At 39.4% G+C, this 254,242-nt stretch overlaps 9 protein-coding genes and 1 long non-coding RNA gene across 13 annotated transcripts; 6 read left to right on the forward strand and 4 right to left on the reverse strand.

The window, feature by feature from the left end:
* Positions 1–6,267: 6,267 nt before the first annotated feature.
* Positions 6,268–24,764, reverse strand: LOC108425994. The gene is made up of 2 exons (XR_001857741.2): positions 24,592–24,764; positions 6,268–6,766 (listed from the first exon to the last, which is right to left on the reverse strand). It is a non-coding gene; the product is annotated as an uncharacterized LOC108425994 (long non-coding RNA).
* Positions 21,078–26,978, forward strand: dlx6a (distal-less homeobox 6a). The gene is made up of 3 exons (XM_017695125.2): positions 21,078–21,908; positions 22,770–22,963; positions 23,620–26,978. The coding sequence occupies exons 1-3, from the start codon at positions 21,599–21,601 to the stop codon at positions 23,857–23,859; spliced, it is 744 nt and encodes a 247-aa protein (XP_017550614.1). The 5' UTR covers positions 21,078–21,598; the 3' UTR covers positions 23,860–26,978.
* A 645-nt stretch (positions 26,979–27,623) lies between these two features.
* dlx5a (distal-less homeobox 5a) lies at positions 27,624–30,023 on the reverse strand. Its single transcript, XM_017692883.2, has 3 exons — positions 29,420–30,023; positions 28,754–28,938; positions 27,624–28,210 (listed from the first exon to the last, which is right to left on the reverse strand). Exons 1-3 carry the CDS (start codon positions 29,769–29,771, stop codon positions 27,917–27,919), a joined length of 831 nt encoding a protein of 276 aa, XP_017548372.1. The 5' UTR covers positions 29,772–30,023; the 3' UTR covers positions 27,624–27,916.
* Positions 30,024–30,936: 913 nt separating this feature from the next.
* On the forward strand, positions 30,937–51,291 carry ago2 (argonaute RISC catalytic component 2). The gene is made up of 20 exons (XM_017695145.2): positions 30,937–31,154; positions 33,104–33,151; positions 35,558–35,738; positions 35,827–35,947; positions 36,245–36,426; positions 36,760–36,896; positions 36,988–37,122; positions 37,221–37,308; positions 37,670–37,817; positions 37,927–38,046; positions 38,163–38,285; positions 39,082–39,215; positions 39,408–39,592; positions 40,296–40,455; positions 40,587–40,677; positions 40,941–41,135; positions 41,246–41,380; positions 41,473–41,574; positions 41,787–41,986; positions 42,809–51,291. The coding sequence occupies exons 1-20, from the start codon at positions 31,130–31,132 to the stop codon at positions 42,915–42,917; spliced, it is 2,619 nt and encodes an 872-aa protein (XP_017550634.1). The 5' UTR covers positions 30,937–31,129; the 3' UTR covers positions 42,918–51,291.
* Positions 51,292–52,745: 1,454 nt separating this feature from the next.
* si:ch211-57n23.1 lies at positions 52,746–57,334 on the forward strand. The gene is made up of 3 exons (XM_017695156.2): positions 52,746–52,898; positions 54,564–55,052; positions 56,866–57,334. Exons 2-3 carry the CDS (start codon positions 54,565–54,567, stop codon positions 57,005–57,007), a joined length of 630 nt encoding a protein of 209 aa, XP_017550645.2. The 5' UTR covers positions 52,746–52,898; position 54,564; the 3' UTR covers positions 57,008–57,334.
* A 117-nt stretch (positions 57,335–57,451) lies between these two features.
* chrac1 (chromatin accessibility complex subunit 1) lies at positions 57,452–59,502 on the reverse strand. Its single transcript, XM_017695169.2, has 3 exons — positions 59,317–59,502; positions 58,799–58,925; positions 57,452–58,676 (listed from the first exon to the last, which is right to left on the reverse strand). Exons 1-3 carry the CDS (start codon positions 59,467–59,469, stop codon positions 58,600–58,602), a joined length of 357 nt encoding a protein of 118 aa, XP_017550658.1. The 5' UTR covers positions 59,470–59,502; the 3' UTR covers positions 57,452–58,599.
* Positions 59,503–59,822: 320 nt separating this feature from the next.
* crtc2 (CREB regulated transcription coactivator 2) lies at positions 59,823–69,692 on the forward strand. Of its 3 annotated transcripts, none has more exons than XM_017695176.2 (14): positions 59,823–60,172; positions 61,362–61,463; positions 62,105–62,179; positions 62,390–62,451; positions 62,603–62,671; positions 62,813–62,910; positions 63,534–63,613; positions 64,728–64,768; positions 64,906–65,138; positions 65,438–65,880; positions 66,690–67,538; positions 67,680–67,736; positions 67,850–68,015; positions 68,316–69,692. In XM_017695176.2, exons 1-14 carry the CDS (start codon positions 59,993–59,995, stop codon positions 68,405–68,407), a joined length of 2,547 nt encoding a protein of 848 aa, XP_017550665.1. In that variant the 5' UTR covers positions 59,823–59,992; the 3' UTR covers positions 68,408–69,692. The 3 variants fall into 3 exon arrangements, with proteins under 3 accessions (XP_017550665.1, XP_017550670.1, XP_037391079.1); XM_017695181.2 differs by having other exon boundaries at positions 62,108–62,179; XM_037535182.1 differs by lacking the exon at positions 59,823–60,172 and having other exon boundaries at positions 61,410–61,463; positions 62,055–62,179.
* A 6,487-nt stretch (positions 69,693–76,179) lies between these two features.
* si:ch211-57n23.4 (immunoglobulin superfamily DCC subclass member 3) lies at positions 76,180–103,575 on the forward strand. The gene is made up of 14 exons (XM_017692894.2): positions 76,180–76,290; positions 87,029–87,340; positions 88,610–88,754; positions 88,872–89,002; positions 89,616–89,753; positions 89,845–90,003; positions 96,763–96,928; positions 97,342–97,592; positions 98,280–98,444; positions 99,356–99,544; positions 101,234–101,355; positions 101,490–101,611; positions 102,075–102,210; positions 103,475–103,575. Exons 1-14 carry the CDS (start codon positions 76,242–76,244, stop codon positions 103,562–103,564), a joined length of 2,175 nt encoding a protein of 724 aa, XP_017548383.1. The 5' UTR covers positions 76,180–76,241; the 3' UTR covers positions 103,565–103,575.
* A 53,462-nt stretch (positions 103,576–157,037) lies between these two features.
* On the reverse strand, positions 157,038–172,918 carry LOC108424714 (gonadotropin-releasing hormone II receptor). Of its 2 annotated transcripts, XM_037535547.1 has the most exons (5): positions 172,723–172,753; positions 170,948–171,012; positions 165,657–166,185; positions 157,646–157,853; positions 157,038–157,564 (listed from the first exon to the last, which is right to left on the reverse strand). In XM_037535547.1, exons 3-5 carry the CDS (start codon positions 166,176–166,178, stop codon positions 157,158–157,160), a joined length of 1,137 nt encoding a protein of 378 aa, XP_037391444.1. In that variant the 5' UTR covers positions 166,179–166,185; positions 170,948–171,012; positions 172,723–172,753; the 3' UTR covers positions 157,038–157,157. The 2 variants fall into 2 exon arrangements, with proteins under 2 accessions (XP_037391444.1, XP_017548393.1); XM_017692904.2 differs by lacking the exon at positions 170,948–171,012 and having other exon boundaries at positions 172,723–172,918.
* A 15,798-nt stretch (positions 172,919–188,716) lies between these two features.
* gatad2b (GATA zinc finger domain containing 2B) lies at positions 188,717–230,377 on the forward strand. The gene is made up of 11 exons (XM_017692915.2): positions 188,717–189,043; positions 218,259–218,618; positions 219,874–220,003; positions 221,979–222,110; positions 223,844–223,972; positions 224,384–224,554; positions 225,983–226,370; positions 226,933–227,135; positions 227,253–227,363; positions 227,633–227,828; positions 229,896–230,377. Exons 2-11 carry the CDS (start codon positions 218,260–218,262, stop codon positions 230,030–230,032), a joined length of 1,956 nt encoding a protein of 651 aa, XP_017548404.1. The 5' UTR covers positions 188,717–189,043; position 218,259; the 3' UTR covers positions 230,033–230,377.
* Positions 230,378–254,242: the final 23,865 nt, after the last annotated feature.

Consider the following 254,242-nt stretch of genomic DNA (forward strand, 5'->3'; position numbering starts at 1 on the left):
GAGCATCAAATGACCATTTAGGCCTGTCCCTATTGGTGCTCCTTAGGGCAAGAGACCTAGAGGACATCTGGGGGGGACAGAGCCATACTTAAAAAAAGACTTGTGCATTGTACAGGCTAACATGCTTATCTACAATATTTACATATATATATATATATATATATATATATATATGTATATATGTATGTATGTGTGTGTGTGTGTGTGTGTGTGTGTGTGTGTGTGTGTGTGTGTGTGTGTGTGTGTGTATACATATAACGGAATTGTAAATAAACCCATTTACTCTGATCAGTCCTAGTCTGTATATAAGGGAATTTTGGGTAAAAGGCTGCTGCTGAGGACACAGTGATGTGGTTCTCAACAAAGGCTGCTCTAAAGGTACAAAGGCACTCACCGGCACTGCTTTGATGACTGATGAGAAAAAAGGGACAGCACTAACATTAGCTGTTCACTGAAGGTTTCCTCCAAAATCACATAACATCAGGCCCTCCCTTAGTCTCCTGGTTTTTGGACCACCCCACTTTATTGTGAGAAATGTGCTATAACTACTCATGTTGGTCATAAGATGCTTTGTGTTAGACGCTATATGTTACATTGATCCAGATGCTGTTGAGGTAATGCTGTATTGCATCCTATCAGCCAGTCCAAGTTCAAAGGAAACAATCAACGACTAGCAATCAGAACTGGTGGGGAGGAAAGGGAAGGGAGGTGGCAAGTGTTGAGCCGTTGTTACAGGTGTGTATGTGTGTGTGAGGGGGTGAAAGATGTGGGGAGAGTGGGGGGCTTGGGGGGACAGGGGCTTGATTACGTTCCCCAGCAAAGGCCACCTCCAGAAACAGATCTCGCATGCTAACTTATTGCCTGTTTCCTCAGCGCACGGCACAGCCTGGTTGTTAGTGCTAATGGATCGGCTCAGCACTGCTCTGGCCCTGCTGACAGATGCCCTGTCAGGCCTCCACATGTGAGAGCAGTCTCCAGCCACAGGTGGCTCTGTCTAGTGTCCTCCACCATACTGCAGCTTTGCAGGCTCTTTCTCTCATGCCTGAGGCCAGGGGCCTCCAAAGCACTCCTATGGGAGAAGCAACACAGCTTTTAATGCAGAGGCAGTGGGCTTAAATATGCTCTGAACCTGCTTTCTGCTAACACGTAATCCCCTTCCGCACATACACACACACCCCTCCACCCGCAGCGCTGTTATTTTTGGCTCTCTTTGGGACATATGTCATTGGAGAGAGTGTGCAGCACATGGTTAATTAAGCTACCTCAAAGTAGGCACAGGGAGAGAGATATTTATTAGTACTGCTCTGTACCAGCTTGTCACAAATGGGTGTCCAGCCACTACAACAGAGTGTCGGCAGGCAAGTGAGCAGTAGAACCAATGTCAACGGCTTGATTCACAACTGCGAACATTCATGCAAAAGGTTTTTCCTCCTCCGTCTTGTGTTTGAAATATATATTTGACATTATCACATCAAGGGTAGTTTTTGTCACTTAACACTTACTGTCCACCATTATAGTTTAAGTTTGTGTTACTGTTAATGTGTGATAATTTACTAGGCCTATTTTAGATGGATATGCTAGTGGCACTTTTTTTGATTTTAGGCCGAAAGCCAAGTAATCCTAATTTCAGAGCGGTCTCTCGTTTGAGAGCCATTCATTTGAATGATACCCCTACAGGGGTATACATATTTATACATACATATTTTCCCATATATATATATATAATATTCCCATACAAAACTGCTGTACTTGAGAACATTTATGGCATCTTGCAGATTTGATTTGATTTGCAGATAGATTTTATGTTGTTTGTTTTGTTTTGATGAACAGCATCTATTAGAGGTACTTGTGTGGGTTTGGACATGAAAAACAGGGTTAATAGTGATTGTACTTATGTACATTAAGTAGGGCTGATAAATGTGTTCCTAGCTAGGGTTCTCCTTATAGGTTTGATTATTTGGGAATGTTGCTTCTTAACAGTACTGTAAACAGAGCAAATGTCACTTTAGTATAAGACCCCTTATGTCAGTACAATGTCATTTAGTCAATAAAACATCTCATGTCATCTTGTGATTAGTTTCATTAGCTGTTTCTGGATATGTAAGTACTGGTTTACAAATGTTCAGTGCTTCTGCATGTGCTATGAAGTCCTTTTATAGGCCTTTTAATGAATATTTTCACTGCACTCTTAGAAAATAAAGGTGCCAAAAAAGAGTTGTTTGCAGGCCAGGGAGCCAAAAGTGATTCTTCTGTGGCATCACTCCAAAGAACTTTTTTTTGGCACATTTATTTTTATATAAGTCTCACCTTGCTCCATGGCAAAACCCATAATTATCACACATCAATTTTTCACCTTCTATGGTATCTAAACTTCATGCTGACTTCAACTCCAAATTACTGCTGTTGCACTTTTGCCAATCAACCCCCCATCCTTTCCTTACGCCTCTATCCAACAGGTCATCCTCCTCTTCCTGGGTGTGTGAGCAGTGGGCAGGCTGGATGGAGGCATGTGATAGGCATTAGCCCAGGGAGAGAAGTCCAGATCATTATGTTTAAGGGCTTTGCAATGCTCATTAACAGCTTTCCACCATACAGTCCTGGCAGGGGCTCCTGGCTCCTACAGCCTCTGGCCCAGCTCACTTCCAGCCTCCTCACTCGCCCCTCTGCAGTCACTCTCTCACCCTGACAGCTCCACAGCCCCCATGGAACCAAACAGGCACAGGCTCCTCTCTAGTGATCATTCTCTTATGTTTTGACCATGAGCTTTTGTAACTGGGGTCACAGTCAGATCGAAACTAAAGTACTCTCAACATACAGTGTGCAGTATATACCTTTTTTAAAAAGCTTCATTGTTTTTTTATGTGAATATTTTACCAGACCTCTGCTACATGAGCAGAGTGCATGTGAAATTGGCAGCATGTTAGAGCTCTTGATCAAGTGCCACAGTGCCACGATATTAAGCAGATGCATTCAGGCAGCCTTTACTTTTATAATGCAGTCCAGGCAGCCCACTACTGTTATTTTCATTAGAACGTTTAAACCTCCTAAGATAAACATGTTATGTCTTACTTAGCATAATTTGTCGCTGAACAATTTCAAGCTAACATTTGGACTTCATACATCAGTCTGCACTGCAATCCATCACAGTGTTCACTGGTGTAGTAGTGAATGTGTTGTTTAAATATTTAAAGACTGTTAAAAGTTTGAAAAATTATGAGCAAATAGATTTTTTTCCTGCCTTATCATGTACCTTCTAAGTAGTAAAGGTTTTTTACAGTACTGTACAAAAGTCAGAGACAACCCTTCATTTTTAATTATTAGTCAAAGCTACAAGTCATGTAGTCACAGTCATACAAATGATATTTTACATATTTTACATATTGTGTGTGTTTGTGTGTGTGTGTATGTATATATATATATATATATATATATATATATATATATATACATACATAAAGAGTGTCTAGCACTAGTGTCAAGCGCTAGTCTTTTAAAGAAATTTGCAGTGATATTTTTCTACACTTCCAAAATTCTGTCTTAGAAGTTGTATTTTCTGCTTCTCACGATCCAAGTAATCCCAAACACATCCAGTGGTTTTGAGGTCTGGACTCCTGCGTGGGCCGAACATTGTCGCTGATAGTGACAGTTTTGGTGGTATTCAAGGTCTTGCAAGGTTGTTAGGAGTCACATGTTCTTTATATCAATTATACATTTTTTGAACTCCAGTTTTGGAAACTCCTGTTTTTTTCACTTATTTTCTTTTGACTCTGTCCTTTCTTATGCAAGTGGGTTGTTTTATATCTAATCTCCTCAGAAATACCTCATACACTTTCAGAAAAAACAGCATGAAACTGGTACTAGGGCAATACCCTTCTTGTCACTGGGGTGGTACCCTCAAGGGTACATCTCAGTACCTTTACTCACAGAACATAATTGTATCATAATCCATTGAAATCATATTTTGTAAAATTCATTGATTCCACACACCCGTCTCGTCTCCAGACTTTTTTATTGTTCTGTTTTAGAACATTAGGTTATGAAAAGGTACAAATACATGCTTTTCACGTGGAAAAACTTATGGTAACCGTTAAAGGTACACAATTTGACCTTAAACCCACTGTTGTGCATTTGAGGGAACATTTACATTGTTTGTATCTGGATAAATGAAAAATGTGCCTTCACAGTACCTTTATTTCTAACAGTGTAAAATTACTTAATGACATTTGTGGCTAGAAATTAAATCACTGAAGGATGCTCTCTCCTTTCGCACAGCACTATATGATATCATTTTTAAAGACGGAGAATCAGGTTTCATCATCCTTCAGCAATTTGAATCGTTTTGTTTGCCAGTGTAGGGCTTTCTGGACTGCTGTGCAGTGTATCAGATGCAATCAGTATTTGGGTTGCTGTGTGCTACTGCTTTCCAGTTCCCATAGAGACATCATCATGGTACAAACTGCATGTTCTCTTATAGTAAGCTGGAGGTTTGCGTGTTGTGCAATAAAACGTATGGCTTTTCTCAGCTTTATGAGCTGCTGTATAATGTCCCACTGCTCTTTTTGGTCCTTTTTTTTACCCTTGTCTCCTTAAAGCCATGTTAATTCAGTCTAAAGACTTTGGTGATGGCTGCATTCCTGAGTGGAGACATGTGAGTGGTGGAAAAATGAATTCTTCTTAAAGGCTTTGCTGTTTTGGTCAATAACCTTAAGAGAGATCCATAAAACCCAATTCCCCACAGGGTGTAAAATATGATTTATGAAAGCTTATGGTCTTATTAGAAGGCTTCACTTCAGGTTGAATTAGCACAAGCAGCACTTTGAAAGCAGTGCTTAGCTCTTAGCAGTGGCAGCCCACTGCTCCATATATTGGTTTTGAGGGACAAAAAGGAGCTTGTGGATACTGCCAGTGCATGTGACATGGAAACTCAGGGTTTGACCAAACTGTAATGGTGACCTTCCCACTAATCACTGACTGCAAACCAGCTCTTGATAGCTGGTTTGTTTATGTATACAGGAAATCAGTGTTGAACTTTTCTCCTTGTTTTTGTTGATTAAAGCTTGACTAGCTCCTTTAATGGTAGCCTGTAGCCTGTAGTAGTGAAATATTTACCTCACACAGTCCCTGAACTTATGATTTTCTATAACTGGCATGACACATGTTGTAAATGGAAGTAGAAACGTGCTCTCTGTTTCTCTGTGTGACTGTAAACTACTGCAGCAATATGTCTTTTATGTTATAACCTGGAGGAAAATTGTGCAATAATTTTGCAGATGAGGGAAATAAAGTCTTTGTGTCTTTTTTTGTTGATTAATATCAAGAGTGAAACATGACATGCTTACAGAACATTTATTCTGCACGGAAGCCCAGTAAATGTATTATTGAAATGGCCAAGTTGAAAAATTGCAATGGAACAGGGGTTTGTTTTGGCGTGTGCGGCTTGTTCCTTTCTCCTGCGGCTGTAGACTACCGGGCTACAGGCAGCCATTTATTGACTGAGTCTCTTACTGTGAGAAAGGAAAAAATGGGCTTTGCGTTATAACCGTATGATGGAAAAAAAAAAAAACGTTGGCAGTAGTTTTTGTACAGCATGATTTTTTTAAGAAAAAAAAAAGAGATGGTCCTGACCACAACTCATAAACCACACTTTATTTAGACTGGCTTGCACCCATTATTTGTTCTTAGGGCTTTCTGTCTCACAGAAATATGTTCCAGCATTTGCAGTGGGGGGAAGGGAGGTGTACCCGAGGCTGGATGAACTGTTGCCAGGTGTTGTTGCCATGGCATTCCATTAGGTGATTCCACATTGCACTCATCAGTAGCCATATGGCAGGGTGCAATGTGGAGGGGGATTGGCGGTGCCTTAGCAGAAATATTTGGAGATATTTAATCTCTCAGGGGTATAATCATCAGCTCATTATTAAACGAAAACTGTTGCGGTATCAAAGACAAATTGAATGTCTGTTCTGTGCTGTAAATAATCATTTTCATTATAATTTCTTTTGTTCAAGGTTCTACATCGTATCAAAAAAGGTTCTTTAACTTATAACAGTAACAAAACTCTTTGATGCTACATAGAACTTTGAAGGAAGGTTATCCATCATGGAGAAGAACCATTTAACCGAAGAACAATCTGAGCATTGAAGTGGTTCTTTGAGTTGTCAGGGTTCTATATATATCCACAGTCCTTACTGAACAACCCTTGAAGGGTGTAATTTCACGATCCTCCCATAACATGATTGCAATAGAGAGAATGACACATACAGTATATGAATAGGCCGGTTTGAAACATTTATTCAGATCATCTGAATAATTGCATTTTACATTGTACATGAAAGTACATACACATTACATAAATGCAAGAGGGCTTAATTGTAAATAGGCCTGGCTAATGCAATGCGCACAGTTTTGATTTACAAATAACCACATCAACAAGAAGCCAGGCTTAGCAACTGTTGCCATGAGTAACGTTGTTGAACTCCACCCCTTCTGGCTCCTCGACAGAGATGACAAGACCATCACGCTGAAAGCTCTCTCCAACACCACGATGCCAAGCAGTGCCCCTGCATGACCCTCTTCTGACTGATCTCTCATTACCTTTTAATGTATTCCTGCTTGTTCCTCCGCAGTGGTGGGGCTTTCTTGCGATGAGAGGACCCAGTGAGCAGCTCCATGCGTTGGAGCATACAATCTGCACTTCATTTTTGTGAACAACAGCTTCTGATGGGCGTAGTTGGCGGCCTCTCCGGGGCAGACGCTGCTGAATTTCCTACAATGTGAAAGAGAGAGAGAGACAGAGAGAGAGAGAGGGAAAGAGAAAGAAAGCCGGCACATCAGTGGGACACCTCTGCGACTCTGGGAGACGCTATCATTATGTGTGTTGGCAATCATGAGAGCTGAATTTGGTGTCTGGGAATGAGGGAGCCAGTGTCAGCTCCAGCTCGTGTTGGGAGCACTCTGAAATGCATTCACTGTCATACACGCGTTCTGTTTACCGCAGTGGGAGGCAAACATGAGCACGGGGGCATCGCAGGCAAAATGCACAACACAGTAAAATGAGCAAAATACATACATTAAGACTCTTTTTTGTGTTCCGCCAGTGGAAAAAAGGGAAAGAAACTGATTTCAATATAAATGGAACTGGGGAGCATGTCTTTAGATCCACTTTTTGATTGTCACTTTTCAAGCCATAAAAATACTCAGAAGCCTAGTTTTGTGGCCTTGCTCAGAAGTCAATGCTAATTTCCCCCGTTGCTAAGGCGACACATTGGGGAGCCTTGATTTCCGTCCTCTGGTCATCGTGCTTTCCTCTTTTAAAAGACTTCTTCTCACACTGCTCTCTCAGTCCTTGAAATATCTCTCAATGTTGAGCAATCAACAATAGAAGAACATCTCAAATCAGGCTCCCTACAGGCAAAGAAACAACAATGATGTACAGTATTCATTTTCAACTGATTCAAAAAACATCTCTGAGTGGTAATTTCACTGAGTACTCATATTGTGAGTGTCAGCCCATTGTGACTGTGTCAGGGATACTTACTTAGATGAATTTGCGCTACAAGCAAATCAGCGTTGTCACATTGCTAGGCGTGATATCTTTCCTGAACCCAACATAAAACTCAAAAAGGCATCATTGAAAAGGCCAAAGCCAATACAGTTTGCCACACTGTCGAACTGTCAGACATCTAGCCGAAATCACAGATGCATACAGTCTGTAAATGACCCCTCTCAGTCTCTACACAGGCCTGTCTGACAGACACATCATGCCAGTTAACTGGCAGTACTGAATCACAGGGGGTCCCACCAACATATGGTTACCTCCACAGCCCAGTACACTCACCCACTCTAATATCAGCCAGGTTACTGTGGGCCAGGAGAGTAAGTGCCAGATATCATTGATAGATATCCCTGCCAGGGCAGCCAGACACTGGCGGCTACACCTTCAGCGTACAAAGCTCATGGTCATAATTTGCATATGAATAGAATAGCACCTTTACAATTCTACAGCAACACAGTCTTATGCAAATACAGTTATAGCACTGGCAAAGATTCATAGAGCAATGCTAAATTGCTAAGCCGTATCAGGATTTATAAAATGCCAATCCATTCATCTGGCTTGTGAGAAAACAGTCAGCTCACTCAATTCGCATATTCATTGTTTAAAAACGCATGCAAGAAAGTTTTCATCTGCTAATTTGCAATTAACCTCTTTGTGAGAGTAAAACCTTTGGAGGCATCAGTCATCTTTTTGTTCAGATGCAAGGAGGTAAATAAGATGAAGGTGTGCCGAGGGGGAAGTGAGTGAGGAAAAGACTAAAATGACAGGGAGTTTAGCGCTGAATCCTTTTTGCAGACCGCTGACACATGAATGAGGGGAGAGAGCTGGAGAGCAGGAAAAAAGTAGACAACCAATTTAGGAGTAATGCAACTAAAAACAGACAAGTGTAATTTCATCCATCTGGACAGATGTGTAAAAGTGCTCCTCAGAACATTCCCTATGATTCCCCCTGATTGATCTTCCCCCGGACTGAAACACCTATTATTAGCCACGAGCCTAATAGCACCAGGATGGCTTGCTGCTCTCCCAGAGGCCAATTCTCCGGTCATTTCTCACTCACTGCAGCTGTAGAAACCAACCAGCAATGGGGGATGGGATTGGGGTGGAGGGGGACATGGATGGACGTCACTGTCGGCGAGATGGGTGAGTGGGTGTGGGTGATGAAGCCATCATATTCGATCTCTGGCAGACGTGATGGCATTGTTTTATCTTGGCTTCTTGGTTTCTTTAGTTCTTAGCTCTGAGGTGTAAATACTTTGTTATTAAAAGTCATAGGCCAATGCTTTCGTTTGCTAATGGAGAGAAAAGGCATTCTGTCTTGGATAAAACATGGGCAGACACCTGCGGCAGAGTAGAATAAAAAAATACATGAGCACCTACAGCAACTTTTCAAATTGCCAACTGTTTTTCAAAAGCTGTATCATCTCATCCTTGAAATACTGCAAACTTAGTAGCTAAAGGACACGAAAAACAAGCTGTGCTGTATCAACACATGAGTTGTTCTTCTTTAAATTATGGTCCAGACTAAGTCACATGAGCTACACTCTTAAAAATTAAGAATTTTTAATAAGTTAAAGATTTTTTGAAACTTTATTTGTTAAAAGTACTTACATATTTCATTAACAGTAGTGTCATTTAAAGGGTAATTCACTACTTATTTTAAGTTTCTGCATAATTAAATGATTGCAATATAAATAAAGCCATTCAGAGTGGTTTGATGAGAAAGGCACATTGTAGAGAGATGTACACAGTCATAATTGTTCACAGAGTTGGTGATAAGAACCAGGTGACTGAACGTTGTAGTATGTCACAGAAAGTTATTACATTGAAATGGTTAATAATACACTGCCTGATGTCTAAGACATTGTTTTACTTTTATAGCTTTCAGATAAGTGTTGGGCCTAAGTCATGTTTTTTTTAATTTGTGGAATTCCCCTCTAAAGAACAATCAATTGAAAGGTCATTTTAGGGACCCAAAATTGTCCTTCTCTTTAGTCATCATCCACCTATAAGAGCAGGTGAGAAAACCATCCATATGACTGTGGACCAACACATATTTGACTAAAGACCAAGCCACTTGAAATAAAGCACTGCAAACTAAAGAGCTGTCTTTTTGTCTTTTTATGTTGAGGTCTTGAAAAAATAGGCAACGAGTGAAGGAATGCATGTGGTCTGTTGACTGACAGTTCCCCACCCACTTCATGCCACTGTAGCCATATGTCTGCAGTGTGCTGTGATCAAATCAAATCTATTTTGATCCAGAATAAGATCTGTACCATTCTTCTTCTGGTCTCCATCACAGCTTCTCCATCCAGCAGAGACTGCAGCACTATACCTTCATACCCCCTCCCAACACACACACACATATACAGAAAATTTGAACATAAATCCAGAAACACAAGCAGGAAATGTGCTTTTGTCATCACACTGGTGCAGATAGACCCTGCTGACTTACATTGTGGGCAATGCAGGTTGTTGTTTTCTGGCTGCTGCAAGATGCATGTTGGAAAATCACTTTACCTTTTTTTCATTATTTACACAAACTGCCTCTCCTTATATTGATTGAATAAGCTCTTTGGTGGATGCATTTCCAAGGGCAGCTATCAGTGTGATTGCCTGCTTGCATTTTGGTAAAATGGACATAGTCTAAAACCCTTGAACTGAAATGGTCTTTAAGGCTAATGAAAATAAAAGCTTTGGGACTTTTAGCCTGAAAAGCACTAATAAATGTGAGATTATATGGCTTATTATTGTTATCTCCTCAAATGACCACCTAATTTGTATGATCTTTGATTATTTATTCGTTTTGGCATTTAAACCGTGGGACATTATCTAATGTTTTGACACCTCCCCAGTTCTTCTCATGCTTTTAGGCCTTTTTATGTGTATGACATTTTCTGTAATGACATTGCTCAATATTATAAGGCACAGCAATAAAGGTAAAAATATACATGTCTATAACAAAATAACTAAACTAAAAAATCAATTCATGATAAATAACCATGACAAAATGACAAATATTATAATATTAAACTACTTGCATTTCCTGGATATCCTGTTTTTGTCTTTGTTATATCTTCCACATATAGTATATTTTATTAAGGTTGTGTTATAAACTAAACAAAACCTCTAAACTGCATTTTAAATGCCAAGAAAACAGACTGATGTGTGTGTGTTTTTTACTACAGCTCATTGTTATTATTCTCAATGTAACCAGAACGAATCGCAGTCTCCCAGTTTCTTTGTTAAAACTGAACACACTGCAAAAACTATTCACAGACAGTTTAAAGCAGGTCTAGTTTTATAATAGTTTATGGACACAGGTTTATTAAACCACGGTCAGTCCAGCGCAGCACCGGTATCACTGTAAGCTTCCTCTTCCTTTCTGTTTATAATATTCATGAGTTTTTGTGTTTTTCTCTTTGTCTCTATCTGTAGTGCTGAGGTAGTGGGAAGTGTGGTAGCGTGCTGGTGTGGAGTGAATGCAGTGGGCACGAGGAGCTCCAGCAGGTGTGACTTGTTTTCTGCGCATTTTTCCGCCTCATCTAACTCACCGTTCTTGAGTTTCAGGCTCTTCATTGTTCTGGCCTCTTCTTTGTTTCTGCTTTTTTCTCTCCACTACCTGCGGATGAGGGCAACGTCTTGTTCAGTCACACGCGAGCTCAGCCCAGCGCATACCTTCAGCTCCACGAATAAAGCGCTGCATTAGAGGGGCGACGCGCCTGCGACAAATCTGAAATAAACCTGAAGGACGCCCACCCTCCAACGCCCCTGCTAATGTCAGCGAGACTGCACCCTTTAGTGTTTACGGCCTCGAAATAGTCATGAAAACCAAACAGTCTGTCAACCCAGTTTTGGGTTTAAATTGTACGTTTAAATTGCGTCCGTTGCGCGCTAAGGATGATTAAGACTATCAGACAGTGTTGCCATGGGGACTGTGGGCACCTCATTAGTGTTTTGGGCCTGTATTTGGTGTCCAAACTAAACATTTAACAAACAGCAATTTTTTTTTATTTTGCCTCATATTAAAACCCCAAACTCGTCTGTTGGTGTGAGTGCTGGAGGCTGGGTGGATGGTACAGCAGGGAGGGTGGCTTTAGACGGAGTTGGATATGGAGAAGATGAAACGCACGGATTGGTAATAAGGGCATTTGCCTGGGCCAGGCATGATGTGGGGGGCTTGTGCTCCGTCCAGAGAGCGAGCCACCTGCCTAGACAAACTCTCATATGCAAAACGATTTCCTCTCTAAACCATGGCATCTCCGCTGAATATGAATCCAGCCACGCGCTGCGCCCGTTCCTCAAAGATCAAAGACAAATGAGCGCGAGTCCATTAACACGGAGTCACGTGATCACATGGACAATTAACAGAGAAAACCAGTATCTTCCTTTCCAATGCTTCTTCAACAGCGTAGTACTGCTACTATACTGCTAACAACAACAACAAGAACACAACAACGCTACTACTAATAACACTACTACTAATACTGCTACTAATAATAGTAACAACTATTATTATGATTATTAGTATAATAGCACTACTAATAATGATTATTATTATAATTGTTATTGTAATAATATCAACAATAATAACAACAAAACACTAATAAAAATGGTACTGATAATAATAATAAACGTGTTTTTATTATTATTATAACACCATTGATCATAAATAATTATTTGAATTTGCAAACTTGCATCATTATTACAATTGTTACTATTATTGCTTTTGTTATTAGCATTATGATTATTATTACTATTGTAATTAACTTTAGAAATAATATGATTATTTGATAAAATACTAGTACTACTACTAATAATATTATAACAACAACGGCAGCAATAATAATAATAATAATAATAATAATAATCTCAAACGATCTTTGTAATATTTTCCAGTTCGTTGTTATTAAAAATATATATTTCGTTGTTCATTTTAAAAATACCCAACAATAATATAATGAAAATAATAAATAATAATATAGTAATTTATATCGCATTATCAACCCCCCCCCCAAATATCGTTGTTGTCTGTGATGCCCGCGTGTTTATCGGAGCCGCTTCTGCTCGGCCAGCGCGCGGCAAAAAACAATAAAGCGAGTGCGTGTGCTGACATGCAAACCCGCTATTCACACGAGCGCCTTTCAATCTGTCAAAACACACTGCAGCCTGACTAACTCCTCTAAGGGCCATTACACCGGCCCCGCGTTTATTACCCACCCTCCACACACACACACACACACACACACACACACTGATCAGATATTACACATCCGTGCACTGTCTGTGGACAGTTTGTTTTGTTTCGACTTGCGCAGTTACACTGTGTTTTATATATCAGTGGACGCTGATAAGCCTCTTCATATTCACACACATCAGAGCAGCGCTGACTGTGAGGTCTGAAACAGGCGCCTAATTAGGTTAGAACAGCGGAGTGATAAGGCAGTGATAGCGCTGCCCGCTCTGAGCGCAGCGCAGTGAAACACCCCTCCGATGCGCATCAGGAGTTTATTCCATTTGCAACCCAGTGTTGGATTCAAAGCCTCGGAGCGGAAGGCAAACGAAAAATTACAAAATGAAAGGGGGCTTCGGTGCTAGAAAAAAAGGCTATCTTTGTTTGCACCCCCCCCCCTTTGTTTACCGCGGGATTTTTTTCATTTTACTAATTCATTTCAATGGCTTTCAAACTGGAAAATGGAAATGTTGCTCTTGCCCTCTATTTGAGCAGCCGCGTCCTGGCAACAGAGCAATTTTCTATCATCACGGATAAACGGCATCGAGCAGTACAGTGGGCTAAAAAAGCCTATGATTGCTAGCCTTCCTGTCTGTCATCTCTCCACCAAATCCTGAGCTGCCTGCTCTCACAGCTAATAATGTCTTCTATTAAGTCCAAAAAGAAGCCCGAAAAAAAAATCTCACTGTCCTCATTTGTTCAACACTCTCCAAAAGATAAAAGATATTTCAGCGGGCTCGCCTCAGTATAGATGAAGCCCAAATGAACAGGGAGGTGCGCAATTTCACTCGGAACATAATTAACCCAATGCTTTCCCCCCCTTTTTACATCTAAGATCATGTAGCTGAGGGGGAAACATGTTTATTCGGAAAGAGGAGTGAACCAAGGCTTGCATACCACTGAAATCTCAAAAAACAACACAAATGTATACCAAAATATATCTGATAATAATTAATCATTCTGATTAGTTGATGCATGAACCTGTCTTTTTAAATGCACTTTATAAGGAGGATCAAAGCGCCTAAGTCTACATCTCACACTAATCCTAAGTGGTTAGAAAGGATTGAAAAGAATAATAAAAAATTCCATGCTCATTAATAGTAATGACCTGTGTGGATCTGACCCACAGCATGTCTGTCTATAACATGGAAAGCAATGGTTGACCAGAAACACTTGTGTCCTGAGCCAGAGGACCTCTGTGTGAGTGCAATAATTCTGATTTTTAGCATTTTCTTTATATATTGCACCACACACACATGAATTGAATGCATGCATATTTTTGTAAGTTATTTTTGGTGGTCATGATTATGGTGACTCTAATCTTGGTCTTTAGGTCCACTATAGATTGTATAGGGCTTAATAATCAAGCTGTATTTATCAGCAATAGTAAGCTTTGTGCCAGTGTTTAACTGTTTGGAGTAAAATTCATTCAAGCATTTCCCTCCAGTTGCCAGCACTACAATTACCCGGCCTGGATTTCTGCTACAGTGATGGGAGATGCACCGCAGAGATTACACTCTTTTCAGGTGAGATCAAACTCCAAATATTACATGTTTCATGTGCACAAAACAAAACAACATAAAGTATTTAAAGCTTCACAAACTAAATATGGATGTTCCCCTATGTTTTTATTACAGCCCCTGTTTTAACCTAGAACAAATAAAGTTAGAAGCATGTGGGCTGCAGCAGAGAGGGGGTGGTGACTGGAAGAGTGCACGGTTACTCTCCTTCTGATGAGTATAGTGGGTTTGGTGGTTATAGTGTGTATGGTGGGTTTGGTGGTTATAATGAATATGGTGGGTTTGGTGGTTATGATGGATATGATAGGTTAGAAGGATATGGTGGGTTTATTGGTTATGATTATATATTACATCAACACAATTTGAATCAAGCAAAATTCAAAGCAACCCTTTTTCAGTGTATGGTGGATATGGTGGGCTTGATGGGTATTGTCGGTGAGGTAGATGGTGGCTATGATAGCTATGGGTATGATGCCCACTGCAAAAGAACAAATTCAGACTGCCTGCGTGTGAAGACACTTCTTTGACTCTATCTTAATCATTGTGTCCACATTCTTTATCCATTGATACGGAACAGCTCTTTCTCTTTATCTATCTATATAGATCAGCTTTGTGTCACTTTATCTATGTATACTGATGAGCTCTATAGCTCTTTACCCATCCATACTGATCAACTGTTCAGGTGTATAGCGTTCTCCATCCATACTGACCAACACTATAACTCTTTGGCAACCATACTGACCAGCTCTATAGTTCTTTACCCATCCATACTGACCAGCTCTATAGCTCTTTACCCATCCATACTGACCAGCTCTATAGCTCTTTACCCATCCATACTGATCAGCTCTATAGCTCTTTATCCATCCATACTGTTCAGTTCTATAGCTCTTTCTCCATCCATACTGACCAGTTCTACAGCTCTTTACCCATCCATACTGATCAGTTCTATGGCTCTTTCTCCATCCATACTGAATAGATCTATAGCTCTTTACCCATCCATACTGACCAGCTCTATAACGCTTTATCCATCCATACTGACCAGCTCTATAGCTCTTTATCCACCCATACTGATCAGCTCTATAGCTCTTTACCCATCCATACTGACCAGCTCTACACATTTTCATCCATCGGTACTGACCAGCTCTATACTACTTTATCCACCCATGCTGACCAGCTCTACAGCTCTTTACCCATTCATACTGATCAGTTCTATAGCTCTTTCTCCATCCATACTGACCAGATCTATAGCTCTTTACCCATCCATACTGACCAGCTCTATAACTCTTTATCCATCCATACTGACCAGCTCTATAGCTCTTTATCCACCCATACTGATCAGCTCTGTAGCTCTTTACCCATCCATACTGACCAGCTCTACACATTTTCATCCATCGGTACTGACCAGCACTATAGCTCTTTATCCACCCATGCTGACCAGCTCTACAGCTCTTTCCCCATCCTGATCAGCTCTATAGCTCTTTCTCCATCCATGCTGATCAGCTCTATAGCTCTTTCTCCGTCCATGCTGATCAGCTCTATAGCTCTTTCTCCACCCATACTGACCAGCTCTATAGTTCTTTACCCATCCATACTGACCAGCTCTATAGCTCTTTACCCATCCATACTAACCACCTCTATAGCTCTTTATTTATCAATACTGATCACCTCTGTAGCTCTTTCTCCATCCATACTGATCAAATCTATAGCTCTTTTTCCATCCATACTGACCAGCTCTATAGCTCTTTACCCATCCATACTGATCAGCTCTATAGCTCTTTACCCATCCATACTGATCAGATCTATAGCTCTTTACCCATCCATACTGATAAGCTCTATAGCTTTTTACCCATCCATGCTGACCAGCTCTATAGCTCTTTACCCATCCATACTGACCAGCTCTATAGCTCTTTACCCATCCATACTGATCAGCTCTATAGCTCTTTACCCATCCATACTGATCAGATCTATATCTCTTTACCCATCCATACTGACCAGCTCTATAGCTCTTTACAGCTCTTTGCCAATCCGTACTGACCAGCTCTATAGCTGTTTACCCATCCATACTGATCAGCTCTATAGCTCTTTACCCATCCATACTGACCAGCTCTATAGCTCTTTACCCATCCATACTGATCAGCTCTATAGCTCTTTACCCATCCATACTGACCAGCTCTATAGCTCTTTACCCATCCATACTGATCAGCTCTATAGCTCTTTACCCATCCATACTGACCAGCTCTATAGCTCTTTACCCATCCATGCTGATCAGCTCTATAGCTCTTTACCAATCCATACTGACCACCTCTATAGCTCTTTATTCATCAATACTGATCAACTCTGTAGCTCTTTCTCCATCCATACTGATCAGATCTATACCTCTTTTTCCATCCATACTGACCAGCTCTATAACTCTTTACCCATTCATATTGATCAGCTCTATAGCTCTTTACCCATCCATACTGACCAGCTCTATAGGTCTTTACCCATCCATACTGATCAGCTCTATAGCTCTTTATCCATCCATACTGATCAGCTCTATAGTTCTTTACCCATCCATACTGACCAGCCCTACAGCTCTTTACCCATCCATACGGATCAGCTCTATAGCTCTTTACCCATCCATACTGATCAGCTCTACAGCTCTTTACCCATCCATACTGATCAGCTCTATAGCTCTTTACCCATCCATACTGACCAGCTCTATAGCTCTTTACCCATCCATACTGATCAGCTCTACAGCTCTTTACCCATCCATACTGATCAGCTCTATAGCTCTTTACCCATCCATACTAACCACCTCTATAGCTTATTATTCATCAATACTGATCAACTCTGTAGCTCTTTTTCCATCTATACTGACCAGCTCTATAGTACTTTCTCCATCCATACTGATCAGCTCTATAGCTCTTTACCCATCCATACTGACCAGCTCTATAGCTCTTTACCCATCCATGCTGACCAGCTCTATAGCTCTTTCCTTATCCATACTGATCAGGTCTATAGCTCTTTACCCATCCATACTAACCACCTCTATAGCTTATTATTCATCAATACTGATCAACTCTATAGCTCTTTACCCATCCATACTGACCAGCTCTATAGGTCTTTACCCATCCATGCCGATCAGCTCTATAGCTCTTTATCCATCCATACTGATCAGCTCTATAGCTCTTTACCCATCCATACTGACCAGCTCTACAGCTCTTTACCCATCCATACTGATCAGCTCTATAGCTCTTTACCCATGCATACTGACCATCTCTATAGCTCTTTACCCATCCATGCTGACCAGCTCTATAGCTCTTTACTTATCCATACTGATCAGGTCTATAGCTCTTTACCCATCCATACTAACCACCTCTATAGCTTATTATTCATCAATACTGATCAACTCTGTAGCTCTTTTTCCATCCATACTGACCAGCTCTATAGTACTTTCTTCATCCATACTGACAGCTCTATAGCTCTTTACCCATCAATACTGATCAGCTCTATAGCTCTTTATCCATCCATACCGATCAGCTCTATAGCTCTTTACCCATCCATACTGACCAGCTCTATAGCTCTTTACCCATCCATACTGATCAGCGCTATAGCTCTTTATCCATCCATACCGATCAGCTCTATAGCTCTTTACCCATCCATACTGACCATCTCTATAGCTCTTTACCCATCCATACTGACCAGCTCTACAGTTCTTTACCCATCCGTACTGACCAGCTCTATAGCTCTTTACCCATCCATACTGATCAGCGCTATAGCTCTTTATCCATCCATACTGACCAGCTCTACAGCTCTTTACCCATTCATAGTAACCACCTCTATAGCTTTTTATCCATCCATACTGACCAGCTCTATAGCTTTTTATCCATCCATACTGACCAGCTCTATAGCTTTTTATCCATCCATACTGACCAGCTCTATAGCTCTTTATCCATCCATACTGACCAGCTCTATAGCTTTTTATCCATCCATACTGACCAGCTCTATAGCTCTTTACCCATCCATACTGACCAGCTCTATAGCTCTTTACCCATCCAAACCGATCAGCTCTATAGCTCTTTACCCATCCATACTGACCAGCTCTATAGCTTTTTATCCATCCATACTCATCAGCTCTATAGCTCTTTACCCATCCATACTAACCAGCTCTATAGCTTTTTATCCATCCATACTGACCAGCTCTATAGGTCTTTCTCCATCCATACCGACCAGCTCTATAGCTCTTTATCCGTCAATACTTATCAGCTCTATAGCTCATCACGCATCCATACTGATCACCTCTATAGCTCTTTATCCATCCATACTAACCAGCTCTATAGCTCTTTACCCACCCAAACTGACCAGCTCTATAGCTCTTTCTCCATTCATACTGACCAGATGTACAGTACTTTATCCATCAGCCTGCTGTGTTGGGTTTCAGGCCCAGTGTGAAATGAGAAATGAGAATATTTCCCTCCAGATCTGTGTTAACACTCACATATAATTAACGTAGACACACACACATATACATACACACACACACATAAGAGAGATAGAGAAAGTTCCCGATATCATGTTCTTATATTGAACATTATTATTTTTATTATTGTTCTTATAATAATAATAATAATTATTATTATTATTATTGTTGTTGTTGTTGTATTAATGCTTAATAATTGACACTATAAACCAATCATAATAATAATAGTCATAATAATAATAATAATAATAACGACAACAACAACAACAATAATAAATAATAATAATAATTAATAATAATGTTTTTGCTGTTGTTTGCTACTGTAAAACATTACTTTGACCCGAAATTATAATATTAATCCAGCGCTCAGTTCTTTCTGGAATCTTTGTGGGAAGTTCATTTGTTTTCATTTTTAACGTTACAAATTGTGATTTATACTTTTGGTCACGAGGCACATAAAGCGATTAGAATTATGACCTAAACGAACAGGAAACTAATAAGAGCCTAAAACCAAATCCACAGTGATGTGACACATCAGCGGGATTTTACAGAGCCGTTTGATAGAGACTTTGTGCAGCTGCAGTTCCGCACAGCCTCTGCACATTTAACAGCACAGTGAAGGTTAAACACCTGTGAAATGTTCTACACTAGAAACTTCTATTTTACTATTCTATAAAAAAGAAAGAATTGAAACGATCACGAAACGCAGATTCGTTTAATTCAGTGCTACTAACCCCTCAGAGAGTTTGTTATTTTCATTCAAATTAATGTTTTAAATCTTCTGTAACAAATTAGTCGCAAACCGCTGTGCGTTTCTGCGAGTTCCTACAGAACAGATCTCATAGCTGTTGACTGTTTACAAACCATTTCTGTAACGTGTCTGACTGTGTTCAACACGTCTGACACAAGCTGCCACGTTATTCTCATCAACCTTTTTACAGGATCTCTTTCTCTGATCGCGCAGGTAGTATCAAAACCGACCCGTCTCCACCAATTAACCCTTTAAAGCAAGAGAACTGAAAGCTGAGTTTGTGCCACTCGGGCGATTAGAGTCCTGTATAGATCTGGCTTCTCTCTGTTGAGCTGGAGAGAATCAGTCCACTGCTCCAGTCAGCAGCACCACAAAGCAAGCAGATACCTGATCAGCTCCACAAACACACACACACACACACATACACACACACACACACACACACATACACACACAGCAAACCTTTCAGCACACATTTCACCAAACCTAACCTGCAAAATTCACCAAAGGCCACATTTTATAGACGACACAGCTCACACACTTTTGTCCCTTACCTGTCCGGGATGGAGACAGACAGATCCCAGCTGTGATTTCGCGCGAGCAGTTTTCAGTGAGAAAAGCCGGGGCGCGAGCAGCTGGCCGTGTTCGTGGAGAATGGCGATCCAGGCCGCTCGTGCACTTTTTAAATCCCACAAAGTAAATAACAACCCTGGCAATAATAGCAAGGTACCCAGCTCTGCTTACAGAAAAGGGAGAAAATTGAAACTAAACGCTGCATTTAGGCCCCCATTTTTGATAAGAGGATAATTGAGGCGACACTGGCGTATAATTAGCGGATAATTTATGCTATATCCACTTTTATTCCACCTCCGAAAATAAACTTGGTCCATAATCATTACAGGCGAATTGTTCTTAATTTTATTGAGGTAATTTGAATACAGTGGAGCGGGCAATCAAACGGGATTGAGATAGAACTGATTGCGACTATAATTACTTTTTCATCACCATTTAAAGCAAATGAACGCCATATTACGAAAGTAAACGTGTTCGCCATAAAAAATAAAAGGATGTGAAATGGGAATGGAGAGAGAGTTGTGGTGTATATTTACGGCGTGCTTTCTAATGGGGATCGAGATTGGCCAAACCACTAAACTGAAGGTGTAATTTACATATATTTTCGACTGTAACGAGCTCCTGATTGCGGTGGGGGGAAACGCTGTCAGTTAGCCGGGACATCCAATGACACATGCTTGGACTGTAACTTAATTCATTACGCACTGTAGTCCAGCAGGCCTGGAGCAATTAAGCAGCTAATAGGCCGCTTGGTTCTGAAGCTGGTCAGGTTACTGTCATGATCATTGATCTCGCGCTATATAAAAAAAAAAAAAAAAAACAATTACAGCGCGACTCCTGTCGCCCAGTCAGCACCTCTATGGCTCATTAGCCCAAGCTGATCAAGTCAGTGTGACTTGTCGTTCAGAATACGGCACCGAGCTCGCGCGCGTGTGTAAAAAGGCGCGTTTGGTGGTGATTGTGTGGTGAGTGTGTGAGGGATATCCCACCCATAGCCCCGGCTGCGGTGGCAGCTGTTAAGGTAGGTTAACTCGCTCTAAAGTCTCAGCTAAGCCCGGAGCTGATGACGTTGGGTTGAATGGCCAATCGGAAGGCGCTGCCCTTTGGAGACAAAACCATTTTACTTGTAGTGTCTGCATCAAGTCTGCAAGCAGGGACTCAAATTTAACAGAATCCACGTTAAAATCTCTGCCTTTACTCAAGCCCACCTTCCGCCATAGCTCGCGAGGAAACACTGGAGGAGCAAAAAAACCCAAAATAAAACAACAGCGCCAACGAACGAGCGAAGATTTTTGGAGTAATCAGCGGAGAAATTGCGTAAACAAGGAGCGCGAAAAGGGGGATCGCTACAAAAACAAGGACTTCGTTTGGACTTGAGAGAGAGTGAAGGTGTGTGTGTGTGCGCGCGTGTGTACGATTGTGTGTTTGTGTGTGTGTGTGTGTGCGTGTGTGTGAATGTGGGGTGGGGGTGGGGGGGTAAAGTGCTCTCGAGGCAGCAAATTTGATGATGACCATGAGTACGATGGCTGACGGTCTGGAGGCTCAGGACTCGTCCAAATCGGCGTTCATGGAGTTTGGTCAGCAGCAGGCGCCCTCGCAGCAGAGCTCGCCGTCGGTGGGCGCCGGCCACTACCCGCTGCACTGCCTGCACTCCGGCGCGCACCAGCAGCAGCACGACGGCTCGCCTTACTCGGGCTCCGGCTCGTACAACCGCTCGCTCGCCTACTCGTACATGAGCCACCCGCACCACAGCCCCTACTTGCCCTCCTACCACAGTAACGCGGCCGCGGCGCACACCAGGTTAGACGGCACAGGTAAGAGAGCCTTTCCAGTCCCTACACCTCCTCCAGCCGGAGCACTTTCGCTTTCTTTCGCGGTTTGTTTTCTTTCGTTAGACACCAGAAACAAGTACTAGTGCAGTGGCGTTTGTACGCAGTTGTTGCTCGTGTGCACGAGAGACGTGAATGAGAGGATGAAGCGCGGGTGAGGAGCTGTGAAGGTGCCTTACCGCTGTTATTCCTTTGTGTAGTCGTGCAGGTCAGGTGGCTTTAGCGCTGCTGTCCGCGCATCCATGTCTGCTCTAATGACAGTGATGGAGTTACACGCGGGCCATTCTCCCCATCACTGCAAATTATAATTAGCATCTGATTTACTGGCTCTCGTCGAGTCCTTACATGCAGTTTGTTACGTGGAAAAGCGGATGGAAATTTAATCTTCCCTGATAAATCGATTTGTTTCCTTTTGCCATTTTTCTTCTGATATTGTGTATCAGAATTTGGTAAAACATGCAGCTGCTGTCCATTTTATGTTTGCTAAGTCTCAAGGTCCACCAAGTGTATTTCCTTCCCAAATCCAAATTTAGTGTAAGTCTAGGCTTGAAAGGTTTTCCCACCATTGATATTACAATTTACTCCAAGACAGGCTTTATTTACTGTCTAGGAAACTGTACTATTAAAATGATGTTCCCTGTGCAGATGCCGTAGTAGAATCCTCCACTGTTTTGTAAATGTGAGAGTGAAGAACCTTTTTAAAGTGTAAACAACCCCCACACAATGTGAGGGTTTCTTAACAATTAAGCGAAGAACCACTTGGGAGCATTTATGTGTGTTTTAGAGATTATTTAAAACAAAAAATCCTATGAGATTCTCCCACCAACATGCCGTTACCTCTTCCAGAGCAGCAGAAAACAACAGTGATTGAAAACGGAGAAATACGGTTCAACGGGAAAGGCAAGAAGATCCGCAAACCGCGGACCATCTATTCCAGTTTGCAGCTACAGGCTCTGAACCACCGCTTCCAGCAGACCCAGTATCTCGCCCTGCCAGAGCGCGCGGAGCTCGCCGCCTCCCTCGGCCTCACGCAGACACAGGTACCATCTGACAAACGCGATGGTGGGCTGCAAATGTACATCCATGCAGAATAACACAGTATTTAGATGCCATTCCACCTCAGATGTAGGCTGTAATTTGGTTTGATATTTTCTAAAGTGATGTGTTAAATAACAACACACCTACTTGTGTTGCCTGTTTTAGGACTTTTTTGTCGTATTGTCTTCTGATTTAATACGTTGTGTTGGAAGCAGCACAAATCATGCTGTCCGTAACTGAGCACAGAACTATTTTAATATTTCAGTATTATAATGTTTTATTTTTGACACAAAATGTCCAACTGAGCACACCGCGGCGTCTGGTTAGAGACAGTGTGTGGTTTTAACGCCTCTGCTTACAGCCTTACAGGATTATTATATTGGATACTGAAAAAATACCTGCTTTGGATTTAAACGAATCAAATTCGTCAAGTGTTACGTGCGTCACAGTTCCTGCCAAAAAGAAGTAAACTAAAGATTTGTGCAGCTGTATTGGTGCAGCGCGGTGTGTTAATCTGCGACCTACTGACACGCTGGATTGTGTCAAATTATAATTAATGTGTGTGAATTTAAATCGTGTTTTTATTCTTATATCCCAGGCTGCTCTGCACTGCTCATAGGCCCTGGTTCTGTAATAAACTCGTTTCTATTTTTTCCAGGTAAAGATCTGGTTCCAGAACAAGAGGTCGAAGTTCAAGAAGCTGCTGAAGCAAGGCAGCAACCCCCACGAGAGCGAGCCTCTGCCGGGCTCCCTCGCGCTGTCCCCGCGCTCGCCGGCCATCCCGCCCATATGGGACGTGTCCGCGTCTTCCAAAGGTGCGAGCATGTCCGCCAACAGCTACATGCCCGCCTACTCCCACTGGTACTCTTCTCCTCACCAGGACTCCATGCAGAGATAGGCTGCGCGCGCCCGGCCAGGCCGCAGGCCCACCTGCGCCCCCTCCTTCAGTGCTACCTGAGCGGGTACAGCCGCTGCCGCCGGAGGACGGTTCGTTTCTGGAGAGCGCTCCTTCCGCTGGAGGATAAGCGGACACGGCGGGACCGAACTGGATTTTTTTTTTTTTTGCTTAAAAGAAACATCCGCTGTTGTATCTGTTGACTCTTGAACCAAAGGCGTCCATCACCAGCATGGGGCAGGAGCGGGGACGCCTTTCGCAAAGCCCCATGGGTCATGACTGAAAACGACGAACTCTGATTTAAGAAAAAAAAAAAAACGAACAAAAACAAAAAATTGCGCTCTTTTCGTTATGACTACATGTTTGTCGTCATGCGAAAGAAAGCAATTTGTCTGTAAATATCTTGTCCAATTTTAGTTGTAAAATACTTTTTATGTTTTTGTCATAAATGGAGTAAACCATGGCTTCAAAACAGTGCGTGCTTGAATTTTTTATAAGAAATTTGGGGAAATATTCTAAATCAGCGACTCATTGGCGGGCTGTTACACATTTCAGGTCCGTTGTTAAAATAATCTTTAAACTCTACATTGTCAGTCGCGTTGCTTAAAACCTTAAAGTCATGATATTGTTAAAAAACACTTTTAATTCGGTTAAATATTTGGAAACGACCGTTTGAATTTCACGCGCTATACGTGCGGTACGAAGTTAATCCAAAGAAATAACAAAATATCTTACCCTGTTGGTAAGTTGGTCGTCTCTCGACGGATTTTTCCTATAAAATAAACCTGCATCTCGTCCATCTTGCCATTCTCTGCCTCAATCATTAGAGTATTGACAAAATGTTTTTCTCCTCTCTCTCCCTGTCTTGGATGTGCGAAGTGCTGAATGCCATTCGCCACAGGATCGATGGTGAACAAAGCCTCCAGCTGCACTCTCCTTCAATATGAAGGAGATATTTGGGACAATTTATGGGTTTTATCCGAGTGAAGGCTTTTTTTTCTATTCTCATAAATGCTGACATAATTAGGGTAATTTTTGATGTAGCCCGCTGATTACAGCGTTTTTACCGTCAAAGATAATTACCTGTAATTTTCTACCACTTTTAATAGTGAAAGGCATCTTTATTTGGATTTGAGGTAGCAAAGACGAAACAAAAGACGAAATTATTCGGTTATTCATGTACAAATTGCCGCGAAGAGGGAACGCTCGGGATATTATGTGAATGACAATGTTGAATAGGGAGAGGAGAAGCCCCTGCAGCTGCCCCAGCCTGCCAGCATTAAATGGAGCTTGATTCGTTCAAACCGAGAATTGGGGATGGATCGTCTGCGTGTTTTCTAGGCATATAGAATCAGCTTTGGAAATGCTGCTGTAGGAGAGGCCCTGTTGGACCAGCCATGGTTTACGCCAGTTTACCCAAGCTGGCATAAAACCTAGAAGTGCTGAGGTTTAGATGGATTTAAAAAAAAAAAAAAACACGAGGTGGAAAATGTACAATTTGAATGTTTTGATGATGCAACTGAGAAAGCTGAAGCCAGAGAAAGATACCTAGACAGACAGATAAAGAAACAGACAGACAGACAGATGGACGGACGTAGTATTGAAAGATATATCGAGGACAAAGAGATAAGGAAGGAGAGATAGGATGTGAGGGGGAGGGAGGAGAGAGAGATAGAGTGAGAGAGAGAGATCCCAATGAATGCATCAACAATATTACCAAACATTATTTCAAGAATACGTCACTGATCCCAGCACTCATGCCTGTCTCTCAGCCTGGCTGACTGCTTTACTGGCCTATTGCTTCATGTCATAAACTTTACTGTCTGTTGCATTTTCCCAGCTTTGCTGCCCACTAAGCCGCTGACCACATCGGTGTCCGTCTGCTCAAAGCCGTCCAACCCAGTGCTTACCTTTCCTTTCCTTCCCATTCCTTTCTTTTCCTTTTCCCTTCCAGGGGCTCTGTTTTCGGCGTCTACCCCGCGCAGCCCGGCCTGTGTACCGCTGCTGCTTCAGCATAAGCAAATCCAGGTGTGAAAGTGTTCGCACACCCCGACGCCTCTTATATATCGCCTGCAAAAATTAACCGTTATTACTGTCACTGTTTAGTGCTGGTGAGCTGAAAAAAAGGCTTCTGCAATCAAGAACCAAGCGCATCTTTGCAAATGATAGATAATTGTAAATGTCCAGATTATGATAATGGAAGCCTAATCCTGGTGGAAGTGTAATTATTGTGGAGTGTTACAGTTGAAGCTGTCCAGTAAAGCTAACTGTCATTATTCATACGCCATTTGCAGAGGGAGTCGGGGAGTGCAAAATGTTCAGTCGGAATTTAACAAGGCCCTCGATATAATGGCACAGGGAAGTGTGTGCGCGCGCCTGAGTGCGAGCGTGCGTGCGTGCGCGAGGGGCTTTGAAGGATAAACAGAGATAAACAAAACCGAACTAATGCTACTTTATAGCTTCTGGAAACGTCACATATCAGGCGATTTGTATTTATTCATTTCCGTACAAAACCAATCGGTGGTCAGTGATAACGCCGTTGTTTGTTTACTTATTTATTGCTCTGTGTGTGTGTATGTGTGTGTGCGTGTGTGTGTGTGTGTGTGTGTGTGTGTGTGTGTGTGTGAGTGTGTGGATCTAATTCGTGATCAGAGCATCGCTTCAACCTGCTGGGAGAAACGAAGTGTCACCTCCAGCTAAAAGACAGTCGTGTACATGCGGCCTACGAGTGATTGACGCGTGTCTGCGGCCTTTTGTGGTCAGAACAACGTGCCCTGCAGTCCAGCACTCAAAGAACTGTCAGGATGATAGTGTGAGGAGCTCAAAGCAGGCTCAGGACTAAGCCCCGGACTTGAGCTGGTTTATTAGTGAGCTGCGCTTTGTGCCAGTGAAGAGCTGAAAGGCTGCTGCTTTAAGCGGATCCGCGCTCGTTTGTCTCCATACAAGAACAAGAATATCAGGGTTTCTCCTCATTATTGCCATTCAGGAGAGCTAAAAGGTACAAAACAGCTATTTTACTGTCTGCCAGGCCTCTTAGTGATGTTCTCAATCCAGATAAAACGCCAAGGATTTTGATATGTTTATATGAAAGCACTGTACAAATAAAATTGAATGGAAGTGAACTGAATATGCTGATCGTCCAAAATTTGTTTATAGTTAACATATAAATATAATAATAATAATAATTATTATTATTATTATCATTATTATTATTATTATTAATAATAATAATAATAAAACATAGTTTAATATTCCTATATTATATTAGAAATACTACCACTACTACAAACCACCACCACCACCAACAACAACAACAACAACAACAACAACAACAACAACAACAACAACAACAATAATAATAATAATAATAATAATAATAACCACGCTGGAAGTAAAATGTTATGCAGCCCTGTAACTGTAGTGTATTAATATAAGACCCTGGCTCAGCTCGAGGCAATGTCAGGAAAAAACACACCCCTCCATAAAGACTTATTTTAATGAGGCATTTACACAGCAGTCTCTCTAAGCCTGGACTAAACCTGGCACCAGACACCAAAATATCATCAGTTCAGCAGCATAGTTTCGTCGCGCGCCTCCGCTCTCGGCTCCGGTCAGTCCGGAGCTCGCGTGTCCGTCACTAAATAATGCAGCGGACGCAGAAAACCGAAAACGTGTCCACAACACGATGCTCTCTCTGCTCCTGCACAGGAGCGAACAACTACCTGTGGACTGGTGTAAAATGTAGACATAGACTCAAACAGTACATGTAAAGAAAAACACACAATGCCTATATTTATTTGACGTTGCTCATAATGATGGCACATCCGGGGATGCACAAGCGTTGAGGTTTAAATTCAAGGCACCAGTGAGAGTGTTTTGGGGTCCATCGTCCATGTAAAACATTTAATAAGTCTTCCAAATGCAATAAATTACATGCACACATTTACACATTATACACGGCCTTTGTTTCTATGACTGTCAAATCAAATACATTGCATATTCTTCAGAAAAAAGGAATGTAACATCAGTCCGATACAACAAAGTAGATGTTAGAGAAGTTTCAGTACAACGTTCCTGATCCGAGAGCCAGTGAATGCTGTAACGAGTTGGGAGGCTGCAGGTGAGAATTCACTGTGGCAGAGGGGGGATACCAGGACGGGGGGGTTTCCAGAAACGTGGAGTTTTGGGGCTGGTGGGGGGGTCTGGGGGGGGCCTGCGAGTCCCACACTGCTGGAGACTGGGGGGAGTTACACGCCATGGGGTCGCTGGAGCTGGGGCTGTGCTCCGGGGGCAGCTCTCCCGTCTTCATGATCTTCTTCAGCTTCGACCTTCTGTTCTGGAACCATATTTTCACCTGCGGAGGAACGAGACGCGTGAGAAACGGAAAGACTATAAAAAGCAGAAACAATAAAACAATAAATCTAAATAATCCGTAAAATAATAAGAATAAAAATAATAATAAAAAAGAGAAGCACTACAAATGTGTTACAAATCATTTGTAACGAACATTAGCAGTAAAATATAATATATGACTAATAGCAGTAAATCATTGTGTGTGTATGTATGTATATATATATATATATATATATATATATATATATATATAGTAAATATAGTATATATAGTATATATAGTAAAACTGCTACTACTCACGTATTATATACATATACAACTACTGTTATTCCTAAGATTATTTAGTTATTTAGTTTAGTTACACGCACAGTTTTCCCCTACAATTACTAAATAATAATAATAATAATAATAATAATAATAATAATAATACACACTGCTATGATGATGAATAATGAGCGCTACTTTTAAAGCAGGCTGTTGCCTGACTATTATTTTATGTGTCCGAGTGTTTGTGAGGTGCAGTAAGAGAGCAGAGTGTCCGTGCCTGGGTCTGGGTGAGGCCCAGGGAGGCGGCCAGCTCGGCTCTCTCGGGCAGCGCTAGATACTGCGTGTTCTGGAAGCGCCTCTGCAGCGCGGCGAGCTGAAAGCTGGAGTAAATGGTGCGGGGCTTCCGCACTTTCTTGGGTTTGCCGTTCACCATCCTCACCTCCGGCTCCACCGGCTCTTTCTCTACCGAAAACAAGAGAAAAGGGAAGAGAGAAGTGAGTAGGCGTAGTGGAAAAATCCTAACTCCGCTCAGAACGTGCTGGATGACCGTTCAGATTCAACTGGACAAAATGACCGGAGGTGTTTGGCTCGATGAACGAGCTCCGTCTTCTGTTTCATATCCCCGCACAGTTTTTCCAGAAAGCCCTTTTTATTTGTGTTATCTGTAAGATTAGCAGAGCATGCTGTCTGCACATGAGCGACTGAGACATTTTTAGAGACTTTTCATATCTGAGGATGAAGTCTGAGAAAAGACTTTTCTCTTAAAATGATAAACCCAAATAGTCAGTGACGACAACAACAACCGCTATTATAATAACTTAATCACAGAAATAGAGAATGATGCGTTAATGTTATAATAATGATGCAAATTATAAAAGTAAACCAATAATAATAATAATAATAATAATGATAATAATAATAATAATAATAGTGAAGCGGTTACCTTGCGGACTCGGCTGTGACTGCACTCTGCTGTATGTCCCATACTGGTGGTAGGCTGAGGTGCTGTAAGAGCCGTAGTCAGTGTAAGATTTGGCCGAGTAATTTCCAGCAGAACCGTTGACTCCGTGGTACTGGTACGGGTAGGTGTTTAGAGGTTTCCCATATGAGCCGGAGTTGGGGGAGCAGTAGCCGTGGTGTGCTCCGGCGGGGCTGTAGTAGCCCGTGTCTGTGGCCGTGGACTCGGGCAGGGTGGGAGACTCCTGAGGCGGGTGGTGCATGGCGGAGAGCTGAAACGCGTTCTGAAAATCTGCAGCTTTCGTACCGGGAATCCTCCTGTCGAATACTCCAGTCATGGTGCGCGCGCGTGTGTGCGCCTGTCTGCCTGTCTGTCTGTGTGTCTGTCCGTGTGTGAGTATGTGTGTGTGCAGTAGGCGGTTGTAGCTCTGTGCAGGGCTCTGAAGTTCACACTCGCATGGTGTGTGCTCGCTCTGCTCCTGAAGACTGCTGGAAGCCCTGCAGCAAACACTTGGTTAAATCGTGAAGGGCGCCGTTACGCACTGCAGGGAGGATCCAGCTCCATTGGCCATGTCGCACACTACAGCTACTCCCAAACGCACTGAGCAACACACTGCGCGGCCTGACGCGAGCAGCTTTACACACAATCACTGAGGTGGACAAGTTGGCAGTTTTTAACTTTGAAGTAAACAGAGTAAAACTGCAGTGTTAGCGAGGCCAATACGCCCAATAATGACTTCTAAACAAAGACACACGTGTCGGAGCGTCCTTTCTCTTTAAATCACTCCCACACTGCAAAACACATTTAACAAGCAAGGACAGTGTTGTTTAGATACTTACATCTTATTTTCCCTTTTTATCTTATTTGCCTATGTGTGGTACCTGTGTGCCGATGTTACGGCCTTTCCCTGATCATAGTCAATATACGCACATAACAGTAAAGCCCACTTTACTGCAGTCTGACTACATTTAGTTTTCTTTTTTAACTGAGATCGATGTTGTTGTAGTGCTACATCAGACGCTTAAGACTCCATTGGAAGCAGCAGATGTGAAACACCCATTTACTGGCGGTAAAATGGTGCCACCGTGTGGCGGAGAAATGTAACACAACCTGGAATAGTTTAGTTATAATAAATGAAAAGAACATTTGTGAAAATAACTCCCCGGCCTCGACAGAGAGAAAGGTGTAGCAGTGCTTCGCAATCGCTCTTATAGAGTGGTGAAAAGCTACTTTTATAAAAGTCCGAAAACTTCTGCTCGCAAGGGCCCCAAAGCCCGGAAATGACGCAGGGTTACGCTCCAAGGTTTACTTATGTTTAATTTATTTTTTTTGGTTGTGCTACATAAACAGCAACCAAACTCATACGAAAACTCCTCGACCTCTGTTTTTCTGGCCTCTGTTTTTGCCCCCGAGCGGCGTGCTGTGCTGGCGGACGGGCGGTTGGCGCTGTTGTGGTGGTGACGAGGGGGGGAGGAGGAGAAGGAGGAGGAGGGACGGAGGAGGCAGCAGGACCCGCCGGAGCTGCTTTAGTCCACCACTCGCGTAAAACCCTATTTCCCCTGAAAACAAAGAAAAACAGTGATTCTGTTATTGGTTGATTAACTTTCGGGTTCGCGCATGCGTCTCAGCACGCCCGTAGAGCAAAAGTAATCACGCTGCGAGTGGTGAGTTGTGCTCAAAAACACAGCAACTAAAATGTATCCGAGTGGAGCAGCTGGCGGTGAGTATCGCAAGCTAAGCTACTCAATAACTGCTAAGCTTGCTAACTTAGGGGGTCATATTCGCTGTCAGTAATTCTCAGTTATCAGTGGTAGTGTCTTAGGAAGATAACATTTGGTCGATGTGTCATTTAAATCGCTTTAATAATTGAATTGCTTAATGCGTTTCTTTATTTGTTTATGTCTGTTAAATCCGCATGCTCAGTGGGCCTTGCTATGTTATTGTTAGCCTTCCAGCTAGCTCGCTGCCTAAGCTGCTTTAGAAGACGCTATCCGACAGCAACTGGCTATATGAGGCTTGCAAGGGCTGTTGCTAAGCTAGCTAAGTTGCATAGCAAATCTAGGTTACATTAATTACATTAAAGTCACACGAATATTGTTTGATGGACAGTTAACTTACCATGCTAACTAGCTAGCTAAGTTGTGTGCTGCTAAGTTACCATTAATTGCCTAGCTAGGTTAGGTTATCTTCTTTTGAATAGGACAACACTTAGTTAGCTTGCTATGTGCTCGCCACACCAAACTGTTTCACAGCCCGAAAGCTAGCAGGGTAAATAACTGAGTAACAGTTATTTAACTCTAGGTCAAATTAGTTCCGCTGGCTATTGAGCCAGAGGTGTTCTGTCAGGATTATTAGCATCGGTCGGGCACTTTTAGCCGTCTTAGTGGAGTCAGTGAACCGTGTTAGCTGCTCACCCTGTGATGAAGTTGTTTACAATTAACCAAGTTGTTAATGCTAGAAGAACAGAAGGTTAACGTTAACGGAATAAGAACAACGTTTGTCTCCCCAGGGAGCGATGTGGCATAGTTCTCGTTTAGTAAGGTTGACCTAAGCCTGGCAGGTGTTGACTTAGCTATGCTAGCTAGATACTTCAAGTTAGAGTGAACCCAAGTTAGACTGAACCGCAAGTAATGTGCGTTAATCTTAGGCGCAGTGATCATATGGAGTTTATCTGTCTAAGAGGCGATTGCTCGATCCTTGAATTTGCTCAATTTGTAATCTCGGAGAATAGCAGGTTCTGTTGAGTGAGGCGAAGGACATGATTCGTGTGCATGGGATTAAGAATACAACCTTTGAAAGGTGTTTCGAAGCGTTCTTTACTAAAGGCACTGAATATTTTTATAGAACCGTGAATACTCAAATAAGAATGCATAGATGGTTCTTTGCATGGTCACATGGCTCATTTCTATCATGGGGAAAAAAAACTGTTATATCTTGTTTTTGTATATCATTGTATATGGCTCCGTTTGAAAATGGTAGCACCAAAAACGTCTCCTGTCGTTGCATGTTAAAGAACGTTTTTAATGCTGTACAGAATCCCTTTTGTTAAGGTTGTAGTCTTGCATTTGCAGTGGTGTTACACTATTAAAAATCTCCTTGTGTTTGATAAGATGGCCCAAACTGTCTACAAAATTACACTTTGCCATTGCATGTTAGGAACAGGGGGCAGTGCTGTTCTATAGGTGGGGTGGGCTGCCAGGCTGATGAGTTGCTGGTGTGGTCTTGCTGATAAAGGGTTGGAGAAAGCCTGCAGGGCAGATCGAGATGGGTCCTGGCCTGTCTTATCTTGCAAACATGACACATTTTTGGTTTTGATAAGCTGAGTTGAGACCTTTTTTTGGGAATCCAGCAGCAAACGCACGTCAAAACCTTTGGGCTTTCCTTGTAACTACGGAAAGTCATTGAGCATCTTGTGCAAATAGGCTTACACCTGTTACACAGATTATTAAAGCTAATCCAAGCTCATTTGTAGGTTGCTAGTAGAGCTAAAATCTTTTGATGCTTTGAAAGTGATGTCATGCCATTGTCACATAAAACCATTTTGTAGTATGTGCTGCATATAAGCCACTGGCCTCAAGCCTATTTAGCTTCTTATGTATGTGTTTGTACAGCATCATCATGTTGGCTGGAGGTCTGTTTGACATAATGCAATTTTGTTTTTTTTGTTAGTTGCTGAGATGTGTGAGGGCCTTCCCTCTTCGGGGTCAGTAGGTTCTGGTAAGAAACTGAGACTTAAAACTGACTTGTCAGTAAGCTGGTAGGGTCTTGATCCATTGTTACTATACAAAAAATATTATTACTACTAATAATAATAGATCTTTGTTTATATGGTACTTTTTAGTCACTGTATTTAAAAGTGATATGCTAAAGATAAGTAAAAGTAAGATTAAATATAGGTCTAAAAACTTTTTAAAAATCTGTAGGTGTTGGCTCTCATTTCTTTTGCATATTGTAGCTTTCACTTGTTCAGGCTCACTTCTGTAGTTTCAGTCAGTAACACCAAACTTTCTGTCTCCTTTCCGGTGCGTTAATGCGTAAGGCATAAACCTGTGATGTTATGGTGCTGAAGGGGACAGTTATCTAATTTAGTTACATTTGCTTTCTTCACTGAAGTGCTTAAGCACTGCTCTTCTGTTTAATGTCTCAATTAGGGATGTCTCCATCCAGTTTAATAGAGTCACACAATTTAGGTAAGATGAGCTAGTTTGCCAATTAATGTTAGATCACTATTTTTGACTAAAGGTGGCTTGTTCAAACACAGTGGAAACATTTGTTGTACAGATATTTTTTTCATTTTTCTCTTTGAAATAGGTAATCACTGTAGACATGTAAAGCATCTCTGAAAGCCCTGCCTCACTGCCACAAGTTTGCATCTCCACGTCAGTGATGTACATATAGCGCAAAGCAGAGACAAGGATTGTGATTTGATCGGGTGTAATAAAGCCAGATCCATTCATTTATGCCTGCATCAACTCCAATCCTGATTCCCCAGAGCAGATCAGGACAATCCCGGACTCTCAGTGTATATGCTTTATGGTGTCAACATGTTGTTAGAAACATGTAAAATTAACGCTGCCTTCAAGTCGTGTCAGAAGTATTGTGCTTATGAGATGGATGCACATGAAGGGCACCACAAAGTCGTATTTACTAGTGGGAAACTCAGATTTTTCAGTGAGCCCTGAGTTGGGGGCATGTCAGCAAAAAAAAAACAATGATAGCTGCTGATAAACTGGCCATATTTTAGTTATTAATCTGCCACAACATTAACACTGCAGACTGAAACAATCCACACGTGGAAATACAGGTATAATGAATATACAGACTCTTTTTAATAATAGAAAAATAAAAGTAAACCAAAAACATTATTTCCACTTATTTCCAGCCAGAACCACTTGAACACAAATCAAGTCGTGCTTTACTTACGACCTCCGAAGTCGTAAGTATTAACTTGACCTGAAGGCAGCATAAGTACTGGCTCTTGAGTTCAACAGTAGTAGCGGTAGCAACAGGTAAAACTTATTTAGGTGAGGTAGTTTTTAGAGATGCATATGCTTTTAGCTGTGCTTGTGACTTAAAATATAAAGTTAGTTTCAACGCCTTGCTACACATGAGTGTCTGTTAGGCATTTTTCTTTACTTATTTGCTGTGTTTACTTCTGTTGCACTCTCAGTTTTCACTGGATGTTGGGAGAATTAACTCATTGAGTTCTTGACAAATACTGTTAGATTACATTCAGAGTTGGGTTAAAAAAATCAAACACCGAAATAGTCTGATTGATCTGAAACTTGATGGGAAGGCACACCTCACACACTACTTGATTTTCTCTCCCAACTGTCAACTCATGCTGCCACAAAATCTACATAATAGGGCCAGCCAGATTTATGTGAATGTGATTTTACATATCTATTAATATGCAAGTTTTTCCCCCTTAACTAGATAGATTTTTTTGATGATTTAATCTGTAACTTTTTGGGTTATTCATTTGTAACTACTGTGTATTATGTAGTAAGTATTATGAAAGTGAAATGAAAGTTATACAAAGGAAGAGAAATCTGGAGCCATGCACAGTTTTTTTTGGCCTTTTTCAGTTTCTTTAAGCTTCTTAAAGATGTCTGCTTATTTAAAAGTTTAACATATAAATATCAAACTGCATTTAAGGCAGCAGCTTTAAAATTGTTTTGGTAAACATTCTGTGTAGAATGTTGCAGAGCATTTGCTTGCTGACAGTTTTTGTCAGGGGTGTTGTGCACTTATCTACAATATTTACTAATATTACCTGTATTTCTGGTGTCATTACCAGGTTTTGGTAATTTCTTGGAGTATTAACTACTCTTGCTATTACAGTCTCACTCTTTGCCAGGCTTTTGAAATTCATTTCAAATGACTAAGACAGTATATAATCAGTGTTTAACTGTAGTCCATGGAATATAGTTGCTGTATTTTTTTTTCACTTTTCCTGACATCCAAATCTCAAACTTGATTTTAGTCCTAAACAGTGACAATTATAAATTGTATTTGTCAGAATTATCAGACGCTAGAATAAACCTTAGTCTAGAAAATAAACATATAATTTAGAGACAGCACAGTTTGTTCATTTTTGTGGCCTTGTGTTTGTTCCTGCAGCTCCTCCATCTCCTCCATCACAGGAGTATGTGTTCAAACCACCCCAGCGGCCAGACTTTGGCACCATGGGCAGGACAATCAAATTGCAGGCCAACTTCTTTGAGATGGACATCCCCAAATTGGAGATGTACCATTATGACATTGACATCAAACCTGAGAAGTGCCCCCGGAGGGTCAACCGGTAACTCACACATTTTAAAACAGTGATTCAGAATTGCACATTAGCAATGGCAAAGGAATTTGCACTTAAACACAATGTTGTTTTGCAGTGAAATTGTTGAGCACATGGTCCAGCACTTTAAAACGCAGATCTTTGGTGATCGAAAGCCTGTCTATGATGGGAGGAAAAATTTGTACACGGCAATGCCTTTACCCATAGGGAGAGACAAGGTGAGTGATGTTTCTTGTAAAAGTGGCTCACTGAAAGCTGATAGATCAGTAGACTCTTCAGAGCTTTACATGAACATGTATACTCCACTGGTGTACATCAGTATATGGTTATCATTGAAATGAAAGTGCAAATGCTTCATTTGAAAAACATAGTGGTGGTGTACAGGGGCAAAATTCTTCTAAATTCTAAAATTGCGTCACTGTCCATATACTTATGGACCTGACTGTAAGCACTGGGTTAGATAAGATGACAAATTAAGTTTTGGTGAAGGTTTTTGATGAGTAATGCTGTTTTAGGTGGAGCTGGAAGTGACTATACCTGGAGAAGGGAAGGACAGAAGCTTTAAAGTGGCCATAAAGTGGGTTTCCTGTGTCAGCCTGCAAGCTCTTCATGAAGCATTGTCTGGACGGCTGCCAAGCATCCCTTTTGAGACCATTCAGGCTCTAGATGTTGTCATGAGACATTTGCCCTCAATGAGGTCAGTTGGCTGTTTATTATTATTTTTTTTATCTTTAGGGATAGAATCTCTTGTTTTCATCCAGGGATCATATCTTAAAGCTTGTGTTTTGGGTTGACTGAATTCAGCCATTCACAACTCGGTCTTAAATCAGTTTTGAATCAGAAATTATTAAAATATGTTTTACCTCCAGTAGCTGTCGGATATTTCTTATGTTTATTTGCTGAAGTTATTGCAAGACAAGTAGAGGAGTATTTGTAAAAATGATTTTTCACCACAAGAGGGCACTGTCATCCACAAATATGCCTCCTGCCCTAGTAAATCACTTATGACCTATGTTTGCCTTTTCCCCAGGTACACGCCTGTTGGCCGCTCATTTTTCACACCTTCGGAGGGCTGCTCCAACCCCCTTGGTGGTGGGAGGGAAGTCTGGTTTGGCTTCCATCAGTCTGTTCGACCTTCCCTTTGGAAAATGATGCTCAACATTGATGGTGGGCATCAGTCTTCGTTATGGATTATTTATGTTTTGGGGTTATTGAATATGTATGTCTAATTTTGTTCCAATTTTTTTGTTGCTATTAGTGTCGGCCACTGCATTCTACAAAGCCCAACCAGTGATTGAGTTTATGTGTGAGGTTTTGGATTTTAAAAGCATCGAAGAACAACAGAAACCTCTAACAGATTCCCAGAGAGTGAAGTTTACCAAGGAGATAAAGGGTGATTACAGCTTCTCTTGATATTTTCTACATGTAATACTAATTTTGTTAACTTTTGCATGTTCACTTTATGATCTCCTGATTTATATTGCTCCACAGGTTTGAAAGTGGAGATCACACACTGTGGGCAGATGAAGAGAAAGTACAGAGTTTGTAATGTCACCAGGAGACCAGCGAGTCACCAGACGTAATATCTCTTTTCATTAAACCTCTTAAATTTTTAATTGATGTTAATATAGAGTTTCATATTTGCCCGGGAAGGGCTTGATAATTAGCTAATTATATTATGCAGGTGCTGTAAAATCATGAAACTGTGTAGGTGTATCTGCACCTGGGTTTTGTAGTCTGCAGCGTACTAAACCTGGCTATACCAGTATTGTAGTCTTTATCTCACACTAAAATGAACATATCTGTTGTGCTTCCTGAAATTAGGGTCCTCAGTTCATCAACAGACTTTGTTATAAGAAAGATTTTTTTAATGGAAATGTTTTGATCTTTTCTGGTTCTTCGAAAAAAATTTTTAATTTTAAGTCTTTGCTGCCTCATAGGTTCCCCCTACAGCAGGAGAATGGACAGACCATTGAATGCACTGTGGCACAGTACTTCAAAGACAAATACAAACTGGTACTTCGGTACCCTCATCTCCCATGTTTACAGGTTGGCCAAGAGCAGAAACACACCTACCTTCCTCTTGAGGTTAGTGAAAGGCAATTATCATCTTGAAAAATATATTCAGTATACAATTGAGCATGATTAATTTTTGTGATTTGTTCTTTTTGTGTAATATTGTCTTGGTTTATCCTAGGTTTGTAACATAGTGGCTGGACAGCGATGCATCAAAAAACTGACAGACAATCAGACCTCCACTATGATTCGTGCCACAGCACGGTCAGCCCCTGACCGACAGGATGAAATCAGCAAACTGGTCAGTGCAGCTTTCTGCTCTGTTGTTTTTAGGCGAATGAGCAGCTGTGTTACTTAGCATTTCAAGGACTGCATGTATCAGTTTTTATATACAAAATACATTCTTCTCTGTTACAGATGAGAAGTGCCAACTTTAATACTGATCCTTATGTGCGTGAGTTTGGGGTTATGGTGAGAGACGAGATGACTGAAGTGAATGGCCGGGTCCTCCAAGCACCTTCAATTCTCTATGGAGGAAGGGTATGGAGTTTTAAATTCCTTGTAAAATTACAAATTCTTTAAATGTACCATCAGGGCCCCAACATGCCAAATCAACTATTCCTAGCGACAAAATTCTTAATACTGTTATAAAGTAACAGATAACCGTAAAACTCTAAAAATGTTCTGCTAATGCACAAAAAAAGAACAAGGCATACAATTATTCAGATTAATGGAGAATGTGATATATATGGTTCTTTATAGAACTATTTTGAAAATGGTTGCATATAGCATCAAAAACAAGTCTTGTATTGTTATGATGTCAAGAAGATATATGAAACCATTTTCAGAAAGGTTCTATATAGAACCGTATACAACACATTCTTTAGCAGTCTGAAGAACCATTTCTCTATGAAAAGAACTATTTAAGCATGAAGTGATTCTATGTAAATCTCATTGTTTTGAACATAACCATTCTCTTTCCTAAAGATCCCTTGAATAAACATTTTTTTTAGGTTTAACTTTAACAGAGACAGTGTGTTACACTTTTAAAGACTTCTGCAGCTCCTGCTATAGAGAGTTTTCTTTCACACAGACACATTAAGCTTGTGTGCGTGTTGGCCGTCCATTGTAGTTTGTGTGTTTTGTGTGCAAATTTTCACAGCAGACTAGGTGGTGAGCTGATGAAAGGCACTTTATCAGTCGTTCTAAGCTGGCACTAGTTTTTTTTTTTTTTTTTGCTGGGCTGGTTGTCTGGGCCTCAAGAATATATTAAATACTCATTACTGGTGTGTGCACGTGTATCCTTAGTTTGACAAATGTTTAAATCTTTTATCAGAACAAGGCAATAGCTACCCCAATCCAAGGCGTGTGGGACATGAGAAACAAACAGTTCCATACTGGCATAGAAATCAAAGTGTGGGCCATTGCCTGCTTTGCTCCACAGAGGCAATGCACAGAACTCCTGCTGAAGTAAGTCCATCTGCTTGTATGACATGGTCTCTGTTGTGGTGGTGATGTTAGTGGTGCTTTTCTAACAAATGTATTGCTGTTCAAATAATGAGACCCTTTTCATGTAGAATCTGAAGCTTGTGGTGATTACTGTATGTTTTTGTCTTAGCCATTGTCACTGATCCCTGGCTCTGGCTCTTTGTCTATCCATAGAGCCTTCACAGACCAGCTGCGTAAGATCTCACGTGACGCAGGCATGCCCATACAAGGCCAGCCTTGCTTCTGTAAGTATGCCCAGGGAGCTGATAGTGTGGAGCCCATGTTCAAGCATCTGAAGTACACCTACCAAGGTCTGCAGCTGGTCGTGGTGATTCTGCCAGGGAAGACTCCTGTCTATGGTAGGTCAGGCTGTACTCTATCTGTTAACACACAGGTTTCTTTGTAGAGTTGGACTGTACAGTGTCATGTGAGGCTGATTTTGACTGCAGTTGTTCTTTACCATGATTTACCATTGCTATGGTGGGGCGAGGACAAGTTGCCACTATGCTCAAGTACCCAGAGAAAAACAGCAAACACGACTAAATTGGTTTAGAAACCAAAACACGTGAAATAGTCTTACAGCTTTATGGACACATGCTTGTGTGCATTGAATTATTTTAATGTATTTTCAGATAATCGATGTTGTGTTATCTGTTTTCACTAGTTCTGCTAGCTTCTGATATTCATCTTAAGTGGTTTGCTGATGTGTTCATGTCAGCGTTTCACATCTGTATCATAATCATGTGTTTACTTTGCTTTTATCCCATTCATTTTTCAGACTTTGTAAATAATATTGACTGATATTGCCACACTGATGAAATGTTAAATGAAATTTGGCTCACATGTTATTGATTGGCTCTTGCTATTGGACAAATTAAAGAAATATCAGCCTATCACTGATCATTTAGGCTGTACATCACGTGATTCCTATATAGCGGATTGATATGTTTAACCCATGTATCTTCTTTGGTTTTCTTAGATTATGATGGATGATGTTGCCTCCTGTCATTGTTTTTGGTCAAATTTTGATCACCTTATTTTTTTATCTCTTTTTCCTCATAGCGGAGGTGAAGCGTGTTGGGGACACAGTTTTGGGAATGGCCACGCAGTGTGTCCAGGTGAAGAATGTTCAGAAAACCACACCTCAGACCCTCTCCAACCTTTGCCTGAAGATTAATGTTAAGCTGGGTGGAGTCAACAACATTCTGCTTCCACAGGGAAGGTAAGAGTAGTTTTTAGATCATAATGAAGCAGAAATTTTAAATACAATCAATACAGTGCAGAATTTTAGTGTGCTGAAGGGGTAAATTCAGACTACCTGTTTTTGTGATCAAACTGATGTCTGCTTTATAGGCCTTTGGTGTTTCAGCAGCCGGTCATTTTTCTGGGTGCAGATGTGACTCATCCCCCAGCAGGAGATGGAAAGAAGCCCTCCATTGCTGCAGTAAGTTTCACTAATAGCATTGTAGTAATATGGGCTTTTGAGTAAATTGATGACAGTATGTTAATTTGCATAACAAATATGCTTTATTGGAATGAAAAACATACCTCAATACTTTTGTTCTGTAACTGTTGTAGGATAATAATAAGCCAGTGGATATACATTTTTAAGTGATATACTTGCTTTTCTAGCCAAATACATCTAGCCAACGGCAACATTTGTCTGTCTGTTTTAACTGATGTTAAATAATTTCCCATCTGGTTTAGGTGGTTGGCAGCATGGATGCCCATCCCAGCCGATACTGTGCTACAGTGCGGGTCCAGCAGCATCGACAGGATATCATTCAGGACTTGGCTGCTATGGTCAGAGAGCTCTTGATCCAGTTTTACAAGTCCACCCGCTTCAAACCCACACGTATCATCTACTACAGAGATGGAATTTCAGAAGGTCAATTTCACCAGGTAAACCGTTGTCATGTATTTGTTTATATGGTGGGGATTTCTTTTGAAGCAAACACATTTCCATTTTGGTTGTATTTGTTTGCAATGTGTTCTTCTTTGGTATTCCCTAGGTTCTACAACATGAGTTACTGGCAATTCGTGAGGCCTGCATCAAGCTGGAGAAGGACTATCAGCCTGGCATCACTTTTGTGGTGGTCCAGAAGAGACATCATACTAGGCTTTTCTGCATGGACAGGAATGAGAGGGTGGGTTATTTAAAATTTTACTGGCTTGATTATTTAAAGATTTTGCCATACTTGTTATATTTTCTAGAGATGTTTGAATATCTTTGTTCTAGGTTGGAAAGAGTGGGAATATTCCTGCTGGCACCACAGTTGACACAAAAATCACTCATCCATCAGAATTTGACTTTTACCTTTGCAGCCATGCTGGGATTCAGGTACCAGGTTTTTTTAATGTTACAAATATACACTATGGAACATTTGTTTTAATTATCTTCTGATTTCATATGAAGTATAAATATTGAAATTTAATTGATTTGCTGCAGATTGGTGAACCACAGTCTTTTGCTGAAGATAAAGTTTAAGAAAAAGAAAATACCTCACACATGTAGCTAATTATTCATGCTCTCTTGACTGCTGTTCTCCATAGGGTACAAGCAGACCATCTCACTACCATGTGTTGTGGGACGACAACCATTTCACCTCGGATGAGCTGCAGGTGCTCACCTACCAGCTCTGCCACACCTATGTGCGCTGCACTCGCTCTGTATCCATCCCTGCACCAGCCTACTATGCCCACCTTGTGGCTTTCCGTGCTCGCTACCACTTAGTAGACAAAGAACATGATAGGTATGCATGCCAGAAGTCTTATTACCTGATAAAGAGTGATTGAAATGGGGAATGAACTGTATTATCTACAGTGTCAGAATTTTTACTTTTCTACATTTGCATCTTAAGGCCTCTTCAAGCTGGATTAGTTTTACTTTGGGAAGTGCTGTAATTCCATGATTCCCAATGAAGCTAAGGAGTAATGTTGGTGCAAATTATCTTCTATAATTTGCTGAACTTGCTTCTACATTAATAGATCTTTTTGAGTCAACTTCACGGTAATATAATAGCAAAACCTGTCTTTTTTCCGTGACCAGAAGACAACTGCTAAAATTGAGCTTTACTAGGCACTGTTCCTTTATCCTCAAGTTCAAAACAGGGCTACTTTAATCTACAACATTTTAGTGTGGGCCTAATTAGAAGGAAAAAGAAATCTCTGCCTCTCAAGGCAATGTGATTTCTGTCTTGTTGAATCAAACTCTACTAGCCTTATGATATTTTGTTGGGCATTAAGTGTTTTTGTTGTCTCTTACACTGTCTTAAACGCCCAGCTGTAACGTTTCAGTTTGGGCTATTTGGAGTTATTAAATTACACAGATACTTTATCCCTTATGAAAAGACTAGCCATATCCCTTACAAATTGCATTAGTAGACCTCTGCTAAAACTAATCCAGCTTGAAAAGGGCTTTACATTAGTGATCCGTCGAGTACGTTGTTGGGAGATGAGTTTTTAATCAAATGTGGCTATAATGTAACAGTAGTGAATGCAGCAGACCTTAGGACCTGATATTTTCAGAAGCTTGATTACCAGCTTTGTATGCTTGTTTTGTCATGTCTCAACAGTGCTGAAGGCAGCCATACGTCAGGACAGAGTAACGGCCGAGACCAGCAGGCCCTGGCCAAAGCTGTGCAGGTCCATCAGGACACGCTGCGCACCATGTACTTTGCCTGAGCCCAGCCGGAATTCAGTCCCAAAACACCTCGTATGTGTATGTTCAGAGTGCAACTTTTATCTTATGGGTTTCCTCAGAAGGAGAAGAAATTCCCCAATGATTTGGAGTCCAAATCTCCACGTAGGTAATTCCAAATATTTTAAACATTCAAATATTTTCTCCATGTATTTATTACAGAGAAGATTTTTTTTTTTTATTTTCCCATTTTGTTTTAAGAAGGAGCTAAGTGCAGGTGAATCTTTGTTATATACGTTTATGTTGTACGCTAGGGGTTGACCTGTTTACATAGAAAATCAACTCAGTTTCAAAATATGTTTTACACTGACACTTCTGATTTTGGATTGGAAAGGTTGTTTTATTATTATTATTATTATTATTATTATTATTATGCCATGTCAGATTGTAGAAATTTTAAAATAGTACTTTTGAACAAATTATTACACCATTTGAGGTTGCAAGAACGCATCGCACAGGTCATGTTCCGGGGTTGTTGAGTTGCAGTCTCCTTGGCTGTATTCTCAGCAAAGTGTACTGACTAAACGAGCACAACTTCAGGACACAAGTACTTATTGTGTTTTTATGTTTCATTTCTGTGTACTAACACAAATCTCAATGTTGTCTTTTTTTGTTACTCCTGAATTTGTTCAGTCTAACGTAACACCTTGCATAACAACTGACTGACTGGGGGGTGTTGATAAAGATTGTGTATTTATCGGAAACAAACTCTTTAGAATGTGTGCTAAAAATTGGAACTGTTTTAGTGGAACAATAGAATTCGTATCAGCTTAAAATTTTGCCATTCTCTCACCATGAGAGAGTGTTTTGACAATCAGCTGTCTGGGCCTAAACAGGCTATGATAGCTCATGCAGGACAGGCTCCTGTCAGTGACACCCTCCCTATTTTTGAGCCAAGATTGTCAGTAAGGAATCTGTTCTGATCAGTTCAGTATCCTTCTTTGATACAATAGTATCCTGTGTGTGTGTTTTTTCCCTAACATTTTCATTTTAAGGGTGAGCATTTAGGCTGTAGAGTATTACTAATGTTTTTATACTCTTATCATTTAGATGAGAAGTTATTCTCTATTTACTGCTGAATTGATATATTGGTTGCTGTGAGAAGCATAGCTTCGGATTATGGGTGTATTCATCTTTAGTCAGTCCAGTGTTTGGATGTAAAGGAAGGATTTTACGACCCCCTTAAAGTACAAATCTGTGATTCCTTCAGCTCTGTGGGATTGGTTGTGCCAGAGATATCTCACTTTGCCGTGTAGATAATTCAGGATCATAGCTGATGCTCCTGAAAGCCTTGTATGTACTGTGGTTCAGTGAAGGGCCAAGGTTGGAGAAAATCTCTTTATGATAGACACTGGGCTGCATACTGCCATTCTTCAGCACACCACATCCATATATGCTGATGGCTCATGCAACCATGGCCTTAACTGTAGGGGGAGGTCTTGTGAGTTAAGGGAAAATATTTTTAAAAATTTTTATATGTCTAACTAGCCACATTATTCACATTATGAGTCACAGTGGAGGTGAAAATTCTTGTCTGAATGTGTTATGCACCTTAATTTTTTGCCCAAATGTTAATAACGAAGCAAGAGCCTTTACCTTTTTTTTTTTTTTTTTTTTTTTTTTTTTTTTTTGGTGCGATTTTCTTTACCTCCTTTAATTTTGGAGGTCTTTTCAGGAGCTTTTATAGTGCCACAGGGTTTGGCTAGTAGGCAAGTGTTTTTTAGTTTTTGTTGCATGGCTTTATGGGATATAGGGTATATTGACGACTGATCATCCACTCGTAATTAAAACCGAACCGCAATATATTGTATGCATCTCTGTATACTGTTATAATGCAACATTTGAATGCCTTCTAAAGCTACCCATAAGGTGTAATAGTCTGTGCTGGTTAATTAGCTGTACTGATTACTTCCCCATATAATGTTTCAGTTTTAAACTTCAATAGCTTAGAGTTGGGACATTTTTAACGTCTTTCCTAACTATGCATTTATAACCAAGAGATTTTAGTGATGTTTGTGTATATGAAATATGAATTTAGAACATATGTATTGTAGTAATTTTAAGCTGGGTGCTTTTAATAGTGTGCATAGTGCGAAACCCTGTATCCGTTGTAGCAGTATTAGCCTACAGAATACTATATTTTTATTATATCAGACAATTGGATATACTTTGTAAGACTTTCAGTTACTCCTGTTAGCCAAGAAAGATTACAAATATTAAGTATACTGTTGTCCTACAGTGATTGAAGCACAAAAAGATGTAATTGTAGGTGCTAGACTTTTCCTGACACATTTTTTATCACAATATTGTTTTCTTTACCATGAAATCACCGTAAAAGCCTCAACCATATGGTTGAGTTGTTTCTTCACTTTTTATCCTTGAACGTTATTCATTACTGTCATTTTCCGACTTAACTGTGTTTGCAGGGGCATTTTAGTTCTCAGTCTCAAATACTTGAGTTGTTTTTACTAAGTGGCGCTGGTCCCAAAACTTGTGAAAGTAGATGCACTTTGAAGGGCGAAGGACATATACCTTTAGTTCCATAAGATTCAAAGCATGAAGTTATTCTCTGGCTGTAATTGTGTGGAAATGGCTAGATGTCCTACCTCTTGTTGCCTGTTTCTAATTTTATGGTAACATCCTTGCATTAGTCATTTCTTCATAATTACACAGGTGTTGTTCAAACACAGTTTCTTTCTCTTAAAGTTTCTGGACATGATGATAGGAGTCACCTAGGTGTCAAATGTCTTGGACATTTGAAGTTACTGAAATACGTATCTCTTCAGAGGCCAAGTTTGGTGCCATTTGAATCCATTTAAATTGACTGCCATACTTTTTTTTTCTTTACCAGTAATAAAGTGTTGAAGCCTCAAAGAAAGATCGCTGTATGTTTAACTGCAAATCACAGAATGGATTACGAAGAACGTTATCTGCTCTCAGTTTTTACTGAAAGTGTACAGTGTGAATACTGTCGTGTTCTGCCAAGCAACTTTTGATTGCAACACATTCAAGTTTTATTTGTTTGCCCCACCTCTGTGGCTGCTCATTTGCATATCGTGTAGTTTTCCATTCAGAATTTATCTTTAGAGCTGGAACATTCATATTTATCATTTAGTTAGGAAATCAAATTAATTCAACAATAACATTTTAACTACTTCTTAGGCCTGTTTGAGAAACAGCTTGACCTTAAGTTTTTATTGATACCATTAACTTTGTTCCATAAATGGGACACAAGTGATCACAGCTTTCAGTTGTTACCGAGTCTTTAGTGTTTTACATTTTTAAGCCAGCACCTTAGATTGTCAGAACTCTTCAGCATATGCAATTCCTCAAAATATAGAAAAAAAAAATCATATGATTGACATGTTTTTGCACTATATCGAGAGGTGACTAGGCTAGTGTTGTAAATGATTGTAATGTTAGCAAAGTTCTGGTTGTCCTCCTTTGTCGCCATAAACGCTAAAGGATACTGCAGTTGTTTTTGAGCGAAGCTTGTATTATATTTTGATACACACATGCATGCACATAAAATGCAGATTAGTGCAAGAGGCAAATCTGAAGTCCTGATGACTATGCAAACACGGATTTTTATTCTGTCAGAGCCATTGATCTTACATTAGGCATTGTGTTGGTATCCATTCGATTAGCTTTAAGCTGATCACCTTTTAAATGCATATCTGTATACACTGTATACAGTATGTACTGTATATTCTACCCAAGGCCCTAATTGAGAAACAAAATCTCTGCTTTTTCAGGTCTATTCAGTCAATCCAGTCAAAGGATGTAAGGACAATTTTATGACTCTTTTCTTACTGCTCATTTATAAATGTAGTGGAGAAAATTTTTAAATACAGTTCATATGAAAAATTTTCCAAAGTGTAAAAATTTGAATTTATGCTTAAGGAAAAAAGATCCAACAGCAGACAGTACTCAACATGATGAGCTGGTGTATTATTGGTATTACTTTCATCTATGCAGAGTAAAAACATGTAAGAATCTGCTTATGAGAATGAATATGGTGCTGCAGTGATTTGTCGGGTTGTGGATGCAGGATAATGCCTAATCAGTTTGTCATTCTTCATTTATCCTACTAAACATAATTGCGAGCGAAACAGCTCATCTGTTCTCACTGGATTCAGATATTTTGCCAAGACCATAATTTTTAAACTGATTTAATCTATGATGCCATATAGTCCAAACACTTTTTGGAGAAAAGGTCAAATTCAGCCAATAAAATTGAGACAGTCTAGAGGCATTACACAAGTATCACTGTTGCCATGTGATATCGGTGTGGGCTTGTCATTTCCTGTATGCTCTACAGCAGACGTACTGTCCTCACATTTTAATTTCAAATTTTGGACAGCTGCCTCATTTCTGGTAGGTGCAGCAAATTCAGACTCTTTTTTTTTTTTTTTTTTTTTTAGATTGATAGTGTGTTAGTCATTTAATATAAACCAGTAGATAAAATATGCAGCTGAGAATTTAAAACTATTATTTGGATTAATAAAAAATGGTGATTATTGGTATTGACTGCCTCTTTTTTGGCAACAGTCAGATTAAATGCAATAAGAGGAATTGGGCTTTCCTAAATTAAGATGTTGGCTGAGACATGCATTGATGTTCTCCGGTGAGTCAACATTTGTTTCATTTTGCACTGTAATCTAGTTTAACAGTTGTAAGCTGAATTGCAAGCCATTGTCTGCTACTCTGCTGTACTCTGACACCCTTCTCTATAGTGCATCTTATGATCTAAAGTTTCAAAATGTGGCCTACTTACACCCCTGATCAAAACCATAATGCATATGAATGTAATTTTAACGACTAAAGTTTGAAATAGTGGCTAAAATAGCCACAGGATTCTGTGCACTCAGCAATGTCTGATGAATATACAGAAACTGCAGTTCAGCCTTGGTAATGGCACAAAGGACTAAAGAATTGTGAGGTGTGCTCATACATTCAAGCATTTGGGCAATTATTAAGGACACACACTGGCACATCATTCTGTTACTTGTGTTTGAGGTGCTGCACTGTAAGAATTGTATATAATTTAGGGCAACGTTGTAGTGTTTTGTTTTTCTTTTTAGTATGTCTATCATTTATGAACATTTTCATTCGAAGAGCATCTAGTTCCATCCAGCCACTATTTTGAGCTATAGCGTAATGCCCATGTTCTCCTTTCAACCTAAGAACCTTGGTTCTCGTCACTGTTTGTCAGCGCTTTTGAAAATGTATTAATAGCCTGCTTTGTGGTAAACTTGATAGCCATTAAAGTGGTACTTGACAAGCTCCAGTTCACTGTGTGCATAAAGTAAAGGCTTTGATTAGCAAATTCTCACTTGAGAGATTTCTCCACAGGTTAGTTGCCATCCAGACAAAGCTTGTTCTTTTAGTTTCGTTATCCCTTTAAACATGGAGTTCCAAGAGCACATACTGAAACATTAGGCCATTTTTTTTTATCACAAATACTACATGAAGCATTTTTTATTGAAAAACTCTTTGTTGAAAATGGACATATCATTGGGCACCAATAATACACACAATACTGAAATGTGAGAGTTATTGTGTGTAAGACTGAAAAAAAAAATGACTGGCTTAGTGACCTGGCTTTTTTATACCAACTTTGAAAACTACCTCAGAATGGTGTTGGGTGCTAGCGTTATATCCCTAATTTATATGATCATTACAAAGAATAATAATAGTGACCAAACAATAAAAGCCAATACTGTGTGTTAGAGGTATTTAGTTTTATTTTACATTTTTTAAACCTAAAATTTGTATTATGGACTAAAACGAGGGATGTTTTGATGTGTACAAAATTTTGAGGACCAAATTGTGAGCAGAAATGAAGCTTCCCTTTTTAAAATGTAGTAAATGACAAATTTTTCAGTGGACTGTAAACTGACATTTGGCGAACACTGTAGTCCTAAGTAATTGATGATTTATTTGTATATTGAAACATACTTATCAGTGGGCATTACTGCTTTCTGTAATAGTTTTAGAAACAGCAAGGCTAGAGTGCAGATTCCCTGCTTGGGTGAATGCAGAGCAATAAATGTGGTAGTTGGTCTTTATTACAGGGTGCATGTTGTTAGGCTTTCTTTAGGTGATTCTTATTTGGGGTTACTTGTGAAGTCCCATCTGAAGGGAGCTCGTAGAGTGAGATGGTGTTCTTGGTTTTGTCTGGTTTCTGAGCGTTTTGTACGGCGACAGCATCATCTTCATCACCCTCTGTAGCAATGTGTCATATTTCAGATGGAAATGTTGGGCAGGAATGACCCAATGACCACTGCTGTGTTTTTGTAATACTAGGAGAAAGCAAATTTGGTGCATCCAGAAGTTCAAGCATGTTTACCTTTTTGTAGGTAAACCTGTTTGGCAGCACAGTTTGAATATAATGAAGCAACTTGGCAGCATGTATCAAGTGGAAGTCTCGATGTCAGTCGGTTTTCATATCTGTAAAAATGCTTGCATTACACTTAATTTCTCCTTGTTTCCAGAATTGCAATAAACAAATTAGAGGGCATCGCCCTCATTACAACAGTCTGCTAAATGAAAACTCCACAGTAAGGGTAAGCAGGTCAAGAATAAGCTAGTTGGTTTTAATGTAATCTGATGTATTTTAAACGAGCTACATTTTAGAAAGGGAATTTGTTTTTAATTTAAATTCTCAAAGTCTAACTGAATGTGTTGCAACACATACTGATACACTGGCATATTTCAGTTGTTTCAAGAGAATTTAATCCATGTAAAAGGTACAAAAGGTTGTATGGAAATTAAATCAATGTTCTTGTTTTGTTGTTGAGCTAAAGACATCCAGTTTGTGTTCTGTTTTTTGTCTGTATGTGTGCCTTTTTCAGATCTGTCTCACCCCCTGTATTTATAATGGGTGATAATTTTTAATTTGATACTCATTGCCACATCAAATAATTTATACATGAATTATCATGCAACCTTGAGTGAATGCTGCATAGAACGATCAGTATTTGTATTTTGCACTTTCTAAGCAGTTTAAAAAAAAAAAACAAAAAACAAAAAAAAAACGCCCTGTTTAAAATCGGGTGGACAGACTAAAAGAAATTTAAGACGAGGTATAATCTACTATAATAGGAATCCTAAAGAACCATTTGACGTGGAGGTCTTTGCTAAAAAGTGTAGAAACATGAAGTACCTCATAAGCCTGATATATGCTGCATTGACATTTATTTTTCTTTTGTGAACCTTTTTTTTCCCTCAAATATGGCAAAACAGTTTTCCCCAGGGGGAGGTTTGATATGCATGCAAGGCAGTGCATATGCGCTTCAAAATTATTTTTTAGGTTTAACTGCAGCCTTGTTTGGAACAGCGTTCTGTACATTTGGCTGTTTATTGGAGTGATGAAGGCACATGCTGTACAGTGCACAGGAACTCCAGCATTGTATTCTGAGAAAAGATCTTGAGTTTGGCCATCCTTACTGATGTTTTCTGTAGTGATATGGTCTCTAGTTTCAGTGAGGGTCATTAATGTCCCCTGATAATTATTTGGTGACTTGATATGGTCATGAATGACTGTTGACTCAGGTATTGCCGTTTAAGGGCTGTATCTGCTACTGCTTCTCCTCCCTGCACTCCCTCACCTGTGTCTTAAGGTAGCCTTGGAACTGCATTTATGGATAAAACATCACATAGTCTATCTGGCCTTAAAATATGCACTACTCAACAGAGCATGCAAGTTATACTTTGCTATACGTCACTGCCAATCATGCCATATGTTTTGTTATAAATCTACCTCCTATGAATGTAGGAGTGTCCTGGAACTACAAAGGGATTTCCCTTTTCAGTATAGTCTGAGAAGACAACTCTCAGTTGCCCTAGGCATGTAACCAACACCACAAACTCCAGGACACTCCAGCTGAGGCTGCATGGTTAGGTTTTTTTTTTCTTCCCCATGTTAATGTAAGCCATGGAAAAGCAAAGTGACCAAAGTTTTTACTGAAGCATTCCTGCACTGCCTGGCTGGCTCAAACCTCCCCCTCACTTCAGCCATTGTACTTTGTTTCCTCCTTAACCACATGCCAAATTGAATTTGCTGTCATTCCTGTTGTGATGAGGTATTTTATTCTCATTCTTGTGTTCGGGCTCACTGCTAAGCTCTGTGTCATCATTATTTCTTGTTAATGTAAGTGTGAGCTTTGAGAGTTGTTTTTGTTTTGTTTTTTTTTCCATTTCTGCTTTTCTTTCTTTTTTTTGTTAATTATGATTGCAAACTCAAGATATGCTGTAAACCCTGCTAGGACATAATGTGAATACGTATCATTTAATATAGTTGACTCTTTGGCTTGACTGTATATTGCATTGATTAATAAACTTAAGTTCCTCTCACTTGTGTTTTGTCCTTTAGTCATTTCGCACAATTGAAGAACAGCTTTTTTATATACCGTCTTCCTCTGCAGTCACAAACGTTACTGTTTTTGCTAAGTTCTGTTGTCATTCCTGTGTATTGACATCATTGTGCTGGACTTTCAGATTACCCTTTGCTTTCTCTTAACCACTAAGCAACACTAAACACAAAATAAACACAGATGTTGTGGGACCTCTTGAGACCCAAAGAATTGCAGTCTGGTCTGAAGCCAAAGTTTATGGTCTTAACTTAATGAAGTTTGCCTGATCACAGCTGTGTGACTGACTGGCTTTAACTGGCCATCGTACTGCTGTAGATTAGTTAAGAACCTTGAGTCATGTGAATATTGATATTGATTCACACTGGAATTGGCAGATACCTTTATAAAAATGTATTGCTATTGATGTTTAGATTTAACCAATATTGACACATTTCAATCTGACATTTTAATGTATTTATTGAACTTGAGCAGAATGTTTTGTCAATTGTGCTAAAATATCAGTATTTTATTCATTTGTAACCTTGTAAAAATTTGTCATTTTCTGTTATGCTGATCCAGCTGGATGTAGGGCTTTGGCAAATATTTACAGGAAAAGTGCATATCTGGCATGAGCATCAGCTAAATCCTCCTCTCTGTTATTTGTGTTTTTTTTGTTCAGGTTTAATGTAAAACATTTCTTTCCAAGGTCATGTACAGGTGTCCCTCCAAAATGCCTTCACATTCCTGCACAAATGGGTCTGACCTATGGGTTGCTTCACCTAAACTTGCCTCAACAAAGAAAGTGTGTTTCTGTAATGGAAGCCCGAGACTGAAGATCTTGTAAAACCATCAAGTCACCCAGTGAAGAGGCTTTGCTTTTTCCACTCTGCTTCCTTGCCACTTGGACAGCTCAACTTAAATAGGATGTCCAGGCTCCACAGTAAATATAAAAAGATAGCCGTCATGCACCGGTTTCACTAAGTTCTACAGAAGCAGCAGCTTAAAGCTCATTCTGGGTTAGCACAGCTGTCAGTGGGTGGCCTGTATGAAACATCAGCATAAAGTTCCCGTGTGACATTATGTGCCCTTAGATTTTTTTTTTTTTAATTGGTCAATATAAATCAAATTGAGACTTTTTTTTGTTTTCAGATCAGCTATAGAAGACTTTGGTACCATACAGTTTCATAAAGTCACAGCTTGTTTTATACTTGACATAAACTTACACAGTTGTATTTCACACAGATTTTTGCTCTCTGCTTTACATGAATGTCACTTAAGTCAGTGTCACTTGCTGACAGCTAACAGCTGCATGTGAAGATTTGCCTTTGTTTCGTTTAGTTTTTTTGTACATTAGGATGCTGCGGAATGCACTAATGTGGGATTTTCCGGAGTGTACTTTAGTTTTAGAAGTCCAGACGAAACTTATTAGACATTTCAAACGCGTACCACAAAAAAAAAACCTTGCAAAGCGCCGGCAAGTAAATGGTGCAGTGTTTGTTGCTCAGCTGAAAACAGCAGCAGGGAAAACGAGTCAGATTTTCCAGCAGCTCAGTTACGAGCCACACGGCTCCATTCGAGCAGACAGCGCCGAGTACGACACCCGCTAAGGTAGGACAACACTGCTGTTTACTTTTCCAGACAACCACCACTTTAAAAGACATTCAGTCATTTAGTCGAGTCGAGAGCTGTTGGTCAGGGAAACGTGAACGATGCTGTTCGGACTGTTTAAGCTTGAGGGGTTTTTCCAGAGAAAACTGATTGGGAAGCCGCTCGAGCCGTAGGCTGGACTTCCCGCAGCACAAAACACGGCGTTCACGTTTTAAACGCTTCAGCCTGTTGGAGTGGCCGAGTGTCGGTTGTGGATGGCGTGTTTTGGCGTTAGGATGTAGCTGAATGTCCCATTACGTTTAAACGTCTGATACTAGCACAGAATATATCATATGCGTATGTAAACACATCAAGGAAGAGCTCTGGTGTTTCTGATGTGTGGACCTTTCCTCTAGACTAAGCTCTGATGGAGAGGTAAGAGTGAGTTTGATGCAGTGCGTTAGCACTGTTAAGGTTTCAAAACGTACCATTCAGTCCTCAGGCCGTTTTGTGACGTCATTAATACCAACGTGTCTATATTTCCACCTATTCGGCCTACAACGGTTTAGCTCCGCCCCCTCACTCTAAAACTATAAGGAGTGTTTCAGGCCAGACTGTTTTTTTAATACAGGGCAGCCAATCAGAACAGAGGTACGTATATCAGTCTAAAATAGTAATAATCTATTTGGTTTCTCTTAAAGGGGAATTCCACTGAAATTTCAAAAAGTCATTCAGAGTGGTTTGATGTGAAATGGTTCACTGTAGGGAAACTCACCAACTCAGATTTCTTTACAGTGGTGGTGATAGGAACCAGGAGCCGTGGTGGCTACAAGGCACATGTAGCCATTACATATGTAATGTGGATAGCAGTGAAATAGTGGTACATAGTGGTTTGGGAGGGGGCTTCTTTGGGGACTATTCTGCCTTACAACGCCCTGTATCTAACCCTCTGCCATGTTTTTTAAAATATGCTTTAGATCCAACCTAGTCAAACTCATTAAAAGCAATGTATGAGTCAGAGAATTCATAACCATTCTGTGTAATGACTTTCTGTGAAGGAGCTTTTAGAGGCATTTAGCTCCTCAGACGTCTGGTTCCTTTCACCACCTCTGTGAATAATTCTGAGTCAGTAAGGTTCTCTAGAACAGAGCACCACACCACTCTGAAAGACTTTATTTACATTGTAACCATTTAATTATGACAAGTATGAAAAAATCTGTGAAATTGCCCTTTAAGAGATAACAAGAGGTTAAAATGGTAATGTTAGAAAAAGATTATGGCTGTTTTTAGTACATAAACAAATGTCATAGGTAGAGCTCAGGGGAAAAAGAACAAATACAAATTAAATAAAATACAAAAAAATGTAGGGTATGGATCTGAACCTCAATCCAAATTCTAATCCTAACACTAACTCTATGTAGTCCCTCCTGAGAATCAGTTGAGTATCACCAGATATTTTGCTAATAAGCATTTAGTCAAAATGTAGATCTAAGGATCCCAATCTAGTCTAGACTATTATATCTGAGCCAAAACTAGTTTTAAACAACAGAAAATATAGTTTAATTAGTTGTAGTAGAACAAAACCTACACTGCTGTGACCTTTACTGAGATTTTCTGTGGTACATGTTTTTTTTCCATTGTTTTATTTTATCTTTTCTTTTATTTTATGTTGCTACACTGTGACAGGATGGCATGGGTTTGGTTGTCCAGCTGGCTGCTCTTCCTGACAGTTTGCTGTCCTGGGGGCAGTGTGGAGGTGGCATATGACATGAAGGACAGAGACGGGGAGTGGGGCTCTGGTCTGCAGGAGCTTCTGCATAGCTTCCCTGCTGACAGCCCCTTTGTAACAGAGACACCTGGACAACCAGCCAACTGCACACAGCGGTTTTGGCTGCCTCCATCCTCCCCCGTGTGCTGGGATGACATCGCAGGGCCAGAGCAGTTTGAGCAGACCCGTCTACTGGTGCTGCAGAACCGTGCAGCGCTGCAGGCTGTGTCCCATGCCAGTGGTCTGGAGGAAGGGGGAGCCTCTTATGACCAGCAGGCCAGGGAGGATGTTCAGGGAGTCCGGGCAGACCACTTTAACATTGAACAGACAGTGGACTCTATGCAGAAAGTCTTCCTCAACCTGGAGGAGAGAAGGAAGGAGGGTGGGGAACACTACACTTTCTCCAGGTAAATCAAATGTCTATCACATTCAAAAAGTAAAGCGTGGGCAATATGGCAAAAAATATGCAGTTCAGTGCAGACCACCATTTCATTAATTCCGTTTTATGTCAAAAAATGAACATGAAGTACAAGTTTATTTTTCAGTATTGAAAGTAGAAAACAAGTGAGTATAAAATCACACCTATCTGTATTTAATTTGTCCACTCTTTACTTTGTTCTGTCTGCTGCCACTTTAACTCTTTAACACTTTAACTCTCCCATTTTTCCAATCTCAAACCAGCGATTTACAGCTGTGTCCTCCAAACAAACGCTGTTCCCCTTGAAAGAGACATTAACATTTGCACAAGCAGCTACGTAAACTCACCTCAGCTGCCTTACAGATTTCTTCCTTATGTGCATCTAAAATGGCTAAAGGAGATATTTCTGAGAAGATTGGGTATAACATAATCCACTTAAGGATTTAATGAACTAGAACATCAAAAGACAAAGCAGGAATTTCCAAAATTGGAGCTCTAAAAATATTTACAGATGTAGAGAAAATAGGACTTCTAACCACCATGGAAGACCTTGCAGACCCCCAAACTGTCATCAGTAGATCCACAGTACTTAAAACTTTCATCTTCAGACCTGAGAAAATCCTCAGGTGTCACTGTCCATCCTTCCACTGTGAGAAGACAGCTCAACACTAAAAGGGTGTGTAGCTGTCAAGAAACCGTTGCTGAAAAGAAAATAGACAAATTTTAACTAGAAACTGGATATCTGAGATGTTCTTTATGGACTGATGAGTCTAAATATGTATTTGGGATCACTTGCATGAAGCATAAAATGCAAATAACATCAAAGGCTGAAATTTGGACATACAGAACAATATCCCAGCAGAAACTGAAAGTAAGTCCTCTCAAATGAATGGCACACTTCTACACATTTCAATGCACCGTTTATTTGTTGATTTTATTATAATGGGGGAAAAAAAATAAAACAGGGTGTAAAATTTACAGGACATTTTATATTTTATTATTATTGTTTGTACAATATATTAAACCCAGCAAATAAACAGTGTGCATTAGAATTTAGAGAAACATGTCATGTTTAAGTTGCTTGTGTTGTTTTCAGCTAGAAGACCAAGAGAACGTGTCATTTGACCAGGGGTGTTAAAACTTTTGCATATGACTGTTTTTAGTTATTGAGGCTTTTGTGTAATTTTTACATACATATGTTTTCTATTTGTTCTTCCTCTCACTGAAAAATGAAGAACTTGTACTTTGGGGTCACTTTTAACAAACCAAAAGGGTGGTCTTTCACAGTACGCTGATATCACGATACGTGACACTTTCATGTTTTCATAAAACATGATCATTTGGAAAATACATAATGCACAAGTAATGCCAAATTTAAACAAATGCTGCCCAAAACTATAATTTATTTCATTTGTCAATTTCACTAAACTTCATCTGAACAAACCATTTTGGAGCCCACCAGCACTGCTGAATTCCTTGACAATGATGTAAGAGGTGGAAAAGACACGTCAGCGCCTGTCCCTCTGTATGATTTAGAGTGCTCTGTCTGGCTTTAAAAACAGGGTTAGTTTATTATACACAGATCTTACTGTTTAAAAAGGATTGACAATGTCTCTCTGTTAAGTATAACAATGCATGTCTCGTCTCCTACTTTAGAGTCTTTAGAATTGCATTTAACTGCAAAAAGCACATTAAAGTTAGCTTCGTAATTAAAAACCAAGATATTTTCTTTTTAAATGTTAAAGATTGGATTGTGAATATGCTTCAATGAAAATGACTGAACAAATTTTCCTCTTTTTTAGTTTAAAGGAGCAGATTGCAACCACCATGGACTCCATAACTGGCAAGGATCATAGGGCTGCACTGCTGGAACAGCATTTGTCTAATCTAGAGCGGAGCATAGACATCATGCAGAATCGACTAGCCAGACTACTGGCGCAGTGAACGCTGTTAAAATTCACTTGTTACACCTGAATGCAGTGCATGTCTGAGGAAACAGGATTCAACACAAAGCATGCTTATTGTATCTCTATTGTATATTGTATTTCTAACTGTTTGAGTCATAACGATATCGATGCTAAACTGTTCATGTCCAAATAGTTAATGTTGTCTGTGAAAGAAAAATGTCATAGCACCTTTTGTTTAGGAAGATGTCTTTACATGTAATTACATGTCATTTTTATACATTTGTTCAGTCAGATATGGATTTTCCATTGTTTTGTAAAAGAAAAAACCTAGACATTGTAATGAATTAAATGATTTAAAAAACTATTTGAGCTTTTTGACATAGGAACCAAAATCAGTGTAACATTTCAGATACAGACTTGGTGTTAAGGATTCTAGAAGTGACAATATAATCCATTTTAATACAGCCTTTAGTCCAGTCTATTAAGGTTCAACACTTTGTGTTGATGCTTTGTTTATTTAAACAGTAACATGTTAACAAAAGATGGAGTTTCACTACATGAGTAGTCAGTCAATCAACCATCTTGATTGACAGGAGTGTTATACAACTGGGGAAAGAAACTCAACAACTAAGAAACCAAAAGTATATTGTAGGTAAATGCATACCAACGTCACACAGTACACCATTCAAAATATCAGATGCAGTAAAAATTTCAAGTAAAAGTCACAATTTTGAAATCCAGTGTATGTCCTCACCTCAAATTAGAATATTAATATCATTAATAATAATACTAATTAATAACGAAGCTATCCTATCAAAGCAGTTTAAATTTTCCACAGTAAAGAGCAGAAGCCAATGCACATGTGTTTATTGGGAATTAATTCTAATCCATAATGAAACTGTTAGGCAATTAGATCCATAGTATATCAGTGTGTCATTTTAAATCAACAGATAGTTGAAAAAAAAAAAACATATGAAAAGGAAATTACAAGCAAATCTTACAAAATATCAATTTATTTCACTTGCACAATGCACACATTGACATCAACACACGTTTCTTCCATAGCAGTGACCACAAAAAAAAGTCACTTGGAAAAGTGCCAGTGTAATGCCCATTCAAACACACACAGATTGTTTATGCCCTGAGCAGCACTACTTCCAAAGCAGCTGTGACTCAGGAACTTGAGCCAGCTTTGACTAGACATGCATAAAGTAATGGACTATATCAGTGAATGTGCAGTTTCTCAAAGAACCTTGTTAAGACTTACAACAGAAACAATTCCAACACTTTCTCTCAGTATTTGCATCTTGCACAACGCATACCTGAAACTGGGTACTCCTCTTCAGCATTTAGGCAACCGGTAGCTTGGTGGTGATGAAACTACTATTGTGCATAGTGCCTCTAGATGTGTCTGTGATTAGGCCAGTAAGAAAATGAAAGCTTCAGCGGATGAGTAGAGTGAAACAAATGGAACCACTCAAAACACTAAATCAGAGTCCTGAATTTCATCCACCATTCTTGGTTGTGTGGAATGAGCTGTTTTTGTACCTGTTCAGGTCATGCTATGCACTAAGAACAATGCAGAAGTAACAGATCCTTTTAATGCCTGTTTATGTGTTGCCTGGAATGTCAGTTGTCATCATCTTCCTCCAGTTCCTGCAGGGACTTAAGGTAATCCCTAGCCAAGATTTTCTTTGGAAGAATATCTATAGAAGGAAAAAGAGAATGGGTGTAAAATACAGGTTTTACAAGACAGCATTAGTGTCCATCACCCCAAAACGTCTCCTAAACTTGTTTAACTTTATCTAGCTAAGCAAAAAGCTCTCACCTGTAAGAAACTGGAAGGTCTCTGTGTCTTCTGCAGTATCTGCCAGATCACTGTATGACAGTGTGTTAGTGTCTTTGCCAGATCCATTATTGTAAGAAGACATAGCCAAATGTTGAACAAAAAGCTCCTAGTGATTAATACAGAACAGACCATTAATGAAAAAGCATTTGCATTTACATCTAATATGAAGCGATTTACGCTCTACGTAATTACCTTTGGGTGAAACTAAACAGCAGCTAACACTGTCAACAAAACGCATCGTGCTAACAGGACGATGCAATAGTAGGTAAAGTATTAATTACCACGTTTTTAAAGTTTTAATTAATGGTAATACACTGTGAACATTCAACTATAATTTCACGATTAAGCTTTAAAGTTTAGGCTTAAATACAATATAAAATAAAGCGCCTTCATGACGGCTGTTCTTTAACGTTAGCACCGCCGCCAGACTGCGGTCAACGTTAACCCGTCCGGCTAAGCGGCTAGTCACCCTGAACAGAAACAAAGTCGCAAACTACCGTCGCCTTCGTCGTCAAGAAAATGGCCTCTTGGTTGATACAGGACACGTCCGGAGAGCTCTTCATGATCAGTCTTACGCGTGACATGGGGAGGGAGACGCTTTTGTTGTGAGCTGCCCGCTCAACTTTATTCTCCACGTTTGTTTCAGACATCTTTTCAAAAACTATTTGCAGTTGTGCGCAGCGGAAGTACATGTACAGGTTTTGAGACGATAGAACAGTGATTACATGGGAATTGTAGTTTCTTAGTCGTTTGTCCGCCCTAGTCGTTTTTCCTAAGTGCGATTTTGTGTTTATAAATACACACACGAAAGTCAGTACATTCGCCGTAATGCAGATTATTAGATTATTATGGTGGCTGCACGTGATTGTATATCAAGAGAAAACATGAATATCCGCAGCCTAGCGTAGCTAATCGGATGCAAAGCGCGTTGTCTGAAACTACATTTCCCACAATTCCCGTGGTTGTTTTTTCCAATTCACCTGCAAGAAAACAGTGCGGACTTGTAGTTTTAGCAGAACGCTTGCGCAGCCGGTAACAGATGCTCATTTGTCGTTCAGAACTACATTGCCCGGAATGTATTTCCCTTGAATCTGGAGACTGTTTCTCTCTCGGGTTACTCTCGGCGTTTTGTGCGCAGAAGGCAACTTTTTCTCTGGCTTATGGACTGTGATAATGAACATGGCAGGAACGAGCGCCGGGGCTGCCGGACATGGGCAGTGGGCTGGAGCAGGGTCCGCATCTTTAACCTGCAATCCTCGCAAATTTAGCGAGAAAATCGCCCTACATACTCAGCGGCAAGCTGAAGACGACGCCGCTTTTGAGGAGGTTATGATGGACATCACTTCCACTAGGGTGAGTCAGTCAGCGCGAGTAAGGAGAGGCCGTAACTGTAGCGAATGTACTTCTGCTGACTTAACGGACTGAAGCGACACACGTTACTTTTCGCCAACACTTTCCTGTAACCATCTCGGATCTAGACACGCAGCGTATTGTTAAAAAGAGTTTTGCAATACATACCACGTTACTTACCCTGACCCGCTCATAGGGCGTCACATCTCAGCGGTCGAAGAACTTGACGAATCTGTCAGAAGCCGACTTGTCTATCAGACGTGTCTATCAGACCTGTCTATCAGCAGGCGAACCTGGGATTGTTAGTAGAGCTGGGCGATATGACAGCAGATTAATACTTAAGGTATTTTTCACGATAGGCGATATTTTGTATTGTGCATAATGTGACATAATTTATTACAGTAACTATATTATCATATTGACCTATTTGTTAGGCATAGCTCTCTTTTTGGGATAATTTTGGTATGAAATGAAATGCTAACGTTGGAAATAGAGAGAGAAAGCAGGCAGCGCTGACGCCCACAGGACAGAATTAAGTTAATACAGTTAAGTGTGATGGATTAAAATGTAATTGAAAAAAATCCCTTCCTCCCAAATACATTCTAGTAATAGTAAAATAATATAATATACTAACTTAAACTCATGTCACTGAATAAACTGAACTAAGTGGTTTATCTGCCCTTACATATAATACAGAATTGAGAAAGATTTATTCAGAGGTGGGCAGTGAGCCCCATTAAATGGCTGTGAAGGTACTGCTTAATAAAGTTATAATAAGCCTAATTTTAATTCGAGTGCTGTTCTCTGTCTTACACAGCTAGGGTTTATAATGTTTACAGAAATAGCTTACCTGATGGCCTCAGGTAAGTCTAGATATGAAATCGCATAGCCATGATGTAGTCTCTATTCAAAACAAAAGCTACTCATGCTGCTACTGTGAAAATATTGTTTGTGCAAATTGTATAATAAGTTCCTTTGAGCAAAGTGGCAACATACTAGACATTTTTTTTCACAGTATGTATTGATTCTAATGATATGTGGCTATGTATACTGTGCCATTGCTTACTGTTATATGTCACAGATTTACACAGATCCAATAGGAAACATGTGTTTCTTGTAAAAATGTGTTTTCATAACTGAGATTCAGATTCAGGTGCTCCGGATGACACTTTTTCCATCATTGATGCTTCAGATTCAGGCTCAGAGACTTCAACAAACCCAAAATCTGGCTTCCTACTATGGGGGATCCCTGCCAAATGTCAATCAGATAACAAAATGTTCTGCAGAGACTCAGGTGAGAGCCTCCAAATAGCTGTTCTATTGTTTTCCTCTTCCTTGAGGAAACGACACCTTCTTGTTCTCCTCGCTAACAAAGCCCATGTCATGTGGATCCTGAATCCATTAAAAAGAATCCTTATTCTATATTCCAGCAACAGATGAGATGATTGTATGTTATTTTAAATGTTTTGCTTGCCTGTCAAGCAAAACTAAACATGTTTGGCTTGGTGGTACATTGCAACGTGAAAATATGTACAAAATATCAAGGGGAAGGTCCAGTTCATCCTGTAAATATTTGCTTAGTGACACAGTGCAGATTTGTTATTTTGTCATGGTCATTGGTTCATTTCAAATGAAGTTGGTCATTGGTTCATTTCAAATGAAGTGTGCTGGAGTGCAGAGCCAAAGCAACAGAAATCTTTATATTGTTCAAATATTTCCTGACTGCACAGTGTATACATCAAATGTGGAGCCTGGAAAATATTTTGAATACATGTTCACTGGTAGGTCATCAGGTTGCTGTCCTTATTGTTGTTAATGTTAATTTAGCATCTGTTTTTGTTCCTATCTACCCTCCATCACCTTGCCTTTTTTTTCTTATTCTTAGGCCTCTAGGGCCAGTTCCTCTATAACCCAGACTGCCATTCTCTCACCCAGCAGGAGTATCTGAGAGCAGAGCATGGACCGAGAGATCACAGACCCATCCCCCCTGGAAGGCCAAGCAGGAGACATGTATCCTTCATAGTAAACTCAGCTAATAATCTGCTTCCACTGTGTTTATTTACGAAAGTCTAGCACTAATCTCAGTCTAGCACTAATCTCAGTCACTGGTCTACTTCACTGTAAGCTAATGTGTTTTCTCACAAATAATTACTAGACACAATCACACATATAATTATAGTCACAACTCAGAGATATTATAACCTTAACTGCACTTCTTAGGCTGACAGCGCTCCCTATCTGTCCCTCCACTTGTCTCCTCCATCAGGCCCCAGCTGGAGGAGGTAACATCGTGAACCACATGTTCACCATCTTGCCTTGGCTTTTCCATACTTATTAATTTGATACTGAAAATGATGTTGCTTTCTCTGTTATGTGTGGTTGCATTTGAATGATTGTTTCTTTTTGCTTCCTCTCACTCTGACCATGCCAAAGACATTGGTCCAATAGATCTGTTCATGGAAAAAGTCAGGTAGACCAGCTACCAATGACAACCCTGAGTAGGTGAGTAGAAATCTGTGAGATGCCAAGCATAGGTCTTAGATCACCATGCAAATCGTAGTGTAAACCCACTATAAATGCAATATATCTCTGTCTAGGTGATAGAACTTCTATTTTATTCCATGCTTTCATCCACTGTTGCAGGACTAATTCCGACTCAGCTCTCCACACCAGTGTGAGGGTTACCTACTTCAGAGACTCAAATCCTGCTCAGGTCCAGACAGCTTGTTCCAGACAAAGTGGTGAGTTTGTCTCCTGTGACTCAGTTGTATTTTATCTTAATGTTGGAGTGGAATTACAGTGGTGTTGAATTCTATGTTGTTTTGTAGCTTCACAGTTATCATTATACATAAAGAGAATGTTACGTTCAGCTGAAACCAGTGACATCTTTTTTTTGCCATTCTTGAATTTTTAAAACTTTCACTTTTAGCTTGCTAACTTTAATCTAGGGGTGGGCAAATAAGTATCAGTATTTATTACAAAGTGAACATAATTAGGCCTGTTGAATTGCATTTAGTGCAGTGCAGTTTATAAAACATTGCATACAAATAATTGTTATTGTGGATGTATTATCATTTTAGAATGTATATTTGTGGCACTATAATAATTCTAAGTTTGTCTGTTCTGACTTATTAAATCTTTGAAAAACTGAATATCGTGGTACATGTTGTGTATCGTGAAAATGTCTTGAAGTATCGTGGTTTAATATTTTTGCCAAATCACCCACTCCCACTTCAATCCAGTGGTTTATCACTTTGCAGTTTCTGAGATAATTAGTAGACTAATTCTTTTCTTAGACTATTAGAGTAACAGATGTATAAGCTGATTTACTAATTACCTTAGTTAATAAATTTTTCCCTCCAAGGGACCCCACTGTTTCGCCATCCAGTGCCTCTGATTGAAGAAACTGTTCAAGAGGAGGGGAAGCCTCCTAAATCACAGAAGGTAGTGGTTGTCTCATAGATAACTGCCCAAATCAAAAATTGTCAGATATGTTTCTGCCCTTTTGTTTATTTAATTTCCAGTCAAAATAGCCATTAAACCTGTAGTATGTAAGATTGTTTTCATTAAAAGTGAAAGTTGTTGTATTATTGAGTCAGCATTATACTGATGAAGATATGATGACATTAGCAGATAATTCACTTACATTGGGAGACACCAGGTTTGGACTAAATTCTCTTTGAACATACATGCCAGATTCACCTGCTCGGGGATGTGTAAAAATGTAAAATGTTCCTCATGTTGTGAAAATTGCACATTTTCAACAGAGGAGTCTCCAGTTTCCCCAAACGTACTTAGCATAGTTTAAAATACAAATAATTTTCAGTGTCAGTAAAAAGCAGACATATATATATATATATATATATATATATATATATATATACATACATAAAGACATATATTTGTCAGAAAAAGAACACTTACTATAGAAAAAAAAATTCTCTCAATATTTATTTTGTCTGCTCTTTTTATTTTGTGCACTCTACTGCCAATTTAAACCAGGCTTCCAATCTTAAAACCAGACTTACAGTTGTGTCATCTCAACAAAAGCTGTTCCCAAATCTTTCACTGACATTATGTGCATTAGAAAATGCTTAAAGATGTAGAGAAAATGGGACTCTTAACCACCTTCTAAAACTTGGTAGACCACCAAAACTGCAACCATCAAATAAATGGTACTTGAAGCCTTTTAATGTTTAAGACAAAGTAGAAAATCAATCTTCACTCATGCTTTAGATCTAAAAAATCCAAAGATGCTTCTGTCTGTCCTTCCACTGTGAGGAGTCAGTTAAGCACTATAAGTCTGAAAGGATTTGTAGCTGCTAAGAGCCATTACTGTGAAAAGGAAGAAAATTTGCATTAGAACACCAAACAATGAGCATCTGAGGAGTGCAGTAACATTTTATGGACTGATGAGACTAAATATGTGTTACATTTAGTTGGTGTGTGTACTTTTCATGATGCTGGAAAAAAACTTGTATTTAATGGCTTTTTTAACTTTGACTCTCTTTGCATATCACATAGAAAATTAAAAAGCTTAATATGTGACTTTTCTCAGGAAACTTCCGTGTTATCTGGATGTGGCACTATTGTAAGTTGGTAAGTTCCTTTTTAGGTTTATCAGGTCAAAAACTAAACAAAATGTAATTTGCAGAAACATGTCTTTTCTCTAAATGCATTGACAACATGTTGTATTTCATTTTAATATTTAATATTTCATTTTCCTGTTCACCCAGTGTTTTCCCTTCTCCGGACCTAAGCTGCTCTCTTCCCAATGTGCCTTCTCTCAGCACCAGTGGGTCTCTTCCAGACCTCTCCAGCCTGCATCTGCCATCTACAGTAACTGAGGTCATTGACCCAGAGCCTCAGAGCCACACCTCTTTACTCAGCAGTCCTACAAGCATGCACCACTTGCCTAGTACTGCTGCACATTCTGCCATCATGACTGACCATGAATTTCCCCTGCCAAGTAAGAAAACTGAAGGAGATTTTGTCTTAAATTGTAGTTTTAATTAGCATAAAGAAGAATAATAAAATAGGAGGCATTTCTGTGGTCCATGTTTGTTATGACTTTGTGTTTAACAGTTATTTGACTAAACATCTATTAAATTCACCTTAATATTCACAGCCCTAAACAGTCACTCAAATCCTAATGCTTATGTTTAGCTGATTTTCAGCAGATAGGTTCTTAACGATTTTCAGATTTGTTACAGATATAGATAACCTAAGGGAACATCAAAATAAAGTGTGACCTTTTTATTTTCTCAGGTTTATCATCATCTCCCCAGGCATCCACTAGTAATTCCTCGCGTCCATCTTCACTAAGCAACCCCAACCTCCAAGCAACTCTCAGCAGTCACTCTCTGGTTGACTCTTTTAGCTCCACCTCCCTGTCGCTCAGCAACTCTTCCCTGCACTCATCCGTCAGCAGCCAGTCCCTTCGGTCCTCTCTGAGTAGCTCCTCTCTGAGTAACCAGTCTGCACAGTCTGCAGACAGCCATTGCAGCTACAGCAGTGGGATTGGTGGCTCTTTCTCTTCTCTGTCTTGCTCACCACATGCTTCTGGGCAGGGTGTGGTGCCACGTAACACTTCATCATGGAAGAGAACCCAACTGAACCCACTTATAGTTCCCAGTGGGGGAGAATCACTTTGGCAACAACCAAAGCAGCTCTCGCCCAACGTGTCCTCAACATTCTCCTCTATAGCCCAGGTAATATGTGGTAATATGGAGTTCAATACCTGAGAAAATTAATGGCTAGTATGTAAAAATATTTACAGTTATTAATCACTGCAGTGTTAAACATACGATTCGACAGTATATGGGAGTGACACAGCCTAACCTGGGGTAAAATGTGACATGGATATTTTGTGTAGTTAAGCTGCACTATGTATGGTTTTTGGTTAAAACTGCCAAAAGTTACATTAGGAAAAGTAACTTTTAAGTTAAAAAATGCAAAAATATAGTGTTTGTGTTCAGCAGCGTATCTCTTTGTACAGCTCGAAGTAGTAATTTAAAAGTCAGAGGTGTTGGGTTGGAGTTTTTCTGACCTCGTCATACATGCTTGCTTATTAAAGTCATGTGCACAGACCCAAAAAGAAGGTTTGGTTCAATGTTTAGGTCTTCGGTGCAAAATCAACATTACACTGATGCGTAGAAATCACAGAATTCACATCTATATTATTATAATCACTCTCTTGGTAGCTATAAAATAGCACTATTTTGAATCATGTAAACAACTCAAAACAAGACCAAGCTATGCTAAAGTACAGTCTCCAAATGGCGGGGTTACACAATATTACAACTAAGCACCCCCAAATAAACAATGAGAGAATTACAAATCCCCATATAAATAAAAAAATATATATATATTTCCTCAAAACCCACAGTGTTAGGTTGTGCCCTGCTTCCCCCATTAGAATATGAAAGGAAATACATATTATCAATATTTTCCAAAATACAAGTTCAGTGTACTGTAATGCATTTTCAATATATCCATTGTGGTTGCTGTATTTTTATAGGGGGTACCCCTTGATACCACCAAAGTGCAACGAGAAGCCAAGCCATCCATCTATCACTATAGTCATCTTCCATCAACAGGCCATCCAATGGCTTATCAATCTTTGCAGCACCATCAGCCAGAAGGATGGGATCAGTCCAGACAAGATACAAGAAAACAGTGCCAACAGCAAGTCTTACAGCCATCAAGCTCTCAACTTAAATCACAGCCACAATATTCTCAGCACTCAGCACATGGTAAAGCACATTTGAATCCACATCCTTGCATATCCCAACAACAGTTCACTGAACAAATACAAGACTTACATCATCAATACCAGCAGGTTCAACAACAGTCACTGCACCAACAATATCAACCATCACAGCAATACTTACAGCAACAGCCACAGCATTGTCAATCGCAGCACAACACACAGCCACTGCAACATCAACAACAATACCAGGACCGTAACCAAGGTTGGAATCCGCAACTGCAGCTCTCACACCATAACCAATATCAGCAGCAGTGTCAATACCAAAGCCAGCCTGAAGGTCCACCAGGAACCTTCCAGAAACAGCAGCCATGTCCCCCACCCACTGTGATGGCTTCTCGGGATGAAGATGCAGGATGCTGGCAGAAACGTGTAAACCAGCATAACCAGCACATACCAAACATAGGAATACAAGGACCTCTTAGTGCTTGCATGCATATAAAAGAACTGCCAAAAGTACAGTCCAAGATGCCCGTCCATGACCTGCGAAGAGAGAGAACAACACAGTACCCTAAAGGGATCCATTCTCACAGAGACCACCTTCAGCTCAGTGAAACAGCTTCAGCACCGTCTCTAAATAAGGAATTTGGGCTTCACAATGTGAGTGCTGTTCTTTCTTGTAAGCCTGTAGTAGCGGTTTCTGTTTATTTGTTACGTATTGGAAGCTAAATTAATCAGGCACAGTGTTTGTTTTCAGCTTATCCAGTATGTGCTCAAATTTAAGATGTATACGTTTTACAGAAATCCTATGTTGGCCTTCACCTGACACCCAGCCAAACAGAGGCTTTGTCACAGAAGGTAGGTTTGAGCTGTTGATGAATCTTCCCTATATTTAGTGTTTGTCCAACCTTTGCCCAGTCTGTGTGCATTTTACAGCTTAATATGAACCCCTACCTTCTTGTCTATTTCAGCTTGGGCATCTCCACAAAGAGCCTGCAGAAGCTCCTAGAATTTCTGACTCCAAGTGCCAGGATGTTGAGGATAAGGATGTGCCTGCTGTCGAGAATCTCTGGCACCCAGAAACCCAAAGTCAAAACAAGGAAGGGCTGCATAATTTTTCCAGCACCAGCACTGAAGGTGAGGCACACTTTTCTAGCATCAGCAGTATGTCAGACTCCAGTCCTGGCAGGCAGCAGCTCTGCAGAGTTCAGTATTCTACCATTATTCTACTCATCAGCTAAGCATTAAGGCCCTTTATGAGGAAATCTGCATTTTAGAACCAGGAGAAACATCCAGAGCCTGAAATTCTCGCCCCTGAGTCTCAAGACTGATGGAATGTCTTTCTCTCTGTCCTGTTGGAGCCTCATACATCCTGTTAGACCTCCCTGTACCCTTGTTAACTCCCAAGCCTTAATTAATATCTCTTCTTTTTTACAGTGCCATCTTCCTGGCTGGATGATGATGAACTACCTGACCTGCCAGACTCAATCCCAGAGTTTGACCTGGAGCACTTTGCCCTGGAAGACTGATTGTCCTAAAGGCAAAACCTGCAGTGGAGGATTTAAGCTGTGTGCAGAAATAACAGGGTTAAGATGCACATTTATGGTCAGACAGTAGAGAAAAAAAGAGGACAGTAAAATGGAGAAGACCAAAAATTGATGCTGATCTTTTTTTATCAGTGGAAATGAAACTTGGTCCCCAATGTAAAGTTATTAAAGAATATGTATGTATAGATATAGTATGAAGCAGGCCCAGGTGGTCTTTTCAAATGGCTTTGGTTGTGAAGAAAGCAATATGTATAACATAAAGGAACCTTTAGTGATGTCTGTATTTTTACATGTAACTTATTTTTTTATTGGAACAAATTTCAAAGTTAGATATACACATATGCTTAAAATTTTACTTGAAATTCCAAAATGAAAACCAGATATTCAAACCAGCACTCAAATCTTCCCAATCAAGTGAACATTCAGGGTCATTTTGATGCCAGTGTAGTGCCGTTCAGTTTTAGTAGCAGCTGATAGGAACTGTATAAAGGGGAGTCATAAGCAAGTAGAGCCGTGGAGCAAAGTGTGAACTAGATTGAAAGATAAACATAAACCTGCAACGAAGTAATAGCTATGTTGAAGTGTGGAGAAAGAAGATAATTTCAACCAATCATCTTTCTGATCTGATGTGCAAATAATGATGGTATCTACAGAATGACTTCAGAGACATGCATGAACATCTCGCTTGCTTTGTGCAGTGTTCCTCCAAGCACACTGTCTGCGAGAGTTCATCAGAGAGTTCATTAGGCTGGAAAAAGGGATGTCTTGCACAGATTAAATCAGTCTGTGGGTTTGAAACGAAATGGCTGCTGCAAATGCCTAACACCTTAAAGGGAGTACACTGTGCTGTTATAAAACAATAACTAAAAAATGTCTTTTATTGTCTGGTGTCATTACCATAAAATCATCAAAATAAGTGTAGCAAATGTGAAAATATCTTTTTTTTTTTTTTAGCAAAGTATGGCAGTCCACTATTATCAAATGTAGTTACTTATAAATGCTGTTGTGTAAATAATACATTTAAAGCATGTGCTTTTGTGAGGCTTAGAACCTGTATGTGAACTGTGAGGAGTTGCTGTGTATGAACACAGTTGTGTGATGAAACTTGGATTGTATGTGCAACAAAAGTTTAAATGATCTTTACTACAAACAGAGGCCTTTAAATAGATTGTAGTCGTGTAGTTACTGAGTAAACGTTCTTTACATATAACTTACTTGTGTGGATCATTTAATGTCATATTAAATTCACTTTCTTTCTCATCTTTAACATTGTCATTCTTCCTTTACATGAAATTAAAATGATACTAATTAGTCAAGAATGCAATTTCAGTGTCTATAATAACTGCTGTCCAGTTTACTGCACTGATGTTTGATGCCTAAGAGGTGTAGATATTTGAGAAAATGAAGATTGATCTATAGGATTGATGTTTCCTCCTGCAGTCCAGCCCTCAGTTTCTCAACTGCTTACATCCTGCCCCCAATGCGGCATATAGCCTTAGTCTTTTCTCCTTTACCCCACACGCACAGTGATTAAATGACGTACAGGCTTAATCAAATCAAATCAAATTTATTTGTAGCGCTTTTTACAACAGATGATGTCACAAAGCAGCTTCACAGAATTCCAGAAAAGAAAAAGTTTTAACAAGAATGTAAAAACACCCCGGTGGGCAAGCCAGGGGTGACAGTGGCAAGGAAAACTCCCTTAGAACTGAGGAAGAAACCTTGGGAGGAACCAGGCTCACCAGGGGGGACCCATCCTCCTCTGGTCAGACTACCTACAAGTGATTATACTACTAATATTAATAGCAGTAGTATTAGTAGTAGTGATAGCTAGGAGTCTATGAGAACATCAGTGTAGGGTGGGCAGCTAGTCCAAGGTAGGTGGTGGTAGCTGGGGCGTGGGCAGCTGGTCTGAAGTGGGTAGCAGGAGGGCTTGACAGTCAGTCGTCCTTCAGTGTCCGGCCGGACATGTGGGCGGTCGTATACTCTGAAAAAAGGCAGGGAGAGGGAATTAGTTTTATTCTGTATGTTTGTACGTAAAACGGGGAATGTGAACATTTCCAGAGAGTGGCTAACGACTCTGGCAGATCTGACTATGACAGCTTAACTTAAAGGAGTGAACCAGAAGGACACACAGACACGGCAGCACTCAGAAACAGTTTGGCATCGCTCCGCTCCACCGTCCACAAACCTGAGTGACCGCGTGCGAGCAGCGGGATGACAGCACCAGCGTCTCAGTTTACTATAATTCCCTGTGTCCATGGACCCCTGGATCTGCTGCCTTTATCTAAGGGGGAACATTAGCTACCAAAAGCTAAACTGAACAAGTGAGTTTTCAGCCTAGTTTTAAAGAAGTCCCGAACAGTTTCTGGAAGATCATTCCAGAGTTTGGGGGCTTTATAAGAAAAAGCTCTTCCCCCAGATGCAGCCTTATGAATTCTAGGAACTATTAATAAGCCAGCACTCTGGGATCTGAGTAGTCATGATGGCTCGTAATAGGAAATAAGGTCTTGCAGGTACTTTATGACGAATTATCTCATTTTGACGTCAGCTGTAGTGGAAAACTGCTTGGGGTGACGTGAGCACTGACAGCTGAGTGACGTGCAACAAGCTTTAGCGCAGGCAGGCAGGCCAGGGGAGGAGTCTGTAAAAGCGTGGTTCCTTATTTGGTTTTGGCAAACGGCGCAAACTCACTGAGCGTAAGATTTAATGTGTAATGGAAATGAGACAACAGGAGGCGAAACTAACCAGGGAAACAAACCAGCTTTTCTCTTACGTCTATTCGGCATTTGCTGAAGTGTTTCCATGAACACTTAGTCACTCGCCACTGAACGCATCGGAAACACTATCTCAGCTCGGCGATGTCTCCCACGCGGCGAGCTGCCTTCACCCGCGTCACTGCATGAGCAGAGCTCGCCATCCGGGCGCGGACGTGGGCGAGTCTCTCCTAAAACTAGCCTATAGGGTGGCTGCAGGCACGCCTACTGCTCTCCTATTGGCCGCGCCGAGACATCAGCAAAGCGCGTCACGCAAAAATTGAAAACATTTGAACCTTGTGTGGCTCCGAGCGACTCGATTTTCCGCTGTACTTGCGAAAGTGTGCGCCGAATGCTCCTCGTTCCACTTGAAAGCAGCTTCAGGAAACTAACTGCGGTGGTTAAAGCGAGCAGTTGCATGCATAGAGAGAATCATTGAAAAAGAGGGCCACTTTGAATGAAGCAGTTTGTGTGGTCTGCTGGTTTGTTGTGTAGGCTGCGTCCAGGGTAATGCCGTTTAATGTGAAGTTTCAGTCCATGCTGTATGTGATGTTTTAATTCAAGCTTAGTGGTTTAGCTGGTCTACCAGCGTGACCAGCTTGACCAGTTGACCAGTTCATGGTATATTTTCTCCTAGTCCAGGTGGATGGCCAACTGATGAATCACTTTGTCCTTCTTAGGTCAGTAAGAACCAAGCTAATCAAAGACCAGCTTAGACCAGCTGAAACCACCAACAAAAGCTGGGGCCGTGTTTATCCTCCTCTTATATCAGGAATGTGGATCTAGGGTCTGTTCCTGTTAGTAAGGTCATAGTAAATAAGAGATGGATCTGATCGTGTAGCACTTCTTTGAGAAGCTTTGAGGCTATAGACCCAATTTTGAGCTGTTTTCTCAGCAGGGTTAGAGCTACCCAATATATGTTTTCTAGGAAAACAGTGTAGAATTTCATGGCAAAAAAACGATCACAGTGATACTGATATGACTGGGTACTGTAGAAGACTGTGTCCTGTCACTGGGCCATCAGCAGGCCACTGTAAACGCAGATGAGAACTGTTACTGTATTACACATTGAGAGAATGCATTTAAGGCGCCACCCAGTGGCCGCAGGTGAAAAGCTTTTCCTGCAGAAAGAGAAAATGATCCGCTGACTGTCAGAGACATGAGGGTGTTATTGAGTTTGATCAGACTGTTCATATAGGCTACACCTGTGAATCTAGAACTGTTCTCATTCTGTTTCAACAGCCTGTAAAGACGTCTGATGAAACAAACCAAAGCACGTTTAAAACGAAAGGACGCATAAGCTTCATGTTGTAGTGGATTCTTGTTCTCTTTTATTTGATGAAATTGTCTATTTATTAAATTATATATTGAAAACAATCTAGTACCTTTCATAATAGTTGTCTGTGGAGGTTTTCTGATTTAATGACCACCACAATTACATCTGGTGAAGACTCTCATTATCGGATAACAGTTTTAAAGGATTTTAAATGAGATGGCACGATTTCAGTCTTTATACTGCTGCAGTGTGGAGTTTCTACCTTTATAGGTAACAGCATTTATTGTAGGTTGTTTAGGGTGGTTTTCTGATCAAGACTGTAGGGATGTTTTAAACAGCATCCTGTCTTTGGCTTCACTCTGCTTTATAATCTGTTTTATATGGGCTTTGTGCCTCGCAGGCCTTACGTCCAGTTTAGCTGTAGATGATTTCTAGATCATTTGTGTGTTTCTCCAAGTTGAAGAACACTGACCAACTGCATGTTTCATTTTAAGCAGAGCAAAAGTAGTCCAGTTTAATGGATTTAGGGCCACACAGTATACCAAATACTTAATAAAAATAATTGTACTCACAGTTTTTGATGGTAGATATTTTTTAATTTAGCAAAGTTGATTCTCATTTCTCTGTTCCAACTAATCAGATGTCTGAACAAATAAATATCCTGACATATCACGTATAATGAACATTTCTTTAAGTATCCCAATAAAAAGATTTTTGCCATATCGACCACCTCTAATTTCTCAACTCCATCTGCTGTGTTGATGGTGTTTAAAAGATTATTTCTTAAAGGAAATCTTTTTAGAGGAGTATTTCACTGAAACTCTAATCCACAATTTGTAAGTTTTCCTCTTACCTCATACAAAGTCGAGTTGTCAATAGGAGTCTTCTTCTTTAGTTTTGCACTGGAACAATGAGACAAATATAATACAGATGTCTATGTCTGTGTTAAAGGTGATGGAAATCTGCTTTGTCTTCCATTACTAGTTAGCTACATTAGCCCCATAGCTCACCCAAAACTAAAGAAGCAAACTTCAGACAGAAAACATGTCTTCCCCAGTTGATTTTGACTTGGCTGATTTGATTTTTCAGTAAAATATTTCTTTAATCCTCTCTGCTTCTGTCATTTTCTTACTTTCTTCTTATTCTAAGGTCCTGCTCCTGTTTGTCTAGTTCAGTTACAGTTATGTGGTGTTCTTTATCCACTTCTTGTGGCCTGTAAACAGTATATGCGGTGTAACTAGTGCTTTTGTGTAACTAGTAACTTGTTTTATGTAGTCCTTGTACTCTGCTACAGTTTGGCTGACTTTCTGCTTTCTCTCAGTTTCCCACAACTTCAGTGTATAGTATCTGCCAAGAATAGTATTTCCAAGAACACTCATTGATGCATTATGTATTATATAGTATAGCATTACTAACTTCATATATCATCACTATCAAAAAAAGAAAAGAAAAGAAAAAGAGTTTTTTCCCATTTGAACACAGCAGCTGCCATTTACATTGGGTCAATATTTCATGATGACTGGACCAATACAAATGCTCCAGAATTGGAATAAAATCTCTACATTAACTTGCAAAGAAAGAAGTCAAGGATGGAGCATGAGACGAGTTCAGCAACATTTTCAACACTAGTCCTTGGTGCAAGATTTGTTTCAATTACACACAGATGAGTAATATTTTAAGCTTGAATTCAGTATTTCAGCACATTTAAACAACCTTATTTGATTTTTGTAACTGGACAGACTGAAGAAAAATCTTTTGTATTTTTGTGTTTTGTACCTCTGCACTGAAACAGATCAGGGCTGTTTATGCATGAACAGAGAGGTTTTTACCCCAAAGAGTTTTCATCCAAGTTGAATTTTTCATTTCAATTGCTGATTTGTAAAAAAACATACATACATTTTAGTAACATAATAGCATTTTAGCTGATGGGCTTGCCACTTATTTATTTATTTATTTACTTATTTATGTATGTATGTTCTGCCTTTTGCACAATGACTGTGGGGATGGACTCCAGCAGCCCCTTTGCGACCTAGAAGGATAAGCAGTTTAGAAAATGTGTGTGTGTGAGTGTGTGTGTGTGTGTGTGTGTGTGTGTGTATTCATTTATGCATGTGGTATGGAAATCCTATTTTTATATGAAAGGAGACAGTTTAATTTAATAGTTAATTTTCTAGCTCACAAAGGACTGAAATTTCATAGCAAACCAGTTTTTGATCTTGTTGTTTCTGTAATGTCATGAAAATCAGCTAATTCATATCTACCTATCCATCCATCCATCCATCCCTCCATCCATCCATCCATCCATCCATCCATCCATCCATCTTCATATATATTCAGCCTATAGCAGTTAAAATTTCAGCCCTGACTTTCTTTTGAATGAGGTGCAGTGCAAGGCAGCCAATCAGAAAAAAGTTCATTTACATATATCAGTCTGAAAAGCCCAGCAACATAAGCCTGTTTAATTCTAAGGGGTAAAGAGAGGTTGGAAGACCATCGTGTAAAAGTGAAGTATGACTGTTTCAGGTACACAAAGCCACATAAACAGCCTAAGTGTAGAAATGTAGGACATGGTGTCCACGGTGACATTCTAAAAGGATGCTCTCTTCTTTACTAGAGTCATCATAGGTGCTGTATTATTATGTTATTTGTGTCTTTTTAGCATTACAGACAGTGATAACATCAATAAGGTTGTTATGTGTTTGTTCATAATTCTTTGTGTGACCGAGATAGGTTGAGATAGGTTGCTTTGAGAAATAATGGGTGAAAATGTCCAAACTAATCTTTTTTCTGGCTGGTCTGTTGGGCCCCCCTGCTTTTGTTCTATGCTGGGCAAATTTGAACAACTGTTTAAATACATCCTTTCTGTAAGTTAAAAACGCTTCTAACCCCGAGCAGTAAATAAATTTAGCATGCAGATCTATTCATATTTGAACATGTTTGCTGATGACAGCTGATTGAGTTTGTGGAAGTGGAAGTTGTTCTGGTTGTAAAGGCTGCCCATTCAGATTTCTATTAGCAGATCTGCTCCATGAAATATTACTCTAGCATGGAACTCAGAGCATCACCCATAAGGAGGAGCTGCGCTCTCTGATTGGCTGAAAGGAGACTAACCTGTCAACATTGGAGAGTGTTATTTCAATTCGCACCCGTTTTCCGACAAGTCAAGTCTCCTGGCCAGGATTGGCTGGTAGCAGGTGGATATGATTGTGTCTTATTCAGCGCGATTTTGGTTGATTTTCAGATTATTTTAAAAATGTTTTACTCCAACACAAATATATTCGTGAAATCACTCTCTAACGCGACTACTTTCCATTTTGTTTTATGAGGCGCACTCTCAAAAAAGATGGTTCTTCAGTAAAATGTTTTCATTTAGATTGATGATTTATATATATATACAAAGAGAGAGAGAGAAAGAGAGAGCGCAATGTAAGAACCATCCCCATTCCCTTTGCTAAAGAACCATCTTTTGGACGGTGGGAGGAGGCGGGGCTTGCCGGAAAACTGGTGGGAAAAGCTGTGGTTTCAGTGTCCAGTCACTGACCGCGAGTGATAACGCCCAATAATTAATGACCGCTGCTCCTTTAGTGGACAGTGAACGGCTCAATGACTATTTTAACGGTGACTCAGGACGAGATCAGCAGCCTCCGCTGCGTTAAAGCAGAAATGTCTCTAAAAGTTTAAAAACGGCGTAATACCATAATTCAGTAAAGCGAGCGTTTATAACAGGCTAATTACCTTTTTACTCAACAACCAAAGAAGAAGAGCTTTACACAGAAACTGGAATATGAAGCCGCGGATTCTGCTGACCTGCTTAGCGACGCTCGTCTGTTCATGTAAGTGTCAACAATATCAACACTACCATTCATTTAGTGGAATTATGGCTGTGTGTATATATTTAAATGGTGTTTTGACACTGACCGTGACGTGTGTATTGTTTTCTTTGTATAAACTACTTTATTTGTTTGTATAAATGTTGCAAGTGAAGTCATTGAAATTTCCAACTACAATCAACTTATATACTCAGAAAAAATAAAGTGCTGGATTTGCTCAAAATTGTAATGGTAAGTGGTTCCACACAACTAGCTGCATTATTGCAAGTTAGCACGCAGCCTCTGAGTGTAAACCGACTGCAGATCAGTAGCTCAGTAACAATTTAAAGGTATGCTGTAGATCTAAATTAAAACTTTGTGTTCTTTTTCTGTTGTGACTTACCTGAATTCCTACATTCCTATCAAGTATTTATTACTCAGCTGAGCATTGTAAAAGACTCTTGTCTTTTTGTGTGGAACCACTTGACACAACATTTTTAAGTAAATGCAACATTTCATTGTTTTTAAGTACAAATGTTGACTGCACTTGAAAAATGATTTACTATGTACAAAACATTAAGGTGTTTACACAATGACTAGTCTTATTTAATGTGCACAAAAATCTGATGCAAAAAGTTGCCTATTTATTTAAGTAAATGAGGCGTTATCTTTTTACCCTCAGTAGTCTCCAGAAAGTCATTAACAGTTTACGTGACATGCTTTTCACTGATTGTTCACAACAGGACTGTCCATCAGTCATTACAGCAAAGAACTGGGAAAAAAATTATGTTTTAGTTTTTAGTGTAAAAATTTAATCTGGCCACCTTACATATGTGATTTTATTGAACTTCACAGCGTGTCTCTCAGATTCAGTGAAGTTCAAATAGCTGAATCTAACAAACAGATCATCGTTCTTTTAACTTATTATTAGGTGTTTAATGATATTTTTAATAAGTTTTACAGTAGCCAGTTTACTAAAGCAACAAAGAAGCTGAACAAGCTAAAACAACACATATATGTACAGTATATGTACTGGTTTGCTAGACTTATATAGAAATTATTCACAATCCCTTAAGTGAAGAGTCCAACCTGAAGCTCTCCTTAAAGCTGTGTGATGCACTTGCTTTGCTCAAGTGTAACATTCATATTCTCTTTAATAGTCTATTATTAGCAAGTAGATTATGTAGCAGTTTCTGAATTATATTACATTTAGTGTTCTATTTAATGTTGCATTTATTCAGCTATGTGTTATTACGACAATCCTTTTTCAGTGCTTCAGTTGCTGTTTTAATTCTGTGTACTTCTCTATGAAACAAGACCCTGAATATCTGCAGAATTTAACTTTTGCAGAATTTTTTCATTCAGTTTGTGTCCATCTGGACTTTAATGAGCACTGTATGTGCTTGTTGAACCCTGGGCCATTTGCTTTGTGGTGGTCCGAGGTTAATACGGTTGCTTGATCCTCTGATAACCATCTGATCCTGGGTTGTTGATTTCATATCCATGTAAGTTAAACATGGGATGTGAATTTACAGCACTGACATGAGTGATGAACTGATATGGACAGAAAAAATGGACAGGCAGGGTGAAATATGATGGACAGGCAGGGTGAAATATGCTTTCATAGTGGGTTAGGTTACAAAAGTAGAGAAGCATGTGGTTGAGTTGGAGGTTTCAGCAGATGGGGATATGGATAAGAATCAGTAGGCCAGGATATCAAAGTTTTGTCCAAAATATCATCTTATTCAAGTTAATTAGAAGTTCCAACTGTCTTTGATGAGAAGAATTCATGAGATGAGGAAATTGCATGGGACAGATGTAAAGTTTAACTCTGTCTGAAGGTCTAGCATCACAAATGAATCTCATAAGCAAAGCATGTGCTTAAAATAATAAATAGTACTTTGGCAATGAAAGTATGGACTCCATCATAGCATTAGACCTCTCTCATGAACCAAGAACATCTGTTTATATTTGAGAATATCTCTTCCCAAATGCAGATAATACTGATAACGTTAAACATGCAGAATGATTTTATGACAGTCACCTCATTCATTTAAAGAGGGATGTGAAATTTATATTAGGCTAGACATGGTGTTAAAAAAGTTTATTTTCAAATGTATGTTTATTTCTGTGAATCTGGGTGGTGCATATTCTCCTCCCTGAACCATAAATAAACAGAGCGCTGAGCTAGTTGAACAGAAGGAGGTGGAGAGTCCCAGGGAGGAGGAGGGAGACCCATGATCTTATGGAGAAGGGGCTGTGATGACCTTGGGCAGCATTAACCTTTGGGGTCCCCCCGCCTGGTCAGCGCAGCAGACCAAGGAAAGGGTACAGAAAGAAAAAAAAAGGCCATAGAGACAATGGTGGCCAGTTCTCCCCACCCCCTTTGACCTGACCCTCACACCCTCATCTCCATAACACTGGCCGGGCCTTCTGGGGAGACGGGCTGGGGCCGAAACCTTATTAAAGCACATGCGTGTGTGTGTGTTAGGGTAACCCCCCGCAGCTGCCAGTGACTGTGTCCACACTCCCCCCACTCCTGCTGGCTCTTCCAGCAGGCCTAGTGGATCCTTCTAAATAAGACAAGACACCCCTCCAGCTAATCCACATGGCCACAATAGGAGTGAATCAGGCCATTGCCTCTGCAGCAGAGCTGGGCGGGCGATGTCTCTATCTCTGCTCTGGCTTAAGGCAATCCTCCAGGGCTCTCCCCTGCTGAAGGTACAATTATGAGCCTGAGGTGTTGAGCATATCACAGCATGGATCTGTGCAGCTAATCCCTTCACAAAGCCTTTTCCTGTAGGGAGACATGTGGGAAGTATAACCCACAGGCCTACTGCTAGAACTTTTTTATAGCACTGTATTTTTTTCTTGTAGTTTGAAGCAATTGACACTAATTGAGGTCACTTCACAGTCCTAAGTGTGACTGTGCATTGAGATGAACTTGGACTTGGAGCATGGAGGACTTTAACCTCCAAAATCCACAACAGTTTACTATTCACTCCACAGTGCTAATAGTTATTCAATGACGATTCACAGCATTCACTGTAAGTGAAAGGGGCTATATTTCTTTATTTAAGGCATCACTGTGTATTTAGGAAATCTCAAACCTTCAGTTTCTCATTTAAGTCTTTTGTGTTAAGACTGGATGGATGCATTAAGAAGTTACTTTTGCATTAGCATTCTCCTTGAGAGAACCATGACCTAGTATACAAGTAGAGAAATAGTGTAAAGAAAGGAGTTTTCCTGACATTCTTATATAAATAAATACATTCTTAAAATCACTGACTGTAACTGGTAGAGCTTGGCCTTGAATGTTAAAACTCAGAAAAAAATGAGAAAAACATCACCTCTGGTGTCTTCTAGAGCCCCTGTAGGATTCTACTACTATGCTAGCACTAAGCTAACAGCAGTTTGCTTGAGCATTTTTAGCCCTTCTTGTTTAACCATTTGAAACGTATGTAAGACATTTTATTTGATGCTTGTACCGGACATTATAACATATATTTTACCCTATGGCAGTTTTTCAGTAACTCTTTCAGTAAAGAAAATTGTCATAGAGCTGCAGCTGCTGTGTTCCACTTCTAACAGCTGACTGCAAAGCATTAATCAGCTTACCATTCCTATTTGTAGTCAGTGAAGTATCTAGCAATTCCAGAAGGCCTAGAGTTATGCTTTTTTTAATTCACAAAACTGGTCCCACTTATTGCTGGTCAAAACGTATTTGGTTCATTTAAATCTCACTAATTATGTTAGTTGTTAATCTAAAATATTAAAAATAAACAATAGGAGAGCTAGCTTCTTTATTCTTTATTATAAGTTTTACCAAAACTTAACAATGAAATCGAAGTAATAACACAGTTCTGGCAGAATGTAAATATAAAAGCAGATGATTATCCTAAATAAAATTAACTAAGAAGTAAAACCATGTATTTTTTTATTTCACAAAAATCATTAAACATTCTCTGAAGGCCTAGATAGTCCTGAGATTTCCCCTCTGTCAAAAATGGAAACATTACCTGAACTCATAGAGTAGGATTTTTCTCCCAACTGTACTATGTAGATGTATTTTAGTTGCATCTTAAAGACCTCACAGTGGTGGACCCTAGTAATGATCTGCAGCTTGCACTGGCCAAGTCCCTGTTCATGAACCCATTTCTAATGGGTGTTTATCGGTAGACCACTGCAGAAGTTGTGAGTGATCAGGTTTACTTAGTGCTGTCTCATTAGTCCGTTCTCTGTGTCCTTACTTGACATTTGTCTATTTGTTGTTGTCATTAAACAACACAATTTCTTCCTACTGATGAAGACACTTAACTGTTTGATTTGGTAATAAAGACTTCTTGATGTTCTTATAGTGCAGTTAGGACTCCCTTGGCAACGTATGATCATTTTGACTCTATCTATACAGTGGTCAGTCACAAAAATACGCTGTTCCAGAAGTGCAGACTCCGGAATGACACACTATTCCATAGATATCTAGATGTTACATACAGAGATCTACCAAAAGGTGAAGGTAGCTAAGTCTTACTCAAATGAAGTAATTCCTTTCTTTAGCTAATCAGAAGTGGAATTGAGGTTTGAAGCTAAAACATAGTTTATTGTTTTGAAGGAACACTGCTCTCAATTTAATGGGGCTGAGGCTTAATGGAAATCCAGGTCTCCTTTGTTGGCCCCCACCTTAGTAATTAAAAACTAGAGGCCAAAGCCATGCAGTGTCCTTCCATTCCAATTGGAGAATATTGCTTATTGATCCTAGCTAAAGGCTCATGGTTTGACAAGCCTTTGACAAAGAGTGTGTTGGCCACCTAATACAATCCAATCAACAAATGCATTTTACCATTACACCGCTGGGCACTAATTAGTTGCCATTGCCTGTATAAAAAATGAGAGAAAAAAATATATTTTCTGATTAGTATGTTTGTTTTTGGCACTAATTCAAATAACTACATATTATAATTAGGTAGGCACACTTATATTGTTCTGAAACAATAGTCATCAACAATTGGGCCCCATCAGGAAGGAGGGGCGAACAAGATGCACATTTGTTTCCTAGTTCAACTGGAAATGGTGGGGTGTTTGTATGACTTTGAACTTGGCATATGCCAGCTAATGACAATCAGTTTTTAAACAAAAGATGTGTGGCCTCCCTAATAGCAACACAAAGGAGAGCTTGTGCAGCATGCTGATAAAGAGCTTGGGGTGGTCGTAGCCAAGGATAGTTTAACTCCCATTATAGAGACAAAAGAAGGAGTCTCAGGCCACTCTGTTTCATGGAGCCCTGCTAGCCCCCTTTTCCTCCCAGCTCCTTTACAATTCCTCCCCCGAGTTTCTTATTCAGCCATTGTTTGCATTGCAGCTCCTGCCGCAGTTGTCAACATAATGGACGAAAAGGGGAGGGAAAGGAATTTGTGAATGTGCATATGCATTTGGAATTCTGTTCAAAGGCTCGTAACACATTTTGTAAGCAGGGGCCAAGTTTGAATAACTCTCAAGTCTTTTCTTATTTTGTGGGATAGGGGAGGCCCATGAAGAAATTATAATGAGCTTAAAATCAGAATATATGCTTTACATATCTTAGCACTGAAGTCACAACACAAAAGTTTTCAATGTTCCATGATTAGCCCATAATCTTGTGTTACTTAGAGTTGTGTAACGTTTGAGATTTTAAAATGGAGACATACAATCGTATGCCAATTTAAATTACACACTACATGTTTTGTTAATTTTGATGACTGAAGTAAGGATTACATACAGCAAGGGTGTCAGACTCCACCACTAAAGGAACCATATTGAAAAACCTTGACAAATCCATGGGCCAGAGAAAAAAATGTTTTTATTTCATTTTAAGTAACTGCAATTGGCCATTGTTTATTCAAAATATGCAAAAACATCAGCAGTAAGATATAGGCACATATAGCAGACCTTGAAATATTACATGAATACTTGAAATATTCCAAATTTAAATGTCCATAGTCACTAGATCTTTTAAACCTACCTATTTGCTTAAACTAGACAACTGACATCCTTGCTGCAAGTTCATTAATGTTGGAGCTCAGTTTCTGAGCTGCTGAGCTGCTGTTAGGTGTTAATATTGGTGGAACTCTTGTTGAAATGCAGCAAGTGCGTGTGGTGATATGACTGTTGTGGACCTGTTAGATTGTTGTTGGGGTTAGACAGTCAGAGCACACATTACTTTACAGTGCATGTTGGGTACTGTAGTGCAGCCCTTTGTGAAACGGACTAAAATTAAAAGAAAATTAAAATACTTCTACAGGCCGGAAAGGATTGTGTCCCCTGCAGGTCTTGTGTTTGAGACATGGGCTCTACAGGAAACAAACTTAAATGTTGCATTTTCTGCATATTTTTGTCCACTGTTTCTATTTACTTGCTATGTTTAAAAAAAATAAAGCAGAAATATAAAATGTGTGCAGAAGTGTGTTCTCTGTAGATGATGTATATTTTCACTTAGAAAATCTTCAAAATGTAATTTAAACAGGGGTGCTCATATTTTTGCATATGCCTGTATTCTAGTTCCCACCTCCTCTGATCTATAATGTGGATTTGTGAAACAGCATGTGGCTTGATTTGATTTGATTTAATGCACGTGAACTCAGGCATAGAGACCACTTCACCCTGTTAAGAGATAACTTAATTAAAAAGTGATACTATTGCTGTTACAAACTTGTACCAAGCTCAGTATTTTTAGAAACTAATGAGAGTAGACCCTTCGATAACTCTGGGAAGACCTCTGCCATTCCTTTAGCATTCTTAGTTCTCATGAGCTTGTTTTTACTTGAGCGCCTCTGAAAAACACAGACAGAGAAGAAGAGGTTTGCAATCATTGAGGGGATTTGCTTATGTTTGCCTTATCGTGGGTGTCCAGACCCTTTCAAAGTCTTTGCTTGAGGGCTGGGGAAGCTTAGTGCAAGGTCTGGCCACCACAATAGCTGTGAAGTTCAGGGCCAACTCGAACTGGAGACAATAGAGTGAGGGGGATGGAGATGGCTGTGGTGACTGGACACAGGCTGCCCATCACAAATCTGCATCCTACTGATCCAGCCATCACCAACTCTCTCATGACCCTTTAGGGGCTGAGGTCAGAACCAAAGGGGCAGGGATAGATGGAGCACTCCTTCTGCTCTGGAGACTCCAACATTAACAATCACAATGCAATTGAACTAATACTCAGAAACATAAGCTATTAGCATAGACTAATAAAAGGCTCTGTCTGTGAAGGATAGGGAAGGGGAACTTTAATCCAAAATGAAGACAATCTTTGAGGATAACATTGCAAAAACTCAAGAAAGATTCTGGAAATGGACACTGGACACATAGGCCAGACACCAAAATATATCAAGGTGAAAACTAGATGGGTAGCAAACCTATGTACAGAATCTACAACATCTTCAAAGGCCTTATAATATAAAAACTCCTTTGCATTATCACCTTCACGAATGGCCAAATGATTCCATCTGTCTTTGAGGTGTGATGCAATAATATCCCCTTTTCCTTGAAATTATTACAATGTTATTAATTAAAATGAGTGAAAAAGGTGTATGAAACATGTGACCTCTTTCAAACCTTAATTCTAAGGTCCTTAGAGTTAGCATCATAGTTCTTACAGTATAATGTGGTATGTTTATGAGGACAAATGTATTCCTGACATAACCTCCCTTCCCCTCCATGGTCTCCTAAATTATATGATGAGCACTACGGGGCTAGACAGGGCTGAGTAAGGGTCAGGAAACAGCAAACCCTCGTAACACTGCACAGCTGAGCCGGCTTTCCCCCTTCTACATCTGCTGAGTGAGACACCTCATCACAATAGGAGTGAAGAGACAATTCCCTGATGTCACCTCAGAGCTGATGTTTAGACAGAAACTGTTTTCTGGCTAAGTGCTGCCCAAACTGTCCATAAAAAGAGTTAAATCTAGATTCTGCACTCTTAATAGTAAAAGTGCCGAAAAGGGAGCATTGACAGAAGAACCACTTCTTTGAAGAACCTATTTTTGCACACGGTGAACTTCCATATAGTGTAAAGTTTCTATACTTATTATCCTATTAAGCAGCCCAATTTCCATTCCTCACTCCTATAACTTAAGAATAACCCAGTTTGTTTTTCATTACCAAATAATAAGCCTCAGAATGTAATAAGTAATAAGGTTAAAGACTGTGCTTCCAAGCCAAAAGCAATTTAGTAACCTTTATTTTTAATAGTATGCAAGGTGTTATCATCCTGTAAATCTGGCTACATGTTGGTGAAGTGGAGTATAACGCATGGTATGCTAGAGCAGCTCATTGTGCTCAGTGAGTAGATCACTTTCAGAGAAATGGAATACTTAAAATGTGTTTAAAGAGACTAAAGTGCTGCTGACAAATACTGTGTGCTTGACTCGGCATCCAAATATAGACTTGTGGTTAAGAGCAAGAATTACAGCAGGTGCAAGCTTAAGGATCTGAGTCATTAGAGCCATGATGTGAGTGAAGTGCATATTGGTTTGGGGGTTACTTGTGTCCACATAACAGATGCGTCAGATTGCTAATTCATCTAGTGCAAGTTCAAGCGCAGACTTATTCTTGAACATTGTCCCCCAACAACAGCTGGGAAGGAGGCAGTGGCTATCTCCCAGGGTCATTTTAGGGCATTAGGGTGGACTTGAGTCCGGGGACATTCCTCTGAAAAGGAAAAAGAATAGGGGAAACAGCCGTGGTGTAAGAGTTGACACTGAGAGAGGTCCAGGGTGAGCCAGTGGCATGGGAAAGTCACCTCCGAGTCAGAGTGAATAGAAAGTGGGGTCTGGGTGGGGGGTGTGGAAGGGTGGGGGTTTGCATAAGTAGGGGGCAGATGGCCCAATCTAAGAGAGGAGCTGATGGTTCCTAGTGGTTGATTGCATTTTTTTCAGAGAGTTGGGAAAGGGAGTCGTCACAGTGCTTTTGTCATCAGGGTGGGCTTACTCAAAAGTGGTTCTCCTGACTTGACCTCATAACCTCATAACCTTCACTCGTCTTTGGGCTCACATCTGCCTTTGTGACAGACCTTTTTGGCTCAGTGGCTACAAAGCATTTGGCCTTATTGTTATAGCTTGGTTTGGTTTAGTGAAACAAAGTTGAAGGGGATACTGAGTCCAGTTTGGAATCTGAAAGGTCTACTCGTAAGGCCTTAGGGCTCTTATACACATTCCTCTCTTTGTAACAGGAAAAAAGAAGCTAATTGCATAAAACTTTGCAATGATCCATTTTATGCATTTTACTAAAGTTGTTCCACAGTAATACAGCAATACCTTAAAATGAACAAGGATGAAAAAGAAAATTAAAATCTAGTCTCATGTTGTGATTGTTGCTAGTTTATGTGTATCTAATGAGAGTAGAACCTCAGATAACATTAACAAGACCTCACCCATTCTATCAATGAGGGTAGAACCTCAGATAACATTAGCAAACCTCACCCATTCTACCAATGAGGGTAGAACCTCAAATAACATTAGCAAGACCTCACCCATTATACCAGTGACAGTAGGACCTCAGATAACATTAGCTAGACCTCACCCATTATACCAATAACTGTAGAACCTGAGATAACATTAGCAAGACCTCACCCATTTTACCAATGAGGGTAGGACCTCAGATAACATTAGCTAGACCTCACCCATTATACCAATAACTGTAGAACCTGAGATAACATTAGCAAGACCTCACCCATTCTATCAATGAGGGTAGAACCTCAGATAACATTAGCAAACCTCACCCATTCTACCAATGAGGGTAGAACCTCAGATAACATTAGCAAACCTCACCCATTTTACCAATGAGGGTAGAACCTCAGATAACATTAGCAAGACCCCACTCATTCTACCAGTGAGACCCCAGATAACCTTATAATTACATTAGTTTTGTCACAACCAATTGGGTGCTCTAATAAAGGTTTACGTACATTTTCATCACTGCTACACATGTTGTGGGTGTAAAATTGTAAATTGTAAAATTGTAAAAATTTAAGTGGTAATATTAAGGGTCCGATAAAGACATTAGTGTGGCACAGATAGTTGTACTGCTTGTAGTTACCCCACTGCTGACAATCACTCTTTTTACTGTATACAGTGCTTAGCAAAAGACTTAGGCACCTAAGCACATTTTAAACCAACTTGAACCATTTATCTTGGCAAAATGTGTGGCTTTACTTGTAAAAATTCTATATATTGTTAGAATACATGTTAATAAACCTTATAAAGCAAAACAGTAACAAAAAGTAACACAAATTTTCTATTTTAAAAAAGTATGATATCTTCTGAGTTTTTTCAGATTTTTCCTCAGTGCCCACAGGCACAGCATGGATTTGCTAAATTCACCAGGACACGTGATTTAACGTAATGATGTATTGATTAGCTAAACCAAGTTCTGGATGGCAACTACTCAAGAGGAGATATGGAAATGGTTAAATGAACACATTGACATATGTTAAATTACAATTTGTCTTTTAATGTTATTTGTATTTATTCTAATATTAGTGTTTTTTTTCTGAGTCAATAAACACCTGCTGCCCATATTAAAACCTTTTTGAATGTAATTTTCCAGGTGCCAAAAACTTTCACACATTATTGTATCATTATTACTGTGTTGTATCATCATCTCTTTGCAGTCTATAGCATATAGCATATTACTGTATTTTCTTTGTAGGTCTAAGCTAACATTAGAAATAGAAATCCATTCTTCACACAGTCTGTCTCAGCTCTCACCAGTGCTCCCACTCTCTCATGTTCAGGTGTAAGTAATGGTTCAGAGCTGGCCTTTCTGCTGGAGCCCAATGATGTTATTGCAGTGCGGGAGAGACCTCTCATGTTGGACTGCAAAGTGGAGGGAGAGGGTCCCATCACTGTGTCGTGGCTTAAGAATGGGGAGCCAGTACCCACAGGAGCTGGTACACGGGCCAAAATTCTGTCCAACGGCACCCTGTTGATCCGCAGCTTCCAGAAAAGACGAGATGGAGATGCCACTGATGCTGGAGAATACCACTGTGCTGCCCAGAATCGCTATGGCATGCTGGTCAGCCGCAAGGCCCGCGTCCAGCTCGCATGTAAGTGCAGTGGAACAGGATATCTTTTATAAGCTGAATTATTTATTTGAGGGCAGATAGGGCACAACACATTAAAACATTTTTAATGCAAGTTAATGGAAAGACATTTTATTTCAAGCAATTTTGTAACACTTGTCCACTTGTCATGAAATTTTCATAAAAGCAATGGAGGTACGCTATATTTATTTATTTATTTAGAACAGTGACAATATGCTTAAACACAAGTAAGAGTATTTATATCATTCTTGCAAAAATAAAGGTATCTCCATTTTTTCCCATTTAGTTTCTACATAAATTAAACATGGCAGCTTCCCTTTTCATTGTGTGAACTTTTTATGATGCACAGACCAGCACAAATGCTCCAAAATGACTTGTAATTAAATCTATTTATCTAAATTAAAGTTTTTGTCTTCTGCTGTAAAGTTGCCACTTTGGAGATGTTTGTTTTGTTCAGCAACAACATTTACTGTAAGCATCTTTATATGGTCTTATATATAAAGGATTAAATAAAATTAATAGATTATAGTAACTTAATAGTAATCGATGTAAACGGCCAACTTACTTTACACATATGGGTCATATCCTGTTGTTGCTCATTTACTTCTGACTCTCCCTTTGGCCCAATAAACAAGTCATCCTATATCAAATTGACCCTGTCCTGAAGTTTCCATTGCAATGCTCTCCCATTTGGAGGCGCTCCTGACACCCCTTTATTGATTATGCAAATGAGCTAATTATTTGGACTGCCCTCTGTACTCTGAGCACCACTTCCTGTTCCTAGATGATTTACATTCAAACAGCCAGAGCTATACAGTGTTTGTAAAGAATGATCAAGCATGAAGCAACAAAGAACATCAAAGTTTTTAGACATAAGAACTTTTACAAGTTTGATGTAACATAATGCAGGGATGTGTTACTGTATGTAAAATGTTAGTCCACTCCAGGTTGCATCTTGTTGGCAGAAAAATCACTATTACAGAGCATCTGACAACAGAAGCAGCATTATGGTTTATTTAAACTGTGATAGAAAACACAATAGTGCATACAAACTTCCAATTCCACATGGTAATGCATTTTACTAGGGCAAACATGGACATGTACATGACCCAACTACTCTGGAGGCACATTTTATTAAGTTGTCAGTGAATGACACATTAAATGATACAGCAGTAATTAATCTGCATTTCTAGTAAAAGTATAAAATATCACAGTATTACTCTTGTCATCCCTTCCACTGGCATTCACCTACTGTCTGTCTGTCCCACACAGCCCTTCCTAAGTTTCATACTCACCCAGAGTCTATGACAGTGGAGGAAGGAGGAGTGGCGCGTTTCCAGTGCCAGGTGAATGGCATTCCAGAGGCTAATATCACCTGGGAGAAAGACCGCTTGGCCATCAGCACATCAGATAACAGGTAATATGGAGACTCGTATCAGTTATTTTTCTTTGTATATTCTCACCATCAATCGCCTATTGCACCATTTCTTAACTCCACTCTTATTACTTATTTAACCCCTCCTTCCCCTATCAGGTTCACTCTTCTTCCCATGGGCATCCTGCAGATCACAGGAACAAAGCGGTTAGATGCTGGAGTTTACCGCTGTGTAGCCACCAACATCGCTAACACTCGCTACAGCCATGAAGCCCAGCTCAACGTCACTGGTCAGTGACAACTACTTTAAGAGACATCATATTTAGGATAAAACAAGTAGCTTCTATGTTCTTGTTGTTTTTGCTATACAGAAATAAAGGCATGAAACTGTCACTCGAGGGTACATCTCAGTACCTTTAGTCAGGGAACATAATTGTACCATCATCCATTGAAATTATAATTAAGTTATATTGACTTCACACTCCCTGAGTTGTCTCCAGGCTTTTTATTTAATTGTTCTGTTTAAAAGATTAGGTTCAGAAAAGGTACAAATATGCACTTTTCTACCAGGAGAAATCTATTTAAGGTTCACAATTAAACCTTAAAACCACTGTTGTACCCTTGAGGGAACAATTGAATTTTTTGTACCTTAATAGATGAAAAATATACCTGCACAGTATCTTTATTTCTAACAGTGTCTGTGTGGTTGGCTGCATGTACACTTCGTAAAAGAGTTATCATACAACCCTGTTCTGAAGTGCAGACAGATTTATACGACATTATATTGATGTTTGTTCTTTTATGAAGGCTGCTTACTGTTTGAAATGTCATGATGTCAAACGTCATGCAGGTTTCAGTTTCAGCAGATTGCTGGACTCATCATCTTTCTCTTTTTTCTCTCAGGAGGAGCTTCGCGCATTTACAAGGAACCAGTCATCCTATCTGGCCCTCAGAACCTCACCATCACTGTCCATCAGACAGCCATTTTGGAGTGCATTGCCACTGGAAATCCAAGGCCCATTGTGTCTTGGAGCAGACTGGGTTAGTATCCGCATCAGGTTGGTTTGTTCATGCATCCTGTGATTCATAACACCTCAAAATCTGACTGTGTTTTTGTGTATGTTTTTTTCAGATGGGAGATCCATAGGTGTAGAAGGTATTCAGGTTCTGGGCACAGGGAACCTGATGATCTCCGATGTGTCTCTGCAGCACTCAGGAGTTTATGTTTGTGCTGCCAATCGACCCGGAACCAGGATGAGGCGTACAGCTCTGGGTAGACTGGTAGTCCAAGGTAAGCCCCCTCAAACAGAGTGGTCTGATGTGAAATGGTTCATCAAAGCGATACCAACTCTACAGTGCAAATAAAGCCATTTTATTTATAATCCAAAACCAACAGCGGACCTGAATGTGCATCCTCTGAATGTTGTAGGTAAATGTTGATAACAGTAAGATCAATCAGAAAACTTTTTTACATTATTATTTCTAACATCTCCTATGCTGAATTACTTTGTTTACATCTTAACCATATAATTACACAGAATTTTTTAAATAAAAGGGGGATTCCCCTTTAACTAACATTCTACATACAGTATCTCTCCAGTTCAACTTGAACTGAAGTTGAATGTAATCGATTCTATAGTGTCTAACCCTGAACTTAAACCTAACACCAACCTTAACTTTAATCCTAAACCTAACCCTAACCTGAACACTTGAGTTTCACAAGATAGTTTGTTATTAATTTTAGCATCTCTTGATAATTTGTGGCGAACTATCAAAATCAATTATCCTTACCATTTGAAAATGATACCTGCCCTTTACACTGTGTGAATATTTCAGTGGAATGACTAATGGAATAATACAAATGATCCAAAATGATTAGAATGAAATCTAGTTACATTAATTGTACTACATTTAAGAACCTTTTTGACTATAAATTCACCATCTGAAATATGAGGTTTAGCTGTGAATTGTGACAATATACTCTTTCATTTAAAGTATTGTGACAATACAATCATTCATTTAAAGTATTAATTTGGGTTGAATAAAACTAGTTAATTTACTTGTTACCACATTAAGTAAATTCTGCCGAGTACATCTGATGAGTCACTTTTTACAGTGTAATTTCAAGCTCACCACTAGAAAAGGTGAGAAAATGCAAGTGTTGTAATGATCACTATTCACTAACATTTAGTGAAAGTTAATGTAACAAGATTCTAGTCCAACAAATTTTTTTCACTCATTGTTATTAGTCTATTCATCATTAAATGTAGTGTAAAGGGTGGCTTTCACGCTAAAATGATGTAAAATGGTTTTGATATGACAGCAATGTTACAATGTTAAAACCATATAATCATACATCCAAACCAAAAAAATCATCAGGAACATTTATTTTACATATGGAGAAGCTGAGTAATGAAATGTGTTTGTACATTACTGTTTGTATATATATCAACTCTCCATCCTGACCTCTGATAGCTGAAGCCACTCTGAATCTCCTACACAGCCTGAGTGCTGTTTCCTGAGAACTTACTGACAGTGCAGTGAAGCGTGACACAGACAGATGCACATGGCAATGAGAAGTGTGTGTTTGTGTGTGTAAGGCTAATGAGGGTAGGACCACTTTGGGTGCAGTGATGGCCGGAATTGGATTTGGACGTGACTGCTGGAAGCTGATTGGTCAGGAGCATGTGAGAAGTCAATATTCAGGCTCTCTCTCTCTCACCTTTGCCCCTGGCCACAAGGGGAGGGGGTCTTCCTCCCTCTTCCTTTACACCAATGGTGTGAGACCCTTGACTAGAATTTTTGGTAATTAATCGCTGATGGTACTGTCCAGCTGGACTTGAGGGTGGAGGGGTGCAGCATGGGCCATTAGGTGCCTCCCCCATCCTTGCCTCTTGGTGACATAGCTCATCCATCACCTTGCTCCTGTCTATATGCTTAGCCTGCTCGTATTTCTCTATGGCATTACCTCCTCTAATTGGATATCTTCAGGGCAGCCTGACAATGTGTCAGTAAGCACCACAACATGGCCGTTAATGGTCATAGAACACAGACTGTTATGTGTAATTTTGTTAGTGAGAAGTAGTTATAAACTACAATATGTCCTATCTGAAAAGAAGACACATATTGTTTCAAATTAAGGTACAGTTATATAATCTGTTATGCAATAATGTCAGATTCAGAGCCAATACTCTGTGACATTAAAACATCTAATTTCATGCTCACTACTTGTAAACAGTGACAAAAACTCAAGCACTGCAATAGAATCCATGCTTTCAACAAGAGACAGAGCCGTATTTAACTCTAATTGTCTGGTGGGGTCTCACAACACTTAATGCAGGACGTGATCCTGATCCTCATGCCTCTTTCTCTCCTTTAAAACCTTTACCCAGCTGTATTCTCTTCCATCTATATCCCAAGCATCCACTGTTGACCTGATCAATCAATACTTTCTCCTATCAGTCTTTTCCAAGAGCTTTGGCAATGCAGTCATTGGGGAGTACTCTTTAATATATTCATTAATTTATTGATTCACTTCTGGGGTAACAAAAGAACAAAGAGCTTATGAGTTTCCACCAAAATTGGAAATATCCCATCCTAAGCAATTCCTAAAGCACCAGATACTGTGTTAAATCCAGCCATCTGGAAGAAAACAGGAAGTCCAGTGCAGCGCAGGAGTACTGAATATTCACAAGATTCAGCATCCAAAGATATTGCAGTTCAATATGTCTATGAAGACCTGAACTTGCTTTTGCACAGGGCATATTTAGGAGTAATTCTGTTATTATTACTTCCTCAGTAACTTCTAAACACATTTTTAAGCCCACTTTTTGGAGACATTTCAAATTGGTCTTTAAAAAAACAAGCCCCTGGAGGCTGTGTGTTTCAGTAGATTTGAGCTTTTATTAAAAAGCAACAAAATGCAGTGTTTAAAATACAATATTTTATAAATAATTAAATATTGCATGTTTTTAAAATAGAAATGCATTTTATTATTGATAATAAAAGTTGAAACTGACTTTAATTTCCTTAGCTTTCTTAGCTAGTTTTTGACTATAAAAAACATGATATTGATCTTTACTTTAAAATATATTATGCAAATTGAGTTATTGAAAACATGTTTAGGGCTTTTTAGGTTCTACTCAGTGTTGACTAACACTCTACATTAGATTATGAAACACATCTTGAAATATTAAAGACTTATTGAACTCATATTAGCTCTAATGTAACAAACTCTAGAGGCAACATTACTTTAAACCTATGGAAATAAAATATTCTGAAATATACACAGAAATATGTGAATTTAGATGATTAGTTCATGCTCAGTGTTTATATTGCATTATTACAACTAATAATGTAGTTATTTGGGCTTTTCAATGAAAAAGACCTCAATTAATCCTCAATATGTGTTCCTTAAAGTAGTGTTACTGATATCTCACATTGTAATATGCCCAGTCAAGTTTACACCTCATGCCGTGGTTAATGTGTAGCGTGATTCTTAGTACGTGCGTGTGTTTGTGTGTGTGTGTGTGTGTGTGAGAGAGAGAGAGAGAGAGAGAGAGAGAGAGGGTTAGAGAAAGCTGCTCTTTCGCACAGACTTCTCTCTTAACACTCCTGTCTGTACTTGACCCAGTCAGGTGTTTTGATCCCAACAGAAGCAGAAGGAAGGGATGAGACGGTCAGAACAGAAACGTGTGTTTTTAGTGCAATGAACAACTACTTCTGACCTCTGACCTGTCATTTCTCACCTTTGACATTGACCCAGCGGCTGCTGAGGAGAGCAGTCGAAGCGAGGCAGGGGAGGGGAGTCTGACCTGACAGACAGCAGATGAAGGGCGGAGTCAGGCAGTATTTATGACTCCCAAATGAGAAAGGGTGACGGTCCAGTCCATACACCCCGAACCCTTCACACCCCTGCCCCCACACTTTACACCACAGCGGAGGGGTCAGTTGTTCTCGTCACAGCTGGTGGTCAGGCATAGGGAGACGAAGTTCAAGGCGGGGAGCATGTGGCTTTGTTTTCATTCACTCCTTTATCTCTGCTTATTTGGGGTGAAAATGCTCATATGAAAAATGATAGAAGAATCATTGAAGGGTTTTAAAATGCAGATCCAACAGCTGCCACATCACCAGTGGGGTTTTCTCGTAGTCAGTGGGAAAATTTCTCTGACCAATATTACCATTTATAGCATTATGTCTTGAGTGTCAGTGCCTGACACAAAAAAGTTAAATGTGACATATAACAAGTATCCAGTGCAATAGAGACACCAAGTGTTCTCCAGCCATTACTTTATATATTTACTTCAGTCTCGTGCAGTTCAGTTTTTTAAGCATTATTTGCTCAGTGTGAAGCAGTTACACAGTTGTTGCTGTAAAAAAACATTCCATTTTATTATTTAAAAATATATTTAATTATTATTTATTATTAATTTATTTTTTGTAGTTTTTCTTAATTGTAAAAATACCAACAACTCTTTACATTTTATGAACGTTCATAAACTTCGAACATTCGAACTTTTGAAAAGCATTTTCTTCAAAACATACAGTCACTTCCTTACAGTGAACCTATATAAACTTTGTTGGTATAAAACAAGCATTTAAAATGTTATTTGACATGTTTTGTAATAATCTGTAGCATGGTATTGCATCACTTTTTGAGTTTTTCTTCACTAGCATTCTCTCACTACAATACCCAGCATGCATTATGCCAATCCATCATTTAACCATATTGCTAGCATAGCCACTGATATAGAGGCTAATACATACAGACATGATGTTGAGCTTGCAAGCAGTAACCTTAGCTAGCTGGCTTTCCTCTGAATTAGCATGTTAACAGGAAAAAAATTCAAACAAGCCCTTCTAGTTTTCCAAAATTTACTCCCTCCTTCAAGATGCATCATCACAAATGTTTTCCAAGTCTTTAAACTGGACAATTTCACTACAGACAGCACTGCAACACCTTTATAGAATGACTGTAAGCATATTCTTATCAGATGTAGTGAAAGTTCAATTTTTCATGTTGGCCAGAGTGCTTTTTAATATATGTAAACTTATTATTGCAGAGATTTTTTTCTTATGACAAGAAGTCTTATGTTTAGACAGCCTTTAGAGAAGATAATGCTCATTAATGCCATAAGACTAAAAAACAAAATATAGAAATGCATGAAGAATGACCTCCTGCTCATGCTCAAGGTCAGCTCTATGACTGTGCTCACAGGTTAACTGATCAATACGGTGCTATGGATTGGTTGATGTGAGTGTTTACTGGAGCTGTCAGTTAGGGCTCAGCTGTAAAGAGACAGCTGATCAGCCATAAAAGCACACAACAATCCCCCAAAGAGCCTCTAACAGCTTCTCTTCATTTTACACTTTTACACTGATGCCCTGATTTTACACTAAAACAGTTTTTTTCTTAATGACAGGAAGGAAACAGTAATGAACAAATGAACATTGCATTTAGTAAACGTCAAGGTTCTGTTGTATTGGGTTCAGTACTTCTGTTTAGAAACAGTAAAATAGTGCCCAAAATTAATGTGAAACTAAAAAAAGCTATGGATTCCCTCTTAGAGACCAGCATCAATTCACACCCTCTCAGAGAGCTTTCTGTGTTTCTAATTTTCACTGACGAAAGAGTGTGAAGCATTCTTCAAGGATATGGAGGAAAGTGTGATTTGGTGGATTAACAGCACCCTCTTCTAACTCACAGGTTTTTGTCTGGAGTAACCCATTCTATTCTGACCCACAATAGTCTCATCATGCATACCCCACTGCCCACCCCTCACAATATCACTCAAAGCCTCTACTCCAACTTGCTTAAAATATGGTTGGTTGGCTATCTATCTATCTATCTATCTATCTATCTATCTATCTATCTATCTATCTATCTATCTATCTATCTATCTATCTATCTATCTATCTATCTATCTATCTATCTATCTATCTATCTTTGATCAAGTCTTCCTAGACTGTGTGGGCAAATCAAATACTAAGAAATTCTGAAATGTTTTTTTGCATATAATATAATTTACTAAGACAAATTTTGCATTAAATTACAAAAGAATACAACATAGAAGTATTTTCACTATTGGTCTCAGATTTTGTACCCCACTGTCTGATGAATGAGTTTCTGTTTATTAGATCTGGCAGCCCACCCATACAGACCCATTTCTTATTAAAATCTTCATTTTTAGATGAGTGTGTACATTTTAGCTAAAGAAATAGCTTTTTACCATTTCAAATGTTCTAAAATCCTTTTTCTTCAGAGTATTTGCAAGATAGTATATTTAGGGTCCAGCTGATCTATATAATTTAGCATAAACTTGGGTCCCATTGGTGAAGAAATCTATGCTGACCTAAAGATCTGTGCCCATGATGATGAATGATTCTCTATTGAAATAGGCTTCCCTTTGACCCCTGACCTTTCACACCTCCATGGATCCCCTCCAGACCCTCTTTTCAGGCATGTAGAGGTTCTTCTCTGGGGTGTTTGGGGTTTGGGGGGGGTTAGTTATAGCTAGTGTCAATAGATCAATGAGATGCATGGTGCAGGGGTTTGGAGAGCTCTACATATATGCGTGGCCATTGTGAGGCAGTTGAAGAGGTGTCATGTGGACCGACAAACCCGCATCTGTCCAACTGTGCAGTGGGAGGGGTCCGTAGGGGTCATTCAGCGAGAGAGATCAAGTTTAGATGATAAGAGTTTAGGTTCAAGATCAAGATAGAGTAGCTCAGGATAAAATGCTCTGAGCCTCTCTGGCTGTGCTGACACAGACATGTTTTTTGGCTTTGAAGTCTGTTGAAATTTTAAGTATAACACCATTGTTGTCTGTGCTTTCAGTGTTGAATCCTCTCTCAAAGTTGGTGTACATAAGCAGATAAGGGAGATTTACATCTATCATCTCTTGAAATCTCCCTCTTCAGTCTAATGAATTTATGTTTAAATCATTGCTCTTCTTCTTTTTATGTTTCTCCTTAATGTTTCCTTACATTTAACTCTACATCTTATTGTTCCACCTCATTCACTCTTCCTGCCATTTGTTTCTCTGCACAGCTCCTCCAGAGTTCCTCCAGTGGCCGCAGTCTGTGTCTAAACCAGCAGGGGGCAGTGCTGTGTTTACATGTGTAGCTCAAGGAGTTCCTGAGCCTCACCTCATCTGGCTGAAGAATGGCAAGGTCCTCACGCCTGGAGATAATGTCAAACTCACCAACAACAACAGGTGCACACAGGCTCATTCTTAGTGTCCAACAACATGCAAATAGAAATGGTTTTAAGGTTAGACATCTGTTTTATCAGGGAATAAATTACATAAAGTTTAGAATGATGTAAGAAATATATGGTGGTTGGTTGTCTATTTAATTGCATAACAGCCAATAGTAGTATTTTTCCCCATGACCACAAGATGGCACTTTCAACTTGCTTAATGTATTTGACCCTAAAGTGTGAGCTACCAGTAACTAAAAAAATATGTCTTGTTGAAATTTTCATTAAAGCACTAATGTCCAGACCATTATCCATATGATATGTTGGTCAGTGATATTATAATAATTCATTTTCAAGCTTACAACATTTTTAGCAATTATCCTTTTTTGTGCTATCTATGCTATAATTATTTTTCATTCTCATTTTCAGTACCCTGGCAGTTACTCGTATCACGCCTGAAGATGAGGCCATCTACCAGTGCATAGCTGAGAACAGTGCAGGAACCAACCAGGCAAGTGCTCGTCTGGCTGTGTCTTTGGCCAAAGAGCTGCCCGACTCTCCTCAGGGCCTGAAGGCCACAGCTCTGTCTAAAACTACCCTGCAGCTCTCCTGGGTCCAGCCTCCGACAGAGGTCACTGACAGCATCATTGGATATGTGCTGCATATTCGCAAAATTGGGGGTGAGTAACTTTATTTCTGTTTACTGACCAATTTCTAGTGTTTAAAGTATCGTACAATATCTTACACATCACCAGCTCTTATTTGATACCACTACTTCCATCCAAAGTTCATGCTGTTCTAAGCTGGTCTATGCTGGTTTATGCTGGTCTGGTTCTATTTTAGCTGGTCACCCCAGCATGGTCATGCTGGTTGACCAGCATACCAGCATCAAAACAGCATATGCTGGTTTATGTAGTGATCAGCTTCTCAACTTCCATTTCTGCTGACCAGCATACATGTGTCCAAAACACAACATATGCCTTTTTTTGGTGGTGATGAGTCATGCTGGTCTATGCTGGGTTTTTAGGAGGGATCCAAAAAAAAGTCTTTGGAGACTATTCTGCTTTACCACAACCTGCATGTACTTCTGCACCATAAATGCATTTAAAAATATAATTTAGCCAAAAGTCACATTTCTAAACTAGTGGTACACCAGTGGTATAATGACTTGAGCTAGCTTTTAGTGTAATTCATTACTTTTGAGATCTGGTTCTTATCACCACCACTGTGAACAATTCTGACTCTGGAAGTTTGGAGCATTTCACATCAAACCACTCTGTGTGGTTTACATTTTACATTTTTATGAAACGTAAAAGTAAGTATTGGAACTCCCCTTTAACATGTATTTGACTGAACATTGATTACAGAGCCAGACAGCAAAGAGCTACAAGAAGCTGTGAGCAAGACCACCTATCAGCATGACCTCACCAACCTTGAGCCTGCCACCACCTACTCCATCTACCTGAAGGCCTACTCACCACTGGGGGCTAGTCAGGAGTCCAGCACTGTCATTGCTACAACACAAGGGGGCGGTATGTATCTGTGCAGTGGCTGAATGAATCTACTGCTTTTGCTGAGATTGTTTATTGCTTGTTATTAGGCCACTGTCTTGCCCCAGTTATTCTCTCAGCCCATATGTTTGCATACACTACCATTCAAAGGCATGTAATTGCTTGTTATAGTAACAAGAAATGTATACCATGTATATTTAATGATTATAAACTATACAGCAAAACAGATTTTTACACATTTAATTTGATATTAAATAAAAAGTAATTAAATGACAAATTAGATACCATAATTACCTAGCAACAGTACATTTTCTATCTCCCTCCTTCATTCACCACTTGAAATATAAATATGTTATAAACATAATCTTTATATTAATTTTATTTATTTATTTAATTCTTGAGGCTATACAATTCTCTTAATCACCTCAGAATCTTTCTTTCTTGCTCGCTTTGTGTCTAAGTACACTATATGGCCAGAAGTATGTGGACTCCTATATGTCGCACCTATATGAGCTTTTTGGACATCCCATTCCAAAATCATGGGAATTAATATGGAGTCTGGCCTTCATTAAGGGCGTGGGTGTTGCTGAAATGCCTGAACTCAATAATTAGGAGGGGTGTCCACATACTTTTTGTTATATAGTGTATTTTCACTTTATGGTCACCTATCCAAAGGTCCAGATGTGATGGACAGTATAATTTCCTCTCTCCTCTTTCTGTCCTTCATGCTAAGTTCTGTTCCTGACTCTAATATGATCCTCTGCCCTTCCAGATGTTTAAACATCTGTCTCATGCTAGCCTCTGCACTGTCCACCCACCTTTATGCTCCTCTCAGCCAGCATGACCTTGGGCAAAGCCCTGTATCTCTGCTGTATAATAATAATAATGGTAATATTAATAATTACATTAATCTCTCGGTTTGCCCACCCTAGTTCCCACACCACCTGCGTTTTTCACTAAAGTGGTGAATGTTACATCAGTACAAGTCCTGTGGGAGCTGCCCAACAAGCCGGGCAAAGTCGAGGGCTTCAGGCTGTCATACCGCAGGGTCCCCCATGGAGAGTTCCAGGGTCCAATTCAGATGTCCTGCCACACTAATGCCCATACCATTACACATCTTGGTAAGCATGTGTGTGTGTGTGTGTGTGTGTGTGTGTGCATTCACCTTAGTGCTTAGTGGAGTGAGTGCATATGTATATGTACTTTTCTCTTTAACAGTTTTGGAAATATGTGCAGTATATGAATTATTTCGAACTCAGAGCCAGCACAGCAATAGCAATATGATTGACCTGTTCTTCCACCCTTGAGTTGTATTACTATAATCAGTTGATTATGGGGCTCGTCATTTCAGCACGACACACTCTTTAATTTGAAATGAGTGATGTGTTCTGTCATTGCTCTTGAGAAGCAAAAATGAATGTGTTAACAGTAAATGCATACGATGACACACCATTTTTTTAAAAACTGGAAAATGTTTGATCGTATTGATTTTATTATATAGCTGATTTCCACATACACATTGTTAACTGCTAATCTGGTGAAACTGATTAGCAATAGCATTAGGGTTTGGTCTGAAATTATATTTAGGTTTAGGTACTGGAGTGAGGTTAAGATTAGAGTTAAAGTGTTATGGTTGGGATTAACTAGTTGAATGTAAGTTAAAGACAAAGTGAGCATCTATAAATCATTTCATCTAAATACATTTATATATAAAGCAGTGGGCCAACAAAATAAAGTATTAGCCAAATCAGTTCATTCTTTAAAAGTAATGAGACACTAACACATATTGTGTTATATTTTGCCATTGTACTCAGGCAAAGTGGATATGATTGCAACATGACTATGACATGGTGGCTCACACAAACCAATGGACAATACAATGAAAACGGATTGCAAAGTCATAAACACGATGCAAATTCAGAAAACACTTTCATCACAATGGCTATACCTGAGCTAAATTTCACCAACACACTGCAAAATGTATGCAATCCCAGAAACTCTGCAAATCCAGTCGCAACACAACAGAAGTGAGCCACAAGACAATGGGAATCTGGAAGACTTTTAAAGACTCTCATAGCTGTATTACAGTAGTTACCAGTCAACTAGAGCATCAATTGCTTAGTTGCTTCATAGCTGGAAGAACACAGAAGACCACCATGACAAAAGAATGGTTTGAATACTAAAGAACAACTGTTGAACTCACTGTCCAGAAGCATCAGAACCTTCAGTGTAGTGAAGAGCACATCAGCATGTCCTCACAGGGTTTAGCACAAGGTACAAATTACTGGTAAACCTTAAGAATAAAAAGGCCAAAATTCAGTCTGCTATAAAGTGCATTAAAACTCTAGATAGTTCAGGGAAGTCCTATAGACAGAAAACATGAAGCTTAACCTGTAACAGATGTGTGGAGAAGGACTGAAAGAAAAAAGTCACCAAAATAAGCAGGAGATGAAAATGCCTATATTACATGTCTGCAAGAGCATCACCAGGGAAGCTGCTTACTCAGGCACTGCACTATGTTCCTGTGAGCTACAGTAATATGCATAGAATGCATTGAAGCAGTTAAAGCAGTTAAAGAAAGAAAGAGCATTAAATCTTGGACAAAAAAGTAAGTACAGATGTAAAAGCAGGTCTATGATATTAAATTAATAGAGGGCTAAGCAGACAGACAGCCAAGAGACATTAATCCTTGAGCCAGCTCAAGATCTGATCAATAGTTTTCCTGTTAAATAAACAGATAGATCTGGCATGTCTGAGTTGAATGAATGATCATAGTTCTTTTGATGAATGTGCTTGTAATGCCATCTTAGATCCTGGTGCTGTGTATGAAGTCAAACTTGTGGCCTACAATGGAAATGGAGAGAGTGACTGCTCCAAGAGACTGGTGTCACTGGCAGAGGATGGAACTACTGCTAAAACCAGAGCAGGTGCAGTAACTATAGATCTGGAGGGAATTCAGATGTTTGCTTTTGCTTAAAAATCATAAATATGATATTAGATTTTTGTGTATCTTGGAAATTGCAGACTGTCACTGTTGACCCTATGTTGTTCTTTGTCTCTGCAGAGGAGAGCCAGTGTAACTGCAGGGACAGTGAGGGTTCATTGGGGGGTATAGTGGTCGGGGTTCACATCGGCCTGGCCTGCATCATCTTCTGTGTGCTATTCCTCATGTTTGGATACCGCCGCAGGTGAGCTGATTGCTGAAAAACATAATGCATGATTTTTGAATACGGGAAATTTGAAGCTTATTCATGCTGTTTGAAATGAATTAAATCTTTGAAGTTAAGAGTTATTATTTTTGTTTTGCAGTATGATGCAAATTTAATTCAGTAATTACATAAATAATTACATAGTGAGTTAATAATCTCTGATTTACATTCTGTTTACATACAACATTTCATCAAATTGAAATCATAATAAAATATCTCCTCTTTTACTTACAAGCACAAATAGAATCCACACTTTCAACAGAATTTCTCAGTGATGTAAGAAATAATTCATATTGAATTACACAATGCTTTTATCACCAGCCTCATCACCTGACGACCATTAAAAATGACTTGTAAGGGTAACAAATGTGTTTCTGTACTGGATTTTATTTTTATTTTTACTGGATAATTTTTAATCTGATTATTGGAATGCTGTCTTTAGTTTCCTCTGCAGGAAGGGCACTCAGGACAGCTGGTCTGTACCTAGAGGAGAGGATGGTGGACACCATGCTCAGAACAATGGCATTCCCAAACATGGAGTGGCACTCCCAGCCCAAGCCATCGAACTAGTGTCTCAGGTAGGCCTCAGATACAAAGATCAACCCCTGGGTGATATTGTGTTAGAGGTAAAAAAATGATTTATTTACATTCTTTTACATTATAAGAATAAAATAATTTGATGTGGTATATTAACACTGTTTCAAAATGTACTGTTCAGTCTCCAGTCCATACAGCTCATACATGGAAAAAAGCAGCTCGTTTTTAGTTTATTGTTTAAGGCTTTACTCATTTTAGAATGAGGCACAGTATACAGCAGCCATTCAGACAATCTGTAATTTACATATATCAGTCATAATAAACAGAGTTTGGAAAATGGCCATGATAAAATTCTTTGCAATGTTTTTGCTACATAAAACCACACAAATGTAAACTAAAACAGCACCCTTTGAAGTGCTGTATTTTTGAAAAGTGGACTAATAGAAGCGGTAAATACAGCTTGTAATCAGTAACTACTTGTATAAAAAGTATGTGAAATTTACATAAACACTTTTTTCCTTCTCCTGTAAACTGACCATTGAAGAGATACGAGATTTGTTAGAACAGCAATATATCTTATTACCTTTTGAAAAGGCTCACATCCAACTTTCTATATGTTTTGTTTTTTTCCTCTCTTTTCCTGTTAGAATTAAACATGCTGTTTTGTTACTGCACCTTTAAGATTGATCTATGTAAATGAATTCTGCTCTGATTGGCTGAACTGTAATTTGCTTCATCCAAAAAGCAGTCCAGGCTGAAACACTCCTTATAACTCCAGCTTGAAGCTGAAGTGGTATCGGCTAAATTGGCAGATATGCGTAAATGGTTTGGTTTTTGTGACATCACAAAAACAATGTATTCTGAACAGGCATTTATTTGCAGCTTAGTATACATACATAGACTCTGTGGACTAGGAAGTACATTTTGAACATGTGCACACTCCACGGGACACTTTTAGTTTAGAAATGTGAGGAAAATTTATTTTTCCATAATATAGACCCTTTAAAGCACTTTTTGTATCTATTTCTAGAGCAGACAGTATGTGGAGGGTTAGCACAATAAATGTTCTTAATCTTAAGATTCAGGCCAGTCATCCTTGCTTGATTCTTTTTCAGAAGGCTCCTGTCTACCAGTAATGAGATTTGCACAGGGTTTAGTAAAGTGCGTGCCATGGTGATGAATCATAGCCTGTGAGAATTACACTGAAACAAGGTCACAGGCTGTGAGGGTAACGGATTACTGATCAGACAAGTGATTGATTGCTCCAACTGACTCCCACTGATTTTCACTTCTCTCTTTCTACAGGGACAAAACCAGACAAACCCAGCGCAGTGCCAGGTCCTCATAGAGCAGCACCCAGCCAGCCTGCCTGGCACAGGTGCGGGCACTGGCTAGCACTGGCTCAAAGCTCATCACACCAACACTCCACCTCCTTGTGGTTTCTCTACTTGGCCTGCCCACCAAAGCCCCCTTCAAACCCTTCCCTTTGCTGTCTAGTTTATCTAAAACTTCAACAAATATCTGCTGCTATTGATGAGTAAGGGCTTATCTGGCCATTCCATGGGCCTCAAAGCATTCACTAACAGTAGTGGTAGATGATTATTCTGCACTTATATAAATTCTAACTTATAGGAAAACACGATCTTTCTTCTATTCCTTCCTTTTGGACCAAAGCTTAATGCCTTTATGATCGGTGTGCTAAGGTTTTTCACACAGGAACACCAAATAATAGTTCTTGAAAGTAGTGCACACCACATTAGATTGTCAGAGAGTCCGTTTCTGAGAGTTTTACTTCACTTCTGTGTGTCAGAGGAAGTATGGCACCAAAGCAAAACAGATTCTAATGATGTTTTAATATCAGGGGACTTTCTGCTTATACCAAAAGTTTCTTCTAGCAATGGTGTCCTCTGGTAATAAGACATTCTAGCCTTGCACTACACAAACAAAGCCCTAAATAACGCCAAATATATGTGATTTGGCTAAATGGATCCTCCAAACTTAGGTCCAGACAGATATGTTAGAATTAGTGAACCACAAATAGTGCCAAACAGGCTGGCCACACTGTGACTAGCTATATTTTTTTTTAGTTTGAATGGTTAAGGAGCAGAGCTTTGTTCCTGTCTTTAGCCTTAATTTGGTTATTCCAAGAAATATGTGTTGCCTTGTGGTTGTGTGAGTCTGAATGAATTGTTACACTCTCCACCTTATTAGCCTCGAGGCAGGCCAACTTGAAGGAACCATAAAGGCGATCGAGCTCCACCCCTTCCTTTAACCCTTTCCTGTCTCCAATAGTAACCCACCAAAAGCTGTGTACCTCCAAAGATAGCTACCTCAGAATGTTTGAGCCATTGTTGCTAACATTAGCCTGCTGCTATTTTAGCAAGTCTACCTCAGCCAAAAAAGATTCTGGGGTGTATTTTCAGACATCTCAGGGTAAGAGTGCTGACCCAGGATCAGTTCTTTATGATTGCGTGAACTGAGATTATATCCATTCAGCACTCTCACTCTGAGAAGTCTGATTTATGGGCCCCATCTGTTGAGCTCCATGTTGCTCCTCCAGAGCCAATGCTAATGCCAGTGCCTGTGCCAAGCCATATGCAGAACCTGCACTTGGAGAGCCCACCGAGTTACCTCCATGAAGAGTTTGATCCTGGTTCGACACATCAGCACCACTGCCTTCAACCCAAATTTAGCCTCAGCAGACCAAAGCTGTGGTTAAACCAACACAAGAAACAAACTTGGTTTAGGCTGATTTAACTGGCTGATTCACTGATTCATCATCCTATGAAGAAGCATCGTCTGAGCACAGATGAACTTATTAATAGTGGAACAGTACCTCAAATGCTTTGATATGTTTTTTTGAATTACATCACATTAACAACAACCTGGATCCTACCAAATTACGATTCCTGAAGGACTTCTGTCTGGTTTTATGTACCTCCAAAGAAAAAGACAAGAGATAAACACAGACAGGAATTTCAAAGAGCTTCATTCCAATAGAAGAAGCTGAATGCTTCATAGAAAGTATAGACCTTAAAGAATGTCTAGTTCCCCCTGGACCTTTGTTGGGAATGAGATGTTCTGGCCATTCTGTGGAGTGTCACCTCCAAAAACCATGACCTCAGAAGACCTCACATGTCTTCTGGAGCATGCTGCTTCAAGACTGGAGGATGCTCGCTGACTCAAAGCCTAACAAGTCATGCCAGTAGGTTGACTCTTCAGATGCCAGATTGACTGCCGGTGGAACTTGCAGGTGCTGTGAGGTAAAGGTTGAGTTTAAAATGCACCACAGGATTCTCTCTGGGCATGGCACCACATTACAAGCGTACCGAAAAATAGCTTTTGACATAAAGACCCAAAGATGTAAAAATGAAAATGGTTTTTGTTCTTTTTCTCATCCAAAACCTTCTTTGAAGAGATAAACCTACGCCATTGTGTTCAAGTTTTTCTAGTTCCTGTGACTGAGGAAGTCGTGATGAAAGTGCTCTAATTGAAGTAAACCAAAAGCTTCATACCCATTTGCTGCCTTTATATGAGGGTGCCTGAAAAAGCCTTGATTGACGTTATGTCAATTGCCTATTGATATCCTCATTCTGACTTCCTTCTGTTGATGTGGAGCTGTCACATTTTGTTTGAAGATACTGTTTAACTTTTAAAGAATAACCAAAATGAAAATGGGATATATTTTCACTGAGATTTTCTATGTTGATGCCAGAGAGGTGCCTGTTGTGTCCTCTTATTGTCATAGAGTTGAAATTGCCAAATACGTAGACTAATAATAATGTAACCAAATACCTTGTAACTATTTTAACATTCATAGTCTTTATCTTTTGTAACACTCCCTTAACCAAAGCACAGAAACATACATGTATGTACATCATACATGTATGGTGGTGTGTTATATGTATGTATGTATAAGTGTGTGCTCTGTGATTGGATAACAGTTGGTTAAACCCTGGGCTAGTAGTGGTCATATTTCCTAACATTATCTTTCAAAACAGATTCAAGGGAAATACCTTTTTTACAGTAACTCACAAATGGAACCAAAGAACTTGACTGTTTTATGTTATCAGGAAAGCGACTTGATATCTTTTTTAAAGCCTTACAAGTTAGTAAAATCTGTAAGGTCAGCCCAGATTTTATTCCTGGAATATCTGACTAACACCTGCTGTCTTTAGCACTGGTTGAAGGAAATAGACCTGCTTTTCTAAAGATGCCCTGCTGTGCTCCAGGGTTGCCTGTACACCCCCAATGAATGTTAAACGTTTAACCAAGATGTCTGCAGCTTTAACAGTCTTCCACAGACTTTATTCCCACCCTTGTTTCCTTTGCTGAATGAAAGACGTGAAACAGATGTGATACCAAAAGAAAAAAAAACATTTTGTAGGGAGATTTTTATCTGTATAGAAGGAATTGTCCAGTGTTAGACCGTAGATTTGAAATGCAAACAGTGTTTGTCGGTTCTTTTTGTAGAACTTTATTTTCTACTCTTTTTCCACAGTTCTGCTGTATTTTCTGCAGATTGAAGAAAAATGTCAGAAACCATTTTTATTTTCATTTTCTAAAAATGATTTTACTGTTAATATTATAATTATTGTTATTATTATTGTTTTTATTTCTGTTTTTTTTTCTATTTCTATAATTTTTGTTTATATTTTATTTCTCTCTGTTTATATGTTTTCTAAGAAGTGGAAAGAGCATGTGGAAATGTTAGGAACCTGAAAAAAACAGTGGGTCAAAGGCATTTTGAGGGATAAAACAGGAACAGGAACAGTTCAGCGTATTTGAGAATATTCTCATCTTTTGTTCCTTGAGCCAAAATGAAGAAACAATAGAAGAAGTAGTACCTTTCACAACATTGTTCCATCCTATTTTGGTTTTTTGACCCACTGGTTAGAAAAATTAGAAAAAAAAAGTAGAGAACTAGAATTTAAGGGCTAAAATGAATTAAGGATAAACCATTGCTTTAACATTTGCTTTCTTTTGCTCTGTGTCATTTAAAACTGAACCCAAAAAGCTTTAAACATGTTGAGACTGAGGTGTCTCAAACCAAAAAGAAAAACAGAAAGAGAGACTGGTGTAAGGAACCACAGTAAGGAACCAAGTGGATTTGTTTTTTTATATTTCTGTGACCTGGTGTAGATTGACATGAAAGAGAAAAGAAGCTGCCCTGCCTAGTTTGACCATGCTCTGTTTACAAATCCATTCTTTCTCATTCAAATCTCATTCAAATCTAATAGAAGATATAGTGGCGCATCACTCAGTTTAAAATTCAACAGAATGTCTTAGCTAAAAAAGATAATGTGAACAGCTAGGAGTAAAGTTTTTGCCACCATAACATAATATAGTAAACAAATCATACTAAATCAGATACTGCTTTAAAATGATTCAAATTCAGTTTTAAGGGAGTGTTGTACAAGTGTACAAAACGAAAGGGGAAAACACAGTCTAGTGATAGCTCCTGGGTAACTGTAAGCTAGCTCTAGCTCTCTCTAGCTCTGCTACAACAACACACAGCCTCAGCAGTTCCTCTGCCCGGCCTTCAGAATCAGAGTCCTCAGCAGAATAAACCTTGTGAATAAATGCAGCAGAGTTAAATAAGCGAAAATAAGCAAGTACAAATATTTGAAAATAACAGCCTCCCATATTATTTTTAAATGAAACATAGCACAGGTGTACTCTGACTACATATTATGTGAGGAATTGACATAATGTTAATGACCTGTGAGGAGTTATATATATACATCAATATATATTCAGCGTTGGTAGTGTCAGTATTACTGGTAGTCTAACAATGATCAAACACAATTTTGCCACTGAAGTTTCAACTTTGATTCTGATGGAAAATCTGTAATGAATCAATGTCATCCTACTACATGAAATTTGAGAAAGTTATTTATTTAATTTGTATGCATGTAAAAGGTTACACTGTTAGGCTAGATGTTTTTTTTTTGTTGTTATATTTGTTTTTGGTTGTGTAGTCAAGAGAATTCTAGCATGGTGGCAATTTTTTGTTTCCAATTGGTCTAGATTTGACTAACATAGCATTAATGTAGCATAGCATTTAAAACTGACAACTTCTCATTAAGTACTAAAACAAATTCATGACAGGGTTCTTTCAAACTCGTCCAACCTTGCAGCAGTTGCTAAGAAAGGACGCATTTATGGGTGGAGAATGAATAGGTCAATTATTCCCTAACTGGACTCTCACCCACTCATTACTGTTGCACACAGTGACTTAAATACCCACGAAAGTACAACCCTCTTAGCCAGTGGCACTTGATAACACAGATCATATCATGTCATATCAACTAATTTCCCTTGAGATGTGAAAAGATAGCATAAAAAACAAATTTGCTAGAGCGCTCTAATTGGCATTAGAGATGTATCGATCATGCCAACAAACAGATCCATAAAGAAACACATCAACTGCCCATCCCTCTACTTCATTCTGTCATCTGGTTCTCTACTCATAAGCTGAGAAAGAAGATGGTGTATAGCCACAATTACTGGTCCTGTTAGATTCTTCAGGAGATATCAAAACCACTCATTGCTCAAATCCTCTAAGATCTAACATGAATTTCAGAAATGTGTTTCCAGATCTCCATTGTTTGGCTGCTTGGTCTCCTTGATTGTGACTACTTGTATGGTGGCACTGTCTCTACTTTCTGGTTTTCCTTATGTGTTCTAATTTCACGGCGCAAAATACCAAATAAAAAACAAAGAACAAGAATATTTTTGCATGAATGGTGATTTTTCTTCTATAGTAAAATATTTCAATTGTAGATTTGCAAAAAGATGTTTGACTACAAGTGCACCTGAAATAACCTCACTTTCATACAATGCCAGTAAAGAACACTATATTTCTCTCCCTTTTTGATGTCACTGTAGAATAGGCTCGGTGTCAAATAACAGCAGCTGTATGGTACCGGGCTCATCAAGGTTTGATAATGGCTTGATAATGATAATACTTATAATGGCATGTTGGACAGATGTTCATTACAGTTTTTTTATTAAGGAAAGAGGTGTGATTTAACAGTAAGGCTGTGCCTCTAGCAAGATTTCAAAAGGATTTTTTACAACAACTGAAGAACAACATTCAGAATCTGGGGAGGATTATAACACTTTGTTGTAAAACAGACTGCACAACAGCAGCTTTGTGTTCAAGAGACACAGTAGATTCATTTAAATGCAATGTAATTACTTTTATAAATACTGACTTGCTTGCTCACTTACAAACATCACCTACACCTGCAAAATCAATTCTGGTTTTGTATAACATACACATTTTCATTGAATTATATTCCATTCATGGTACTAAAGAAAACATACATAGCTCAAAACCAGAGGGACCTTCATGACAGGCAAAAATGGCATCTCATGGATAATATAAAAAGGGTTGAGAGAGAAAGAAGTTGGAGATGATGTCAGATTTTCATTGACAGTGAAAGTTAACCTCCATATGTGTCAGCCAACTGTTCTTTGGTGCATGTCCCAACATTATACTGGCTGCGTCCAAAGCTGCATACTGCCATTCTAAACAGCATGTCAAAATGGTACACCACTTTTTAGCAGTGAGCTGATTAATGTACTATGTGGCTTTAGATGCAGCCAGTAATACAACCATGTGTAAGTCTAGTATACATTTCACACATCAAATTAAATCAGAGAAACTGGGGTGGATGTGCACAGTAGTCAGGCTTGGGATGTAACAGAATGCAAATTTAAGGAATACATATTCAGACCACAAAAATGATTGTATCTGTATTCAGTCCAAATATGAACTTTAAATAATTTGACTTGTAAAATATAAACATTACTTCTAATTCATTCTAAACAAATGAATTATGTTGATTACTGTTGTTACACATGAACTCAAATACTGCTTGTCAATAGCCAAATATCTATGTTTTGTCAACAAGCTGAATTTAGGCTATTTCACATGCTATTAGGGTCCAGAGTCATGTTTCATTTCTGTTACCTTTGACCACTTAGTTCTTAAAGTCATTAGTCTCTCATGTACACTGAGCCTCTGAAGGTGGGAGACATGAGTAGTTAGCAGGTAGAGTAGATAGCGCTGCGCTACAGCAGGGTTGATTGCCCAAAGGCTCATTAGAATCTCATTGGAACTCACCAATAATGGATGCCTGCCAGTGTGTTTAGCATAATAAACAATTTCAGGTGTTCCGTATTGGTGAGAGTTGGTTGCAATTCATCTTGAAGTTGTAGCTGATAAATGCCTCAAATAACTTCTGAGCAGGGGGCTGGTAATGAAACTGCACATAACTGCTTTAGTGTCCTCAGTCACATGGTGTGAGGATATTTAGGGGTGTCAAACCTACCTCTAGTTCATTCCTCATGTCTTTCTAAAATTGTACATAATTATGTAGATAAGGTATAAACAAGGTCACTCAGGCCCTTCTAAAGATGTTCACTGTATGGTTTATAGTGGTGGTGATAGGAACCAAATGTCTGAAGAGTTTAATGGCATTTCAAAGCTACCTCATGGAAAGGTACTACATAAAATGACCATGTTTCCTTTTACGATAGTTTTGAAATGAGATTTTGGCCTAGAATGTCATTTTTAAATCCACTAATATGTGGATAAATACTTGTGTTTCTAAGGCAAAATAGTCCCCAAAGATTTTTTTTGCAATTACATTTACCTCTATTCTATCAACATTACATATAAAAGCCTCATAGACATGTGTAGACTCACTGGGTGTTGGTTAAATTAAAAAAAGGGCATTTGTGTTGTAGACATCACTCTTTAATGCACCATTTCACATTAAATCACCAGTGTTTACATTTCACAGTTTGAATTATACATACATTTTGGAAAATCAGTGAAATTCCCCTTTAACACACAACAACCATATACGCATATCCACTTGCACATTCTCTCTCTTTTGCTGACAACAATGTGGATGGCGTTAGTGCTGATTTCTGTATCATCTAACAGCAAACACACACACACACACACACATACCCTCGACCCTTACACTGTTGCCATGGAAACTTTGCCCTCTGAGCTCTTTCTGTCCCCACCCAGGAGACGTCATACTGCGTGCCTTAACTACGCCAAGATATTAAAAGCTACAATCAGTGAGGTTTAAAGTTAAACTAAATCCATGGATAAGAAGGCACATAAAAAAACAAAACAAAACAAAAAAACATAACTATGAGCCCAAAACAGAGATTTGTATACAAATTTACAGACAAGGTACTTCAAGCTGAAAATCTGGATTTCAGCTGGAATCTGGATCAGCTGCACATGAGCCTAGCTCAATTATGCTGTTGTGGCTGGGGCAGTCAAATCCTCACTGTGGTCTAGTGTAGCCTTCTCAGAAGAGTCAAGGCTGTTACTGCAGCAAAGAGGACCAAACTCTCCATTAATACCTCTAATTTGGAAGCAATGATCTATGAGCAGTTGTCTACTAACCTTTGGACATTTAATGAACTACAGTCATAAAATAAATATAAATATGATGTTGCAATCATTTTCAAATAGTTATAAACCACCTGTTTCCAAAAAATTGGTGCACTTTCCAAAATGGAAATAAAAACATAAGGCAGCTATGCACTAATCATTAAAACCTTATCTTTAATTGAACATTGTACAAAGACAAAATGTCAAATGCTGAAACTGAGAAATGTTATAGTTTTCTGTAAAATATACATACATTTTCAATTTGATGCTGAAGAACATTTTAAAAGGTTTTATCTCCTCTTCTTTTAACAGCACTCTGTTAAGCATTCAGGAACTGAATAGACCTGCTGTAGTTCTGATAGTGAAATATTTTCCCATCCTTGCTTGATATAGGATTTCAGCTGCTAAACAGTTTGGGGTCTCCTTTGTCATATTTATGGTTTCATAATGTGGCATAAGGTTCCAATGGGTGACAGGTCTGAACAGCAGGCAGTTTAGCACCTGGACTCTTTTACTATGGAGCCACATTGCAGAATAGATCTAAATGGATCAGACACAGCAGTGCTGCTGGAGTTTTTAAAGACCTCAGTGTCACTGCTGGACTGAGAATATTCCACCAACCAAAAGTATCCAGCTAACAGCGTCCTGTTGGCAGCGTCCTGTGACCACCAATGAAGGATTAGAGGATGATTAGCTCATACTGTACAGCAAGAGATGAGCTATTGTACATCTACAGTGTGTACCAACAACGTCAGTGCGTTTAATAGAGTGGACAGTGAGTGGACACAAACACACAAAACAGTGTTTAAAAACTCAAGCTGCACTACTGTGTCTGATCTACTCAGACCAGTACAACACACACTAAGACATGAGCACCATGTCAGTGTTACTGCAGTGCTGAGAATGATCCACTACCCAAATAGTACCTGCTCTGTGAGGGTCCATGGGGTTCCTGAGCACTGCTTAACAGGGTAAAAGTGGGGGCTAACAAAGTATGCAGAGAAACAGATGGACTATAGTCTGTAATTGTAGAGCTACAAAGTACATCTATGTAGTATGTGGAGCTGATAAAATGGACAGTGAGTGAAGAAACAAGGAGGCTGTGAGTGTCTTACAGCATTAATGTTGTCTTCACAGATGTGCAAATCACCCATGACATGTACGCTAATGCACCCCCATGCCATCATGGATACTGGCTAAACTGTGTGCAGATAACTCGCCAGATGGTCTCTCCCCTCTTAAGCCCAGAGGACGCAACATCCACAATTACAAAATCATTCCATGATTTCAAATTTGGATTTGTCAGAACACAGGACACTTTTCCACTTCCCCTCAGTCCATCTTAAATGAGCTCAGGCTCAGAGAAGCGGCAACACTTCTAAATCCTGTTTATATATGATTTCTTCTTTGCGTGGTAGAATTTTAACTTTCATTTTTTAGATGTAGTGATGAAGTGTGTTCACAGACAATGATTTCTGGAAGTGTTCAAGAGCTCTTACTGTGATTTCCACTACAGAATCATACCTGTTTTTAATGCAGTGTTGCCTAAGGGCCCAAAGATCATGGCCAGCCAATACAGAGATTTTTCTAGATGCTCTGAATCTTTTGATGATATTGTGTACTTTAGATGATAGAATTACTTTGAGAAATGTTATTTACTTGTGCAGTGTTTCACAGAATGGTGGCATCAAATTAAAAATAGGCATATATTAAAAAAAACTAACATTTCTCATTGGATATATAGCCTTTGTACAATTTTCAATTAAATATAGGCTTTAAATGATTTGCACATCATTGTATTCTGTTTTTATTTGCATATTGCAGAGCATCCCAGTTATTTTGGAAACAGGGTTGCATTAAAGTGAGAACGGCTGCCCTGTTTTGTTTTTTTTTTTATTTATGAGTCAGATACTCATAAGGCAGCTGTGACTGTAGTTCCTGTTTTATTGCTTTGAAACACACCTGATTATGGATTCATGAGTGTTTTCTTTTCTCCTGTACTCGAGTTGTCCTCTCTCTCTCACTCTCTCTCTTAAGGCTTAGCAATTTCTGTGTTTTAATCTCTTGCCACGTAGATTCACATGTGGATTTTTATCAAACTGCGCACAATCAGAGAGTGTTAAAGGAGAGAGAGGTGCTTGTTGCCACAGTACTACAGTCTTGAGTAAACACAGCAATGCAGCCTGAGTTTTGATCAGAGATGATTTACAGTTTTTCTCAGCTGCTTGAACATTGTTGTCCATTAAGAAGCTATAGTCTCAAGTTATCACAAAATACTAAACAGAGGCTCATGAGCCAAAATAATACAGTTCCTTTGCAAAATAGACTGAACCTCACAAACAACTGAACACACATTAAACTTTTCCATGAAACACAACTTACAAGTTCCTTCAATCACTGACTAAACAACAACCAAATATACACAAAAACAGGCTTTAATTTTAACCTATTCAGCCTCTTAGTGCTGTATGGCTTGAGCTGCAATAGAAGCTCTGGAGGAACGGCCATGTGGAAGGTCGTGTGAGGAAGCATGGCGCCAAGCTCCCCCCATCCAAGAAAGAATGGCCCAAAAAGAAAGCCTTGGCATGCATGCCAAATTATCATTTCCAGTAAAATTCAGACAAAACAATAATAGACCATGACATCAACAAGGCATGTCCAGTACAGAAGGTAGATGATTGATTAAACCCAAATTGAGTTAAGTCTACGATATAGCATCCACTCCACAATAGGTAAGCCTAAGGTTTTCAGCCTACGGTTTTACACTGTTTGGGTCGATGCTGCTTTCTACTGTTCTCACCTTTTTTTCAACAGGCATGGCAAAAAGCAAAAAGAAATGTTTTGGAATATCTCAGTAAAGGAGGAAGTGCAGTAAGCAGGTTGCACTGTTAGAAATAAAGCAGGTACATGATTCTTTCATCAAGGTACAAACTGTGTAAACGTTCCCTCAAAGGTACAACAGTGGTTTTAAAGTCTGACTGTGTACCTAAAATAAGTTTTTCCTAGTGGAAAAGTAGACATTTGTATCTTTTTATAAACTAATATTTTAAAACAGAACCATTTAATAAAAAGCCTGAAGATGATTCGGATGTATGGAGTCAGTACAATTTAGAAAATATAATTTCAGGGGATTATGGTACAGTTATGTTCCCTGACTAAAGGTACAGAGATGTACCCCTGAGGGTACCACCCCAGTCACAAGAAGGGCACTGCCCCAGTGACAGTGTTGTACCTTTTTTTCTGAGAATGTATAGTGCTTCTGGTAGAATCCATTATCTGAATGTTTTATAGTTTCACTAAGTGAGTCTGTCATTGTATAAATCAGTTAGACAATCTCACCTGTTACCTACTCCACATCAGATAAACATTGTCTACAGTCTCCTTCATCCATGTTTACAAATAGAAACTTATGACAACTGAGTTACCAGTTATGCACGCAGATGCTTAACGTAGATATAGCTATGAGAATATTTTATAATATATTTATATTATATTTTAATATATTATAATATTTTAATATCAGTTGTCATTACATGTTGTAACTGCTGAGGAAACATTGTATTGACTTTTAAAAGTATTTCTTGTAATGTGGCACTTCTGCTGAGAAAGCACCTTTGTCTTTTGCCATTGTTGTGTTGTATATGTATTGTAACTCATTCAGCATGAGTCTCCTGAGCAACTAACAGTCTGTTTAGAAACAGGGATTGTGCTTGCTGTACAAAAGTCAATAGTGAAAGTCTAACACTAAACCCCTCATCATGCAAGATAAAGTTATAAATGGCTTTACTCACTTGAGACTCTAGCTCAAAAACTTCATCCTCCCTCCTTTTTCCCCTCTCATGTATTAAGCAGAAACAGCAGTGACCCATCAACCCTCTCATTGATACAGGAGGGGTAGTGATTTAATAGCATCACCTGTGTAATTATTTCTAGTCACACTGGCTGAACAGAGGGAGGGGCGGTTTGGAGCTCACAGCTCTAGAGGCTTCTCGTTCATTCAGCTCAGTAAACTTCAGAGGAAGATTTTCACAAATTCAGCTCCACAACAAGACTCCATTATGCTGTTTATCAGCCTGGAAAAAAGCAAAGGAACATTTTATTGTTTGTGACTTTATAGATGGATTGAGCTGACTTCATTAATTGGCAGAGCAGAACAGAATGGCAGTCCTTTCAGTGCACAGAGAACACATTCAAGAAAACACTTTTCATAAAGCCTGCAAATCACTTTCAGGTGAATGTGGCTGTGGACAGCATCTGAATGGCACCTGTTTTCACTCCAAGTTACATATTGCAGTCCAGCCCATCCCAAACTCTAACTTTATTTGTCCTGACACACACACACACACACACACACCCACACACACACACACACACACACTGAATTGCATTCATGCAAAAAATAACTTTTTGTAAAAGCTGCACATTTTCATCTTGTTCATTTCTCCCTCTTACACTGAAATAACCAAAGTGGTTAATGAAAAAAAATGAAAACGGGTGAAAACTTCTATCTTTGTGTAACGTGCCAGAGGAGTCAGACGCTCGCGGTTAAAAGGGTCAGTTGAGGTTTTACTGATGAAGACAATGTCCAAATATGTATTCACAAAACAAGCATGGGTCAGATCCAGGAAGTACAACCAATACACAATGAAAAACATAACACTAGGCAATCAATCCAAAAAGGGGCAGGCAAAGGCAGAGCAGACAAAACAGGCATAGAGGTCAAAACAGTGGTCAAATGATAAGGGCAAACAATCCAAGGGATAAAGCAAAAAGCTGTGTCAAAAAACAGGAAACAATGGTCCTAAACAGGAATCTCACAGACAGTGTAATGCTCAGTAGATCAGTGATGATTCAATACCCCGCAACTAGCTTATGTTAAAGCCTGGGATTATAAACCTAACTAATAAGGTCATATGACATATCATAGAGGTGCATAGAATCAGTACTCTGGTGAGCGAGACCTCTGATAGGAGCATGAAGGGAGATCAGGAGACATGTGATCTCCCAGAGGATTCTGGAAGATGGAGTCCATATGTGGTTCATAGCCCGATGGATGCATGACATTATATGACATAATAATGACGACTAATGTACTACAATCTAATGCTACATAAATAAGTAAAGGTCCTGTCAACATTTCTCACTGCCCACCTGCTCAGATATGTCCTCATCCTCTTGAGGTAGCTAAATTCTTGTCTCCTTAGTGCCACCTTGTTTTGTTTTTTTGTTTTTTTTTCATATGGTTCAGGAATAAAAACTGAGGAATAATGTAGAGTTGTGTCAGATTCACACTATCACTTTGAATTTAATATGCTAATCTACTGAGACTGATGTTAGCTTCATGTTACATTTTTAAAATTGATTTTATTATTCTTGTTTCTTTTTTTTATTGATTTTCTTATTTTATAATTACTGCAAATGTGCACTTGGATGTAACATTTATATTTATCTGAGTGTTCTTTTGCTTAGATGCAAATTTAAATGTTAGCTCACAATTACCAACCCAAAACGATACCAGCCCTCTGAAAATTCTCCTAACTCTCTCAATTACCCACTCTGGCACTGGCTTAGTTAGTTACTCAATAAGTTACTCAGTCAGTCAGTTACTTGGTAGGAGACAGTGACTATGTACATTATGATACAGTCAATATTTAGCAGACTTTCTATGGATGATGAACTATGCAACAACTCAGTTTGGATTCATATTAATATTCAGTAAGCCTCCCAGACTGACACATTTCGTTAATAAAATAAAAAAAAAGTGTGAATAAAATATTTACCCAATTGTTAAATTTTCATGTGAATGTTACTTGTGCAAACCTACTGTTGGACCTAGGTCTTGCATGACATAGACAGATTATCTCTAGGGGTCTTCTCAAGGATTATACTAAGCATCAGTGGAGTGGATCTACATTAGAAGCAGCTCTCCTGAAGAACATGTTGTTTGCTCAGGGCATTAAACCCTATGCTTCTCATACTGCACTGGTCTGGGGCATCGCTAAGCCAGTTTTAGCCCCTAAATATTGCAACCCCAAAAAAGTTGGGACGCTGTGTAAAATGTAAAAAAATGTCAATAAAAACTAAATGCAATGATTTGCAAATCTCATAGACCCATATTTTATTTACAACAGAACATAGAACACATCAGATTTTGAAAGTGAGACATTTTACTATTTCAAGAAAAATATTACTATTTAGAACTTGATGGCAGCAACACATCAAAAAAAGTTGGGACAGGGCCCTGTCTAGCATTGCGTAGCATCCCCTCTTCTTTTAAAAACAGTCTGTAAACATCTGGGAAATGAGGAGAGTAAATTTTGGGAGATTTTGGGAGAGAAATGTTGCCTCATTCTTGTCTCATGTAGGATTCTAGCTGCTCATCAGTCCTGGGTCTTCTTTGCCAGATTTTTGTTTCATGATGCACCAAATTATTTCTATTGGTGAAAGATTTGGACTACAGGCAGGTCAGTTCAGCACCCAGACTCTTCTTCTGTGAAGCCATGCTGTTGTGATGGATGCAGTATGTGGTTTAGAATTGTCTTGCTGAAATATGCAAGACCTTCCCTGAAAGAGGCACGCTGTCTGGATTGGAGCATGTTGCGCAAACCTGTATATTCATTCAGCATTAATGGTGCCTTCACAGATGTGCAAGACACCCATGCCGTGTGCACCAATGCTCCTCCATACCATCAAGAAAGCTGGCTTTTGAACTGTAATTGTAACTGCTAATAACAAGCTGGGAGGCCTTTTGTCCATTATTTCCAAGAAGAATTTCAAATTGAATGGACCATAGGACACTTTTTTACTTTGCCTCAGTCCATTTTACCTGAGCTTGGGCCATTATTCACAATGTACTGTGATAGCAGGATGCTGCTGCTCCAATCCACCTCTGCCTCAGTGGTGCTACCAGAGATTTTCTAACATAACAACAGAATCCAGGTGGTGATCCAGTTCTCTGCTGTTTGCCAGGGGGAAAAGTGTAACACTGGCTCAGTCAAACATATCAGACTTCAGAAATTGTAAGTCAATTATATCAGATAAAATTATATGGGGAAGGGTCTGAGGTGCTGCTAACTCTGGGAAGTCAGCAATATTAGCTAAAAGCTTACTACAATATAAAAATGTAAGCCTTGTTCAGATTATTTAATGTATAGTCTGAAACAGTAGCTACAGAGTGAAGATTCGCTTACAGTATGGATTTGTGCAAATTCCGGTCAATATATCTGACTGTCGAGTTTTTAGCTGGTTACTCATTAGCCACCTAACTTTGCTGTGAGGTAAAGAAAAGGAGACTAGCTATAAAGCACTAATGTTAGCAAACTGAAGACCCAATCAAATCCAATTAAAGCATTTACCTGCGCTTCAGTAATCAGATAATGTGAAAACTCGAGGTGTACACAAGCCAGACAATAATAAGATTTCTGCTTTGCAACCAGTCAATAAACTTGAAGAAGACGTGACATAAACATAATGTAAAACTCAAATTTTGGCTTTTTTATATGAAACTTACCTAAAGATGTAAGAACAGACAAAATAACACATTTAGGACCTGCAGTTTATCTAAGAGAGATTAGACAACATATCTTGACTTGATCTGTGTAAGTGGACAGATAGCGTTTAAGTATCTGCTATGCACTATGAAGAAACAGCTCTTCTGTGTACCAATTTGACCAAATAGTCATTTTTTGATACATTTATGCCTATTGATACTCTTCATTCACAATGTACAAACACTTTGACACTATTAAGAAATATCCTCCTGGGGGAGCATGCCCCAGACCCTTTGCTCCGCAGCTATAAATCTCCTGTGATGCCCCTGACACTGGCTCAGACATTGTGCGGTCTGAACTGAAATTTTCATCTAAAAGCAGTAATTACAAAGACTGCAAACGTGCCTGTAGTAGAGGAGCAGACATCTTGCTTACAAATGTGATATTTCTTGTCTTTGAACATTTGAACTCGAGACAGCCTTGTTTTTGTTTTTAGGTGTTTTCTTACAATTTGTCGTGATGCTCATAGATCATTTGAACTCAATCAATGAGGGGTCCTTTACCCTCTGGTTATGATCCATTGCATGCCATGCTGCAGCAGTGCACTCATCAATACAGTAATTTTCTCATTCGCTGTTTACTCTTGTTGATTATTCATGTTTTATGCGCTTTTTTAATGGGCTAAAGGGAAGGACACTACTTGTGAATCAGAATCAATTTAAGGGCTTTGGGGCTGATAGAGACAGATGGGACTGTGACGTTATTTGTTGGACAGTTTCTAAAATCAAATCAAATCAAATTTATTTGTATAGCGCTTTTTACAATGGATGTTGTCACAAAGCAGCTTTACAGAATTTCAGAAAAGACAAAGTTTTAACAGGAGTGTAAAAACGTGCAAAAACCAAGCCAAGGGGCAACAGTGGCAAGGAAGCAGGCCAGGGGCAACAGTGGCAAGGAAACAATGTATTCTAGACAATGTATCATTTATATCATGTGTTACATTTGTTAAATTTGGCAACTTGTCACAGACTTCAGATCAGGGCTGGGTTTCCCGAAAGTGGAACTTGGCCAATTTCAATAGGTTCAACATGCTATTATGGATCTATGTAAGGGATGTGACCATGTGCTGCCATTGTAAAAAGATTACTGTGACACAATGTCTTGTCATCATGTTATGAACATGGTTTGTTTTTATTAAAAAATATTTAATTATTTCTCAACTCAGCTTATAATCTAAGATGTTGTGCCATAGAGAGAAAGTCTGAGGAAACTGCAGTTCAATGAGTTTGTTGTGCCAGAACTTGTTATCATAATCTGTTACTGCGTTCTTGTCATACAATCACAATCTGTGAACATTTGATTATTCATTCATTTATATGTATAATGCAAAGTGCTGGAAGAACTGTTGAATACAGATGTGAATATTTGAAATTGTCTGCTTTCAAAAACTTTCTTGCATTTATTTTATTTTCCTGAAGTCCACTTAGAATTAAACAAACTGTTTCTGACAGGCTGCCCTGCATCATGCCTCATTCATTAACTCCACTACAGACTGTAAGCACTAACACTATTTAATAAAAGTACAAATTGAAACAAAAAAACATTCCTCCAAAAGCATGGTGCAACACAGGAACACAAGTGCAAAACAATAACACGGTGCAGAGAGTACAGTGCAATAATTACAGAGGACTAAATAATAAATACAAAACAGAACACAGACAGTACACAGTAGAGAACACATAAAGTTGTGCAAGGCAGGATAATACAACCAGAAAAACAGCATCAGAGTACTCTATTTTGTTTATACACTATTTTAGCAGTCGATCTCATTGAGAAATGAAATATGCAAAAAAAGGTATTTTAGTAGAAAATACAATAATTCTATTTAAATACTGTGTCCCAGACATAATGTGGAACTACAAGAAGTGGGGAGTGAGTTAGTCTTATATTGTTACATTATATATGTGTGGGTGTCCATCAATTCAGTCTGTGGGAGTTAAGGAATCTGACGGCTTGTGGAAAGAAACTGTCGCACAGTCTGGCTGTGAGGGCTTGAATGCTGCAGTACCTTCTTCCAGAAGCCAGAAGAGAGAACAGCTCATGTGAGTGGTGTGTGGGGTCATCTACAATGCTGGTGGCTTCTCGGATGCAGCATGTGGTGTAAATGTCTTTGATAGAGGGATGGTGGGCGGGAGTTGAGCTTTCCTTAACTTCCACAGAAAATAGAGATTCTACTGAGTTTTCTTGGTTATGAAGCTGGTGTCCAAGGTATAGGTGAGGTTCTCTGCTAGGTGAACATCAAGGAACTTGGTACTTGCAACAGTCTCCACAGGAGAGTTGTTGATGGATGAGCGGAGAGTGGTTGCTCTTGTCAACAACCAACTACTTTGTCTTGTCCACATTCAAATATAGGTTGTTGACCTCGCACCAGTCTGCCAGTCACGGCATCCCTCTCTGTATGCTGATTCACCATTCTTGCTGATGAGACCAACCACAGTAGTGGCATCAGCAAGCTTTATAATGTGGTTAGAACTAGAGTGGCTGCACAGTCGTGAATCAGCAGAATCAAGTGGACAGCAGTGGACTGATCACACTGCCCTGGGGGGGCTCCACTCCTCAGTGTGATGGTGTTAAACATGCTGCTCCTGATACGGACTGACTGTCCTGAGGTCTGTCAGTGAGAAAGTCTAGGATTCAATTGCAGAGGGAGGTGTTCAGGTCCAGCAGGCTCAGCTTTCCAATCAGATACTGAGGAATGACAGTATTGACTGCTGAACTGAAATCTATGAACAGCATTCTGACATAAGTGCCCTTATCTTAAGATGAGTTAGGGCCAGACAAAGAGTAGTGGCTATGGCATCATCTGTAGAACGGTTGGAGTGATAGGCAAATTGCATAGAGTCCAGCGAAGGAGGCAGCTACTCAACATGAATACACTAAGCTAGATTGCTGTGGATTTAATGTACAAAAACTATTTTACCTGTAAAATGTAATAAAAACAAGAATCTGTAATTTGTTAATTCTCTTGAACCTTAATTTAACTGACAGAAGTACAAAAGAGATTTCCAGTGTTTTCACTGGCCAACTTATTTTTGTTTTATAAACATAAACAAATTTATAATTTTATGCTTGCAGCACACTCAAAAAACATTGGAACAATCACATGTTCACAACTGTGTTGCATCACTGAGATGCTTAATAATCTGTGGTCGTCATTGATTCTACTCTTGATGATGATACACTATCAATAGGAGTTGGATCTGGACTGTAAGCAGGCCAGTCAAGCACACTCACTACGTTTTTATGAAGCCATGGTGTTGTAGCACATGTAGAATGAGACCCGGCATTGTCTTGCTGAAACAAGCAGGGATATCCCAGAAAAAGACATTGTCTTGATGGCAGAATATGTCTCTTTAAAATAAGATCTACTCATGTAATTAGCTTTACATTGCATTTCTTAATGCAGCAGAAGATTTAAGTTAACTATTTTTCCAAAGTACATGTGAGCCCATGTGGCTATATTTAATATAGTAGCTTGATAATTTCCCACGCAACGCCTGAGGACTCGAAGGGTTTCCAGACTTTCTTCCAGAATTTATTTGGATAATATGTAGTTGGCAGGCGATGGTTAAAGACCTGTATTCTTTGCAATCTAAGTGTTCTTCCTCCTTGCATCATTCTGCTGATTTTCACAGTCATTTAGGTACACATTGAATCCTTCCTGCTGCTTCATGTTGCTCAACTTGGTAAATTAATTTGTTCATTATGCTTGAACCATTATTTGGTTTAGGCCATTATTTATCTGTTATTCACCTTATTTATTCCAAAGTAATTGCAAATCATTTTTTCATATAGGTGGTCCAGTTTGCACAGCCAGATATAGTTGTCAGTGCGGTCGTTAAATAAAACATTTTTCAGACAGTAGGTTTGTTAGCATAATTGATTTTGTACTAAATTTGCAGGCCTTATATAACTTTGATGTTTAACCTATTGTTTTTCCAACTGACTGTTGTCAAATGTGCTAAAAGGCACACAGTTGCATGTAGCCAGCTAACTAATGGTGTATGTAGATTAATACTGCTAACGAGCTTTATCAATTAAGCAGAGTTAAACCATCTTTGTGACAAAAAAATCAGGAGATTTTGGGATTACATTGATTACTACTGAAAATTCTGTAAATTAAGAGGCTTAAATAAACCATTAAGACATATACATATTAGTAAATACTACATATTTGTTTCAGTTACAACATCACTGCTGAGAAGTCCATATATTACCACATACATTCAACAATATTGTTCCTACATTGTTGATAGCCAAAGACAAAGTAAAGCACCCTACCTCCAAAATCCCAAATGAACCTCTTTCACCATTAAGGTTGGTTAAAGAATGTTTTGTAAATGAAACTGAGTGTAAGAACCTCCACATCAGGGATCACCATTCTTATCCACAAAGTGGATGCAGATTTTCATTCCAGTCAAGCAGCTCACCTAATTCCACTTGTTTAATCAGTTGCTGTTAGAGCACATTTAGGTTTTATATTTATTTTTTCCAATACATTACATTCAGAATGCCATTAAAATCAAAATGCCATATTCACATTTGTTCCCTGTAGAGCAGGGGTGTCAAACTCAACCATTAAAAGGGCTATATTAAAAAACCTCAGGAAATTTGAGGCCAGTGCTGTTTTTATTTCGTATTTACTTTTTGCCATGACTCGAATGGGCCACTGTTTATTCAAAACATTCCAAAAACTGCAACAGCAAAATAGGTATTAAATACATAAATAATATTTATATTAAGTACTATAATAATATATAATATTACATGAATACATACTATATTATTATATATTTTATAAATACACTATATTGCCAAAAGTATTCACTCAACCATCAAAATAATTGAATTCAGGTGTTTCAATCACTTTCATGGCCACAGGTGTATAAATCCAAACACCTAGCCATGCAGACTGCTTCTACAAACATTTGTGAAAGAATGGGTCGCTCTCAGGAGCTCAGTAAATTCCAGCATGGCACCGTGATAGGATGCCACCTGTGCAACAAATCCCTTTGTAAAATTTCCTTACTACTAAATATTCCAAAGACAACTATCAGTGGTGTTATAACAAAGTGGAAGCGATTGGGAACGACAGCAACTCAGCCATGAAGCACAGAGCAGGGTCAGTGGATGCTGAGGGGCATAGTGCGCAGAGGTCTCCAACTTTCTGTAGAGTCAATTGCTACAGACCTGCAGAAGTGATAGAAGCCCACAGAACTTCATGTAGCTCAAGAACAGTGCATAGAGAGCTTTATGGAATGGGTTTCCATGGCCAAGCAACTGCATCCAAGCCTTACATCACCAAGCGCAATGCAAAGTGGTGAATGCAGTGGTGTAGAGAGCCACCACTGGACTCTAGAGCAGTGGAAATGTGTACTCTGGAGTGAAGTATCTTGCTCTCTGGGAAGCCGATGGACGAGTCTGGGTTTGGTGGTTGTCAGGAGAACGTTACTTGTCTGACTGCATTGTGCCAAGTGTAAAGTTTGGTGGAGGGGGGGATTATGGTGTGGGATTGTTTTTTTAGGAGTTGGGCTTGGCCCCTTAGTTCCAGTGACATTAACCCTTAATGTTTCAGTAGATCAAGAGATTTTGGACAATTTCATGCTCCCAACTTTGTGGGAACAGTTTGGGAATGTCCCCTACCAGTTCCAACATGACTGCACACCAGTGCACAAAGCAAGGTCCATAAAGACATGAATGAGTGAGTTTGGTGTGGAAGAACTTGCCTGCACAAAGTCCTGCCCTCAACCCGATAGAACACCTTTGGGATGAATTAGAGTGGAGACCGTGGGCCAGGCCTTCTTGTCCAACATCACTGTCTGACCTCACATATGTGTTTCTGGAAGAATGGTCAGAAATTCCCATAAACGCACTCCTAAACCTTGTGGAAAGCCTTTCCAGAAGTATTGAAGCTGTTATAGCTGTAAAGGGTGGGCTGACATCATATTAAATCCTATGGATTAATAATAGGATGTACATCAAGCAAAAACTTCTGGAAATGCAATGTATATAATAAGTACTTAATTATTTAAAAATAATTCTAAATAAAAATAAATAGATTTAGGTAATTTTTTTTAAATCTGCCTATTTCATTGAACCAGATACCGGCATCTTTTCTCTTTGTGTAACCGCTGACCCATAGACCACTCATTGGGGGTCAGAATGCACACTATCTTGGAGTCCATTCTGGGGAATCTAGTACCATCTCAGGTTGAAGCAAGCAAATATTAATAGAAAATTAGAATAATTTTGTGGGCTGAATAGGACTGTGTCATGGGCCTCACTTGGCTGGCGGGCCTTGTGTTTGACACATGGGCTGTGGGGGATGGGATGGGATGATACTCATTTTTACTTACAAAATTCAATGAGGTGTACCTTTGTAAGCGACTGTGTGATCTATGATATGGACCCTTTAATTGTTTAGTAAACTTGCATTGGTGAATCCTTTGGTCACTCCTCTTTTCTGGATATTGAGTGCAGAAGGAGCATTTTTGTCTTTGATCGTGATCCTTCATGTCTCCCTCACCCTTCTGTGTGCGTTGTCTTTCAGAGAATATGTTATGTTCAGTGACGGAGGATGGAGGACAGCGACAATGAAACACTAGAGGTCCAGAGCCTATGAGCTCTCTCTGGAGGATGATGGCTCTGCATGCAAATAACAAACTGCTGAGTGTCCCTTCAATTTTTCATCAGTTATCCCTTCATCAACCTATCACTGTTCCCTCGTAGTCCTGTCACCCTCTGTTGATCCCGCTTTCATTTTCATGTCTTCCTTATTCTGTGGATCGGTCCCCAAATAGCTTTCATCTCACTCTTCCATTCCACTACTGCTAGACATTTGTAACATGCCTGTGTGGGATCTTTCCTGTTCTCTGCTCAGGTGTCAGATCCTGCTCACCCCCTCTGTGTGTTATCCCTCCGTTCCTTATTGTCACGTTCCATCTCATCCATCAGAACACAAAGGAACACATACAAAGCAAGGGTCTAATACAAAGAGATCACAATCCAATTATCGCTATGTTTATAGAAAAACTGAGCATGTTAGGTAAACTGTTAAATCAGTATCAGCTGCTTTGAAGAGCTGAACATGTTCCTTAATCCATATTTTACATGCTTCTTTTACATATAGTTGTTATTGCATCTCATGCAGTCTGTTGCCATGCTCTCCATGACCTCTCTCTGCTTTTATTTTTGTTGTGTTTGATCTTGCCTTGTTCTGTTTTGCCATCTTTACTTGTGCCATAGCATCCCATAATGTGATATGTGTGGTAGGAAAAAACAGGGCCATATCATACATTTTTCTATATTTGTCACTGAGGTTTTCTTGTGAAATCTATGAGGGTTTAATGTACAAACTGTACAAAATGTAAATAAAATTAGAATGCAAGGATATGGAAATCATGTATGTATTATTATGTATGCATTGTTAAGTATTTTACTGTGCTAGCAGATTATTATAACATATTTTTACTGCATACATTTAAGGTTTTCACTGGCCAAATTGTATTTTTTTCAGTGGTCTTTATGCCCGCACATCCTCACATCCCTAGAGCTAATCCACAACACTGTATTTTCAGTTCAACTTCAATTTGCAAGCCTTGACCCTAAAAGTTTAAAGCACATCCTATTATTTTTCATCCCCCTACATGTAAGTAAACATCAGCTTTCATTCTAAAGTTGTATGTGTCCCTCGGTCCTCTTCATGTTCCTCTGATGTCTGGGTGTAATTTTCAAGGATTTACATTTGATACAAATTGAGCACTTCAAAGGCTGCTGACTGCAAGGCTGAAGCTTTACTATTCAAAGACTGGAGTGATGACATTTGGCTTTGTAGTTGGTATTCAGCAGTTTTTCTTGATGTTCTAATGTATGACATACATTCAAATTAAGGTCGATCACTTCTAGTGTAAGATCAAAGTTGCTTCTAATATGCATGAGACACTGTAAGGTACAGTCCTGAAATGATCCTCAATATGTACTGTGCAAAAGTCAGAGACCACAGCTACCACTCAAAACAGCCATACTATAAAAAGTGTCTCAGATAAGTCTACTTACAAAATTATTTCATGTGGTAACAAGTAAATGAACTAATTTTATCCAACCCAAATAAATACTTAGAATGAATGATTCTTTCAATCCATGCAGTTTTTTTAAAGTTAAATAAAACTAGTTAATTTACTTGTTACCACATAATATATTTTTTCTTTTGGTAGATCTGCTGAGACACTTTTTTTGCATCAAGTACAAGCTATTCATTTTTCAGCATAGGAAAAAAGCAGAAAACATATCTTTAATGGAAGATTACAACGTCGACTAAATCTGATTTTGTTTTTCAGTATTAAGTATTTCCACATTTTACCTTCATAACAGCTTTCATGCTTTTCAGGCAACTTATTCATAGCGATATTCATACCTCCAAAGTTTAATCTTAGACTTTGGTTGCATTTTCTGCTTCTCACAATCCAAAAAGTAATGTCAAATGCTTTCAGTTATGTTGAGGTCTTGACTCCGGGACAGTCAGTCCATTGTTCTGAGAACATCAGCAGCTTGTTTGTATATATATATATATATATATATATATATATATATATATATATATATATATATATAATATTATAATCTATTCAGAAAATATCTTATGCAAAGAGAGAATTTGCACGTAATGGTCATTTAAACAGCAAATTAAATAAATAAAGGGTGGTCTGTATACTTTTACACAGCACTGTATTTAGAAATCAGTAAACAAGCTCCTTCACTGGAGTCCTCTGAAGAGCCCAGCAGCCCTCGTCCTATCTGTCTGATTGCACACCTGCCTCCATCTGACTCCGTTATAGATGTGTTCAGGGTGTATCATCCCAGCGGAGATGTGCGCAACTCTAATTATTTATCTCAAGACAACACATGTATCCTCATTAACATCCTCTGCTAACAGGAATTAAAATACAAGATGTGACCCCTGCATGAGATCCTATTGCCGTCAGCAAGACACAGCCTCTTATTAGAACAGAGACTTATTAGACTAAACTAATGAAAGACACAGGATTGCATATTCCAGAGCCCTTAGGGAAGCTATATACCCTTTAAGTACTACAAAGCTACTGTGCCTTTACATACAAACTTTCAAAAGCCCCATAGATTAAGGCTCATAGCCCTAATCAGGTTTATCAGGATTCCAATGAATGTAACCTAATTAAAGAGAGAAAAATATGCTCCCTGACAGACATACTCCCAGCACAATGGGCACCAGCAATAACAAATGGTATGTTATTCATTTAAATTGCTTGTAAATAATGTTACTGGTTAAAATGCATGTACATAACATCCATCCATCCATCCATCCATCCATCCATCATCTTCCGCTTCTCCGGGGTTCGGGTCGCGGGGGCAGCATCCTGAGCAATGAAGCCCAGACCTCCCTTTCCCCAGCCACTTCCACTAGCTCCCTGGGAGGGATTCCGAGGCGCTCCCAGGCCAGCTGGGCGATATAGTCACGCCAGCGTGTCCTGGGTCTTCCCCGGGGTCTCCTCCCCGGTGGACTTGCCTGTGACACCTCCCAAGGGAGGCGTCCAGGAGGCATCCTAACAAGATGCCCGAACCACCTCAACTGGCTCCTCTCGACGTGAAGAAGCAGCGGCTCTACTCCGAGTCCCTCCCGGATGACCGAACTTCTCACCCTATCTCTAAGGGAGAGTCCAGCCACCCTGCGGAGGAAACTCATTTCAGCCGCTTGTATTCGCGATCTCGTTCTTTCGGTCATTACCCAAAGCTCATGACCATAGGTGAGGGTGGGAACATAGATCGACCAGTAAATCGAGAGCCTTGCCTTATGGCTCAGCTCTTTCTTTACCACAACAGACCGGTAAAGAGCCCGCATCACTGCTGACCCAGCACCAATCCGCCTGTCAATCTCCCGCTCCCTTGTACCATCACTCGTGAACAAGACCCCAAGATACTTAAACTCCTCCACTTGAGGCAAGAGCTCATCCCCGACCCAGAGAGGGCTCTCCACCCTTTCCCGCCTGAGAACCATGGCCTCGGATTTGGAGGTACTGATCCTCATCCCGGCCGCTTCACACTCGGCTGCAAACCGATCCAGTGAAAGCTGAAGTTCACGGCCTGATGTCCCCAATAGGACCACATCATCTGCAAACAGCAGCGATGTGACCCTGAGGTCACCAAACCGGACACCCTCCATCCCCTGACTGCGCCTAGAAATTCTATCCATAAAAATTATGAATAGAATCGGTGACAAAGGGCAGCCCTGATGGAGTCCAACTCTCACTATGAAAAAGTATGACTTACTGCCGGCCATGCGAACCAAGCTCCTGCTTTGTTTGTACAGGGCCTGAATGGCTCGTAGCAAAGAGCCATGTACCCCGTACTCCCGAAGCACCTCCCAGAGAATACCCCGGGGAACACAGTCGAATGCCTTCTCCAAATCCACAAAGCACATGTGGACTGGTTGGGCAAACTCCCATGAACCCTCGAGAATCCTGGAGAGGGTAATGAGTTGGTCCAGTGTTCCACGACCAGGGCGGAACCCGCACTGCTCCTCCTGAATCCGAGGTTCGACTATAAGCTGGACTCTCTTCTCCAGTACCCTTGCATAGACCTTACCAGGGAGGCTGAGGAGTGTGATTCCCCTGTAGTTGGAACACACCCTCCGGTCCCCCTTTTTAAAAAGAGGCACCACCACCCCAGTCTGCCAATCAAGTGGCACCACCCCCGATGTCCATGCAATGTTGAAAAGGCGTGTCAGCCAAGACAGCCCCACAACATCCAGAGCCTTGAGGAACTCGGGACGGATCTCATCCACCCCTGCAGCCCTGCCGCCAAGGAGCTTTTTAACTACCTTAGCGACTTCGGCCTCAGTAATGGACAAGCCTATTCCCGTGTCCCCAGACTCTGCCTCCTCACTGGAGAACATGTTGGTGGGATTGAGAAGGTCCTCAAAGTATTCCTTCCACCGCCCAATGACGTCTTCAGTCGAAGTCAGCAGCACACCATCTCCACTATATACAGTGCTAGTGGCACACTGCTTTCCCCTTCTGAGTCGCCTGACGGTTTGCCAGAATCTTTTCGGAGCCGACTTAAAGTCACTTTCCAAGGCCTCACCGAACTCTTCCCACACCCGGGTTTTTGCCTTGGCAACGACTGAAGCCGCAGATCGCTTGGCCTGTCGATACCTGCCAGCTGCCTCTGGTGTCCTACAGGCCAACCATGTCCGGTAGGACTCCTTCTTCAGCTTGACGGCATCTCTCACCTGGGGTGTCCACCACCGGGTTCGAGGATTACCGCCCCGACAGGCACCAACTACCTTGCGACCACAGCTACAGTCAGCCGCTTCAACAATGGAGGAGCGGAACATGGCCCATTCTGAGTCAATGTCCCCCACCTCCCCCGATATCTGGTCAAAGTTCTGACGGAGGTGTGAGTTGAAGATCAATCTGACAGGTTCTTATGCCAGACGTTCCCAGCAAACCCTCACTATACGTTTGGGTTTGCCTGGTCTGACTGGCATCTTCCCCCACCACCTGATCCAACTCACCACCAGGTGGTGATCAGTTGACAGCTCAGCTCCTCTCTTTACCCGAGTGTCCAGTACACATGGCCGCAAGTCCGCTGACACGACTACAAAGTCAATCATTGAACTGCGGGCCTAGGGTGTCCTGGTGCCATGTGCACTTATGGACATCCTTGTGTTCAAACATGGTGTTCGTTATGGACAAACTGTGGTTTGCACAGAAGTCCAAAAACTGAACACCACTCGGGTTCAGATCAGAGAGGCCATTCCTCCCAATCACACCCCTCCAGGTCTTACTGTCGTTGCCCACGTGAGCGTTGAAGTCCCCCAGTAGGACAATCGAGTCTCCAGGAGGAGCACTTTCAAGCACCCCTTCCAAGGACTCTATGAAGGCTGGGTATTCTGAACTGCTGTTCGGTGCATAAGCACAGACAACAGTCAGGACCCGTTCCCCAACCCGAAGGCGTAGGGAAGCTACCCTCTCGTCCACCGGGGAAAACCCCAACATACAGGCGCCGAGTCGAGGGGCTATGAGAAAGCCCACACATGCCCGCCGCCTCTCACCATGGGCAACTCCAGAAAAGAAAAAAGTCCAGCCCCTCTCAAGGAGATTGGACCCAGAGCCCAAGCTGTGTGTTGAGGTGAGCCCGACTATATCTAGCCGGTATCTCTCGACCTCGCGCACCAACTCAGGCTCCTTCCCCGCCAGTGAGGTAACGTTCCAAGTTCCAAAAGCCAGTTTCAGCAACCGAGGATCAGAACGCCAAGGCCCACGCCTTCGGACACTGCCCGATCCACAATGCACCGCACCCCTACTACTGCCCCTCCCATCGGTGGTGGGTCGATGGGAGGGGGGACTCATGTAGCTCCTTCGGGCTGGGCCCGGCCGGGCACCATGAGTGAATGCCCGGCCACCAGACGCTCGCTGGCGAGCCCCTCCCCCAGGCCTGGCTCCAGGGTGGGGCCCCGGTAACCCTGATCCGGGCAGGGTACACGAGTCCTGCTTTGTTGTCCTCATAGGGGTGGTTATGGATCACACTTTGTCTGGCCTGTCACCTAGGACCAGTTTGCCATGGGAGACCCTACCAGGAGCTTTTGCTCCAGACAACATAGCTCCTAGGGTCCTTCAAGCACACAAACCTCTCCACCACGATAAGGTGGTGATCCATGGAGAGGATGTACATAACATATGTTATGCATTTATGTAAATATCTGCATATCATGATGACAACAACTATATCCCATATAATGATGATATATTGATAATTGCTCTTTCTTCTCTGCAGAAGACTGTAATTGCGCGTATGAAACCCTTTAGCAGTTAATGTGAACTGTCACCCATGCTGTATTAGGTGCTATTTGCCGGTCCAATTACTTGTAGGTGATTTCAGTGGCCTTTTAGTTGGGTGACAGGTAGAAAACATTAATATATCTCGTGACAGCTCAGGCCAGCCATTAATTTGAGTCATCTGGCATTTGACAGATTCTAATCCCTTACAAAGCAAAAGAGACACATATATACAACATGAAATTTGGCAATAATTGGAGCTAAATGTATTACTTATTTTTGGAGAAGGACTACCATAATTACAGTAAAAATAGCCTCTTAAATCTTAAACTGTATTTTTAAGGCCTTTATTGAAAACTATACCATCTAGATGGCAGCACATGTTACCAAAACCTGTCTATATCGTGCAGCGTTAATGGTGCCTTCACAGATGTACAAGTCAGCCCCATGCAATGCACCTAGATACCATCACAGATGGTGACTTTTGAACTGTGTGCTGATAAGAAGCTTGGTGGTCTTTAGCCCGGTGGATGTAGTGTCCATGATGTCCAAAAAAATTCATTTTGATTCACCAGACCTTACCAGGCCCAGTGACGGTGGCAGTGTTTCTGGATCCCACCTGAAGGCCTGAACATCACGGCTAGCCAGTACTGGTTTTTGGTCTTGTCCCTGGACTCTCTGAATCTTTTAATTATATTATGTACAGTAGATGATAAAATTCCTAAGTTCTTTGCTATTCTACACTGAGAAAAATGTTATTCTTAAATTGTTGTACAATTTTCCCACACTGTTTTTCAGAGTGGTGAACTCCTTCCCATCTTTACTTCTCAAATACCTCTCTGGGATGTTCTTTTTATGCACAGTCATGTTGCTGACCTGTTGCCAATTAACCACTAGGTGTTTCTTCTTTAACATTACCCAACTTTACCAGCCTTTTGTTGCTCTGTAACAGCATTTTTGGAAATGTGTTATTGGTGTCGAATTCAAAATGGCCTTATATTTTTCAAGAAAAGATAAAATTTCTCAATTTCAACATTTGACATGTTGTCTTTGTACTATTTTCAATAGAATATAGGGTGTATAGGAATGGAAGTATATTCTCTGGAGTGATGAATCATGTTTCACTCTCTAGCAATTTGAAAAACGAATCTGGGTTTCAAGGGGTGCCAGGAGAATGTCACCTGCCTAAACCAATACTCCCTGTCCATCTGGTGAAGGGCCTGGCGATGTTTTTTATGGTTTGAGCTGGGCCCTTTAGTTCTAGTGAAGTGAAATCTTGATGCTTTAGCGCTGACTGCAAGCCACATAAGTGCCAGTCCACACTAACATTGTTGTGGCTGAATGAAAATCCCTGCTGCTATGTTTGTAATATAAGTGGAAGGCCTTCCCGAAAGGCTGCAGGCATCTAAAGGGACAAATTCCATTTTAATACCCATGGGTTTTGAATGAGATGTTCAACAAGCACATATGGATGTCATGTTTGCATATTCTTCAGGCCAGGTATAATGCTAAATATAATGCACAGACTCCAATAGGCTGAAATTATTGCAACAGTTGAATTAAGTGATTTGTGTACATAAATGGAACATTACCTTTTCTGAAACAAATCAAAATTATTGTTGATATTTGTTGCTAAAGAAGTATGTCTTAATTGTTCTGATGGGATATGTGTCTCGAGACTTTCTGTAATGAATAGAAAGAGCTAATGCACATTTACAATCTACAACAGCATTAAAACTTATTCCACACTTTTTCAGACTTTACATCATGTTTAAATCACATTTAGCCTTTTTGAAAGTTTTTTATTTGAAAGAGTGTAATATATGTGTTTGCAAAGGCAGTGCCTTTCTGATATAATGGTATGACTGATAGAAGTAGTCTATGATGCATGAACCTTGAGCAAAAACCTTTAGGACATCTATTGATCTTATTTATGGAGGCCCAGCTAACTTTAACTGTTCTTACTGTCATTGTGCTGAATCCCTCTTTTCTTAAAAATCCCTGAGGAAAGCATCATCAACTCCTATCTTGGAAAAATGCCATCTATTCTCTCTGGGTGTTCTGTATGCTACGTTCTGTGGCACTGATGGCTTAATCAAATTGATTATTAGACTTGCGTGGTTGGTAAAGCGTGAATAAGTACCTGAAAATGAACATTGTTGCGAAGTGCACAATTAATGAAAGTCATGAACCCTCTCCAGAGCCACTGCCATTCCACTCAAATGTCACAGCTCAATATCTGGTGTTGGGAGGGTAAAGATGTGTGAAGAAATAGTACAGGCTGCAGTATCTATGGAGCAAAATAGACCCAACCTCGGAAAAGAAGAACACTTTATATTGTTATCTTTGTCAATGAAGATAAAATGGGATGATACACATTCTACTGTGGGACAAAAGGCCAAAAACCAAAGAAAAGTGTCTTCTGATATGATAAGACAAGTATTGTAGTTCTAGATGTCCATAGTAAAGAAATTTGTATCTTACATAATTTTGATTTCACATTTTCCTTTCTTATTGGTATTAAAGGAATGACTTGGTGAAAAATCAAATGTACACATTTTTCCACTTACCTTAGGTGTAGCTGATTAGCCAAGACATATTTGCTGTCTAAATTTTACTTCTTTACTTTTGATCTGATCCTACAAGGCTAACATTGCTAACAAACATTAAAGGTCAATAGTCACCCAAATCTTTTCTGAAAATACATCCCTAAAACTTTCAACTCAAACCGCATCCAGGTCACATAGACTTGTCAATATGGATTAGGACATTGTATAATTTACTGTGAATTACATTACACATACTTAGTATGAACAAAACTTCACTGTGTAGCTGAATATTTCAGGCAACTGGTGCTGTGCTGGCATATGGATGTGACAGATTACGTTTCTATTCATAAACTTGAATGGATTGAATGTGCTGAGAAATTTATGTATTTACAGAAAAAATTTGAGTGTCTATTGACTTTTGGTTGCTCGTAGCTCCAGCACTAAAATAAAGACATAAAATGTATACAATGAACATGTCATAGCTGATTAACTACAACTAGGGTAAACAGTAAACTGTGTAAATTTGATTTCTTTCTTAACTATTCATTTAAGGTGTTTACTGTTCTTAATTAATTAACTTTGAATGTACATCCCCTCATCCTATATTCCACTCCCAGATAGATGCAGGAACAAGGAGCTGATATGAGTACAGTGACAGTTAACGATACCAATCTGAAATAACAGTTCACCAGGGAAAATTACCACCAGAGTGGTATATATCGCCATGATCATCACACATCCAGGGTGTATCCTGCCTTGCGTTCAATGACTGCTGAGATAGACTCCAGCTCTCCCCACAACCCAGAAGGATGAGCGGCTTGGAAGATGTGTGCGTGTGTTTGTGTGTGTAAGTATGTCTATGGTTGCAGTCTGTACAGATTACTTTTTAGGTTAGTAAGTCTGAAAAAAAAAGAAAATAAAAAACATATGAGAACATCAGAATTATTTGGACAGAGTTTGTAGGGAACTTGCATTAGACTATATTTTCCATGTCATTGCATTATGCAGCCATATGCCTACAAAACTGTGACAAACTCATATTTTATAGGGGTTAACTCTATGGTAGATATATTATACCCTCTTCTCCTGCAAGGCTGTTTGCATCTAAAAAAAAATCCATGTACACTTTCAAACCCTCCAGTTCCCCTCTGCACCTCTGCACATTATTGATTTTCATCTCTTCACTTACAGTGAGATGTCATTCTGTATCTACAGAAAGTATGGAGACCAGTGACTTTAAATGTGACTTTGTAATTATTCTGCTGGCTCCACTCACTTGAAACACAGCAGACTGAATACATGCTGGACCAAAATGTCGAAACAGAGAAAATGACCATCTTGAGACACTTTGGAACAATAACACAGAGCTATAACACCAATGACTCTTTGACACAACTAACACAGAACATTTTGTTTAGCTACTTTTTGCTCATTACAACAAATGGAGCAATATTGCCTAAAGTGCAATACAATGATAAAGCATTTGTGTTTGTAGGCGAAAGAGGAAATATTTTATTCAAATTTGAATTTGAGAAAAAAGTTATTTGGTGAGAAGAAAAAGATTTTTTGCAACATTTTTGCAATTTCGTGATATTTCCTGAAATAGAAGTGAAGTTCTAACTCCAAACTATCTATACAAAATGTAAATCAGATGTAATTATGTCATTAGATTTAAGCTATATGGCAAAATGACAGGAAATCCATGCAATATATTTATGAGGTGGAACGTAACCCACCATTCAGCACAATCCAAGAGCCCTAAATATATCACATGAAGCAGTGCTGTGGATAGGCTTTCCATGAGAACAAAACAGACTATACTGGGCAATGAAAAGCACTTACTGTAGGCCTCTAAAGATGCCCAATTGCTGCTAGCTTAGCTGAAATGACAAGGCTGCATGTTAGTAGGATGTTCCTTGGGCTGCCAAATGTCTAAATGTCATCTTATCTCTGAGGTTTTGTTTAAGTTCTATTATCTAATTGTAATTTGTATGAAACATCTTTCTCATGAATACATTTCAAATTTGTTTGAAATGTTTTAAATCTCAGTACTTGTATTAGCCCAGATAATCACTTTGCTTGTTAATAGACACATCAGATCTGTACAAACAGCCATTAATAGGTTAGATGTTTCCATGTGGTAGTTCAGGAGTACATAATGAATCCTGTATTTATAATGCAAGATAAATGCATTAGTAAGGGATTTTATGGAAAACATCTTCTTCTTCTTCTTCTTCTTTCGGCTGCTCCCTTTAGGGGTCACCACAGCGGATCATCTGCCTCCATCTTGCCCTATCCACTGCCTCCTCTACTTTTACACCAACCATCTCCATGTCCACCTTCACTACATCCATAAACCTTCTCTGAGGTCTACCTCTTCTCCTTCTACCCGGCAGCTCCATCTCCAACATTCTTTGCCCAATATATCCACTATTCCTCCTTAACACATGTCCAAACCATCTCAACCTGGCCTCTCTGGCTTTATCTCCAAACTGCTCCACCTTCACTGTCCCTCTGATCTGCTCATTTCCTGCTATCCTTCTGTCACACATCAGCCCTGACACCCGTCTCTACCCACTCCATCATGCCTGCACCCTCTTCTTCACCTCTTTTCTACACTGTCCATTGCTCTGGATGGTTGACCCAAGATATTTGAAGTCATCCACCTTTACGACCTCTACTCCTTGCATCTTCACCTTTCCACCCGCCTCCCTCTCATTCACACACATGTATTCCGTCTCGACTGACCTTCATTCCTCTCCTCTCCAGTGCAAACCTCCACCTCTCCAGATTCTCTTCCACCTGCTCTCTACTCTCACAACAGATTACAATGTCATCTGCAAACATCATGGTCCATGGAGCCTCCTGCCTGACCTCATCTGTCAACCTTTCCATCACCATTGCAAACAAGAAGGGGCTCAAAGCTGATCCCTGATGTAACCCTACCTTCACCTTGAAACCATTTGTCACTCCAACTGCACACATCACCACTGTCTCACTATCTATTGCAAACTCACTATTCTATGGCAAACATAATGCCTTATAATACAGAGTGGAAGTTTTTGGAAATTATCTTAAGTAGTTATAATTACTTGCATAACACAAGAGAGCAAGAGCTTATGCCTTCATAAAGTCAGATTTCATAATGTATTATAAAATCTGCTCAGAAGAACATTGTAGACACTAATAAATGTAACTGTATAACTCCACAAAAAGTTAAAACACTTTGTAGTGCTTTACAAGGGACTTTAAGTAAAATGAAGTTTAAAAATCTCTTTTAAATTTTGAGGAAATTTCATTTCTGTTGGTAATACCTCATAGAGCATTATAAATGCTCTTTACAGGATTAATGTAAATGTGATGTGGGACAGTCACTCCACAGCTATCATTTACCTTCAGTATCCACTGGCTAACATAAAGCAGTTCTCTGTGCTGCTAACAACTTACATTCTTAAAAGAGATGGTTCTTCAAGGTGTTCTTGAATAAATCAGTCCTACAAGTACCATGAACACTCAAGGAACATTTGCATGATTCAGATTGATGGAGAATGCGCTGTAGATGGTTATACATATATGAACCTCATTGAAAAGGTTCTATATAGCACTGAAAGGGTTCTTCTGTTTTTACAGTGTCAAGTTGTAACAATAGATTAACCCTTTTTGGTGTTTTATACAACCATTTTTGAGCATCTAAAGAGTTTCTTGAGTGTTCATGGTTCATGCTTCTGTTGGGACGCTGTAAAGAATGTAAATAAAAAATTAATGCAATAATCTCCAAATCATGTAAACCATATTTGAAAGGAAAATACTACAAAGACAACATATCAAATGTTGAAACTGAGAACATGTATTGTTTTTTGAAAAATATGTGCCCATTTTGAATTTGGTACCAACAACACATTTCAAAAAAGTTGGGATGGGGACATGGTTACCACTGTGTTTCATCGTGTCTTCTTTTAACAACACTCTTTTAGTGTTTAGGAACTGAGGAAACCAACTGCATTAGTTTTGACGTGAATGTCTTTCCATTTTTGTTTGATATAAGATTTCAGTTGCTCAACAGTTCGGGGTATGCTTTGTTGTATTTTTCATTTCACAATACACCAAATGTTTTCAGTGGTGACAGGTCTGGACTGCAGGCAGACCAGTTTAGCAGCTGGACTCTTTTAATACAGAGCAATGTTTGTTAACATGCAGAATGTAGTATGGCATTGTCTTGCTGAAATAAGCAAGTCCTTCCCTGAAGAAGACGTCATCTGGATGGCAGCATATGTTGGTAAAATATGTATATATCATTCAGCATTAATGGTGCCTTCACAGATGTGCATGCCATGTGTATTAATGCTCCCCTATACCATCATGAATACTGGCTATTGAACTGTACACTAAAAACAAGCTGAGTGGTCTTTAGCCCGGAGGACACAGTGTCCATGATTTCCAAAAAGAATTTCAAATTTTGATTTGTTGGATCACAGGACACTTTTCCACTTCACCTCAGTCCATTTTAAATAAGCTCGCGCCCAGAGAAGGTGGCAGGACTTCTGGATCTTGTTTCCGTATAACTTCTTCTTTGTGTTTTAGAGTTTTAACTTGTACTTGTTTATGCAGCAACAAACTGTGCTCATAGACTCATAGGTTTTTAGAAGTGTTCTTGAGCCCATGTAGTGATTTCCACAACAGAGTCATGTCTGTTTTTAATGCAGTACCATCTGAGGGCCCAAAGATCATTGTCAGCAAATATTGTTTTTGGCCTTGTCCCTTGCATACAGAGATTTCTCCAGATTCTCTGAATCTTTTAGTGTTATTATGTATAATGTATTGTTGCACTATTTGAACGTGCAGTCTTTCACAGAGTGGTGAACCCCTCCTAATCTTTACTTCTGAAAGACTCAGCCTCTCTGGGATGCTCTTTTATACCCAATCATGTTACTGACCTGTTGCCAAATAACCACCAGGTATTTTTTAAGCATTACACAACTTTACCAGCCTTTTGTTGCCCCATCCCAACTTTTTTGGCATCAAACTCAAAATGGGCAAATATTTTAATTTTAAAGACAATACAATTTCAGTTTCAACATTTGGTATGTTGTCTTTGTACTTTAAACCCTGTATTTCATTTTCAATGAAATACAGGATTTAAATGATTTGCACATCATTGCATTTTGTTTTTATTGACATTTTGCACAGCGTCCCAACTTTTTTGGAAACGGGGTGTAAAAGAACCACCTTTTTAAAGTAGTGTTGTAGTGTTGTAGTGTTGGATACTAACTACTAACAGTCTAGCATCTGTAGCCAGCTAGCTTAGAATCACAGTTTCCACTGTGATGAAGAACACAGGTACATAAAATGGATTTGATTGTGTTTTTGTCAGATCGCTGCAGCTGACTGTGCTATTTACTGCTAAGCCTTGAGAATCACTAACTTTCTCATCTCTCAGGAGAAATAAGAATTAATAGTTCTAGAAATCCAGGGTCACACTCCATACTCTTGGCAAGCCAGAGCGACACTAAAGAAGACAAACGAGGACAGAAAGGTGGCATTCATCAGTATAGCCTTCACTTACTGTAACACAATATTTTTTTAGAATGTGTTCTAACACAGATCAAGACTGATGATCTGCAGCCAAGATTTTACAGTTAATGCTGGTAACCTTATTACATCCTCAAGTTAGTAGTGAGCAGTATGGGTAAAAATGTATATCATGGTACAATTAAAATTTCTGACTATAGATTAACAGCGTCTTATTATTCTGGGATGTCCCCTCACATTTGAATAGGGACCATTTTTGACATCCAAAGTAAACCTAAAGTATTTTGCAAAACTGAATGATATATAGATAAACCTATATCAGTATTGCTTTCAGGCAAAAGCTGTGCTAAATCTTGGGTCCTGTTTGACTCTACAAAGCTGAAGTTGGCTTTTTATGTAGTACCTTTTTGTTAGAATTTCTCACTCCACCTTAAATGGAGTAACTGTTAAATTTTGGCACATGTTCAGGTGCTTGAAGGTGATCAAGAGACAGCTGCTTTTTCATTCAAATATGACTGAAACAGCTCTGGCTTAGCCATTCAGCTAAAAGGGAATAACATTAGCATGGTTTGCACTGTTTGTTTATTGTGTTAGCTTTGACCAGTATACTAGTTCAGCCCAATTACTCAGGCTAAAAGACCCAAGCTCCTCAGAGTTTGATATATACTTCTCCAGAACGTTTATATTTCCCAAGAGCCTATATTTACTTGCACTATAAAATTCAGAGAAGCAGACCATCACTTCTCAGAATGGTCCCTTTCAAAACAGCACAGAGTCCTTGTGCAAAGTATTGCCTACTCAGCTTATCTGCTCAATAAACAAAAAATGTCAAGCCAGGAGAGAAAGAAGTCTAGCCCAAAAGAGGCCCATCCAGGCAAATTCACTTTGTTTTAAGGACTGACAACCAAATATTACCTGCTTTGCAGACTCCAGTATACAGAAACTATACAGATGAATAGACAATAGACAGAAACATAATTAATCTAGCAAAACAGCTTTAAGCTTCTTTCCAAAATGTTGGATATTTGAGGCTGAGACTGAGACACACTGCAGTTTTTTTTCTACACTTCCCCTTGGATTCACCTTGCATTTCTACAAAACCCATTTACACCATCCATATCTGCATAATTACCCTCTTGTCTAATTTATTTGAGTAGGATAAGACACCGTCTGTGCAGAATCGATGCACAGTCTATCTGTTCTCAGTACTGTTTTCTGTGTGCACGGATCTCATGAACAGTTGGGTTACCCCTAGAGAGAAGGTGAAGAAGGAGGCAAGAGCAAACAATGAAAAATGGCTGGCAAGATTAATCAGGATTGGAACCCAGAGTGCTCTCCATGACATCTCAACATCTATTACACGTGCTCACACATAGCACTCTCTCATTCAACACTCTTTCAGACCCCTCCAGTGTGCCCTAGTGGAAGGCTTATGTTTAGAGATGCTGGTGCTTTTGATTTAGTTTGTTTACACAGGGTTACTCCCTGCTCTCACATGCTGCTCTCAGCATTTCAAATAAATTGTACAATTAGCAAGCTAGCATGAACAGTGCGTTTATGGTTAGAGCAGCAGTCATCAATATCACTCCTGGGACTCCACTACACATCTTTTGGTTGCTGTGCTGACACACCTAATTCAGTGAATCAGATAATTATCAAGCCACTTATGAGCCATGTATATATATATATATATGTATATATATATATACACATACATGTATACCTATATGTATATGTACTATATATATAAAAATGTGTATAACTACATATACACTTTCCTATATATACATATATATATAAGATAAGATAAGATAAGATAAGATAAGATAATCCTTTATTAGTCCCACAGCGGAATGTAAGTGTATATTGTATTGTATGTGTATATATATAGTCAAAGTATATACGTAGTCATTAGTACAATGTAGTCTGCCAGCAAAGACATCAAGCACAAGCATGATTCCACAGCACTGGAAACAACAAATGTTGTCAAAAAAGCAGCTTTACAGAACAATCAAGAAAGAAAGAAATCCGGGTTCAAGCCCCCATGCAAGTGGCGACAGTGGGAAGGAAAAACTCCCAAGACCCAGAAGAGGAATGCATCTTTCTCTGGTTGACACCGGATAGCAAACATTGTTAGTATAAACTATTATAGCACAAAGAACAAACAGGTGGCACAGTGGTTAATTTGATTCGTTTATGTTTATGCAGCGGCAGCAGGACCATCTGAGGCTAAGGATTGCACAGCATTGCACAGCAAGAAGCTCAATGTTGGTCAAGCCAGTCCAGAAGGCTGATGAGCAGTGGGCACCTGATCAAGGCAGAAGAGGCAACACCATCAGACGAACAGGATGGGCAGCTGTTCAACTCGGCAAAGAAAGGAAAAAAAAAGCACACAGAATTAGTTCTGCAATGAGTGACTGATCACAGATTACAGTATTAACAGAGCAGCAGAGACTCCGGCAGGTCTAGATCTGACAGGGAAGACTAATTACCAAACGCTTGACTACACAAGTAAGTTTTTAGCCTAGAATTAAAGACTGAGGCCGTGTCTGAGTCCCGGACATTAACAGGAAGATTATTCCAAAGCTGGGGGGCTTTGTATGAGAAGGCTCTCTCTGGCTGCAGCAATCTGGACTAGCTGAAGCTTGTTGAGGCTTTTGCTGGGACATCCAGACAGCAGGGCATTACAGTAATAAAGCCTTGAAGTAATAAATGCATGAACTAACTTCTGCATCCTGTCGAGATAATGCATTTCTTAATTTAGCAGTATTGCAGAGATGCAGGAAGGCTGTTCTAGTATTATTATTTATAATAATAAGGCAAAGGAAGGCAAAGGACAGATCAGGGTCTGTCATGAGACCAAGATTTTTTTACAAATGAGCTTGATGCCACTGAGAAATTGTTAAGTTTAAGTGTTAAGTTAGACAGGTTGTTTCTAGCTGCTTTTGGACTAAGAAACATGACCTCTGTTTTACCCGAGTTAAGTAGGAGAAAGTTACTCGACATCCAGTCTTTTATGTCTTGTATACAGTCCTCAATCTTGCTAAGTTTTAATTATAATAATAATAATAATACATTTTATTTCATGGCGCCTTTCAAAAACCCAAGGTCACCTTACAAAACAGGAAAAAGCAACAATAAAAATACATGTGAGTCAACAATCATTTGAATACGTCAAAATAAAACAACACTAAAAGAGTCACGGTAAAACAACAAACCAGTTTAAAGAGAATATGCTTGCTTAAACAGGTATGTTTTCAATAGAGATTTAAAAGAGAGAAGAGATTCTGCATTCCTAATAACTGGGGGGAGGGAATTCCAAAGCTGAAGGGCACAGCGACTAAAGGCTCTGTTGCCCATAGTAACAAGACGGGCAGAAGGAACAAAAAGATGGGTGGAGGATGAGGATCTGAGGGAACGGGACGGAGTAGAGATGTGTAACAGTTCAGACAGGTAAGGAGGAGCAAGGTTATGAATGGATTTGAATGTGAGAGTTAAAATTTTAAAATTAATTCTAGCTTCAATGGGTAACCAGTGGAGCTGTTGCAGAACCGGGGTGATGTGTTTTCTGGGTGGAGTACGAGTAATGACCCGGGCAGCAGAGTTCTGGAGAAGTTTCAGTTTGTGGAGAGTCTTATTCGGGAGACCAAACAGAAGAGAGTTGCAGTAATCTAACTTGGATGTGATAAGGCTATGGACAAGGACAGCAGCAGCATGAGAAGTAAGAAAGGGACGAAGTCGGTTAATGTTACGCAAGTGAAAGTAGGCAGAACGGGTGATAGAATTAATATGAGATGAAAAAGAAAGCGTACTATCAAGTATGACACCCAGACTCTTTACCTGAGGGTAAGGATATACATGAGAATTATCAATAATAATGGGAAAATTCGGAGATTTGGTTAAAGTGGAAGGAGTGCCAACAAGTCAAACTTCTGTTTTCTTACTATTGAGTTTAAGAAAATTAAAGGAAAACCATGACTGAATTTCCATCAGACAGTGCGAAATGGAGGAAGGTGGTAGAGATGAAGTAGGTTTAGAGGAAATGTAGAGCTGGGTGTCATCAGCATAACAATGAAAATTGATATTATATTTGCGAAATATGTAGCCAAGGGGGAGCAAATAAATAATAAATAAAAGGGGCCCTAGTACGGAACCCTGGGGCACACCAGCAGCAACAGGAAACAAACTAGAGGAATGAGATTTAAACTGAAGAAACTGAGTGCGGCCAGAAAGATATGAACTAAACCATGCAAGCGGAGTTTGACTAATACCGATGGATGCTAATCTGTTCAGAAGGATATCATGAGAAATAGTATCAAATGCTGCGCTGAGATCCAGCAGGATGAGAATAGTGAGAAAACCAGAATCAGCTGCCATCAAAAGGTCATTGGTGATCCTTAACAAAGCTGTTTCAGTACTGTGGTGGGGGCGGAAACCAGATTGGAATTGTTCATAGAGATTATGTGTACTGAGGTATGAATGGAGCTGAGAAGCAACGACTTTCTCCAGAATTTTTGCAAGAAAAGGAAGATTAGAAATTGGGCGAAGATTATCAAAGTTGTTAGGATCTAATCCAGGCTTTTTTAGAATTGGAGTGACGGAAGCTGTTTTCAAAGATAACGGAACAGTTCCATTATTAAGGGAAGAGCAAATGATAGTGGTAATGAGAGGAGCCAAGGTAGGTAGACAAGCTTTAACCAACTTTGTGGGAAGAGGGTCAAGCTGGCAGGTGGATGAGTTCGATTTATGAATAATATTTATTACATCAGATAAAGACGGAAGAGTGAAAGTTGAAAAGGAATGACAGACGGACAACGAGGAGAACAGAGAATCAGCTTCAGTATAGAGAGCTCTTACAGAGCTAAGTTGTTGGTGGATATTAGAGATTTTATCAGAAAAGAAAGACAGGAGAGAATTGCAAAAATCAGGAGAGTGCATGTGAGAGGGAAATGGGTCAGGAGGCTTAGTTAGACTGGCAAACAGAGAAAACAGAGACTTGGAGGAACCTTCATTAGAGCTAACTAAACCAGAATAATATGCAGATTTTGCTGAGACAATACAGTCCTTATAATATAAAATATGGTTGTCATACATTTCTCTATGTATTGTAAGTCCAGTTTTTCTAAACAGACGTTCCAGTTGGCGTCCTTTGGCTTTGAGAAGCCGCAGGTTAGAAGTAAACCATGGAGCTGAGCGAGCAAATGAAACAGATCTGTGTTTGAGTGGAGCAAATGCATTTAGAAGGTTTTGAAGATTGACATTATAGTGGGAAATGAGTTCATCAAGAGTTGACAGACTGTGAACAAACGGAAGGTCAGATATAGCAGAAGAGAAAATGACAGGATCAATATCATTAATTTTCCTAAATGTAATGACACGAGGTACACAGATCTTCGAGGCTATTATATTAACATTAAAAGAAATGAGCTTATGATCAGAAAGGGAAAACAGATCAGCTTTACAGTGAGTAGGGGTGACACCAGAACAACAAACCAAATCCAGAATATGACCTTTAGAATGTGTCGGAAAATTGATGTATTGTTGCAAACCAAAACTATCCAAACAGGAGGTGAAGTCTCTGGAGAGAAGGTTATTGCCATTGTCCATGTGGATATTAAAATCACCAACAATAATCATATTGGGAGAGAGAACAGAGAGATGCGTGAGAAGAGCAGCAAAGTCATATAAGAAATCCTTGTTAGGTTTAGGTGGTCGATAAACAGTACATAAAATAGTAGGAGCAGATCCAGGGAGATGTACTGCAGTGTATTCAAATGAGTGGAAGAGTGGAGCAGAGACAGGGAGGACTTTCCAGTGCTTTCGGTGAATTATCGCGAGACCGCCGCCCCAACCCGAATTGCGGGGCTGATAAATGTAAACAAACTCGGATGGAGTTGACTCGTTAAGAGAAACAAAGTCGTTGGGATGTTGCCAAGTTTCAGTCAAACAAAGAAAGTCCAACTTACAGTCGCGAAGGACATCCTGGATGAGATGACCCTTACCAGTAAGAGAGCGGACGTTTAGAAGACCGAAGTTCACGTTGGAACTGCGATGCTTGATGGAAGAGTTAGCCGACCTTGCCAGGTGGGCTAATACATCGCGGTTGACACCCCGGTCAGTATTGCGGGGAGGACGACGAGTTCTAGACCAGAAGGATTGTATAGAGTCACTGTCACTGGTAGTGAAGTTTAGCCGTGACCCACGGTGAATGTATTTGCGACGGGGATTGAAAGCGATGTCCGGATGGATATGAAGCGCCACAGGTGGAGGGCCAGCCGGGTGGAAGCGGAGTCGAAGAAGCTCTGCAGCAGTGTACTGAAGGAGGGCCATCACCGGGTGATAAACAACGGATAAAACAGCCCAGGTGAGCACCGACCAGACACACACTCTGTGGATCCACATCGTAATCCCGCCATCGTCAACAGTACAAAAACTCTACACAAACTTAGAAAGTCACAGCAAATAGGAACCGGTGAGCAGCGGCAGCCAGACACGCCAGCGTTCACTCAACCGGCCTGAGACCAATGTGACTTTTTTTTTTTTTTTTTTTTTTTTTATTCTCTCTTTTAGTTCTCTTGATATATATATATATGAAACTGAGTGTCATTGGCATAGCAGTGGAAATTTATGCCATGTTTACTGATAGTGGTGCCCAGTGGTACCATATATATTGTGAATAATATAGGTCCTAAAACAGAGCCTTATGGAACACCATACTTTACTTTTTGTAACAGATGATTCACTGTTTACATTAACAAACTGATAACCAGTGAGGTAGGACCTGAACCAGGAAAGAGCTGTTCCTGTTATCCCTACAAGGTTTTCTAGTCTATCTAGTAAGATAGCGTGGTCTATTGTGTTAAATGCCACACTAAGATTGAGGAGGACTAGCAAAGACACATTTCCTTTGTCAGAGAATAATAAAAGATCATTTACAATTTTTACTAGTGCTGTCTCTATATTATGATGTGGCCTAAAACCAGACTGAAATTTGTATATGATTCTTATACAAATAGGAAATTAATTGTTTTGCTATTACTTTTTCCAAGATCTTATATATAAAAGGGAGATTTGAGATAGGTCTGTAATTTAATAGTTTGCATGGATCAAGGTTAGCTTTCTTAATCAGCGGTCTAATTACTGCTAGTTTAAGAGTTTTTGGGATGTATCCAAGGCTAAGAGAGGAGTTTATTATTAGTATTATTAATAGGCTTGGTTATTTCTGGCAAAATTTCCTTGAGTAAACCTGTAGGAATCGGATCTAACATACAAGTAGAAGATGTTGTAGAAGAAACAATTTTAACTAGTTCATTTTCTTGTAGTAAGGTCATTGATTCCAGCCTCTCTGCAGTGATTATAATATTCTCAAGTTTAGACTGGCATTATAAGGCAGCAGAGTGTAATTGTGTGTTCTGAATTTTCTGCCAATTTTTTTTCAATTTTATCACTAAGGAAATTAATAAAATCATTGCAACTGGGGTTAGGTAACTGTTTTGTTCTCTGTTATTTTAGAAATAGTAATCCTAAACCTAAATAGTAATCTAGGATTATTCTTATTGTTTTCTATGAGAGAGGAGAGAGAGGAGAGAGAGGCTGAGTGTGCTGTAGCAAGAGCTCTTCTATAGTCTATAAGGCTCTCCTTCCAGGCAGACTGGAACACTTCTAGTTTAGTCAGGCACCATTTTCACTCTAGTTGTCTGGCAGTCTGTTTTAAAGCTCGACTGTGATCATTATACCAAGGGGTGAGTTTTTTTCTGCCTTACTATTTTACTTTTTGCCCCGTGTCCTGTGTCTGCGTGGGTTTCCTCCGGGTTCTCCGGTTTCCTCTCACAGTCCAAAGACATGCAGTCAGGCCGATTGGACATGCTAAATTGCCCCTAGGTGTGAGTGTGTGAGTGAATGAGTGACTGTGTCTGTCTGACTGGCGACCTGTCCATGGTGTATCCTGCCTTCCGCCCAAAGACTGCTGGGATAGGCTCCAGCACCCCCCCGTGACCCTGACAGAGAAGCGGCTTAGAAAATGGATGGATTTTACTTTTTGATAGAGCCACACTATCTAGAGCAGATCGAAAGGTATTCTCTAAGATCTTGGTCATAATGTCTAACTCGGTAGGATTAGATGGACAGCTGACAGAAGCTGATAAATGAGGAAGGTTTCTAATAAAGCTGCCAGCTGTGGAGGAAGTTATAGTCCACTTAACATGATAACATGGTGATGAATGCACATTACCACTAAAGTGAATTTCATATGAGATTAAGTAATGGTCTGAGACTGCTGTGCTCTGGAGGAGAATGGCTAAGATACCTACGTCTACACCAAAGGTCAGAATTAAGTCTAAAGTGTGGTTGTGGTAGTGTGTGGGCCCCTTTATAATTTGGGTGAAACCTACAGAGTCTATAATAGATATAAATCCATTACTTACATCTTGAGGTTTGTCAAAGTAGATATATCTCTGACAGTTATTATTTTACTTGAAAATGTTATTAAACTTGATTGAAACTTGATAGAATTTCTGTAAGAACTGAGAATATGGCCTGTAAATTGTAATTAGTGAAAAGGATTTTTTTTTGTTTGTTGATCAAGTATATTAAATAAAAGAAGTTCAAAAGAAGAGAATAGCCTACTTTCTGGCTCATGCCTAAAGCTTTTAAGAAGAGACACATAACAGTCACTTCAATCAACAATAGAATAAAATAACTTGCTCAAGCAAATTTTTGTTACAAAATGTTTGTTCCAAAAAAATTCTCAGGTATATGTACCAGGCTCTGTGAAGAATTTAGGGCTGATAGCTTTCAGACAGCACAGTGCTGTGTTTCCCAAACCTGGTCTCAGAGGCACACTGCCCTGCACATTTAATGCTTTACCTACTTTAACACACCCACTTAGTAATACAGTAGGTTGTTAATGAGCTGATGGATCAGGAATGTGGGGAGCAAAGAAAACACTAAAAAGTGCAGGACCAGGGTTAGGAAACACTGGCACAGTAAGTAACTTTTAAATCTTGAACGCTGGAAAAAAAAGCTTAGTGTTGTAAACTCTCTCTTGGTCTGTTGAGCCCATGTCTCACAATGTCTGTGTGCATGGGCTTTCAGGACGTGTTTGCTGTCTGAAGTGCGCCTCTTCTGCTTTACATTAGAATTACAAGGCTAATCCAGCTGACTTGAAATTGAATACCATTGTATAAACTGCATGTTCATCACACACTTGCTTTTTTGCCGTTTCTCTGTTTAACATTATATCACATACTCATGTGTAAAAACGGACCAAAGCAGACCTACATCAGATAGCTAAAAACAACAGTAGCAGCCTGAATTCTGTCAGCACTTTTGTCCACTTTTTATCATACAGCTTCAGAAACCACATAGGAAAGTCTGTTTAATATAATTAGCTGCAGTTTGAAGCAAGTGTGTGATGATTAAGGCATGTAGATTGAGCAATGCTGACTAGTGGACTAAGCTTTCTTACATTAGCCTTGCAGATTAAGTGCAAAAGCAAAGAAGCATTTGGATAATCATCCATTGAGGCAGCGGACATAAAGGAATTGGAGTAAAAGGGAAACTGTTCACATTTAATTTTTCACAAAATATGCTTTAGAGGAGTATTAAGTCTGATGGCATTATGCTTTGCAGACTGTTGATGCACAGTGCTAATACGTCAGAGTCTTCTCAGTGATGATTCATCTCTCTTAGCCCTGGTGAGATGGGAAACAGCTTTTGTTAAGGAACTCCATTTTTGGACCTAGCTTTTTATATTTTTCTCACCTTGTCACAGAAGTTGACATAGACATCATTATCAGGTACAGAACCAAGCAGATGTGTGAAAATAGATGGTGTTGAAGTTATGTTGTAGCTCACGTTGAGCCTCTGCTTCAATGTGCAGGCCTATTTTGAGATGGAGGATTTTTTTTGAAAGTTTTACTGAAGTTCATGGCTTTGTCTTGTCACTCTGATCTCTCTCTTCTGTCTCTGGGATAAGGTAAATCATTTTGAAATCAAAGCAGCTCCACTGTAAAACACATTTTAGCACTACTAGTAAATTATAATCCCTCAGTACCTTATCACAATGAAGCATATTAGTTTTAGGGTATATGTTCGTTCATTTTGCTGTGGACTTCTTGTAGAAACCGAGGCTAGGAACTATCCTGGGTTGAGTTGAGCTGCGTCAGAGACTGAGCTGTTTGAGTAAAATTTTGCTTATATATGTCATGCCTGTGGCTGACAACAGCTGGAAAATAAAGCACTACAGCTAAAGCAAAAGCTATATCTCTTTTAACAGCAGTGAATGCCATAATGCTCTAGACAATGTCAATTTTAGAGCAGTATATTTCCTTTCAAAGATGCAGGATGTGCACTGTCACAATTTTAATTTATTCCCAATTCTTCCACTCATCATATCAATATAAATGCATCACAAAATATTGATAAAGATATGGATTTTCAGAGGGTTAAATGAATTATTAATAGCTACAGCTGCCACCTGGCAACAGTATTATCAAGACTGAGGTCAATTTCAACGAGCTTCTGTACAGTTAAATGTACAGAGTTAAGTCAAGCCTTTGTTCAAAGGTAAAGAGTCAAAGTCATGGTCAGAGCTGGCCAAAGTTTTAAAAAGCGAAGCTCTAACACAGAAAGCACAAATCTTATCCAGAAATCACCTTTGTGGCTGCTGATCTTTATTCAAAATCAAGCAGGAGCACATCTGATTTGGCTTGTATATTCAGCCAATCTAAATTTTCAAATAATTGATTCATTATATGAGCTGTACTCCTGCTTGTTTGAACTGAAACTGAAAACCTATAGCCACACTGACACATTGAGGATAAGATTGGTTACCCCTCATTTAAGATGCCATTGCTACCTTTAGCTTTACAATAGTGAAGAACTTTCATATCTGAAGAAGGTTAAAGGTTTCTATTTTATATTTATGAATTTTGTTAAGTATTTCAGGAACTGAATCTCATCAGTTCTTGCCAGTATACTAGACACATTTTGTCACCTGCAGAATTAAATAAATGACACTGCCATAAAAAAGGAAATGATGTAGGTCCTTCTAATGTAATGGATTTGCACTGAATTGATGACACTCATGTCCACTTCAGCGGAAGGGAAGAAAAACTACAGAGAAAACTGGGGGCTGGAAAGATTTAATGTGACAAGAGAGAAACATTAACCATGTTTTGGCATATTAATAACAAGCAGGAAAAAATGCAGCTGAAATCAATTTAATTAACATGGTTAGAAACAAAGCATTTCACAAAAATAATTGTGAACCATGTATGAAGAGGTCTAGTTTAATGAAGGGTTTACCACTTGTAAAATGTTTCATTGGAGTCAAAAGTCATTAATGGTCTCAAACATTTCTTATTATCCTGTTTTTTCTACTGAATTTTAAAACTTTACATACACTCAAATTTAAGACATTTGAGAAATTTGTATCTGGTCTTTGCATGATCTCGACTTTGATTCCAGACAGCACAAGTTTCTGAGGAAGTGCATGTGTGAGGTACTCATTTGAGATGAAAGGTATAGTTTTAGGTCAGGGTTGCCAAACCCTGCTCCACCTCCTCAATCACCCTGGAGAGTCTACACTCAAAAAAATGGCACTGTTGTTTGTTTTAATCAGTCTCTCTACTCTAATCTCTCTACTTGATGTCACTTAGAAAATGCATGTAACTGAGTGAAACAGAGTTTCAATAAAAGGAATCAATAAAAGATTGACAATAAAAGACAATGACTTGCCATCTTTAATTAATAAGCATTTGTTGAGTCACTGCAACCTGCTGAGTAAAAATCAGCTTCCCTAGTCAGCTTTCTTGTCCTTTCCCCTTGTGAACGAATAATCTCCCCTATTCTTTGGTTAAAGGCCTAACCTGTTTGGTAAGAGCAATTTACTATGTTCCCTGCTGCTAAGTTTCTTAATGGGTAGTACACTAGTAAGTTAACCAAATAACATGAATGTTGCTTAAAGCTACACTATGTGTGTTTTGGGGATTTGGTGATTTGGTGGAAACGTGTAATTGCACACAATGTGTGCACACAATGTCTGAAGAACATTTTGTAACTTCAGTTGTGCTTCGTACCCCGACCCCAGGCAGATGATTGCGAGTGTCCAAATAGAATGATTTTCTCTTTAAGTGTTCGACCACTGTCCTCATATCTTCATTAGTATAATGTTAATTTTGCATTTGAGACCTAAACATTGAGCTGAACCTTCTTTTTAACTCCATACACGCAATATTAAAATGTAAAGACATTTTATGTGTGTCCAAAAAACTCCCATGGAACCTGATCCAACACTTTTAAATGACTATTTCAGGCTTTATAGGGTGGCATGCAGCAGGACATGCACACCATATATATGTTTTTTTCTCCTGACTTAGTGATTCTACTTGTTTCAACTAAAAAAAAAACTAACATAGTGCAGCTTTAATTAGATTAATTAGATTTAGCCACCAATATAGACTTTCTGGGACAATATCTGGTATTTTTCATGTAGAAATTGGGAATAGCATTACAAAACAATAAGGCATTTATTTGTGTAGGGTTACAACCACAGTAAAATGGATAAAATGCAGACACAGCAGCCCCATGTATTCTTTCAGAATACAATAAACGCTTTATCACATATCCGTTTAAAATACCAGTCAATTCTGAACATCTGTGCGATGCTAATCATTTTTAAAGCAATTATATTCCATTACAGATGTGGTTTTGATACTATGGTGAATCTCTAATTAACTTGTGTTGCTTTTTTGTTTTTAGACTTCAGACATTAGACTCAAATAGGCATATTAAGTTGTGTGAGTGTATGAATGTCAATATAAAAATGATTACAATTAATTAGCATTTACTTACGTCACTTTTGTGTGATTTATTTGAATCAGTTGAGCACCTGTTACTCAATCATGTATCTAAGGAGATACTTAACACAATTGCACTGAATAATTTATCATTTTAATAGAAATTTGTTTCTTGATGCAGTTAATTAAGTATGTACTGAAGATCTACAGGGTGGTAAATGACCAGGACCAGGTTTGGTCCCTCCTACATGCCATTTAGCTTACATTGTACTGGTTCGCCTTTCAAGAGCTGTTGTTTTCTATTGGTTTTTCATTTGGGTGTTCCAAATGTCTTTCATTTGCATTTTGTTTTCATTAACACAAGATTAGATCTGGTTAAGAGAGTGCCAATGTGGTCATGCTAGAGAGTAGGTGCTGCCCGTGGAAGGAGCCTAATTTCATTTCATTCTACTTTAGCATAATTACCATATAATCACTTATAGGAAGGAATTAGCCACCTGTGCTATTCGACATTAGGGAAGACAACAGAAGTACTGATGTGTATTATCATCACATTAGGCTCCGGATGTGTGTATGTGTGCTTGTGTGTAGGGGGTGGTAAGTGTTCCTGTGTTGCTCAGTAATGGTGAATGGTGAGTTTGAGAGCACTCAGAGATAAGGCTGGCCCTGCTGCTGTCCTCATGCGATTAGGTTGTGATTGCTGTCAGCTTTGTCAGCACAGAACATACACTGCAGGTGCAAAGGGTTGCCACAGAGATTTACTGTATATGTGCTGAGATTCACACATAAACAGTTCTACATGTCACATGCATTGACACAGCAGTGCTGTTTCATTGTTGGAGACAACTCTTCTCTAAAGACCCCCTTGTTTCTTCTTGCTACACCACTTTTATCAACGGCACTGGACCTCATTCACTAACCGTTCTTAAGGAGAAATGCCCTCGTAAAGCCCACTTACACGGTTTTCATGAAGATTCTGACTAATTCACCCGTGTTTTCTTATTTGGGATTTGTTCTTAGGTAAGAACAGAATCTACACACACTCAAGAGTACAAAGGTTCAAACAGTTCTGCGGTTTAAGAACATGTTTTGAATCTGATGTAGGCTTTTCTTAAGAATTTTCTCAAGAACAAATTTAAGAAAACAACGCTTAAATTTCTTAAATTATGTTTCCACACATAAACCTCTAGGGCTTCCTAGGGAAACTAGGGCTTCCAGTGAAATCAAAAACCGAAGGTGTGTCTATACAACTGTCGGTGGTTCTGTAAACTTCTACATACAATGCAATAGCAGTAACATTAATTAGGGCCCTGAGGGTCTTATGGTCAACCATATCAATGTTAAATCACAAATTAACATCACAAGGTCACTTTACTGCGAAGGCCATGCATACCATTACCACACTTCATACAAAATGAGTGGAAAGACAGTTCTACATACAACACATAAACCAAAGGATCAACACTATGAGAAGCGCCATTCCAATATAGGCATATAAATGCTATATTACCTAAAGATGATACCAAAGCCACTAGCTTATCTGGGCATAGATTTATTATCTGCTTTAGTCCAAGTGAGGCAGATTGTTTTGCAAGAGTGCAATGAGGCACTACAGATAATATTACTAATTTTCTCTTTTGAAAAATTGGATGAGGAAATTAGTTGGCATTTGATCCTGTTGAAAGTTATATGACTAAATAAGAGCTTGCTTTCATCAGACATCTGAGGATCGTTCCACTCATCATTGTTGTGGCATGATAGAGATACATGACACTGCAGTTCATAAATAATTGGATAGTGATGCAATCTATTGTTTTGGCTCTGTACTCCAGTATCCTGGATTTGAGATCTACTAGACAAACCACACAACAATACAATATTTCAATGTCCCCAGAATTTAGGGGACTATTTCTGTCCACAGGTCAGACAAGTATCGTCTCATCTATCTTCTTTGGACACCCACTAGCATTGTTATAAGACCAGGCATTCTACAAAAACAGTCCTTCCAGCAGCCACTGAAGGTCTGAAGAGCCTGAACCTCTCCAAACAACCCAAGAGAATTCCTCAGTCCTCATTTTTCTTGGTATGTCTGCCACCTTTGATACTATGAATCAATCATTGTCTGCTTATTTCCACACATTTTCTAGCTTGGGCATCAGGAACTGTACCTTGGCATGATTGTCAGCATATCTTCAGCATATCCATCCAGTGGTCAGTTTTTGCTTCATTGTTGTTCCCTATGCATTCATATTCATCATTTCTTATACTGGCTTATGTGAAATTTAATCTTGACAAAATGAAACTCATGTACTCACATATAAAATATTCTTCAATTCTTCAATATTTAAATCACATTTGAGGAGCATTCTTGATAACCAGCTAGCATCCTCACGATACATTACATCCACTATCTGATCCTGCATCTTCTTCCTGCATCAGATTAGAACAGTATGACCCATCCAATCATCTGATCATTCGTTTCCTTCCTTAAAATAGAGGCTTCCCAGCTTCTCATTCAGGCCTTGGTCAACTCTAGACTGGAGTGCTGCAACTACTTACTGGCTGCAAGAATGTTGCCGATCACCTGCTCTATAACCTCCCAATGTTCTGTCCTATGATGTCCATACTGAGATTCCTGTTGGAGCAAAGATCAAATTCAAGAAAGCCTCACACAGTTCAGAATTACACCCCAGTGAGGCAACTCATGTTTGTACAGTGTTTGTGCAGTTCAGGGGTCAACCCAATGAGGCAAGGTTCTGTCCTTACTGAGATTCCTGTGAGGACCTGTGAGGCAACATCTCACTGCCCTAGTATTCTTGTCCTTCATGACTTGCACTTATGCACTGTTTGGTTTAAGGTTTTGTGCAGGTACATTGTTCATTCATCAAGATTTTTACATTTTCCCCCTTAAAGGTTTTAATATCCAACTGTGCACCTCAAATTAGATTTTCCCAGGTGAAATTTATGTATTTGTTCTTTTCATAACCTAATGGTTTAAAACAGAACAATAAAATAAAAAGCCTGGAGACGAGATGGGGTGTGCAGAGTCAATACAGCTTAGAAAATATAATTTCAATGGATTATGGTCCAATTATGTTCCCTGACTAAAGGTACTGAGGGTGACATGAAGGGTACTGCCCAAGTTCTGAGAGTATATATTTTCAAGCTTTAGTCACTGGATATCAAATTATCCTTTTCTGACCAAAGGTTGTTGCTCCTAATTTATTATAGGTTGCTGCTCTTATTGTATTATTGCACTTTTTGTTTCTTTCCCCATAGTTGCATTTGCACCCAACAAAGTAGGCCTGTTATATTTAAAGGGTATTCTCATGATGGCTTGTTTTGCTGGTGGTGGTCCTCATGTTGACTCCAAATGCAAATGCCAAAAGTGTAAATTCATGTTGCAGTGACAATGGCTGACCAGAAAACAACAGTGCAAATTGTCCTAGAATGTTTTGCTCTAAAAGCTCTGAGGACTTTTGTTTTCTAAGGACTGTAATGGCTACAGATTCTGCACTTTAACTCCAGAGTCATTCTTACATTTCAAATCCATTGTGCTGGAGTTCAGAGAGAAATAGTGAACCTGTCCATTTGCTTACAGACAGCAAAATATACTAAAGCCTAATTCACACTGAACAGTTGTAGAGCCAAGTAAGGCCAGAGCAAGAGTGAATGAAAAACACCAATAAATTGAAGTGTGGGATCAAAATGCCACAGCTAATCACCACCTTTCACTCAATTCTTCATTTGTAACTCAAGAGTTCTTAAAATAATTTTTTCATGTTGTCTGCTGAGTTGGTCATCACTGTCCAGGAAGGGTTCTGCTTCCCCACTCCTCTCCTGTGACCAAGGAACTTTTCCATATATTTCCAGATATGTCAGTGCCACAGTTAATCACCACTTTTGCCTCAACTGTTTCTGTGTAACACAAGACTCTGTTAGGGCGGCACGGTGGCGTGGTGGGTAGCGCTGTCGCCTCACAGCAAGGAGGGCCTGGGTTCGATTCCCCGACCGGGTGACCGGGGTCCTCTCTGTGTGGAGTTTGCATGTTCTCCCCGTGTCTGCGTGGGTTTCCTCCGGGTTCTCCGGTTTCCTCCCACAGTCCTAAGACATGCAGTCAGGTCGATTGGACATGCTAAATTGCCCGTGTGTGAATGTCTGTCTGTCTGTCTGTCTGTCTGCCCTGCGATGGACTGGCGACCTGTCCGCCCAAAGACTGCTGGGATAGGCTCCAGCACCCCCCCGCGACCCTGACGGAGAAGCGGATTAGAAAATGGATGGATGGATGGACAAGACTCTGTTGAGTTCTTCAAATCACCTATGCTTGTTGTCCGCTGGGTTGGTCACCACTCCCCAGATCTGATTCTGCTTCCCCACTGGCTCCTCTCCTATGACCAGAGAACTGATCCAGAGATTTGGGTGAAGCATTTTGGCTCCTCAAACATAAGCAACTGGCCAAGTCTGCACGGAACGATGGCGTGAAGAGACCATAGATGACTGGATCACAGCACGTATTGAGGTTTCCGAAAACAAAGAAGACATGGTGGACATATTCAGGGATCACCTGCAGCATCTGAGGCTGGAACCAGTACCAGATTCCAAGCAGGTAATATGGTGTCCAGCAAATCACAAAGGAGGCGACAATGATGATGGTCATTTTCAGGGTCTTCATACGAGCTTTTGGGATCATATCTCTTCCACTGCGTCTCAAACAAGGCTCTCCTGCTGAGGAGGCATATAATACAGTAATTATACCTTAGAACAGGTCAATGACATGATCATATCATGAGAAAGAGTGTCACTTACCCTTGTCCTTGCTTCTGTTCATCTGGCGGTTGATCTCAACCAGGATATGTGAGTAGCAGAAGCTCATGACGAGCAGAGGGAACACATACAGGGTGATAAATTGGAACATGTTGTAGGCAGTCTCCTGCCAGTGCTGCTGGAAGCTTCCATGTGTGGCACACTGGATGAAGTCCACTCCCTCTGCCTTGATTGCCCGGAAAATGAATAACTGTCACACAGAGAGAAAAATGAGAACAAAGGGTGATCAAAGGTGAAAGAGAAGGAAGAACATTATGTGCGATGCCATGTTAGCTATTTCATTTTCTTGTCAGCACCACTTACAGTCATGTAGTTGAAGCTCCACAAATTAGTTGAAGCTGGTGTCTGAGATATTTTGAAGGTCCAGCAGTGATGGCAGTTTGATTGAGCTTATGTATCAGGCTGAAGTTTTTCATTAATTCAACAATATGTACAGTGAGCATAAAACGTAGTTCTAGTTAATGTTTCTATAGGTGACATGCTGGAATGTTTCACTTGTTTATGATTTGTCTCCATGAATTAGTAACCTGGAAAAGAATTTTTCACAAAAAGATATTCATGCAAAATTTCTAGGGGATCCTTGGTCACTTTATGCATAGGTTAACTGAAAGGACAATAACTGAATCTTCGATGGTCGTCTTATTATTTTGTTTAAATTTGAGATAACATGTTCTGTTTAACAAAGGCTACCAATTAATACTGAAGGAGAACTACTTTTGTATTCAGTCTGTAAGTCAGCTAAGTGAGGTTTTGATGATCAGGTTTTGATAATCTACTGGCCAACCCCACTCTCATGTGCTTGATCCACTTACTAAAGGCCATTAGGGGCATTTGAACATTAGTGTCAATGTAACAGTGGTAGTAGCAGTATAGTAATAGTAGCTGGTGTAGCATAGAAGTTAACATAACTCACCTTCATGTGGCAAACTGAGGTTTGATTCTCGGACTGGGCAACCACAAGATATTGTACGAAGAGTCTTTGGGCAAAACTCCTAACATTATGCTTGGCTACCTCTGGAACCCTAATTAAATTGTAAAGCACTTTGGATAAGAGCTCCTACCAAATGCTGTAGATGTGCTGGAACTCTCTATAGTCATAGACAGGGTTGGGAATGTAATGGGAGTATTAAGAATACCTATTTAGAATATAGAAATTAACTATTTGAATTCAGCTCAAGTTACATTTTGTAAAGGCAGTATTCAGAATACAGTTTCTTATATTTTCACCTTTTAGCCATTAAATGTTAAAAATATATGCCATCCATAAAGAAACTGCACTAATGCTTGTTTAAAATGAACTATTTTAAAAGAGATATAAGTATAGCAAACACACTGAATAAACAACTTCTGAACAATCACCAAAGCTCCAGCTAAAGCTAAAGTAGACTGATAAATCAGTGTGATGAGGCAATTATTAAACTCAGCGTTACTAAACTTTTGAGGGATGATTGTACTGAACGCTCTCCTCAGTAGTGGACATGCTCATGAATGATAAGCTTAGCATTGGCATCCTACTGGACTTCTGCTATGTGTTTTTTTGTTTTATGTTACACACTGAACTTAACTGGAAATCACATAGCTACTAAGTTTTAAGTCAAATTTGCAAGATTTTGTTATTGAGACATTGTTTTTTTAAATGAGACAAGAGGAGGTCTTGCTAGGGGAATTGTGAGGAGTAGACAAGTGAGGAGAGCACAAAAAAATAGCTGAGAAATCTGGAGCTTTATTCAGAGGATGAAACATTAATTGAAGATTTACATGAAGTAATCTGCCGAACATTAATTAACTTTTGAACAACGTGAATGTATTAAAAATGATAACATTTTCAATATGCTTTATGAGCTTTTATTCAAAATGTATTCTGAATATGTTACTTTTTAATCTATTGTATATTGAACATATGACTGAATATGTTTAGCACAGTGTATTCAGCTTTCAGCCAACACTACTTTTTCAAAATATTTTGCCCAGATCTAGGGGTAGATTTAGCAGACAGACAACACCCATAGGCTTCAGATGCAAATGTGACATTTAGAATCAACTCTAGACCATTTCTTACTTGTGAATGAATTAATGCTGCAAAAATAAACAAGTGGCGAAGAACCAGCTACACAGCCAGAAAAAACATCCAGTTTCATTTGGTGCTGTAAAATGAGAGAACTATGTTTAAAAATGACTCTAAAACTGCGATTTAACATAATAATAACATAATAAATAGACCTGCATGCATCTGAATTAAGCTATTGGTTTGCACTTTTTCTTTATATCCATTGCTTTAATTCAGATCCAATGTGTTCATTACTATAAAGGTATGGTCATGACTGTATATGTGGCATTTGTATCTGAAGTCTGTTGCTGTTGTGTGTTAACATTAGCACCAAAACAATTTCAATACAGGTAATGCAGCCCATGTGGGAAAAAACAGAATAAATTAGTCACAATGTGACATAACTGGCTGGTGCATCATTAAGAACACGAAAGTGCTGTTGAGCTTTAAATAATAAATATATTAAAATACAGTGGGTTGCAAAAGTATTCATACCCCTTGAACTTTTCCATATTTTGTCACATTACAACCACAAACATAAATATATTTCACTGGAATTTAATGTGAAAGACCAACACAAAGTGGTATACAATTGTGAAGTGGAAAGAAAATTATACATGAATCAAAACATTTTTTACAAATAAAAAACTAATAAGTGCGACGTGCAAAAGTATTCAGCCCCCTTTTCCCTGAGTGCAACCAATTGCATTCAGAAGTTGCCTGATGACTGCTAATGACTCAAAAGGGTCCACCTGTGTGTAATCTAATCTCAGTACAAATATAGCTGCTCCGTGACGGCCTCAGATGTTGGTTAAGAGAATATTGGGGAGCAAACAGCATCATGAAGTCCAAAGAACACACCAGACAGGTTAGGAATATGGTTTTGGAGAAGTTTAAAGCAGGCTTAGGTTATAAAAAGATTTCCCAAGCTTTGAACATCTCACGGAGCACTGTTCAATCCATCATCCGGAAATGGAAAGAGTATGGCACCACAGTAAACCTGCCAAGACAAGGCCGTCCACCTAAACTTACAGGCCGAACAAGGAGATCACTGATCAGAGAGGCAGCCAAGAGGCCCATGGTGACTCTGGATGAAATGCAGAGAGCCACAGCTCAGGTGGGGGAAACTGTCCACAGGACAACAATTAGTCGTGCACTACACAAATGTGGTCTTTATGGAAGAGTGGCAAGGAGAAAGCCATTGTTAAAAGAAAACCATAAGAAGTCCCGTTTGCAGTTTGCCAGAAGCCATGTTGAGGACACAGCAAACATGTGGAAGAAGGTGCTTTGGTCAGACGAGACCAAAATAGAACTTTTTGGCCACAATGCAAAACGCTATGCGTGGCGGAGAAATAACACTGCACATCACTCTGAAAACACCATCCCCACTGTCAAATATGGTGGTGGCAGCATCATGCTCTGGGGGTGCTTCTCTTCAGCAGGGACCGGGAAGTTGGTCAAAGTTGATGGGAAGATGGATGGAGCCAAATACAGGGCAATCTTGGAAGAAAACCTGTTGGAGTCAGCAAAAGATTTGAGACTGGGCGGAGGTTCACCTTCCAGCAGGACAACGACCCTAAACATAAAGCCAGAGCTACAATGGAGTGGTTTAAAAAAAAGAATATTCATGTGTTAGAATGGCCCAGTCAGAGTCCAGACCTAAACCCAATTGAGAATTTGTGGCAAGATCTCAAAACTGCTGTTCACAAACGCTCTCCATCCAATCTGACTGAGCTTGAGCTGTTTTGCAAGGAGGAATGGGCAAGAATTTCAGTCACTAGATGTGCAAAGCTGGTGGAGACATACCCTAAAAGACTTGCAGCTGTAATTGCAGCAAAAGGTGGCTCCACAAAGTATTGACTCAGGGGGGCTGAATACTTTTGCACGTCGCACTTATTAGTTTTTTATTTGTAAAAAATGTTTTGATTCATGTATAATTTTCTTTCCACTTCACAATTGTATACCACTTTGTGTTGGTCTTTCACATTAAATTCCAGTGAAATATATTTATGTTTGTGGTTGTAATGTGACAAAATATGGAAAAGTTCAAGGGGTATGAATACTTTTGCAACCCACTGTATTTAACAGATAAAATTCTGTCAAAATAGTACATTTTCCTTAAAGGTAACAGACAATTCCATCACATAAATGTCTGTTAAAGTACAATGTGCATTCTGTTCCTTTACTTCATATATGCACTATTCTGTAATTTTACAGTTTTATCTGTAAAAAAAACACAAAAAAGGAAAAATTTCTTCATACTCCAACAGAACCCAACCAATACACTGACTGATAAAATCAGATATTATTGATGACATGCAGACTTGGCAATATTAACAAAAATATCATTGATGTGCCAGTAGTTAGGGATCTTTTGGGCAGTGGCTTCACCAGGATTCCCAGGAACTCCATCGCGGTGAACAAAACAAAAATTCATGGTAAATGTATCCAAACTTACGTTCTAGCATGGGGATAATATACTGTAACACAAAAAGCATTATCAAAAAAAAAGCGATGAAAAATAAGAAATAAGAAGTAACAAAAAGAAACTGAAACCTCACTGTCACGATTGGCCCCTCCCAGTCCTGTCCATGTGCGTTTTTGTTTTGGTTTTGTAACTCCACCCCTGATTGTTTTCACCTGTCCCTCGTTTTCTCTGTGTACTTAAGCCCTGTGTTTGCCCCTTGTGTTTGCCAGTCTTTGTTTTTTGTATTGGTTTGGCTGGACGCTGTTTGGACTGTCTTTGTGGTTTGGTTTAGTTGTCTCCTGTGTCTGTCCACCCAACTGTCTTGACAATGACCCTGGATTTGCCCCTTATAAATCTAAGCGTATGCGTCTCACCTTCAGTGGTATAATACAGTAGATGATAATATGTACAAAATTTATATTCATTACAAATGAAAGATAAATGATTCTTCATAATTAACTGTATTTCTTTTTATTATTTCAGCATTTACTCCTTTATATCTGCCATGTTTTATAAAGCATTGTACTTCTTTAACAGGAAATATTCAAAATGAACCTTACCTAACTTAGCTAGTTGGCGTTCAACTTTTTTCATGTCTAGTTTATGGGCAAAACATTGACATGCTGCACATGCTGACATAGATTAAAGTAAACGTTACTGTGAAATGTCACAGGAAAATAATCTAAAAAAAAAAATATTAAAAATATTGCTAACATTATGCCAACTTGTTTGCTAATGTAAAAGCTATTTTAATTATTCTAATTTCAGTTCATGTTCAATACTGTAGTCACACATTTTTACTATTATACCTAACCCTGTCATATAGTTAACAATTTTATTAACAGCACATTTGAACTTGTCACCATGGTGAAAAAATAGCCAGGTGCTTTGTTTCATGATTAAAGTGCAGTTTTCTCTTTTAATCTCATTTGACTACCCAGCATGTAATGAGTGCTCAGAAAAATGGAAAAGTTACAAATGTAGAAATGAAACTACAGTTTAAATTTCATGGTTGAATAACAAGTTAAATGTAAAAAATTGTTACAATATGGCACCACAGAAGACCACAGTGGTGAACGATTGATCTACAGTATCAATAGTGACGTTTTTAACACTTCTTTGTCTATGATGTATTTATAGACATGTCTAATACTACCATGAAGAGAAGAAAACACTAGCGTGGCCTAGAGTATAACACAATATGTAAACCACTGTTAAGCCTCAAGAACAAAAAGGTTATAATTCAGTTTTATGATTTCTGGTCCAGAGACTTTGGAGACAGGTGACCTAAAGATGAACATGTACTATAGTGAAAAAGAAGATAAAAGTGGGGGGAAAAAATCATTTAAAGCTGCCCCTGATGGTTATGTATCACTGCCAGGGGATCTAACTTTGACGTGTACAGAAGCATTTTCGCAGCTGCCAACCACATACCTCCAGTTGCAATTCTAAGTAGATAAGCCAAGCCAACTTCAGAGGCTGGATTGAATCCCTAACATGTTAAATTAACCAATAACATAGTTAGGAAGTGACAGTATAATTGATCAATTTCCATTGCGTGGCTCCAGTTTAGTGAGAAAAAATGTCACTGTAGGCCTGAAGTTCTAGATATGTCACTGACTGTAAACACAAGCAAAAGTCTAAGCAGGTTATAGCTGTTAGAAATGGAAAGCAGTGGTGGCAGCTGTATGCTGGAATTCTTAAGTAGAGTAGATCATCGTAGAGGTGTTTTTGATCAAATATTTACATTTATGGTCCAAGATGTAGGCTTACCTCTAGCAGCCAAAGATAGGAATAGCAATTCCTGGATGCAGGTTACGATTCAGCAGTACTCTCTGTGCGGATACACACACAAACACACACCTTCTACGTTCCCCCAACTGTGTCAAATGATTGTTCGAGAGAAATGCATTTTCTCTTGATGGACATCATTTCCCCATGTGATATATCATATCTCATATCTTAATATCTGCGGATATTTTCCTGTATGCTCATAAATCAGCAGCACAGTGTGACAGAGGAACGCTCAGCAATCTGTTCAGCTGCTTGAAAGAGTCAATTGTAGTGAGCCCGTAGTCAATGGTGTGTGTGCAATGATGTGTGCGCACACACATGTGTAAGAGAGAGAGAAATTGAGTGGGGTGGAAGGTGTATCGATCGTACAGCTCACCACCCACCCTCCACCCCTGAACAGAGCTTAATCTCTCTTTCTTTTCCTCTGTGACTGACTGACTCACCCTGTCATTTCCAAGCCTTCACTTTCCATAGCAACTTATTCTTCTCTCTGAATTTCAAGGTCTGGGTCACGTTCTTAGGTTGCTTCAAATGACCTCACCTGCATTAAGGAAATAAATGTGCACAGAGCCACTTCTTTATCAGCAGAGATGACTGTAGGACCAAAGAGACAAAGCCAAGTGAATAGCTATAATTCTATAGCTATAAAGAATAAGCTGCTGGTCACTGTAGCCTAGACAGGTCCTGAAATCAGCGGTGCATTCAAGGAGCACTGATGTGGAACATGTCTACTCTTTTCAAAGCTACAGCTAATTAGGTGACAGAATCCTGCTGTGTAATGCCTTTTAAATGCCCTTTCCCTATGCTCCTCTTCATAGGAAAGAAAGAGGAAAGTAGAAAAGCAGAAATGTCATCTTTATTTATTTCTATAGTAAAAAAACACACTGTTTTTTTTCCAGACATTTGAGTCTTTCAATATTCTGTGATTTTGGAAATAATATGAATGGCATGTCTCTGTACACTACAAAAGCAACACATTTAATTTACTCCCATAAGGCATATCAGCTTCCTCTGAGCACACAAACACACATACACACATGTTCTTGCCAGGGGCAAAGCTGTGGGGTGGCCTGGGGGCCTAGACCTCTGCACTTAAAAGTCAGACTGCTCCAGATTTTTGACTGCTCAAGAAAGTCTCCTGATGCCAATGAAATTAATATAAAATGAAATTAATCTTGCACGTTCATAATACCAAACGAACCAAAAAGTGCTGACTTCTTGCATACTCAAACTCAAAACTCTCAAAAAATAAAGTGGAGTTTATTTAGGATGTGCAGGCTTTACCAAGCATGGCTGCTTACTAATGAGTCTTACTTTGTTATTTAGATATTGATGATAAACGATAAAAATACTTGATGATAAAAACACTTGATATAGCTTATACATCTCAGAATATAATGATGTGTTGTCCTTTTTTTATAGCTAAAACAACAATTTCCCAAGATGTTAATCTATTACCTAATTTGTCTAAGGGTAGATGCATTTGCTTTTGGGTACCTAGCTAAAAGATACAAGGGCTACAATACTGCTGTAATAAGAAAATATTTATTCTGCTTGATAAGTTATGATAAACCATTTACATGTCAATAATTCACGGATACTTTTTGACTTTTTGTTAAACACCTTATTATCATTTTTTCTTCCATTTTTTATCAAATTCTATGAAGACAGAGTGTTATTCTGACCTGTGGGGAGGCAAGGACCAGGCTGAGCGTCCATGCAGTCAGTAGCATCCTCCTGTTCCTGCGGCCTGCATCTAGTGCATCCAGCGGGTGCAGGATGGCATGGTGCCGGTCCAGACTGACCACCACCAGGATGAATGCAGCTGAGTGCATGGCAAAGAGCTTCAGGAAGCACAGCAGCTTGCACATGACATTCCCTGCGTACCACTGCACCGTCACGTTCCACACAGCATCCAGCGGCATCACCACAAAGGTCATGACCAGGTCAGCGGAAGCAAGGCTGCCGATTAGGGGACGCAGGTGGGAAGCCAAGCGTCGACCACGCCCCCTCGTTACACTGAGCAACACTGACAGGTTACTGACTGCTGCAAACACAAACAGCACCAGGGTAGCCACCACACGGAATCGAGCAGCAGTGGTGAAGGTCGGGGTCTCCCAGTACGAGGGCAGGGAGGCATTCAGCAGAGAAGAGTTGTCCAAGAGGCTTGTGGGGCTGGCCAGCAGGAGGGTCACATTTCCTGACATCCTGGACCTAAAGAATATGTATTGTTGCTGTCAGATGTTTTACTTTTGTACACTACTTAAAATGTCTATTTACAATATATAAATATTTCAGGACACAATGAATCAGAATTAGAATAGAATTAGTCAAAAATTAGGAGTAATAAGATCTCATAACATAAATGCACATTAAAGCTTAAGACTTAAAAGCTTAAAGCTTAAAACTTCATTTATTTAATTTGTAGTCAAAATGGGCAGTTATTTGTTCCTTAATGTCCTTTCAGTTTTTCAAAGAAATCTTCAGGGATGTTCAGCCTTAGAAGTTGGCTGTATTTTCTGATTCTCATGATGCAAGTAATCTCAAACTTTTAATGATGTTGAGGTCTGGACTCTGGGGTGGTCAGTCCATTGTTCTGAGACCACCCACAGCTTCTTTGTTTGATTTGCAGATGTTCTTTTTGTCTATTTCTTTTTTCTCAGTAAGGGCTTCTTGACAGCTGCATATCCTTTCAGACTCATAGTGTTGAGTTATCTTCTCACAGTGGAAGGATGGACAGAAATAACTTTGGATTTTTTTTCAGGTCTGAAGCAAGAGTGGAACTTGATTTTCTCCTCTCTCTCTCTCATAGATGGAATTTTAAGGTCAGCTTTGGTAGTCTACCAGGTCTTGTACAGTTGTTTGTACAAGACCCAATTTTCTCTAAATCTTTAATGTTGAAAACACATGGATTATTTCATATCAAATCTCCTCAGAAATATCTCCTGAAAAATGAACAATTAATTTTCCCTGGAAGTGAAATAAATAGAAGTGGTCAGTTTCTGACCACAGAGTTGATTATTTTAGACCTGTCTCAACCTTGCAGTCACAATGACTTGTGTAAAATCCCAAGCAACACTGCCTGATACAATCAAACCAGTGCAACACTACCTACTGAGACAGTGTCAGTGCTATAGTTCACCACCTGAACAAAATCTGGTTAATAATAATTCAATGGTCAGAAACTACTCATGTTCTCTGGGCCAGAGCAGTAAAGGACAAACCAGACTGTTATTAGCATAACAGCAAGTGCCAAAGCCACAGCCTGTCATGTTAGGTTTGTGTATTAGTGCCAATAGCATGGCATCTGTGAAAGCACCATTAACACTGAAACATATATACACATTTTGGAACAATAAATGCTGCCTTCTAGATAACATCTTCTTCAGGAAAGTCCATGTTTATTTCATGCTTAAGCCACATTCTGCATGTGTTACAACATTAATGTGTGGAGTGCAGGTGCTAGTCTGGCCTTTCTGTACTTCAGACTTGTCTTCCATTTAATAAATGGCACATTATGAAGCACAGAATAAGACAGTGAAGGACAAGTGTGGTCCTGCACCTGGAGACTTGCACAACAGCAAAAAATCCAGCTTTCAAATCTGGACAATTGGTGTATTTGGTCTTCAAACAACATAAAATCTTGTGCTGTTTTTAATAAAGATCAAAAAGATGTGTGTTTTGTTTTATTACCATTTTACGTACTGCCCACTTTTTCTGGAACTGAGGTTTGCATTAATGTATCAGTACAAATCAGTGACATTCAGTGAAGTAAAAAATCACACAATTCTATTCATAGATTCATAGCTCCAGTGCAAAACATCAGACACTAAATATGTCATGGGGATAAGGGGAATTTGTGTATATTTTACTTTCCCTGAACATTTCCTTTGTGACAAATATCCTTTATATGTCTGAGAAATGAAAGACATGATGAAATGAAGCTGTGAAAAGCAGGGAACTAGACATTAGCACAGTCATCTTGAAATCCTGGCTCATCTTTTGAAGAACTACTTCAGTTTCACAATATTCCCTCTGTCTTATTTTATAATATTCCCTTTCCCTGCTCTATGCACCGCAATACTCTATAGATTTATGGTGTCTGTTCACAGTCTCATTTTCTGCAGCTCCCTTGCCAGGGGCATGTTCACTCTGTACCTCCTCAGCAGAAGATGAAGACCTTGGCTAAAATGGCAGTGAAAGCCACAGCAGAACAGTATGTCTGTGAAATTTCAGGATTCTAAATATAAACCTGCAATGACATCAGCTGTGAACTGCAGGAACTGTGCCTGTGATTATTCTTTGATTTAGAAGGCTAAAAAAAAACAGTGATGAGATTATTTGTCACCTTCACTATGGCGCTCAGGATTTATGCATGTGGATCTCTCTCTTTTTTCTCTCATGTTATATATATTGATGACAAATTAACTGCACAGGGGTCCCATTGCTGAACTGTAGGAAAACATGACTCAGATTCTTTCAATTAGTGTTTGATTGGTGGGTTTACAACAGGCATAACTAGCAGTGCAGATTCCATAAGACATGTAAGTGCAATTCGCATCATATGGCATATGAATATATGAGCTGTTGGCATTGTCAGGGGTAGGAGACCAATATATCACCTTGAGGTAAATGGTCTCAGCTGTGGAGGAAAAGTTTACTGTCATCACCTGTTACACAGTATTGCAAACAAGTCAGAGACCACCGCATTTATTTAATATCCTGTCAAAACAGCTGAGCGCAAGTTCTTCATTTTTCAAGAGATATTTTTGAAGAGATCATATAATAATAAAATCTACTTGCATAAAGGAGAAAGTCAAAGGAAAAGAAGTTAAAAACAGGAGCTTCAAAAACTGTAGTTACAACAAAACAAATATGAAAAAATACATACACTTTAACATGGGACTCTAAACAACTGTACAAGACCTCGTAGATCACCTAAACTGTTGTTGTTAGATAAACAGTATGTAAAACTTAAATTCATCACTGAAGGTCAGCATTTACATGACCCGGATTTTATTCTAACTGGCTATTATGACTTCTCTGGTCAGCTCAAACCAGCAGCAGAGGATTTTTACTTTCTGGACCTGAATTACCTAGCTCTATGAGCACTGCCCTTTAGCAAAGTGTTAACAAAAAATCCAGAAGTGTTACTGTCAGTCCTTCCGCTGTGAGAAGACAACTTAGTGCTGTGGGTTTGAAAAAATGTGTAGCTGTCAAGAAGCTGTAGTAAGTATTGGGACACACCTCTTAATCACTGAATTCCGGTGTTTTATTCAGTCTCTTTACCACAGATGTATAAAATCAAGCCACCTAGCCATGCAGTCTGCCTGTACAAACATTTGTGAAAGAATGGGTTGTTCTAAAAAGCTCAGTGAATTCAAGCATGGTACTGTAATAGGATGCCACTGTTGCAACATGTCATTTCACAAAATGTCTTCCTTCCTAGATATTCCACAATCAACTGTGAGTGATATTATTGAAAAGTGGAAGGGTTTAGGAAACACAGCAACTCAGCCATGAAGTGGCAGACTGCGGGGTCACTGAGTGCTGAGGTGCGTAATGCATAAAAGTCACCAATGCTCTGCTTCATGGCATGCCTCACATCACCAAGCACAACACTAAGCTTCAGATGGAATGGTGGAAAACACCCCTTCACTTGGTTCTGGAGCAGTGGAAACATATTCTGTGGAGTGACAAATCATACTTCTGTATCTGGCAGTCTGGTGGATGAGTCTGGGTTTGGCAAAAGCCAGGAGGATGTTACTTGCTTGACTGCATTGTGCCTATTGAAAAGTTTGGTGGAGGAGGGATAATACTATGGGGCAGATTTTTAAGGGGTTGAGCTAGATTCCTTAGCTTCAATGAAGGGACATCTTAATTCTTCAGCATTTCAAGACATTTTGGGCAATTCTATGCTTCCAAATTTGTGGTAACAGTTTGGGGAAGACCCTTTTCTGTTCCAGCATGACTGTGTCCCAGTGCACAAAGCAAGGTCCATAGATGCATGGCTGGGTGAGTTCGGTGTGGAAGAACTTGACTGGCCCACACAGAGCCCTGACCTCAACCCCAGTGAACACTTTTGAGATTGTGAGCCCTCTCATCTGACATCAGTGTCTGACCTTACAAATGCCGTTTTGGATAAATGGGCAAAAACATTCCCACAGACACACTCCAAAGTCATGTAGAAAGCTTCCCAGAAGAGTGGAAGCTGTAATAGCTGGAAAGGGGGGGACCACATTAATGCCTACAGATTTAGAATGGGATGACACAAAAGCTCCTGTAGGTGTAATGTGTAGGAGTCCCTGTAACATCAGCTAACCTCTGTCCACATAATTTTGTGTTTCACAGCCTACAACTCTTTGTCATCTGAGATGCAGCTGTGAAGCAGTCTGAACAAATTATTCCATCTGAACACACCCTGACAATTTCCCTGATCAAACAGCGTCTCTAAACTTTACTTCTGGATTTTTTTTTGTTTGTTTTGTGGTTTCAGCTTGCTGAGCTCAACACATCCACAGAGGTTGCTTTCTTTATCATGTTTCTATGAGACTGATAAAGTCTGTATGAGAATACAGGACCAGACATTAACCTTATAGTGTTCCAACACTCACTATAATGTATTAGTTAGCAAATTTCTTTGGCTTGTTTAGACTGTGTTTATCAGTGTCTTGGATGATTCATTTTGTCTATCAATGTGTTCTTGGAAACAGAATCATCCCATTTAAAATTAGCAGCCTAATAGATGCGTTTCATTTCTCTGCTTCTGCAGATGCAGGACTATGCTGGTGGATTTGACTGACTGCATGGCAGAAGCAGAATATATCAGTACATGCTTTCAGAGAAGGCTGTGTCAGGGTAAGTTTTGAGCAGTGACAGTTCCAGCAGTCATTTACAGCTGCTGTCATCTCATGGCTCTGCTACATTATCTCTATCACCATCAGACTTTTCCATGTGCACTGAAAAAGGCACTCACAGTATACTGTGCACAGACACTGTACAGCAGCTGCTGCTGTTCCTGCTGCTACTGATGTGCGTCAGCTGAAAAAGTAATAAGATTAGAGGTTAGAGTAAAAGCATTAGTGGACACCTCTCTGTTTTATGGTTGTAATATTTTGAGTATGCCAGGTGTGAAATATGCACACCTCATTTGTCTGGCAGCATAGAAGAAAAGGATGACTTTCTTTCCTTCTGTAATACATTTTTTCCATCTTGTCAAAACTTTGAAATAGACACCAACTGCCTTTTGCATTGTCTAGACAAATGAATGAACAGACATGGTCCAAGATGATTTGTTACATCAATTTACATTAATGTTAAAAACCTTTAATAGATAGATAGATAGATAGATAGATAGATAGATAGATAGATAGATAGATAGATAGATAGATAGATTGCAGTAACAGCCTTTACACTGTTGCAACATTGCTGTGAGGATTTGCTTGCACTCAGCCATTACTGAGATTAGGTATGGACATGATATATGGCTGATATCTGGCTGATATATGGCTTCCAATACCGCATTATCACTGCACCCACTCTTTCTCTCCCCTGTCTTTTTTTCTCTTTCTTTCCTCCTCCTTTGTCTTTTTTTCACCCTATTATGTTCAGTCGTACATCTCTCTTTGCTCCTGGTGACTCATTCCCATCATGAAGCTCATCTTGGAAACGTTGCATACCACCTCTGACTCCTCACTCTCCAGTTATCTCATTAAGGTTTCATACGGTAAATTAAAAGGTTAACACTGGGAAATCTGGAAATGTGTATTAAAACTGTTTTAGTAGTTTGTCTTTTGTCAGATGGTCCTGAAAATAAAAAGTGAAGAGTGAAGAACAAGAATGAGAAAGCAGAACATTTTTAATGGAGCCAAGCATTCAATAGAGATCCAAAATATACTAAAGTAGATGATTTAAGGTTCTGGCACTATAATGAAAATACTTTCTATGCCCTGTGGTTTTGGACTAATTTATAAATTGAGCCATAAGCCATCAAGACTGAAAATCGGTGGACCACCACCACAAGAAATCTTGCATATCAACACATCTGCTGCGAGATCATTTTTAGGTCTTTATGAAGCCCAAAGAGAACGTGTCTATAATGTTATGTTAGGGCATTTGACACTTCTTTTAAAAAAAAAACACAACGTAGTTCATGTAGAGGTCCTCATGATTTCATCACTTCTGTTCCTGACCTATTGATCACTGCTGCTCATGAGAAATCATTTGAGAGGTTATGATCAGCAAGCAGAAAATGTGTTAGAGGTTGTGAGAATTACTGTTATATCCGTTACAACTGTGTCCAAAAACTGTAAAAGTCATGACAAAAATATACATCTCTTTAGCCCACAGGTTTCCTACGTGCTAAATGTCCTTTGGGATCAATAAAGTATCTATCTATCTATCTATCTATCTATCTATCTATCTATCTATCTATCTATCTATCTATCTATCTATCTATCTATCTGTCTATCAATCTTAAATTGACACATTTGCCTAGAAGATGGTGCTGAAGCAGGTAAAAGTTGTGCTTTGTACAGCGAATGTATCATTTTCTTATTCCAGGATAAATATCTTCTGTCACATGTTTTAAACGCTGCCCTGAATCCACACAGTTTCATTCTACACACTGTGACTTATTTTCTTCAGCTGTGTTCCTTCAACACCACGAGTTTCCCAACGAAGGACGATTAAAGATGAGAAAACATAAGCTTTTCATCCAATCAGAGCTGCTCTGATCAGTCTGAAACATACCTCTGATGGTGTCCGCCGATGCTGATCGATCACAGAGATTAATCCACACAACTTCAAGCTCCTGCACTCATTTTCCTTTAACTATAAAGCTCCGGGGGAAAAGATGTTCTGATATGCTACTATAAGTATTTCTCCCTGAGATTACATGTTTAAAGTCCTGAAAATCCGGCTGAAGAGTGTGTCAGGAGGCTGGAGCTCGTCTCCATCGGGCTGCTGGTGCTGCTCGTGGTGTTTCCCCGCAGTCAGCGTTTCAGCGCCTGTGTTCCTCACGCTCAGTGTGGAGCTGTCCAAGTGCTGAACACGACCCACACCCTGCAGCACCACCGCGCTTTACCTCCACTCACTTTCTCTCCTGGCCCCTCTGAAAGCGCTCTCTCTCTATCTCTCTCTCTCTCTCTCTCTCTGTCTCTCTGTCTCTCTCTCTTCTCTCTCACTCTCTCTCTCTCTCTCCCTCTCTCTCCCTCTCTCTGACTGTAAATACATTACGATCCTGACATCCATGGCCTTTTACTCATCCTCCTCGTGGGTGAGCTGTAAACGCTGTAAACGCTGTAAAAGGCCGCACTCTTGGCTTAATATTTGAGCAGGTAGTATGAAAATGATTCAAGGTTCAATCTAAAGCAGACCGTCTCCTGCCGCACTGAACACTTCACTGTATGTACATATGAAGAGACTCCAGCTTGACTCTGTGGACTCGATACACATGGGTGATTCATATGACATGCATTTTATGTCCGTTATCTTCCCGAAATATTATGTTCCCCGGAAATAAGTTAATAAATAGATGATATCAAATCGTTCAACATTATTTATTCTATGTGAAACAATTCTCAGTGCATTCATATAAATTTTATTTTAGCTTCTTTCTGCCTCCAAAAGTTTAAAAATGTCAGGTGGAGCAACCATCCAACCATTTATCCTGATGAGGTCCACTGAGGTGATTTAGACGTATAAAGGCTAAATTGAAGTTTGGCAGAATTTTATGTTTGGAAACACATCTTCCAATGTGCTGGAGCCTATGCCAGCGGTCATCAGGCGGAAGGCAGGATACACACTGGACAGGTCGCCAGTCCATCGCAGGGCAGACAGACAGTCACTCACACCTAGGGGCAATTTACCACGTCCGGTTGGTCTGACTGCATGTCTTTGGACTGTGGGGGGAAACCGGAGAACCCAGAGGAAACACACGCGGACACGGGGAGAACATGCAAACTCCACACAGAGAGGACCCTGGTCACCCGGCCGGGGAATCGAACCCAGACCCTACTTGCTGTGAGGCGGCAGCGCTGCCCAGCAACTTTAAACGTGCTGAACTCACTGAAAAACATTTTACGAATGTCGAATGTCGAAAAATCGAAAGGCGCCACAATAAAAAAGGGACTTTTATTTTGACATACTTTTACGAAAGAGACTAGAAATAAACTCCACGCGCTGTCCGTGGTGCAAGGCCAATGGCAGTAACCCTTTGGCAAAAAAAGAATGGTTCAGTTTACCATGTTAGGTAGTGCAACCTGTTCAGTTTACCATGTTAGGTAGTACAACCTTAGAAACACAATGGAAGTAAGTATAAGCCCAGGTTTATTCAAAGGTTTCTATGGGTTTCTAAGTAGATGCCTGTTTAATTTGAAATTAGTCTGAAAAGTCAGGTGGCACAACCAGTCAAATGGTGCAACCAGCTGTAGTAGGCAATAAAAGCTTTGATAACAGTTACTGTTTATAAGATGTAAAATGCACTTAGCTATAAATGCAAATATATATGCATATATAAAATTGCACATTGTGTCCTTTTTAATGAGATTTTTTAAAATTGTCATTTTGAAAACCTCATCTGTCATATACATGCAGTTTGTCATTGCATACAGTACTGTGCGAAGGTTTTAGGCATTTAAGCAAATTTTACCTTTAACAATTTACCTCAGCAGTGAGTTTATCACAATTTACATTAGAATAAAGTCATATTCATAATTCAAATAAAAAAAAAAAAAACAATAAAAAGTAACTTGGGTCCATTTCTTGGGTCCATATTTTTCCTTGACACCTTCATAGCCGCCACAGAGACTCTATATATATATATATATATATAATCATTATTAATTAATATTCTATAGATTTTGTTTATTCAAATATTAACATTTTTCTCAGCAAATAAATACAAATAAATAGATGGATACTACACAAATAAATTGATTTTTTTTTACTTTCGCACAGTACTGTATATATGGAATATGGCACAATTATGTATCCCAATTAAAGGTATTGTAAATGTACCCTTGAGGCCCATCTTATTTTTCTAAGAAAGAAGTTTATCTTATCAGTTTTCTTCCCATTTAAGCAGTGCTGGGTGAAGTATACAAATCAAGTACTTAAGTAAAAGTAGAGATACCCAAGGTAAAATATTACTCCAGTAAAAGTAGAAGTCCTCCCTTTAGACCATCACTTGAGTAAAAGTACAAAAGTATTTGCCTTCAAATGTACTTAAGTATCAGAAGTAAAAGTACTAAAATATTAATTAACTTAAAACCACTTAGTTACAAATTTAAGCTGAATAAAAACTTGCTTTGAACTCAGGTTCACAAATGAGTTTTCCTTTACTATATTGCATCTGTTGGTCTCTATTCATAAATATAAACAGCCAAAACAAATTTACTATAAAATGAAATAGTGCTTGTATAAATCCAGAAAAAGCCGCATCAGCCACGACTGCATATGTGTACATATTTCTATATTGTGGTCTATTTATAAAAGTTAGGTTAGTTCATCATTTATGTTGAATAGACTCTCCCAAAATTTTATGCTGATGGACTGATGTTGAACTGTGTGCTTGCACTGGGTCGGTATGACCAACATGTCAAAACGCGCTCAAAACAAAGTGGCCACTGTGCCCTGATTGGTGTTCTTGCTTTGCGCTTCTTTCCTTTTGACATGTTATGTTTATACACACATATAATCCAGAAGGAACCATAGATTTCTCAAAATGTAGTGGAGTAAAAAGTAAGATATTTGAAATGTAGTGGAGTGAAAGTAAAAAGCCCCCAAAATGGAAATACTTAAGTAAAGTACAGATACATGAAAAAACTGCTTAAGTACAGTAATGAATTACATTTACTTAGTTACTGTCCACCACTGCATTTAAATAATAAACTGTTTTTAAATGTATATATTTGGAACAGGCAAAATATGATTAGAATATTTTACTGCGTGTAAGATCTGTGTGCTGGTTAATGGACAGCACTGGTTGTCAATGTGTTTTCAATCTAAAAAAAAACACTCTGACCAGACCACTTGAAAATTTAATGAAGTGAATAAATTATAAGACACACAAAATCATAGAGATACAGAGAGGTGGGGGAAAGAGAGAGAGAGAGAGAGATAGAGAGAGAGAGAGAGAGATAAAGAGAGATGGGGAGGGGGAAGGGGAAAAGAACGAAATTAGACAGTACAGACAGAACAGACAGAAAGGGGGGGAAGAGAGGGGGAGACAGATAAAGCATGAGAAATGAGTAACAGAGAAATAGGAGGATTAGTTTAATTTTCCTTAATTAAAGTCAAATTGATGTGGATGTTTTAATGAAGCATGTTTCATGTGCAGAGAACAGGCTAATGAGTGTGACCGTATTCTGCTCTGAAATGAAGAGAAAATGATGGGAATTACAAGGAGACGTCTCACGAAAAGATTGTTATCTACTATACTTACAGTTGGTGTTAAAGCTGTTGTTAACACCAGATCTGTTTATTGGATTATTGCATTTTGGTGAGTGTGTTTTATTATAAGTAGCCATGTAGGCATTCTGTATGCTCAGATGTTTTTTACCAAAGTAATTAAAATAGTTCATTCTCTAGGCTGCACAAAGTCTAGCCATTGTTTCTTTTTGTAGAATGTGTATTTTACAAAACACTGTGATGAAAACATCATGATTCCTTCCTTTTTCCACATTAAATAGGAGCCTCAGAACAGAACTTTGTTTATCATCTAAGTGAAATTAAATTCAGGCAGGTATAAACTACAGTCATTTGCTGGTGCTGTTCTGCCCTCTGCTGGTGGGTCAGTAATTTCCTCCTCTGAATCACTGATCCTCATACTGTCAGGGTCAAAGAATGCAACAACAGAACAATGCTTTAATACTGCAATACAGTGCTTTACTTCTGCTTTACTTTTCCAAGACTGTATGATATTTGTTTACTATTTCACTTTTGTTATAAAATTCAGTAACACTTTATTTGGATAGTCCATTTGAGATACTTTGCAGATACTCAGTTTACTTAAAAGTTACATTCAACTGAATATCTACTAAACTGACCATCATTTTCTTTAAGCTTCAACTGATGGTTTGTTAGCAATTTCAACCCCTGCAGATAATCTATAGGGGGCTATAATTGACTGTCCCAAGAAAGACCTAAAATTCACTTCCCAGGGTGCTTTGCAATTCGAGAGCATTTAAGGACATAAGCATTGAATCATCGCCACGAATAGGGAGAAGGACCCTAATAAGCTCACCTAAATGTAGGTAAACATACTTATCAAATGATTTTTATTTTTTAGTGATATATCTTATAAAGAAATGAAAGATTAACTTCCCTTTTAATGCAATTAAATATGTTTTACATCATATTTAAAAATAAATGAATCATGAATGATTCTTATGATAATTTTAATAATTATGGTGAAATCGTATAAAAATGTTAACATTAATAAAATGAGGAATAAAATAATATGCCTTATTATTCATTGATCACTTCAGTATTTAACCCGATTTTCCTGAAGTAGACTAAACACAGAAGCAATAGTGTGAATATGATCATTTCATAAATACAGAATTAAAAAGATTTTGTGTTTGAAATTTCAGTTACTATATTTTGATACAGTAAGTAGTAGGCTAAACGGTCAGATTACTATTGGTCACATGGCATCTGACTTTAGTTGCTAGCTAGAACTTTTCTCTGAGCTCACACAATTGAAACAGTGTTTCTTTGCAAGACCGCGCTTAAGATTTCGTGGTGGCTTTGACATTTATTCTTGGCAGTCGACACAAATTTCTATAACTAAAACAATTGAACTGCTCTTATTTAACAGTAACAGACACAGAAGATATTTGTTTACTTAATGAGGTGCTGAGTGTTTTTGGCTGTGGCTGGACTTATTAGTGGCTTTATACTAATAAGATCCAAATAGCAGAAGGAGGAAAAGGTTAAGCTCAGAGAGGAGGTGGCGTGATCCATGACAGAAGAGTGAAGAAGATCTGAAGACCATGTATAAACTGACATTGACACTCATAACTATCTTATGTAAACTGTGCCTTTTTAGATGTTGTCTCATCCTCTCACACACAGTCCCTGCCCATTCTGTGCACTTTGTTCAGCAGAGGCAGGTTTACTGTAATCCCGAAGATCACTCCCATTCAGCTGGTGGGAGATGTTTTTCTTATGAAGGTCCTAAATTCTTAAAGAGTGCTCCACAGGATTTCAGCAAGGTAAGCTTAATTCTAGCTTCAAATCCCTGAAAGTAACCATACTACCAGTGACTTGTAATAAGATTTTTAAAATAATAATAATATAATAAATAATAATAACAAATTAATAATATTATAACAATATTTTTATTGTATTTTTTTAAGTTTCTATTGTTTAATATTATTTTGGAGATTTTTATTATGGAGCTTGTATGTTATTAATAGTATTCGTATTTTATGAATCTTTTATAACAGTTATCTTCTGTGCTATTTTCTATGTCTTGTTATTATTATTGTTGTTGTTATTATTATTATTATTATTATTATCATTCATGCACTGTCTGATTGTTTATTATTGTGCATTATTTATTCTTGCTCAGCTTTGGTCCTAAGAATGACTCTATTTTCATCAGCACTGTCAGGAAAAGATACGTGTGGATTTTGTATGAGCTCATTGTTGTGTCATATCTTTTGTTGTGCCATGTCTTTTCTAAAGGCTGTGTGTTTTTGTTTGTGTAGGCGGCGCTGGATTCAGGAATCACCCCACCCTGTTCCCAACTATTTGGAACTGCTCCAGTTTTCTGTTTTGTACAGAAAATGTACTTCAATATTGTGGCCACCAGATGGGGAGACTGAACAGTTGCATTTTCCACAGTGATTTAATTGTAATTCTGGTGGAAAGTCTTGAGTGGCTCCATGCACTCCAAACAACTTCACCACTCCTACTCGCAGAGGGTTCTGAGATTTGATGAAGACACCATTTGAATTTCAGAGAAGGTTTCAGATAAAATCCTGGTCTTACTTTACTATCAGCTCTCTAAACCCTTCATAAGTCTGGATTTAACACAAATATCCAGGATTTGAAGATCTACTCCAGGAGCTTTTACTGAGCAGCCAAACATTAAAACCATAGATTCCAAGATCATCAGATCACTTGTTTGAAACCATTCCTGAAGAATCTGTTGGAGCTCAAATGAAATTTGTTACACCATTATGAGTGAATTGGTTTATTTAGTTATTTATTTATTGCTTTTCATTCTTTACAAACAATACAAAGGAGACAAATAATGTCTCTTTAAGTGACTGACTGTTGTTTTTGTATGTCTAGCATAGAGACCTCTTTCTTTTGGTGAGTTTGGAGCCATTTCCTTTAATTTTACAGTCGTCCAGGCTGACTGACCATAGACTGATCTTGACTTTGCTGTCACAATGCGATGACAATGCGCAACTGAACTATAGAACCTAAATGAGAGGCAGTGATCGTGTCCTAATCTGCACAGTCACTCTTGTCTTATGCGAACACCAAATGACATTCAAACTCCAAATGACATTTCAGCTGAGTAATTTGGATGACATTTATGTTACTCATTTGGACCAAAAAGCAGAGAAGAACACTTTTGCAAAGAATTGTGGGAGATTTTTGAGAGAGAGTTGGCTGAAATCTGTCAGAAATAAAGGTCATGTGCAGGTACAGTTTTTGTTCATCAAGGTACAAACAATGTAAATGTACATCCAAGGTATGCCAGTGGTTTAAAGTGACTCTAACATTCCTTTTTCCAGGTAAAAGTTTGTATTTGTACCTTTTCATAACCTAATGTTTTAAAACAGAACAATAAAATAAAAGCGTGGAGGCAAGATGGGATGTGTGGAGTCAGTACAACTCAAAAATCATTAGAGTTATTCGACAACATTTCTGCATAAATCATTTATTGGGATGTAAACAAAGTCATTTAGAGAGGTTTGGTGCTGCTTCATTGGTTCATTGTAGAGAAACTTTCTGATTTCTTTACACTGGTGGTGATAGGAACCAGGAGTCACAATGTCTTCAACACAAATATAGGCATTTAATTCATCATCCAAAACCACCATTGATTTTAAATGTAATGTTGATGATTGTAAAATAGTGGTAGATCTGAAAATTCTTTTACTTTAGGAACTATTTTACCTTACCAGTTCAATATACATCTCCACTATTAATAGATTTTATGAGATCTAGTCTATGCATGTACATCATTATAAATAGATTTTAAAACATATCGCTGTTGTCAGAAGAAAACCTCATATCTCAAAAACGATGACTTTAAAGAAGATGGAAAAAAACGCTACTTTTAATGTAAGTCAGGGGAACCAGACTTTTTTCATTTTGTCAAGTCATTTTGGGTCATTTCTTTTTGCTCATTCATCATGAAACTTACAATGTAAAGGGCAACAGGCACTTTCAAATTATGACAAAAACTGAAAAACCTCAAAAATGAAGATACAAGGCGACATGTTCCATGGCAAAACTTTCTCAAAATTTATAGCAATGTCTCAGGCACCAGGCTGTGTATTTATAACCATTTCATTCAACAACTTTTGTGTAATGTGGCTTTTAGAGGCATTAAACGCTTCAGATGTCTGGACCTTATCAACGCCACTGTGACTTCTTTGGCCACGACTATATTGATGTTATTGATGCTATATACATGTTATTCATCACTTGTCATAATCAAAAATCAAAACATTGTTTTTTCATTGAACAAACACACACACAGTCTAAGCTGCTTATCCTTCTGGTTCGCAGGGGGGGATTGGAGCCTATCCCAGTATTCACTGGGTGGAAAGCAGGAAACTAGTCCCAGTTGCCAGTCCACCACAGGACAGACACAGATATATACATTCGCAGCTAGGGGCAATTTAGCCAATGTCCAATTGGTCTGACTGCATGTCTTTGGACTGTGGGAGGAGTCCCACACAGACACAAGGAGAACATACTCCTCTTCACAGAAAGGACCCTGGTCACTCGGCCAGGAATCAAACACAGGAACTTCTTGGTGTGAGGCGCAGCACTACCCACGGTGCCACCCACAGTGAACCAACAAACATATTTACACTTTAAATACTATTATTATGAAAGTTTATACTTTCATAATAATAAGTCAAACACATGAATTCTCATGTATATACCTAAAAGTGGTTAGAGAAAAAGTTACATTTGGTTCCTCAAAAGAATCTTCCAGTGGACAGTTCGTTGATAAACCATTTTTTTAAACGAGATGCGTGAGTGTGAAGAACCTCTTAAAGTTTGAGGAACCAACATATAAAGGTTCTGATTAAAGGTTCTTTCTAGAACCACACATCCACATTTAGTTTTAGTCATGGTAAGGATTTAGTCATAGTGTTGCACCCACTAAATATGTAATATATTTATTAATATATATGTAATACAACCCCAATTCCAATGAAGTTGGGACGTTGTGTAAAACAGAAATAAAGACAGAAAACGATGATTTGCAAATCCTTTTCAACCTATATTCAATTGAATACACTACAAAGACAAGTTATTTAATGTTCAAACGGATAAACTTTATTGGTTTTTGCAAATATTCACTCATTTTGAATATGATGTCTGCAACACGTTCCAAAGAAGTTGGGACAGGGACAACAAAAGACTGGGAAAGTTGAGGAATGCTCAAAAACACCTGTTTGGAACATTCCACAGGTACACAGGTTTATTGTATATACAGGTGAGTCCCATGATTGGGTACAAAGGGAGCATCCCTGAAAGGCTCAGTTGTTCACAAGCAAGGATGGGGCGAGGTTCACCACTTTGTGAACAACTGTGTGACCAAATAGTCCACCAGAACAACGTTTCTCAACGTGCAACTGCAAGGAATTTAGGGATTTCATCATCTACAGTCCATAATATCATGTAAAGATTCAGAGAATCTGGAGAAATCTCTGCAAGCAAGCAACAAGGCAGAAAACCTTCGATCCCTCAGACGGCACTGCATTAAAAACCGACATCATTCTGTAATGGATATTCCCACATGGGCTCAGGAACACTTCAGAAAACCACTGTCAATGAACTCAGTTCGTCGCTCCATCTACCAGTGCAAGTTAAAACTCTGCCATGCAAAGCGAAAGCCATAAATCAACAACACCCAGAAACACCGCCGGCTTCTCTGGGCCTGAGCTCATCTGAGATGGACTGATGCCAAGTGGAAAAGTGTCCTGTGGTCTGACGAGTCCACATTTCAAATTGTTTTTGGAAATCATGGACGTCATGTCCTCCGGGCCAAAGAGGAAAAGGACTGTCCGGATTGTTATCAGCTCAAAGTTCAAAAGCCAGCATCTCTGATGGTGTGGGGGTGTGTTAGTCCTCAGTTCCCAAATGCTTATTGAGTGTTTAAGGAAGTATTTAAGGAAAGGTAATGTAACACAGTGGTAAACACGCTCTCTATCTAGATCCATCTCTATTGAGCAGTCATCATTGCACAAACATTCTGAGACATTCTTAAAAGTCTTTGCCTCAGTAGAAGCAGCCTTTAATGTTTGCAGGAAAATCCAGGAATCTACTCTTAAGTAATGGTACTTTGTCACTGAAGTACTTTATGGTACAGTTATAGTACTTAATACTTTGTCTTCTTTGGTGATCCTTTAACATTGAAATCAAATCTCATCACTACAAGCTGTAACATAAAGCAGCCCTATCTTACGATGAGTCAGCTTGTCTTGGTATTTGTATTTAAATAAATGTCATTCTGTTTTATATCTCTGCTGACAGATATGGCCTTTAAAATACCACACAGCACTGAAATGTGCATAAGCTGGCAGAAGCTGTGACATTCTTCCCGTTTATTTGATTAGAACATAAATATATATAAAACTTACCTATGCAAAATTTTTAAAAACTCATACGCTAACAGAATAATTGCAGTAGTTTATATACACAAATATTGGTAGACACTTCTGAAATCAAGGGTATTAATACAGTTTGTTCCACACTGCTACAGTAGTAGCCTCTACACTTCTGGGAAGGCAATACACTTGATGTTGGAGCAACTCAACGCTGGACGGGAGTGCTTGGTACTCCTCTAGCTGATGCTTAGCACTGGGCATGGTGGCTTTAGCCTCATGTGTGGTTTCTCCAGAGCACCCCATTCTACAGATTTTTTTTCAATGGAAATTATATACACTGTCAACTGAATGCAACTGAGTGCAACTGAATGCCTGTGTCAGCAAAGGACACACTGTAAAGTAGCTAATTAGAATTCACTAATTAGAATTGGTACTTTTAGACATATTGTATATTGCAACATGCAACAGTTTAATTGATTAATACAATAACATATTAAAACTGTACAATAATGTATTAAAAACATACAAAGGGCAATGAATACACTCACAGAGCACTTTATTAGGACACCCATTCATTCTTGCAATTGTCTAATCAGTCAATTGTGTGACAGCTGTGCAGTGCATAAAATCATTAAGATATGGTCCAGCAGCTTCAGGAAATGTTCACATCAGCCATCAGAATTAGGGAAAAATGTGATCTCAGTTAGTTTGAGTGTGGCATGATTGTTGGTGTCAGACAGGATGGTTTGAGTATTTCTGTAACCGCTGATCTTCTGGGATTTTCATGCACAACAGTCTCAAGAGTTTACTTAGAATGGTGCAATAAAGGAAAAAAAACATCCAGTGAGCAGCAGTTCTCTGGACAGAAATGCCTTGTTAATGAGAACGGTCAACAAAGAATAGCCAGACTGGTTTAAGGTGACAGAAAGGCCACAAACTCAAATAATGACTCAGTACAATTGTGGTGAGCAGAAAAGTATTTCAGAACAGACAACATGTCAAACTTTGAGATGAATGGGCTAGAAAAGCAGAAGACTGTGCTGGGTTCCACTTCTGTCAGCCAAGAATAGAAATCTGAGGCTGGACCGTTGAAAACTGGAAAGACACAGCATTGTCTGACGAATCTCGATCTCTACTGAGGCACAGAGATAGCAGATTTAGAATTTAGCTCCAACAGCATGAACCAATGGACCCAACCTATCATCCAGGATGGTGGAGGTGGTGTAATGGTGTGGGGAAAGTTTCATTGGCACATTTTCAGCCTGTTAATACCACTCAGTCATCGCTTGAGTGTCACAGACTGTTTGAGTATTGTTGCTGACCATTTGCCTCCCTTCATTGCCACAGTTTATTTCTAATGTTTCACAGTTTATCTTCTAATGGCTACTTTCAATATGATAATGCACCATGTCACCAAGCAAAAGTCATCTCAAACTGGTTTCATGAACATGACAATGAGTTTAATGTTCTTCAGTGGCCTTCCCGGTCGTTGGATCTGAATCCAATACAATGTGTGGGAGAACGGGAGATCCGTAGTGTAAAAAATGCTAAAAAAAAAAAAAAAAAAAACATTAAATATGCATAACCAAATTCCAGAAAACTCAACAAAGTCAATAAAGACAATACATTTACTGAAATGCCTGAAAGCATTCATCTTTTCAAACCAGTGCTCTTCTAAAATGGTTTCCTAAAATAAAAAAACAAACAAGAACAGCCATATGAATAGTGGAGCAGCCTTGCTGAGGATACCCTAGTAGGTAAATAGCAATTGTGTGAGTGCAGCCATATATTAAAGGTGGATTCTGGCCTAAAACCAGCATTTAATATGTTATTTGATCATCAGTTTGACAGAATTCAGAATTTTGTATCTTCTTGTATCTGTACTTATGTTTCTTACTACAATACTCAGCAATTATGTCAAACAACCATTGGGTATCTTCTTGATAGCGATACAGAAAAATCACAAATACAAAAGTCATATTTGGCTTCCTAACAGTAATATTAGCCATCTGGATTGTTTTTGCATTAGCCGGATAGTGGAAAACAATTCAGAAAGCCCCTTCATAAATCTGTCCCACACCACTCATAGTTTTTCAAACATTCCTCCCACCTTCAAGATACATCATCTAAAGGTTTTCTTCTAGTTTATAAACTGGAAAATTTGACTCTCAGGATTATTGTGGCACCACTGTAGGAGGTGAGTAGGCATGTTTACAGCAGATATAGCAATGTTTACATTTTTTCCTTTTGGCCAGAGTGTGCTTTTACCTGTTTCACATGTGAGCATGTGGATATGCACATATCATGGGAAGTAAGTAAGGCTTGTAAGTAAGGTTGGCAGCATCAAGTGAGTGACTGTTTTGTCCTTATTTTTAAATCAACCGCTTTAATCAAGAGTTAAACCTCTTAATCTTCTTTACAGCAATATTTAGTGCAGACCTCATGTTGACCCACTCAGTGTGGAGGAGCCTGGATTATGAAGGGAATTTGTAAAACTCAAATGAAGTAAAGGCCTTCTTTAGGACCAGAAGCACATTAAAGCTGCTAACATCTTTTAATGTGGTTCTCTGTACTGTGCAGTCTGGTTAACACACCCCAGGTCAGGAAGAGGTTAATGTAGGATTACAGCAACCATAAATACTGTAGTGCAAACACACAGTATAACTATGATGATATTATAGAAATGATAGCATTTAAGGTGGATCACCATACTTAATATAAGTATGAAATTAGACTGTGTGTACGTTCATGTGTGTATTCACAGTTGCCTATATTTGTCTTAATGTGAAATATTCATACAAAAGAGTAGGAGCAGACAAAATCTGGCCTAATGTTTTCCTACTTTTTTAATTGATATCTTTTTTTTCTGGATTTTTTCTCATCGTTTTTTGAGCTTTACATTGGTAACAATCTGGCAATAACTCTGTCCCAGAGAAAATTATCTCCATAAACAATCTGAAAAGTTGAGCTCAGAGAAGTCAGCAGTGTTTCTGGATGTTGTTGATATATGGCTTCTGCTGGGCTGCTATAGTTTCATCCTTGCTAAATAGAGTTCTAGGCCTTAATATATGCTTCTTTTATACCCAAACATGACTTTATCCCCTGCATAAAGACGTTTTTTAAACATTTCACAATGTTTCTAGTCTTAAATTGCCCCTTTTCAACATTTTTTATGTATCCCAGTCATTCATTTCAGAATGAACATATACTTCCAAAATATTACATTAAGTATCTTGTTTTTGTTAAAATACAGACGAAAGTGGATTTATCACTATTATCACATATTATGCATTTCACATCCAGTCCCAAAGTTTTTTTTTGCAGTTGAGGTTTGTAGATTTTTAGTTCAGAACATGTGACTTCACACATTCATTTTGCCACATGACACCATGTGACTATGAAATTGTGTGTGTGTGTGTGTGTGTGTGTGTGTGTGTGTGTGTGTGTGTGTGTGTGTGTGTGTGTGTGTGTGTGTGTGTGTGTGTGTGAGTAAAGAGTTTTTAGTATTTGCCTGCTGATCTATTATTAAACTTGTCTTCTTGTCCTTATCTCACACTCTGCCTTTATGTCTTCCTGTCGCAAAAGTGTTCTACACTCTGCTCAAATGTTAAGTGATGATCCAAACAACCAATCCAAAAAGACAACAGTGGAGGCATCAGTGGTCAGTGCATGAAAAACATTAGTCAATTTAATACCCAAATAGAAAGTGAACTGCAAATAAACTCTTCTCTGGAAAATACAGTATACTGTACATCATGATCGGGTTTTCCTATTCATCATCTAAACCACAATAAATCCTTTAATATCTGGAGTGTAATATATGACAAGACCTGACAATCATTCTTTCCTATCGTTCTCAAAGATTGCATGTTTTTCAATGAACAAAACTACCACATAATTTTAGTGATCAGAGCCATTTTCTTACTTTTCTTTCTCTGATCATTGGATTTGGACCAGATTAATCTGCAGGTGGCTCTGTCAATCAAATGAATTAAATAAATACAGAAGTGTGAATGTAACTGACGGTCAATGGACTGTATAACTGTCACAATGGTATCTCCAATGCATGTGAGTTCATTCGGTTACTCGTGTTCTGTGGCAGGAGAAAGAAGAAAGCCGTCACCTATTAACATCTCTGCATGAAGATGTCTTCAATAAATCCAACTTTCTCCTCACAACTGCGTGTCGAATTTGTGCTCATTAACTTCTACAGTCTGGGTAAATCGACTAAAGGTCAACTATAAGGAAAACTACATCAGGTCCAAGCAGGATTGCAGAACAAGCTGGAATGGAAACTTAAAAAACTAACTGATTGGGAGCAGTGGAAGCTCCTTTCAAGTATAATTACCCAAAAGTCTTACATCAGAGGTGCCCAACCCTGCTGCTGAAGGCCTCGCCACCCTGCAGCGATTCGTTCCAGGCCTAATCTAACAGTTTATCAAAGCACTCAGGAACATCTGAACATTAGAGGGAGGTGTGGTAAATACAGGCTGTCGCTAAACTTCTGTATGCTCGAAACATATGTATGTCATCAGCTCCTTGTGCTGTGGTTGTCATATATGCTATCTGCTCCAGTTGAAAATGTATAGTTAATTAAATGATGTTAATTTTATCTTTGTTTTTGTGCAGGAAGGTAGATCTCGATGAGCGGTGCTGGGCAGTCTTGTTACATGCTTCTCTTGTAAAGTCACATGAAAAGATAAATCCATTAAGGTATATACTTTTTCTGGGGGGAACAGGCTGTCGCTCACTTAGGACCTCATGCTTGTCAGTGTGACTCCTGAAGTTGCACATGTGAATAATCAGTCTCACTTTAGCCTCATCCATGTACTCTGTGTGAGATGTTACCTTCAACTCCCTAACGTCCCACCGCCGCTAGAGGGCTCAGTAAGCACTGCTGTTAACAAACAATAAAAGTTTAATAAAAGAACAGCCCACCATAACGGTAGAACCCGGCAGAGCACTGGAAAACGTGATCGTGCGGTCTGACAATCTTTTCTTGAGAAGGAACCTATGTAGCCTATGTAATGTCCTCAGTATTACATTTATATGTATAAAAAAGCACAATGGCCAAAAAGTAAGAGCGCTGGCTCGTTCAGATCAGCCCCTACTGAGCCAAGGAGCTTTAGGAAATATGCTTGATTACGAAATGTGACCAGTAGGCTTTCTTAATGAAGTCCAGACACCACCGCTAGCGTTGTACAGGTCCGCCTGAAATTCCTCTACATGCCAGTACTAACAAATTCAGTCGAGGCTAATTAGGAAGATCCTTTTAATTTTTTTGCTCGCTATAAAAAACTGACAAAAAAAATGACAAAATCAAGACATCAACCAGTTTATAAAATAGGTCAGTGACGCCTAAAGGAGTGCATTGTTTGCATTGTTGCCCGTGTTATGTAGGCCACAACATAACATTGTGAATACCAATATGAAATAAAAAACCGCAATATTAATATTATTAATAATAGTAATAATAAAAATAACAACAATAATAATAGTTATTGTTGTTGACATTATAATCATAATTATGATTCTAATTATTATTATTATTATTTTAAACCTTTCCGCTTTGTCGCCAGTTACATGTGTTATCCTATTTAATGTAAAGATTAGCGCAAATAACTGCGATTTGTCACAGCATGTCACTGATTTAATCGGAAATATAATCTGCTACGCTCGTTTTTTTCCTCAGCCTGTCTGTGCTGAAGAATCCCACCAAGTTCACGACGATCTACCGTTCCTTTGTAGTAAGATGCTTATTATACGACCGTAAAAGTGTAGCCTGTAGCTCAGGCTTTTGGACAACGCTCAACGTGCTAAAATAAATCGCTTCGACGAGACAACGGCGCTGCTTAAAAAGACTGAGTCGATCGGCCCTGATGGCGTGGAGAAGGGAGTTAATATGGCTGTCCCCAATTTATCTGCCCATGTAGTAAAGCTTCGCCTTGTGCTGCTGACACGACGCGCATAACAACCCGTTTAGTTTCCCATCATTTTCTGAGCTCCTTGTCCCCTCCCCTCCAGACACAGACAACAACATACACCTTAATAGGGGCGCGTCTCCGACACAGCCGCCGACCAATAACCCGTCTGTCTGGGCAGAGACCGAGGGGGATGAGCGCCTGTCGAGGCCCAATCAGCGCCTTTGTGTTGCCTGCCGGTGCCGGGGACTGGTCGTGAGGAGCTACTGCGGCGCTTCAGGATCAGCGAGTGAACCCGGATCCAGAGCAACCTGAAGGGCGAAGGCAAGTCAGGTGAGTCCGGGGATTCAGCCGGGGCCTAGCCGGGACGGGACGTGATTTTTGAATGTACAGCGGCGGGATTTGAGCACTCGAGTTGTACAGGCGAGCGTTCAATGGGGCTAAAACGCGGTCGGAAAGCACTAGCAACAAACGGTTTTCAAACATTTTGACGAATGACCAGACAATAGCGTGGCGGCTTTGCTGGCTCGCAGAGGTTTCTAACGAGCGCGTAGGAACGTTAGTTCAAAGTGGCTGGCTAATAGTATTAAAATGATCTCAGACTGTCTTCGGCGCAGCGCCTCAAGCCGAACGGGTCTCGTCCGAGCCAGTCGATTCGAAAATGTGGGAAAATTGAAGAAATACTTTCGCTCGATTCGGGTAGATTTGCAATATTTTCTGTTCGAAAAGCGTTTCATTGTTTCATCCCGTGTCTCTGGGGGTTTAAGCCAGATTGGCGGAGAGAGGGAGCGAGAGAGCCAGCCTCGCGTCCTCCGGGCTGAGGCTACTGTAGTGCAGCGGCACACACAATGAACACCCCCCACACTAAAATATACCAATTATACCTTTTATAATTCATCTAGGAAACGTAATGGAAGAAGTTAGTGTTAAACAGGGGGTTCAGCGCTGGTTCTAAGCGCTCAGAGCACTGGGTATTTGCTGAACTATGTTGAGGGGCACACGGTAGTGTACGGCAGAGCTGATGGCTGTACAATTAGAAAAAAAAAAGATCCGAAAATGCATCAGCCATTTACGTAAGTGAGGACGTTCTCTCAACTTGCTCCATATGCACGCAAATGGCTGCCCAGCACTTGACAGGGGGAAAGGCTGAAATTTAATTCCAACGTGAATGCATGCATTGATCGTAACCAACAGGGAGCCACTGATAAACGGATGGAGATGACGTTTGGAAAGAAACTCTGATCAATAATATATGCAGTCTATTATTCTTGGTGCTGCAGACACGTCAAAAGTGAGACGGCGCCTAATTTGTAGGCTGTAACGTTACAGACTGTCCAAGTCCAAGTCCAAGTGTGTTTTTAGTGTGTATTCTAGAGGCAGTCGTCTCCAACTTGGCTGTAGAGAGTTCATTTCCTTGCTGAAGTTGCTTTTTTTGTTTTGTTTTGTTTTTAGCATAAAGGGTAGAGGATGATGGTATGACACGGACGTCAGCATGATATATAATATTATAACATACTTATAGATAAACAGTTCTAAAGACTTATTCTAGCATTTCTGATTAGGTCACTACAGCAGGATGGTAAGGTAGTTGAACTCCACACGTGTTGAAATGAATGAATCAGGTCTTTCTTTCAGTAATTCAGAACATTTTTAGAAGGCTTAAGAGATGCTTTAGTGTTAAATGGGATTTATTCAGATATTAAAATTTCTTAACGGTTTGATTTAAGTACTGTTTTCAACTCCAAGAACTCTTAGCATGATAGGAGAAACAGACTACTGCAGGTGCGTTCTGGAGAACCTCTGCTCTTTTCAGATTTATTCTCTTTGTGGACCTGCAGCTGTATTGTGTGGAGTTGCTTTCTAAAGGCTGAAAGCTTATGACAAAAACTACAGTGAGTTTATAATTATTATTTTGCTTCATGTCATGTGCATGAAGTGCTGTCGTGAGTGACTTATTGTTGCTGTGCTCTTTTAGTCATTAAAATTCCCAGTTGTCTTACAACACTGTACATGTTAAAGGGACAGTATGGAAACTTTTCCTTTCACGCCTTCTCTGATGACTTCAGCCTTTTTTTGTGTATCCAAGCTTTCATTTTGGGTATAGATTTGCATAATAAATGAAATGTGTATTAAAACAGCTGGTATTGAGTGAGTGGCCCTTGAATCAAGCAGTTGTCTCTGTTGACTCTGAGCTGTGGAGGCCGTAGTTGTCCTCCTTAGTGCCCATCATCTGCTACTGAAATGAATGGTTATGGGGTCCCTAAGACCACTTTTTCACAGCAGACACATCCGATGGGAGGCAATAGTTGTTGTGTTTTTTTTTTTTCCCCTCCTGCTCATTTTGAAAGAGGCTACTGCACACTGTGAGGGTTACCCCACTAGTATTACATCCTCAGGAGGGGTCCAAACAGTGTTCTTATTGACTGTTTTGCTCAAAGGTATTTTGTGTGGACTGTTTCTCCCTCTCTTCAGATGGAAGATAGAGGAGTAGGGTTGTATTTATTTTTCTACCTTTTTTTTTTTTTTTTGGCTATTCATCACCTCAGTCAAAGCACCCCAGCTTGTGGTCATTGCCTGTGAAGGGATTTCATGCAGTGTGCTCTCTTTAATTTCCATGGTGCATGGCCGTCTTATCTCCAGTGACTGCCTGGTATAGCTAAACCCACGCGACTTACGATATGTGTCGGCAGGTGATTAGATGGAATACACCACACAGAGCGAAGACTTTGGGGGGGGGGATGCCTAATTTTTATCAATGTAGATTTTAACACTGATGCGCAACAGTAAAAGTGTGCATTGTACCAGATGTTATGGTGGTGCAGTTCTATCCACTATGCTAAAACACTGTTATATATACTGTTATAACAGTGTGTGTGTGTGTGTGTGTGTGTGTGTGTGTATATATATATATATATATATATATATATATATATTCAGTGGAATTTGATGAGATTTTTCTCCCAACCTTGAACCATATTTGGGTTTGTATGGTTGATACATCCACATCATGCTACTGACGGCTGAGGTAATGTACCAGAAAAGAATCACAGCTAGAGCTGAGCTGTAGGCTATGACTGTGGCCCCACAAAGTAGTTGCCTTGGCTTTACTTCAAAACTGCTAAATCGTCAGAAAAGGCAGTGTTTAGAATTAGCCGTGTCCCCTTGGCACACATCACTGGTAGACACAACAAAGCGACTTGTTATGTAAACGTGCACCAGCAGATATATAGCGGTGAAATATGACTACCTGGCCTGAAGTTTTGTTAGATGAACACTGGCCGAGTCCGTTCTGAGTGGTAAGAATATGACTGCCAGATGTCCTCATATATCGATCTCTTAACCTCTGTGCTTTCTTTGTACCGCCATCTTAAGTGGTGTGTTCCTCTCTTCTCTGTTTTGTCATCAAGTTTGGCTCTTAGTTTTTCTGTGGGAGTGGGATACAAAGAACCCTGTCAATGGACTGCTAGGTCAAACAGTGTTCAGTTAATTGACACTTTGACAAACTGTTCTCACTTGGTGTGATGAGGCCTACGGATCTGCGCCGTGAAGTGAACAAGTGTTGGTTTTATAGGCGACTATAGGAACAGCATTGTAAATACCTACAGTTAAATTTGCACATGCGTAACCATGTTTATGTGTTGTTTTCTAGATGTTATTGCTTGTCATACCTCAGAAAAGTCTCCATACGGTATGTTGCAGTTTTCATTTACACTCAAGTTTTTAAGTTGGTAATTAAACATTTATGATCATTTAAAAACTACTCCTATATTTGGGTCAACTCTTAACTAAAGTATAGGTAAAATAAACAAACCTCATACCTGGGTTGCTTGGGACATACCTGGACATAAGTTTCAAAACTACTATGTATGTGTGTGTGTGTGTGTGTGTGTGTGTGTGTGTGTGTGTGTGTATTTGTGTCAGAGAATTTGGGGAGGTCTCTCTGTACGGCTAGCAGAGAATTATATGGCTCTGTGCTTATAAACATACATTTAGTAAAATAGCAAGAGAAGTACCATAACAAGAGGCGGTTCATTCTCGCAAGTGGCTGATGTATTTTCATATCCTTGGAAGTGTGTAGCTTCTTTATCTCGTGAAGGGAGTTTATGGAAACCCCCTCAAAATCAGTGTTCATTTTGTGACCCGTAGTAATGTTAAATAGATTTGAGCATTCTTTTTAAGGAGCAAGAAATCATCATAATTAGCTCTTAATCAGGAAAATTAAGTTTATTTCAAAATCCACCCAAGTGAAACTCCTTTGAGGGGGAGAAGCCTTCTTGGTTGCTAGCACATGCTGCTAATTGATATGTGTGTTGCTAATGAATGCTTGTGATAAACAAGCACTGCGACAACAAAAAAGCTAAAGGCACGTGTGTAGAATATTGTATCTGCTATTGTGTTTGTGATTGTTGATTTGCCGGAGATACGCATGTGTCAGTGTTTGGGGAACCTATAGAACTAGACATGTTCAGTGTGTTGTTATAGCCACAGTAACCTGTTCATATCTTCTCAATTTATAACTTATTTTAAGCAATACAGCAGAACATTTTTTCAAGTCAAGTCAGCTTTGTCAGTACTACAATATGTACAGGACATACAGAGTATTGAAATGATTTTACTCTCAGGCATGGTGTAGAGATACAATTTAATAGATGGTAAACATGAAGCATGTTTTATATATATATATATATATATATATATATATATTAAATAGACACTAAAAGAAGTCTAAACACTAATCATAAAAATAAACACTAATTGTAGAAAAATAGAATAATAAAAAAATGATCTGAATATGAGAAGGTCCTGAAATTAACAATAAAGTGGCATAAGGCACATATAGATTAAGGTCGGTGGGTATAAATAGCACAAATCTATAATTATATTTCCATAGTCCCCTAAGTCTTTGGCAGATGCTTGGACAAGTTACAAAAGTTTTGTCACTTGTGAGGAGCATGTATCCTACTAACATCTTGTGCCTGTGCACTTGAAAAGGCATGAATCTCTGTCAGCTGGCCAGTCTCACCCTCTTACAGTGCTGTGCAAAAGTCAGAGACCATGCTTCAGTTATTTAATTTCCAGTCACAGTGGCCAGGCCAAAAAAAAAAGCTGGAAGAATATGTTTAATATAAAATTGCACAGAAGCCTCAACAGTTAAATGTATTTTTTTTCAATATTTGCAGTGTCCACCTTTCATTCCTTTCAGGACACTTGCTTTTATTTATTTATTTTTTATTAGAGTACTTTTTCACACCACAGAAGTTCAGTCTTAGAAGTTGGTTACTTTTTTTTTTGCCTCTCACAATCCAACTGATACCAAACACATTGAATGATGCTGAACTCCGGAGTCTGGGGTGGACAGTTCATTGTGCTGAGAACACCAGCAGTGTCTTTGATTTGCAGATTTTCTTCTTTTTTGTCTATTTTCTTTTCTCAGTAACAGTTTCCTGACAACGGCACATCTTTTCAGGCCCATAGCACTGAGTTGTCTTCTCACAGTGGAAGGGAGGACAGAAAAACCAGTGGATTTTATCAGATCTGAAGCAAAAGTGGAACTTGATTCTCTCCTCCCTCTCAAAGATGAACGCTTTAAGTACTGTTTATCTGATGCTGACAGTTTTGGTGGTCCACCAGGTTTTGCATGGTTGCTAGAAGTACTTTTTTTCTGTATTTCTTGTAATCATTTTCTGAACTTTAGATCTAGAAATGTGTGCTTTATCCCATGTTTCCTTTTCCTATGTTTCCTTTCATTATGTCCACTCTCATCAGAGTTAATATCTCCCCAAAATTAATAACTTGTACGTAATAGCTGCTTTCACTGGGAATTAAGGATATTAAGGGTGGCCTCTGACTTCTGCACAGAACTAAATATCCACATAGAGTTCTTTTGTGTTTTTTCACCCAAAGGATGTCTCCAATTGACTGTCTCTCGTCTTCTCTCTTCTTTGTGGCTGGCAAAGGTAGCATGTACATCCTATGATAAATGAAGTAAGGCTGTTTCATACCATCAGGCATGCAGTGTTATTGAGTATCTTGATGCTTGAAGGAGAAAGATCTTCATTCAGTCAGTACATGAGAATATTGCATGCCAAATAAGTGTAGTGGCTGTAAATGTCAGGTTCCTCTCTACAAGCATGAATGGTTGCTTTTTATTAGAAATCCCTTCAATGGACAACACAATGCGCAACTGAGACCCAGTTTTACCTATACAATGCTTCTGCATTGTACAATACTTAAACCAGAGAAAGTCATGTTCCTCGTGATCTCCTGAAGATGCCTCCATGAAATTTCATCTCAGACTCTCCATTCAGTTTCTGCTAACAAGCATGTAACACATGCCACAAATTCTGAGATGGCTTGAGTTGTCACTGATATTGTGCTGTTTGGTCCCCAGTCTGGGACTATGTATAAAATTGCAGGCTGTTCATCACTGTTTCAACGTCTGTGGTCTTGATATGATGGAGAGTAAGAATATCTTATTCATTTACTTGACTGGGTTGCGTAGTAGTGTGTTGTTATGCTGCTCTTGTTAACACCTGAATGGAGCGCCTGTGTTCAGCAGGCCTCATGGAAGCGTTATTAAACCCCACACAGAAACAATCAGCCCAGATGAATGGCTCCCTGTGAAGTTTAATTAGAGGGCCTTCCTGACGGTTGAGCTAGATAAACAGCAGCAGGAAACAGCACAATATGCCTCTTACCATGATGGAAGAGAAATGCATACATATGAAAAGTGGAAAATTCGACTGTAGATAGCTGCGTAGTGACCCACAGGCCTACATAAATAAGTTGACAGCAAGGAAGAACCATGTGAATTTGAAGACTGCAGTATGACTTCTCCACAATGTGTTGCCATGAAAAATCCTGAGAGCTGACGTGCCTGAAGATTCATTAGTCTGTTCAGAGCGGTGCTCTGGTTGCTGTTAATTTGATAATAACTGAATTTGAAGTTTGCCATTGGGCCGCATAAATTGTCAGATGTCGGTGCATACTGCATGAGATTAGAAGCATTGATAAGGGCTCAACCAGGTTCATCAAAACAGAAGGAAAGGGAGCTTAGCATGGCCACTTGGTCATATATGAAGTCTCCCAGAGGAGAAGATATAACGCATATGGAATACAGGCACAAGACAGTGCTGTACTAACTTTTTTGAAGTTGCTAGAGGCTCCTATAGTTCATGTATCAAAGTATAAAAAATGCGTAATGCCATTTATTGTATTCTGGAGCAGAATGTTTAAGCGATGCTGGAATATTGTGATGTGTGCATTTTTTTTTTTCCATTTTTCTGCATTTGTGACCCTGTAGAAGTAAATATTGTGTTTCTGTGTACTTTCTACAATGGATTTATAGTGCACATTTACAGTTTATACAACTTTACAAATCTGCATGAGCAGATGTGTAAGGAAAATATTGGATATTTGCATCAGCGCACAGTTTCCATGTTGGTGTGTCCCTGCTACCTATTTTATTTTTTTAATGCTTAAAAGGTTGAAATAAACAGCAAAACACCTGCTGAAAACTAAGCTTTTTAAAAAGTTTTTTTTTTAAAAAAAAGCATTTGGTGTTATGTCACTTCATTCAATAAATACCAGTTGTGCTCTCTTGGACTTGTGATTTTGATGGTCACACTACTTCTAGCCATTCCTAAACCACTTTTTAATGACACATGAACTTGCTCGTCTTTAAGTACCGACAGTTCTTGTGATATTCTCAGAAAAGCATTTTGTATAGTAAATATGCTCTGCGATGGCCACCTCTAACTGTACTGTTCATTTATCAGGTATACACACTTTTACAGTAGCTTATCTTGTTAATGTTTGTTCACATGTAGGTCGAATATGCTTTGTTCACACCTTCAAATATAGCAGACAATGAAAGAACTTTTCACTTTTGACCTTTACAGAACATTTATAGAATATTGACTCTGGTTCTTGTGTTCATGACCCAGCAGACATTCTTGATTTTTGTAAGCTGTAAGTTAAAAGGGTTGTGCAAAAACATTCAGATGGCATCCCTATGATTAAATGCAGTAACAGCTATGAAAACCTGAGCTTAGAGTAGAACTCTTAGATTCAACCCCTTCTAACCACTTAACATTCACAGATCCACCAGAACCTCCAGACTTATTACTGACCCTTATAACTAAAGAATAACCTAAACTTTCTGCATTGTTTTCCATGCTGTTACTAGGTAATAGACCTCAGGAGAGATATATGTGGCAGTGAAAGGGCTAGCATTGGTACTGGGACAGTTTCACTGCTGATTTGTGCTCAGATGATTGCTGGATTTTAGCTGACTAAGCAATGTTGCTGTAAAGCACCAGTGCTGACTAATACGTCTTTTGTTCCTCTTCTTATACCTAAAATTTGTGATGTGAATCCTATTGCATGCCTTACATTCCATTACTGTTTATAACATAACCCCTTTTAATTAATTAATTAATGTCTCACTTACCACAGGGGGATTTTTAGCTATGATCTGGGACCTGTCATTAATTTGCCCTTTTCCCCATTTTCCCTATTGTGAATTTGCAAGGTTGGCATCTTTTCATCACCTCAGGCATCTCTTCGCACATCGGTCTATCATCTCCAAGGTCTACTGACCTTTTCCCTAAACTTTCCCCCCGGACTGATGACACCTGTCATCTGTGTACAGTGTTAAATGTTGCTGGCTGAGGGTGGGTAATACGATGATATTATCATGATAAATTAACATTTTCTAAGAATATCATGGGTACCTAAGAGTACCTAGAAGTATCATTATTGAATGACACTAGTGTTGATAACTGGTGCATTTTGAGAATTAATTGTTCACATACCTTTTAAAAACCTCTTGTGTTGTTTATCGCAAGAATGTCTGAAAGTATTGTTATAATTTTGCTATATCAGCCATCCTTATTGCTGCTATAGTACAATACATTCAACCTCAGAAATGATCTGCTGACAATATCATGCATTTCTAGTTTGTGTTGTGTATCACAAATGAGGACTGAACTGTTTTGTTTAGATTTAAAGGGTACCATCTTTAGCTGCACAGGTACAGGGTCTGATTCCCAATTGCCATAATCTTATATTGTGTCTTACTAGTCTTACTAAATGCAAGAAGCTTAGCCATTTAACCCCACCCCACCCCCCTCAACACACAAAATGCTGCATTGTTTCTTAGTTTCTTGATCATTCAATTTGAACAGTATGTGTGATATGTGTCCTGTTGATGGTGCACTCTCAGGAAAAAAGGTACGCACCTGTCACTGGGGCAGTACCCCTGTTATCACCGGGGTGGTACCCTCAAGGGTACATCTCGGTACCTTTAGTTAGGGAACATAAGTTGTGTTGACTCCACACACCCCATCTCATCTCCAGGCTTTTTATCTTACCTTTCTGTTTTAAAGCATTAGATTATGATAAGGTACAGATACATGCTTTTTGCCTGGAAAAAACTTATTCAAGGTGTCCACAGTTGGACCTTAAAACCATTGTTGTACCTTTTACGGGTTCATTTACATTGTTTGTACCTTGATGAATGAAAAATGTACCTGCACAGGACGTTTATTTCTAACAGTGTGGAATGCAACTGAAATATGGATGTGAAAAGCAGTGTGTCTCCCATGCAGTCCATCTCTTCATTCTCCTGCTCCTGGTGGAGTGATGTTGTTTTCCCAGAATGTGTGTGTTTCTACGCCTGCTACTTTGAGGTTCAGATAGATTTCTCATCAGATTTCTGCTCAACTTGTTAGGCCATTATTTGTGTAAAAACATGCAAGGTGAACTGATGCTGTGCTTTTGATTAATAGATATGTACATTGAGTCGTGTGGCGTTTTGGTTGCATCTGCTTATTCCTGCTTTAAACATGTCACACTCTTTGTTCCCTTCAGCTTACTCTCCTTCCCTCCTGCCCAGATCAGCCCCATTTTAAAATCTCTGTGCTACCTCAGTCTCTCCAGATGGCTCAAGTTCCAGCATTTTTTCCTCTTTTTTTTTTTTTTTGTTTAAACAACGTATGCCCCACCCTGTGGTCTGAAGTTCCGCAATGAGCCTTCTTGTCAAGGTGCCAGGTTTTAGATTCAGCGTCTCGCAAGAAGTACATTTTTCTCTTGCTGCCCTGAAAGCACAGGAGCTTCATGCCCCTCCCCTTACCCCCCCCCCCCCCCCCCCCCCACTCTCTCTTTCTCTCCTTTCTCTTTTCTCTTTCTGTCTCTCTCTCTCTCTCTCTTTTCTCTTTTTCTCTGTCTTCGTGTGACGTCCTGACCACTAACGGCTACATATTAAGAGATAATTCCATACCCTGAGGTTACAAACCGGCTTAGACTGGCTCTCTCGCATTTTGACTCCACTGGGTACCCTGGGTTTAAAAAAAAAAAAAAAAGAAAAGAAAGAACGAAAAAAAGATATTGTGACTCGCTGCTTTTTTTAAAGACACAGGAGTCTAATTCTCGCTTAGACTGACTTCAGCTTCATCAACAGTGTCCAAAGGCACATACAGAAGCTTATGGATTCTGAGTTCCTGGGCTTGCAAACAGGTTCAAGGTTTTGTTTTCACATTGTGCTTGTTTTTATTGTTTATTATGATTATTATTTTAATCAGAAATATAATTGTGCCATTGTTTCAAGGATTTTTTTTTCTGGACAAGTAATCAAAACCATGCACCATTGTAAAGGCTTTAACTTGCAGTTCCTCCTTTTGTGTGTGTAGGTCATTTCACTGCAAATAAACTAGATCTTGGAAAGCAGTTCAGCATGGAGCAGTAATGTAGTGTTTGTGCCTGTTCATAAAGGAAATAGCTCATAGTTTCCCTTCCTGGCAACAAAAAAAATTCTGGCAAGCAAAAGGTTAACAGTGGACAAACAATTGGCTAACTTGTACCAGCTTCTAAATGTGTCATCTGGTGTTCTAACCAGTCAGTTTTAATCAGAGTTTTCTCTCACAGTTCCTTTCATAGCTCTGGTGATGGGCTCAAGGTGCCCTCACTGCAGGTAGATTATTCATGTCTATAGTTTTCCTCTGTAGGTTTTGAATTTGTGTGGTTTCATTGGAACATTTGTCTTTAATCTAGGTAAGGTAGATTGCTTGTGCTGATTCAGTGTCTTGTCTTGGCACTTCAGTTCTAAAATCATGGAATCCCCCTTACTTTTAGAAAGTCCCATGTTGAAATTTGTCTCACCCTTGTGCATATTTGAGCACATTCAAGACTTTTTTTCCCAACCCAGAGCATTGCAGTGCAGTGGGAACTGTGTTAGTGGGCCAGTAGATATTCTCTTGTAGTAGATTGTATTATTTTTTTCCTTCTCTTTCTTCTTCATCTTTTCCTTTTTCTTCTTCTCATCCCCCCTCTCCTATTGTATAGATGTAGAGCCAGGTATGGACCCTGTCTTGAAGAAGAGACACTATCTGAATGAAAGAATAGCAAACATACAAATTTAATACAGTGTTGAAAAATCAATAAAATGAACGTTGGAAACATGGTAGAACTGTATCTCTGGTATACCCTTCAGTCTCCCCAAGCAGTACCCACTGCCAGTGGTCTGTGATGTTGTTGAAGTAGTAGCTTATGCTATGAACACACAAACCCTCTGAAGGGCTTTGCTTCTGAAGTTGTTTCTAAATTTGAAAGGTTGGGATTTTTGGGGTTTACTTTAACAAACGTTGAATCGGATCTTGTCCTGAATTGAAAATTGTGAAATATTTGTATTGTTACATTCCAAGATCAAACTTCAAGAAGTATAAAAAATAAGGTGCCTAGTTGCCAAAATTACTTGAACTGCTTGCACACTAACATGCTGAAGAGCTATTGAAATATCAAAAGTTTGCATTTACTAGTGCAGAGTAGAGTAGTTTGATGTGAAGTGCTCCAGTCTAGAGAAACGTACAGTTGTTGGTCACTGTTGTTGGCAGTGGTGGTGATGGGACATCTGGATTGTTTAAAAGTAACAAAGATATTGTATGACGGTTAGGAATATCCTGCCTGATGCATGAGTCATTGTATATGATAGTTTTCAGAAAAGTTTTTCCTAAAAAATGTTAGATTTTTTTTATTATTGTTTTTTTTTATTTATTTTTGCTATCCATTCATGATAGAGGGGTACATTTGTGAAAGCCATATAGTACCCAAAGAAAACTTATTTTTTCATCTGTATAACTTTTTACTGTTATCCACATGACATATAAAACCAAGGAGAAGTGTAGATTCACTGATTGTTTTGGATAGTAAATAAAATGGCTATTTGTGTTTTAGACATTATGACTCCTGGTTTCTATCGCCACCGCTGTAAAGACGCAAGTTTCGCTATGACAGACCATTTCACATCAGAACACTCTGAATGACTTTCTTTATGTCTCTCGACTGATTTATGTTCAGTGGAATTCCCCTTTAATGTCCAGTGCCAGGGAAATTTTTGATTATGTTGATGAAGTCTGGTCAGATATCAAATAGTACATCCTATAAATATTCAGAGTTCCTCATGATTCCTATCTCTACAGTGCTGTACATGTCTGTGTGCAGGGTCATGGTATTACTTGCATCCGCTGGTTCTCTAACCTTGTACAGCCTTTCAGAGACAGGCTCAGCGGTACTGTAACCCTATAGAGTATTTTCATTTATTCATGGTTTAGCCAGATCAGACCACACTGTGATTAACTGTGGGCATAGTCTAGCTAGTGACGTAAGTGAGGACCACCAGTACTAGGTGTAAATTATCTATACATCGGTGGCGTTTTTGGAAAGAGATTTTCTCATCTTTTGGAAACAGCCGATAGAATAGAAGCAGCAAAGGATCCAAACAAGCAGATGGAAATGAGCTTGTGAGTTTCTGCAGGCTGTCTGTTGGCAAATGAACAGGATGCACCAGAGTAGTTTTGTGTGGGTTTTGTACCTGCTGTACTGCGTGATTTCTCTAGTTAGGAGTGCTTCCTAGCAGGTCTAGCAGCTAATTGAAGAGAAAATCTGGTTAGCACTGAGGGACAGAGGCATTCCCTCACAGAGGTCTACTCTAGTTGCTGTTGAGTCTGCCACTGCTGTCAGTGTCTCACTGCTCTTGTTGTGCACTCCCTCGATCTTTCACGTCTCTCTCTTTTTTTCTTTCTCTTTTCTCTCTCTATTTTGTCTCTTTGTCTTCAACTTCACACCCCCACACACACTTTCTCCCCTTTTGCCCCCTTCTACTGCCCCCACCCTCCTCCCAAAACGTCCCTCCCTCCCTCGGGCGACAGCAGAACAAGAATTGATTAGTGGCATGGCTTAAAAATAGAAGGGCCTGTTGTCATGGCAACGGACACAATGAGCTGTTGTCTTGTTTAATGAAGATCAGGGCTTTAAGTGTTATGGCTGAAGGAGTGCGAGCAGGAGATGCCATCCACATCTAGGTGTGTCTAGTGCACTGCGTGCCCAGGCTGAGAGGGACATTTCTGCTTGTTTAGATAGAAGGGACCATGGCTCTGTGTGTCTGCATGCGTTCTGGTGTATGCAGATGGTTGTTAATTGAGTGTATGGGTGTAAGTGAGCGTGTAGGAGGGTGTAGTGCGTCACTTTGAAGGCGCAAGACTGTCGATTTGCTTCATCGCAGCTCACCCCTCACCCAACGTTAGGGTAAAGATGGATGCGGCCAAATAAAAATCAAATGTATAGTGATTTTGCAGCCGTGAAGCACATTGATACTAAAGCCACATTCTGTTACTCACAACTACCAGAAAGTGGAAGCCAACCAATTACAACTCTGTTGCTATGGGTGCCATCCGCCTAATTGGCCTCATTAGTGTCAGAAACTGGCCTTATGCAAATTCTGGCCATATTGCCAGCAGCCCCTCCTTAGAGTAATAAATATACAGTAACAGTATGCCAGTGTGTGGGCTGATGAGGTTTGTGGTCCAATTAGCGAATTAACCAATGAGCTTTGCTACAGTGCTCATGCTCAGCAGCACAAATTGCTTATTGATCCCAGGCTACGTTTAAAACACTGTTGAATGTAAGCGTGATCTTGGCATTGGACGCTAAGCAACCTACTGTATTATAACCTGCCATATTTGAAATTTGCTTCTATTGTATAGATGATCATTGTCCCCTTATAGCATTAATGGACATGACATATAGGCCTCAGCATTTGTATTCGATGTAATTTGAAGCCTTAAGCATTTTAGAGATTTCAGGAAGTACAGCGAGAAGCTCTGCTAAGGGTTAAGACGGTATGTTTTTTCTTATTTTAGCTCACAGCCACTTGCTAATAAGCAAGCAGTTCTTTTTCTCTTCCCCGTTTCAATGTTCCAGTGAATTTGTGAATGCTAGTAATCCCTTTTTATCAGATTTAGTGACTGATTATGGTGCTTTTATGCACTGTTCACTTAAAGAATGGTGCTAAGCTGTTCTCACTCGCACACTCTTTCTTGCCTTGCTTATTTTTAGCGTTCTATTGAAGTGCACAGAGTCTTTAATGGAAGTATGGTCTCATTGATTGGGGGTGGGGGGGGTGCATATTCAAATTTTGGCTCTCTGGATCTCTCAGTGCTCCAAAAGATTCCCCAAACAAAACTTTTTGAGGGATTCATCCAGACTAATCTGAATCAGAAGGCTATCTTGTGGAAGAGGCACATTGCTAAGAGATTGCATATTCTTGCAATTGTCCTGTCTTTGTTTTTCTTTTTGTTAACCTCGTGTCACACTCCTCCTCACTCCATCCCTTTTCCCACAGAATACATCACATTCCCCTGGTCTTAAAAGGCCAAAAGAGCAAGAGAAAGAGAGAGGGAACAGTGGCAGAGATTGGGTCGGCCTAGAAGCAGGCCTGGCCGCTGTGTTGTTTTGTCACCTGCTGTCCGTCTCCTCTGGAGCTGCGAGTGTAGAAATGGCTGTGGCGTGAGCTCATGAGTGCATTGCTGAAGTCATATTTCTGCTTTGTGTGCCCTCAGGGAGGTCACACTCATGCTGGAGTGCTGGCGTCTGTGAAAGTGAGCTCATACAGATACAAGCCACGACACAGGAGGGCTCGCCGTCTCTGTGACATTTCAGTCCTTCTGTAAAACATGCAAGTCTGCTACTGTCACTGATCTACAACCGGGGCAGTATTATACAATCATATTACTCAGTGTTATTCAGGGATGCCCCAATTTTGATTGTCTGGGCTGATAACAGAAACTGATATTTAACATTTAATGGCAGTACCAATACCAGAAACCAAGACTGTACATTTTTGCATTTTCACAAGTTCACAATTAAACTTTATCTCTATAAAACTTTAAAGATGGATCATTGATTCATTTTGAAATATCTGTGACACAGCTGAATGAGACATGACCGTTTTTATAACCTTTAGATTAATTTATGTAAATATTTTGTCAGTTAATAGGAGAATATAATATTTATATTCTTGCCCAAAGGCTCTTTTTGGTGTAGCGCCGAAGTTGTGCGTGAACATTGAACATTCAGTCTCTTGTGTATGAGGTGGTGGTAGTGTTATCCATTATGCTGCCATTTGAGAGAGTAGAAAGAGAAGGAAATTCCCAGCAGTAGAGACTTTATATGGGTCAGGACTTGTGTGAGCCAAAGATAAGGTGCTATATGTTGTTAATTAGTGGCTGTAATTCAATTATTGAATCAACAATCAATTTTTTGCTGAGCTGCCCAGTGGTCAAGGGTACAAGAGTCACTGTGTCATACTTACCTACTGACTGACTGACACCCAAATGTCATCCCAGACAAACAGTAGATGCCACCATGCACTCTAAATGAAGCAATGTCGTCGTCACAAATAATGAAATAAAGAATAAAATGCAAAAGCAACCAAAGTCATTTCTTAGCAACAGTTGCAGGAACCGCAGTGAGTATTGTATGTTCATTTCAGCCTGATCTGTCTCTGACCAGTGTAATTCTCACTGTTATTTTGCAACGTTTCACACTTTCAGGTGAGGATAAGGTTACCTGGGGTCTACTACATGACCACTAAGTGAAAAAGAACATACACTCACCTGCCACTTTATTAGGTACTAAAAAAAGTAAAAGGTTGGACCCCCTTTTGCCTTCAGAACTGCCTTAATTCTTCATGTCATACGTTCAACAGGGTGTTTGAAACATTCCTCAGAGATTTCGGTTGGTTATTTGAGTTACTGTTGCCTTTCTATCATCTTGACCCATTCTGCCCGTTCTCCTCTAACCTCTCACAACAACAAGACATTTTCGTCCAAACAACTGCCGCTCACTGGTCATTTTCTCTTTTTCGGACCGTTCTCTGTAAACCCTAGAGATGGTTGTGCGTGAAAATCCCAGTAGATCAGCAGTTTCTGAAATACTCAGACCAGCCCGTCTGGCACCAACAACCACGCCACGTTCAAAGTCACTTAAATCCCCTTTCTTCCCCCATTCTGATGCTCGGGCTGCACTTCAGCAAGTTGTCTTGACCACCTCTACATGCCTAAATGCACTGAGTTCCAGCCAGGTGATTGGCTGATTAGCTATTTGTGTTAACAAGCAACTGAACAGGTGTACCTAATAAAGTGGTGTAAACTGTAATAGTATTTTGATGTGTTCATTTCTATTTTTAGACTTATCACTATGTCACACTGGAGAACTCTTTACAGTGTTGGCTAATTCAGAAGCTATAATGCTAGTTCTTTTAGCCAATATACTAGTAGCAACAAGAAAAAGTCGTTTTTTTTTTGGTCATTTTTTTGACATTGGAGAGAAAATGATAGATTTGCTTGCTTTTACACATGATTCTCTGGAACTCTAGCAAACTGTAGACATTTGTGTGAGAGTGTGCATGAGTAGACGTCATCTTAGAGTCTGTTATTATGCTAATAACAGTCCTAGAGTCTAGCTAGAAAGCTAACTACAGCAGTCGTCACAGATTTATTCATGACACAGCAGTTAATACAGCATGTCAAATTTAATGAAATGGACCCACAGAGAACTCAGATTTTTTATTTTATTTCCATTCTTTCAAGTCATGTACATAATCTTAACTCCTCCCAGAAGGAGTACCTCGATATGATGAATGAGGGTTTGACCTGGTGGACATAAATACATGGAGCCGTGTAAATAGGCTCTCAGTGTCAAAAGACTTTTTTCTTTTCGTTTTTCCTTCTCTCTGATCCCTCTGATTTGTTTTATATATTTACTGTGTGTTGTGTTGCTGCTTTGACTTGAAATTACTTGAAAAATATCTAAGCCTTTAACACCTCATCTGTGCTTGTGAAATGGTTGAAAATTGTTTTTTAATTTGTTTGGACTCTTCTTTTTTCACCAGTCCAGATGGCTCATAAAGCCATGAGAGTCAGTAGATTCTGCTGAATGTGGTCAGTGTCAATACTGCAACCATGTCACTTTTCAAACTGCACAGTTCATTAATTTCTTTGCAGTCCCTTAAAAACTTTGACTGACACATTCTGTATGGGTCAGAGGGATGTGTCTAGAAGTTATCTCTCTGAAATCTTTCACTACCAGTATCCCACCAAGAATGTATCTGTAGATGACATGACAATACACAGTACACAGATGTGATGAGGACAAACACAGCAGTTAAGATATTGACTCTAAATAGATCTCAGTGTAAGGGACCAGGGTTTAGATGATTGCAGTGGTACATTGTGGTAAGTTCACTTATTGCAACTACTGTTCACTCAGTGGAAATCAATTAATGTATTTTCCAACCAATAGGAACAGTAGTTCAAATCATAGTTATGATGGCAAATATTGTTTACTAACTATGATTTTGCAGTCTGCACGTAATTGTGCAAACCTGTTGTTTTGAAAGAGTTCTTTAAGATGTTATTTTCTTATGAAAGGATTTAACAATTTCAATCAGGACAGTTGCGTTTGCTTCTGGTGGGAACACATTTTTGTGATGGTGCACCTCAAACAACAGGATTCAAAGCCCAGAGGCTTTTTTTCAGTACACATCAGCTCCGTACTGTCCACATAATCTGCCTGTTTTAACTTCTTACTCTTTACAGACTGTCACATAGTGCCTGCATTGCAAGCTGCTAATAATAACGGCAGATGAGCAATAAAATAATAGCAAAGACACACTTTTAATTTTGGGACACGCATAGCAGAACCTGTTTTGGCCAAGCATCAGGAACCTAATTGGTGAAATTCACATTCTTAAATTAATCATAAAGAAGCAAACTTTCTTATTGCTTTGCTTTGTGATCCACATGCACGTTAACTCGGTCCCATTTAGCAGTTGTGATGTGAAACCAACAACTACATGAAGAAACAATACTGCAAAAACTCTGAATAATGGGTTTATAGAGACAGGTCATTAGCATGACATGATAGTTAGTTCAAGTAAGTCACTGGCCAAGTAGCATTTTGTCACTCAGTCGGCTGTTTGTTTGTTTATTTGTTTGTTTTAAACAGTGAGTTTTGCACCACTACTTTTGGAGGTGTGGCGTCACCCCTGATTTCAATACAGTATTGACAAATCTGAGGTTCAAGACAACATAGGGAAATTGAAAACTGTATGGACAATACAGCCCGCGGCCTGTTCTGAGGGTCTCATTTGTCCTGTTTTTCCCATGGGAACCACTATCAGTGATCAGAACTAGGCATCTGGGTAAAGTGAGTGGGGTGGGGGCTTTATTCTCTGAACACACCCACACTCAAATGGCAAATCAGTCTGAGTATTGATATAATAAGAGCTCTGTTGAGACTTTTATTACATTTAAAATATTGAAAAGCAGATCTCAACCTCAGAATCAAAAACTGCATTGAACCTGAAAATGTCTGTTATGTCCCTTTTTATTATTATAATGCAAACCAATGGCAACAATGGCAGGGAGAAACTCACTAAGGGCAAGAAGAACAAACCTTGACAGCATCCACAAATCAAAAGGAGAATATGTCCTCTGCTGATTGACGTTCGGCAGCAAAACAGTAACACAACAAGAACAACATGAATAAAAAAATAACTGTAAATGAGTGTATTATAGTGAGTGTGGGATAAAGAAATGAGCTCGTCATTGGACAGAAGTCATTAGAAGCTATAGTTGACAAGTCTTTTTTCCTTCATTTTGTTCATGTGAAAAGTAGGGTGTGTTTGACAGGTAAAGACTTCTCTTAAAGAGTACTCTTTCCCATGGAGTTTCTCCCGACGTGCCTGAAACGGGGTTAACCTCTGCTCTAATTATGAACTTTCTCACCACAGCCTAAACACATCCCCAGAAGGAAAAGAGAGAATAGCGGTGTAAGGCTTGCACAGAAAGGCCTGCCTTTCCTGGTGTATGTAGTGCTTACCCTGTATGACCCCATAGCAAGTCTGCTCCTTCCAGCTTCCAACTGGGTTACTGCCTCAAAGGCTGCCTTTTGCCATAAATCACCCTCCTTACATTTAAGGTCACAAAAACTATTGTTTGACTGTGCCCAATCATTGGGAAGATTTATGAGAGTGGTGCTCAAAGCGACTCGCCCATTGCCTGTTGATGGGCGGCAATGTGCTTGAGTATTTATGTGCGTGTATGCATTTATTTATTTATTTATTTACATTTGTCTAAGTGCACACCTTGGTGGGGATGCAGCAGCCATTTTGAGGTCTGTGCGTGCATCAGATGTAGCAAATGGGGAAGGCTTAATCTAGCCAATGGAGCGGGTGGCTGATCAGACGGGCTGGATGAGCGCAGGCAGATTTGGGAGATGGGCCAGGACCGGCCAGGATGCGGGGGAGCAGTCGGGGGAACGGCTGGGGCGAAAACCCCTGCATGTTCATGATAAGCGCCGTGCCCTGGGATGAATCACACTGCAAACTCAGAAAATTAAGATGATGCTCTGGTACTCTTGCGTGAAGGAATCAAGATTTTTGAATATCAGCGTGGTGGGAGGGGGGAGCGTGTATCTGTGTTGGGAGAGTGGGTCGGCTTTAAAGACGTTACTCCTGCTCTACCCTGGGTGAGGGATGTGATGCCACAAGCACTGGTTTTGGAGGTGGGGCGGGGAGTTGCGTCAGCCAAATGAATTGTCATGATGCAGATCATGCGTGAAATGAGCTGTGGATTCCACCATGCGGTCACAAATGGCCTTATTATTATTACACCCCATCGTCTGGCATTTGGCCTGTTTTTACGAACCTCTCCAAATCTGTTATGTCTAGTGTCAAACTGAGCGCTTTGATTGTGTGTGTGTGTGTGTGTGTGTGTGTGTGTGTGTGTGTGTGTGTGTGTGTTTGGGTTTTGGAAGGTCGTCAGGGTGTGATGGTGTTCAGAGAGAGGGCAGAGGCAAGAGGACATTTTTCTGTGAGCAGTGATCTGATCGACAGGCAGCAGTGGCGTGTGCATAAAGAAGATGGTATACTGGTGGGGGGATGGGCGGAGAGGGAATTAAGGGTTGGCATTATGACAGGGTAGCGTGTCAGGAGAGCGCACTGCACTGCCGTCTTTCTTTCTTTTTTTTTCACCCCCTTCTGCTTAGTCTCTTACTCTTTATCCTCTGTCCACCCCCCCACCCCCCCCCACCCCCCCACACGCATGCACACATTTTATCTGGGTCTCTTGCATTATAAATGCATTGATTACAAAAAATAGGAGTCGGCAGTACCTTGAAGGGGCCCCCAGAAAGCAAGCGTGTGTGTTTATTTTTACAGCAGGGCAAGGAAAGGGAAGGAAAAAAAAACAGAAGAAATACTTTTTTTGGAAAATGGGGGAGGGGTGTAGAAGGAGGGAGGGGCCAGTTTTTTTGGCTTTGTGGTGTGTGGCACGGCTGTAGCTGAATGGTGAGGGTGGGGGGTTAAGGGTACAAAAGAGAGTCTTATGTTGGCATAGGCCGTGAAACCATAGCTTTTTTGGGAAGGTATTTTTCCCCTAACTGTAAGGCTAGAAGTGTCCCCCACCCTCACTGGCAGAAAGGTTCTGGACTCTGAACAATTGAGCGACAAATATGCTGCTTTAGTATCAATGGCAGTGTACAGTAACTCGGCAGAGAATGAGGTGAGGGCAGATTTTGGTGGGGTCGGGAGGGGGTGAAAATACTGACTGCACTTTATTACTACTGGGGGTAGTTGGGGGGTGAGCATGATTTGGGTGATCCCCTCCGTAATCGGGCCGATATCTCGCCTCCTCGATCTTTTTCTTTCTTCTTCTGTCCTCGTCTTTTTCTCTTTCTCGTTCTCTTTCTTTTCATCTCCCTGAGCTGCTGCTGCGTTGGCTGGCAGAGTGCCCGGAGCTGTGAGTGTGTGGTGGATTGCGCGTGTGCAGGTTTGGGTAGGGGGTGGGGGGTGTGCGGAGATGCAGGGCGGGGGGCGGACCGGGTCGGGGAGAGAGAGTCTGGTTTTTGTAGCAGCTGACTGAACTGAAACAGTCATTATATTATGTAAAGGGGGACAGAGGAGTGTGTGTGTGTGTGTGTGTGTGTGTGTGTGTGTGTGTGTGTGTGTGTGTGTGTGTGTGTGAAGGGGGGGTTCATACTGACGTGCACTACAACACATTTCTGATTGGCTGGTTGATGCCATTGTTGGGTGTGTGTGTGTGTGTGTGTGCACGCTTGTGCGGTCTATCTCTTCTCACTCCCTCTCTCACTCTCACTCGCATGCGAGGTGGGTGGTATTGAGTGATGGCATGGCACAGCATTACATACCTAAGCTTTTTGCTTTTTTTTCGCCCCTCTAAAACATTAATTCACTATTTGTGAAATAGCAGACTAATGTTTTGTGAGATAGGGGCATTACTCCCTAGGAGTGTATCAGTGTGTCTTGGCATTGTGATATAATAAAAAACTCTATGGTTTTTCCAAAAAGAAATTGAAATACTCAAGTATTAATTTGTTACACTGATTTACAGGTCTCTATTTAGTATTCAAAAGCCTGGGTCCTTTTGCCTATACAGCCACATGGAAAGCAAGAAAAAGTCAAAGATGCCTGAAAAATGATGGGGGCACTTTAAGTCTACACGACTTTGTCACTGGGGCAGTGCCCCTTTTGTCACTGTGGTGGCACCCTCAAGGATCCATCTCAGTACCTTTAGTCAGGGAACATAACTGTACCAGAATCCATTGAATTATATTTTCTAAGTTGTATTGACTCCACAAACCCCGTCTCGTCTCCAGGTGTTTTATTTTAATGCTCTGATTTAAAACATTTGGTTATGAAATGAAACAAAACATCTACTTTTCTACAAGGAAAAACTCATGTAAGGCACACCATTGGACCTTAAAACCGCTTTTGTACCTTTTGAGGGTACACTTACATTGTTTGTACCTTGATGAATGAATCATGTACCTGCATGGTACGTTTATTTTTAACAGTGTATGGTGAGGCTAAAACCAGGGAGCTCAGAGCCTAGTTTGTTATGTGCTGGCAGTGAGTGAGGAGAACACCAGCACTGCTAAACCTAAAAACAACTGAAACAAAAATTAAAACTGTGATGATGGGCATAAAAAAGTTACATTCAGAGTTAAAAGTTGTGTTAGTATACGTGACTCTTAAGCACTATACAGGTGCTAGAAGTGAGGTGTTTTTGAACCAGAGGGCTGCAATCATAGATTCTATCATTGCAGCACAGCACACAAGCAATCAAGTTCTGATTTTTCTCTCTGATTGTTTTGTCAAATAGTCCAGTAAATTACAAATTTAAATGCACTATTTTTCCCCCCAAAAAAATCTGCAGAAGGGTTCTGAACAAAGATCATCAAATGTCCCCAAAAGTACACCAAGTCTAAACCAGATGTTCTCAGCCTATGGGTCACAACTTGTGAAAGCTGCATAGGCCTATTCTAACGTATCTTTGAGGTTAACATATCAATAAAATTCCCATGCCAGTGATATCCCATGCTTATTCGAACATAGAAGAGAGTGGCAGCACTTTGTGTGCACAGCAGTTGTGAAAGTCTTTGCCTGTGTAACCAGCAGCTACATGCAGCTGCTCTACAAGCTAACTTCACTGTTTTATTGCTTGCTAACTTCACTGCTTTAAGTTTGACGTGATTATTGGCTTACAAAGCGTCAGGAATGTTGACTTGTCAGACATGGTCTGCTATGTGACGCAGGTCGTTCAGTTACCTCACACAGGAATGCATTGGCATTATTCAACTTATAAAGTCAATGTATCCTTTTGTTTAGAGTGACTGAGTTTCTGAGAAGCTGCTTGATCTTTGTAGATGTTTGCAGATGTTAGCTCTAATTAAAGACTAAATAAATTGTTGCATTGATTGTTTATAGTCTGCACTGGCATGTTCCTTTCTCCATTTGGTTATCCTTGGTTTGTGATCATGTTACTAACTAATTGGCTTGAAACATGTTAGGAAATGCTGCAGACATTTAAACATTTGAATGCACGTTTTTGATGTCGGTTGTTTTGCAGTAATATGACTGCCATTCTGCATTTGATTTTTGTACAAATTATTGTGAGAATACAGTATTGTTGAGCCTAGTATTGTGAATAGAAATGAATCATTTACTGAATGTACTGTTACACCCACAGTACTGCTACATGTCATGCTGTTTGTTTGAGAGTTCCCCATGAACAATCACAATTTTTCTTTTTGCGTCCGTGTTAATAAAACTAATGTAGATCATATAGATATTCAGCTGGAGCAGCATGACAGGCGAGAGATTACCAGCATCAGTGTGTAGATATGTGTGGATGAAAGTGACTGATAAAATGATAGAACGAGCAATAATGAGATAATCGAGAGATGATTAAGCGATCAAGGGGCCAATTACGGCTCTGTTTAATTTATAATTGGGGACTGCTGTACAATATGGCATTTTAAGACCAGTCAGACGTGGCTCCCCGGGGTTTAATTGGGTTCATGGTGCAGTACAGCGGCGAGGGGATTTGATGAACATGGCGCCTGATTGGTTTGGTAGCAGCGGCAGAGGCTGCATTTGAGCAGGATGGTGAGAGGTGGGGTGTGTGTGGGGGTGGGGGGGCATGGGTGGTTCATTTTGGTGACCAGTTTCTTTCGGTTTGATTGGTTTACGCATCCGGCGTTATCCGTTTTCACTATGATGAGCTTCTTTGATGTAAAAGAAATTTGTCAAGTTGTGAACGTGTTTTGCGGTCTAGGTGGTTTGGACGGTATTACTGTACTATGTGGTGTACTGTAAGCAGTAATATGTGGAGGTGTCGAATACCCAGTCGAGCAGCATTACTCACTGATTACAGATTACAGCACACATACACATGCAGGCACACACAAGCATGCTTTGTTAATATATCTCTCTGTGCAGAACAAGGTCACAATGGCTGCACAACTCCATGCTGTACTTGCTGATTAGTCATGTCTTATGGAGGGGAGGAAGAAAACAGCTCATATGCTTTATAGAGCTGGGACTAATATTAGATAGCCTGGAATGCCCCTCCTCCATCCACCCCAAAAAAAGCGTTTTGGTTTCTTTGTGTGTGCATGTATGTGTGAGTGTTATTACTGCTCTCTCCAGAGGTCTTGCAGTGGGCTTGGTGCAGTGCACCCATTCCACCCTCACCTAAACCATCATTTGTCATAGATTAGCCTCAGATCCTCTCTCTTTCTCGGTTGTGAGTTCATTGTAATGGTCGCATCTGAGGGAGCATTGCTGTAGTCTGACTGTTAATGCAGCTCAGCAATAACCGTGGCTGAGCTCAGGCGTCACGTGAGCGGGGGATTGCAGCTACACACCTTTTGTCTTCCATTACAAACTTCCTCTCTTGCAAGTACATCAGAGTCAAAGAGAAGCAGCAGCTACAGCAGAGTCTGAATGCCACGTTACTTCAAAGTGAGTGATAGCAGTGAAGCCTGAGATTATAAACTCAGTTCTTTTCTTGATTTTTTTTTTTTCCTCCACCATGAGGAGATTAGTCAGCCTGCCGTTGCTCAGGTTCTGACAGGAAGCTTTTGTGAGTGTTTTCGGCACTGTGCACTGTTGTACTCTGTAATACTGCAAGATACATTTTTGCATAGCTACACTTTTTTTTTACTTGCGGGCTGTATATTGCTCACTTCAGACTTTTTATTGTAATACCAGATTTATATGTCTAAAGTTGAACTGTGGAGCATGTGTAGGCAGCAGGAGACACTGCCTATGGCCCAGTGCCCATGGCCACAGCGTTTCACATTTTGGTCACCATATGTTTATATCTGTAGTTTGGTTGCCTTGGTCCAGACCAAAGCAGGAAATAATACATTGGGGCATTTTTGTTCAGGTTCACTTAGCATTTATGGCAAAGAACTTGACATCAAACTAAAAGATGTCAACAAAAGTCATGTGTAGAGGCGGGCAATATGGTATTTTATTATGATCGATTTTGTTATGCGGGCGCTTTTCTGAACATATTGTGTGGATATCATCCATACTTAAAGAACACTAACCAAGCGTGCATTTAGTGCATCACAGTGTGTGAAATGTTGAATGAAAATAATTGTACTTATAGTTTTTTGAAACAGGGCGCTGCTCATGCACTGCATCTATACATCAAAAAGTTATGATCCATATCATAAAAATAATGTCATAGTAAATTTGTCATATCACCCACCCCTATTCATATGAGTAAAAAAAAATAAACTAGACTACTAAAGTAGATAATTATATTTTCTGACATATTTGCTACCAACTACAACCCACAAACTTTCTGAAGTACGTTGTACACTGATCTAACTGGGCTTGTGTTTTTTTTTTTTTTCTTCCCCCATGTGTTTCTTATATTGTCTGTCTTTTATTCCTCATTCTTAAGCAACAAAGCCATGGGACTTTGTGTTTGTTTATTTTTCCATGTCTTGAAGTTGGATGAAGCTACTGCAGCACTTGATAAAATTTCAAAAACTTTGTTCATTAATACGTAATGTGATTGACGTGTGGTCAAATATATGTATGTATTTCAGGTATTTAATAAAGGCTTCAAACATGCTTCAGTTTAATTTTTAAACCAAAACCGTCCATTCTAGAAGTGGACAAAGACCATCCTCCTCAAGGGGTCTTATCTGTGTGCCAGCGTTTTTATGGCAGCATTGTCCAGTTCCAGCGTAATGTACTAACGGAGCAGTCGTACCAGCTCCAGACTTACCAAGTCTGAACACAATGTAAAAACATGTAGAGCCTGTAAATGTGTCTATGTTCTTTTTCCCTTTTAACAAACTTGTTTTGTAGGACACAGAACTAATTGTGTCAAATCAAATTGTCAGAATTTGTTAACTGCACTCACTGTGAGAGCTAATGGAGGTGGTGTGGTGACTGTGATGGTCCCACCTGCCTAGCTGGTCTGCCTGTCTGCCTCATCATAAATACAGTGGCTGAAGTTTGCTGTCACGTTATGACATACGTTTGTAAATAAAGTGGCTTTACAGTGAGATGCTGCAACCCAGTAGCTAAAATGTACTTGATTCGTTGTTCGAAAGCATGCTTGTTAATTGTAAATACAACAATAAACAAGCTTCCACTATTGTGGCCGCATATTATTTAATTGATTAGATTTATTGGATTTATTGACTTGGTGCCAAGTTCAAATGTTTGTCTGTGTACCCCTTTATATACGTGTGTGCGTGTGTGAGTGAGTGTGTCTTTAAGGCATTAATGCCATGTTGCACCTGATATTAATGCTCTACCTTATACTGGGGCGAGCTGCTATGACCAGAATACAAATGCATCAGACAGATAAAGAGGTTCCACCACAAACAATAGCCTGCAGAGTGTCCGCACACTCTCCGCTGCCCAGACACTCCCCCTGTGCGTGCGGGAGTGCGCGTGCATTCAAGAGAAAGGGAGGAGGAAGAGTCTCTCTCTTCCCTCTGGCTATGAAGGGCTCGCTCATGCGTGTCTAACACATAGAGACGAGCATACACACACATGATCATTTAGATCGCTAGTACATGACACATGGCCAAAGCCGAACAGACTACTCTGTGTACACATAATCCGATTCACGGACACTTGAACATGTATGACCTCCTCGCATGTGTGTGTGCCTTATATTAACTCTGTGACACACACATACATGCACATATACACACACACACACACACACACACACACACACACACACACACACACACACACAGATGGAGTGGCTCAGTCAGGCTGTAGACTGTAGACCCAGGCCTCTGAGCTTTTTCTGCTCCCGTGTGGATGGTGTGGTGCGTTTTTGTCCAGAGGCGGAAGAGCAGGGACTTGGGCTAATGGCCGCCTGCAAGAATGCACCACTGGAGAGCTCTGCTTCAGCAGATGTGCAGTTTCATTGTTGCTTTTGTATTCCACTTCATGATCATGCATTCTGGATTAGCCTAGCTAAGCAACTCACTGGACTCAAGCATTGGAAAGATTAATGAATGTGCTTCAGCTGAGAACATTTGTCCTGGTAAAGCAGCATGAACTTGAGGACTCTGTCAAATAAGACCGATTTACCAGTTCTGTTCAGCCAGTTTTATTTATGGTTTTGTTCACCCAGTATGATTTTCCCATTATTACTCAACTGGTACGATTTTAACTTGTGCTGCTAGAGTAGAACTAGCTAATCTGTAGTGCTCAGCTGGTGTGAGTACCAGTACCAGATGTGCTTTTGTTGGCATACGAATCAGTTTTATGTTTATGTTTTTGGCCAAAGAGGGAGGAGGTTCCTATAGGTATAATTATATGACTAGGATCATAGGTTTGAGTGTTGAGGACGGTTTTCAGGGCAATTTTTTCAACTTTCAGCACAGCTTCCCATCAGCTTTTTGACGTTTTTAAACTTTTACCCTTCGTGCAGAGACCTTGGGCATTCATTCGCTAGCAAAGCCTTCATTCACTAGAGAACAAAGACATGTGTAATTAGATTCCTCAGATAAGAGTTGAATTCACAATCACAGTAATTAGAACCTAGGAATATGATCCCTCTCTTTAAGCTTGAAGGTCACCCCCTTCCTCGGAAGCGGCTGAGTTGGAAGTAGTTTGCTGGGGAAAGGTTCAGGATTCTGTCCTGCCGTTGTAGCTGGAGCTGAGGAGTAACGAGCTTTGGTAGTTCCAGCTTGGGTGGACGTTAGCTAGCTAGCTAAAGTGTTGATGAGATAGCTAACAAAGGTTAGGTGAAAGTTTATAAAGTAAGTGAAAAAAAAAGTATTTCAGAAAATGTACGCTGTAGGTACATAAGTTTAATGTTACATTAGGATAGATAACTCACTGTTTTCATTGTGTATTGGATAACTGGCTAACATGGCTGGGAAAGGCACTAACCCCATCCTTAAAAGAGCCATTTACAGTCGCCCGAACAAGGGCTTCTTCCGCACAGCCTGGGGCTTCACATCATCAGTCTGTGGGGCTGCAGCTTGATACTGCTACAGCTGGGGACACGCTCTCACAGAGGCAGCTGATCATGAGAGAGGGAGAGACTCCTGGAGCGTAGCGCATCCGTTCACTCAGCCCACTCATGTCAGACCATGAAAACTACGATGATTTGAATGTAACGATCATGTAATTAAACAATTAAGTCTGGAAATGGTCTGCTTCTCGAACACTGCAGTCCACTGCCCCAGCGAGAGGCAAGCTGCGTGTGGGCGTGTGAGAAGGAGTCATGACAACATGCTCACTCTTACTCACACTCTCTCTCTCTCGCTCACTGCCTCTCAGTCACAGCACTTAGTCAGGAAAAGCCTCAAAATAATTGACTGATTTGCATCGAGCTCAAACAGGGGTTGGAAAATCGTAATCTATAGCTAGTTCATCGCATTCTCTCAAAAATGACTTGACCTTATAAGTAGGGACTGAGGTGATTTGTTGGAATGTCTCAATCCAATGTGAATGATCAGTATAGGAGCCAATTGAGGCATGTTACGGAACACTGTCGACTTTGTTAAACTGAATCCAGTTCTGATACTTTAAGACTACTTTACCTCTGTGCTACGTTTACTGCTGCAAAAATGCCATGAAATGCAGTCATAAAGTGACATAAACAGACATTATCCACTTGTAGTTGTGTGGAACGTTTTCATCAAGTTCAAAGTCTGCACTCTGGAACTGTTTTTGAAGTATATAACGCAAAGAGTGCAACAGCTGCATGAACAACAGATCTGCAAATAGATGCAAGTTAGATAAACTGTAAACAGGAAAATAACATTCAACAAGCCATAAGAAACTACTCTAAAATTCAAAAGCTATTAGAGTGTATCACACTATGCAGATACTAAAAATAAACTGCATTACTGAGTTTTAAAATCAGCATGAAGCAGAAATCACAAGTTTTTTTTTTCCACACTGTGATGAATTTCAGAGGGAAACATGGAATTAGGGAGCTGAGTTTGCTTGATGATAAGCATGGCTGGAAGAAAGGGTAGTTGAAAGATGTTTTTGTTTAGTGTTATTTTTCCCTGCCTGATAGGTGCATATTCATGTAAAGTAATCAATGTTTTAGAGGCAGACACCTTACATTAGGTATGAGTCATGCTTAATATGACCAGAAACAATTTTATGCCAGGTTGATTTTAATGTAATTGGCAGCAGATCTAATCAAAATTGTACCTGTGTTACTAACTTTATTGTAGTTTAATTGTGCACTATATTGTATATTAATTATCTTTAAAATTTTAAATATCGGAGACTTGATTTTGACAGGTACTCAGTTTTAAAGCACATGGATTAAGATCAAGGGACATTCCTAATGTTTGATCCTCTGTCTCTAAATCTCTAAACCTGCAGGATGGAGCGGATGTCTGAGGAGGCGTTGCGGTTGAACCTGCTGAAGCGGGGTTTGGAGACAGCGGATGAAAGAGAGGAGGCACTGGCCAAGCGGCTGAAGATGGAGGGCCATGAGGCCATGGAGAGGCTGAAGATGCTGGCATTGCTCAAGCGCAAGGACCTGGCTGCGTTGGAAGGTGCTGCAATGGCAGCAGCCATGGCTGAGGGTAAAGGCCCTGGGGGCAGCCAGGGGCTGATGGGGGCCTCAGCCTACGAGGAGAAGTTGAACGGCAACCTGAGGGCTATTGGCCACGGAGGGCCTAGCAAGAACGGCAAAGAGAACGTGATGGATGAACCTGTAGATATGAGCGCCAAGAGGAGGTGAGAGGAGTGGCAGGGTAGAGAGAAAATTTCAGGTTTAGGAAAGCTCAGGATCTTTAAAGTACAAAGAATATCTATTGATGAAGGATAAATCAATACAAGGCAGAGCAACAAACGTTACCATATAATATACATTTAAGTGAAATAAATTGTAAAGTGAAATTCAACTATAAATCAGATGGGACAGAACTGTAACATGCAAATGTGAAAAGATTCTAGATTGTACACCTACTATTATACCAATATGTGCAATATTAAGTATGTTATGTCCAAGATGTGCAGAATATGCCAGTATACGAGTCAAGACTAAATAGAGACAGGTAAGAAAAAAGGCCTATTCAGACCTGGTTAGTGAGTGCTACTGTGTGTGGGAAGAAGCAGTTTGAGTGTCGTGATGAATTGGTTCAGGCCAGTAAAAAATAATATAGCACCGTACTCAAAGCTTTTTTGTGTGTGAATATCTAATGATGCTATTGCTTAAAACATCTTGAGTCACTGAGCAGCTTTAGGTCTTTGTTATCTTCATTAATGTAGTCTAGTCTGAAGTTGTCAGAATGTGAGTAGCTGACTTGATATTAGCATGTATAACACTTCACTTAGGCTATATAAATAGAAATAAAGCATTAAAACTGCATCCATGGTATATGTAAGTTTTCCTGTTTGTATTTTTATGAGGCTAATTTAGTTCCAGCTATGCTAGTTAAATAGGTACTCGTAGTTAACATTAGCGTCAGCTCACTGGTCTCTGTGAGCACATGTACATTAGAAGATATGGTAGGGCAGCGAGGAGTGTGCTAGACTTTGATATTATACAGCTAATTAAGATTCTGAAGGCACTTTGACCTTTTTCTGCCCCTTTTCTAAGAGAAAAGCATTCCCAGCACTTATTTGTAATAGTGCCAATGTGACTCGCATTTGCAGAACACCTTAAATGGGATTTTCACTGATTTAAAAAAAAAAATTCTGCATAATGAAATATTTGAGGTGTAACCTTTCAGAGTCTGATTTGAAGTGCATCTTTGTAGAAAAACAGTTTTTCTTTGTTGGTGAATGAGCCTAGGTTTGCAATGTCTACAACACGAATAAAGCCATTCACACACAACCTGTGAACCTGCTTCTGAGCTTTTGTACAATGATGCATGTGATCCTGCTGATCACGGAATTCCGAAGAAGTTAATTAGCTGGAGCAGGTGTTGCTGGAAAGTAGATCTCCAGGACCACAGAGGTGAACTAAACATCTGTCTTTGTCCCCCAGCGATGTGGACCGACAGAGACGCACTCCATCTCCAGACGTGATCATCCTGTCAGATAATGAAGCGTCCAGCCCGCGGAGCACCCCGCGTCCAGAGGAACGGCACCATCACCCCAACCTGGAGTTGTTCAAGGTACAGCCCCTTTCATGAAGAAGAACTCGTCCTGCCATCCTGTGCTGCTGTGTCAGTGTTGCCTCTGCTGTGCAGCCCCTCATTCACTGACACTAATAGACTGTGTCTGGGTCTGTCAGCCGACTGCACTGCACTCATTGTCAGGCCTGCAGTCTCTTTTATTAGGCCTATAGCCATGTGAGTCATTCCATAAGCCATGCAGCAGCGGGACATTATTGTGATTAGAGAGTCAATCACAGCGTCTCCAGCTTGTGCGCTTAATGTCACACCACTGAGCTCAGTTCCTTAGTCAGTTCCCAGGGCCTGGAAGACCTTTTTTATAAAGTTTACTTGTCATTCAGGAAGGGATTGGCCACAGGTCTCTCAGCTCTGTGCTCCAGTAAGAGATTCTGTTGGTTTAGCCAGCCGACACCTGCTCCCGGGGGTGGGGGTCGCAGAATTTGGCTTGTTGCAAGACTGAAGCCTTGTTGACTGCTGCACATTTGTACACAGGTTCATAAAGGAGCCCAAGTAAGCAAACCTGACTTTTCCTTGCAAGTTCACATATGCTTTATTTGTCACTGTATATTCCATTCATCAAATCTCCAGTTAACAAAAAAGAGGTCTTTGGCGTTTTTGGCGTATTTTCCTCTCAGAAAAAATGGTGTGCGATTCAACAAGCATTTGGGATTTTCTTCTCTTTGCTACATCACAGCAAAGTGGCCCTGCCTTCCAGTAGTATAACCACACCCACCAACCCCGCCTTCACCACCGCCTCTGCTGTTTACAACATCGTTTCATAGCCAATACCATTTTTGATGTAAACGAGAATAAATGTGCTGTTGCTGGATGCCAGGTTTCCAGTGAGTCATGTTTTCAAGCCCAAGATTGTATAGACAAGTAAATACCTGGTTAGTTTCTGTGTCTCAGTTTAACTGGAAACATAACGTGTCTTCTAAATGAATGTTTGTATCCAATAAACTGAGGGTTGGGTAAAATAGGACTCATTTAATACAAATTACAATGTGTTCTTTTTTGGTTCTCAGTATCTTAACATATTAAAGACTAATCAGGTTTATTTAGAGAAACGTAGTATCTCACATGTAAGAGTTTCTAACAGTATAACTTTGGGAATAATTCACGTCAACACATTTATTTCTCTTGTTGTGATGTTAGCACTCAAACCTTTCTGGGTTTTAACCTATTCTGAGCCAGAAAATATATGATTTCATATTAGCTTTTATTAATACCTTGGAAAAGAAAACTGTCAAATCATTATTTAGACAAAACCTACTTTTCATATCAAGGAAAACACTTGAAATTGAGTGTTAAAAAATGTAGTACTGTGCAAAAATCAGAAACCGGTCAAAAGACACGTTGAACACAGTACAAATTACTCATTTTTCAGTGTCTGGTGATAAAGAATAGCAGAACGAATGCCTCAACAACTAAATACCATGTTTTCCAGTATTTAGTGTGTCTCTCCTTTGCCTTTTATTGCAGCTTCTCTTTCTTTCAGGTAATCTTTTTTAAGAAAAGCTGTATATTTCTGTGTATATCTGGATATTTTTTCACCTTTAAAGTTCTGTCTTAGAAGTCAGTTACCTTTTCTCACGATCCAAGTAATCCCAAACACATTCATTGATGTTAAGGTCTGGGTTCTGGGGTGGTCAGTCAAGTGTCTGAGACCAAACTTTTTTTTTTCCCCCCCTTTTATCAGCAATGGGTTCCTGGCAGCATTCTTACAGACACAGTCTCATTTTCTCTTTATATTTTAATAATTGTCTTGAATTCAAACAAAGTCAGGGAGTCAAATATTTTTAACCAGCATTGTATAGACTGTCTTCATCCCTCTTCAATTGGTCATCTTTCCTGAGTCAGGTTTGGTATATGTGTGTGTATCACTGTCGTTGTGGAGTTGCTGTCTGCATTTGACAGTTATATCATGTTTGTGTGTGTATTTTGTTTGTTCATGTTTGTGTGTTGTGCTCTGCAGGGGAAGACGGGTGAGGAGAGGCAGCAGATGATCAAAGCACTGCGTGAGGAGCTGAGGCTGGAGGAGGCCAGGCTGGTGCTGCTGAAGAAGCTGAGACAGAGCCAGATGCAGAAAGAGAATGTGGTGCAGAAGGTCAATACTCCACTCTCCCCCATTACCTCCATTTATCAGCACAGCTGACTTAACACCTCACTCCACACTGTTTAATACTGCCCCAGCACCTGGCTCAGGCAGGCTAGTGACCATTACTGCTCCACTCTAATGGAAACTAGTTCTCTTTTCAAGCATTACTGTTGTTTACGTAACTGTCCTGGAGCTGTTTCATGCCTGTAGTTTGATGCACTGAAATGCCAGAACACACATATGACCTCATCTTTGTTCTGGGTGGCCACTGATACTTGAGCTATACTAAAGTACAGTGTCACTTTTTCCATACAAACGTAAAAACAATGCAAACTGCTTGTTTTTTATTTTTTCGGTCAAGGTTCAACTGCCAGACCAAGACTCTGTCACCTAATGAAAGCAAAATTAAGACAAAGAATTTCTTTAGAAGACTAATTTAATTTTACTCAGTGTATGTGTTTTTGGGGTGCAGCACTTCATAGTTATCTCTATTGGAGATATTGTGTTTTATCATTTGCACACAAACACACACATACACACATACATTGTCTAAGCCACTTATCCTCCTGGTTCACGGAGGTGCTGGAGCCTATCCCAGTAGTCTTTGGGTGGAAGGAAGGGAACACCCTGGGCAGGATGCCAATCCACACGTAGGGGCAATTTGCGTCTATCGTTGGCCTGACTGCATGTCTTTGGACTGTGGGAGGAAACCTACGCAGACACGGGGAGAACATATAGAGTCCAAGCAGAAAGGACCCTGGTCGTCTGTCCAGGGAATCAGACCTCGGCCCTTCCTGCTGTGAGGTGACAGCGCTATCCATATCGGAAAAAAAAGGAAATTAATATTCATGTTTTAACACCACTACTCCTTAGTCAGCCCAATGCATTCTGATTCAAAGCAATGTCACACTAAAACTACCTTGTCAAGCATTTTAGCTTGAGCAAAATAAAAACTACTTCATTTCAGTGCATCTTTTTAGAGAGAAAAATAATGTGATTGGTGACTGTGTTGTGGGTTCCTACCTGCTAGAATGTTCTCTATAGTAAGCCATTTAGTCTGAACTTATAATACTTATCAGCCACTTCCTCTTGCTTTTTTTTTGATTGGATTCATGCTTTAGATAAGCAATCAACTATTGATTTGCTGAAAAGTATGTTAATGTGGTCTGTTTTGGAATTGTAAATAAACACATAGTCAGTGAGTTAGACTTGGAGGAGAAAATCCAAGAAATATTCAATATGTTGAATAAATTCAGATTTGGCTGCTTGTCAGGTAATGATCTTCGGCAGTGCTTTCCTTACCAAAAAGTGCCCTGTCTTTTAGCTTACCGAAAGTAATTAAAAGTAGTGGGAGTAAAGCCATCTTAGAACAAACACTGTGGGGTGAAATAGTGCAGCTATGGAGGAGAACAAAAAAAACAAAACAGATTTACCAGCAGTATATCACAGCACTGTGATATGTTTGTCCTGCTGCTCTAGTGTTGAGATGTTTCTCACTGTCTCTACACATACGTAAGCTGACCAGTAATAATAGGCCTTTGGACTGGCTGCTTTCATTAGTGCCAATAGAATCTACAACAAATTTAGTGGAATTACAGAAGAAGACAAGTTTTGCCCTCTCTATTAACAAAAGTTGTGAAAACACACACACTGGATTACTTCAGAAATCAGACATTAGGGTTAACCCTGTAACAGTGTGCAAGGTTTATGCTGGTCTCTCTTTGTGTCCCCTTCCTCTTCAGGTACCAGTGGTCCAAAATGCCCCCTCCTCCGTGCAGCCCTCACCTATCCACAGCTCACAGGGGCTGAATAAGCTGCCCGTTCGGCCCGGCATGCACACCTCCGAGCCCCAGAATCTCCGCACAGCACAGGTGTCAATGCTGTTAATAAATAGAATAGATTGTGTTCCTCTAGTTTTATTTTGTATAGTACTCTTTATTCTGGTTCATCAGCTTACCTTATTAGAACTGCAGTGCATGCATGCTTAACAAATGGATTTGCCTTTTTAGTGTTTTTTTTTTTTTCTTCAAACTTGATAGACTGGTTGTTTCAATATCAAAACCAATTTATCAGATTAGAAGATTAATTAAGAAATGTTAGTCTGTTTCTCTTCACAAAAGTGTAGCTCACATTGTACAGTAGTAAATATTGCACAATTTATTCATTTCCCTTTTACTAAAAGTGACTGTGTAGTAGTGGCAGCAAATCAAACATCTACTGACATCTAGTGGTTATTCATTTTACTGCATGTCTTTATTTATTTCCATGCATGTTTGTTCCAGGGACACACGGTGATCAGGTCTGCTGCCAGTGCCTCCCTGCCCCCGATGATGATGTCCCAGCGGGTGATCGCCCCTAACCCAGCCCAGCTGCAGGGTCAGAGAGTGCCCTCTAAGCCTGGCATGGGCCGATCCTCCACAGGGAGCATGGGCAATGCAGTCAACTACCAGCAGGTACACTCAACCTAACATTCTCCCTTCGTAACTTGTAGGGCTCCAACATATGTTCTCCATGTTGACTTCTGTAATTAAACTGTGCAGTCATATGGTACAACATACATAAACTGTTCTTCCAAAGATTGAGACTGAGATATTTTCAATAGTATGAAACCATTTTTGTTAGCATAGCACCCCTGCCTTCCATGAAGCAGTCTGGGTTTCATTTCCCTGATCAAGCAGGCACTTCACACTACACCTAGTCCTTGGGTGAGACTTTTAACAATACATTTGCCCACCTCTGTAATAGAGACGCATCAATACCATTTATTTGAGACCTAGTACGAGTATGCTTTTATTTTTTTTTGTTGTTGTTTGTTTTTTGTTTTGTTTTTTAGCACCTGCTGATACAGAGTCTGGTCTCATACTGAGTAGCCTACTTGCCTTACCTGTCAATTTTAATAGTGTCTGGACAAAACTCACAATTTATATACCCACACTGTAAAAAAATGCTTGGTGTGTGCTACAGAAATCGCAACCCCTACAGAAAGCTGTGAACAATTAATGAGCGAAGACAATAAGAATCTGAGGTTCAGCAGTGCTTCTAAATACTAAAACAAGGCAAAGTGCATGGTAGGACAATATGGTCTGTCTACAGCCTGTTTTACAAAGTCAGATTGAAAATTCATGTATGTACTTTGACAGCAAATGTTGTTTCTTTTGTTAAACAAGCTAAAATCACACAGTGTATTCCTGGTGGAGATATACCTAGGCGGAATGTTTACAGTGTCTGATGGCTTTGTCCAACACCACAGAGTCAGTAACGCTTCTCTGTGTGAGCAAATCCTCTTTCACAGCCAGCTTGAGTCATTAGTCCATTAGCTCGGTGGTGTACACTCGGCTTACATCTCATAGTATCAGGTGGTATCGGATGATGGTATTGGTGCCTTTTTATGAGGTCGAGTACAAGTTAATGAGTGTGGTATCAGTCTAATACCAGTATCAGTATTGATCCATCCCTACTCTATAACATAATAACATTGCAAGTCTCTCTTTATAAGATCATCTGCCAAACACAGAAATGTAAATGTAATTGAGAAAGCTGTATTGAGTCAGAAATGGAGGATACTTAATGATATTTGAAGTGATTGAATGTATGTTATGACTATAAAGAGATAATTTAAATTTTTTTATTGATAAGTAGTATCTTTTTGTTTATTATAACAAGTGATTCCAAACATTTGAGCAGTTATGTACATTATCCCTGCTCACAATTAAACAAATGAGCAGTGTAGTGGAGCTCATACCTGTACTGTAATAGTACCAGGACTCTCATTGTGTGGATGATTGCTGATGTTCTAATTAATATTCTCATTTATTAGTAATTTATTGAACAAATGACAGGAGTGTAATCTTGCTGAATAATGTCTCGTCTGTGTGCTACAGGCTACCAGCCAGCAGGTGGCGGCCTCCCAGCGCTCCAGCTCTTCCACAGCCATCTATATGAATCTGGCTCACATGCAGGCAGCCGGAGCAGCGGGGGTTCCAGGCGTTGGAGTGGGTGTAAGCGGAGTTGGGGCAGTCAGCCCATCCACACTTCCCAGTGGCTCAAACGTGGCTGGTGTAGGCACTGTGGGCTCACTGAGTGACCAGGCCAGCAGCCAGGCGGCTGCCAAACTGGCCCTACGCAAGCAGCTGGAGAAAACCCTTCTGGAGATCCCACCACCCAAACCCCCCGCCCCCCTGCTCCACTTCTTGCCCTCAGCTGCCAACAGCGAGTTCATCTACATGGTGGGTTTGGAGGAGGTGGTCCAGAGCGTCATTGATAGCCAGGGTGAGTCCCAGACACACATACAGCAAAGCACTTAAAGGAATTTGATCCAAAAAACATTATAAACCAGTTTCAAAAGTTACAGCATTTTGTAATGAAATACCTAATTTCCTGATATTGAGAATGAGGAGTGAAAACTTTTTAGAAGATTTTAAGAGTCAAGATAGAAGGAAACTTTTTATTTAACAGTTGTGTGACAGGGCTATACCGTAATATGTCTAGTCATCTTAAGTTTTGGTGACTGGATGATGACATTAGAATGTTAAGAATCAATTTTGTCAATTATAATAATATTCAGTAAAGTATGCACTCATTTTAGGCCTGTTTTCAAGCTCCAAAATAAAAAATCTATGTAACATTTTTAATGTCCGTATTCCTCAACTAAGTTTCTCCAGTCACATTTGTGTATTCAATGCATCTTATGAAATAGTTCTGGTTTGTTCCAAATACGTTCATGCAGTCCTGATGAAACTGGAGATTTCATGGTTCACAAAATTTTACCTTAAAACTTTGAGAAGTTAATAAAAATGGAATGGAATTCTTTTCTTTTATTTTGTTATGGCAGGTAAAATGAGGGGGTCTCTGGCCCGCATGGAGCCATTTTTCTGTGCCCAGTGCAGGACCGACTTCACCCCACACTGGAAGCAAGAGAAAAGCGGACGCATCCTGTGTGAGCAGTGCATGACCTCCAATCAGAAGAAGGCCCTGAAGGCCGAGCACACCAACCGGCTGAAGAACGCCTTTGTCAAGGCCCTGCAGCAGGAGCAGGTGAGTTGACCGTTGATATCAATGTTATTATATCTTCCACATTACAGTTGTGAGCTGATTTGTTGATTCTGGAGTTCTTTTTTCTTTTTCTCTCTCCCTCCCCGTTGTGTGTGTTAGGAGATTGAACAGAGGCTGCAGCAGCAGGCTGCTCTCTCCCCGAGCTCGGCTCAGACTGTGCCCAGCATCAGTAAGGCTGAGAGCATGATCCGACACCATGCTCTCCGACAGGTAGAACACTGTCTTGCATATGTTCATTATGCACTGTGTGTCACATGAAAAGGGTTTGGTGGTTTTTCACATAGTGTGCCTTGTAACCTTTATGTGACCTGCAGTTACAAGGGCAGACCCCTCACATGTAGTCATTGTTTGTTACAATCCTGTGGACCTGGAGTTCTTCTACTTTTACAGACCTGATTGGGAAGCTGATTTAGACATGAAATGTGAAATATTGATGGTCTGCCCAGTAACACTTGGTTTTATTTGGTTGTGTTTACTAGGCTCCTCAGCCACAGGCTGACCTGCATCGGGGACTGTCCAGCTCAGCACGGGGCGTGCTCTCTAATTTTGCCCAGGCCTCCCAGCTCTCAGTGGCAAGTGGCCTGTTGGGTATGACCAGCAAGCACTGCGGTGGCGCCAGTGGCAGCAGCAGTCGGCAGCAGCACGAAAGCCGCCGGCAAATCTACAACATCCCTGGTGAGAGAACTGCCTCAGAGACCCTTGGTCTCTCTGCATTTCGGTCCTATGTGAATGGAAATTAAACTGCCATTCAAAAGTTGGAATGAAGTTTTTTTAAATAATATGAAGCCAATTTGATTTGTATAAGTACACAGATATGAAATAATCAGTGTGAAGCTAGGAGACTCTAAAAAAAATGATGATGATGAGTCCAGAGCTGTAATTGAGATCATTCTGAAGTTGTACAGCAAGGGTATTCCACTAAATATGTGGTTATATTGAATATCTTGCTTACTAGGTTTTTAATAAGCACACGATCCTAAGTGAAAGCTGACAGTGGAAGCCTTTTAAATGCTTAACTGTTGATGAGTAGTTCAGGCAAAAATGAAATTAAAAAGGCACCTTAAACATTTTTTGATCAAGTATTTTATTCTGAATGTATCTGTTTAATCTTAGTAAACATTGTCAATTTGGTTGGCTATTGTTGTTTAGAAAGAATGAGTAATGTAAAAGAAAAATAGTCTTAATATCAAAATCATGTCTTTTCATAAGATACATAAAGATAAAATAAATTATTTTAAAGTAAAATAAAATTTTAAAAAAGGCTATTCTTAATGGGCATTTTATGCTCTTACTCTCAGTAATGGATGCACACACAGGTGGACCTTTCATGTTGAGCTTTGTGTTTTATTTATCTTCCTGTTGTGAATGGTCTGTTTCCAACACTCAGAACAGAGTTTTGTCAGTAAGTTAAGTGATTGTTTTGTTTCACGGTGGTGCTGGCACTTCGTCTCTCCATTTTTGACCAGCACCATGGACTCTGAGAAAGTGAGACACATTTGGTTTGGTCTCAAAGGGTTGTTTTAAATACATATATATATAATTTTAAAAACAAGCCATGTTGCTGCTTCACTGCTAAGACCAGAAATAGTAAATTAAATTTAAAATCTACACTCACCAGCCACTTTATCAGGCACATCTTGCTAGTAAAAGGTTGGACCCCCTTTTGCCTTCAGAACTGCCTTAATTCTTCATGTCATACATGCAACAAGGTGTTGGAAACGTTCCTCTGAGATTTCGGTTGGTTATTTGAGTTACTCTTGCCTTTCTATCATCTCGAACCAGTCGGCCCATTCTCCTCTGACCTCTCACATCAACAAGGCATTTTTGTCCACACAACTGACCACTCACTGGTCATTTTCTCTTATTTGGACCATTCTCTGTAAACCCTAGAGATGATTGTGGTGAAAATCCCAGTAGATCAGCAGTTTCTGAAATACTCAGACCAGCCCGTCTGGCACCAACAACCACGCCATGTTCAAAGTCCCTTAAATCCCCTTTCTTCCCACATTCTGATGCTCGGTCTGCTCTTCAGCAAGTTGTCTTGACTACCTCTACATGCCTAAATGCATTGAGTTGTGGCCATGTGATTGGCTGTTTAGCTATTTGTGTTAACAAGCAACTGAATGGTACCTAATAAAGTGGCTGGTGAGTGTATAAATGTGTGAAATTACTCACTTTCTGACCTGAATCTACCCCTGTTGTCCCTGTTCTAAAGAGTGGTCTTAATTATTTACATAATTGCATGTGATTGGATAAACTGCATTTCAGGACTACTAGAGAAGCCTAGCTGGTTCATGTATGTCACAAAGCCGACCATTTTTTATTTTACACGTATTAATCAGTTTTGCAACTATTTTTTCAAGTATTTTGTTTGGTCCATGGAAATATTTGAATTACTGCAGTCCACCTGTTGACAGCCCTGCTGGAGAGCATTTATGATGTTACTAAAAAATTATATCCAGATTGCTTTGTTTTCAAAAGTGGTGAACAAATCTCAAGGCAGATACCATCTGAAAATCCATTTTATCTCTAGTTTATAGTAATTGCATTATTTAATAAGATACAATGTATTAATTATTATTGTATATAAATACTTTTAGGACATTTGAATGGTATGGTGTATATTGGAATGGTATTGTGCTTTTAGCCTTTTCTCTTGTTTTTGGTTTGATGCTTTTTTTCTATCGTCTCTTCTGTTACTCTCTCTCTCTCATGCTGACCCCTCTCTCGGTCTCTTCTCAGGCCTGAATATTGCCTATTTGAACCCAGGAGGTGTGGGAGGCCACAAGGCATCCAGTCTAGCAGACCGACAGAGGGAGTACCTGCTGGACATGATCCCTCCGCGCTCCATATCTCAGTCCATCACCGGCCAGAAATGAGCTCCAGCAGACCATAGGCCCCTTCTGGACACCCCTCCACCCCTAATCCCTACACACACACACACACACACACACACACTCTCTCTCACACACAAAAGCGCGCACACACACACACACACACACACACACATAGCAACCATCACCCCCCGTCGCATGCAGTGCCTGTCCGTGTGCCTACCCAACTAACCCATGAGAACGACTCAGCCAGATGATGAACACCAGACTGTCAGTGCATCTCGAATTCAATTTCCTACTATAGCAAAGCTCTTTATTTCAACGTATTATTGTTGTTATTGCTATGTTTACTATTATTATTATTAGTATTATTATTATTGCTTCTGTTACAGGTATTCTTATTACGATTATTAGTAGTGATTTGTGGAATTTTCTTTTTTTTTTTTCTTTTCTTTTTTTTTTTTTTTTTTTTTTTCAAATTTTATTTATTTCTTTTTTGAGGGAGGGGGCTAGATTCCAGGGTCACTTGAAAAATTCTTCTTGCTCTTCTTTTCCATCTAAGCCTCCTCCTTTTTGCACCCTGTAAAATTATGAGAGGTTTCTCTCATGTTATGAAAGCTCTTATATTTTTGATCACATATTCCTCATTGAAGCTTACGTTTATAGCTAAGCTTTTGGAATGAGAACGGTTGGGGCTGTGCCGTTTGGTAAGACCAGAGTCTTTGTAGCAAACCCATTTTTGAAGCTACCAGTTTTTCAGAGAAAGAGCCTTGGTGGAGATTGGGTTTGACGGAACGTGACAGACTTTTCCAGTAGACTGGTCCTAATGCACTGAGACGCTGATTTGACAAATAGTTGTTTTGTCTTGAGAAGGCCACACAGTATCGAGAGAACACTAGATGTCTGCAGACTCATTGATGACACTGATGTTGAAGGATATTCTGGCCTGTGTCATGTACCGCACACAGAAGAATGGCTGAATTTAGCGGAGGCGAGAGCGGGATTTTGATGAGGATCTATACAGAAACTGCAGCCAACTGGAGGCCCATTTCTGTTCAACACTGACATGGATGGTGCCATGTATGTCCCCTCAATGCCTTCACCTTTCATAGGACACCATGACACTGACACTCTGAGACCAGCTTCCCCTTTGTGGTGCACTTGATTGGCTGTGTAAGGAGGAAGTGAGCCAGTGTTCCATTACCATGAACTTTGTTCCCTTTTAAGTTTCATTTCTCCTTCAGAGTTGTTCATTTTTCTATTTTTATTTCTCTTTTGTTTCTCTTTTTGGCGGCGTCTCTTGCTGAAAAAGTTGCGTATCTGAAAGGTACTTAACACAGGAGACGATAATCATCGAAATAGTAAAACAGACGGAAACTATTCAAATATCTATATGGTTTATGTATAGATTCTTAGTGCGAGAGAAGGTTTAAGAAAAGGAGATGCATATATTATAATGGCATAGGCAAAGGATCAATCAGCGTGTTGGGGCAATGCACGCAAGGTGCCTCGTTCTCCAGGAGCACTTTTGTTAACAAGAATGGGAAAAAAATTTAAAAAACATTGGTTAGAAACAGGATAAGAATGTTACAGGCTCTTTAAGGTGTGGATGGCACCTGACTGTCTGGGAGAGAGACTATGTTGTGTTGTGTAGTGAATCTTAAACATGCTCTTTGTTTTTGGCTGTCAGTCTGATGAGGGCCTTGAGTCAAAATACAGTAAAACAGTTAAAAAACGGTCGATACATTTCTGCTGTGCAGTGACTTAGTCTCACTGTATGTCCGTCCCATTATACACTTAAGCTACATTTAAATACAGATACCAATGAGGGCAGTATGGAAGGTTTTGCACAAGATGGCAGCATTCGCAGTGTTGGGTCATTATGCAGTATTAGAGGTTAGATGGGCTCTAATGTAGATTAAGCAAGACACTGTTTCGGTGCTAGACATTAGTCAAGCTGTATCCAAGACATTTCCCCCACTGTCCTTTTAAATTAGCACTTACCACAGCTGCTTTATTACTGCATTATGTATAGATGCTTCAGGAAAGTTGGGTCATTTGATATAAACTTGTTTAATTAGCTTGTTTAACTCATTGCTCATAGCTATAAAATATTCAATGAGTGTGAGATTTGTGGGCACACTGCAAGATTTTGGGCACTTAAATACAACCAGTTCCACTGATTTTTCTCAAATTTTTGCATAACTCGATGGTAAAGATGTAAACAAAGTAATTCAGAGTGGTTTGATGTGAAATACACTGTTATAGAAGAACTTAATAGCTCAGATATCTTTACAGTGGTCTCGATAGGAACAGGGATCCCAATATCTACAATACCAGTATACCAATATAGCTGTTTTATTTACTGTCCAAAATGGTCAGTAAGCCTACACATCTTCTGAATTTTTATATGTCTTCTGAGTTTTTATATGTCATGCTAATAATAGTAAAATAGTGGTAAATCTGTTTTCAGGTTTCCTTATAATGCCCTGCATGTACCGGTCAGCCATAAATGGATGAAAAAATTGAATTTAAGGCCAAAACCTCTCTGGCATCAAGCAGCATATTCATTACCATTTATGTAACAACTTTGTGAAGTATCTTTGAGACAAATGCCTCAGACACCTGGTTCCTAATTTTAATTTACATCTTAGTGATTGAATTGTGCAAAAATGTGATAAATCAGTGTCATTTTCCTTTAACATATGCTAGACATATTGTGTCCATTTAGCCACTGGACACAGCAATCACAGCATGAGGGCTTTTCTGCTGAAGCTCTCGGGCTTCACGTGTTTCCTGAAAGTGACCAAATCGAGTCACTGGTGTGGTTTATGTGTGCAGTGAAGCACTGGTCAGTGCAGGTTCTGTTTAGGTTTTGGAGGCTGTAACGTTACTGCTTGTGAGAGAATAATGCAACTTCTAAATGTGTCATTGAAACTACCTTGGCTTTGATTCACTGGTGCAATATTAGATGGTAGAAGGTTTACGCTTACATTTATACTGTCTATGAATCAGACCCCTTTAGTCAAATCATTTTTTTTCATTACCTGATTTTTTTTTTTTTTTTTTTTTGTCACTCCAGTTTGTGTGTTTTTGTATGACCTCTTGAAGCAAATGCAGGACGTGTATAGGTAATCTCCTCTCTGTCTCTCTCTCTCTTACTCTCTCTGCTAGACTGTACAGGATGCATCCATTAACCTTTTGTTGATATCTACCAGTTGGGCTTTGAAATGTCATTTTCTAGGGTTTTGAAATATTACACTTCCTTTGATGAGTCATCAGTTAAGTTCGGTTTGATTACATTTAATTTGTGATCTTTCATACGAAAAAAAAAATCAAGTTAAATCAAACAAACAAAAAAAAATGAACTATGAGATGACAACACAATATTTGCTAGGTCAGAAGTAATAATGACTTATTGTACATATGCTTTTTTTCTCCCTTGAATTAAAAAATGAAATGAAATTAAAATGGTTGTATATTGTGTAGAAAAGCAAACAAAAAGCCATGAATATTGTGAAGCTTGTCATTTCGTTTTGTGATCACTGTGTATTATTGTGTAACAAATGTGCAAAATGTACGGGATTATACTTCTCTTGTTTTTGAATGAGCTCTTTTCGATGCATTTTTCTCCCTGGCTGTATGTTTTTGTAGTATGTAGTATTTGCAAAAGGAAAAAAAAATACAATAATTGTCCTGGTGGAGCGTTTGATCCATTCTGCAGTCTTTAGACTGGGACAAAATGGGATATTCATTCTTGTATATGTTACTTTTTTGTGTGTGTTGCTTTTTTGTCAATAACATTGAAGTTAAACCAATGTTCAGTGAATACATTTATTTCTCTAGATATCCCACGCAGACTGTCGGCCTCACAAGGCTCAGAGTGGATCAGACATTTGACAGTATTACCCCACACCTGACCAAATCCAAAGCACTCACCTGTAAACGCGAAATCAGACAATGCCGCACATCACCTTCAGTTAGCTTGAGTTGAATTACAGGGTGTCATTTACCCTTTTGGGAGACAGTGTAAATTCTCATTTTGTACTCCTCATGATATGAAAGCGTTCCTCAGTAGACTTCAGTATGCCACTTATTCACGGTTTCCCCTAGTGGGGAATTTTGCAATGCTCTTGTTTTTCATGGGAACTTGTATACATTGTATACGTCCACATTTTAAAGAAACCTTGTTTTTGACTGTTCTAATGCTTACTGCTTTCAGTTTAGTAAAATGTTTAGACTAAAAAGTGGGACAATTTTGCACACTTTTCAAGTATTGATTATTAAGATTGTGACATTCTTAAATATTCTTTCACATTTCATTGTCATAGAGTAACTGTCCATAATCCTCTGATTGGACAATCAGCTTTTGTGGAGACGAGCGTTTTAGCACTGGGGTTTACGTCTCTCCACCACGTGATGTCACTCTAGTTTTTGGATCATCGTTTCAGTCCTTTTTCCTTTTTTTTGTCATTTGTTCTTTTACTGATATGATTTTTCTTTCCTCATTTGTTATTTGTTGCAAAATACAGGTCATTTTTCTTGAAGTGGGAGACTGGGGGCTTGGGTCATATTTCCTTTGATTTTACATTTTTCTTCAATTTTGAATCTTTTTTAAATAGACTCGGCTGCAATTCCACCTGTTTTAATATTCAAAACACTTGGCAATATGTAAATCTGTTTTGTTAAATGAAAAAAAAAGTTTTGAAAAGTGTAATAATTCTATGAACAACTGGGAATTGGCTTAAACAGTAATGAAGCAAGACTAAAATGTGTTTTTGTTTTTTGTTTTGTTTTGTTTTGGGTTTTTTTTTTTTTTGGTCAAGTTTTTTTATTTTCATTTGGAACATTTAATCCAGACCTTTTGCACATCCTTGATATTTAACTGTCTAAAAAATGGAGATGGAAAAATGCTGTTTGATTACTGCCGGTTGATTAACAACAATTATGCATTGACTGAAAAAAATAAGCTAATTTTGGAGGAAATAACTTTGTAATATTTATCTCTTGCAAGCTATGTTTAATAAAGGATGGAACAGTTTACATCTGGGAGTGAGTCACTTCTGTACTTGAAATGTTTAACCAACAGTGTTTCTGTTCATTTGTCTTTCATTTACTGTTAAATGACCTTTTTCGAATCTAAATTTCCTATTTTCAAATTCCATTGTTATTCTCTTTTACTGGAATTCTGTGAAGCTGCTTTGTAACAACATCAGCTGTAAAAAGCGCTACAAATAAATTTGACTTGACTTGAATTTGACTTACAATGAAAAGCTGAAAAAATGCGAGCAGTTCTGCTGTACGGCCTGCCTGTCTGTATGTAATGAAGTTGTGAGTGCTGTATTTTCACTGTATTTTCGTTGAGGTCGCTGTGAAATGCGGAGTGAAACTGATCCAGAGTGCTTCTAATTCAGACATCTTCAATGTTTTGAGCAGTCAGCCAGCTGAAAGCATTAAAAAGACGTCCAAGGTCAGAAGAACAGCGAGGATAATGGAGATTAAGCTGCCAGATTCACTCTGGGGTGATTTACCTTTCTGTGATTTTATACTGTTGCAGTACTGTTTGTGCTCTGTTACCTCCAGGAAACCAGCTCTGTATTAATATACTGTTGTAGTTGTGTGACGAAAGCTAAGAATCTTAGATTTAGTCTTGGGCTTGTGTCTTAGGAAATATACATTTACCAGTCACGCTGAAAGAGTTTGCAGGACACCAAGAAACACTATATACGTTGTTTGTGTTGTTTTTTATGTTGGTGTAGTGTGTGCTTATACTTTCCCTCTACAGAGATAGGAACTGTTCTGTACTGCTGGGTGAACCACGGATCACTGCCACTACAGTCTAATCTTCAGAGTTTTGTCTCACTGTTAATTATGTTTATGCATAGCGTTTTGTTATATTATGTTTAACAGTAGGTCTTAGTTACGGTATGTGCTGAAGCTGCTTGTCTAGCTGTATGACTTTGTCTGGGTGGGCCTCTTGACTGACTGTTGATATGGCTGCTCAAGCTTTTCTAAGCAGCAGTAACATGCTTTGCTTTATCTACATACCTATCATTCCAGGCATTTGTGGTTAAATGGATAATTCCATTCAAACGTAAAAGTGACAAATAACTAAAAAGAAACTGGTTGCAGATAAATGTATAAAATGATTCTAACATGCTAACATGCTAGTCTAGGGCAACTTCATGTTTCAAACAATTAAGCCAGGACGCTGACAAAAAAGCAAAATGAATAAATGAAAAGATTTTTGGGTAGATACAGACATGATACAGACAGAGAAGAATTAAGTTATAATTACATTAATATCCAGCGCACCTGGTCTTTAATCAGTGGTCATCAAATTTTAAAGCAACTATCTTTCATTGTAAACATATTATTTACATCACTGTAATTGTTTAAAATGTAACAAGTTAACTAAACAGTAATGTGACATTTTGTCAACTTATTGTTTGTAATAAAAGCTCTTTTTATTCTTTTCATGTTAAAACATGATCATTTTTACAGTGATCATCTTCAGTCATGTACAAGTTTAAATATGTTTAAACTGAAATGATTTGTTGATTTTTCTAACTGAAAATAAGTTATCTTCTACAAACCTCTACATTTTATGCAAATTGTAGGACACCGTGCTCAATTAACATATTGGGAAACATAAAACATATCAAATGTGCCAGAACTTTTGCACAGGCCACGTTTTTTGTTTCATACTGATTTTGGAATGTAGCAAGTAAGTTCTTGCACATTAAAATGTTCCGAAGTGTGTTTCTCTTAAGGATGTAAATTGTCTCCTTATTTTACAAAATCAACAAAACGTCATTTAACCAAACATGAGCCCAAATGTTTGGAAATATTGAATAGAACATTTAAAAACATTTTGTCTAGTTTATAATATTTAAATCTACCTTTGTATAAGTGATTACTGTACAATCCAGTTTCCAACAAACAGTGTGATGCAGAGCATAATGTCCATAAAAACAGAATGCAGTAATGTGCAGATCATTTAAATCTATATTTAATGGAAAATAAAGTTCACATGTCAAATGTTTAAACTGAGAAATTATAGTTTTTTTTTAACAATATGTACCCATTTTGAATTTGATGCCAACAACATGTTTCAGAAAATACTACTTGGCAACAGGTGTACAACTCGAATGGGTATATAAAGAGCATCCCAGAGAGGCTGAGACTTGCAGAAGTAAAATGGGGAGGGATTCACCACTTTGTGAAAGACTGCACAGAAAAACACGGCAACAATTCAAGAATAATGTTTTTCAATGTGAAGTAGCTGAGAACCTGGGGATTTCATTATCTACAGGACATAAGGTCAATAAAAGATTCAGAAAAATATCTGTATGCAAGGGACAACCAAATATAAAAAGGTTTTATAAACGCTGCCACCTTCTCTGGGCCCAAGCTCATTTAAGATAGATTGAGGTGAAGTGAAAAAGTGTCCTGTGGTCCAACAAATTAAAAATTGAGATTCTTTTTGAAAATAACGGACACTGCCCTCTGTGTTAAAGACCACCCCGCTTGTTATCAGAGCACAGTACAAAAGCCAGCATCCATGATTGTACAGCGGTGCATTAGTGCAAATGGCATGAGTGACTTGCACATATGTGAAAGCACCATTGATGCTGAATACTATATACAGGTTTTGGAACAACATATGCTGCCATCCAGATGACGTCTTTTTCAGGGAAGGCCTTGCATATTTCAGCAAGACGTGTAAAACCACATTCTGCATGCATTACAACAGCATGCCTCCATAGTAAAAGACTCTGGGTGCTGAACTGGCCTATATCAAGCAAGAAATTATTTCACTTTCAAGACTGCAGCAGTTGTTCTCCTCAGTTCCAACACACAGACCTCTGTTAAAAGAAGAGGTGATGCCACACAGTTGTAAATATGCCTCTGTCCCGACTTTATTTAAATATGTTGCTGGAATTTGAAATGGGCTTATATTTAAAAAAAAAAAAAAAAAAAATTTTCAATATTTGATTTGTTGTCTCTGTACAATTTTCAATTGAATATGTGGTGTACATGATTTGCAAATCATTGTATTCTGTTTTTATTTACATTTTGCACAGCATCCCAACTTTTTTGGAAACGGGGTTGTACATAAAATAACCAAAATTATTAACACTTACTAATGGTCTTTCAGGGCCTGGAGTGAGCATGTCATTCACAAAGACAGATAGGAACTCTAAACCAGCAGCACACCAATCCTGAACACCTTTAAACACCTCTCCTTTCTTTTTTAATATTGTTTTCATTTATAACTAACAATCAGGATCAAAATAGTGTGAAATGAAGTGTAAACTAATATTAACTGATGTACAGTGACTCATTCGCCCAAAAAAATAGCTTTTGAAATGGACTGACCTCAAACAGTGTCCTAGTTGTCCCACTTGTCCAGCACACAGGCCTACTCCTGATCCCTAGGTACCCATTTATACACTAATTGGCTTCACTTTCAGTTCTGATTGTGTCTGGCCATAACAATGGTGGATATTTCCCTCAGCATCCCTGCAGGCAATGTCCTGCCAATACAAACAGGGTTCTGCCCAGAGAGGTTTGAGAATCAGGTTGGAACATTCAAGACAGTAATTAGTTGTTTCAGGTGCACAGGGTCTAATCTGTGCGTCTGACATGGATAGTGAGTAGTGTAGCTCTGTCTCAGAATGTGCTACTTTTGCCCAAATCAGAGGACAGTAAGTGATGTTAATGATGACCAGCAGAAAACATTTTAAACAGAACTGTTAAAGCTGCACCATGTAAGTTTGTTTTATTAAAATAGACATAAGTAGCTTTACTGAATCTAAACTCATTGTACATGCTGCTGCAGGTCACCCTGCAAAGCCTGAAATAATCATTTTTAAAGTCAGAGCTGTCGGGTCGGGAGTTTTTCAGACCACGTCATACTTTACGTATTAAAATTACACACACAAGCTAAAAAGAAACTGCAGCTTGATGTTTAGGCTAAATCAGCATTATGCTGATGAAGAAATGATGACAACAGTAGATAGTTCACTTACATCCTTGGACACATCCGTTACCAAGTTTTAGCTGAGTTCTCTTTGAATACTCTTTCAGCACACTTGCAGTCATCAGACTCATCCACTTATGGGGGTCCTAAGCACTATCAACATTACAAAATGTATACATTACCACCAGCAGGGTCTCCAAATAAACTAACTTACTGTGAGTTTAACCCTTGTGTGGTCTTCATGTTTTTGTTACTTAGTGGTCTCATGGACCCACCATATTATTGGTTTTCAAATCAATACAGCCGTAACAATTTATGTAAAAATATCAGATGTTTAAAATATCACAGCTGGCCAGCATAAGGATCTACTTTAGCAGCTGTAGCCAGTCAGCAGCCTGCCCATGTTGTCCACTCTAACACAGCCACACACATGTAGACAGACACATACACACACAGACACACACACACTAACAGTAGGCCATGTAAGAGGAGAATAGAGTGAAGGACACAGCAGCTCCACATTTTTATTTCCCATGGGTTCAACCCAACACCACGTGTGTAATATAAATGTGTAGGGGTTGAACAGTTTGAAGTCACTGAAAATAATAAATTATGAAATAATTTAATGAAATACTAATAAATTACATCACTTTGGTTAACACTAACTTTCTTTTGGTTAACATTCAAAATGGGTCCCACAGACCTGAACACCAGACAAGTGATAAGTGAAAATTGTTGAAAATGCTACTTTGTAAATGGCTTGACCTGAAATCACAGGTTGCAGCTGATTTTAATTAACTGATTTTATTTGCACTAGAATTAATTCAAGACTAACCAACACTTGACTGGATTAGTCCATACCTATGAAAAATGTCAACCCTAAGCTTAAAAAAAAGACGGTCATTTTTAATCCTCTTTCCAGGAATTCCAGAGTTTTCCTTCTGTTGCGCCATGATTTGGCAGGTAGTTCAGTGTTTTGCAGTATTTACCTCCACCCACCTCTTCCACTGTATCCTTATTGCATAACTAGCTACATTCCTCAATAGGGAGAGTGCAGGAGAGGTGGGGGGGACTGTGGAGGCGTTTTGTCTCGTTGAGGCGAGTGGAGTGTTCTGTTCTCTGGCCTTCAGGGTGAAAGGCCTCAGAACTAGAGCTGGAAGGAACAAGTCACCATACAGCCCTCTCTCAACCCCCTCAGCATGTGAATACTATAGAAACTCTGAGTGATTGTATAATCAGAGATTGTGTAATACGGATGGTAAATTATTAAGTAACAGCACTTGAAATGTTTGGGAAAAGAACAGCCCATGAAAAGAATGTCTGTTATTTAGAAACATTTCACAGTTATTGTTTGGCATCTTTAGAGGCCAAGTTGACATATTCATATTTTACTTTTTTTAAGGGCACCTTTTTTTCAGGGCCTCTTACGTGGTCACCTTCTTTCACAGGGTTGTGATATGACTCCTGGGTTAATGTCTGCTATCAGTGCAATAATTAGAAAGTTGACTATGCTTGAGATGTGATGGACCTGTCCAGGGGACAATGTAAGTGTGTTTTGACCTCAAATGCATTGTGAAGATTGATTCACAAAGCAAACATTCTCCAAGAATCACAGTTGCAGGAGATGAGTGACAATTAGACCTCCATGCCAGCAAACTATTGAAGGCTTACCAAAAGATATACTCAGCCATCATTTTGCTAAAACTTTGACTGGAAACTGGTTCAATATTCAGGTGAGACAAAAATAGATAAGAATGACAGACAGTGAGTTTGATGTAAAAAAAAAGTCAAGGTAATGCAGAAAATCCCTATTAAGAAGTCTTTTGGTGGATCTGTGATTTTTTGGAGCAGATCTCTGGAACTCTTGTTAGGTTACAATGAATAAGGGACTCCATAAAAAGGATTCTATGAAAGAGGAGGTTTTAAGATCAAATCTGATGGCCTCTGCCAAGAGGGATATGGTTGAAATCTTCCAGTAGGACACTGATCCAAAACATACCTTCAAATCCTTTCACAAATGGTTCACTGACTGTATAATCAAGGTTTTGCAGAGATCATCCCAGTCCCCTGACCTAAATCTCACTTAAACCTGACGGGTGAACTGAAGAGCCTAGAAGCAAGAAACAAGGACTTTGCATGGGGAAGTTGTGTCCCTTTTTGAGTGAATGTCTAACACCTTATCCAGCTTAATAAAAAAAGTAATAAAGAAAAGTTGTGGAAAATACAGATATAGATATACAGATATAAATAAAGAGGTGCCAGTAACTGAGACACACATTTTAAGTGAAAGTGCTTTTTTCCTGATATGATTTATTATAATTATGATTATTATTTGCAGAAGTTTGCCAGTGAGTTTCATAAGAAATATTACATATCATGGTATTATTGCATAATTAGTCCATGGTACTGTGGAAACCAAGACTGCAATTAAATCCCCATTGCTGACATGTTACATTAGCCTTTGACTGGTCAAGCCCCTGTCAGCTGTAATGTGGAAAATTGGTTAATGAATACAGTTTATGAGTCACAAAACAATTCTAACATGCTCATTGATTGAGCTCTGGTTTCTCCTGACTATAATTTGCGTGTCATGGGCCTCCACGCTGATTTTCAGTAATAGCTTCCTCTGACTGGGTCCTATTAGTCATGTTGAAGAGTGTCTGGAGAGAGCACAGGTCGGAGGCTGTCACTGCTCTGGAATGCGGCCTGCAATGAGGGAATGCTCTCTGACATCAGGCCAACAACAGAGACTCCGACAAGGCAAGACCTGCCACTGTTTGCCTGCTAGCTTATTGACCCTTCTGTCTTTTATCAATCAATTAGCTGTCAATTAGCAGCTGGTATAGCTCAGTGGGAACATCACTGACCTCCACATGAAACACTAGTGCTGCATTCGAGTGATGTCATAAACTTGAAAATATTTTGCTTTGTAAATTGCAATTGAACAGTTGACAAAGCCATATTTCTAAGCAGGAACCTGGGGATTCTAGATGAGGCATGAGATTATGTAATGTGATGTATAACGCGACCTTTCACCTCGTCTGCTGGTGAGAAATGATCCATTTGGCAGTGAATGGTGGAAAAGGAATACCTGATGCACTTCTATGTGATCTATATGCTTTTTAGTACAGCAAAGAAAAATCAGGTTTTCTCCAGACCTCTTTCTTTTCTTTCTCTGTGTAATGAGCGTATCTTCCAATAAACATCTGAATAGAGGGAAGTCATATTTATTAGTTAACCTTCAGGTGCAAACAACCTCCTAATGAGCAACCGAATGCAGCATTGGGGTTGATTATAACCAATAAGCATGTCATGCTACACCAATAAGGGTCCTTGGGCAAGACTCCTAACTCCATATTAACTGCCTCTATGACATATTTTAATTGAAGGTTGCTCTGGATAAGAGCCTCTGCCCAAAGTGTAAATTTATATAACAAAGCGCTGAACTGTCTTGTGAGTCCCCTGCAAACACAGTTGTGTTGTGACAACGTTATGACAATCTATTGTTTAGTTCCTACAACATTCATTACATTGTGCATGGAACTCCAAGGAATTTTGCAAAGTTGCCAACAGGTAGTCATAACACCACACGGCTTTGTTACTTAATAATGAGGTTTTGACATCTTTGTTACAACCTTGTTCAAACAACGTAAAAAGCATCACCTTTTGACAACATTGTGGCAACATTATAAGAAAGTAGACAACGCTGTGACAGTGTTGTGTGTTTGCTAGGTAGTTAGCTGGTTCTGAATGTGATAATTCCACTAAATTATGTTGGAAGTTTTATTCCACTAAATGATAAAATCTATAAAATAAGCTTGAACCTGATGTTAACCTGATGCTTCTAATGCCCGATGTTTCTAAACGTTCCTTCCCAGTCTGTTTTGTTTGATTTTGATCTGATCTGTGATCCAGTAATCGTATAAGTATACATCCCAGTCATCTCTGCAGAGAGACCATAAGCTACACATCAGCCCAAATCAAGGAAATCAGGTAGAAAAGTTAGTGTTTTTAACTAAACAAACCTGCACTGACAAACCCTGCCACAATGGTGGATCACACTTAAAACACTGTGTTATGACATCACATTAATAGGGCCTATAGCAAATTTAGCTTTAGTATTAATCTAGTATCAAATCTCAGACAGTCATATACTATGATTTCAAAGAGTAGGCCTAGATTTGAGACATAAATTTGATTTTTAACACCACAAATTTCAGCTGGATTAGCTATTACACTAGTTAGAAAGTACACTATAGTGAACTATAGTCATTTTGCACATTTTAAGCACCATATGATCTGAGTGTAGCACTTCAGTTCTTTCCTTCAGACTAAACTTTTTTCTGTAGTAAAGGCAAAGGCTCATTGATTAAACCATGAACCTGATAGGTGCAGCTAATGGCAAGTTAAAAACAGTGACTCAAGACTCGACACAGACTCGCATGAATATCTCTGGTACATGATTATTCACAGTTAACTCGTAGCTTATAGTAGCTTTTTGACAAGTATGACAATTTTCTGTTGAATATTTATTAAGAGATGCATATTTGTTCAATTGTTCGCTGAAGCTTAGCCACAGTTCTCTTTCAACAGAGCTTGATCACTTGGCACTATCTACACATGCTTTGCCAATGAAACTTTACCCTATTTCCTTCTTTAAGGTTTTTCTGCCACAGGGGGGCAGCCTTGAACAATATTGATTGATCACATTTGAATCTTGTACATGACGCTCAATAAGGAATATGGGTGATTTGTGATAATCCTCAGTTATCGGTTCGTTCCTGATTTGATTTTCTTCATGTTAATTATCACTTAAATCCCTTTTATTCTATAAAATGTCACATAATCCACTCCTTAAAAGCCCCCCAAAATCTGTGAGATTCACTCCTTGTGACTGTCTGCATGACAGTGTTAAAGTCTAAATGTAACCTATAATTTACTGATTCACCAGTAGGGAATGCAGAGAAGTATGCATTTCTAATTCTCAGCAGAGTCCTCAGTCTGTGGAGCAGATGGGGTCATGTATCTGCCTATTCATCTCTGCTCTACTAGTCTGTCTTGAGGGAGGGTGGGTGGTATTAGCAGCTGCACAGGTGCCAGAAACAGGCCAGTGTACCCTATCATATGTTTGGCTGCCTTGTTCCTTGATGTCAACAAGTTGTTCATAGTTAAAGTGTTCAGGCTTAAGGCTCTCTTTCTCTTTCCCATAGCCTAATTCTTGACATTCCACGCCAAGAGGCTGGTGAGAGAAAAGATCATTTATTAACCAGAAGCCCACCATCATGTGCTCAACTGTCTGAAAGTGACTTGGGATATGTGACTATAGATGGCACAATGCCACTTTGTCTTCTACGATACTAAAACCTTGAGTATTGGCTGATATATACAATAGTAATGAAATGCTGTTTCTGTGAAATTTGTAATTGAAACACTCAAGATGACCATCTGGAAATAAAATGGTCTGGCCACTTCAAGAGGAATTCCACAACTTTTTTTCAAAACGTACCACAACTAAATTGTTTAGATAAATTGTTTAGATAAGATTGTTAAGATTGTAAAGTCAAAATGTGTCATTCTAGGGAAGCTTGCTGTGTCGGAATTCTTCACAACAGTTGTGATAGGAACCAGCCTGGCTCCACATCTGAAGAGTGAAATGCCTTTGAAAGTGGTGTCACATAAACCTATTATACAAAGAAGTCACTATCACATTGCCTGCGACATTGTTTCATGACAGTTTTATTGTCATGAGACAATTTGGGCTTCAAACATATTTTCATATTTAATATCTAGTAAAGTTAGAGGGCACTATAAGAATAAACTATACCCAACCATTTTTTTTTCCAGATTTACTAGTATTTTGTCATTATCAAATTACATTAAAACTCAGAAGACTTGTATAGGCTCACTGTTCATTTTGTGTAGTAAATAAAATGTCTACATTTACAATTATAGATTACATAATTATATAGATTATATACAGGTGCAGTGGACATAACAACCCCTGGCACCGACCACCACCACTGTAAAGAAAACTTGTCAGTAAGTTTTTCTGCAATTAACACCTTCACATCAAAAACTACTCTGAATGACTTTATTTACATCTGAACAATTCAATTATAGAAATTTTGAAAAATCAGTGGAATTCCCCAAAATACGAACACTTCAGTACACTACATCAAAAAATACACAGCCATCAACATGACATATTCAGAAACACAGCTTCTACTGTATACAACTAAACTAAAAAATAAATGACTATTTCATTTAAAAAAGCAAAATTGAAATGTTAATACTTGGTTGCTTGTTTTTATGTTAACATTAGGCTACATGTGGCTACTTTTGTTATTTCATATCAACTTAGAGGTGGGTGATATGGCAAAAATGTAAGCTAATACTTTAGATAACACTAAAAATAAAAGTTTTCACAACACGTGGTCATGATTCATTTTTTCTGATATCTGATCATTTGGAACACACTGATCATTTGAAAGCCATGTTTAAAAATACTATCAAAAACTTTGAATACAGTGATTTATATTCAATATTTTACATGTGTGTTGCACAAAATCCTGTTAAACAGGACTAATTATGCTGTCTTCAAACACCCACATATTCATGATAATACAGAAAAGCAAATTGTGGCAAACTGTAGCATAGTTTATCACAATAGTAGCAGAGCCGATGCTGCGTATCTAATTGCATTAGCAGGACTGTAAGAATTAAACATGAGGTAGAACCACTTAGATGCTTCTAGAAGCTGGTTGAAGAAGCTGTGATGTAAGAAAACAACAAGCAGAAAAGTAAAGGTATTCTCATTTGGGGGATAAAAATCCAAGGGAGCTCATGTGGTAAACTCATCAGGTTATTTACAGTCCCTCTGTTAAAGCTCCTCTGACTCTATTGAAGGTGGTTGGTTTGTGAAAGGCCCCACTCACTCTTTTGGGAATGCACAGCTTTATTTCTTGTTGCATAACCTTTGACTGTTTTTATTGGATTAAATGGACCAGATTGCATAAGACAAAGTTTTACATTGTATAGAAAAGTATAGTAGCGTAGGGGTTCAGGTGGGCCTTAGAGTTAAATGGAGAGTTTGAATGTTCCTTTTGGGAATCGGGAACTTTGGCATCTGCCCAGGAGACATTTAAGAGCTTTGCCATTGATTTCCTTTCAGCTGAATTAACAAAATGCTCTTTATTGTGCAAAAGACCCGGTACTTAGTGTTCAATCTCATGCTTCAGATCTGTCACATGTCCATTAGAGTGCTCCATTACTAGGATCTCCTTTGGATGACAAGATTAAAATCTACCTTCATCATACAATTTAAGTATCATGCTTTTGTTCAGGTGATCTCTAATGAAATCAATTCATTGTTAAAAGCTTCTCCTCATGGCTTTTGCATGTATTTGTCTGCAATCTAATGGTGTCCTTGATGTAGCAAAGATTCATTCTTCTAAAGAAAATTATGATCCAGTTATACAGTCATTTACGCTAAAACAGTTTAAAGTACACTAGAAAACAAAGCAAATACAACGATACAGGTTACCTTGTCATGTGCAGGAGACCTGGGCTTGTGGATCATGAGACCTAGGCTTATTGGGTTGCTTTTCAGGTCAAGGTGCCTGAGGCTCAGATGTGTTGGAGTCAGCTCCTTATCACTTGGCTTTAACAAAGGTCACTCTGCTGCTAGTCTAGACCACTCCTCAGAGAATTTTTCCCCAGGTCTGTAATCATGAGTGGCGTCAACCAATCTTGGCATCTAGCCTATCCACTGATCTACAGGTTAATAATAATAAAATCAACCTTCATCAAACCAAGTTAGCAAAAGTGTGACCTATACGTAACTATATAATAGTTTTTGAACAAAATCATACAGAAAACAGTGATCCTATCTTTATTCAGCACACAACGGATGACAGAGACAAGTTTTTTTCACGTTTCAGGCAGATAAAAGAAGCAAAGCTGAGGTAAGCTCTGTAGATAGGCAGCTGCCTTTTAGCTTGTTGTCTTCCACATTTGGCTAATCATTTCTATCATATGAGTATCCATTCTTTCTGTTTTAATGATGATTTGATGACAATTATACAGCTATACATCTGCAATAAGATGTTTAGTGTCCTAGCAGTAGCGTTAGCAATCTGCCTTCCTTCTCCATTAATTGGCTAACTAAACACTGTCTGTCCAAAACAGTCCATCTAAAGTTCTTCCCATCTTAAAAGTGCATCACTGCTGTAGGATGCATGTAATCATGTTTACAAGGGATGTAGTTACATTTTTACAGTAGTTACATGGTTACATTTTTATTTTGGTGGTAGTGTCCTTTCAATTCTCAGTCTGTCTACCTGAGTCAGACTGAGAATTTTTTTAGGCTCACTTTATTTATTTATTAATAATTCCTCTAACCTTCATCATTACTGTCATTTTGCTGTCCAGTGTCAATCAGAGAATAATGGATTCTTTTCTGAGTCCTTCACCTCTTAGAAAGTGTTTCCTACCACTTACCACCTACCACCTTGGCTTACTCATTTGGGTCCTTGGACCCAGATTGCTGTAAGGCTGCTTTGTGACATTATAAGAAGCGCTACACAGATATATTATAACCGAACTGAATTGAATTGGCTTGCATCATTATATTACAGACATAATCTTTGCTGGTATCAATTATGTGAAGATGAATGATTTCTTTTGGAAAGCACAAATAACACACCCTTCATTTGCCTGCAGGTTTTAGTTTACATGTTGATTTATGATGTTTCCTGGAATTAACAGAATGATCCAGAATAAATATCCTGTTTCTTTAATTATCATTTCACTCCCAGTTTCACTTTTCCAGAAGAAGGGTCCGCTCCTCCTTCATGCTTGTGTGTGAAGTTGTTCAGAGAACAGAACATAATCCAGGCCCAAATATCAGGACTTTGTTGTGTCTTCCTCTTGGCTCTCCGCTCGCTATTGTTTTCTCAGCTTCTTCTATTTTCCATTGCACCCACAGATAGCGTATCTGAGGAATCCTGGGAATTTCTGTTGAGAAGGCTGTGCAGGAACATGTCTTGGAGGTCGTTGTTGACATGGTGATGGGGAAGTGGAGAGTTGGTAGACTTTAGGCAGACAAGGATAGGGCATGATGGGAAAGGAGAAGGGGTAATGCTGTGATGCTGGGTCGCTTTAACCGACCTCATCTTTGGATGTCTGAATTGGTTTTGAAGGCCCCTGCTGTTTGTTATTAAGCTCAGTTAACCTTTAACATAGAGAAGAATTCCACGTCTGTTCTCAGTCCAGACGTTGAGAATGGCTGATATTTTTGGCAACTAATATGGTTGCAAGCAAATAGGTGCTGCACTCATTAACTATGTTGGTTATTGCATACATCGACGTTGATATCAAATATTACTGATATACCACAGCTCCAATTTTGTGGCCTGAGTTAACCCCTTAAACTCTGTATAGACATAGACTTCAGCAAACAAATGCATAGAAATTGACTAGATTAATCCTTTGAACTGACATTTTTAGTGAATTAAAATTCCAAAATATTTATATGATATAGTCACACATGCCATATGTTATTTTATTAAGAAGAGCTACTCTGATATGCCATTCTTTGATCATTTAATATGTAACAAACAAACCCACATATCGCCACCACATGCTCAATGCTGAACTCTGCTTCTTTGTGTCATTAGGAATACATAATAGTAATGGAAAGAAGATGATCTGCATTTGTTTACACTTTACCTGAATGCTGCTACATAACATGAACATAACCAAGTCATGTCATGACAGGTTTTGTTTAGTAAAATAACAGTGTCATTTTACTATAACTGGTAATTGTCATGATGGAAGCCATAATATTTGATGTCATAACAGTTTATATTGCATGCTAAGATTAAGACCCTTATCAGTCCCTCAACGTGGAAATTTCACCTCCACATTTAACCCATCCATGAAGTGAAACACCACATACACTCTAGTGAGCACACTAGGGGGCAGTGAGCACACTTGCTCGGAGTGTTGGCCAGCCCAATCCGCAGCGCCCGGGGAGCAGTCGGGGGTTAAGTGTCTTGCTCAAGGACACCTCAGTCATGTGCTGTCAGCTCTGGGGACCAAACCGGTGACCTTCCGGTCACGAGGCTGGTTCCCTAACCTCCAGCCCATGACTGCCCCAATAGTAATGACTAATAGTAATGACAACATGACACTTTAAGGCTGGCTTTACAAGATGAAACTTACATGTGGTTCTGGTTGCATGAAAGCCACAACATGCAAAGATGATATAAATTTTGCAAATATGTACATTACACATCATGGATGACTTTATAATGGAAATGATATGTGGACCAAAATTATGAGCCATAGACCCAGCCTTATACTACTGCACATAATGGCATGTTTATGGCATGATTATGTTAATGCTATGAAGCAGGGTTAAAGGAAAGAGTTACTGTGCAATTTTATAGTGTTTATAGAGGACTCATTTGTTTTCTTATCACTTTGACAGATCACAGTGATCTGGATCATGAGATCTCAGCACTCAGAGAAGTGGTGCAAAGTTCAAAAATGTGTCATTTAAAAAAAAGTTCATTGCTGTGTTATATCACCTTTCCTTTGAACAGCACTTAATAAACAATAAACACAAACTGACCAAGCTTTACAAGTGTCATTTTCTTGCCATTCATCTGTTGTACAAGCCTTCAGCTCTGCCACTGTAGTTCTGAACTACTGGCAGGGCAGTCTAGCACCTGTGCTCTCTGATTATGCAGCCATGCTGTTGTAACACATGCAGAATGTGCTTGGTGTTATGTTGAAATAAGCTTGGATGTCCTTGAAAAAGACTAAAAGGCAGCATATGTCACTCAAAAATGTTTTGAAGTTTCCTTTTTTTTTATGTTATGCACATAACGTAAGGGTAAAATGCCTAAACTCCTTGCAATCCAAGCCTGAGGAACAGATTTGTTTTCAAACTAATGGCAAACCTTCACCCATCTTTGCTCATAAAGGACTAGGCCTTTGCATCACTTGTTTCACCAAAACATTTATCATTCACCACAACAAAAATGTTCTTAAATTTGTTATTGAGAAAGGTCCTAAGAAAAAGACTTCATCAGATTTATGAACGGCTCACACCTTTGTGCTCTTGAGTGTGTAAGTTCTGTTCTTGCAGAACAGAAATCTCAAGAAAATACTAGCAAGCAAGCAAAGTTTATGTATATAACGCTTTTTACCACAGGTGTTGTCACAAAGCAGCTTTACAGAACAATCAGCATTACAGAAATGTGAATAAATTTACAAAAAAAAACAATGAAGTTGGTATGGTAAAGCATGTCTTATTGCTATTTTTGTTCAAATATTTATAAAGTACATTTATAAATTACTGCTTTCTGTTTTTATTTGCATTTTTTGGAATTGGGTTATTATTCAGTAAATTATTCAGTAACTACTGCGAAACTAATTTGTGACTTATGTAGTTGCGAGAGTGAGGAACTGTAGCTTGGGCCACTACATACACTGCTTTGCAGTTTAACACACACTGTACATCTTTAACACACACTGGACTTGCAGTAGCCAAACATCCGTGCTAAACAGAGATTCCAGTGTGTCTGTTACAGAGTCTAATCTTCCATGGAGACACTGAGGAGGAATTGCAACATCTGGGTTTTTTCACTGCCAGCTGGGTGTAGAATATCAAAACATGGAATAGTGAAGTCAAACTGATCACTAGTGCGGTCTTTCAAGGTTTTGGCATGATTGAAATTATATCCAAAAAATATTTTTCATAGGAGAGTTTCTGAGAAGCTTTTAAAGCACCTGTCCTGTTGGTTAATAAAAAGACACATTGCTGTTCCAACCCAACAGGAAGTACCCTTCATGTTCTTCTTTGTCCATCACTATGGTGACCATGTACGACCCCAAGATGAAACAAGGCACTGAGCAGTTTTTTCCGTGGGAGACCCAGGCTGACCCAGGCCCTGCTGCTCAGCAGCCTGGCCTCTGAACAATAGTTTTCCAGAGAGCACTTCATCAACCCTCCCACCAGCAGGCCCAACACAGGGGGCCAAGCATCATTTCCTGTCAACTACATTTGTATCAGAATGTTTCCTACCGCCCTGATCTCAAACACACATGGGAGACCAGCAAAGCTTTTAGTGTTGTTTTTATTTTTGAACAATGGTTCCGACCACATGATCTGATCGATTGAAAAACATTCTGCTGGGATTCTTTTCATTTGGGGAAATAGAGACATATTTGACCAATTTTAAAGAATTTTTCCTTTATTATTTTTTTACTTTTCAAAACTGTGAAAATCGTGCAGTGATACTTACGTTTGGCTGTTACTACTAAGAAAACTATTACATCCTGAAACATAATTCTGGAATTTTGATAATAAGACTCTTCCTCACTCCTCACCAAGGTGGCCTACAAACCAAAAACAAAAGCTTAAATGTGTTTTAACAGTGAGACCCTGGCTAAATACCAAATGTCCAATCACAGCTTAGCAACTTTAACCAGGCACTCTTAGAAGCTTTCAGAGCTCATACACTCTGTTTTTCTGTCATTTGTTTAAACTGCAACCATAGCATCATAGTTCTGATTGGTCAGCCTGACTGTTAACACATCCACACAACACAAAATCGAGTGGGCTGTGATAAAAAATGTACAGTCCTTTAACAAAATGACTGTAGGTCTTAACATACCGCAAAGACTGCAAAGAAATCACTAACTAAAAGAAAGAAAATAAATCTCAGTAGCTGGGGGACAGGAATCTGTATTTGAAATTGAAGAAATAAAACTGGAAGACCTGAAAATTGTTCAGCCAATTGATCGGCTCAGCAAATAACTACAGGTCAGTGGGCTTCTCCACTACAGTTTGGCTTTAAATTTAAACATTTACTGTTGAATTACAACATTTACTATGAAAATACAACATAGAAAATATGTAATTTTTTTTAATGTCTTTCAGCGATTAAATGTTCATAATGAAGCTGGAAAACTACTTATACACTTCTGTTAGCTTGGTAATGTAATATAAAAACTCATAACAGTGCTAGTGGAACTGAGCATTATTGCAATGCCAGAATTGGTGACTTAGAAGTGAACGTTTAATCATTAAACAGTGAATTAAATTGTGTGCATTTTAATAATTACATGACAAAAATTAAAAGGTCAAGGAAAAATGGAGTATTCTGTGATATCAGCCTGTGTAAATGAAGGTGTCTTTGTGTTTAGTCATAACAGTACAGCTACTCAACTAGTACAATTGTATTCTTTGTTCTCTTCAAAACCAACCATGTATTGATTACATGCTTTTATGCAGAGATGTCTGAATAGCAGTGATGGAGTTAACGTGGTGAACTGCAGCCCAAGCTTGTCTACCCTGCTGCTCTTCCTTTTGTGTTACTAAAACAGTTTGTTTTTCCTATTGAAGATGTTGCTGGAGATTTCTTTTACTGATTCTCATCACCCAAACAGTGCTTCAAAAGAGTGAAGAATCTGTCCAGAATCAGGCTTGGTTCAGCTTTGAAATAAAAAAAACATTTTGTTTCTTGTCTGAACAATATGACCCTGCAAGTATACATTAATTTTCCAGATTGAAAACCAGAGCGACCTTATTTTGTCAAGAGCAGTAAACCAGTCCTGATTTTGAAAAGTGGAAAATATATTGCTGTCAGAACAAAACCTCATATTTCCATTTTTGCCATTTTATTCATTTCTGACATGATTTGAAAATGTCTGTTGTCCTTTTGATTGTGTGTACATTTCATGATGATTGGACCATAAGAAACAGCCCGGAAGGACTTTAAAAAACATCTGGTTCCAGTAAAGCGTTTTTTCCCTTCTCCTGTAAAGTTTCCATTTTATGAGGCTTTGTCAACAGCAACATACATGTGTGATTTTGTATAATGTGCTGAGGGTTGTTCTGAGTGCTATGATTGCTGACAGTTATTGAGTGCTTGGCCCCCTCCCACAGGAGTACTGTCCATTGACTGCACAGTGGGGGGCAGTGAAGACCATCTGAGACCTGCTTTCAAACACAACACTGAGAGAGGGGCTTCAGCTCTTGCTTTAGCTTCTGATGGAAAACATCTTTAGTCATTCTTAAAGTCTTCTTCAGAGCAGCTCTTTATTATCTGATATAACCTCATTCTTCATTTGTCCGTACAGAATCCATGTCCACGTTAGTTTGGCTTTAAGCGACATAGTTTCCAGCGCTATTGTGCCTTTATGAGTGCATATGATTTAATTTGCTTTTATGCTGAGCAGTGGAGATGAAACTGCAGAGCCTGCTGAAGCATGAGTGAGCAAGTCCAAAAAGGGATCTTATACAAAAGTGACTTTAAACACAGTAACAAGCCTCTGCATGACTGTAGACTCACTACGAAATCACTGGGTGCCTCTTTGATGGGGTTGACTTGGTACATTGGTGGATTAAAGGGGGTAGAGGAAACAAGCAGATGAAAAATAGCAGACAAGATCTGTTTTCAGTGGACTGAAAAAGTTGTATACAGTGCCACTCGGTGAAAACAAACATGAACGTTATTATTACTGAGATGATGATGAAACAGTGCAGCTGAGAATTTCTCTCACAAATCTTGGCTGAAAAAGAGGAGACTACAGCATGAATAGGCTTGCAGCACGTGTTTAGGAGAAGAATACTAGCTCAATTAAAGCACAAACCACAGACCCAAACACAGCCAGCAGGTGTGTGTGTGTGTGAGAGAGAGAGAGAGAGAGAGAGGGAGAGAGAGACAAGCTAATCTGGCTAATTATGGATATAATGGGCCTTAGCAGGCCTGCTGTGCGATTAGTCGTGACGTGAACCTCTTGGTCCATGTGATGCTTATCACGCTTTTTCCGTCTCCTTTAACCTCAATATCACTGTACATCATCACTATTTTGTCCTAAGTCAGGTCTGAGTCTTTAGAACTTTAAAGTTATGTACAGACATGAGATGTGACTCAGTTTGAGATGATGTTTTAAGATATTTTAGAAAAAAAATATGCTGATAAAACATTTCCTGTGTTTCAGTCGGCCTGAATGCATGAGTCAGCACTTACTGTGAGGTATGCTGTTGTATGGAAGCTGTATTATCGTAAATGTCAGAACAAAACCTTGTATCTCCAAAGTGCCGACTTTGCAAGAGAAGGACAGAACATTCCTAATTTGTAACATAAGTAACAAGATTTTTTCCAAGTAATTTTGGACCATTTTATTGGTCTGTTCATCATGACAATGTAACACCATGTACTGGGGAACTACAGTGATAAAATCTTTTTTTT

Source organism: Pygocentrus nattereri, chromosome 27, assembly GCF_015220715.1.
Source record: "Pygocentrus nattereri isolate fPygNat1 chromosome 27, fPygNat1.pri, whole genome shotgun sequence".
NCBI lineage: Eukaryota > Metazoa > Chordata > Actinopteri > Characiformes > Serrasalmidae > Pygocentrus > Pygocentrus nattereri.

Bases quoted from the DNA above. Each gene is read 5' to 3' on its own strand.
- si:ch211-57n23.4 (XM_017692894.2), top strand. From the start codon at position 76,242: ATGAAGCCGCGGATTCTGCTGACCTGCTTAGCGACGCTCGTCTGTTCA. The intron at 89,003-89,615 runs GTCAGTGACAAC...TTTTTCTCTCAG, and splicing joins AGCCCAGCTCAACGTCACTG to GAGGAGCTTCGCGCATTTAC. The intron at 98,445-99,355 runs GTATGTATCTGT...TGCCCACCCTAG, and splicing joins TGCTACAACACAAGGGGGCG to TTCCCACACCACCTGCGTTT.
- si:ch211-57n23.1 (XM_017695156.2), top strand. From the start codon at position 54,565: ATGGCATGGGTTTGGTTGTCCAGCTGGCTGCTCTTCCTGACAGTTTGC. The intron at 55,053-56,865 runs GTAAATCAAATG...CCTCTTTTTTAG, and splicing joins GAACACTACACTTTCTCCAG to TTTAAAGGAGCAGATTGCAA.
- dlx6a (XM_017695125.2), top strand. From the start codon at position 21,599: ATGATGACCATGAGTACGATGGCTGACGGTCTGGAGGCTCAGGACTCG. The intron at 21,909-22,769 runs GTAAGAGAGCCT...TACCTCTTCCAG, and splicing joins CACCAGGTTAGACGGCACAG to AGCAGCAGAAAACAACAGTG. The intron at 22,964-23,619 runs GTACCATCTGAC...TATTTTTTCCAG, and splicing joins TCGGCCTCACGCAGACACAG to GTAAAGATCTGGTTCCAGAA.
- chrac1 (XM_017695169.2), bottom strand. From the start codon at position 59,469: ATGTCTGAAACAAACGTGGAGAATAAAGTTGAGCGGGCAGCTCACAAC. The intron at 58,926-59,316 runs GTAGTTTGCGAC...ATTAATCACTAG, and splicing joins TCTTGACGACGAAGGCGACG to GAGCTTTTTGTTCAACATTT. The intron at 58,677-58,798 runs GTGAGAGCTTTT...TTCCTTCTATAG, and splicing joins GACCTTCCAGTTTCTTACAG to ATATTCTTCCAAAGAAAATC.
- gatad2b (XM_017692915.2), top strand. From the start codon at position 218,260: ATGGAGCGGATGTCTGAGGAGGCGTTGCGGTTGAACCTGCTGAAGCGG. The intron at 224,555-225,982 runs GTACACTCAACC...TGTGTGCTACAG, and splicing joins ATGCAGTCAACTACCAGCAG to GCTACCAGCCAGCAGGTGGC. The intron at 227,829-229,895 runs GTGAGAGAACTG...GTCTCTTCTCAG, and splicing joins GCAAATCTACAACATCCCTG to GCCTGAATATTGCCTATTTG.
- crtc2 (XM_017695176.2), top strand. From the start codon at position 59,993: ATGAACATGGCAGGAACGAGCGCCGGGGCTGCCGGACATGGGCAGTGG. The intron at 62,911-63,533 runs GTGAGTTTGTCT...TTTCCCTCCAAG, and splicing joins AGCTTGTTCCAGACAAAGTG to GGACCCCACTGTTTCGCCAT. The intron at 65,881-66,689 runs GTAATATGTGGT...GTATTTTTATAG, and splicing joins CATTCTCCTCTATAGCCCAG to GGGGTACCCCTTGATACCAC.
- LOC108424714 (XM_017692904.2), bottom strand. From the start codon at position 166,178: ATGTCAGGAAATGTGACCCTCCTGCTGGCCAGCCCCACAAGCCTCTTG. The intron at 157,854-165,656 runs GTCAGAATAACA...TCTGTGTGACAG, and splicing joins TGGTCCTTGCCTCCCCACAG to TTATTCATTTTCCGGGCAAT. The intron at 157,565-157,645 runs GTAAGTGACACT...ATGCCTCCTCAG, and splicing joins GAACAGAAGCAAGGACAAGG to CAGGAGAGCCTTGTTTGAGA.
- ago2 (XM_017695145.2), top strand. From the start codon at position 31,130: ATGTATCCGAGTGGAGCAGCTGGCG. The intron at 38,047-38,162 runs GTCAGTGCAGCT...TCTCTGTTACAG, and splicing joins AGGATGAAATCAGCAAACTG to ATGAGAAGTGCCAACTTTAA. The intron at 38,286-39,081 runs GTATGGAGTTTT...ATCTTTTATCAG, and splicing joins CAATTCTCTATGGAGGAAGG to AACAAGGCAATAGCTACCCC.
- dlx5a (XM_017692883.2), bottom strand. From the start codon at position 29,771: ATGACTGGAGTATTCGACAGGAGGATTCCCGGTACGAAAGCTGCAGAT. The intron at 28,939-29,419 runs GTAACCGCTTCA...TGTTTTCGGTAG, and splicing joins GTCACAGCCGAGTCCGCAAG to AGAAAGAGCCGGTGGAGCCG. The intron at 28,211-28,753 runs GCACGGACACTC...GTTCCTCCGCAG, and splicing joins TGGGCCTCACCCAGACCCAG to GTGAAAATATGGTTCCAGAA.